Source organism: Prunus mume, linkage group LG6 (genome assembly GCF_029339155.1).
Source record: "Prunus mume cultivar Tortuosa linkage group LG6, ASM2933915v1, whole genome shotgun sequence".
NCBI lineage: Eukaryota > Viridiplantae > Streptophyta > Magnoliopsida > Rosales > Rosaceae > Prunus > Prunus mume.
This window is the reverse complement of record NC_142703.1, coordinates 10,060,956-10,319,447: the sequence shown is the minus strand read 5'-3', so window position 1 is coordinate 10,319,447 and position 258,492 is coordinate 10,060,956. Positions and strand designations below refer to the sequence as shown.

The following is a 258,492-nucleotide window of genomic DNA, read 5'->3' as shown; positions in this document are numbered from 1 at the left end:
TCCCAAGCGATGAGCCCCATTTCTTTTTTCATTTTCGCCATAACTCTCTCTCTCTCATGTTATGTTATATGTTACTGTTTTATAATATAAAGGAAGCAATTAAACGCGAACGCAAACTCGAGTTTTTGTTTTTTGGTTTGTAGAAACAAAAGGGATCCAATCCAATGAGACGGACGTATTATCTTAAACAACTGATCTAATTTACATTTATCATAAAGTTGATTTATTATGATTTTCATTTATATATAAGCGATACAGTCTATATCAGAAAAACTCGAACTTGCGTGCAAGAATACAACCTTACTTTCCTTATCAGCTGGTATAACCTCGACTTCTCAAAGGTTTTAGCTTTTTGTTAAGCTGAAAATGACTAATTACAACCGTCCGTTGTTAACTGCCACTTCAATTCTTGGATCATTAGAAAAAGACTGCATCTTCTGGCACACCCCATCCCACTTGCGCTCTGTCCTTTTCTGTTCTTCTCTTTCTCTCTCTCTCTCTCTCTTGTTTTTTTGACTCATGGAAATTAATAAATGAACGAAATGGATGGCGTACGGTTTTAATTATTTCATCTGCGTACTAATTTTTGATTAGGACCATGCTTAGATTATGATGGAGAATCTAAGTCGTGCTTCTTTCTTTGTTTGGACAGGGTTTCGAGATGCAAAATTGAATCAATAATGATTATTTTTTCCAACTGAAATTCATTCACACTTGACTTTTTTTGTTTATTTTACCTGAAATGTGGGTTATGTATGTTTGCTTTGTCTTATATTGTTGACGGATCATTACCTAATTGCTTAGTCAAACATCCCAATCAACTCATTATGATGCTAAGTTAGTTTTCTTGGTGAAATCTTGACCGAATTTTAGCGTGCAAAAATATATTTCATTGCTTAAGTGCATCCACCGATTATATAAATTTACGTTAAATGCGAACATAATATCACGTCTGTAATAAATTCATACTCTAATGCGAGTAATTGTAGGTATTTATTCCCTACTACTCCATGCTCCCCAATTAGAACCATTCATGTGTACTTTCTTCCTCTATAATTTAATCTTCTATCATCTCACTATTAATTCCAGATTATATTTGTCGCAGTCTGCACGCATCACCATCCTAATTCTAATTATAAATAAATAAAAGATTGCAAGTTTTCCCCATCACAAAATATCATATAGAAATATTATATAGCATGATTAGGCGTGAGTGGGATTGCTTTATTTGGAAAATGACAATTAACGATAAACCGTCTCCAAGTTTAAGCTTTAATTCATTACCAGTTTCCTCTCTCACAGAATCTTAGACCAACAAAGCCATACTTAAAAATTTGACACGTTCTTAAATATTTGACACGTGGACTTTAATTTCCATTGCCTATATCATGCCATGTAACCATGTTACATGCCTGCATGCATGCATGGTACAGTGGTACTCCTTAATTTGTATTGATTAAAAAGAATAATATATGTGGATTTATGTTCATGGCGTGGGCCCGAAGAAAACGATTGGAGTTGTGCTATCAGTAACCTAATTTAGGGATTTGGTTGTCGAACTTGTTTAAAATAAGACCAACTTGTGGTGGAATGAAGCTGTTGGGTATAAATTAATGGACATGGAATAGGAACATCATTCTACTGTTTTCACATATGCATTCTCTCTCTCTCTCATGAATCAAATTAAATCCGTGATGATTTATTGATTCGGTATGATTGGAGCCATGAATTTTTAAAAAGGGGGCTATAAATTTTAGATGGCTCCACCCTTGTCGGTGTTCAATTTAAAACTTAAACCGAACTAAATCAGACCATACGCACCCTAATTGTGATCACTAGTAGTAGTACTGCACACATGAATTGGAAAAGTATATGACGAAATTACATCCTTACGTCTTGTTCCATTGGCAATGCAAATAAAGCATATACTTGAAAAATTCCTGACATGCATTAGATCAGACCTTACTAAAAGAGTCCAAAAACCTGCAACATTTTTCGAATTAGTCAGCTATAATTATATAAAATATATATTAAAATAGAGGCCTACCATAGCATCCCATGTGCTGCTGGCAGCATATCATATGGATTCTTTTCACATCATAACAACTAGCTAGAATTAACTATGGTCGTCTTTGGTCAATGTCCTCCTCTCTCCCTCTTAACCAATGCCTCTCGCTTGGGCTCTGCGACCCTCCCGGAGGAGGAGGGCTACACGACAAGTCGTCTTTGGCGCCATTCTAACACAAAGATGTCACTGCTTAACTATTAGTATTACCCTATATAAATTCCTTTCAGCACTGGCTCAGAAATTTATAAGTCAATCAGATTAATTATTATCATGCATTTCTATAAATATTTTATTTATTTATTTCGAATTATCAGATTTTTCTTCTTGTGTTCTTTTTGTCTATGGGGTCTAATCTTGAAAAATAATCTCAATTTGTAAAGTAGAGGGCTGAGTTTAGAACTCCCACAGCACATTAGTAGTTTGTGTGAGAAATTCTTCTATTTAGTTTAGAAAATTATTTATATTTTTTTTTAATTATTATAACAGTTGAATGCCGTTTTTATTGTAACTCATTACAAATATATATCATTTTCAAAAATCATGAAAATCGAACTTGAGATCTCCTTTACCTAGTTAGTCGTCTAATATTTATGTGACGGATTTAGTCCAAATTATTGGTTCTAATAAGTGGGATTTTTTAGGTCAACAAAGAAAGGACCCGAAGTGTTTCCTTTCATTCGGCTCTCCTCAAGACGGGCCCTAAATATATATTGTTAGGGTCGAATACAGGAGTGAAATAGAAGCATATAATATATATATATATATATATATGGAGATATTGACCAAAAAAAAAAAAAATATATATATATATATATATATATATGGAGATAGTAGAGGAATCTTCTTCGTAAGGCGTGCAGACGTGGCAATGAGTGAGCATGCCATGTTGGCCAGTTCACCGACATTTGAGTACCACCTCGGGTGACCCACGTATCTTCCTTCCTCACCAACTTCTTTGCTCTTTGCCTTTTAACAAGAAGTGGTCACCAAGTGGCTCCATAACCACATAACAATCTTTGCTTATTCTCAAATTCTAAGTGGCTCCTGGGTATAGTCCAATAAAAAAGCATCATAGCTTTAGTAGTCTGAGATTCGAACCCACAGCAGCATGACAGTGCGTATGTGAGAAAACCTCTCCCTCAATCGCTTTATTCTATATGTTTTCAGTTTATTTAATGTATGCCTTATGGAAGAATTTACACAGTAATAATCTTATTAATATTAACTATACCATTATTTCCAGGTTTTGCACAGAATCTTATAAATCACGGGTTAACCCAGTATTTTATATATTTTATTATCAAGATTAGTTTTTTTTTCCTCGCAATGCAGACTAAGAAAGTAGAAGGTGAGAACAACAAAATCATAAATACCACCAGAGACTACAACTGGTGAAAAATGTTCCTGCACAATTAACCTCTCTCACTATGATTACATTCATGTTCAGCCTCCAATACCATTGAAGAAAAAAAGAGAGCATAAAAGCGAGAAATTGGAGAACTCAGTTTGAATAATGATAAACGAGGAAGGTGTGAGCCTGAGTAAGGAAGCAGCCTCTACTGAATCCAACATGTTGATAGAACTTCTAGTAATCCATGCCTCCCATGCCACCTCCCATTCCAGGGGTTTCCTTCTCATCCTTGGGAAGCTCAACGACAACTGCCTCCGTCGTGGTCATTAACGAGGACACGCTGCAAAGTGACAAGTTTCAGATGCTTGCTTGAAGAAATGCAGCAAGTTCTTAAAGAAAGGGAAATTAACTTTAAAAAGAAGGGTCTTATAAAAAACTCTGAATTACCTTGCGGCATCGACCAAGGCGGTTCTGATGACTTTCAATGGATCAATGATCCCTGCCTTTATCATGTCTACATATTCACCTGAAAGGAGCAGATGAAGGATAAGTTTTCATCTAACTTTTTTCAATGCTAGAACTACACCTGAACTGAAGCCACCCTTTTTTGTGATTGTTCAATGGTTAGAAAGATGACCAACCTTTTGCTGCATCGTATCCAAGGTCAGGATTGTCCTGCTCCAATAGTTTGCCAACAACAACTGCCCCCTCAACTCCAGCATTAGAAGCAATTGTGGATACAGGCATCTACAAGAATGGAACCAAATGGTAAGATAGATAAAATGTAGATGAATAAATTATAAAGCTGTGCCTCTAAGTTAAGAAATTGTATTATTTGCAGTACAGAAAGAACCCAAGAGCATGAGAAGAAACTATAAAGGAGAACAGATTTTTATTGAAACCTTAAGAGCATTCTGAATAATTTGAACACCAATCTTCTGGTCAAAGTTTGCAGTTGCCAACTTGTCCAGCTCCTTTGAGGCATAAAGCAGTGCAGCACCACCACCTGTACATTGGAAGCTCTTACTTATAAGATATAACCCAATTCAAACAAGACAAACAAAATATGTTTCTGGAAAAATGACTTACCAGGTACGATTCCTTCCTCCACAGCAGCCTTGGTGGCATTTAGAGCATCAGTTACTCTGTCCTTCTTTTCACTAACTTCTGCTTCGCTCGCTCCGCCAATCTACAAAGTAGGTCTCAATCAGACTTGTTTTCAAGAGCTAGCACCAGTATATTGCAAATGGTAATTACAGCAATATGCTTGCAAGATGTTCCAGAAGTTAAACTTGTCACCCCGGACAAACAGAAGGGACAGAAAACAATAAGGAAAACCAACCTTTAAAACGGCAACACCACCAGAAATCTTTGCCAACCGCTCTTGTAACTTCTCCTTGTCATAATCAGAAGTGCTCAATTCAATTGATGATCTCAGCTGTCACAAACAATCAAAGTCCACATATCTGGTTAACAAATGCACTGGAACCCAGAATAGTTGTTGGAAGCGATTTAACAAGAAGAATCAGTATAAACCTGTTCACATCTTTCTTCAATGGCTTTCTTGTCACCAGCCCCATCAAGAATAACAGTGTCATCTTTTGATATTGTAACCTACAATACCAGACCATGCAAGTCATAAAATATTTCAACTTATTTAGAGCAGACATTGTGTCACCAAGATTAGGAACATATGCTAACAAATCACTTGACATATCTCACCCTTTTGCAGGTTCCAAGTGTTTCTACTCCAACTTTGTCAAGGTTCAGACCAAGCTCTTCAGTTATTACCTAGAACCCAAAAAAAAAAAAAAAAAAAAGGGGAAATGAAAACAAAGCAGTTCACATGTCAGTCTCACAATAGCTTAAGGTTTTCAAGGAAAAGTGAAAACACAGAATGAAACTACCTCGCCTCCCGTAAGAATGGCTAGGTCCTGCAAATTTGCCTTCCTGTTTTCTCCAAATCCAGGGGCTTTAATTGCACAAACCTTCAATCCATTAACAGAATCGTATCAAAACAATGAAATAATAGTCGATCAACAATTTTTGACAGTGGACACAAAGTCAGTAGATAATAGAAAATACAAGGATCACCTTAATTCCAGCACGAAGCTTGTTTATAATGAGTGTAGCAAGTGCTTCACTTTCCACATCCTCAGCAACAATCAAAAGAGGTCTTTGCTTCTGAGAACCCATAACAAATCAGTCAAAGCAATAAGAGAAGTATATCCACCAGATTTCAATAATCCCCTCAGAGAAATACTTACCTTCAATGCCAGCTCTAATATTTTCACTATCGAATTTAGATTTGAGATTTTCTTCTCATGGATTAAGACGAGTGGATCTTCTAATTCCTGTTAAAATTAAAACATCCAGTTATCAATCACAATGGAGCAGCTTCAAAAAAAGTGGGATAACTAAATAATCCCAAGATAACTTAAAGAAAAAGCCTTCCAACTGAAGAACCATGAAACATAGGCTTATAATAAAACAGTGACAAATAATGAAAAAAATGCTTACACATTTTTGGTTCTTAGGATTGGTAATAAAGTAAGGGGATATATATCCCCTATCTAGCTTCATTCCTTCAACAACCTCCAATTCATTATACAATGTTTTTCCATCCTGAAGCAATTCAAAAGCAAAACAAAATTCACATCAGATGCATATAGAGAATGAAGAGAAGCTCTACTGTGCCCCACCACATGCCAGAATAAGATACTATTCACAAAAAATGATTGAAAACAAAGGAACATTCTAAGGAAACAACTTACAGCAATGGTAATAACACCCTCTTTGCCAACTTTCTCCATAGCCTTAGCGATTAGTTCACCAATTTCTCTCTCTCCATTAGCTGATATGGTCCCAACCTTTTCAGGAAAAAAAGATTTCATAAAAAACGTCATTATAAAATTTAGACATTCATATTATTTCTCTCAATTCCCAAATCAAAACAAACCAGACCTGAGCTATTTCTTCAGATGTGCTGATCATCCGAGCCCTACTCTTCAAGTTTGTCACAACAGAATCAACTGCCATTGAAATGCCTCGTCTTAGGTCCATTGCATTCATTCCAGCTGCCACTGATTTGCATCCTTCAGTAAATATAGCGCGGGTGAGGACTGTAGCACAAGTGGTACCTGCAAACACAAATAACAACCTTCATGTCACTGTCTTCCTGATCACCCAAAGTTTTACAAACACTTTTACATAGTGTATGGAACTCTCACCATCCCCTGCAGCATCATTGGTAGCATTTGCGACCTGCTTTACAAGACTAGCACCAATGTTCTTGACTTTATCTCTGAACTCAATGCTCTTTGCTACAGTGACACCATCCTTTGTCACTTTAGGGGCCCCAAAGCTTTGTTCCAGAACAACATTGCGTCCCTGTGGAAAATCAAGCAATAAGTCAACCATTCGAAACAACATCAATGCATCAACAAGATGTAAATATAAGCATATGACAACTAAACGCAAAAAATTACTATCAATATACACATCAGTGTTCCAAAGTCATAGCACGCAATCAATCAATAACAAATAAATCAAGAATGACAAAGCCACTCACTTTTGGCCCCATTGTGACTTTAACAGCATCAGCGAGCTCTTCCACACCCTTGAGCATCAATGCCCGGGCTTCCACACCGAATTTGATATCTTTGGCCGCATAGTTCCTTCTCGAAATCAAACTACTGCCAATCTGTACAGGAAAAAAAAAACTAAGTTACATCAAAACACAATTAAACAATACCAAATCACTACTTTAAAAAGGAAAAGGAAGAATAAGCACCTGTTGGGTACAGTTCCTAGCCAACCTACAACCACAAATCAATAAAAAATGAGAAAAATGAGAGAGACCCAGATGAGAAAACAATTTTAAAAAGTGACTTCTGGCCACAAGTCGGAATTTTTAAAGAGCCCAGATGCGAGTACCTGGCTTTAGAGGCGAGGCTGCCGGCGAAGCGGTACATGATGAACTTGCAGAGAAGAGAGAAAATAGAATGAGAAAGTATGAGCTCTCAGGTAAAAGAAAGAGACAGAGAGAAGGAGAGTATAAATTGTGGAGCAGAGAAAAGTCTAGAAGGAATTGGTGTATGTTAGGGTTTAGGGTTTTGGAGGGTTTGGAGAAGGCATGATCCATTTACTAAAGCCGAAAGCCACGGACCCTTCTGTTGACAATGCTGGACTGTGGGCTTTCATTTGGACCCTCTGTAGACCAATTTTCTCTGACCCAATATTTTTCTCGGGTCGGATTCTCTAACCCAATATTAATAAAGCTGAATTTTTAGTCCAATGAAATAAATAATTTCGTTCAAATTATTAATCTTATGATCTTGTTTTTATTTTATTTTTTAAGAACATATCATTTATTTTTTAGATGAGTAGCTCTCCTAGATTTTATGCATGCAAAGACTTTCTGAATGCTATACTATGCATGAAAACCAACCTCATTTGGTAGGAAAAAAAAATTTAATCACATTTGTCTCATCAAATCGCAGACTTTTTTCGTGCCAAAAGATTTTTACAAGAAATAATTTACCATTTTCTAACAACTAATTAGATTTTCTTGGAATAATAGTAATTAGGAGCCAAACCATTCCACCAACACACCAAAAGGAACAAAGTGTAAGAAAGTACAAGGAAGAGGAGGTAAAACTTTCTCATATTGATTACATGAAATTTTTTATGGGAGCTTTGAATTGTTAATTAATCACATCCTCCACAACATCTCAAGAGCTACTTGATGGTCAGAGGATAACATGACCTTTCTGTTTTGCTTCTTAATACTAATCCATGAAGTTCAGACATGGAGATTAACCTTATGGAGGATGGCAACAAGCTTATCAGGGGTTAATGGTTTCTCTTGGTAGTCATCTAAGCCTGCCTCTATAAATTCTTGTGTGTCTTCACTGAGGGATGAGTGTGACGAAACGCCTGCGATTGTGCTCCGAATTCCCATTGCACGCAGTGTTCTTGTTGCCTATAATTCAAAAGACAGCAAAAACAAATTCAGAAACATTAACAAGCAACATCAGTTGTGAATTTTGTGTCTTTATTTTACTTAATTTCATACCTCAATGCCATTCATGATAGGCATGTCCATGTCCATGAGAATAAGGTCAAAGTGTTTTCCAGAGCAGTGGACATCAATGGCTTCTTTCCCATTCCCCACAACTTGGTTTTCTATGCCAAGATTTTCCAACAGTTTGTGGTGAATTCTTTGGTTGATCTTGCTATCGTCTACAACAAGTGCAGTTATCTTGGTTGCTGCCTTTGTGTTCTTCAACATTCTTTCCCTTCTTGGTTTATTCAGAACCCACAAACTTCTTTTCCTGCATACACAACAGCCAGTGTGAGAAGCTTGCGTTAATTTGAGGCAGGAAAAAAGAGATCTGTATATACATAGAGAGAAAAGAAACCAATATATTTTCAGCATTATGTCCCAGAGAGGTTACTCTTATGAGTGAGAGAATTTGGAGCCATGAGAATTCAAATTACTTCCTCATTATGAGCTTGAAAACCATTGGTTAATTGTTATACCTTGGAAAAAGATGAACTGAATTGCAGCAAACTTGAGAAAGAATTAATGTCTTCAAGCAAAAGGGTCAGAAGGTACCTTAAGATGCTGCTGAAGACAGATATTTCCAGAGATTAAGAATGGTGTTTCTGCTAATTCTCCTTCCCATGCTGCAATTTCAATCGACTTATAAAAAACAGCAGCAGCAACTGGAAAAAGGATACTCCACAACAAAAACAAAAACAAAAAGAAGGAAAAAGGATAAAAGTGGCCATGTGGGGATACACAGAGTATCACTAGGATTTAATTGAGAATCTGAAAATCTAACAATGGCTGATTTTTTCCTTAATTGTTGATATGCAAAAATCAGACGACTCTGCCTTCTTTCAGGTCTTCTTTGCAAAATTGAAATATGGATGACAGCAGCAAAGGTAAAAAGGTTGAGGCTACTAGCTCTCTTTTTTTTCACCCTCTAAGTTCAGCATTTAATAGCCCCAAATTTGTGTTTTTTTTTTTGGGTCTAATTTAATAACCCAAATTAAAAGTAGAAAGAAACTTATACCATGTTATCCAACACGGCACACAACTTCCATACTATGAAATATTACCTTTTTTGGTTCACTTCTTAAGGAATCATATTAGCTTCTCGACTGCCAAATCAGTGTCCAAATTCGTTGACATTGTAACTTTGCAATCAAGAATCTTGTTTATTTATAAGATCTACTCTCTTTGCTTACAACAAAGACTCAAAATCTAAAACTTATCGCTTTACCCGTTTTTCCGATTACTTTCTAACAAATTGTTTTACGAGCGATATTCATGACGTATAGACAGATTGAGTGTGAGTGAAACACGTGATAGGTTGTGTAAATAGTAACGTTTTGAGCGTTTGAGTGCAACACGTGATGAGTCATGTTAATAGTAACGTTTTAGATGTGAAAGTGGAACACATGATAAATCATGTAAATAGTAACGTTACGAGTAAAAATTAAAAATAATAATAAAAAGTGGTAGGTTTTTCAATTCCATGCTGACCCAACTTTGAAAAAAGATATACACAATTATGCCCGATCATTATGTGACATAATGGTGATGGTTATATGTCACTGTAATTGGACTAAATAAACATATTGATGCCAGAAACAATTAGGCACCTGAAAAAGAAATAAACTGATCTACCCGTGATCACACATAAAGCTCATAATTATTGTGATTATAATTAGCTATCAGGATGTACATACATATACATATATAGATATACTTACTTAAACTGGTTATATGTTTTAAGTGAGAGAGCCAGCATCACATGGGGATACAGAGAGAGAGAGAGAGAGAGAGAGAGACTCTAAATTCTATGGGGCACAGACTACACAGAACAAGAATCTTTTGGAGATTTTGACGTGATTGTGTAGAAGTCTAGTAGATAGTGAAGCTTTGAATGATTGTACCAATTGATCCCAGAATGTCATGCCCGCCTGTCTCTCTCTCTCTCTCTCTCTCTCTCTCTCTCTCTCTCTCTCTAAATATTTTCCACGTTTCACCAATATGCACCAAAACTTAAATTTAGAGCATGGTTCATGTGTTTCTTGTAACATTCTTTTTAAGAGGCCAACACACAAGTTTGATGCTTTCTTTGTGTCTATTTCAACTTGGCAAATCTAAAACCAATTTGGCGGTAGCATATATAGTTTTCCATGATGTGTTCCTTGTTACTTGCAGCATTGTTTTTCAGAGGCCAAGCACACATGTTTGATACTTTCTCAGTGTTTGTTTATTTGTTCTTCAAGGGCAAATCTAACACCAAATGCAAGAGTTCAAAGAACTCTATTTTCTTCAAATGCTACTATTATGATGAACTTTAGTTTATAGGACAAGGGGCACACCGGCCTTCCAACAAGAAATCAGAAAGACAGTAAGAACATAAGACCACTTATTAAGAGAGTCCTCTGCTTTGGTTTGATTATTTGCCTGGCCCCCGGCTACCCCTAGTTTTCGAGCTCTCGCAGGATCGGAACAAACTTGGATGGACTAAAGGGCTTCTGAGATTACGGTAACTTATCACCACCAGCATCAAGAAATGCATGTTCCTCTTCCTTCCTGCATAAAGGAGGAGTTGTACCTCAAGCATCAAGAGGGAGGCTAGAGAAGGAAATTTAAGGGCTCGCCAACAAGCACTTGAAGTTTTATAATTCTTTGCTGGTTTGCAGGACTCTTAGCATAGGAACCAAAATTGTTTTCACATTCACCTTTTTCGGGATGAATTTGTTGCATGAGTGAGCGACTGATCATATTGTTAGGAATAATTCTACACTTCTATGTGTGGTACTTTTCTCTCCTTCAATTGTTCAAAGTGTTAGGAATAATTCTACACTTCCATTTGTGGTACTTTTCTTTCTAATGTTAAAAGAGGCCGAGTTTGAATCTCCCTCCCTCGTTCATTTTAAAAAATAATCGTTGTTATCAATTTTGTTGTTGCTGTTCATCATTCTGGTAGTTTCTTCAAAACTCATGCAATATTGTTCTCATTCTTTCCCTTTTTCTGTTATAAATTTTTTTCTTTTCGGGTACATTCATCTCGTATAAATGACTAGACATAAGAATCCTTATGCCTTGGTTAGGGCTCATAGCCTCATACCCAACACATAAAATGGCAACGAGAACACCGAACATATGAAGCTCATTTCGTAACAACTTTCATTGAATGTTAATTCCAAAACCTTTCTTTTTATATATAAACGCTGTTTGGGAAAATTTTAGATTACAATATGTGCGCTGTAACACTAATTGTTTCCCACAAAATGCACTCTCTACCTCCAAACCAGACACGCATGAGAATTTGAAAAAGAATAAGAAAATACAAACATGTGAAATAAAATTAAAAAATACAAGTCAAAATGCATTCACACAATATACAAAATACACAACAGATGAACGAGGCAACCACCCAAACCCACAATTCGTACCTAAATGAACCGATCCGCTAATCGTTGTTAGTGTCTATCGGCGAGCCTGTCCTCGCCTGCGAAATTCGATTCGCATATATAGTCACCAACCGTAACTGTGTGATGTTGAGCCCCTCCAGGTATGGCAAGAATGCTTTTCCAAGCATGATATATATATCGACTAAACAGAAGACGACAGTCTGCACGACATAAATGAAACAAATTCAGTCCCATTAGAGTAGGTCTGGGCCTTTATGTAATTTAAGGGATACGGATCAGACAAACAGTAACCGTTACCTTGCGAACATCAGCACTCTGGTTTCCGAACGCTTCAAAAAGTGCAGGCAAAAATGATGGTAATCGAGCCATTAGTTCATCTTGTGAAAGCCGGCCTACAAGCTGAAGAAAAGAACAAGTGGCTTAGCAACATATTATTTGATTAAATTGCACACAAAATTAAAATGGCGATGCAAAGTTTTTTTGACAAAAACAGATCACTTCTTTCATCTGGAATAGAGTTGATTGTAAGATGCTCAAGAAAGTTTCTAAAAGGACCCCTCCTAAACTAAAATTTATGTGCAAAATTGATAGTCACTAGAAACCAACTACTACAGCTCTAATACATGAAAGTAAAATACCTTTGTCAAACAGTTAATACAGGTAACAAGAGTTTTCTCATCTTCAGTTACCAATAAAGGGACAATAACCTGCAGCATCAACAATTGACAGCATCATCAATGGTGATCACAACAAAGTAGAGGGGAAAAGCCAAACAGTAAACTCAAAGGTTTTCTGATTTTTATTTTATTTTTCAGTGCCCGTTTTTTGTGTGCTAATAAATATTTGATAGGGTTCGTATAGACAAGTTATATAAATACATACACTTAAACATCTGAATGGATCATACTGGGACAAAACAATACTCAAGCAGTGCTCCGATTCATTTGAAACCTGAACATAAATTTAGATTAGTTTGAGACATGGAAAACAATATAACCGTAGAATAAAAAGAACTAGTTCAATAAGAGTTACTTTGGGAACTGCATCCTTCGTAACATGAAGCAGCTTCTCAATTACAATCTCAACAGAATCTTCCATGGCATCTTTCTACAAACAAATAAAACCAATATTAGGAATAAAATATTACAATATGTAAGAACTAAATACTTTTCAGGCAACACATATCCAGAAAAATAAATGACAGACCTGGTTCTTAAGCATTTCAATGATCAATGAAAGAGAGAGTTCCCGAATTGAGGAATCAAAATCATCCAATACCTCAAGTACAACTGTCAAAATCTGATTAAAATACTGCACATATACCACAAAACAATTATTAACATAAGATTGAGAGTACTCTGGTGCATACATCATGCATTTCTAGTTTTATACACACAAACAGGTTTATATGTAGTTTGTTTCTCTAGTGCAATAACAAAGTGTGACGCCCCTCATCCCATAGACTTCACTGCGCAGTCAACACAATCAGCAGCACATGGTGATTTTTATTGAAATCCATGTTTCTACATAATACATGTCACTATTATATAAATTATTAAGCCAATTCTCGATGTTGGTGTGACCCTCAATGCTAACACCATTCCAAAGCTTTGTCTTTTTCTTTTTTCAAACACCAAACGCTTCAAAATCTATCACACAAGATTTACAAGCATTTAATAAATCAGGGAAAGGTAAAAAGTACAAATATGGATAAGTTGTAACATTATCCATGTTTCTATTGATCAATAACCAAACATTTGTCAACTTCTCAGTTTCTAATTCATTGCAAGCACTCCCTCTTTTTCATCTTTATATATTCCATATTTGTGTTTTATATATAACTTGAAAAAACTTTACACACACATTGAATACGAGAGAGTGTGTCACAGATCAGGACTAACCAACCTTGGTCCAAACAGAGTGCTCATTAGCTATGGAAGCTTCAATTAACTGTTGAAGTGCATCACGTTTACTTGCTGTAGGACTTTCCTCAGTTCCATTGCCAATCTATACACACATGCAAGTAACAGAAAATAAATATACAACGGTAAAGCTCCAGAAAGTGTAAAATTATATCAATACTGACTGTTTAGAGAAGTAGATTACTGGTGAAATTATCGTTTTCATCACGATAATAACTGTTCAGAAACATAAAAAGTGCTAAAACAAAATACTAATAACAGACTTAATATTTCTAACGAAAAATTTGAGCTTATTATGTCAAAGAACTCACCAGGTGAAGTATCTGAGGGATACTGGGACCCGTGTCTGGTGTAGAATTAACTTTCAAAGCTTTAAGTTTTTCATGATTAGGGTCCAAGTCAGTGGGAGCTTCACTATCATGCCCAATGCTTTCACCAACCCCTATATGGTCCATGCTCATAAGACCATTAACGTCCATGCAAGGAGTAGCAGACAAGCCTTCCAAATTTACTCTACCATCAATATTATCCAGTGGGCTAGTCCAGGATCCCAAGTTCTGACTCACGGGATTGATTGTGTAAGACAGATCCTTCGATTTTGAATTGAGAACATCATTGTTGGAACCAGTCTCAAAATTCTGATACAAGTTCTCCCGAGCTTCATCAGAAGCTGTTTGGCCAGCATTGCCGGTGACGATGGCTGATTCTTGGGTTGAACTCCACTTCCTGCCACCATCACTGTCAACAGAACCAGCAGAGTACCTCCCAAAGAAGTGACTCTTCTTTGAGACACTAACATATCCTTCTTCAGAAGATGTTCCAACTACATCAGATGGATCATAAGAAGACTTTAGGCGCTGTCGCTCTTTCTTGTTTTGCAAAAAGTTCATAAGGTCCACTTCAATGCGAGGAGTATACTGTTTCAAGGCTCTTCTCAAAGAATTTTGTTCTTCAACTGACAAACTAAGAATAAAATTCAAGACTGATATTGAATCAAAGTGGGAGTAGACAGATATTATGCATGTAATGGCTGCCTCCTTTAGTTTAGTATTTTTATCATGGACCAATGGTGTCAACTTAGAAAGCCATAATTTAAGGATGCCACTGTTACCAGAACCTTCAGTATTGATTGAATGCTTGTTAAAGGAACTGATAGCAAATTCAATAACAGCTAATTTGGCCTTTGGTGACCGCTGTTCATCTAGTGAACGGAGCAAAGCAGGCAAGAGGGAATCTACACTGTAAGTTTTGCTAACAATATCCAAAGTTGTTGAGCAAGGCTGCCTAACTAACTCCTTTGGGTCAATTAACCGAGAGAAAACATGGGGTAAGATCCTTTCCATGTAACTTTCGAACGGCTTACGACAAGATGGAATAATATCTGCAAGTGTTGAAAGAGCTGCTTGTGCAACTTTATGGTGGGGATCATCCAAGTGTTGGAAAAACAACTTCATCACTTTCTCAAAATTCTGAATCACTTCTTGAATACCTTTTGGGCCTTGCTGCAGCAAAGACCGGAGATAATTGAACGCGGCAACCCTAGCATTCCAGTCAGAAGATGGACTCAGTCCCTCACTCAGTGCATCATTTAGAGATGTGGGACCTTCTACATAATTGGACATTTCCCCAAGTGAGAGCTGGCTATCATCAAAACTTCTCCTCCTGCCTGCAGACATCCTTCCAGTCACATTCTTTCTTAAGAGCGGCCTTTGAAAATTGGGGATGTAATTGTTATGTGAGTCCCTAAAGTTTCCATCTCTGTGAGGTGAGTCATACTGCCTATCAATTTGAGCGTTAGTAAATCGCCTAGCCTCCCTAATGTCATTGTTCTCTTCAATGAAACCCCTTTCTTGGCCTCTCTCAGAAGCTCTCTTCATTGTGTATGATGAGACAGTCGGCAAAGCTTCAGCTGATAGATTGCTGCGATATGACGATTTACCAGAATCTTTGGAAGCTTGAATTTGTGTAATGATATCAGACAAAACCAACCCACCATTGCGGTTACTACCTTTATTGATACTTGAGGTAGTTGAATCTGCCATTAAAGAGTTTGAAAGATGATTAGAAGCTGGGACAGCAGCAGGGAATGGTGGATCACGAGATGATGGAGGGTCAACTCCTGCACTAGGGGCAAAAAGATAACAATTTAGCCGCTCACAAATGAATCCAATTTTGATCATTCAGACAGCTAGTTCATTCCCAGGGCTATCTAAGGCCACCTATACTGAAATTTACAAATTATACTGCAATGAAAGAAAACTAAGATATAGGCAAAAAATATTAGGTACCTAGATCCAGACTTGATGACCGGAGAGTTGAATTATGTTTCTCAGACAAATCCAAACCTCTAAGCATGCTTTCAATTGCACTGACCTTCTGTTTGCTTGCATGCAACACACTTTCCAGACTACGTTCAGTACCTTTACCAAGTGATTTAGCTTGTGACAAAAGTAGTCCTGAAGATAGAGAAGTGCCTGAGGATAAACTTGAACTTTTATCCATTGCAACAATAGCAGAAGTTCCATATCCAGGTAAGTTTGAAGCAGCAGATGGCTGGGGAGTAATAGACACACCCCTATCACGAACAGAAGGAGAAGCATGACGCCTATGTATTCCCCCGTCCTCTTCATTGATTAACTGTGCAAATCTTTTTAACATTAAAAATACTTCACCTATAAATAGAATACAATCACCCTTCTGACAAAGGAAATGAAATGACATACCCTTTGGATAACAGGATCAAATAGTGAAAATAATCGTCTGGAACGCTCTGGCCATGTTTTTGAGAACATTCTATAGCACATTCTTGCAGTCGATCGGACCTGTCAATTTATACACAGGAAGTTCTACATATGAATCCTGAAACATGAAATTTCAAAACAAGTCATAACAAACAATATATGAATCCTTGATGTGAATACCTCGCTCATTGCATCTGCCACACAACACCTTATTAGATCTTCATACAAATCCGCCGATCGTTGTATTTCTGGTGCATCAGCCCAATACTCTAGTATCAACAGTGCATAATCACAACACCTACAATACAAGATAAAAAATGGGCCAACAAGAGCATTCTTTTTTATAAAAGATATGACAAAAGAATTGTAAAAAATAAGTAATAGTGACGGAAATGAAAACAAACACATAACTGCACACAGATGAATTGGTGTTGAGAGTTATACCTTGCACGAAGTACTGCATTACGGTCATTCTTTGCACAATCAGCAATTCGAGGAAGCACACGAGCAACTTTACAATTACGCAACATCTGGAAAGTAATAAAGTGCAAGAATCCTGTTTTAAAGAACATCTTTCTTTTTCTAAAAAGGTAAAAGATCAACAGAATTAGAATTACCGTTTTTATGCAGTTATCTGCTGACTCTGCAATTACAAGTACAGTAATCACAACCAGCTTGAAAAGAACCTGATTACAATATGATAAAATCAGTTGAAACCTTTTCACTTGAGGATATTTATTTTATTTTATTTTATTTCTTTTGTAGCGAATACTTGAGGATTGATAATTGGCAAGGAAATAATCAACTTACTGGAATGAACATCTCCGCGCATGCCTCAAAATCTCCCAAAAGCTCCTTCGACAAAAAGCACAACAGATGGCACGCCTAGGAAAAGAAAGCCAACTAATTAGAACCCCCAAAGCTACATGAACAAGCACAAAACATCTAAGAGGTTATGGACAACATGAACAAGTGCCTTTGACATTTGTACCACTATTTATACAAATCTTTCCAGAGCTAAATATCCTAATCCAAAAGTCCAGCCAACAACTGCAAAGAATAGCAGGAACTAACCAGAGTCCCCACCTCTGTTTTCAAAATTTTCTTTAACAGCTTAGGGTAACGGATTATTAAGATATTTATTTGTTCGTAGGGTATTTGATTAAATGCAGTTGCTTGTGCTAATAAACAAACATTTCCGCAGATATCGATTTCAAAATGATACAACTATCATATGACAGCAAACTGTTCATAACAGAAAGCTGCAGATTGGTAAAAATTGATTGAATCAATCTCCTAAAGGGGGTTCCAGGGTACAGGAAGAAATCAATGAACGGGCACCTGAAAAATACAAAAATATGCTAGCGCACCTGCTTTACTATGCTAGACCTTCGATCGGATAATTGTGTGCTCAGAGGGCCAACAAGTTGCTTCAAGAGTCCCCGGAAACACTGATAGTCAGTAGCACCTACATGTATATATGAACTCAAAATATTACAAGCCGGTAATCTTTTCTGAAGATACATGCCATTTCACACTATTATTACTTATAATAAATATACTGAATTTCCGTTATCAACAAAGAAAAGAGGTTAAAGAAGTTGGGAAAAGAGGGATTAAATGAGGAATCCTGAGAAAAGAGATTTAAAGAACACAATCACACAAAAATACTATGGTTTAACCTAATCAACATCAGTTATGACACAAAATTAAGCATAAATATGTTAAGCATTCCAAGAGCAGAAAATGTTCAAGTAAACATGAATGTCTCACACGCCCACCCAGGAAGAGAGGGGTAAGGAACTGCAATGGAGTAAGGGATACAGACCTCCATATACAAGCCCTTCAATTCTCTGCATCGCAGCAATGCGTACTGACCAATCTTTTTCAGGTACAAGGGTAGAAGCAATTTTCTCAATTTCCCTTATTAGTTCCTTCTCTGAATAAACTTTAATAGGGTCTACGGATTTTTCAGTAGCATCATTTTCCCCTGCATGGGACAAAAGCGGATAACAATTCAACAGATATCAATTATGCAAACAATCAATGTTACCACTTCCACAGATAAGGCAAGGATATTTCGTGCAAAATCCAAACCATTCAAATCACTACATGTACAAATGCTTTTTACAGTGCCTATATGTTTCAATAGCACCCAGTACCAACATGTTCTAGAAATGAAATTACAACGTCATAAATTTTGCAATACTACCACATCAAATCCCATCATCCCACAAAATATTTTTATGCATCTAAATCCAGAAACCAGAATTAAGATGGCCTTTCATCATATTATATAAAGATAATAAATCAACTAACTTTCACAACTAAAAATTAAGACAACCCATGGGATATGAAAATTGAAAGTAACGGGTTCTTCAAAACTTACCAACATATTGTTTTATATAAATTCACATACGTACACTACAGTAAATTTATCACTGAATAAATCTCATGACCTTTTCAAAACAAAAGGACAAAGCATCCTAACCTCCAAAAAGAGACACCTCCCTTGAGGAACTCTTGGCCTTTGGACTACTTTTCTTGGGGTTATGGCTCACATGCTTTGTTTCTACAGCACTAAAATTGCTGGTAAGTCCATCTGAGGAACGAACCTTAGGTTCAATCCTCTCTAACCTCGCATTAATATCCTTCACCTGCAATTGTACATTTTATAGAAAGAATAAAACCCAAGAAGCAACCCGCATCATCTGACATCCGGAATAATTTGACACATTCATCAATAATAGTTGTTCTACTTGGAAAAAGAAATCTGGGAAAATAAACTGCATATACCATAGACATAGGAAGATGGTGCCGCTGAAGTTCATCACGGAATTGAGGCCCTGCCTGTGTATACATCTCCTGGGAATAGAAAAGAAAAAACAAATAAGAATAATAGTCAGATTACTTCAATAAGTCCAACCCCAACCTAGCAAAGGTGAAAGAAATACGAGAACCAAGTTGGTACTGTTACATGACAAACTTTTTATAGAACAAATCAAATTCAAAGTATAAATCTACTAACCTCAATGCACAATATAGCTGCTTCCCTTACACCAGGATTTGAATCATTCAACATCTGTAGAATCTGTGATTCCAAAGAAATATAAAACATTTTTAGTTTTTTTCCTGCATTATTTGAACTGGGGAGAAAGAAAAATGTTTATTTTGTTAATAGAAATCAAGAAACTTACAGGAGGAAGTATAGCCCTCTGAAGTGGAAGTTCAGTTGCTGCAAAAAGTCCAATTGCTGCGGTGACAGTTCGTGCAAACTCTTCTCGAACTCTCCAGCTTTTGTGTGCCCAGGCATAAGATCCTGCTCTTTCAACAATGATTGTTGGAGAAGAAACCTGCAGCCAAAGAACATGAGATTTAAGCCCCTTTTATCTTTCAGTGGAACATTTATTTGGAAGCAAACCATGATACATTTTGGGATAACAAAATCAGAAGTATACTAAAAAGGAATTATTAAAATGGTTGGCGTCTATTAGCTTTAATTAAAAGAACAGGATAACAATTTGATGATAGATCACAGGAACAGTTTCTCCTATCCTATTCCTACGTAATGAAAATGAAGGGTAACTAGCCAGTGTGCCCACCACACACATGCAGAGATGACTCACAGCAATACTAATTGCATTAAAATTAAAATTAAAAACCTTCTCTAAAATTATGCTTTGAAAAAAAAGCAGAAACTATGGCCCAGCAGAATGTGCATGTCTCAAGTCATTGTAGTTTCATCTTTCAAGTTACAGACTGAAATAAAATGAGGTGTACTAAATATGTGTTGAGATATCAAGTTGTCAAATGATGAACATGACTTCCATTATCCAACAACAAATCTAAGACGCACAGCTACCCAATCAGGTAAATACTTCTGTAATATCGTGTCCCTTCTTCATGCTCTTCTGAGAAATTTCAACTTCGAAAAAGGTTCAAGTATTTATACAGTACAGGTCACTAAGTCTGTTTTCCAAGTGCGCCCCAATAATTGAAAATCTGATATTATCCGGAAAGGGTTATCAGCAACCCAATTGGTCAGAATCCATGAGGCGAAGTCAAAAAAATCACAATATCACCAGTGAAAATTGAGGTGCATCTAAGCTAAGGCAACTAGACCGTACAGAAAAACACCTCTAATAAAACTCTATTGGTCTCTAACTACATGCGAAAATTCAGAAACTTTGGACAACAATTTCATGCAATTATAATCTTTTAGCATAAGTCTATAATTAGAAACCTCAACGATTTCGCCACGAGTCTATAATCGCAATACATTTGAGACAATTAGACAAAATGCAGAGGGCAAAAGCGGGAGAGAGTAAAAAAAACCTCCATGAGAGTAAGCAGGAGTCTCCGAGCGGCGTCGCGAACAGGCTGTTTTCCATCGCCCAAACGCTCGACGACGGCGGGAACAAGCGCATTAAAGTGGAGCTTGAGGTGGTCGCCGGAAAGCACAGCAGCGGAGGCTAGGGCTTGCAGAGCGCCCTGAGAGACTCTGAAATTATTGTCCTTGAGAAGATCCATGCAGCAGTCGACAAGCGACGTCACCTCAGACGAACTCAGGCTCTTTCTCGACGCTTCCAGAAGCTGATGCAGGCGCTCCACTCCCGCCATGCGCTCCTTCGTGTCCTTGGCACGTGCGAGCTCCAGAGCTTCCTCCATCGGAGCAAGGTTAGGGTTCGCTAGGGGCGTGATCTGGTGCGGGCGGGCTCAGATCTGGTGGATTTGGTGTGGAATTAGGGCATAGGATAGAGGGAGTGATGAAGGAGAGAGATAAATGGCGTTTGGTGTTGATGGAGTTAGTGAGTGACTGAAAGTGAAATGTGGATAGAGAGAGAATGTGTGAGAGAGATTCAGAGGATGAGTGTGGCTAAATTCACAGGGTCTTCCCCCGCGTCTAAAGGTTGAAGAAAGATGTTGGTTTAGATTTTAGAGACGGATAATTTTAGTGAGAGAAAGATACGCAGAGAGGGTAGGCTTTTTGGCTAGATTGAAGGAGAAGATGAAGCACCTTGTGGTTGAGGGTAGCTTGAAACTTTACCCCTGTTTTCTGTTTAATTTACGGATTCTACCACTGTGTTCTTACTGTTAGTAGTTACTACAGTGAACTGTCACGTCTGTTTATTTAATTATTTTTCTTCTAAATTTAAATTATTAATCCTAATCGATAGGGTGACTTGGCCTCAATGCTCAGTTTATTCTTAATTTGGACTGTTAAATCAAGCGATTTTTTATATGAATATTATGGTTTATATAGTTTATCATCTCCATAATTTTCTAATATTACAATGTGCCTTACAGCTTTAGTTGTATGATATGTTCTTGTAATAAATAATCTCATACGTTACGTTGTTATGTTCTTTTAATAAATAATTTGATATTGTGTTGCCAATTTATCAAACGATACCGCATATTAAGTCAGATTGATTGATGTATGGTTCTAATGACACAATTTATCAAATTTATATGGTGTGCCATCAAATTGTCACTTAAGAAAATCATAATAATTTTCTTTAGAAAATAAAAATAATTTCCCAAATTTCACTGTCATTTAATCTTACTCTTGGGGTAGGCCAAACTCAATACCTAGATGTTAACACCAAGTATGATCTGGGGAAAGCAACACTCACTCATCAATACTTTCTTGCAAAGTTTACAAGTACGAATGTCATTTTCTTTTGTGTTTTAATCAATTGCGAAACCACCAATTAGGGTTTTTCCAGCCACACATGCATGTTTGGTTTACCCAGAATGTTAAAAAATTAGGTGAACAAACCAACCGACTTGTATAGTCTAGATGGTAAAATTTTATTTGCATAAATGCAATGTTAATTAAGTCACCTCCTAATGACAGTTATTAATGAATGAGTCTTTAAGTAACAAGTTCTAATGAGTAAGGAAAACTCATTAATTTAATTTTAATCGGTTAATGTTCTTAAACAAAAACTACGGTCGTTAAATGGTTCAAAATATTTACCTCTTCTACACTAGAAGTCATGTGTTCGATTCTTCCATCTTTCAGTATCACGGTCGAAAATTCATCGGGCAGTTAACATTAGATTGGGCAATCTCAGAAAATGCAAGTACCTTTCCTCTTCAAAAGCATTGCTTGTTGTTCCTACCTGGCTCTCACATGGAGGACCATGGTCCCATATCTGGAATCTGAACACTCACGTGAGAGAAATAGACAACGCAACAGAAAACTTGAAGCCCAAAAAAAGCCTGCTATGTTAGAAAAAGAGAGCATTGTTTTTGTTCATGAACTAATAACAGAAAAGGAACAAGAACAGAAACGTTAGGGGGTAATGTTTGGTTATATTCTTAAATATGTTTCATCGTATGAAGCTGCAATTCCATGCAAAGTTTGTCTGTACCATAATGGCATTGAGTGAGCTTATAATATATTTTGTTTGACAAGTACTGCATTTATTAATGGCTGCCCAACGTTGGCATCCAGAAGACCAAACCTGAAATATTTTTCAATTGTGGAAATAATCAAACGAGCCATAATCTTCTTTGTTTTAAATTGCAGAATCCAGGCTGGGAAGATTTCTTCCACCACCACCACCTTACTTGAATTCATGTTCTTATAAAAGCATTTTGTTGGCATTATTGAATAAAATTACTACACCCCTAATCAGCAAAATTAATTTTGATAGCTGATCCAATGGTTTAAAGATCTTAACAAAATCCGTATTAACGAGATCGATAATGAAGGAAGGAGATTCAAACACATGATCTTGAATGTAATAGCAACTACTTGTAACCACTTAAGTTGCAAGTCATATGCAAATCCGTATTAACTTATTATTACGTCATTTAGGTTGATAATATGGGACCCCATATTTTGGCTGCTTGAAGTCTCTCGAGGCCATGATAATGATGATGATGAGAGATCATGCGGCACAAAATTGATAATAAGTTTAACCAGAAATGAGTGACAAATTGTTTGTTCACGGGTCATTCAAAAGGTACCATCATATGATATTTGTTAAATGAGAGAGAGAGAGAGAGAGAGAGAGAGAGAGAGAGAGAGAGATTAGGAGGGGAAGGGGATAAGATTATAAAAGAGGATGATTAAAACGGCCCAAGTAAGAAAAGCCTAACTTCATGACAAATCCTAGCCAACAACCTCTTCTGGACAGCACGAAATAAAAAGAATATCAAAGAAGAAAAAAAAGAAAAAAAATTGGTCCACTTTCACCTTGCTTGCTTCATCATGTTAGGTTAGCCATACATGCTTAATAGTTTAACACTTTAATAATCAAAGTGGGGATGATGCCAATATGTTTATAAATAGTTTGGCCTTTACAGGTTGGCTTGGCTCATTAGGGTTGTTGGGTAAGATCAGCTTGGGGTCAATATTCAATACTATACTTAATAATGTTCTTCATCATCAATTGGATGAGCAATAATCAACATTGTTGAATCTTGCAGATCTGCAACAATGGAGGAAAATATGAGTTTTTCTAAGGACAGCCGCCCACGGACCCGTGTATATGAGTATGGGTCGCATAATGAGATCCAAACTAATATACGGCTGACAGTTACTGACGCGCACTTGCTACTTTTGCACCATACCCTTTAGTGCTAGAAGCAACAATTTGCTTGCTGTTGTGATGTTTCCTTTTGCATCTTAATGCTAGTGACTGGCGGCAACAACAACTTACTCCTTTACGCGATGGATTATTTCTTTAGCCATGGCTGTGACTGCTACATGAATCGCAATAACCCCTTCAACCTTTTATATGGGAGGTCCAAACTTAAGCAGTTTATGCTAATACAATCACATCAACCTTGAAAACAAAATGGATAAATTTTACAACACATGAAACCATTTGGACAAGAACTCACAACTGAAGCCTAAAATTACTTGATATAGCTATCACAGCCGGAGAGGCAGGTAAATAATATACATAATCACATTAATCAGGCTAATACCTGCTTAGTTTTGTTTCACAGTGGAGAAACTTTGGCAACTTCAGTGGGTGATTGGCATAAGCTAGTTGAATGAAAAATATATGTTATGCGAGCCATCCTGTTTACGGATCATCGTCATAGGGTGCATCTGGAGTTGGTGACGACGAAAGAATCAAAACGGGCCTTCCATTACATTGTATGTCGGCATGCATAGAAGCATAACCTGGTTGATAATCCCAAATATTTCCCCTTAAGTCCAGACGCTCAATATTTCCTAATCAATAAAGTTAGTTAAACTCGGTTTTATATTCAGACAAAGCAGCAGAACACAGACATATAAAATAATTTCAATTCCGATCCATTAACATCTCCCATGAATGCTCTAATTGATTTATCAACATCAGCCATTGACCCAAAAAATGGAAAGAGGGAGGGGGTTAAAGATCAAAGATTCAACTGAGATTTAACACGCAGTTAATCCGTGATAACCTAATATTTGGTAGCCCAAATTATTTACCAGTGACAAGGCAACTCGTGGCAGCACAAAAGTTAATGGACCAGATACCATTAGCTACTTAGAAAAAATTGATACAGTTAATAAATACCTTTAGCAGCTTTAAGGGCCGAGCATATGGTGTTCAAGGATTTTAAAGGCATAAGATTATATGCAGCATCGACTGTAACGAGCTCTGGAGCCATTGATATGAGCTTTGACAAAAAGTTTGCAGTTCCAATTCCTCCACGATTTTTGCTACACATAATTTATTAATACGATAAATTTCCTGGCCATCAGCTATAGGCGTATATAAATAGATAATAAAAAAAGTAGAAGAAAAATATAAAGTTATTCTTTCACACCTTATGTTCACCTTGACTAGCTTCAACTCCTTAGTTATGCCGTCTTGTAGTTCCTGAAAACCAGATGAACCCAATCCAATACCTTCAACATTGAGTATTCGAATTGATGTGGACAAAAGTTTTCCCAAAGCTGCTGCTACTTGGCTACACAATAGTGAGCTATCAACCCATTAAATATTGAGAAAAAACATAAATAAAGAAGTAAAACGTCTAAGCCAGTGCCATCCAGACAAACCTGCCAAGGTCATTATCAGCAACAGATAGAGACTTCAATGGTCTCTCTAGGGTTGAGAGGGTGTCTATGAGGTAAGTCACTCCATGACAGGAAAGCTCACAGTTCTCTAACATTAAATCAGCAAAGGGAAAGCATTTTTCGGAAGCTTCGACAAAATATGGAATTAAACTCCTGAGACATTTATGATACAGAATATTAGACTTTGAGCCTAAAATGCTCAATGCATATGTGGAGATTGAAAACAAAACCAACCTGATTCCATCATCCTCAATAGGATTATCACTCATATCTAGGACCTCCAAATTAGGTATATGAACGAGAGCGTATCTAAGACCATCTGCATCATCTTTGTTTAGATTATTTCCCCTATAAACAGAGAAGTAAAATTAAACCCCTCATATTTGTTTTCTTTTCAACATAGGATCTGTGTAGCAGCATGGAATACAACTTATACAACCACTGACATCAGGCTCATGAACGGGGTCATTGATGAAAAGTACCTTGCGGAGTTCACTAATCTATTTTACAACTGCCATTTTTCTTGTTGAGGAATAGAAAATTGCACAGAAGGCAAAAGTAACTATGAAATCATACCTTAAATTGAGCACTCGTAATGATTGGAAGGACTTTCCAATTCCCAAAGGCGTTGGGGGCCCACTTGGTGATCTCCAATAGAGTTCAGAAAGCCAGCCTGATATCTAAAAGATTTTGTATAAAGTTTCATGTTAGTCGTACAGGATAATTTTAAAAATAGTAAAAACTAATTTTGTTAAAGGAATTGCGTCACTCACATTGTTATCTGAAAGATCAAGGATGGATAGACTAGACGAAGCATTGAGAAGAGTACCAAAAACCAATTTTGCAAAATTGCGGCCAAGGTGGTTCTCAGAGAGTTTTAAAGAATATAAGGACCTGACAGCAAAATAAGGCAGATTTCAGAAGCACAAAAATGCCATTGGAATAATTATTTTTTAATAAAGATGCAATGGGTCGTGTTCGGGTGACCCACATATATATTAGTGTCAACCCACGGGTTGGTCAACACGCAAAACGATGCAAAAAAATAATAAAATAATAAAACAATAACTCATACTATTCATCACAAAAATGAGAAAGTTAACGTTTCACTAATATAATATTAGTTGAACAGTGCTGAGGTGTTCGGGTTGTGTCATGGTGTCGTGTCACATATTGCCACCCCTAGATGCAAGGAATGGCCACAGATATACAATTGAAAAAATACGAAAAAAATATACTTTACAGTAAAACACATGCATAAAGAATTCTATCTTCTTGTGGTTGTAAATGGCTGAGAGTCTATTGTAGAAGTAATTAACCTAGTTTTGTCTGTTCCTCTGTCAATGCTTTGGTTCAACAAGCTTTTAAGTGCTACTAGAAACTTATGCGAAGTGCACTAAATAAAAGTTCGAAAACCAAGCATTAAAAGGGCCTCAGTCAACAAAATTGAATTCTCCAGAGCTAAAATCCCGAAAGGAACATAATAAAGTGAAGATATATTAAAACAAACAAGCCTCCAAAGACCAGCTATGCAACTTGATATTTACATATCAAGCATACAACATGATATTTACATATCAAGCATGCAACACGATATTTACTTTCAACGTTTGTGAGCTTTTGTGCAGACAGTTCAACCAATCAACAAATGGATGGATTTGAATGATGCCTGAGATTGGAAAAGCAAACATACCTTCCTGATGTCAAAAATGACACAAGTCCGAGAGGTAAGGAAACAGGGTTTGTTTCAAGAAAGTTTGATGTGTTGATTGAGAAGTTTTTTATCCCATGTGTTTGCACATTCTTTGTGGGTAGGGAACTACAAATTGCATTGATAGAATCTGAAGAAAGCTTGCAGTGAATGAACTCAAGTGATGTTAAACTTTCACTGTTCTGGTTCAGAAGTTTGCATAGTCCATCAATCTGTAGAAATGCATATAGGATCAGGCATTTGATTAAATCATAACTCAGGCAGTTGAAAGGAAGCATTTAACATACACGTCAATCTCTGATCTCTATATAATTTCTTCAGTATGGGAGGTGACTACTAGCTACAAAATATAATGTGGAGGAGGTACATGAGGACCACATGAAAATGAAGATTTCTGTTTTACTTTGTAATTTGGTATAGCATGTACAGCATGAGGGCAGTATCTTTCTATGCATTTAACAGATGGCTATTTTAAACTATGAGTGGCTGCCCATTAAATCATCATCCCACCCACTCACAGAAAATTTGAGACGAGAAAAAGGCACTTAAAAGAAACAGCTTAGGCTGCCTACACAATTTTCAGAGTGGTCCCTATTTTTATCGGGGAGTAGTCAGTTCTTGAGAAAGATATTTATTCCATCTTAGCAACATTCAAAGAAAAATGAACTGAGCTTACATGCTCCTTGGATCTGATCCACCTTAGTTCCAAGCTCTGCAATAGGCTGTTCCTCAATAAATGCTGCAACAGATTAGTATTACACTAATGCAAAGTGACTTGCACGTAAAGCAATTGAGGCCACTAAGTTACAAGCATGCACATAGAACAGGTATATTGTTCAACTCAACAAATCTTCCTTTCCAACTAAGTGTGATCAACTACATGGTTGAGCAAGTTATTCCTCACAACTTCACTGATGTCTTTTTATTGTGTGTCTTTGTTGGGGGAAGGGGTGCTCCATTTTGAGACAAACACACACAAATTACACACAAACATTCTGATCCTCTAGCAACCGTCTAATCAGTCGAGCATGAAAAACATGACATTGACCACAGAGATGGGTTTTATCAGGCAGATTATGCATAGCATGCCTCATAAAGCTTTCACAACAGACTCACAGCACCTATAATAGATGATTAAGACTTTTATATTTAGGAGAACTAGTTGAACCCGTTCTTTCTCAGATGTTAATACTTAATATACAAAGTGTTTTCCACATGTCAATGGCATCTCAACATGAGAAGAATAACTCACAGAAATTTCTGCACTACAAAGAACATTTTGAAGTCTCAGGCATCTGCACAGATATAAGAACACAATGTGATAAGATAATTTTTCATACAGGAAAAAGGAAAGAAAGAAGTGTGCATAGGCAAAGGGACAAGCAATTAAAATTTGACTGTGCAACCAGCCCTCCAGTCTCAGAAGGACATAGGACCATGCTCTCATAACATACTTTCTTACCTGGCATAATAACCAAATTGTTGGCAATGGTGATAAAGTTTGGAATAATCACAAGTTGACGTATCCGTGCAACCCTCAAAGCCTATCAATTTCAATATAGAGTCTGCACAAAATAAAATAAAAATATGATAAGATAGACCACTTACAGGATTAGCAAGACCATCAGTGAATGCAAAAGGACACCCTTTCTATAAATCAAATCAAATGGAAACTAACAAACTTGCTAAATTCACTTTAAAATTAGAAAGTTTCTAATGCAACGTAGCAAAACGAAAATTTTCCAGTGGTAATTAACAAAGCACATATATACAAATGTACTTCACTCCAGATAAAAAGGAATTTAATAAAAATCAAGCAACCCAGTAGCAAGTACCTGAAATCCCGATTTCACCAAGGCGCCCATCAAATGAGGGAAGCGAAGCTATCTCTGCCACTTCATCTAAGCACCTGTTGTTTGTTTGTGGTATCATACAAGAAAAACGGCAAATAATTCATGAACAGAAAATCGAATCTCTATTCTTTCATTGAGAAGCAAAGAAAAAGGCATACTTTTGAAGATGCGTTCCCCAATACATCTGTTGCCAGTCAATTGGTTCAATCTGATTGCCAAGATTAGGCCACCGCGACTTAACTAAATTTTTCCATGCCGTACTGAAATTCCAACTCCTGCAACAAAATGTAAGCATTTGCAGGTTAAATTCCTTTCTACAGTCAACCAAACAAAAACAATATAACAATACCCACAAAAAAACTTAATTCTTCCAGACCTTCCACGCTTTCTACCATTTCTAAGGCCTTCATCGGCGAAATCATGGTCATCTCGATCGTCAAAAGGCCTGCTTGACGAAGAAACCGGATGATAATCCAAAAAAAGTTAGAAATTTAGAGAAATTAGAATTGTTGTAAGCTTTTGATTAGGTTCCAACGTACACTGCGGTCTGCAACTTTTCTAAAGCCAACGGAGGCAATCTCGAAGCTAGAATATCGACCAAGTTCCATGGAAGCTCCTTGATAATCGGTAAAAGATCATCGCCTGCAAACCAGCTCGAAATTAACCGTATTTTTTCTGAAGTAAATGCAGGTTTTGTATAAATCATGCGAAGCGTGAGCTTCAGAAACGTACCGCGAACCAGCTCGTTTTTTACTGCCTCTATGCACAAGGAGACCAGAGATGGAATTTCACTTTCGCTCATGCTTCAGAGAAATCAATCTGAATCTGCACTTTTGTTGGAAAAATCCAATAATTTTCTGAGAGGATCAAACTTATTGTCGTTATGAATGAATTGGAATTGCAGATTATAGGACTCGCCGGGAAGCTTTCAAAAGATAAGCACGGTAAGTAGAAGAAGAAGAAGAAGCTTTGGACTGGGTCGGGTCGGGTCGGAGATAGAGAAATGAGTCAAGCAAGAGCTGCAAGACGAAGGGCTGGGACGACGACGTAGCTTCAGCAGAGTGAAGAAGAGACGATGTAAACGACAAGTCGTCTCCAAATGCGAAGCGGCGCGCAATAAGTCTTCATATAATCTCAGCAAAGATATGAGTGCTTTTATCCACAATTTGGTTCAATCGCGAAATCATAAAGGTTTCATACGGATGGATTATAATATGCAAAGCCCAATTAAAATATATTTGAATATTTTAAAAGTACAGATATTTGAGCAGTATAGCCGGGCGGCTGTACTCTTGGAATATTAATATTTTTTAACGTATAGCCGTACGGCGATACTCTTTAAAAACATACGAATATTTTAAAGGTACAGCCGCGCGGCTATAAGCTTTAAATATACTGCACGACATGTTTTATTTTTTTTAATTAAATAATATCTTAGCCTTTTTTAATTACTTTAATTAGTAAATTATTTTTTAGTGAATAATTAGTATTTAAATATTCTACTAATTTCATAAATTACTTAATAGATAGTAATTAATTATTTTAAATTATTTTGTGTACTTTTTTTTTTTGGTATACAAAATTATTTGTTTGGTTTAATATTTTCAATTAAGTAATATCTTAACCTTATTTAATTATATTATTTATTATTTGTGTGTTTAATTATTCTTTATTTAATGAATAATTATTTATTTTAATTAATTTCATAAATTACTTAATAAATACTAATTAATTATATTTACTTATCTTAAATAATTTTGTGGACTTCAAAATTATTCTGTGATAACCAAGTTGCTATGCATAGTGAAAAGGTTCAATCAAATGTCATTCAAACGGTGCTTGTCCTCATCTCAGTTTCAAGAGTTTCTCTCCAAACTTGGCTCCATTACCATTTTCGCATCAGCTTGAGGGGGAGTATTAGAATATGAACAGAGTTATTCCCTTCATTTATTGTTATGTTGGCTGAGTGGAGTTAGTTGTCTTGGGCTCTTCATGAGTGTAGCTTGGTATCTCTAATGTGTGCATAGTTAGCTATTGTATGAGTGTTTTTTATGTACCAGAGAAGCTAATTCTCTGTTTATGATGAATAAGAGTTTCTTCCTTCTTCTTTCGTGGATGTAGGCAAACTAAGCTGAACCACGTTAAACACTGTGTTTCTTTTTACTTCTTTCCTTTAATTTCTACACAAATCTTTCTCAAGCTTCAAATCCTAATCACAAGACTACTATGGGGCACTTATGACTTTATTAGACTTGGATACTCACGTAACTCGACCTAGGATTTTACGATTGGAATTTCGTTGCTTCATTTTTTTTAAATGTTTTGACACAAATTTCTTCTTTATATGTCAAGAGCACAAAAATGAATATAAAAGAACTCCATTAGAGACCAATCATTTTAACAAAAAAAATATATGCACTCATTGTCAATGTCACTGTCGGAGAATGACATGGTTATAATAACTGGACCAGCTTGTTCTTATTTGGAGTCGTTGGACCATTTTGTCTTCGTACCATCCTATTTGTCATTATATTGTAAAACCCCATTCTTAAATGGGGTAGAATAATTTTCACTAAATAGAGCGTATTTCTCAAAAATAAAACAAATTTTATTTATTTATTTTTATATATAAACTTGGTTCATATAAAATTGAATTGTTTGCCAAGCTCTAAAATAATGCATAAAACTTTGTGCAATTGATTAAGCTCTTACATATTAAGTCTCATGTCAATTAATTTGACAGAGCCAAAACGAGCTATTACATAATCAACGGCTGATAACTATAGAAGATAGAAAGCTTAATTAAATACCAAGCACGTAATTAACAGCCTAATTGGAAATAATTAGGTCCTGGAGTCCAAGGCCATTATGGTGCTTAGGTTCATTGGGTTCATGTACTTGGTAGACCCGGTCATAATTTGCTTCACAATTAGCCTGGTTGCTTTCTCAGTTGGATGAAAAGCATCCCAGAAGGCATACAGATTCCGATTTGGGCACAAGTTTGACGTCGGATTGCACTGTCCCATCCCATTGTAGGGTCCTTGGCCACAACATGCCACCTTTGCTGTCACAAAACCTGCATGAAAAATGCAGATGTGGGTTAGGTCAGTTGGTGAGTCCGTCTTATTACACTCAAGTTTGGATTTACCTTTTGATACATTAGTTTAATTTAGAATAATTTATACTATGGTTTGTATTTTTTTTTTTTTAAGTATGAAAATTAATTATTCGATTAATGAAACAAATTAAATTAATTTCAAAGGCTAATGATTAATTAATTAGAAGATTAGTTTTAAGGGCTTTGAGGACAAACCAAATTTCTGGGGGTTGGAGATGAAGTCCGCTTTCATGTCGAAGGCATTAGCAGTGACAAAAACATCTGAACCAAGTTGGGTGTTGAGTCCTTGAAGCATCTGGACCAGCTGTGGGTTGAAGATCGCTGCTGCCCCTTGTAATTCTGGATTGCACTCACCGTTTCTGCTTCTGCTCTGGGCCAGCTCGGATGGAACACAACCCAATGGGCCGGTACCGGTCACCAACACTCTTCGGGCTCCTAATTCGTATAGATTCTGCGAACAATTAGATTAGCGCACAAATTAGATTCCAAGATATGCGATGATCACTCACGCAAACTGTTGACCACAATGAGTCAACATATAGATTTTGCCATGTGGCACATAGTATGAGGGATGGTATGACACTGACTCATGTACAAATTGGCGATTCTTGACCATTGACGTATGCATGTCACAATGTATCAACGGTCAAATTTCGCTTGTACGTGTGAGAGCTAATATTAGTAAAATTCATAAATTTTAAATTTTTTACCATGAGAATTTTGCGGAACTCAGTGATAAGGTAACGAGAGAATTCGGGAACGGAATATTGGCGTGACCTTTGGGAGATAGGTGCCAAGAAATAGTTGTTAACAAAGTCATTGCCACCAAGCGTCATGAGGTAAAGTGCGCCATTCACTAGCCTTGTTGCCTGTGGTGCTCCGACAAGCGCCGTGAGCCGTTGTTGGTATTCTTGGAAAAGTTCAAACTGCCTATAGATCCTTATTACGGTAACCTGCATGATTAAATCAACTAATTATTCAATTAGGTTTTTCATTTAAGGGTTAATTAGGGTTTTTAATAAAATTTATGGTACCAGAAATTACGAATTAGGCAACGTGGCGTGATAATGTTCATGTGTTAAAAAGCAGAATTTGGACTTACAAATTGAACCCCAGTATCATTGAGGATTCCGATTCCTGCAGAAGCAAAATTTGCTCCAATAAGCAGCTTTTGTCCTGTGAGCTCGGGGCTCAAATATGGGAGCACGCGTTCAGATCCTATTTCCTCACCTATGTATACATACATTCATACATGTCACATAATTATGAGGGATATTATATAGTAATAAAATTAAACTAGTTAGCTAGCTAATTAAGATGGTGATGGTGGATGGTGATAGTACTGATAATGTCGGGGAGGTTTAAGCCGTTGGAGAAGCGGCCGGTGGGGCGGTGGGTGGGGAAATCGATGCCATAGGGAGGAGAGTCGGCACGGGCGGTGGTTGCTAGGTAGTTGTTGTTGCCACTGTCGACCAGTGAGTCCCCAAAGACAAAGAAAGCACGAGCTGCCACGGCTTGAGGTGCAAGCTCTAAAACTGCTCCCATTGCTACAATGAGAATTAGGACCCTCATGCTGCTAGAAGTTGACATGAAAACTAATGCAGGCATTTGCTCTCTTTGGCTTTACTTATCTTCCTTCAGTTGAGAGTTGTAGTTTTATAGAGTTCCTGTTGTGACTTGGGAGAGCTTTTTAGGTAGGTAGCACAATGAGAAGAGGCAAAAGCTGATGAAGAGAAAACAAGTCAAATCATATGATAAATATGAAAGAGATCGATCGAGGTTTGAGCTGCATTATGCATGAAATCATCAAAATAAAAACAGAAACTTGTGTTCTTTTGTGAGGGGAAAAGCAGTAATTAACATGAATTTTAACGCAAAATAAGGTATAATTAGAGGCTGAGAAAGGTGGGAATAAGTCGTTTTCATTAATTTTAATATGACAACGTAAATTGTCACACTTGTTCTTGTTCTGTTGTTGGTTTGGAATTGTAGATCACTCACTTAGCTTAGACTGTGCTAGCTAGCCACCCAGCTTGGTCAATAATTAATTAAATATCCAGGCAGCTGGGCGCCATGTGAAAAACATAAATGGGCTGGCTTGGAGTAGCTGAAATCTGTCTAACTCAATCTCTCTCTCTCTCTCTCTCTCTCTCTCTCTCTCCAGAGAGTTGGGGAGCTAGGGTTCTGTTTACTTGCAAGAACGAGTCAATAAAGCAAGCAATATATATCTATAGACTGCAATTCAATGTATACATATGATGAAACATTCTATACTATTTTATCGTTAATTCATCTGTAATTGTCAGATAATCATTAATTAATGTGAAGTACGTTTATAATAACATCGTGATTACTGATTCACATTCCGCCATAATATCGTAGTTATCTAGTAATTGATGTTGTTAATGCAAGTATACAACATAATGTGTATATATATATATATATATATATATTAACATGGAGTGATGAGTTATTGTAGAACCAAACAAACCGGCTAATTAATAACATAAAACCATGTTTTCTTTTCTTATCGACTGTCAAAAGGTACACTGAAACAAACTAGTACAAGAACATTCATGCTCAGCCTCATATTATAAGTACATTTATTCATATTTATGTTGTTCTTGTTCTTTTTTTTTTTGGTTACTTAAAAAAAAAACATTTCTTGATTTTTTATAGTCAAACAAAGGCCACTGGTTAAGTGTTCGGCCACGTTAATCCCAACTTATTTTAAGGCCATTAAATTCCTCTGTCGACATATTCTTCATTGCCACCGGAAAGAAGATCTGATTAAACCAAATCTGATCCGAAGTAATTTGACAAGATGTTTTTCAATTGTGGAATTTTTTATTTTTTTTTTATTTTTAAAAAAAGCCACCAACAACTTTTGGAGTTATAGCCCCAGTCCAGCTTATATATATTTTAAAAGAAAAAAGAGATTCAGCCCAGCACAAACGTATGAGAATTTCAGCCAAGTTTAATGGGCCCAATTCTAAAGAAACCATGACTTCTGTAATTTATTGTTCACACTTGTCTAATTTAATATTTTCTCTCATGATTTTATGCTAACCCGCTTTGATAACACGAAGAAAATTGAGATTCCACTCCAAAATCAATTCGCAATAGGAGAAGTAGTTCAACTCCTTAGAGCATGTCCACCGCAGCCCATTTGCCAAGGCAAGAGGCCCCTCCCCCAGCTAGGTTTGAACCTCCAGCGCAGAAAAGAGAGCCCAGTCAAGTCCTGAGTCCCACCAACCGGGGCAAGCCCAAGGGCAGATCTTACCTGGGCTTTAGGCCGAAGGCGTTGACGTCAGAGAGTTAAAAAAATCCAAAAAAATAAAAAAAAAACCAAAAAATTATGGATGTTTTCCCTATAAATACATAACAATTTTATTCATTTTCTACACTAAATCCTCATACAAACTCTTCTCCATCCAATATTTATAAATTGTAAATATTTGTAAATTGTAATCATTTTTTTCTTGCATTTGTAAATTGTTTATATTTTCTTCCATATTTATTTTTTTCTTGCAAAATCATTTTATTTCTTGCATTTCTAAATTGTTTATATTTTGTTGCATATATATTTTTTTTCTTGCCATTGCCCTTGCCTTTTAGGGTGGAACCAAAAAAGGCAATACTGCCACTATTCACATGAATAGTAGCAGCCCTTACCTTGTCTTTACCTTAGTCTTTTGGGGTGGACATGCTCTTATAAGCCCTTGCTAGGTTTCTTTTCCAATATGGAACTTTCTACTTTCACATTCTCATAGTTTATTATACAAAAAGTTGCCTTTGATGTATTTATAAGGTCAGGTGGATGTTACTTCCCCATATTCAAAAATTAAATTCAAATTCGTACTCAAAGTCCATTTAAATTTTTACTAGCAGATTTGTATTTGTGATATTAACTTTTTTTTAATATTAAAAAATGGTCAAGTTTTATTTATTTTTATTAATTATATCTTGTAAAGTTATCAATATGCGTGCATGAATGATTGTCAATCGTGGTTGTTCCGGGAAGCAAGGATACAAACACATTCTGGCAGCTGGGGAATTTCAGAAGCACATTACAGTTGGTACATTTCTACAACACATTTTGAAAGTCGGTGAACTTTTTAGGTTTAGGGCCTTTTTTGAAGGCCCTGAACTCAAAATCCCTTGTCAAAAATCAGTTACTGCACGGGAAAGGAAAAACAGAAAACGGAGACACAAAAAAAACAAACAAACAAACCACAAAGCAAATACGCGAAGGAAAAGCACCCAATTTGCCACAATCTCCACCTCCCACTGAGCGCGCGCCATAGCTGATTAGGGTTAGGGTTTTCAGCTCTAAATTCATCTCCTCCAGAGAACCAAGAATGCGTCGTCCCACGTGCTGCCACATATCCCTAGCTTTCGTGCTCAAATTCCTCAACTTTCTTCAAGCTTTCATCGGAGTTTCAATCTTAGTCTACTCGGCATGGATGCTCAACCAGTGGAACAATCACATTCCGGTTGTCCCACAACCTTCAGCTCCTTCGCCAGACTCTTCGTCTTTCTCCTCCCTCTTGTTGAGCTCCGAAACGGCCAAGACTTCTGATCAGATCACCCCTTTGAATTTTGCTGTTCATTTGGTCTCTGGGTTCGATGAGGGATTGGGATTGAATTCATTGAAGCTTCCCGCGCCTTGGTAATTTCAAATTTCCTAACTTTATTTATATATATATACAACTCTGTGTCATGTTTGATTTTGGATCAAGTTCGGTTTTTTGTTATTTGTTTTTTTTTTGGGTTCTTTGAGCTGGGTACCTGAAGGAAGTTGCTTTCAGGGTTTTGATTTTGATTCAGTAATTATGAGTTTGGGGATTCTTTTGGGCTGTGGGCAGGGGTCTTGAATTTTCGTTGATTAGATAACATTAAATGCTCATGTATCTCGTTTGGTTGAAGACAAGTTTCTAGAGGGACTCCTCAGATTGTTATTCATTTGATGCTTTTCTTGATGGCAGGTTTATCTACACTTTTATGGGATTGGGCGTTTTGATCTGTTGCATTACTTTCATAGGTTGTATTGCAGCTGAATCAATTAATGGCTGCTGCCTGTGTTTTGTATCCTTAGCCTATACATTTTGCACTATTTTCAGCTGAGAAACTATTCTGCTTTCTTTACTATAACTTTTAAAGTCTTTGATTAATCTTTCTAGACCCTTGAAATGACAAGTTCATAATTTGTGAATGCTCAGTTTGGTTGCTTATTAGAAGTATTAAGCTAACAAAAGGAAGAAACTAAAGTAATAGTGTTCATTTTACAAGTCCCCTGAAAACAAAAGGCTTCAGCTTAACTTTGTCATTCCCCCATTTTCTTTGGTTGGAAAATTTTGTATCTTAGAAACTAGATGACTAGTTTCCACTGCGTATACTGGGGTCCAGACAAAGTAGTGGGGGATTTGAATATACTTCATAATAAGAAGCTTTACCACAAGCACTAAACTAAATGGTTTTGAGGCATTGAACTTGATGTAAAGTTTCACAACAATTTTTTATATGCTGTGCAAGTTGAGTTGAATGAACTTGATTTTCAATCCACAGTTTCTGCATTACATTCTGTGCCCTATCTTTTTCTTAACTGTTCAAACATTTCAGTACACAATACTTATTACAGTACTCACTCTACTAGAAGCAGCTTTGGTGGCATTCATTGCAATTGATCATCGTTGGGAAAAGGTGCTTTTCTATAAAGAAAAATAAACTCAGTTATATGTGTGCGTGGGATTTCATCCTTCGGTTTAGCCAATCAAAGTAATATGTTTCTTTATACCTTTACAGGATCTTCCATTTGACCCAACTGGTGAACTTGACAGTCTTCGATCTTTTGTCCAAGATAATATTGACATCTGTAGGTGGGCTGGGCTCGCTGTCATCATATTACAGGTATCCTGTAGCCCATTATAGTGATAACGTTTATTGTTCTCTTTATAATTGCATAGGATTAAGATCAATTTCCCTCTTCCATTTACATAATATCTTCAAAATTTGGACCTTTAGATGAAAGCACATTGAATGGCCTAAGACTGATTACCTTCGGTGACAGCTTTTCAACAGTTTCTCAAAAATATTCTCCCATATGTCATATGTCATAGCTTACAAATTGTGTCTAATTGACTTGAACCAATTACATAACTCCTAATTGTATGTGATTTAGAGATGCTTTAGAGTTATGTTTCATCAGTGAAGATGACTATTGCGAATAACTTTTTCCGGTGCAGATGTCCAATTTTTGCTTTCCAGGATCTGTTTAATTTTGTTTTTTGTTTGAAAAGTACGGACTGCATTTAGCATTTCTATCGATGTTTATGGAATCTGGTGCTTGTGTTCTTATACTCAACTTTCTTGAAACATCAGGCTTTATCTCTACTACTAGCAATGGTTCTTCGAGGCATGGTTTCTACTTGGAAAGCTGACTATGACGTTGAAGATGATTATGATTTTAGGGGTAGAACTAGGGAGCCATTGTTAAATAACCAGTTAAGCCAAGCGTCTGGATCAACCAAGGGTGATGGGAGAGGGACTCATTCTGACATTTGGAGCTCACGGATAAGAGATAAGGTAATTTGTTTGAAGATTGCCATAATCTACAAAGTTTATACTTTGATCCCAATTTAACAGTATTCAATCTTGATTTTCATATCTTGTCAATATGAATGTCATTTTCTTCCCTAATCACAGCGTTCTTGTACTTTGTGCAGTATGGGTTGAACGCTGTGAATCAGAATGCATCAGCAAGTTCGAAATCCAAGCAGTGAAGTTAGTTGAAGGTTTTCCATCATACAGATCAGGAAAATCGATTGGCAACTGCCTCTAATTTCCATTGATACTAAAATGTATATCAATTTTCCTTTGCTTCAATCCATTTCTCTTCTCTTTTTTAAATGTTGTGCTGGAGACAAAGTTGGGGTGTATGTATGTATATAACTCTTCAAAAGTGTGGTTGCTTGTTGCCAGCTTTTGCCTTGTATCAACTGAGCATGTTTCTGGTAAGATGCTAATGTTATTAATTGTAAAAGTAAAAAGCTTGTGATTCATATACATTCGTGAGTACTAAGATAAAACAAAACAAGAAAAACATGACATTTATACTGTGCATGCCATTGTAGGTGATAGATTCTCTTTGTCGTCCCTTTCATTTTCATTTTTTCCCGTGAGCCTGTGGATTCGTTCAGCTGTCAAGAAGTGCATGCCGATAAGATTATAGTGTTATTATTTGATTCACGGGATATCTTTTGCCTGTCCTCACTATAACTATTACTACTACTTTTCCAGTACCAGTACCATGTGGTCACCATTCTTCTTATTTTTCATTCCTAATTAAGAAATGCCACCAAGTTCTTTGATTATTTTTTCTATTTTTTTTTTTTCACTATATGATTGGTTGGAATTTGGAAAGGTAACACAGAAAAAGTGGACTTCAATGATCATATGACTGTGGAGGATGATTTGGTTCTCAGTTTCAAAAGAACCTGCAATTCTCTCTCTCTTTTCCTCTCTCATACCAAAATCTTTGTCCCTTTCATCATGCCTTTTAGTAGGAGAAGAACTTACATGTAACGGGGCACTAACTCTGTGGACTACCACGGTTGGCCTCGACAAACTTATTATTGCACTTTGATTTCTGACTTGTGAGGAATGTACATCATTTGTCTGCCAGCTATAGATGTTCCTTCCTAATTTACCTATCTGATACATGACATGTTCTGTTGGTAATCATTTGTCTGGTCACAATCTGAAATGTGTACATAGAAATTGAACCATTTTCCCTTAAGGGCTCAGTTGAAGTATTTTCTATGTTTAACCACCACAACATTAAATTAAAGCCACAGATAAAAGAAAATTTGGTTGGTCTTAAAACAAGTTCCAACCACACTAAGACAAATTTGATCACATATTATTATTTAATTATTTAATTATTTAATTTGGGAGGTCGCCAATGCTTTATTTTGAAGCATACAGAATTGCACCGACCGACAATGAGGTCAAATAAGTGGTGTATTTTACCCTTTTACCCTCATGCACGTTAACTATAAATTTTAGAGCCGAAAGGAGAATCTTGCCATAAAATATATAAACTAAAGCATACAATATGACAACAAAATCATAGCCTTACCACCTCTTAGTCAATAGGGTGTAACTTAGTGGAAAAGGCATTGACTTGCGAATCAAAGATCTCAAGTTCAAATCCTCTGTTATCATAATTGTGTGTGTAAAAAACTTCATTTCTTTATAATTTAGACTATTTCTTGTACTTTAAATAAAATAGTTATGTCACCTCTACACCGAAAGTTGTACGTAATTTTGAAGCAACAAATTAACACAGAAGTCCTGCAATTCTTCTCAATTTGCATTTAAGTACACTTACAAACAACGAGAGAGATTTGAACGTGCGACAAAAGTCAGCTGCCAAATAATATTGTACAGTTGTATATAAACAGAGTGGTCACAAATTATGAAATAATGATTAACTGAAACATCTGTGGCATTAAACAATTAAAGGTGGGTTAGGGCCACCACCATTGTTGAAAATCAAATACACAAAATAATAGAGCGAGAGAGAGAGAGCGAGAGAGAGAGAGAGAGTTACAGTAAAATTTAAAATGAAAAATGAATCAAAAGTTTGGTCATGTCCTCTCTGTCAAATCAACCACAGCCTCCTCCACGAGCTCTTCCAGCAATTTCCCTTCTATTTCCATCCCTAAATTATCAATTTCCAATCTCATATGTTCAGACCACCCTTTCCCCACAACCTCCTTCCTCACCACCCTCTCCACCACCAGGCTGTTGCTGTCCCCTCCCTCCCCTGAAGCACACCTCACCTCACTGGCAAACCATTCCCTCACTCGGCCCCACACACGGTCTGCCAATAGGGAAGAATCACCCTCTGAAAACCTGTCGTGGGCCCCACTACATGACATGGTTCTTGTGCTGCTGTCTGACCCATAACCAGTGATGTCCACCAAGGCTGCATTAACACTATCGAATACAAGCTTCCGGCTTGATCGCCATTGCCTTCTCTTAGCCTCATGCAGAGGCTCTTTGTCATTTATGTTGGCATACTTGTCTCTGAGAGATGGATCCAAAGGAGTTTCGAGCGAATGCCATCTAGTGAAAAACGAGTCACACTGCACCTCACCATCTAGGCCAGCTGCTGATAAAAGAGTCTGGACAATGGCATGCCAGTCTTGTTCTTCTTCCTCGGTGGAAACTGAAGGGGATTTTAATAGATATGGTGTCGCAGTCTCTGCACAAGAATCATCCCATGAGAGTGTCCGGGCAATTGATCCTATAGGTGGTGATTTGTCAATCAAGTTAGACTTGAGATGTCTTCCTGTTATTAACACACAAAAATCGTAAAATAAGACAATGATTAAGGGAATTAACAAAAAGCCATAGAAAAATAGAGAGAGAGAGAGAGAGCGGGGAGAGATACCTAGGTGGTCTGGCTTCAAATACAAAGAGGACTCCTGAATTATATTGTCATCCTCTTCGAATGGTGGTTCTAGAACTGATATTGGACTTGGCTGATCAGGATTCTCGACAACATTTCCAGGCACCACAGGCCTTGTCACACACAACCCTGCCTGCAAAATTTGGAAAATAGAAAACAAATCAAATAAACCATTCATTAATGATAACTTAAATCCATGCAGTTGACAGCGTTCATGACAATAAGACACTGAATAGCTCAGGTTTTAAGAACAATGATTATCTACAATGCATGCATTTTGCTCCATATAGCAAGAACAATCGTTTTATGGTTTTTCCATATCACTCATTCCATTGTGCCAAGTATAACACATTGTTTGTTACCAAAATCACAAATATAGACATCTACATTCCAAATTTTATTGCTTAAAGGTTGCTGCAGATACAGGTCAAACAAAATACATCCTACGAAACTAAGTTTCTCTTCTGATTTTTTATTTATTTTTATTTTTGTTTTTTAGGGCAAGTTAGAATTAATAAAGAGAGAAAGCATTAATATCAGACAAAGAAGAAAACTGAACTACCTTCGGTGGAATTGTGCCTTGTCTTTGTCCCATATTTGTTACATCTGGAGATTCTTTTCCAGAATTTCCAAATAAAGCAGGAGACAAACACCCTTCAAGGCCACCATCATTAGCACACTGAGATGCATCATCACTAATTATACCAGGAGGAACCAGAGAATTTGGTGGTTCAGCAAGGGCAGATTCATTTTCATTGTTACATCGAGATACATCAGATTTCCCTTTATTTGATTTCTTATTTCTGGAGAAAAATAAACTTGAGACTTTCCCTTTAAACGATGACTTCATGCTCTTTGCCTTAGTTAGCTCTTTAGGAACATCTGTCTTGCCAGCCTCGGGATCTGAAACTTGAACATTGACCCTGGCAGCATATACTGTAGAAGATACGGGGACAGATTTTGACCTCAAAAGATTTCTGGGGGAATCATCCACACCTTCTTCTTCACTAGAACCATTAATTAAGCATGAAACTGATTCCCTTGGTTCTTGCTCCTTCTGACTGCTCTCATCCTCACATCTTGCTGGCTTCTTTATCTCTGAAAGAGCAAGCATCTCACCCAATGTACTAGAGCTCCTCCGGGCATGTCTTTGTTCCTGAGGATTCCCATTTAATGCCATCATAGCCCATCTTTCAGAAAGTCGCTTCTTCGCCTCTCTACAAACAGATGACTCTGGAGAACATGACACACGGCTGAAGGAGGATGAAGAAAAAGGGCTGCCAAACCTGTTAATGTAATCCCATGAATGCCTAGAAGATGGTGACATAGCTTCTGAATCACTGAGATTTCCATTTGCATATTCATTTTCTGATTTGTTAAATGAACTCTCATCACCGGTATAACCATTGGAAAAGACGGAGGAAATCAAAGTTTCATCCCTCCGATGACCCATCAAATTATCACGCATCTTCTGTGTGATCACCTTTGCAACTTCTCTTGATTCTCTCTCCTCATCATCTTCATGTTCCTCATAGAAGTTTTCACTGTGTAATATTGTTGGTGATGGGGTAGGTGAAGAAGCCACAGCCTTAACATCAGGAGTCTTCCCAGGGCTAGGCCTCAATACCACTATCCGAGTTGGTTGAACAGGATAGTCATCAACTTTCTGATCAGAAATTGGAGAGTATCCATGGTGGCTTTTGTCCCATGCAGCTGCTTGACTGACCTGAGCTGATTTCTTTGTGGGTTCATCGCTCTTGTCCCCTGATCCTGATAATTTGTCATTAGAAACCATCTTTGAAGGTCTGAGAACAGTGATCCGCTTTGTCTCAGTAGGTTGAGAAGGAATAGATTGTAATTCATTTAGATGCTGAGAAAACAAGGAATTAGGTTCTTGCAGAAACTTGAGGAACAAATCTCTATTGGAACTTAATACTTCAAGGGCATCTTGGAATTCCTTGGATTGGCGAAGCCTCTCATCCGTGGCCAAGCGTTTTGCTTCCATGAACTTCTGACGAACAAGAGCCATCTTCTTCTCATTAACTTCTTCATTACACCTTCCCTTCTGCGGTGATTTATTTCTTCCATAATTTGCTTTCTGAGGTTGCTGCCAGACTTCATAAACATCTTTGTAATCATTCTGCTTTGAACACTGATGAAATTCACGCAGCATGCCCTTGTCCAAAAACCCATCTTGCTGCCAACATCCCAATGGCGCGCTGGAATGATTAGTACATTGTGAACATCTTTGTGAAGCTGAATCAGGCTGCTCTCGTGGGAGAGAATCAAGCCCCATCAACTTTGCAACCACATTGGGTGGATTCTTCTTAGACTCCACTTCTTTTGACATTTCTTGGTCTAAAAGCATCTTTATGGGTGTTCCACATACTTTATTGTTTGATGAACTTCTTCTCAACTCAGGCACAATCTGAATACCACATACAAATGTAACACAAATCAGGAAACTGCAGTAGACTATGATCCAATAAGAAACCAAAGACAACTTTGCATTGAAATTGTTTCCCCAGAGGGCACAAATTACATTAGTCAGAGCAAAATCCTGCAAAACTCACCAGTTTATCATCTATGTGATCTCCAAATGGAGAAGGACCCAACATTGTTGCCACATCTGATTGACTCCTTGAGACTGAAGAGCCTACCAAAACTGATGGATCAGTACAATATTTGACACGCATGACTACCAATTGCATAAGAGAAGCATGTTACAAAAAGATGACTAAAATTACAAATAAATTTGAGAACAGGAATTTGACAACTGAAATTTGAAAACCTCAATCAAGCAAGCAATGCTAATTATTTTCAAACTTTTGTCTGATGGGACATGATAGTAACTTATTATAGTATTTCAAATCTACTAACATAGGGCAATAGGGGGAAGAGAAGTAGTTGCAAGAGTACAGTCAACATCAAGTGAAGGATTATCTTAATTTTTGAACTTGATCCACAAAGAATTAGCATATGCCACTGATTACCAATAAATAAAAGATTATATCAAAGGAAATTACCATCATGGTGGGGTTTTTCGGTGAGCAGCTTGTTTCCAGAAACCCCAGTACTCAAATCAAAGAGGTTCACCATTCTTCCCAAGCATCCTGGGAAAGGCTTGTCTGTGTTGTGAGCTTTACTGATCTGCATCCCGTTCATTTGAACCCCTGCGTGATCACATATTTCAGTAGATTAATCCCAATATGCAATCACTTTTTGTTTCATTTGTTGAAGGACTAAAGTCAAAGAATTCCAAGAAAATAAACAAAAGCGTTGAACAGGACAGCTTCCAACAAAACTAAGAAAGGGGCAAAAAAACTAATTTCAAGCACAAAATTCAACATGATTAAAAATTATGGATAGAAAATCAATATCTTTCCCTTTCAGTCAAAACCAACACAAACAAACCTTAGTAGGAAAGCTGCCGGCTTGACGCTTAAATCTCAATTGGGAAAGCAAGCCAATTTATCAAAAACAGTTGAAGACCCAGATATTTTTGGGGAAGAAGCTGCAAGTCCCACAGAGAGAGAGAGAGAGAGAGAGAGAGAGAGAGAGAGAGAGAAAGGGAGCTGATTTTCCAAAGAGTAAAAGAAGAAGGGCACCCGTATAAGAGAGAATAGAGACAAATAGAATGTTATGCAAGGTGAAAATTCAGCTCATTCGTTGAAATATCACAATCAATTTATGCGTCGCGTCACTGCAGAACAAACTCCACCCTCTATTATTCAAAAAAACATCACCGATCACACTCTACTATACAAGCTCCCGCACCCCAAAAAAGCAACAAAAAAAATCCAAAAAGTAACGATCTAAGATCAAAATATAACCAAAAGTGAACTAATTAAGACGAAATCATTGAGCTAAATTTAAACAAAAAGCGAGAATATTATTATGTTTGGGAAAGCTGCTACGTCTACAGCTTTAGCTAAGCAGAAAAGTAAATCCAGCGAGAGAAGGAATTAGATTCGCTCATCAGTAGAGCTTAAGAGCTTCGATAAGTGCGAGATCGGAGAAAAAGTGAGAGAGAGAGAGAGAGAGCAAAAAGGCAACCCCGAAACAAAAAGCTACTGTGAAATCAAAAGGACGACTCAGCCACAATCTCTGACACTGCTCCAAGCAGCATTCAGAGAGACAGAGAGTAAGAGAGAGATTGGGACCTAGTGACCGGCGAGGTGCTCGGAGACTGTCATGCCGGCGATAATGTGGGCGGAGATTCGACCGGAGAAGCTATCGGCATCTGACGCGGCGACTAGATCGGCGGCTCTGAGTCTCTGTGTGCTTGTGGCGTGGTTTTGGCTTCTCTTTGCTTCTGCTAAGCTGCTGCTTCTCTCTCTTCCACCGACTTTCTCTCTGTGTGTCTCGGACTTGAAAATGGTTTGTTTAATTACGATTGATTTATGAGGTTCGATTACGGAGAGAGAGAGCAACCAGATGATAACGATATAGAGAGAGGAGAGAGAGGGAGCGAAAACGAAAGCAAAGGGAAAGTGGAGGATAATCAGGACAATAATAACATTTTTTCATGAAGGTATGGGTTTTTATACTTATGCCCTTTTAGTTTGGGATATTTACAGTTGTGGGCTATTCGTTAGGGATTCTGATACGATTGTGCGCCAAACTTATTGGGTTTGCTATCACCCATACCACGGCCCCTATGTGAAAGTGAAATTTTATCCGATTATCTTATTTCCGTGTTTAATAATTCAATTTATTATAATTTTAAATGGTGCTCGGAGATGTTATTTGCACTTTAAAAATTTCTGGTATTTTGAATATTTCATTATTTTTTATCTTTTGTTTATATATATATAGATATGTAAAATTGGGAGATGTTACGTGCGTTTTAAATTAAATCCAAAACCCAATATGAGTTGTATCGTTAAGCGTGTAAATCATAATTTGAAACGTAAACACTAATTTTCCTAAAATTATATGATATTTATATTTTCATCGTGTATTAACAATTTCATATTCTTTAATATTTTTTTTTTATAGTTTTCGTGTACAAACCTATTTGCACTTTCAAGTACAAATCACATTTTTGTCATTTATGCAAATGACCCACTAATGTAGTAGTTTAGAGTAATTGCTTATTCGGGTAAGGTCTTGGGTTCAAGTCCTAACATCCGTATTGTATGTGTGAGTTTAGTATATTATTACCCATCTCAATAAGAAAGATCCTCAAAAACATTTTTATCATTTATGAATAAAATAAATACAACTAACGATCATGCCCATTCATTTTTATATATATATATATTTATCGCATAATTAGCACAACCCTAATGACTAAATGTCCATAGCTACATAATAGAGAAATTATTTGTAGATATATAATAGAAGAAATGGAGTAGACAATTTTCTAATGAATGAAATGCCATGCATTTTAAAGTTGTTTAATCATACAATTTACTTTTTTCCTACTTGTGTAAGATAAGAAGATTCTTTATATATTTTGTTGTCTAATTAGAATGGCCAGGACAGAAAAGATGCACCCCTCTAATATATATAAAATATTAAAAGCAAGTTACCAAATTTTTTTTTTTGGTCAAAGCAAGTTACCAATAAATAAACGTTTAGGAAGGCGCCCAATTGGTCTAATTAAACAATAAGTACTATTGTCTTGATTCTGTATTAACATAATGCACTTTTTATACTAAATAATAAATTGTTGGTTGTTCACTTAACAACTGAGCTATTTACAATAATGAATAGGTTGTTTGTAGCTTTTTCTTATAAAAATGTAACATAAATTTTGTTGTATACAACTAAAAGTCCTCTCTTTTATCATTTAGTTCCTCAAGCACCGTGAACTCGAGTTGGATTTAAGCACGATACACTTTTCAGTTATTGAGATAATCCAACTACTCTTTATAGGCGATATGTTTTGTATTTTTATGAGAAACTCTATGACGAACATGATTCTCAATTAAGTAGTCCGCACATCACGCGTAACAAATCCTTATTAGGTAATGTTGTGAATGTGAAAAAAAACTGCTTTTGTCATATCATCATGTGTGTTAGGTTTCAAAGGCAGGTGAAAAAAAATTAAAAAATTTGTAGGAAATGGAATAGTATAGGGTAAAATAAATCATGGGGCGATGTAGTTTGGTCAGAAACATGAAATCTCAACGGTAAAATCATTGACATTGACAATGGGACAATAATAATATTCAACATGGCTACTACAAAGAAGGACCTACTACCAACCACTACGAACTTACAAGACGAGATATTCTTTGCTCATAATGAAAAAGAGTACGACACCATTGGTGGAGGAGCTTTCAATTTTATTTTTTTTGGTCCTAAAAAAATAAAAAATAAAACTCATTATTTCCTAACACATTTAATATGATGCTCATCCACTTTTGGGGGTTCTATTGGCTCCACAAAAACAATAATGCAAACCATTAATGGCCTTTTTATAAAGTAAGGTTATAAAGTGGCAAATAAAAAATCTAATGTACTTACTATAGTTTGTGAGAATGAGAATAACGAAAAATGTCATATATTTAAAAGTTGAAAATTTTGTAAGGGTTTAAAAGTAGTTTGGTTCCTTTATGGTATTAGAGAGGAGGTTGCTCGCATGTGAAAGTCTAATGGCCACACGTGCTCTATGTCACATAATATATTTTGTCCCCGTATGGGAACTTGTGAGAATGTGAAGGTGGAAATATTCCACATTGAAAAGTTATAAAACTTTGCAAATGGCTTATAAGAAGTTGCACTACTCCCCCCAATATCAATTATTTTAGGATGAAACCTCAATTTCCTTCACAGTTTTGTGGTCTTTACCATATTTATTTTGCAACCCCAATTCTTACAGTATTTCCTTTATATTATTTTTTGTTTTCAAAATCCCACTTTTTTGTCCTAATTATGTGAGAAAAAGATAGATTCTTAATAGTTGTTTTTAAATATTTATTTGTTGTCATATATGCATATAACTTATAAGCGTGTGCATAAGCTTAGAGTGGTCAGTTAACTAAATCCGGCAACAAATCTGGGAGGGGACGCAAATCTTTAGTCTTTTTGTCAATGGTGAAGCATATAGGGCGCACATGCATAATATTGCATATGACAATGACCCCCTTTTTTGTTTCCATTGGTCAAGTCCCCCAATTAAGATTATGGCAGATTTAGGAGGTTAATTGATCCTTTTATCATTATGAAAGTGATGGATTAAACCAATTAGCCCATTTTGATTGAGAGGTAAAGTGTCACCTCCATAGAGCTCTTTCACATTTGTCACCATTCACTTTGCAATTCACCTACAAATTGTATAGAGAGGGGAAACTTTTGCATACAAACAATTTTTTCGTTGATCGATTACGTAAATAGTATTTGAAAAATTGTAGACAATATTTGTCAATCAAGAGATGTAATTTTAATTAGTCGAGAGCTCAGTTAGTTGAGTTCTTTCACCTTCATTCATGTGTAGGAAGGTTCAAAATCTTTAACCACCCAATGAATATTTATGTAAATTCTCATCTCCCAGTCGCTTGTTACTAAATTTTTTTTTAGTCCGTACTGAAGTTACTAATCATCACGGGAAGGTCACCAATCCTTCCAAGTGAATAATGCTTACTTTTTATTTTGAAGTACACAGAGAGGGTTGTTTCATACACAGCTTAAAACTCATGTGATGCGAAAGAATTTTCTTCACAAGGATATGATGGTAAAATCGTTAAAACGGACCCAGCTAGATCTAGAAGAGAGAGAGGAGCGCGTGGCGAATAGCAACTCCCCCGACGAAGAATGTGAACAAAATGAATGCGAGGGACACGACTGATGACGTCAGCAGACAAAGTGGGGACATATGACGTGGCGAAGTGGGACCACAGAGTTCATCCATGCTGACGAACCGGGTCTTTAAAAAATAAATAAATAATGGTTAATCACAAAATTAATGAATTACAAGACCATGATGAGGTTTCAATTTAAAGTATAAATCTGATAACATTTCACTTTCACTTGTTTCTCTTTCCCTCTCTCTCAAGTATGATAATGACTTGCATAAAATGACTTAGAGCATCTCCAAGGGAAGAGGTAAAGGAATAGGCAATTTGCCTTGCAACATCAGCATTTTCATGCTAAGGAAGGAGGCAAATGGGTAGGCAAGTTGACTAGAGCGGATATGCTCCTCCAACTCTCCACCCGAATTCGAATCCCCTTTCCTATAGTCATATTAAAGTAGAATATCACTTATATATATATATATATATAAAAAGATATGATAATGACTTAAATTAGATGCTAAATTAAGGGACCTAATTAGGGGCCCTCCTCCAACAACGTCATTAATTAAACTTTTGTGATCGTTTTCATTCTGATTTATCATATCTACCCAAACAGGAAAGGTCATGAAAAAACACTTATACTCAATTTCAATTGAACTACTTTGATTGAAATATATCATTGCAACCAAATCTCATAATTGCATAATATCACATAAATTCCACTTTGACAATCTGGTGCATCAAAATTCAAACGCAAAAGAGCACGCAATACATAAATTAACTCTCATTTTGAACCTTTTTTTTTTCCTTCCCTACATGAGTTTGTTAATGCAATCATGTTGGGATGAAAGTAGATTATATCAAATTTTAATTACCACACGAATTTACTTCACTGTAAAAATATATCGACATCACTATCATCAAAATTTACCTCTCTTTCACTTCTATCCCAGCTTGAGTTGTCAAGCAGCCAGGGCCATGCCTTCTCTGTGTCCAATGGTACCTGGGGGCAAAAGGCTGAGCTCTCATTGATGCTAACATTATCTTCAACGAAATGAGCAAGGCTTCTTGCCTGACTGGAGTCGTCTAGGATTCTTTCGTACTTATCGTTGTCGTAAGTAAGAAGGCGGGAAGATATGTCTTCCTGTTCTGGTAATTGTAGAGCATGAAAAGTTGATGAATAATACTCTCTCCAGGAACCACTGAATGGAAGGAGAGATTCTGTATTAGGAAGATAGTGCTCTTCATGGATGATCTTGCTCCTAAACCAATGGTCATTTTGGACAGAAAATATGGTGCTGCCAACTTCACAGGCTGTGTCCTCAATGCAGTCTTCAGTCGGATTAATAAAGTTCGTTAGACACGACAAGGTTAAGGGAATTTGGGGGAAACCTGATCGTATATTGTCGTTGCCTTCAAGACAATGTCTTGGAACTTCATGGTTTTGATAACTGGCTAAGGATGCAGATCTGTGTTCAGCTCCATATCTTGATAAGTCAGATGAATTTCTATCTTCTTTCGTGCTGCCAAAATCCCAACCCAGCAGAGGAACGGCTAGCTCTCTTTTGATCAAATATTCATCTGGCTGACAGAATGCATCCATCTCTTTGACATGTCCAGATGACACTAATCCATATTCTTTGAATGGAAGGACAGATTGTGAGTCACTCTCAGTGCATGAAATTGCTCTTCCTCCTAGTAATTCAGACTCAGGTTCCCATACTCTGTACTGAAGATGATTCTTGTAAACATAACTAGTTGGAGAATCGGAACAGAAAATCCTCTCTCTTGATCTCTTGGACCAACAAGACGGCATCAAATCATGTAAGCAAGGGCCACAATCAAGTTCCATAAAGTTTCTAGTAGGTGTCCATGGAAGTTCCTTGAAGTCAATATCTGACTCATAAGATGGAAGTGACATAGCCTTGCTATTGGTCTCTGCTTGCGTTAACTTTGGATCCTTCAATTTCTGGAAGAGCAAGTACTTTTCATAGTAATTGAAAACCACGAAAACGTGTAGAACCAATAATCCACATAAAAAAGGTAATAGAGGATACATTGTTCTCATTGCACTTGGGGACCAGCCGGCTGAGGAGCATAGAAACAAAATCGTACCTGCGAAAATATGATTGAATTCTCAATAAGATACATAAAGAAAGCAAAAGAACTTATTGATCATCATATGTCTAACCCCTTTGAGAAGAGTTCATCAATTTCAGGAAACGAAGTCTCTGTGACCCACTGACGTAGCTTCTGTCTCTTCCTATAAAAAACGTCTGCATGCCTGTTTTCAGTTTCTGTCTCTTCAAAATGGGTAAATCTTTTTCCTGAATGATTCAAATTAACTTAACAGTGTCAACCCAAGATGCTTAAACATTCTTGATGTTTACCTAATCAGAACTGAAGCAGATGGAGCAGATGGAAAGAAAGCAACAAGCTAGGCTTCATTGGGTCATGAAGTAGATGGAAAGAAATAAATTTTGGAAGGTTAATGTAAAGATTTTTCCAATTTGTAAGATTCATATTTCCTTTCCCTCCATCTCCTTGGCCACCAAATAAGTACAACAAAGAATGTAGAGGTTTCACATACAAATTTCATTTACCTTTAATTCTCAAGGAATTTTCATATTCCTCCACCATATCGTTCTGTTTTCTGTGTACACCCTCTAAGGTTGCACAAGCTCTCTCCACATTTAGCTCTGCACAAAAGGAAGTTGCACTCGTAACTTCGATGTTAAAGTACACAGTTTTTGGCTTAACTTCACAATATAAGCATGCCCGAATTTTTCCATTAAGGTTGAAAGCAATCCAAATAGGCATATAGGACAGACTCCAGTCAAAATTATATTTAATAGAATGATTGCCACACCAGTTTCTGCAGTATGCTTAACTATGCCTCTTTACATTGAAAACCTCAGTTTTTGATGCACTGCCAAGTCCAGGTGGTAGGAGAATGAATGAGCCAAACTTACTCGGTGTAGCATTTTCGTTTAGAAACGAAGACCTCACGTCCACTCTCTTATTCTGGACCATGTTGACCCTCTCTGCACAGCAGGCAATTCATCATAAACCAATTGAGCAAATGTAGATTGCTATAACGCTATAATGCACTATTTTCAGAGTTTAATAATTACCTCTGGAACAGTCCTTTGACTTGGAATTGTTTGTTTGGTAGGCCTCTTTATGCAGAGAATAAGAATGAGCTTTGTGGCTTGCACCTTCCTTCAATTTCTTGAAGAAGGCGTACTCGGAGGTCTTGGCATTATCAGCTGATTTGATACATTTTGCATCAGATTATTATCATTTCAAACAAATTTCAATCTCCCAAAATAATATATGACAAATTTGAGAACTTGGAAGGTGTAACATTTTGAAAAAAGTACCAAATTCACATCTTGGGGGTCTCTGATCCTCGTTGTCAAGATTTATAAATTTGACTCTTTTCTTGCAGCTAATGTCTACAAGGAGATGAAAAACTTAAACATGAGCATTCAAATTCAACTTCGACGCACTAAGAATCAAAATTTCAACATATTCAAAGCTAATTAGGCGACTAGTGCTAGGGTTTTGGGATCGACCTGCGGTTCTCGGCGTCGTTGTGACGGGGAATCGGGAATCGGAGCTCCGAATCCCATGAAACCCTCGATGTGATGGAATTCGGATCTGCAGTGGATCTTTGGGGTTAGGTTCGGAAGTCTTGCGCTTCATTGTGCCCTAACGTAGATTAAGAGGTCCGTGATCAGCATCATCAGCTAAAACCCTAGCTTCGTTTTCGCGTTTTGAAGAATTGTAACGTTTCGTTAGGCAATGGCGGTTGAATACCGAAGAGAGCTGGAAGAGGGGCATTAAGGCGCCAAAACGGCACGTGATACGGCCTTTTAAATATCTGTATATTTTTGGCATTTCTTGACTGTTGATGATCTTTTCTTTTCTTTTCTTTTTTCTTCACAAATTAATAAAACATTACTTTTTCTTTTTAGGAAAATAAAACATTTCTTAAGAAGGCAAGAATACATTTCTTCTTATGTCCCCTTTTCTTCCCAGTGTGTGTTTGAAATGTTTTGAAAGTAGTAAAAGAAACACAAAATTAGTGACTATTCGGTGCAGTAGTACAAATTTGAGTTCAAATCTTATAAACGACACTTCCTACTTAATTAGACGATATTAGAAAACTTAAAATCTAAATTAAGAAATTGCATTCAAGTTTAAGAATCATATTTAGTTTTTTTATTTATAATGTTTAGAATTGTATTTTTTTTTTTTGACAAAGTTTAGAATCGTATTTAATTATAAGGAAATATGAATATATTTTATTTTATTTCATGAATATATTTAAAATAATTTATAAAAACAATATATTTTAAATAAAAATGTTAATTTGTACAACTATTTCCAATAATTAAGCAATTATGAAGTGGAATGCAATAAATAAATTCTTTACTTTTCTTAGAAAAGTTCAACTTCATTATTTAAAAGAATTTTCAAGAGAAGAAAAGGGCAAAAATGAAAAGAAAAGAAAAGAAAAGGTTGGTTTGGACCACTCAGCAAGTACGCAGGCAAGGATGACATGTAATCACATATTATCCAAACAAAAAGGATATGGTGCATAGGTGTCAGCACCCTAGTGGAGGCAACGATTTATTATCTCACGTTTGCAGGATCAGATAATTGTTTTCCAACAGAGAGCATAGAAATTCAGCACTCATTCATTCAAAGCCTCTCATGTTTTGGTGGTCTTAATTATAGCCATTAACTTTTTAGTCTTTCACAGCCAGCAAGAGAGAGAGAGATAGAGAGCATAGCAGCAGCAAGCAGCACATAACTTAACACATATTGCTATGGCTAGCTGTGGCATGGCATCAGCTGCCTCAGGCTTTGTTGTGGCACCAAATGTTGCAGCAGCCAACAACACAGGCTCTGCTTCCAGCAGAAGTAGCATGTTGTTTTTCTCTTCAAAGCCCAACACCAACACCAGAAACAATGCCAGGTTTGTGATCAGGGCAGCTGATGAAGCAGCTGCTGCCCCACCAGCAGCCACCAAGGAAGCACCAGAGGAGGCAGCTCCCCCAAAACCTAAGCCACCTCCAATTGGACCCAAGAGAGGCACGAAGGTTAGTTCATGTTAAAAAATAGAATTCTTTTTAAAATTATTATTTGAGTGAATTGTCAATAGTTTTGTAGTTGGAATTGCTGAATTGAGAAACCAAATTAAACTCAGAAAAAAGAGAGAATGAAAATCACTAGAAACCAGGACAAGCATCAGTTAATTTGTGTCCTGAGATATGATAATATGTTATAGTGGCCAGAAATATATGTTCTTTTGTACAATGAAATGGTCTTGTTTAGTTTCAGTTGCATAAACAGAAATTTCAGAGGACCCCAAATGAAAATATGAAGCTTCTAAATTGTTTGGTTTGTTTGGGAATTGCTGAATTGGAAACCCAAATTAAACCCAGAAGAAAAACTAGCAGAAGGATCAGTTGATATGTTCTAGTGGCCAGAAATATATATGTTCTTCAGTGCAATAGACTGGAGATATTGAGTCACTGACTAATTTGAATCTTTCACTGACTTTGCAGGTGAAGATTCTTAGGAGGGAGTCCTACTGGTTCAAAGGCATTGGATCTGTTGTAGCTGTGGATCAGGTCTGACTTCTCACTTGTCTCTCAATTAAGACTAACATGAAATGAGAAAAGGGTCTGCTTAAGTTGTTAATTTGCTCTGTTGATCTTCATTTTACAGGATCCCAACACCCGTTACCCAGTCGTCGTTCGATTCAACAAAGTTAACTATGCCAATGTGTCCACAAATAACTATGCTTTGGACGAGATTGAAGAAGTTAAATGAGTTTTTAGTAGCTTTGTAAATTGTGATCTTAATTCTCCTTCTATCAGTTTCTTCCTTGTTTGTGCCTTTATTGTGTATCCATACTCTCTGATTTCTTCCACCCTTTCTTAGTTAAGTTTCAATCACTGTTTGCCAAAAGTCCAAATTGATATTATTCATAGAGTATATATTGTTCTTTCTAGCTTTTTCTTCAAAACAAGCAGGTGGAAAGATGCTCAAACCAACTCATTCAAATCAAGGCGACTGTTAACTCCAAAAGAAAAAGAAAAAAAAGAAAGCGGACTCGGAAAATGGCAATTCAACATTCACAAGGCTTGATGTATAGATTAGTTTAAATTGTTTTTGGACAAAACAACTCTTTTCTCTGTCAACTGTCCTCAAATCCCCCATTTTGGTTGCTTCCTTATCATTGCATGCATATATAGCAGGACCTGTTAGCCACATAGAAGCTGAAAACAATTCCAAACAGGATTTTCCATTTCCCAATAGACAACTCTGGCATTAGGAAGTTTTATCAGAACATATATGTGCGTTCCTAAACCCAACTCTGACATTTCAAGTTATCAAAAATTTTTGTTTCAGAATCTCTAAACCCTTGTTGGCACCAGAAAGTATGTTTAATGTGTTTGGTCGAAACGAAAAACCATGCAAGAGAGTTGGCTGAGAAGCCAAAAGATAAATATGCTTTCTGAAATAGCTGCATATTCCATATCATGCCTTTGATCCTACTGCAATATTCAAAGGGCAAAAGAAAACAGAGTTTTATTTCTAAGGAAGGCCTGACCACATAACAAAGAAAATGGAAGTATATATATTAGAAATAACCTATCACATTACAAGATTTCAAGTAATCCAGAACTAGAAACTAACCTATAACACAAAATATTTTCTTAAACTCTTCCATCAAACCCATCAAGAAGACCAGACCACATTCCCTTTACAGGTGGTAGCTGTGCAACAAAAGCATTCCAAGGCGGGTAACCAATGCCACTGCCACGAACACGACCATCCAGGCGAAGAGATATATACCTGCAGACAAACAAAAAGATGCACAATTTCTCAAGAAGCGATCTTGTGCTCATATTCCCAAGAACATAGACTGATTGTTGAAAAAAAGGAGTTCACGAATTCAAGCCCAAATCAGCTAATAAACTATATGCTTCAAACTCAAAAAGGAAAAAAGGGAAAGTCTTGTCAATGGCAAGAGCGAGCATAAGGCACTTGTAGACTCAAAATCCAATCATATTTGAACTTTGATTAGTGGAATTAAAGATAGAAGTAAGCCTGGAGAAAACACTTACACAGGAGAGTCAGAGGAGACGCCTGCCAGCTTCTTTTGCTCATCTAACCACCTACCATTTACAACGAAACATAAAAGTGCGTGAAGAAAGAGTAAGAACAACTTAAAGTTGAACAAGTTTATATTGTTTTGAACATGGTTTACTTACTTGGTCCATTCAGGAATATAAATTGGTGTCAGCTGCCATAGTCTTTTCCTCTTTGCAGTAATCTCCTTAGTCTCTTCACTTTCTTCAAACTCAAAACTAGGTAAGTTTCCATCTGTAGGAAAGGGCACCACGAGCACCCCTCGTTCCACAAGCCTTTCAGTGTAGGGTTCACTTTGATTAAAAGCTTCTGTGATGACTGATGCAGGGCCTGCACATATTACAAGCCGAGCAATCCCTCTCAAAGAGCTAAGAGGAATGACCTTCTTTTCATCAACCCGGAGCTTAAGATTCGAAAGGTTTTCCTCTCTTGAGAGCCTAGCAATCTGTGCATTCTTGGCCTTGTTCTCTCTCAAATACAAGAATGCAAAGAGAGACACTGCTCCAAGGTCTATCCCAAGACCCTTCGCAATTTCAGGGGCATCAAGTGCTCTTGATGGGTTTGTTAGTGCTGCAATTAACTGTGTGGTTGCTATGAGTCCTCCTAAACCACCACTTGCAATAAAAGCAAGATAGAAAAACATCCGAACGGAGCGAAAGGGAGTGAGAACTTCACTCCTAATCCTGGCTGTGGAACTGTGAAGCAAACAAAACTTTGATTACAAGGAAGCCTGATGTGTAAAACATAAGCACATACAGCATAAGGCATTGGAAGGCAAAGAACCCAAATCAGCAAAGATGCTGAAAATTCGAAACAACCCCATTCCTTAGTGTATCTACTTCATTTTAGAACCAGTTCCATGAATGACAGAAGTAGGGAGAATTAGCCCAGAAATGAGAAGTAAAAATTGAAACCAATAATCACTAGAGAAATAAGTTGTTACAGTTAAATTGCAACACTATGGCACAACCACAAATCAAAGCCTTTTTTTGTTGTTGTCATTTTGTCATATCCAAATCCAATTATCCAAGAAAACATTAAGATATGGTGGAGCTCAATTCTGTCATATGGAACAATTAATCATTCTCAAAATACTGGAAAAGAGATAAACTGAATGTTGAAATACATGGAAGCGAAAACGACAAAGGTGAAGACCTGATTTCAGTAGAAGAAGTTTGCTTATCAGTTGCAAAGCAAATGATGGTTGAAGACTTGTGCTTTGAGGTCTGCAGAGTGAGAAATGGTGCATTGGTACATGAGAATGACCAGAGGGTCGTTCTGATACCACTACTGAGTTTGTAACTAGGATGGTTTGGAGGTTTGAGAATGTAGAAGGGACCGTTTGCCACAGAAGCCATGGCCACTGCTTGAACTCAGCCTTTTTTTGCTGCTTGTGATAGTTTTCTACTGTTTTCTTGGGAGGCCATATTTGGATGATCACAATACTGCCACCTCCTCCCACAACCCAAGTGGTAAATACCAGCCCTTCTTATTTCTTTCCTTTTTGTTTGTTTGTTGAGAAAAAAAAAGCACTTCTCTATTGGCTGTAAACGTCACCGTTTTCCAGCATGAGCTTATCACCACATGTTTCTAGCTAGAAGTAAAGAGCTTCTCCATAGCTAGAACATGGAGTATTTTATAAATCCATAACTCAATCAGACCATACAAAACTGAGGAAAACATGAGCACTCCATTATGAATTATATAGTGCAAGAACAATTACTGTAACAAGAAATCTACTAACAAGCAATTTTATGTTGTCCTTGAAGCAATAAGCATCTCCTTCTTCTGCTTGTAGTACACAAACATTTGATCATGATTAAGGAGGTTCTGTTTGATTGCTGGGTTTTCCTTAAAGTTGTTAATCCAATTACATAATCTAGGGAAGTCATTGGCATGCAGCACTTTGACACCAACCAGTTGCTCAATGACTCCAAAAGAGGAGGCTATAAATCCCAAGGCTAAGTCAGCCAATCCAATTTCATCTCCACCAAAGAACTTCTTCTCTCCTAGAGCTTGCTCTTCTAAGATCTTGAGTAGGTCTTTGACTTCTTTTGCAGCCTTCTCATGTTCTTCTCCATCAGCCATAAAGAATGTAGCAAATGGAAGGCCCTGCTTGATCACACAAATTGAAAATTTCCATTTGATTATTAATGAAGGAAAAAGGCTAATAATCTACGAAAGTAATACATATTATGTTGTCAGACTGTGAATTTGGATGATGTAAAAAGATATAAAATCACCTTTTCGTCTATGAACTTCGTCCAAAACCGCGCTAAGGCTCTCTCATGAGGGTCATCTGAAAGCAGGGGATTTTGGGGCCAAGTCTCATCAATGTACTCAAGGATCACAGAGGACTCAGCAATAGGTTTCCCATTATGAACAAGCACTGGGATCTTTTTGTGAACTGGGTTATATTGTAAAAGCAAATCACTCTTGTTAGCCAAGTCCTCTTCTATATATTCATATTTCACACCCTTGAGCTCCAGAGCCCATATCACTCTGTAACCATATGGACTAGGCCAAGCTCCAAACAGCTTCACTTCTTCCATTTCTTGTTGAATTGTTTGTGTTCTTCCTCAAGCCCTAGCCCCCATATATATTATGATTCTGGAAGTAGTTTTGAGTATGGCCCAAGAACATCAGTGGTGCCCTGCCTAGTGTAACTCCAATTTTGGATTATATACACGCATTTCTACTTGTCAATTTCGTGGCACACAGACAGAAAAGTATACGAAATGTCATTAATGCATCAGAACCAATTTACCCTTATTTATTTATTTATTTATTTATTTCCAGCTTTGTTATCACTTTGTTAAACATTAACTAAGAAAAGAACATAAAAATCAAACTTATAATCAATCCAACTGCCGTAGATTAGTCTTTTAACATAATTATTTATTTATTTATATAAAATAAAAAGTTAGCAGGAAACAACCTATAAATTAGTTTCAAGTGGCAGAAATGAATGAGATGATAAAAACAATTATTGGAACACCCCAAACTACAGGAATTGAAAACTAAGTAGTAAATTTATATGAATTATTATTACTTGGTCAAACAAGACGGCAAATTATAATTAGTAATCTCCACCTAACCTCTACTGAGAGCCCAAGCAGGTTTGAAACTTTGAACTGACTCAATCAGGTATATACCTATATATATAACTCACCAGAGTAAGAAGATGAACACAAACTAGACGAATATGGAAGAAGTAAAGGTACTAGGGTACTGGTCAAGTCCATATCCTTACAGGGTTATATGGGCTCTGAAACTCAAGGGTGTCAAATATGAATATATAGAAGACGACATATACAATAAGAGTGATTTGCTTCTTCAGAGTAACCCAGTGCATAAGATGGTTCCAGTGTTTTTTCATGGTGGAAAAATAATTGCAGAGTCCCCTGTTATTCTTGAGTACATTGAAGAGACGTGGCCTCAGAACCCTCTGCTACCGAATGACCCTTATGCAAGGGCCATGGCTCGGTTTTGGACCAAGTTCGGAGATGACAAGGTAATCAAATTTCCCTAATCTTTTGGCTTGTTCTCCTAGATTCATATGAAATGTTACCTTTTCACTGACTGGTTCTTTTGTGTAAGTTAGAGGCCAAACTTTTTTGAGTTCTTTTGGAAAACTGGAGATGAGCAAGCAAAAGCAGTAAAAGACGCCCAAGAACTTGTGACAATCTTGGAACAGCATGGCCTTGGGGAGAAAAAGTTTTTCAACGGTGATGAGATTGGAATGACAGACTTAGCCTTCGGATGGATAGCATTCTGGCTTGAGGTCATGGCAGAAGCAGCTGGTGTACAAGTGCTGGAAGTCAATAGCTTCCCTCGCTTGCAGGCATGGATTAAAAATTTCAAGGAAGTTCCTGTGATTAAAGAAAATCATCCCGATGAGAGCCGCCTGTTAGCCTATATGAAAGAACGAAGGGAGGGGCATGTCAAGATAGCAACTTCTTGATATCCACATGAACCCAATAAGAATAAAAGTTCAAAGATAAATAAATGTAATAGCTTCTACATTCCAATAAGCGAATAGTTCCAACAACATCTAGAGTACCTTTGAAACTCTGCATAAGCTTCACAAACCCTTCATTAACTTCAAATCATAAAGGTTTATGAAAATGAATTAGCCTTCACAATATTTTTTCTCTAATCAGTGAAATTTGTAGAGGTAGAAATGGAGCGTCCTTTCTTTCAAATCATAGACTGGAAGGAGATCAGGTTCTGTTAGAGCATCCACAATGATGCTCTCTATTTCTTAGTTAAAATTTAGCTAAAAATATAAGAAAGCTATTTTAGGAGTTCTCTAAAAAATTTCAACTCCAACCATACTTCCTAATTTGGAGAGTTATAAATGTTATAACTTTTTTTTGATTGGTCCATCTCTATTAAAAAACAAAACAAAAAATAGTTAGTATTAAATAAAGGTTTGAAATACTCATTAAATAAAGCAGCATTAAATTATAGGGAGCCATTAGGAATCATTTCTCTCTCATCAGATTTAGGAGCTCCTAGAGGACTTCCTATTTTAGGGAAGTAGATAGGAAGCATAGTTGGAGTTGTATTTTTACAATTCCTCTTTAAAATTTGTCTAAAGAGGTGATTTAGAAAGTCCATTATGAATGCTCTAAGTGAATACATGCTGAGTTGTGGGGCTAACTTTGTTTGTTGTCAGACTATGAGCTTCGTAAAAAACCATGCTAAGGCTCTGTCATGAGTGTCATCTGAAGGCAGGGGATTTTGGGGCCAAGTCTCATTGAGAATTGTATTCATTATTTTATTTTAATTTTGTATTTTGCTATATTTGTTTCAATCCTACAATCTCAACTTGATGTTTATTGCACCAAACAACTACTTCCAATCATATCCTAATATATCCAATCCAATTCAGTCAACCATACCGTACGGGCCGCATATATTATATTCTGGGAGAAAAAGCTTTGAAATTTCCTTTTGGAATATTAAACTGGATGTCGCATTTTTCTCCTTGGTTACCTTTTGACCAATTGACATGACTTTTCAAGTAGCTTTGAGTGTGCCCCAAGAACACCAATGGTGCTATGCCTAGTGTAACTCCAATTTTGGATTATATACACGCATTTCAACTTGTCAATTTCTTGGCAAACAAACAGAAAAGTATACGAAATGGCCATTCTTTTATTTTTTATTTTTTATTTATACATAAATTAACTTTTGACCTAACCTTTGAACCAAAAGCTTATAAAGACAAACAAAGCTAACCCATTGGATGGAGCAAGCTAGAAAGAAAGAAAAAACACATCTTCACAGAAAATGGGAGAGGTGAAGCTACTAGGAACATGGCCTAGTCCCTTTTGCTACAGAGTCATATGGGCTCTAAAGCTAAAGGGTGTTAAGTATGAATATGTGGAAGAAAATCTTACGAACAAGAGTGATCGTCTTTTACAGTATAACCCAGTTCATAAGAAGGTCCCAGTGCTCGTTCATGGCGGAAAACCAATCTCAGAGTCTACTGTTATTCTTGAATACATTGAGGAGGTTTGGCCACATAATCCGTTGCTTTCAGATGATCCTTATGAGAGGGCCATGGCTCGGTTTTGGATTAAGTTTGGAGAGGACAAGGTATGTGAGACATTTAAATTTTCTCACGTGACTTTATTTTTGTCTAAATAAAACATATCACATTATTTGACGAATAAATTTGATGCTGATTTTGCAAAATTCGAAGGCCTAAGACGGAACATTTAAATTTTAATATGTTTCGTGCACATTTATTTGGATTTTTTTGCCTTTTGATGAGTAGTCACAAAGCCACTATAAAAACCTAGCAAAGAGTAAGCTTAGTCTTTTAATATCATGTTTAGCAACATAAATATTCTAATAAGAAAAACAAAACACCAAACAAAATATTGAATTGGGCCTGGTTTGATTTATTCATATCTGTTGCATTGGGCCTTGCAGACTCCAATTTTTATTGCATATTTTCACTCGGTTGGTGAAGAACATGAGAAGGCAAAAAGAGAAGCGCAAGAAGTGTTGAAAACAATAGAAGAACGTGGGCTTGGGGAGAAGAAGTTTTTTGGAGGGGACACAATTGGGTTGGCAGACTTGACATTTGGATGGATAGCTGGTTGTCTAGGTGAGATGGAAGAAGCAGCTGGTGTCAAGTTGCTAGAGCCTAATCTGTTTCCTCACTTGCAGACTTGGATCAAAAACTTCAGAGATGCCCCTGTGATCAAAGATAACCTTCCTGAACATGATGGATTGCTGGCCTATTTCAAATCCCTAAGAGAGAAGTTTATTGCATCAGCAAGAACATAGAATCAGATACATAGTGATTTTAGGATTCGGCAATGGGCCGGCCTGCTCATAGCCGACCGAAATGGGCTTTGACTATTTTCTCTCACAAGAAATCCAGATGGCGATTATTTTCATAACATAGCATGCCAAATTAGCCCTTAAAATAATGTCATTAATGCATCAGAAAAGCTATATTTTATTTTCCAATTTACCCTTATCTTTTTTCTTTTTTTTTTCAACTTTCTTATCACCTTGTTAAAAAAAAACTAAGAAAAGAACACAAAAACCAAACTTATAATCAATCCAATTGTCGTACGATTAGTCTTTGAACAGAAATTTTTATATATTATTAAAAAAAAAAAAAATCAGCAGAAAACAACTTAAAAATTAGTTTCAGGTGGCGAAAATGGATGAGATGGTAAAAATAATTCTCGGAACACCTACATCATTCTAGCCAATTCAACATCAACATACATCCAAATTACAGGATTTGAAAACTAAGTAGTAAAGTTAATATAGATGAAGTATTATTACTTGGTCAAACAAGACGGCAAATTATAATTAGTAATCTCCACCTAGCCTCTACTGAGAGCCCAAGCAGGTTTGGAACTTTGAACTGCACTCAATCAGGTATATACCTATATATATACCCACCAGAGTAAGAAGATGAACAAAAACTAGACGAATATGGAAGAAGTAAAGGTACTAGGGTATTGGTCAAGTCCATATCCTTACAGGGTTATATGGGCTCTGAAACTCAAGGGTGTCAAATATGAATATATAGAAGACGACGTATACAATAAGAGTGATTTGCTTCTTCAGAGTAACCCAGTGCATAAGAAGGTTCCAGTGTTTTTTCATGGTGGAAAAATAATTGCAGAGTCCACTGTTATTCTTGAGTACATTGAAGAGACGTGGCCTCAGAACCCTCTGCTACCAAACGACCCTTATGCAAGGGCCATGGCTCGGTTTTGGATGAAGTTCTTAGATGACAAGGTAATCAAATTTCCCTAATCTTTTGGCTTGTTCTCCTAGATTCATTTGAAATGTTACCTTTTCACTGACTGGTCCTTTTGTGTAAGTTAGATGCCAAACCTTCTTGCGTTCTTTAGGAAAATTGGAGATGAGCAAGCAAAAGCAGTAAAAGACGCCCAAGAAATTATGACAATCTTGGAACAGCATAGCCTTGGGGAGAACGAGTTTTTCAACGGTGACGAGATTGGAATGACAGACTTAGTCTTCGGATTGATAACATTCTGGCTTGAGGTCATGGAAGAAGCAGCTGGTGTACAAGTGCTGGAAGTGAATCGCTTCCCTCGCTTGCAGGCATGGATTAAAAATTTCAAGGAAGTTCCTGTGATTAAAGAAAATCATCCCGATAAGAGCCGCCTGTTAGCCTATATGAAAGAAGGAAGGGAGGAGCGTGTCAAGACAGCAACTTCTTGATATCCACATGAACCCAATATGAATAAAAGTAATAAGCTTCTACATTGTGCTGCCCTGGTAGGTGTTCATCCCCGGGTGTATGTGGTTCTGGCCCTCTCCAGTTTGCTATTGAAACCTTCGTATTGACCCAAAAAAAAAAAAAAATATTGCTTCTACGTTCCAATAAGCGAATAGTTCCAACAACATCTAGAGCACCTTTGAAACTCTGCATACGCTTCACAAACCCTTCATAAACTTCAAAATCATAAAGGTTTTATGAAAATGAATGATCCTTCACAATATCTTTTATCTAATCAGTGAAATTTGTAGAGGTAGAAATGGAGCGTCCTTTCTTTCAAATCATAGACTGGAAGGAGATCAGGTTCCGTAAGTGAATACATGCTGGGTTGTGTGGCTAGCTTTATTTGTTGTCAGATTGTGAACTTGTATGATGCAAAAATATATAAAATCACCTTTTCGTCTATCATCTTCGTCAAAAACCGCGCTAAGGCTCTCTCATGAGGGCCATCTGAAAGCAGGGGATTTTGGGGCCAAGTCTCATCAATGGGTTTCCCATTGTGAACAGGCACTGGGATCTTTTTGTGAACTGGGTTCTATTGTAAAAGCAAATCACTCTTGTTAGTCAAGTCCTCTTTTATGTATTCATATTTCACACCCTTGAGCTGAGCCCGTATCACCCCGTAACCATATGGACTAGGCCAAGTTCCAAACAGCTTCACTTATTTCATTTCTTGAAATTTCCTTTTGGAATATTAAACGGGATGTCACATTTTTCTTCTTGGCTACCTTTTAACCAATTGACATGACTTTTCAAGTAATTTTGAGACCTTTTGACCAATTGGGAAATGACTTTTCAAGAAATTTTGAGTGTGGCCCAAGAACACCAATGGTGCTCTGCCTAGTGGTCCTATGTTTTGGAGCCCTAGGCGAACATCCTAAATAAGACTTTTTACTTTATATGTATATTTATGTGATTTTTTTATAAAGAAAGTTAAAAAAATATTTCACAATTGTAACATAAAAGAAACAATCAATATGTAATTTACACAATAATTTTATAAAATGCATCAAAACATCACTTAAATGTCACTCGTCTTGTATTTTTCAACTCAAAAGTATCAATTAACATAATCAAGTTTTTCTGCCATTGTATTTTTCAATTTTCTAATTGATTTAAGCTAAGTTTTATATAAAAAAAAGGTCGTTTCTTTTCGATCCATGAATCACGAGGCAAATGCTGATTAATTTTAGATGGGTGAGAAAAATCCCAATAAAAACTTATTATTTTATGCATGGTTTGTTCTGGATTTCTTCTTGTGACATTATCACTAACTTGCATACACTTAGAGTGGCACACTTCCGAGTCTTAACAAATCCTTAAAAGTTAAAACCATGTACTTGTAGCTCAAGGGTTTAGACTGGTTGGGGTATACTATGGAATGCTAATAACATTCTTTCTTACTTTATCTTTTGGACTTTATCCATTTTCTTCATGACATGTGTTACTTTACTTATACTAAAACAATGTCATTAATGCATTAGTGACAGGACCAGCCCGAATTTCCCCGGCGGACCCATCTTGGTGCCGACATCACACTGATGCGGGCCCACTTACTAAAAGTCCAAGACGTCCTACCAAAATTTTGGCAGAGTCTCCCCTGTAAAGTGCTCAAACCCAACAATAAACAACCTGCAATAATTCACAACAATATACAACCCAACTGCCAGCATGCTTTTACAAACTACAATCCAACACAAAATGGCCTCCGGCCTCAAGTAGTAGCCTAACATGGGCAATAACAGAGCATCTACAGAATTTGTTTACAACAAACAGGGGAGTAGAAAGAATTTATACAGACCCTATTAGCAGACGACAAGTTCGGAGCTCGTGACTTGCTCGAATGCCTTCAGGAGCAACTCATGGGGGCGCAAAACAGAAAGATGTGAGTGGACAGAAATAAAGTTTCACTTTAAATCAACATAGTAACCCCACCATGTAAAAATAATGCTCTAGCATGCAGTTTCACAATTCAGAAACCAAAACTCAAACACAAAATCCCAAAGTCCAAAACATCTCCACATCTCAAGCTCACAACTCATTTCCCAAAATATATGCAACTCTCAAAAACCCGTAAATACCCATATATCAATATACATATATATAGCTAGGATTCTAATATAATATATATATACTCCTCTCCATACTAATGTACCGGGGAGACAATCCAACCGGGATTGTTAGCTGGTACGCAGGATTCGAACACTAACCCGCGTCCGGGATGAGTAGTCCAACCGGGGGACGGAACTCCATAGCTCACACGCCGGCACTGCCAACGACACGTGTAGCTCACAAATCTCATAACAAGTCCTACGCGCGCAGACAATATCATCACCCCACCGGCACTGCCAACGACGTGTGTGATGATACTCAAGCAATATACATACTCTCCCCATACGCCGCACGCCAACGACACGTATGGAAAGTGTCTCACACACCGCACGCCAACGCCATGTGTGAGACCCGTAATCTCATGGCCTTCCCACCCCACCGGCACTGCCAACGACGTGTGTGGGAAGCCTAGTAACTAGGGAATGGTACTCACCTACCATACTCATACATCTCACAACCATCCATCAACTCCTATCTTTCCACAATCTCACCACAACAACCTCTCATACTCTATACATAGACAATATAGATAGCCATCCCAAAATCCATATCAACATAATCATCATACTCAAATATATATGTTCATATTCAAAATATATATCCAAGATATATAAACATATTCAAATCATTAACCAAAGACTTATTAAATCAAAGTCACCATCATTTAAAGTATATGCACAAAACTTTCATAATTAAAAACCATGCATATGCTTAAAACAAAGTCCACTCACAAGTAATCCCAAGCTGCCCGGCCCCGTGAGGGTCCCGCCTGCTGCGAGTGATCAACCGAAGTACCTATTCCAAGATACAAATCCTTGATTAACAGTACGTACTTCCAAAACGGAAATTCACGAAAGGAAATACTTAAATCCCCAAGTTTCCGGTGCGCTCACGTCCAAAGGAACATCCTAGGGTCCGGTTACATGATTGGAATTCGCTTCCCAATCGCACGGTGATCGCGATTTCCCTAAACTTCACATTATTGAATCGGAACATCCGGGGCTCCAATTCACGATCCGCGAATTCCTACAGGTTTCTAAGAGTACCTAAATCAACATACTTCAATTTGGAAACGATCCAACGGTCAGAACTTATCGAACCCGGATAACGCACAATATGCGAAATCCGTTCGATAGTCAAACGATATCCAAATTGAGATCCGCGAAATCCTACGCACTCGTGACAACCTAAGGATCTCAACAGGACGAAAAACAACTTCACCCACCTTGCCCACGCGCCGCCACACGCGCCGGCAGCGCGCGGGTGTGTAGAGAGATTTCCGGCGACGGAAAATCTCCAAACCAACGTTCACCCTTCCCATCCTAGATACTACTCGAAGAATGGAGCAACTTTTTCAACTACGGCAACGTCCAATTCGGACGGCAAGTGGCCGGAATTTCAAATTGAAATCCGGCCAAAACCTAGATTTCCAATTCGATTCCAAACTTCAAATTCGATCCAAACCTACCCCAAAATCAGCTAGAGCATACTGAAAGGATTCGAAAACATACCACACTCGACGGTAAAACTGGCCGGAATCGCTGCGCCGTCGTGGTGAAAATCGGGTGAAAAACAGTCGAACCCGTACCGGTGGAATCGGGTTTTCCGCGGGAAATGGGGTGGGTTATGATCGGAGCTTCAAGGTGAGTCGAGCGGGACCGGTCGGCTCTTCCGTTGAATCGAGAGATTCAAGAGAGAGAAAGAGAGAATCGGAGAGAGAGAGAGTGTACGCGGGAGGGAGAGAGAGAGAGTGAGGTGAAAATAGTAAAAATCTGATTTTTACTAAACCCTTCGGAAAATTTACGGTTCTGCCACCGAACAAGTTTTGATCGCCAAAGCTTCGTTAAATCTCCGATTCAGGCCTACCACTGTCTACGGTTTCGTCTCAGTACCACCTACGCAACCACACCACTTATGGTCCCAAAATCTTCCCGGATAAGAAAGTGACCAAAATCACCTTTAACCCAGGAGTAATTTAATATTTTCCCTTAATTAAATTAAATTAGGAAAAATAACGGAGTCGGGGTGTTACAATTAGAAAAGCTATCTTTTATTTTCCAATTTACCCGTATCTAAATTTTTTTTTACAACTTTCTCATCACCTTGTTAAACATTAACTAAGAAAAGAACACAAAAATCAAACTTATCCAATTTCTGTACAATTAGTCTTTTAACAGAAATTTCTTTATATATATATATATATATATATATAAATTAGCAGGAAACAACCCAAAAATTAATTTTAGGTGGCGGAAATGGATGAGATGGTAAAAACAATTCTTGGAACACCTACATCATTCTAGCCAATTCAATATCAACATACATCCAAATTACAGGACTTGAAAACTAAATAGTAAATTTATATGAATTATTATTACTTGGTCAAACAAGACGGCAAATTATAATTAGTAATCTCTACCTAACCTCGACTGAGAGCCCAAGCAGGTTTGAAACTTTGAACTGTACTCAATCAGGTATATACCTATATATATATATATATATATATATATATATATCACCAGAGTAAGAAGATGAACACAAACTAGACGAATATGGAGGAAGTAAAGGTACTAGGGTTCTGGACAAGTCCATATCCTCACAGGGTTATATGGGCTCTGAAACTCAAGGGTGTCAAGTATGAATATATAGAAGAAGACATATACAATAAGAGTGATTTGCTTCTTCAGAGTAACCCAGTGCATAAGAAGGTTCCAGTGTTTTTTCATGGTGGAAAAATAATTGCAGAGTCTACTGTTATTCTTGAGTACATTGAAGAGACGTGGCCTCAGAACCCTCTTCTACCAAACGACCCTTATGCAAGGGCCGCGGCTCGGTTTTGGATGAAGTTCTTAGATGACAAGGTAATCAAATTTCCCTAATCTTTTGGCTTGTTCTCCTAGATTCATTTGAAATGTTACCTTTTTCACTGACTGGTTCTTTTGTGTAAGTTAGAAGCCAAACCTTCTTGCGTTCTTTAGGAAAATTGGAGATGAGCAAGCAAAAGCAGTAAAAGACGCCCAAGAAATTATGACAATCTTGGAACAGCATAGCCTTGGGGAGAACAAGTTTTTCAACGGTGACGAGATTGGAATGACAGACTTAGTCTTCGGATTGATAACATTCTGGCTTGAGGTCATGGAAGAAGCAGCTGGTGTACAAGTGCTGGAAGTGAATCGCTTCCCTCGCTTGCAGGCATGGATTAAAAATTTCAAGGAAGTTCCTGTGATTAAAGAAAATCATCCCGATAAGAGCCGCCTGTTAGCCTACATGAAAGAACGAAGGGAGGAGCATGTCAAAACAGCAACTTCTTGATATCCACATGAACCCAATAATAAGAATCAAAGTTCAAAGATAAATAAATGTAATGAGCTTCTACATTGTGCTGCACGGTGTTTTGCTCTCACTCATCTTCTTTGTCTGGGGTTCTGCTGTGACTGGAAGGAGATAAGGTTCTGTAAGTGAATACATGCTGGGTTGTGCGGCTAGCTTTGTTGTTGTCAAATTGTGAATTTGTATGATGCAAAAATATATAAAATCACCTTTTCGTCTATGAACTTCGTCAAAAACCGCGCTAAGGCTCTCTCATGAGGGCCATCTGAAAGCAGGGGATTTTGGGGCCAAGTCTCATCAATGGGTTTCCCATTGTGAACAGGCACTGGGATCTTTTTGTGAACTAGGTTATATTGTAAAAGCAAATCACTCTTGTTAGCCAAGTCCTCTTTTATGTATTCATATTTCACACCCTTGAGCTGAGGCCATATCACTCCGTAACAGCTTCACTTCTTCCATTTCTTGAAATTTCCTTTTGGAATATTAAACGGGATGTCACATTTTTCTTCTTGGCCACCTTTTGACCAATTGGTACATGACTTTTCAAGAAATTTTGAGTATGGCCCAAGAACACCAATGGTGCTCTGCCTAGCGGTCCTACGTTTTGGAGTCTTAGGCGAACATTCAAAATGGGACCTTTCACTCTATATATATATATATTTATGTGATTTTTTTGGGTAAGTTAAAAAAATATTTTATAAACTCAAATTCACAATTGTAACATAAAAGAAACAATCAATATGGAATTTGCACAACAATTTTATAAAATGCATCAAAACATCACTTAAATGTCATTCGTCTTGTATTTTCAATTCAAAAGTATCAATTAACAGAATCAAGTTTTTCTACCATTGTATTTTTCAGTTTCCTAATTGATTCAACTAGGTTAATTGATTTAAGCTAAATTTTATATAAAAAAAAGGTCTTTATTGAGTTTCCTCTGTTTGATTTTGAATTGAGTAATCGGGCAATTTTTTATTTTTTATTTATTACAATGAGTGGGCCTTTATTGAGTTTACTCTTTTTAATTTTGAATAGAATGATTAGGTAAGTTTATTTATTTATATTTACAATATAATTGGTTTGAGGCTAACATAATATTTATATAATATATTTTTTAAATAATATAGGAACCTCACAATTTGAGGGCCCTAGAAAGCTGCCTTACCAGCTTGTGCCGAGGGCCTCCCCTAACTCCAATACATGAATTTCTACTTGTCAATTTTCTTGGCAAAGAAATAGAAAAGTGACAAACTTGATAGCATTATTCATTGTATATGCCGGGTCAATTAAGTAAGTTTAAATAATAAATTAAGGGAAGTTTAAATACCAAATTAACTGTTGACCTAACCACTGAACCAAAAGCTTATAAAGGCAAACAAAGGTAATCCATTGGTGGGAGCAAGTTAGAAAGAAAGAAAGAAAGAAAGAACACATCTTTACAAAAAAGGAAGTGAAGCTACTAGGAGCATGGCCTAGTCTCTTTTAGTAGAGTCATATGGGCTCTAAAACTAAAGGGTGTTAATTAGTATGAATATGTGGAAGAAAATCTTGCGAACAAGAGTGATGGTCTTTTACAGTACAACCCAGTTCATAAGAAGATCCCGGTGCTCGTTCATGGCGGAAAACCAATATTAGAGTCCACTGTTATTCTTGAACACATTGAGGAGGTTTGGCCACAGAATCCATTGCTTTCAAATGATCCTTATGAGAGGACCATGGCTCTGTTTTGGATTAAGTTTGGAGAGGATAAGGTGTGACATTTAAAGTTTTTTACATGACTTTATTTATGTTTAAATGAAATATATCACATTATTTATCAAACAAATTTGATGCAGATTTTGCAAAATTCTAAGGCATAAGATGGAACATTTAATATAATCTTTCATGCACATATATTTGTATTTTTTTCCTTTTGGTAAATAGTCACAAAGCCATTGTAAAAACCTAGCAACGAATAAATTTAGTCTTTTAATATCATGTTTAGCAACATAAAGATTCTATTAATGTATAAGGAAATCATTTGTTCATATCTGTTTCATTGGGACTTGCAATTTTTATTGCACATTTTCAATCTATTGGTGAAGAACATGAGAAGGCAACAAGGGAAGTGCAAGAAGTATTGAAAACAATAGAAGAACATGGGCTTGGGGAGGATAAGTTTTTTGGAGGAGACACAATTGGGTTGGCAGACCTGACATTTGGATGAATGGCTGGTTGTCTAGGAGAGATGGAAGAAGCAGCTGGTGTCAAGTTGCTAGAGCCTAACATGTTTCCTCACTTGCAGACTTGGATAAAAAACTTCAGAGATGTCCCTGTGATCAAAGAGAACCTTCCTGAACATGATGGACTGCTGGCCTATTTCAAATCCCTAAGAGAGAAGTTCACTGCCACAACAATATCATAGATACAAGTCATTCTATGGTGAGGGTCTTATGTAAGGCCCTAAAATGGGGTCTTATTTCTTAACTGTTTAACTGATCAATTTGATTCAACAGTCAAGAAATAAGCCTTAGTTAAGGCCCTCACTATAGAATTCTACCATCAGACACATGATTCTAGGATTCGGCAATGGGCCGGCTCGCTCATAACCACGTTTGACCCTTTATTTTCAATCCACGGATCACAAGGCAAATGATGATTAAAGGGGTAATAGAGCCTCTAAACAATGATATTATGTATCAGCTTATCACTAATAGAAGTTATAGAATCCCAATAACAACTTACTATTTTATGCATGGTTTGGTCTTGATTTGTTCTTGTGACATTATCACTTACGTACATATACTTTAGATGCACACTTCCGGGTCTTAACAAAAGTTGAGAGACACCCTACAATGGTGGGTTCAGAATTTGAAAGTTGGCCGGGTGCAACTTATATTAAAAACTCGACGGTACAATTGAATTTCATTCATAAACATAAAAAAATATACATAGTCAATAAACGTAATGAGCATTACCCTTAAATGCATCTTTATATATAAATAAAAGCTTATATAAAAACAAAAACAACAAAATGTAAATGCAATGCAACACACAAATAAACTAAGGATATCATACTTTATAAAGTAAGGATATCATACTTTATAAAGTGTCAGATGAAAAAACCAATTTCGCCACCAATCCTTCAAACCATGTACTTGTAGCTCAAGCAGGTAACCGAGTTGGCTGGTTGGGTATAAATACATCTAGAAACCCAGAGCACAACATAACAAAAATGGCAGAAGTGAAATTACTAGGAGCTTGGCCTAGTCCATATGTTTACAGGGTTATATGGGCACTAAAACTCAAGGGTGTGGAATATGAGTATGTAGAAGAGGATGTGTTATTCAACAAGAGTGATCAGCTTCTGAAGTATAATCCAGTGCATAAGAAAGTTCCTGTGCTTGTTCATGATGGGAAACCAATTGCAGAGTCCATTGTCATTCTTGAGTACATTGAAGAGGCATGGCCACACAACCCCCTGCTTCCAAAAGACCTTCACCAAAGAGCCGAAGCTCGGTTCTGGGCGAAGTTTGGAGAGGACAAGGTAATCAATCACTCTCAACAGTTTGACACATTATGTTGTCAAAATAATTGAATCCATGAATGAATTTTTATATGAATATTTAAATATATATGTTTGTGATATCGACTATCTAACAACATAGCATGTTTATACATGAACGCGAACTAACTCATTTGTTTTGTGTGTAACGCAGAACCGAGCTTTTTTGGGCTTCTTTTTTGTGACTGGAGAAGACCAAGTGAAAGCAATCAAAGAAGCGCAGGAAAGTCTTGGAATCTTGGAAGAGCATGGCCTGGGAAACAAGAAGTTCTTCGGCGGCGACAAGATTGGATTGGCTGATTTGGCATTCGGCTGGATAGCTTGGTGGCTGGAAGTCCTGGCGGAGGCAGCTGGGGTTAAGGTGCTGGAAGCTGACAGCTTTCCTCGCTTGAAGGCATGGATGCAAAGATTCAAGGAGCTTCCCACAATCAAAGAGAGCCTTCCAGATCGCAGTGCAATGTTGACCTACTTCAAAGGCCGAAGAGCAACATTTGTTGCTTCTGCAGCAGATGCATAAACAAAACAAGCTAGTACCTGCTGGTGTAGGATTTGTTATATAATGGCATGCCTTCATGTTATATTAGTTGATGTACTGTTGTTTCTGTATTTTACTTAATTAATAATCACCAATAAAAAAGAGCTCGGTCAATTTTACATGTCTCCACTTTCTGAATTTTTTTTTTCCTTTTCACTTACTGTTGACCTTCTCGGCCTTATACTTGAGCACCATCATTGTAATCGTCCATTTAAATATATCAATACTTACTAGAGAGATACATCAGATAATATAAAAAATCTTAATCCTTAAAACAAATCGGAGGAAAGTTATCAAATTTATAAGTCGCACCATATATCATATGAATAATAATGAAAAGTCACCCACCCTAAAGAAGTTTTGAAAATTACAGGATTTGAAGACTAAGTAGTAAATTTATATGAATTATTATTACTTGGTCAAACAATACGGCAAATTATAATTAGTAATCTCCACCTAACATATCTTGGAGCCCAAGCAGGTTTGAATTGCACTCAATCAGGTATATATATATATATATATATACCCACCAGAGTAAGAAGATGAACACAAACTAAATCAATATGGAGGAAGTCAAGGTACTAGGGTTCTGGGCAAGTCCATACGCTTACAGGGTTATATGGGCTCTGAAACTCAAGGGTGTCGAATATGAATATATAGAAGAAGACATATTCAATAAGAGTGATTTGCTTCTTCACTGTAACCCAGTGCATAAGAAGGTTCCAGTGTTTTTTCATGGTGAAAAAACAATTGCAGAGTCCACTGTTATTCTTGAGTACATCGAAGAGACGTGGCCTCAGAACCCTCTGCTACCAAATGACCCTTTGGAAAGGGCCATGGCTCGGTTTTGGACCAAGTTCGGAGATGACAAGGTAATCAAATCTCCCTAATATTTTGGCTTGTTCTCCTCGATTCATATGAAATGTTACCTTTTCACTGAGTGGTTCTTTTGTGTAAGTTAGAGGCAAAACTTTTTGGAATTCTATAAAACAACTGGAGATGAGCAAGCAAAAGCAGCAAAAGAGGCCCAAGAACTTCTGACAATCTTAGAACAGCATGGCCTTGGGGAGAAAAAGTTTTTCGATGGCAACAAGGTCGGGATGACAGACTTCGCCTTTGGATGGATAGCACTCTGGCTTGAGGCCATCGAAGAAGCAGCTGGTGTACAAGTACTGGAAGTCAATAGCTTCCCTCGCTTGCAGGCATGGATTAAAAATTTCAAGGAAGTTCCTGTGATTAAAGGAAATCATCCCGATAAGAGCCGCCTGTTAGCTTATATGAAACAACTAAGGGAGGCGTATGCCAAGCCAGCAATTTCTTGATATCCAAGTCTTAATATTTCCAAGTGTACCACATGAACCCAATAAGAATAAAGGTTCAAAAATAAAAAAAAGTAATAAGCTTCTACATTCCAATAAGAGAATAGTTCCAACAACATCTAGATACCTTTGAAACTCTGCATACGCTTCACAAACCCTTCATTAACTGCCAAATCATAAAGGTTTATGAAAACGAATTAGCCTTCACAATATATTTTCTCTAATCATTGCGATTTGTCGAGGCAGAAATGGGGCGTACGTTCTTTCAACTCATAGACTGCAAGGAGACAGGTTCTGTAAGTGAATAGATGCTGGGTTGTGGGGCTAGCTTTGTGCCTTTTTAGCCTTAGCTTCTGACAGCAAAGGTTCAAGTTCACCTTTTCGGTATAGCTTCACAGTATCTGCATATCAGGATAAAGAGCAACATTAGAATTAAAATATTTTCCCTTCGTTAAACTTCTTTTTTAATCTTTTCACTGTATGTCACCAGAGAATTTATAACTAGCTAGCAGCGCCAACACGAAGATACACAATTTTTTATTCAGAAAGAGAAGAGTTCTTTGTACTGCGTATTTGCTTGTGTATTGAACTTTTGCGTGCACATTGGTCATGTATGTTTTTATGAGTATTATAATCCTGTGACCCTACATGGAGTTGAACCCTAAACTTTCCACTCCCTTTTAACTCAACAAAGTTTTGCTAAAAACCAGTGCTATAAAAGATAACAACATTGATGTAAGAATGTCATACCTGTACAACCACCAATGTGTTTCCCCGCTGCATGGAAAGGAACAAACATGTGAGCTTTTACTATCATTAAAGAGCCAATAATTTAAAAATTAAAATATGACAAACTTAGAATGTACTTCGAAAACATTAGTTGGTAATATCGTTCTTCAGATAGTGCCTATCAGTTAATAAAGAATTTAACTAGAGTAACATAGAAGCCTGATAATCCACTCAGCCCCTGTTGAGAAATCGTACTAAGGATAGACCTAGTATAAAGTCAAAATCTGGAAAACAGCAAACCTTTTTTTCTTCTTCTAATAGCACTTTACCATATTGCCCAATCTTACATTTATAACTATTTCGATATTTAGAAGTAACAGCTTCTACAGTAATAAAGTTAAACAGTGTTGGTCGTATGTCTCACACCTTTACACTGTTGACCATTAACAGGGAGCAAGGGACAGAGAAATAAAATCACATTTTCAAGAAATGACTCCAAGAGATCTCCAAACTGTTAAAGAATCCAAGAAGTTTCATTTCTATTCCAGCATTTTCTCAGTAACCAAACAAAGTGAAAAAAAAAGACAGCAAAAGAGAGTTCAGGGGTTTCTTTAGTCTTTACTTACTTTTGTATGCAGCCTTGGAGGGTGAGATTGAGTGTTTGAAAAAACAACGAAGAAGGGAATATAACCTTAAGATTGAGTTTGGAGAAAAGAATGAAAAACAGGAACATTTGTGTTTGAGAAGAGAATGGAAAAAAGGATTCAGCAAGTCACCTTTTGGTTAACTTTTCAAACTTTTAATAAAATAAAATAAAAAACTGCCCCAAAACCATGTATGTATAATATCTAGACTTGATTTTAGATTTGGCGGTGAAGGCAAACAATTTGTTGATCAAAGAGTACGTTATTTATCAACAACGGATACTTCCCGTATATACTTATTGAATTTATTGTTGCACTTATCAAATGACACACTCAACGAACTACAGTTCCTAACGAGTATCAAGGACAACTGAATTTGTATAAAAATTGCAATAAACATCATGTTGAGATACTATATAGAAGAAATACTTGTACTAAGCTACCCAGAGCTGCGGCCTAGGGTCCGCCCTTGGATCCATCATGTATATATTAATGCAGGTCTCATCATTTGAGCAGAGAAAAACATAATTGAGATGGTTTAGGTTAACCACTAAGAATCACAAAGAGTGCTTCTTACCAATAAAAACATTCGGGACAGTATGCTGTCCTGTAAGCCTCTCCAATACCTTTTGCAGCTGTGGCCCTTGGGGACCTGAAAGAGAGAAATGGCTTTCGAATTTAAGCATAATTCGATCAAGTCTAAAGACAAAAGTGATAAAACAGAGTAGGAATCAAACAATGCTTCTCAACATTCAAACTAAGCCAAACAGAAACATACCATATCAAATTGGGGAGCAAACAAAAAACCTATGAATTTTGTGTACAAAAGCACACTTCTTTTCTAAATTCTAGAAACATATTATCTCGAACATTGCACAAGCTAGAAACTTTCTGTTTCATAAGGTGAATGGAGCTCAACAATTTGTTCGTTTGTATGCATAATCAGCTTCAAATTTTCCATTCAAACTGTTCAACTACATCTGGGGCACAGAAAACTGAGGCTAAATTATCAAATTACATTAAATCTAAAAGGACATAACTGCACACTCGAGAATTCAAGCAAGCAAAGACTTAGAACGCATTTTCATCCATCAAGCACCTAAACTGAAATTTGATAACAAAAACAAAGTTGCATATTGTTGGCATTTTATGGAGAGCAAGAAAGCATACCAAGTTCATCCAATTCAATGACCATCGGCTCCACACCAAGCCTTTTGAACAACGATTTCACCTCAGAGGAGTACCTTCAACCCAATTTCCAACAAACCCATTTCAAATTTCTCAAAAAGAAACCAAATTGACAAAACAATCAACATGAAAATTGAAAATTTACGAAACCCAATAGTAATGGGGATTTGATGAGATTTATGTACTCACGAACACCACGTTTTGGAATAGACAACAACTGGGTTCTCATCCACCGTCTTCTTCACGCTCTCTTCGAGCCGAGAACCGAAAGAGGAAGACATGGCCTTAACAGAGAAGGATCTCCATCTTCTTGAGCCATTGATGCTGAAAAGGCTTATGCTTGAGCTGCCTCTTGGGCTGCAATTGTTGCTCAAAGGAGCAGAGCAAATGGAGGACTTGTTTGTAGAAGAAAGAATGCGAGCAGAATTTAGAGAAACAGATGTGAAATTGGTGAGGTTATACGAGACTGCCATTGTTGCTGTCTCGCTTCAGCTTTCTTGGAGCTTTTTGTTGGGCAAATCCCTTGCCTTGTTTGCTTGATTCTCCTTTCTTTTTGGCTTTTTCTTGTTTGGGTTTTTGACTATTAGTTTTCAGGTTCTTTGAGATTCACTGACAGATGAAGAGTGAAAACAGGAACTGGGTTGCGCCATTGGTTTAAGCCTTTGGCAGTTGGACTGCATTTGTGGAAGTTTCACAAAGCCACAGAAGCCAAGCATATCATATCCTGCAGTTGGCTATGGGCTGATGGGCCTTCAAAGATGAAAGATTGTTTTTTTTGTTGGTAAAAAAATTGGGTTTAAGTTGTGCGTCTTGATCACAATCTGGGCCTAGTTGGCTATCATCATCAATGATAGTTATCTTAGGCTTCCTTTTCCTAAAAAGAATGGATACTCGGGTATTTTTTAGTAAAAAGAAATCACAGATTATAATCAATGATAGTTTTTGTGTTTAACAATCCAGTATTCCTTTTCATTTTAAGCCACAGATCATAACCATTTTGGTTGTACAATGATAGCAGGTTTTGTCTCCTCAATATATATGATGAAACATGATCTCAGCTACTGCATTTCTATAGGCTCTTCAAACCAGCTGTGATATATTGTATATTCTTTGAGGACCCAATAGGCAACGTACCTATTTCCCACACTTCTGTTTCCCTTAATTGCAGCTTCATCAGATATACATGTATATATCTCAGGCCAAAACTTGAGTAATGATCATAGCACATTTATGAATTCTGTCTCTATGTCAGGCAAGACTTGTTGCATGCTCAGTCTCATCGCTGTCTGGTTTCAGGTTTTGGTTGCAATGGATACATATAGACACAACCTTAATTATGAACAGGCGGTTTATGTCCCACATTGGACAAGATAAAAGAAAAGGATGGGCTGCCAACTCAGGGTGTCAAGTAAGAGGTTACAATCTGAGTTGAAGAAGCTTGAGTTTGTCCATCCAACCTGGATATACTCATAAGAATCTTTGCTGTTTACCTCCATGCGTTTAATACATGTTTCTGAATGCTGGACTTCGATCTCTCTAAGTTAAGTGCAATCAAAATCAAGTTTCTTGAATTATTTGTCATCTGAAGAATAGATAAACTTGGAGGAGTCTCCATTGATAATGTCAAGAATAATTTTGATATAACCATAGTAGTTTGGGTTGGTTAAAGCAAATGTTATAAGAGGAATTAGGGCTCGTTTGGGAGTGATTCTAGCTAGGTCAATATTCATCATCACTCTCAAATGAGAACTCAAAATCGCTTACTTAAAGTGATTATATGGAGAAACACGTGGAAGGTGCTTCTCCCCATAATTGATTTTGGCCCTCCCAAAATCACTTCCAAAATGCCTTAGTATGAAATATCTGAATTGAACTAAAAGAAAAGTTTGTTGTGATTGTGGGAAAGGAAATCATGAGATGAACGAAATATGGAAGGGTATCTGTCTGAGTATGTGACCGCATCTTTCAAACACAACGTACCATCCAGCAAACGATTGCACCAGTCAATTCAATTGTACTTAAAAAAAGTACTAAAACAGTTGATGCAGCTGGACACAGACACTGCAGCTTAATTTTCTGCCTGTTCATAGTTGATGCTGATTTATCAGAAAGCTTATAGCCCAAACGAAGTGTTGCATTTCTTGTGATATTTCTTTTACTTTAGGATGCAGATCCTACGGATGATCCTTTTAGGTCCACCAACTCAGCCTGCAATAGACACAACATGTGAAGGAACAAATTCTGATTTTACAAGCTCCATTGGTTTGTGCAAGCAGGAGAAAAATGGGCCCTTGGCCCCTTCAAGTGATGGGACTGTGGCAATGAAGAAATGTGGCCATCCCATGTGTTATTTCAGTGTTACTGGCAGAAAATGTCTCTTGGCAGAAGAACAGAGAGAAGAAGACAAAAAACTGGAGCTGTTATCCTCAGTCAGGTTTTTGAGGAAAGCTCAGTTGCTGGTGAGTTTAGGTTGTGGTGGTGGAAAAGCATTGAATCAGTTGCATTCAATGAGGTGGTATAAGTAAGAACTAAATAAGGCACATGGATATCTAATTCCAAAGAAGTTTGTTGTCCCCTCCATGTAGATTGATTCGTTCACATTTAATGAGGTTGGCATTTCTCTTGGCCAGAATGATGAAGCATGGAATGAGTAGGAACTAAATAAGGCATGAGAATGTGATAGTTGGATACCTATTTCACTGAAAACAAACTATATGTGTGTGGCTGCTGATACAGAGTTTTTTTTGTGGATGAAAGGAACTTGAGTAGTTTTCTCAAGTCTAGAAAAGTATTTTGTGCCGGTTTTCCTTTATAACTTCTTAGTCACAATCACACTTAAATGACCTAATAATCTCCTAATCTGTTGCCTAAACACCACAGGCATATATGTTCAGCTTGCTTTACTTTCTGCTAATAGAATTATATGCATCATGCCCCTTTGCCTTTTTCTCCATGATGAGCAATTTAAAATTGTCATTGGCACAGTTGCAAGAAGGTCTTGAGCTCCTTTACATAATCAAATGTGTTGAACAATTGATTATTACATAACATTACAAAATCAGTTCAAAAGTTTTGAAGTGTATGCATTCCTCTCTAGATACCCTTTACAGAGAAGATTTAACTGTAATTTTCATGGAGGGCTTTGTGGCTCTATCCATGTGCAAGGCAACAGAAGCTTAAAGATTGATGTTTTATTTGATCATATAATTAAGTTGGTCAACCTCAAGATAATAGTATTAAAGACTGGTGATGCGTAGACAAATTGGAATTTGGCTAATTCTCAAGGGAGAGAAAACAAGGTGGTGGGTATGGCGGAGTTGAGTTGCACTGTCCTAGATGGGTCCTACCCATCTGATGATATAGATGCTTATGGCAAGTTGACAATCTGAAACATTGAATTAGTGGACTGCCCTTTTCTTTAATGGGTTTTGGGAAACATGGTGTAAGCTTAAGCAGTATTGTTCTTAGAGCTATATTACTTCAAGTAGCTCTTAGCTAACAATGAGGAACCTTTGCACATGAAAATCCCTCTAAAATTAATGCAAGAGGGAGAGAAAGTGGGGAAGGAACTTGTTAATTTAACACTTGAACTTAAATCCTTTCTTTTCTCCGCTGAACTTAAACCATGGAGATTCTTAATTATACTTCAATTTAAAGAGTATGTGCTAAATGGTGGTTTTTTGATCTTTGAAGTAAATTAATCGGGCTTTTGTGAAAAGTTGTTGGTACGTCGGATAGAAGGGTTAGTCGGACAGTTTGCGAGAATAATAAAACCGAAATTGAATTGGAAACCCTGTCATTTAACTTGTTCATTGGATTAATATGATACAAAAAACAAAACAAAAAACCTGTATGGAACTTCAGTAAAAATAAAATAAGAAGAAGAAGCCTCATCATCCTCAGTTTACAAAATGGCCAAACATTTTCAAAACTTGGGCCTTGGAGAGGGCTCTGTCTATGTGCTATCTGTTTGTTTCTTTCCTTTGCATATACAGTATTTTTTTTCTTTTCGGTTTTTTTTTTTTTAAACACCATGAGTTAATTAACCCCAACTAAACAGTGAAGTCAATGGATGGTCAATCTGAATGAATGTATTTAGAACTGGGAAATGCATCTTCTATGGCAAGCTGTGGTTCTCTTTTTTATCTGCTTGGTTTCTCCTTTCCAGACCTTGCCAATATCTAGTGCAATTCTCATGGCATCAGATGATGCACCAGAGAGCCCTCTCCTTGTGAACCCAACTGCATAGAGCCCAGCATTTCCCTTCCAGCCATGTGGGAATGGCTGCTTTGGGAATCCATTCTTGGAGAAGAAATCGCCTTCCTGTTAACATAATAGCAAAAAATAGATTAGACTGTAAACAAAAATACCAAACAATATTCTATACAATACGTTTTTAATTGCTTATACAACCGGTGTATAGTGTGCCTCTCACAATTACAGGTTAGGTGACAAGTACATGAGAGCCCAGTCTGTATACAACGGTTGTATGGAAGGATTTTCTCCAAAAGTAACAGAGGATTTTCATTTTGTAACATGTCCTCACCTGAAGCCAAGAAGGGACATTGCTGCGGTAGCCAGTAGCTAGAACAACTGAATCAATATCAAGCCTTTCGCCATTGACAAGCTCAACTTGGCCACTTGAGAACCTCTTGATTCCAGGAACCACTTTAATACCACCAGACTTAATTTTATCCAGCGCTCCAATGTCCAAAACAGGGGTCTTCCCCTCCATGTTCTTGAGCTCCATTGGTCCCACAGAAGGCCTGTTCAGTCCATATTTCTCAATGCTTCCCAAGATCAACCATGAGAACAGTAAGAGGAGCTTGTCAGCCAACCAAATGGGCAGCCATTTCAGCAACAGAACCGCCAATTCGAATGTCGATTTTCCGAACATTTCTCTAGGCAAGACATGAACCTGTACAGCAAATACAGAGCAAAACGTATCAGAACCCCATAAAAGATTAAAACCCATCAAAGGAAATGAGCTAAGAAGTTGTATTATATCAAACACTTACCGAGCTTCTAACCACCATTGATGGCAAGGCATTGTGGTTGCAGAGGTCAAGAGAGAGTTCCATGCCTGAATTTCCACAGCCAACAACAAGGACTTTCTTTCCTCTGAAACTTTCTCCAGACTTGTACTCACAAGCGTGCACAACTTTGCCTCCAAACTCCGACAACCCATCGAATTCCGGCACGACACACTCTGCATTTTCGCCGGTGGCCACTATGAGCCACCTGCAAATGTACTCCACCTCGGACCGGGTCGACTCGGTTGAGGTAACGCTCTTCACCCGCCAGAAACCGCTTGTCTCATCGTACCTTGCAGACTGGACGCAAGAATTGAACTTTGGGTTGATCTCAAAGTGTTTGGCGTATGATTCAAGGTAGTCAATGAATTGTTTCTTTGTTGGGTACTCAGGGAAGTCTTCAGGGAATGGAAGCTTGGGGAGTTGGCAAAATGCCTTGGGAAGGTGAAGCTTAAGCCTGTCATAGGTGCGTTTTTGCCATAGGGATGCTATGCATTCAGCTCTTTCAAGCACCACAAAGGGCACTCCTTGGTCTCTGAGGCAAGCCGCTGTTGCTAGTCCTGATGGTCCGGCCCCAACTATGACCGGGCCATTGACCATGATACAACGGCGAGCGAAAGAATCTTTATAATCCACTAGACGAAACACGTTCTCCATGTTGATGATCAAAGAAGTAGACTTTAAAAGTGTGAGCTTTTTGTTTGTTTGTGGGAGAGTAATGGGATTGAAGCACAAAACAATTTGGGATTGTTTTGGAAGTGATTGTTGTTGCAATAGATCAAAGATCTATGAGAAGGTTTTGGTTGTTGATGTTTTTTTGAAGTGTTTGCAAATGAAGAACTTTGTTGAGAGAATAGTGAGTTTGGTTTGGAAGGGGTGAGGGTGCTTAAATAGATGAGAGAGGTGCATGTGATAGGAGTGTGGGGAGTTAAATGCTTCTGAGAGTTCACTTCCAAATCATAAGCTCTGGGCTGCCTTTTGCTTTATTTTATTATTATTTTTTAAATTATTTTATTTTAAAAATCACACAATATTTTCTCAACATTATATTATTAGATCTTATTTTTGCAATTATTTTATTGGATTATTCTTTTCTTGCAAAGTTTTCATCAAGATGAAGCCCACTTTTTTTTTTTTTTTTTTGAGGAATTGATTCTTGTTGTGTGTGAAATAAGAGAGGGGAGGAATATGCTTCAATCACCCAAGGGGGAATGCATTTATATAAGGAAAATATTTCCCTCCTTATCAAGTAAGTAGTATCTCTTACATTATTGCCAATAGAATGTGACATGCAAAAGTTTTTCTTTTTGTATTTTTTATGAATTATTTTGTATATGCACAAATTGTGATTCAGGAAAGATGAGTATCTCCTTACTAATAAAGAGGCAAGTAATATCCTTTATATAATTAAGGAGATTAATATCACAAATCAAGATGATATCAATCACATTCTCCATTTAAATTCAACCATGCAAAAGTCTTCGAATTATAGATGAGTCACATTAAAATAAAATTGGAATTATAGATATCAAAATAATGCAATTGTGAGTATTTATTCATAATTCATCGTATATATACACAAAATTCTGAGAGAGAAAAAGGGACATGTCATCCTCAACTGATTTAATTTGGCCCACAATTGAAAAAAAAATTGAAAAATGAAAAGAGGAAAAAAAAAAATCTTCAGAAGTCATGCCTACGTGGCAGGATGCTGACCAGGAGGCATGCCCACGCGGAGTGGAGAAGCCAACTTGCTGCTGGGGGGGCTCACTTGAGGAAACTCACTGGACCCCCTCCTCCCCTCCAAGTTTCTGTGCATTGGGATCGCGACTGTAAAGCTGTGTTCGGCCCACAAAGTCCATCCCGCCAACAGTCTCCTCCACACCACGCTAGCGCCTTCCCTGGCCCCACGTTTGTCCAACTCATTTGTTAGCTATGCTCTATGATATTATTTGCTTTCCTTTTTCTTTTTAAATACAAACGAGAAATGATAGTTTAAACTACAATGGAGAAAGAAGCTTTTTCTAAATACACTACGAATGTGTCATTAGAATTCAAACTTAAGACTACTAGTCTACAAGTTAAAGCCTTTTTTTCACCAGTTTAGATTCTATTGGCTTTTTCTGTTTCTTTTACTAATGAGGTAAGTGATGATAAATTTGTCCAATTTAGTACTAGAGACACCAACTTATCAATTTATTTTTTAATGCAAATGATATCGTTGTTTTCATTTGTTCATGTTTGAGTACACCCTTTTATTTATTAAAAATAAATAAATTGTCACGTCAATTGGCTAATAATCAAAAATTGGGAAGTAGTTTATGGCTCCAGTGTTCATGTATATATTCTAATGATCATTTGTTCTAGTGACATTCAACTTTTACTTATAAGAGAAAATTATGAATTCAAATATATCATGAACGAAGTTGTTATTAAATAAATAAAAATTGTCATAGTACATTCTTTGTTCTCTAACTTCTACTTCCTCATTTATACTTGTTCATTAACTTCCATTTCTACATTGGTTTGTATCGTTACAACCAAAAAAAGAAGAGACCCTAATTTTGGGATTTGCTTTTGCACTTGGTTTATCAAACATCTAAACTAAAAATGCTTGAAAAATAACTATTGTTTAGTAATTGCATATGTTAAATACAAATGAAAAAGCTTGTTTTCACTAGCAATGCATACAATTTGAGAATAAGATGTTCGCATATCATACCATATTGGTTTTTTTATTTTATTTTTTATAATAAGTTTTGAAATTATACATATAGGGTTTATTTGATAGAGAGGATTAGACTATATTAGATTAGTAAAATGCCTATATTTCATGTGCATTCAAGGATAATATATGGATATGCTGGCTAATTTATAGGAAGAATATGGACTATCTGTAAGAGGTTGATGACTAAAACTTATCCCTCCTAATCTCCTTGAAAATAGTGGGAGATGAGTTTTAGTCATCAACCTCTTATGAATAGTCCTCATTCATCTTCAAAGTTAGACAACAATATCAATATTATGCTTTGATTGACTCTACTACCTTATACCAGTGAAACCTTCCCACAAATTAGTTTAAAAAATTGAGTTGTAACCTACTTTTATAGGTAGAAAGCGCACTCACACCTATCTCATATAAAAAATAGTTACTTTCTCTAACACCTTTGGGAAATTAAATCCAATGCTTGCCAAATAAAATGAACCACGATGTTCTAGCCAGCTAGCCTTAAAGATTGCATGAATCTAGCTAGCTACATTTTACTATGTTATTTGATAAAACCTAGAGGCTTGTTCATGGTACGGGGAAGGGTGGGAAATTCATTTCATGTTCTACTTTCGGTATCAATTGATTGAATAGAACCCATGTTGACACGCGTCCCCTGGCTAAAGCTAAGCTAGAAAGTGAATTCTGAGAGGTTTTCTAATGAAGTTGATTATGGCGGTGATTATACCTAGGTTTGCCTTTTAGGGTTTTGTATAATAACCTTATAACTTGTGTGAGATGGGTTAGCTAGGGCCTGTCAAAGTACAACTTTGTGGCTAGTTTTGAGTTGGAAAATCATTGGTCTGCCCCACAGCCACCCACCCCCACTTGTAGCTCTGAGTATGAAATATATATATATATTCATAGGGAGAGGAGAGGGAAGCATGTGCATGAAGCCTTGAATTCCATGAGAGTCTCTCCTTTTCATGAAAGGTTTTGGAGATATAAGCTTGGCACTTCTGAGAATTTACATATTAAATTGGTTTTGAAATGATTATTTTCATCATCACCATCAACAATATCTGAATAGCTGCTTTGCATGCTCGCTTTACCTCTAGAGAAACACTTTCGTGGAAAGATAGGATAGTATTGTTTTGTTATTTTCGATTAATTATAGTATGTTAAGTACGATAATTTTTTCACTTGGTATACTATAATTGGCCGGGCCATTTCACACAAGTGTTTTTGCGACCTCCAAATCCAATATATGGGATGGTATTTAAAAACAGAAAAATAAAAAATACTTAGCTTTTTACATGTAAAGAGTCTTTTTTTTTCTTTCAAATAAATCACAATCAGACATGTATACATAACCTTATAATATTAGCGAGTTATTTTTAAGGAAGAAATATTTAGCTTCTTACTTGTAAGGAGTCATTCTTTCATGTAGATAAATCACAATATACATAAGCTTTTTCTTTTGTATTTTTAGTGAGTTATTTATGCATATATATCAAACTGATTTATAAACGACTTTTTACGTATAAGGAGCCAAATAGTATACAAAAAACAAAGCTCCAAATGCAACATACAAAGGTGATAGATATTAAGATATGTATGAGAGAGAATGATTAAAAAAAAACATGATTTTGTGGATTGATATATATGATATCCCATGCATGATATGATAGGGATATGTGTTTTTTTGTTATCCCTATGGCTTGTATATTCTACCAGCCTTGCAATGATCCACTGCCAGTCTGCCAGCTTGGTGGCTTATAATCTTATTAGGGATGCTTTCCACTTTTAGGATGGGGATTTATTGTTTTCTAGCTTCTCTTATCTTTTTCTCTTCTTCATAGCGAGATCCCAGGGCTTTCTTCCATCGATGTATGCATGCATGCTTTTAGTTCTCTGTGTCTGTGGTCGGCGGGGACTTGCTAAGAAGCAAGCAATCAAGCTCATTTAATTAACATTGTGTATTGGGAAGAATATTCATCTTTTTAAGTGTTGATTAATTAATTAATTATGGAAAAGTAGTTTTGTTTTTTTAAATAACGATAATGAGTTCCGGTCACGCGTAAGGAAAAGCACTTCCAAGAAAAGCGAAATTCATTAGGATACCACTGGCTTTCCTAGTTGTTGTTGTTTATATATATATATATATGCTAGGTAACCTTGCTAGAAGCTCAGTTGCCAACTGAATTCTTCTCACCAAGCAGAAAGCTAACTCTATATATATCTTGGGGGATGGGAATGGCGGTGCCACAAGTGGTGGGCATGATACGTTTGGATTATATAGGTAGCTGCTACATAAATTTAACATGCAAAACAGATTAATTGGCTAAGGGTAAATGTTAGAGATCGAGGTTGCCTCATCACTTCCACATATACACATCTAGAAAGTATAGCAAATTTAAAAACAAACTGATAATAATCTTCACTCCAATAATCTAGATGCTCTTATGTTGATTTTATTAATATTTATAAGATTTAGTGATGGATTAAAATGAAGAGAGATTACATGTATACGATGTGTTTGAAGAATAAAAAAATGATAGTATTTTATTAATAAGATAACCAAAAATAAGTACAAAACAACTAAGGTGCCGAATATGAATACAACTTCTTCAATAATAAAAAACAATAACAAGTTAAATTAATTTGAAGAGAATTAATACGCACAAATTTCTTTAAATAAGATTATAACGGTCCTTTTTCTTTTCTCCTCATCATCTTCTACATAGTTTGAGTAGTCTGAGAACATGCCTTTACACTACTTTCTTGGTCAACCAGAGCGACGGATTATATATAGAATTTCAATTTGGTATGAAAGGGAGTATATGATAAATTTAAAATTTAGGGTTAGGTCCAATCCATGATTAAGAAAGGACACAAAAAACATTACAATAGGTTGATTATAGTATATGTTTCTTTCTATGCATGTTCATTTCACTACAACTTTTTTAAAAAGCTCCATCTCATTATTGTTTCTAATTGAGTTGGCGACTAACCAATCATTAAAACAAACGTAAGGAGAATAATACCTCGCCTACCTCACAAATCAACGGCTCCAAATCCATCCTACTATTGATTTCTATCCAACGGTTAGGGTTAATTGGCTAGAGATATGCCCCAAATTGACTCACATGACATGCACCACAAACTTAATTAAAATTTTCAAAGAATAAAAGAAAATCTTTTATTAATTTATATATACACATAAAAACCTTCGAAAGATTTGAAAGATCTTCGTTTTAAAAACCTCCCTATGTTTGGTTTCATGTGGCTCACTAAATACAAGCATTATACCAAAATTACATTAAATTAATTATAGGAGGAATATATTTCGCATGTGGTTGGATTTCTTCTAGATATATATTCCAACATAAAATCTTAGTGATGATATGATTAGTACTAAGATACCACTCTTAAGTTTTGTTTAGGGTTTTGGTCAAGGCTAAACTTCATGACATTCTATTCGGTCAACATTTTTTTTTCTTGAAAAAAAAAATGCAAAGAGTAGTTATTTTACATGAAATTGCATGTTGTCAGTCAAAGTTAACTTCAAATAATTAATGGTTCCTTTTTGTGCAACATGGCCGGCCGAAAAAACCAACAAAAAAAAAAAACCTAACAAGTTTACCAATGATTTTTTATAAATTTTGCAATTTAAGCCTCCTCATAAATGTAATTGTCTCTAATCACAAGAAAAGTTGTAGTTAAGAAGGTACTTAAACTTCCAATTATTCCTCTCTTTTTTTTTTTTACTTATACGTAATTGATTAATTCTTTTCCGTGCATCAAACAGAACCTTATTAGGCATTTTCGCCTATTCAGAATCCTAAAACACGTTCTTAACTATTTAGATCATTGTAAAAATTCCTTTTAATAAAATAAAAAACGAAAACATTTGTAACGATGTTAACTTAGTAGAGTGTAGCATGTGATGTGGCTCCCAAATTTGATAATTAAAGAAGAGTCCCAAATATAAAATATAATTAGAATGGCCCTAAACTCAGGATTACGCTGATCAAAATAGTAGTCACCCAGCAAGGATCCCAGCTCCCCAAATAATCAGCCTTGTGTTAATCACATGGTCGAGAACATGGACTAAATATTTCTTTAAATTAAATCATTATCGATCGCTTGAAAGTGGCTAAACTCATAAATTCCGGTGTGTGTTCTAATTGTTTCTTCACATATAAAAATATTATATAAAAAAAACCAAACCCCAAACCCCAACCCCAAAAGAAAAATAAAAAATTCTCATTCCTCCATTTAAATATAAATTTAATATATTCTGTTGATGAGGTCGGTAAAACAGTTTGAATTACTTCTCAAGTTATCTCCCTAATTAGTCATCCAAATACCATGCTAGGATCATTGCACCTGGCGCAACCAAAGCCCTGCATGTGGCATTGGACTTTCATATTTTTATATGAATTTATGTTCAAATTTTATGTGAATTTTCTATTCGACCCTTCTCTTAATCCTAGGTGCCGCCCCCTTCCGTTGTAATTATACCACACCCCATCAAAATCCATACATAGATTTAGTTTCCCAAGTTCTAGAGAGAGAGAGAGAGAGTGAGTTCAGGTGAGGTTTTGATTAAAAAAATGGGATTAGAGGTGAAACATGTGGTAATTCTTAATGAGAGTGTTTGAATGTGTTTTTCTAGGTTATATAACCAAGTTCTATATGTACATGTCACATGGTGTTTGAAATTAATCATATAATTAACAAATTAGGTCATAAGTATATATAGTTAAGTTAATATCCTTCCCACATTGTGGTACTTAATTGTCATGCTTACTATTTTAATATATGACACTATGATTTGACTAATTTATGTTATTATAAAATAATCATTATGAGACGAGAAAAACTTTCATACACCTGTTGCATTTTGCGTTTCTTCTTTATCTTTTTAGTATCACTAATCGAAAGAGAAGAAATGCAACGAAGGCAGGGAATTATTACTCCTCTTGGGGCACATTCTTCATCATTGTAGTTCCAAGAATTTGTAAACTTATATTTTCTATTAGAATCTCAAGGTTTCTCGAGAAAACCAAGTTTGCAGTTGGAACTTCAAGAACATGTCTACGTGCCCAACAAGAAAAATAATAATTTCGCTACGTGGATGTTTTAGGTGCAATGAGATTCATGCACATATACACGTCAACCTCCATTGACGCAGTCCTCATGCTCCTCTCCCCTTCCAAAGCTGCAAGGACCCAATAATTCATATATATATATAATGCATCCTTCACATTTGTCCTCGAAAACCTAGCTACTGTAGATCAGAGCAGAATGTAGAGAAGAAACTAATTTAAAAAATTATTTGTTTATTTATTTATTTGTTATGAATGTTTCATTTCATGCTTCAATATTAACATGCACAGCTCCACATGTCATCGGGCATTATCTAAGGCCGGTCTCGACGTTTGGTTTTGGTTGCAACTATAGAAATTGCAAATATATTAGCTATTCTGAATTCTTGACTCATGACTTCAATTAATGCAAAGAGGCTGATTAACTTTTCATTGACCACTTTTCTCCATTTTGTATCCACTCTCAAGCTGAGAATAAGGAGCTTCTATCCCTCGGATTTTGGCTTATATTGACTTGGGAGTACTAGAAGGCTTATGGATTCTCCAATTATGAGGTTCCAAACGTAGTACTTCTTTCCACTATTTCTACTCCTTACTGTAGGATGGAAATATGGGTTTATGGATCGACAAACGTCTAAATCCGAAAAGATAAACTGAAATCCATCGACGACTAGAATCTACCTATTTGTGTGACATTACTTGATAAATACATTCTTTTCCCAATTTTTCCATTTCAAAACCGCCAATTAGACCTAATGAAGGGAACTAAACAAGAAAAATGAAGGATATCGTTGAGGATCCTTAGCCTAGAGAACTCCTATGTTGATTATACCATAAATATGCTTCATTGTGTTGCAAACCCATCACTCGTCAGACATAATCAAAGGAGCTGAACGAGCAAATGGACGACATCGCTGAGGAACTTGCGCCTAGTAAACTCATATGTTGATTAAACCATAAATATGCTTGATTACATAAATATACTTCCTAAAAAAAGTCACTGTGGAATGATCTTAGAAATTACATGTTTATAATTAGTAGTGGCTTGTGTCATGAGAACCACACTAATTCAATATCCATGTGATGTGACCCATCTTAGTTATAAAACCATATTTAATGGGCATGACCCGGATTTCCCCATTTGGAAAGTCAAAACTTTATGAGGGAATATAGTTTTTTTTAATATTTAAAAAAAAGAAGAAAAAAAAGACCAAAAATTAGAGGGTTGAGTCACTTGGGTTTTATGTGGGGAAAGTCAACCATTTGTTTAATATTTGTGCTAACCAAACTTTGCAACCACCAATCTTTTTATTCATTTATTTATTTTCCTTCCACTCAATTTCTTGATGAAAAATTAGAGAGAGCAATATAATTAAGTGGATATAAAAAATTTAACTTTCTTTATTTTTTGTAGGAAAAAAATAAGTTAATTATGTAATTTTTTTTTCACTAATTTATATTGAATGGGAAATTTTTTGAGGGAAATGTTGAAAAAAGAAAAAGAAAAAAGGTAGCATTTTTGTTGTTGTTTCCAAATAATAATAATAATAATAATAATAATAATAATAATAAAATGCAAATTAAATGCAGTGGGGAATAAGTCGGCGATTATACCTTTGAATATCTTGATTCTGGTTTGAACAAAATCAGTTGAGCTCACTGCTTGTGTTAACTAACTTTATAACTACAATAACTGCAACCTTATTATAAAAAATTTAAAAATAATATTTCTGATCAACAAGTAGCTTAGGACTTGAATTAAGAACATGATCACCAAGGTTTACCAAAGCAGAACCCGAACGTGACCTTAATCGAGATAATTAGAGATTAGATTACCATATTTCGTCATGGAGGGAGGAGGGTTTGACCAGATAGAAAGAAGAGATCTGGATTCTTTCAAACACATGAGACCACATGGAACAGCCGATTATAACTTTAATGAGACCGTTAGTGAGAAATTAGTCAAATGACATGTGCAAACAGTCGCCCACCCCATCACCTACAAAACCCTTTTTTTTTTTTTTTTTTTTTTTTTTGACCAACTAATAATAATCTCCATAATCCATATGATTATTTCTAATTTCTTCTGGTGGGGAAACCATTATTTCTTAATCGGAAAATTAAACAAGTGCTTTTTTGTAAACAACAGGTGCGACTAACAAAAGCACTTCGGGCTTAAAACCTTGATCGCTCTGCAGTTGATTGACAATTGTCCAAATAGCGGTTTGTCAGCTGTCAGATTCTTCGACAGTTGGCTTCTTTTGTTAACGGCTTCGCTAATGGTAGCATGCTCCTCCTTAAGGTGCAAAACATGTACAACTAAAAATACCTTGTAAACATGCCCTATTTTTACTTTCGTCAGTCAGTCAGTCACGTACGCATAAATAATTGTCAATTATAAGTAGTGGTGAAATTTATTATAAAGTTCAAATCAGTTAGCAATTAACAATACTCGTTCATATATGCAAACGCATGAGCAACTCACAATAGTATTTACCTGAATTTTCATTTCCAACTGTAATTTTACGTCCAAGTTAAATATAACCACATGAAGCAGTAATCCACCAATCCAACAGTTGGGGTATATATTGAGCCAACTTATAAAATGAGGGGGAATGTGGGTGGTCTTCATGATAAGAATGGCTACCCTTATTCAAAACACTTCCAATCCAAACCACAAACTTGAAACAAATATCATTTTCATACGATCGTATCACAGGGATGATCTGTGAAGAGAGTTTTCAAGTTGGATTCAAGTTGAATGCATTTGATGTGCCATATGTGTGATAAGAAAGTGATAACTCAGTCGGACTTCTCTCATTAGGTCCCCATCATCAATTCATCTTCATCCCCAAGTAGTACAAATTTAGAGTACATTATTTTGATTGCGAATTTCATGACAACGATCACGTTGGCTACCTAGTTTTTTTGTTTGATTCAGACAATGAAATCTGTATTATTGTAGAGTCAAAGGATTTAAGGATGTACTAGACTTTGGAGGAAGATTGGGGCATAGGGTGCAAAAACTTGCAAATGATGCTCATTTGTTTGTATTTTATTGGGCTTGAACAAGATTTATGATGTCAATTAGATAGTAGCCAGCCCCTAATCACGGATCACTGCCCTAATCAGGGCCGACATTCAAATATAATTCGATTACATCAATGATTTACCTTAATAATTTGACAACATAACATATTAAATTATCTGCCGCAAGACAATTTGATCCAAGTGTATAAATGCTAGAGAAATGGACCCACCAATGCCAGATAGGATTTTGTTGCATGCTTAACACGATGTTGTGGTTTTTGTCCAATTTCCAAGTGGCAGAAGGAGGAGAGATTAGATAGAGAAATGTTGAGGGGACCAAATTACCATGGACCAAATACCAGAGAGTGTTAAATTGGATGAGTCAGATGAAGCTTAACCGACATGAACCCTATTGACATCCAATCCAAAACTCACAATCCTCTCAATTTGTGTCCAATCTGCTCCAATTAGACTAAAGTTTTGCAAGCTGTACAGATGGAGGGCCAAATTGGACCCCCAAAATCAATGAATTTTATTTGGATTTACAGTTGTACTGGTTTGAAATATGTGTATATATATATATATATATATATATATACGTGTGTGTGTGTAGCGTGGTCCAGTAGGGGTCCTTTGGGGAAGATGGTCCAGAGGCTAGGGAGGAAAATGAGGACTTTCTTGTGATTGAGAAGGGCATGGTGAAGAAGGCCCTTGTGAAATAGGTGAAGTTGTTTGGTCAGTGCCATGTGAAAGCCTCATGGCTAGGAAGAACACAAGAATTTGTGTTTACATCTCAAAATCAATCTTTGCTTTGATTTTCAAGGACATGACCGCGTACATTTATTGTTTTAGCAAGTTAATGTTGCCAAAATTAGATATTTTATCAACTTGTTTTTTTCTTTCTTGATTTCCATGGATTTGACTTGGATTAGGGTATAGAAAGAAACAAACAGGTGAAGAGATTGGGAAAATAAATAATGGAGTCAAAGATAGTGATGCTGAAGATGGCTTTAGTCTTGGATGTTGTTGATGTAAGTGGAAATCGAGTAACTCTTAGGTTTAACCAGTTGTATACAACTATGTAACCTAAGCAGCTGTATACATACAACTATGTTTTCTCAATTTTAACCGGTTGTATACAACTTTAACCGGTTGTATACAACTATGTAACCTAAGCAGCTGTATACATACAACTATGTTTTTCTCTCTCATCAAGCAATGAAGAGGTCTGCTTACATCGATCTTGGATGCAATGGTGCCTTGCATAACTTATCTTCCCTTGATTCAATTATTTTATATATATTGCAAGATCTATATGCCATAGATTGCAAATACAGTAGCAAACATGTTATGGTACCCATTGTGACAATTAGTGAAAATTCCACCATAGAATTTGGTTTTGCAACTAAATGGAATTGGGATGTAATATTTTTTCTGAGCCAAAAAAAGGAAAAGTCAGAAGTTGCATAAAATTGTCCATACACTGCAGAAACTGCCCAGAATCTCAGCCAAAAGACATCTCAAAATTATGTATTAATGGTTGTATATATTGTTTCTTTGTACAAAGAAAAATTGGTGGAGATAGCAATTTGCACAGCCACCACGCTACAAGACAGTATGTGTACCTTCTATTATCTATCTTCCTGCATAGAATGGCAGAAGAAACAAAGACAAAGGAGAAAAAAGCAAAAGGAAAAAAGAATACACACCCACTTCCATGTATTGCTTCCCCTTTTCAATGACGAGGATTTTACATTTTGAATGCCCAAATAAAAGAATAAATAAACAATTTTACAGAAGGGGCATGGATATAAAACAGGGAAAGAAAAAAAGAAAGAAAGATTTACAACAACAAATGCAATAGAATTTGAATTACTACCGCCTACCTTAAGAAAACAAGAGAAAATCATGACCAAGTATCCTTAACCTCACTCATGTAAAAATTCGAAGGCAGGATGCTCAAGAAGTTCGTCTGCTGGTTTGACATCCGTGAAATCCTTCTCTTGCAGGGACGTAGAGAGGTCATCGACCGAGAAGGGGATGCTACATTAAGAAGCATGGATTAGTAGCAATTCAGAGTGCCCATTTTTCCTATATGGCTACAACTGGGAAAATGAAAACTAGGTAAAGAAAATTAGCGTTGCATCATTAGACAGTTTCAATTTTACCCCGTAGCTTGTAATATAACAATCAAGGAGGGCCAAAGCATTGTTCATAATGAAATCATAATATGCATAACAAAACATAAAAAGTATAGCACGTTTTCATTTACCCCGAGGAATGTGTGTGCATGCATGCAAGTTTGTAGGTATATGTTTTTGTGCGGTCATTTTCCTTCGCTCTATCTTATAGCAGTAACTTATAAACAACCCTACTCCAAGAAACAGTAGTTTCTGGGGTCATGTTCAAGGATCTGCTATTCCGGATCAACAGAGAACATATGAACAGGGAAAAAGAGACCCCACCTGGAATTGTCATCCAGCAAAAATGAGTTGCTGACAGCATTGTTGGAGTCCTCGGTCATAAGTACTCTCATACTGGAAATTACCTGTAAAATGAAAGAAATGATAGTCGTTACGTACAAAAATCACTGGATGGCAGTATGAATCCAGACACTGCAACTAAAGAAGAAATCGTCATCGACCAAAAGAAAAATCGTCATAGACGAACTTACATCTGGAGATACACTTCTTGTATTATAGTTGTCGTCCCAGTAGAGAGTGCATATTCTATACAGCTGTTGAACACTCAGGATCTGAAGAAACAAAGTGTTGATATGAGAGAGAGAGAGAGAGAGAGAGAGAGAGAGAGAGAGAGAGAGAGAGATTATTGGTTGTGTGTGTATGTATGTGTCTGACGACCATGCTGGACCAATTCAGATCATCAAATCATATTTGGTCATGGGATCACCACATGCACCTTCGGTATGGAAAACAAATGACAATAAATTTTTGCAGATACTAGAACAGGATTTCTATAATCACAGGAAAACAAGTGAAAACAGTTATTTGGGTCCTATTAGACAAATTATATTCAGTTTTTATGCACATCTAAGGACCAATGATCAATTATTAGGCCATCTTCTATCAAAATGTGGGTATCCCTAAGAATTCCACTCACACACAACAGAGAGAGAGAGAGAGAGAGAGAGAGAGAGAGAGAGAGACTCACAGGGCACAGATCATTGGTGATTTCATCGTAAGAAATTCTATACTTTTGATGTATGACCTGTTGATCAATGTGAGTTAAGATCAAGTAAGCTCCATAGCAAAAGATTTAATGAAATAAATTTTAATATATGAGAAAGACCCCACAGTATGGAGTTTAGTAACACAAGAACAAATACAGGACATTAATACGTATCTTGTTGGACTACAATTGTGTGGTTCACAGTATCTTATTGGCCAATGCAAGTCAATATATGAATAACATTTATGTTAAATTATTTTCCCTAATAAAGCACAACCAAGTTTGAGAGAAATTTCACTTCTTTGTATGAAACGGCTAAGTTGTCAGTCATTCATGGGGAACATGGACTTTGCTGCATTAGCTATATTGGTATATGTATCACATCTAAAATAACCACATTGACCTCAAAGTAACACTAACATATATTTCTCTTGACACAAAGTGGATAAGCCTACCAGGAAACCAACAGCTTGTCTTATGTGCTTAAGTTCATCCCAAGATGAGCCTGCATACTGGAATCCATGGAGACGGAGTTATGAAAAGTCAAAAAATAAGGATGAATTTTAGCGCACGCATCTCCCCATGGAGATACACTCCAAACTGGCATGAGATGAATTGAAAAAGTTACAGAAAGAAGGGGGAGAAGCACCTCTTCTTTTGCTTGACAACACCATAGCTCCAATTCAGCCAATCCAGATTTCACATACTCCCCATTGCTGAATGTACAACATTCACGGCGTAGAAGAAGACTAAAATAGAATAACATGTTAAGAGTTAATTTAACTCTTCAGCAAAAATGATAGAAACTCCAAAGAGTAAACAAGCAATTACCTATTAAATAGTTGTACATTAATATATGAGAAAGTCTGAGTGAAGATCTCCTTGACAAGAATAGGAGGCACCTGAAAACCCCAGAATCACAAGGATAAAATCATTTGTATGCTCATTACGATGAAGAAAATAATAAAATACAACAAAATACATGAAGTAAAATATGTGGCATTACCCAAACTAGTAAAGCATAGTAAAGAAAAAGTGTTATAAGTTTCTTACAAAATTTTCTTTCAATGTGCTAAGGAAAGTGCTAAGGCTATCAATAATGCTCTGCCAGTGACTCGCGGTAGAATCTTTCCCAAATGACCGCCCAGATCTTAGTACGCCCTTTGATGTTCTTGGTGCCTATATATATCACCATTAGAGACGAAAAAAGCATTCAAAGTGAAAACAGAAAAGTAAAGAATTAGGATAAAGGAAACAAATTTAATTGACAGACTCATTTGAAAGTTAAGGGAAAAGATTCTCAAAAGTCCAAAACCACACAAGACGATCAAGTGAATGGATATCAGAAATGGTATCAGGGCCACAGTCCCTCTTGGTAGGATTAAGACGTTTTTCCAGTCAGATAAAGAGCTTAAATAAAACTCAGCATACCTGGATACACGAAGAAATGAATGATGACAACTCTTTTTTCAAGTTGTCTCGAATGATGCCATATATTTTCTCCACATAGGCTGTAAGCTGCTGCTTGAAAAGTAATGCTGGGTACTTAGCCTCCACTTGGCGTACTACATCAAGCGCAGATGCAGAAAGGTTTGCAGAAGAAGGGGATGAGCGGAAACCCTGCAATTACAGAACCATATTAAATAAGACAGGAGCAAGAAATAAGTCAACATAATAATGCAGCTCAGACCAAGTATGAGTTAAAAAGAACAAACCAAAAAAAAGAGGAGAAAAAGAATTTGGATACCATGGTCATCCTTCCAAAGAGAGATGTTGGAGCAGGTGGCTTCCGGTGTGGAGTTGCCCCAGTTGCACCAGCACCCTTTAGACTTCGTTGGAGTAAGAATAATAATGCAGATGTATTTGACAACCAGTAAGCCATGTGATCATTGTTGTCTTGGTTCTGGAATCAATAAAGACAAATCACTTCATTATTGATTAAAATGGCATGTTTTTTTACATCATCTTTCTCCTGCTTAGAATTATCCCATTTAATGTTAAACCATGCATTCTGTCTTTTCCAATCAGAATAATGGCCTGGATGTAGATGATTATTCTTTCCTTGTGGTTTGAATTACGCTGAGACAAGATAGGATACTTGAAAGTAAATTTGTTTTAGATGGAATCTAGTAAATTAGGTCTAGTTTGAAACAACATTGATCAGTTACCTCAATTTCCGAACCAATCATCTGAATGAGACGATCAAATACACTAGTCCTTTCAGCCTCAAAAGATTTCCAGTGGAGAAGACATTTGTAGATGGTAAAGGCTGCAACAGGCTTTCCTTGACTGAACCCAATGTTTTTCACAACACAGTTGATAAGAGCATCAACACTCTCCTGTGGAAAAGTACCAGGCATGATGTTAAATGAAACCAACCTACCAAGACACATACACACACAAGCAGCACCCCCGTGGGGAGGGGGATTCAAAGGATTTTTGTAGTACTAAGAACATACATGTTGACGTTCAATTACTGATCTCCTCAACTTGCTATCAGATTCAGTCCCAAACTTCTTCACTGGTGTTGCACTTTGTGGTTCCTGAAAAGACATGTCTTTCAATTACCAAAAGATAGGGAAAGCGAGCACCTATGTGAGGGGAAATATTGATGGAAACAGAAGGGGGAAAAAAAGTAAACTTACATTGTCTCTGTTTTCTTCGCTCACATGATGACCATTTTCCACTCTCTGTAAAATGAATAACATAACTCAATGACCGCGAGAGAGAGAGAGAGAGAGAGAGAGAGTGATACCTGAGGTTCCAGAGTTGGTGGAATTGGTGGATGCTCTGATGGCTTTTTAACAGGTGTACTTAGCTGGTGCCGCCGAAGAGTTTGGTTTTCATATTCAATGTCAGAAAATTTTTCTTCAAGCCTGCGAATGAAAGTACCAAAAATCGCTATGAAATAAATAACTGAGAGAGAGAGAGAGAGAGAGAGAGAGAGAGAGAGAGAGCATGACTCGTTGCAATTTGGAGGATAGGCAGTGTAAGTGTAACGCAGTCCAATTAGCACATTACGCACCAACTGTACTATCGATCTAATTAGAATTTCTGCTTAATCACACAAAAGAAGCTTCACTGAAATAACCTTTGCATGGTAGTCTTTAATTGAACAATTTGTGATTCTGCCTCCAAAGCTTGCTTCAACCTTTCTTCACTCGTTTTGTTTGCCTCTTCATATTTTTTCTCTGTTTCATCAATTTTCTTCTCCAGTGAATTCACCAAAGCCTGCAACACATTTCGATAAGCAAGACATCAGCAAATAGAAATGCACGAGTTCATTCCCCCAAACTCACTGTACATTTTTGCTAGATCAAGTCTCAATATAAAAGTATGCTAGTCTAGAACAAACCGTACATCGTATACTTTTGGGCACCTTACCTTAAGTTTTTCATTTTCATTGGTTAGCTTCTCCATCATGGCATGATCAACAACTGGAACCTCCTGAATTATTGGAACTTTTTCTTCTGCTCTTCTTACAGCTTCACGTTCCTTCTCAAGCATTGCCTTAGTTTCTTTAAATTGAACTTGCATATCTTGCAAAGCAGACTGTAGCTTTTCATTTTCTTGTGATTTAGCTTCTTCCAAGTCAGCCTACAAGTAGCAGAATATTCAAAAAGAGAACATATCAAAATATTGGCAAACACATTTAGCTATTGTCCTTTTTTTCCTAGATTTTTTTTTGGTTTGATGTATCCAGAGTCCACTTTCCAGTAGACATCATATTCGAATGAGACACAGAGTGTAACAAAAATACCATACCCAAAGTAGTTTTGCTCACCCAAAAATGCCAATGAACATACGTAGTACTCTGAAACAAGTTTTATTAAATTCATTATTATGCTTACCCTCATGCGTTTCTCCAGTTGTAACCTCCATGTCAATTCTTCAACTTGCTTCTCTAATTTATTTTTGGCAGCTTGGAGGGCCCCTGTTTCCCTTGCAGCCTGTATAATAATACAATAAAGAAATGAGACCCTCTGAATTTGAATTGCCAAAAGTGGACAATGATGAAGTTAACTGCTAGTCTGCTGCAGAAGGGAAACATACTTAAAGAAACATGACAAACAATCCTATCTACATAGTATATGGAAAATTTATGCGGCTCCATATATGATGTGTGTGGATATAGAGCTCCAAAAGATACCATCCTTCAGCTAAAATGTCCAAAGTTATATCCTCAAGCATTAAATGAATGATGCATACGTTCATCGGGACATAGCCATAGCCAAAGAACTGCTGTGAAAAGAAAATAAAAAGAGAGCTCCTTACCATCTTAAGCTTTCGTAGTTCAGCACGAGCGACTCTTCCCCTCCAAGCACACTGCGTGGTAATTGCAGCTTTCTTTGTCTTCATATAATGCAAGTGTGCCAAGAATCTGCGACACTGGCTCTGCAATTACCAAAGTGATTCTAAATTTTTAAAGGAAACTTGAAACCATAAATATTTGAGCCAGATATGGCAATAGAAAGGAACGCTAGACATTTAAACGACTTGTTGAAACATGTTCAAAACTATAAAAGAAAAAAGGTATTGACAATCCATGTGTAACTAGAAAAACATAAATAAACAGCTTAAAAACTTTTAAAATGGTGATCTATTTTCTCAATAAATCATTTTACCTGAATGATAATTGCTGCTCTGGTCTGCCTTCTGAAGCGTAACTCATTACGAGCAGTCATCCCTCGCATGCCCGTCTGAATAGATACAGCAGAGCAATACAATTCTTTGAATGCTTTCCTAGCAAGATACATCCGCAAATGCCTTTGGATCATCAGACAGGAAGCTTCTCTCCGCATGCCCTGATAGACATGTCGAGCAAGTTGTCCTACAATTGATAAGCAAAACATCACAACAATTATGCGATAGTCTCAAGGTTAAGTTGTCCTACAAATGATATAAGCAAAACATCACAACAATTATGTGTAGGTTTCAATAGAAAAAAGCACTAACCTACAACTTAAAAACTTGAAAAACATATAACAAATTTACCTCTGCAAGCAGCTTGGAGCCGTATTGCAGAAATACGGAGCAGAACAAAACTTCTTTTAGCCAAATAAGAACGAACTTTCCTTTGAATAATACTAGCTGATCTTCCAAGGACCTCACTTCTACGAGCATCCAATTCCGCCATTTGGCCAGCCCTAAGGAAGACCTTTGTTTTACCAATCTGAAAACAAGAATAATATAAGATATATTGTAAAAACCAATTCACAAAACAAATGAATGGCATGTCAATGTATAAGTATCACAGTGACAACGTTTTTTATAAGAATAATGCACTTTTGTATCATGCAAACTTAGAATCACAAACTGTAAAGAAAAATTAATCAACTGATCGAGTAATTACCTGATAGCCTTCTAGGCCCACCTTCTCTAAAAGTCTCTCACAAGCATTGACCTCATCAGTACTGCCATGATATAACATAAGCATGAGAAGAAAAATTAGGACCTTTGACATATGCCTCAAAATCTAACTAACAAGACCAATCAAAATTTACAACCCCCCAAAAAAGCAACAGACCTCCTATCCAAAACTTCAGGTGCAAGGAGGCCAAATCGGTCTATAAATTCATCAAAAGCTTTTCTAGTAGGATATCCAGCACAACTTATCCTGATTGCCTCCATGACCCCCTGAATTCAAACCATATGCAGATGCACGGGATCTTAATTACAACACTATAGGAAGAAAGCAACCTGAAGATGTCAACATTCCCTTACCCCACAGCGGAGTTGTTGTAAAACATTTTTGTTCTCGAAGATTGCTGGCTTAAGAAGGTTATTGGGTTTTACACAGCGTATGTAATGTGGCTCAGTAGAACTGAGAGTTTCAAGCAATTGTTGCAATTGTTGCTGCATAAAGCACAAAAGAGGTGTTCATAATCCAAGCAAATAAACAAATCATTTGCCTTAAAAGGACTATTAGTTAGTCAGACCTTAAACCGAGAACCAATTGAAGAGAACTTTGACGTCTTGGATGAATCCTCAACTAAGGAGGTAAACAAGCCTGAGACAAAGGAACAATTTGAAGCACTCAAAAGTGCTTGATGCTCAGCAACCACATAGTCCTTGTTCTTGTCCAGAAACAGTTCAGTTTGATAAGTGACCTGCAAATTATATCAAACCTTGTTACTTGTAACATTTAAGATTCTAAACTCTATAATTAAAACATAATGTGAACTAAAACTAACAGTAATTGTAGTCGTTATACAAACAAATACACTTACATCCCCAGCATAATGACAAATTGTGAAGTCACTTTGTGACAATTTTGGTTTAGTGAAGCGCTTATGATTCTTGAATGTCTGATATAACTTTTGGGCAAATGTTTCATGTGTTGATCTTGGAAACATACTACAAAATACAAGCCTCGGTTATCTCACAGCAAAAGTGTCAGTCTAATTTTAAAAACAAAAGGTACTTAACTAAACAATGGTAAGTCACGGGTATCCATGTGGCACAAAAGGACTGTCACTTACCAAGCTTCATCCAGAAGAGCAATTATGCCACCAGGTTTCTGAAATCAGATATATGTAAACTTTAAATTTACAAAATTTTATAAAGATTACTAAACGATAATCGTCGATAAAATAACATGTGCAAAATTCTATATATAACAAAAATCAAATTACAAATCTACTTGCAACATAATCATCAAACTTTAAATAAAGAAAAACAGCAATATATGGTGTTGAATAGTGACAAAGAAAAAAAAAACAGAAATGTCGAAAATGTCGAATTTCTGTAAACATAAGAATTCACTAAAGAAAGTTAGTCAGGAATTTATGCAGAGTTAGACAGTACTTACCTTTTCAATTAGATCTAGAATATCTTGGTTGTCAACAAACTCAATGTAACTCCAGTCAATCTCTTCTTTTGTATATTCTTCTTGCTCCATTTTGAAAACGTGCTGCCCAACAAAATAATACAATCAATATAGATGTACTGAAGAAATGTACAGGATACTATGGAAAATAGGAAGTCCCTTTAGGGACAAACCTGATTGAAATGTTGTTGAAGCTTCTCATTTGTCAAATTGATGCAAAATTGCTCAAAACTGCGAAATCCATAAGCGAGTAAGCATCAGAAGAAAGACCCCAGCAAGCAAGTATCCAAAAATGGATCATCACACTCTAAGCATGTGTAAATCAAATGATATCTATGCAGCATGTGGATTCACAGACAGTAGGACCACCATGTCCTGCTGTCATATTGTGGAACTTCCGGCCAACCCTAGGTCATCACCACAAGAGCAGGAGATCGAACAAGTGACACTGTAATAACATTATGCTAATAGTAGTAATTTATGATCCTCAATAAGTTCTGGTGGAAATCTAGAGTGTTCACTGGAGCCCAGTGGATTGGTCTGATTATGAGAGTAAAACCTTGGAAATAACTGATGAAAGATGATATCCAACTATTTTGCATCTGAATCACATGCTATTGAGGGGAAGGGGATGTTTCTTCACTCGGCAAAACTATTTCATGTCAATTATGAAAACAAAAGACATACTGATTAAGCACCTGTTAGTTTTGAAGCTCTCAAATCCATAAATGTCCAAGACCCCAATTAAGAACTTTGATTGAGGGTCTTGACCAATTGAACTGTTAATCTTATCTACAAGCCTGCACAAAAGAAAACAACAAAAATAAAATAAAATAAAATAAAATCACAGAGCAATCAGAAACGGCAAAATTTCAATTTATAGTTCCAAATTGAAGAAAGGAAACAGTAAAACCAAAAAAGGTCCACACTAGTATATCTTCATTCAAATTCTTCTGATAAGGAAGCTTACCAATCAAACAACCTGGAGTACACAATTTTAGCCAGAGCATCTCTACTGACAGCTGCAGCTTCTGGATCCAGCCATTTTGTTATCGTTTCATCACGAGTTACAATTACACGTTTGCATAGAGAATCTTCTAGTGCCTTCACATCACACCTGATCAAAAGGTATAAACGATAAGGCGCAACATATGGGGAGCCAAACTTGAAATAAGAGCATCCGATTGTGTGCTAATGTGTCAATGAAATTCCATATTTACATGAAAAGCTCAGCAGCAGTTTTTAGGTGGAACCAAGATTTTTCGTCCTTTGGCATGGACGAGTCCATTTCCTTTCCCTTTGCAAATTCAATGTTTCCAAGATGCAGAATTGCTGCCACAACTCGAAATATTGCATCCTAATTGCAGTAGAAAGCAAAGAGAAATTAAAAATGCAAGGCTATTTTAAAAAGATAAATTATCATTTGAAGCTACTCCCTACATTATACCTGTTCATTAGAACTCATCCCAACAACTTCCATTGCCCTCCTTGTTGCAATGTATTCTTCAGAATCATCAACCCCATCCAACTCATAGCAATTTGATTGATTTAAATAATGGAATGTTTTAGGGTGTCCCAATTTGTACCTCTTAACATCCTGCAAATGACAAAGAAAGGCAGTCTATGTTGTAAGAAAAGAAACCTGGAACTTTGCTTGGTACAGTTCAAGCCATGACAAGAAAAAAAGAAATATCTGTGAAAAAAACAAGCTTCTACATATATCTTTTGTGTCGAAATCTGCATGCACACTAAAATCCATTTATGTAGAGAAAGGATACTGAAGCTTTTCTCAGTATTGCGAACCATAAATCAGATCCCTTTTTCAGGTCTGTATCCAGGATCATTAAGATATTTTCCATTCACTTGAGGGACATAGAAATATTAGGATTAAATGTGCAGCACATAAGGTTCATAACTCTTGCCATAAAACAAGTGTAGGTCAAGAAAGCCAAGATTCATTACCTCTGGTGGTGCAGCACAAAGCATGTAGAAACAATGATAATTTCTCTCAGGATTGGAGACCTGACAAACGCGTGATCTTTCAAGCAAGTAAGTTCTTATAGCCGCTCCGGAGATCCTCCCACTCTGATCAAACTGAAGCTCGACAAACTTACCAAAACGACTGCAGAAATCACAACATACAAATAAATGTATTGCCCAATAAAAAATGTAGTATACACCAAACTCATGGTATGGGTAATGGGAGCATTTACCTGGAGTTATTGTTTCTAACAGTCTTCGCATTTCCAAATGCTTCTAAAACAGGATTTGACTGAAAGTCACAAGAAACCCGAACACACTCATGTCATAAAGATGGTAAATTAAAGATAAAATAAAATAGTTTTGGAACAAAAAACAGTATCGAATCTTATGACTTCTCATCTCCAACAAATTGAGGTTCTAGTCCTTGGTACCTCCAACACTTGCTGCTCAACAGTCCTCCCTTCAGCAACAGCTCTCCCTCCCATGTAAGCAAGATAGCGCATAAGCAGTTTGGTGCTTTCTGTTTTACCAGCCCCACTCTCTCCACTAACCAATATTGACTGACTTATTCCATCATTTATCATAAGTCTGTAACCAAACAAATGGACCTTTACATTGTTGGATGGACAAGAAGATAGAACAAAAAAATAAACAAACTACAATGCGAAACTGTACCTATATGCCGCATCTGCAACAGCAAACGGGTGTGGGCTCAGTTCACCGAAGTCTGCCCCTTTATATTGTGCCATCATATGACTATCATAAAGATGAGGTAATCTTCTAAAAGGATTCACGGCAATCAAAATGTTCCCTGTGTATGTCTGGAAACAACATTTAGTCTATTAGATCATTGGCTTTCATGTATTAAAAGGATAAATTAAAAGCTCACACACACAACCTGACCGTCCCAACCCCACCAACAAACCAAATTGAATACATACATAAGAAGGATTTGAGATGGCATAATTTTTAAGTTTATTGAACACTTACGTATATTTCATTGATATCATATCTTGATCGTAGATTATCTAGAACACCTGGTTCATGCAAATAAGCCAGCTTTGTCATATCATCCACTCCACAGGGTGGGGCTTCAGCATCTTTAGGATAGATATTGGAAGCTTTAACAACAACCTGCAATTTCCACCCAAATGGAGAAAGCAAGGAAGCAAAATCCACAGAAATATCAGAACAAGCTAAAGGCAGAGGTGACACAAGAAATAATTGCGAACAATGGTTCAACATAGAAAATCATTAATAGACAATGGCATGCACGAAAACATAGTGAATAATAAATAAATGCACTCACCGTTTTCCCTGAAGTGCAGAGAACCTTGATCTGTTCACCTTTAACCTCCACAACTTCACCATCTATCCAAGCTTCTTCGGGATCCTCCAACCAAACAAGAGATCCAACCACTAAACTCATAGCAACAGCCTAAAAAGCAAAGAGTCTCATTTGTTAACATATGGAGCGAACTATTAGAATGGTAACTGAGCATCATCAAACAAACAAATAACGACAGGTGCCACTTAGCACCAGCAACAATACCCAAAGTGCAAAGGAAAGATTTTCTTTCAATTTTCAAAACCAAGGAAACTTCAGAATTAAGTAGAAGAATTGGTATATGTTAACTTGAGAAACAGAGTGAGCCAAACTCAATTTGTAAGCCATATTCAGCATGGAATAGTTTGAACATTTGAACCTTTGAAGTTCAAACTCAATTCGAAATTACTGGCAACACAAAAGCAACCATGTCATTAAGTTCAAGTAAGGGCATCTAGTTCCAATTCCAAGACTCTATTTTCCTGCTACACAACAAAACCTATCTGTTGTTCAGTGACTGATTTAGTCATGGTCGTGTAATCTGCGGCCAGACCATTAGTAGCTTATTGCATATGAACACCCCCCAAAACTGATATCCAAAATTACTAACCGTGTTGAGTTACAAAAGTCTCATTGTCATCAAATATATTCTTAGGCTTTAACCAGTGTTGCTAACATGTTAAAGCTACTGAAGATGAAGCTCGAAACAGTTGCTCACTAAATCAAGATGGGCATTTCAATATGACAGTATAAATGACCAAATCTTAATGGCATCCAGACAAAATAACACAAACTAAAGGAAATCAAATTTCTTTTCTACTTCAAACCAAACACAGATCAGTCCACAAAGAAAGTAAACCAATGACAACAATCAAATCATCCACAAGTTCCATATAAAAATGACAACCCAGAACTCCAAATGAATAAAATATACACAATAACAAAAAACCAAAAGAAATATACAAAATATAAATACCATTTAAACAGAGAACTGATCGGATCAGAGACTTGGGTTTGCTTCTGGATCTACTCCCAGCCTTCCCCAATAAGGACCATTCAAATTCAGCAACAAAGTTTCCAACTTCTCCTCCTTTCACTACAATCTTTGCTGGTATGTCTTTGAAACAAATCAAAAATAAAGTAATGGAAAATGAAATTAAAAAATGAGAAGCTTAAACCCTTCAACAACCCAAATAACTTGAAGAAGAGATTAAGCCCCCCTTCTGCTGTTCAAGCAGATTCTCTTGTTCTTGTGTTGTTTTGTTGTCTTTTGTTTACTACTTCCCTCCGCCTATCCAACTTCGTTTGGACTTTGGTTTTATTTTTTCGGGTCTCAAAGTTTTATTAACATAATTGTTACTAACTTGCTATTAAGGATTTAATTAACAAAAATAAAACGCCAATCAAGTCGCTGAAGTTTCCGAAACTACCCTTAGATCTTGACGGTAATTACGTAATTTAAGACCCGGTCCCGCTCGAGTTCACAACGTTGTCTGAACTTTTCACCTTAAAATATCGAATCGTGGAGGCGGTAGACTCTCATTTCACATTTTGTCAACTACTTTTCTTCCAACCTGTCAAATGTTTTCTATTTTTATTTCCTCTTTTTCCTTTTTCCAATCTGATCCTATTACAAATTCACACTATATTATTGTTCAATTAAAAAAAATTAAAAATTTTAAGGTTAACATAGATCACCAAAAATTTGAGCACATGATCGGGATTTTTTTTATAAATATAAGTGATAATCTAAACTACAAGGAATGAGGTTGCACACACACACAACAAGATGTCATGGGAGTTCAAATCTGAGACTTCTGATATGTCATGTAGGAATTTTAACACTAAAGTAAAAATTATTTTCATTTACTATGTATGCGTCACATTAACATAGCATGAAACTGTAAGTAAATATTATGATAAATATACTAAATATTAAGATAAATATATTAACTTTTGGTAAAGATTTTCCATAAAACAAATTTGGTAAGAACAAATAGGGTAACTCATTCAAACATATCAGAGGCTGCCTTTTTTGCCTAAAATATTATCCATGCTCCTTCATCTACATGATGTATGAACCAAATGTGTTTTTTAGGGTATTTTCTCAACTGCAAGTCACAAAATTCTTGTGAGGGTGCACAAATTCTTCAATGTGACATGCATAAATGTGCTTTGTCCTACTCCTACATATAATATCTATGAATTTGTGCTTTACAAAATTACCCTTATTAAATAACTATACCATTTATGGAATCTTCTATGTGTTGATGGCTTATGAACCAAAAAATTAAAAATAAAACCCAAAAGAAAACTGTTGAAAATTCAGAAGGCTAACTTCGTAATAATATGTCAAATTTGTGGGTAGTTTTGGGAGTGGAAAAATATTAGGGCTAAAAGACGGCATCAAAACCCAACATATGTGGAGAATATTCAGGTTAAGGTTAACCTAGTAAACTGGTTAAAGTCAACATTTATTACAGGAAAACAAAAGGTAGGGCAATAATAAGGAGCCACGTAGCTGCTAAGGGCCATCTCATATCGGAAGGAAAATAACCGGGACACGCGCCTCCTTTAATTTCATGAACAATTTCCTTTTTTTTAGTTAATTGCATAAATTCCTTTTTTCCATTTCCAGTTAATTACATGAATTTTTTTTCCTTATCGAGTAAATTACATGAACCTGAAAACTATGACCATCCAAACAATAATTTACTTTAATTTAATTTAAACGACTGTCTAAATCCATTAAAAATGAAAGAACGCCAAGAACTCTTTTTTTTTTGGTTTGTTCAAAACTCACATATTGTATAAGAACTAAAAAAAAATTCTTAAATTTTATCCAGATTTAAATTTGAAGAAAATTACCTAACTTTTAGCTTTGACCATATTGTCTCCAACCTAAAATATTTTTAGGTCGTCTCTCAAATAAAGTTATATCGACAAAACTATATGAAAATTTAAAGTATAAAATACAAAGAAATATAAGTTTCAGAATATATAAATGAATATTATGATATTATTGGCTCCATACGTTGATAGACATACTCAAGGATAATTGTGATCATTTGTCGACACTTGATTGAGATTCTCAAGTTTTAAATGCCGAATTATGTTTATGCAATAAAATAGGCTATGAACACTACTTATTAATAGTTTCAGACCTCTATAAAATTTCATTTAGTTCACTAAACAACAAAAATTATTTCAGCAATTTAGTTCACGGCTTACCACGATCTTATATAGGCAAAATCTTAGGTCCACCACTGACTCCATATGACTTTCAAAACAATTGGGAAAAAAATGCCATTGAAATATTATATAAAATGAACCTTTTACTTGAATATGCCATCCAAATTGAAGAATATATATGAGGAGTAGGAAGACAATATAACGAAATTAAAGAAAAAAACTGGTGAGCGTGAGTATGTGAGCGTGGGTATAAATTGCAGTCTTAACTCCTAAGGCAAAACTAAAAACTAAAAAACTCGTGAGCACGTTGCGAGTCTTAGGACGTGCAGAACGAAAAATGTCATCATCTAATGGGGACAACAAATAACGGTGGAGATCTGAGGAGCATAGCTGCGGTGCAATCAGAACCGTTGGGCCACAATAGTGTTCGAGAAAGTGGACGATAAAGACCGCCTTGACATACGGAATCAATTGGAAGATTGCAAATTGCAATAATTTGCTTTTTTTTCTTTTAATTTTGTCCTTTTTTTGAAATGGGGGCAAACTAATTCACTTTTTAAAAAAATATATATATATATATATAAACAAATTCACCATTTTTCTTGAAAGAAGAAACAAAATCTTTCTCACATTATTTTTAAAAAGATTGTCCTTTTAACATAAGAAAATTATCGATTTTGTATTCTTTTTCAAACGAGTATGAATGAGAGGACTATAATATATCCTGACATGAACTTAGCCAAATTGACAAGAACGGATGTACTTCTCACTTAGCTCCCTGTAGTATAGATTAGATTAAAAGTAGAATATCGTTTTTGACCCAAAAAACAAGCCTAAAACGTACAATAAAAAAATTAGAATGGAATAAGAAAGGTAATAACGTAACGTCTCTTGATAGTATAATGATTTGATATCTTTTGAAGCAAACCTTTTCAGCATTTTCACTTCAATATAAAGTAATAATCTAATCTTCTCAAAAACAAATAATACAAAATAGTAATGCATTGAACATTTTTATATTCCAAACCTTGTAAGGTTAACGAACATGACAGCACGACAAATAGGCAAATGAACAACTAAAGCCGATTAATAAAAAAATAATAAAGGTATACTTAGTTGATTAATCTGGTATTAAATATAAAAATATAAAACTTGGAGATGGAGAAAAGTGAATCCTATAAACATGAAAGCATGGTTGCAATAAAATTTGAGTAGGAAGGAACAAAGCATTTCAACTTTTCCCTGCTGAAATCACTTGGCGTGTAGAATGGAGATGTTGAATCGTTCAATCTCATCCTATCTCAGCAAGATTCACTCTATCTAGCAATAGCATTCTATAAAAAGAAGAAGAAACAACATATGGTTAGTTGACACTACAAAAATTATAAATAAAAAACAGGAAAGTTCGGGATCAAATTTATTAAATTTCTCATGTGAGTTGATAAAAGAAAAATGTGACTGAAAAATAAAGCTTAAAACTATTAATGAAAAAATTAGGAGCAAGTTTAAGCTCGACCATTTTCGAGGATATTAGGGGTAAAACAAAAGAAAACTTATTAACAGGACTAACTCTAAATATCCTACCCATGCCATTTGGTACAGAAGTGAACATGACTAGTTGGCTGCGTTATAACTTGGCAGATAAGACTCTAAAATCAGTTGTGCTGGGGAAGGTGCTTGTATCTGAACAATCAAATATGTGTACTTCCATTGCTTGTCTGCTTGGTCATTGAACATCTCGGCAAATACTTTCCCAGCTCCGTGAGGCCCTCGTATATAAAAATTAACCTACAATCAATTGATCATACAAGCAGTAAGTTAACATTTCTACTCTAAATTATGAGAGATCATTTACATTAATAACAAAATTCAAAATGAGGAAGTGGGAATTGATTTGTATTGCAAATAACATTGGTTAAGTTGCTTCAAATAACAAACAAAAAGGACAATGGGAAATCACCTCTACGTGCTCTACCCCTTCTTCATCATGCCATATTCTGTTGGGAATGCGTTGGCGAGCAGCACGGTTTCTACTTTCTTGACCATACCCTGTAATAGGGTATCCGACCCTCATCCTAACCTGATAAAGAAAAGATCAAAGTCATTTGAGCCACAACATTGCCAGCTCAATATTCACATGCATACAAACAAAGAGGATTATGTGTAATATTGACTGGAATTCAATTCAGACTGCCTACAGATATTGGTCGATCATGGTCCATAAATTCCATGAACTGCATACAAGGTTGAAATGAATTCCTCACCCAGGAATAATTATATCAGCATAACCCGCTGTCCAACATGAAATTGTAGTTACTACATGCAATTGTAGCTAGCACATCTAAGGTTTGAGGTCTGAGGTGTTCATACATGTACTTTATGCATTGATAGGTACTATGTAGGGTTTTCCTCTTTGGAAAGTGTTCATAACCTACCCAAACTTTTTTATCTAATTGGCAGTAAATTATTATATTCACTATGTATTAGACTTTGCTTAGAGACTAGAGGTTTCTGCCTACCCACATCACGTAAAACTAATGCCAGTGTTGGCCATAAGAAAACTGCCACTGCTATTACAAATTTAAAATCTTTTCAAGGTCCATGGCCATTACACGGATGAATAAGTCCCAACCCCTTTTAGAAAACCATGGGTCCAGAATTAAGAGAATTTATTTACCCCGTTTCTTTTAGAGGAAAAAATAATGATAAACTAACCTGTGCATCATCTTGAACCCTTTTAAGAGCCTTGTTAAAGATCTTGTACCTGCCAAAGACAATGTTGTCATTTTAAAGTAATATTGAAGAACTCAAAAATTCAATTTACAACCTTATAAGATATTTTAACTATAAAAATAAAGTAAGGTTTGTTGTCTCCTCACTCTTTCGGTTCAAAAATAAGCTCCTTAAAGACAGCATATCCTGCAGCAGCAGCAATTCCAAGCCCTGCAAGAATAACTACACTGTAGGAAGCTCCCTCCACAAATGTCACAGGCTTTTCTGGGATGTTGTATGTAGGAGCATCAAAAGGATCCTCTACAGTAGATAAGTCTTTCTTATTCTGGAAAAGTAAATAGTTGAGGAATCAAGATACCAATAAGTATGAAAGTTGAGTTCACAAAAAGTATCAAGAGAGAATCAAATTTAGAAAATTAGAATGCACATGGTTAAACTACCCAGCCACAAACATGCAAACAGAATGCACATGTAAAGTTCAGAAATTCAGTTCAGAAGCAAACCTCAGATGGACTTTGTCGTGGTTGCCGTGAAGCTTTTGATGAAATGGATCTACAAAATTGAGGAATGCTGGAACTTGCTATATAGTTTCTTGTGGGTTGAAATTGTGGCCAAGAAGTAGACATTAACTCTCTAGCGCACTTCCTTCCATATAGAACAGGAATTCCTGCAAAGCATGATTGCATAGAAATTATGTGCAAAAGAATAAACCACTAGAAAATGCAAAACTATAAGAACTTTCCCTACTTCACACCAGTAGATCAGTACATCTCACTGATTTTCAAGTGCCAATACAAACTTTCAGCGTCCAAATGTTTCCCGGTGTTTATCCATTAACTATTTAGATGCTCTAACCAACAGAAGATAGTTGTAATACTTAAGCCAAATAAACCATATCTATTATATGAATTTGCGAAGCAGTCACTAACCATCAGCTCCAGCTATGCCCTGCAGAATTCAGAGAAAAAAAATCAGCTTGCAATGTGCTAAGAGAAACAGAATGATAAAAACCAATATCACACAATTACCTCACCCTAGTCAAATGGTTTGCAGGAGCAGTAGATTGACTTGCACATCCTGATTTCAGTACTGCCAGCAACTGCACCATTATAAGATAGCAACTTAGTTTAAATAAAATTTAAGCCTCTGAAACGTAGAAATTCTAGCCAAAGCAAAACATAAACCTGATCTGGCTTGGCCTCCTCTGTGTGGAAAGCTCTGTACCCCCACAATCTCATCTTGGGCAAAACCCTAATAACATCTGTTTGCTTTTTTCTCCATAACTCCAAAGCACACTTGTATGACCCTAAAAACCAAAAGTGTTGCCGACGCAAAGTCAAATAAACCCTTTGAAAAATGATACTGAAGAAAAGAAAAAAACTTGTTTTCTTGTTTGGTTTCCGAGAAAATGCACGAAAGTAATCGGAAACGTATGCATACCCATCGTAGTTCAAGTAAGGTTCGGAGGGTGTGGTGGTTCAGTTTCTGGTGTCGAAGGTTGATGCCCTAGCCTTGTTCAGTTTGTTGGTCTCCTCAATCGTCTAAAACCCTCAACCGGAGCTAAGGGGGATTGGTTTCGGACTATGAAAACGGGTCGGGTTAATCCGACTTTGAAACCCAAGCAAGTTAAGTGGGCTAGAATTGAGTTGGTGGACTCAGTATATTTTTGATGGGCCTCAATGCTTGGGATTCTATTGATTTTCTTTTATTTATTTATTTAAGAAATAGCTTGCTAACATGTTGATATTAAAAAGAGTAATCACTTTATGATAAAAGCACACATATTATTGGCATGTTTACTAAACTTTGAATCCAAATGTTAGCAAGTTCTGTGTTGTCATGAAGTCAACCTTCCTGGCTTCTCTAAAGTCTAGGGTTCATGGGATGATTGATCAACCAAATTGAAATTCCACTTGTCTTTCAGACCAACTCCAAAGTCTAGGGTTCATGGGTTCATGGCTTCTCTAAAGTCTAGGGTTCATGGGTTCATGGTCATTTTGGTCACTTTTTGATCCGGAAAGATTTTGAAGAAATGAGTAGCACCATTGCATAGAGCTCGTCGATACGAGTTCGTAGACATGCGGTACGCCCAATTCCAAGTTGTAACGAAGTAGGAAAAGTCTGAAAACGAAAAGGACGCAAAGGTAATTTTAAAATATGTTAGTGTATCAAACAGTACCGTGCTACAGTAACCGGACAGTTTTAGATTTTCTTTTTCTTCTTCTTCTTCTTCTTCCTCCCTCTCATTTCGCAAGAAACAGGCCCCCCTTCAGTTTTCACCCGCCCGGATTTTGGGCCACCACATCCACGTCCGGCCACCAAATCCGGCGGGACCGGTACCAAAACGTCAAGCTCAACTTCCTCTACCAGCCCCACTCCATCTCAGCCACTGAAACCACCTTTTTCGCCGGAAAAATCGAGAAATCCGATCGGTTTTGACCCACTTTTCTCAACGCTCGTTCGGGTGATTCCGGGGATTTGGTATGTTTTCTCACCCTCTCAATGTGTTATAGCTGTTGGTTGTAATTTATACGAGAAATTTCTGCGTTTTGGGGCTTAAATAAGCGATAAGGGTTTGGCCGGTTTTCGGCCCCCGATTCCGGCCACTTCTGGTGACTTTCTGGGGTAGGTACAAGAACAGAAGTTGCTCCACCATAGGTGCTGATCATCCAGAAACTCTATATGAGCAAAACATTTGCGAACTATCTTATTGATTAGAGATTCCGGCAGGTTAGAGAACGGAGATAAAATTTATTCAAGTTTTGAATACTTGTGTGTACTAGATCTGAACCACTGTGATCTTGTTGATCTGCCAAATTCCTTAGGTGACTTGATATGTTTGAAGTATCTTGACTTGTCTTACATGCCTATCACTCAGTTACCTGTAAGCATACAGTATCTGTCTTTTTTGCAGACCTTAAACTTAATTTGTTGCCATAATCTTGAGACTTTGCCACGTTTGGAAAACTTCAGCCTAAGACATCTTAACTTAAGTGGATCTGTAAGTTTGACATTTATGCATTATGTTATTAAGCGCTTCCGTCAACTTCAGACTTTGCCACTTTTTGTCGCGTCGCGAAGGGTAGATCAACTACAGAACTACATCGCGAATCTCCATGAGCTGTTCAATTTAAAACTTTATGGGGAGTTGCGAAAGCGCTTAATACCATAATGCATAAATGTCAAACTTATAGATCCACTTAAGTTAAGATGTCTTAGGCTGAAGTTTTCCAAACGTGGCAAAGTCTCAGGATTATGACAACAAATTAGGTTTAAGGTATGCAAAAAAAACAGATCTGTATGCTTACAGGTAATCTGGGTGACAGGTGTGTAAGACAAGTCAAGATACCTCAAACATATCAAGTCACCAAAGGAATTCGGCAGATCAACAAGATCACAGTGGTTGAGATCTAGCACACGCAAGTATTCAAAACTTGAATAAATTTTATCTCTGTTCTCTAACCTGCCGGAATCTTCGATCAATAAGAGAGTTCGCAAATGTTTTGCTTCATACAGAGTTTCTGGAATTGTAATTCTTGCACGTGAATCTCCATGAGCTGTTCAATTTAAATCTTTACGGGGAGTTGAATATTTCTAGCTTGGAGAATATTGAAGATGCTATACCACGCATATTGGTCAAGAAGGAAAAGTCATTGGGATTATACAGGGGTTTTATTCCGGGATTTAAAGATTCATTCGCCAAACCACCTAATGCCCCAGCTGAAGTAGGTGTCTCAGGATCGCATATAGCGTTGCAAGCTGAAAAACTTATTGAATTCCTGCAACCACATAAAAATCTAGTTATAAATGGGTACCCAAGAACCAAATTTCCCAACTGGGCTCTCCCAAATCTTGTCTCCGCTGATTTCACCAACTGTAGAAGAAGTGAATATCTTCCAGCCCTTGGGAATCTTCCGCTACTTAAGACAATTTCTCTGCATGGAATGGATGGGGTTAAGAAAATTGGTAGAGAGTTCTATGGTGACGGTGCAAACATATGGTTTCCATCACTCGAATAACCATCAATAAGTGATTTTGCAAACTTGGAAGAGTGGTCAAGTGCAAATGATGGAAATGCATTCCGTAGATTGAAGAAATTAACTGTAAAGAGTTGCTCCAAGTTAGCACATATACCGTTACCTCAGTCCCTTCAACATTTGGAGCTGTGAGATTGTAATCCTATGATGGTGCCCATGGCAGATTCAAGTTTGCTATCTGTTCTTATTCTTGACAATATTCGAGACCTAGTGTCTCTCCCGGAAGGGCTCTTTGCATCAGCTAGTCTGTCTTCCTTGAAGATTTTGTCTTGCCCCAAGCTTCATTCAATGCCTTTGCATATGCAAAACTTGAGTTCTTTGAAATCATTGACCATTCGTTGGTGTGAAGAGCTATCCTCTCTGCGACAAAGTTTGCAGAACCTTAAAGCTCTGGAGTCACTGGAGATTAGTGACTGTCACAGTCTAACATATTGCAGGTTTGGTTTCGCTTCGAACTTTGTCCATTGAAAACTGCAGTGAACTAACTTCTCTGTCGTCGAAATTGGAACAGCTCACATTGCTTGAGCACTTGACCATCATGTACTGTCCAAAGCTTGGTTCCTTTCCAGGCCGGTGTGCAACACCTCTCCTCCCTTCGAAGTTTGATTGTTCTGGACTGTCCTTGTTTTGATTCTCTGCTGGAAGCATTAGAAAATGTAAAGACCCTGCACTGCTTGGAAATGAGTGGCTGCCCCAATCTAACAGCTTTGCCAGAATGGTTTGAGGATATTGATTCTCTTAGATCTGTGACCATACATGATTGTCCTAATTTAAAACTGTTGCCACCGGGCTTCAAGCCTCTCACTAAACTCCAGCACCTCTCTATTCAAGAATGTCCTGAGCTTGAGGAAAGATGTAGATGCGATAGTGGTGAGGATTGGTCGAAAATAGCCCATGTCCCGCATAAGTACATTGGATCGCCTCGGGTCAGGCAGTCTGGCGAAGCGAGCACATCGGGAAGCTCTTCTGTCCAAGCGTCTTCTCAGTAAGAAACTTCTATTTCATTGTCTTCAACAAGCTATTATCATTATGGTAAGTCATTCCTCTTGGTGTTGTGGTGTGCTTTTTTATTTTCTGTTTATAGGGGATTTATGTATTTCTATGTACAAGGCTGTTTTGAGAATCCTCTGATTTTGTATTGTATGGATATCATATTAATTAAATTCCTGTGTTTTCGTCTGAGAATAAAAAGCAACACTCCGTATAGATGTTGTTGATTGATACTTTTGTTTCGAAATGAGAACATTGTAGATATATGACTTTCAATATTAAAGAAGCATAAAAAAGCAACCTTGTATAATTAGTTCGAAAGTGTTACTTGTCTCTGTAAGTTGATGAAAGGAATTTTCTTTTGTGGTTTTGCTGCTGCAGGGCCGCAGGGGTTGGATGTTTAGGGGAGGGAGATAGTGGCCATACGGGAAGGTTTATTGATGATAGGCTTTTTGGGTTTTAATCGTTTTATACTTGCAACTGCCTCCCAATAAGTTGTTTCAATGCTTAATGGCAGAATGGGTTGGTGGAGCAACATTGGCAATGTGGTGGAAGATACTAGATGGTTGGTGGTCGACATGTACGTGACGGATGTTCTGTATCAACCTTGAAAGGGTAGCGGTGTGGCGCATGCTCTTACTCAATTTGGCTTGAAGAAGGCTCCAGTTTCGTTTGAATGGCACCTTGGCTGGACTCTCTTCTAGGGAAAGATAGGGATGCGCCGTAGGGTGTTTTTTTCTGTATTTTTTGTGGAGGTGTTGTGGTACTTTTTATTCTTGTCCAGATTTTCCTCCTTGTGGGGATTCTCTCCTTCCTCGCAATTCAAGTCGTTGTTTAGCTTCATATAAACCAAAATTCAATGTTTTTGACAATATGGAAACCGGCAAGACGTAGTCACAGTAGGATGATTAGGTTCAGAGGCCTACAACTTCTCTGCCCAGCATGAATTGTAAAAGAGAAAAGGAGTTCAAATCCAAATTTTTGCCCTTCCAATAATCTCCACTTCAGATGGTGGAAGTTCCCTCTGGACTTTCTCAATCGAGAGCTGCAGTGAGTTATCTGACTTCTTTGTCATTTGAGTGTGGCTTAATACAAGCCTTGGCACTGAACGTGAGAGTGGCCATGACCCCACTACAATTTGAAAGTAAGTAGGTGGTACACATGAATCAAGACCTTTTGAGTTAAAATCCTACATGCAATGATCCATTGAGCCTTATCCCATCAAACTTGTGGTGTGTTTTTCTTTCTTCATTTATAGGGAATTTATAAGTTTCAAATTTCTGAATTCAAGCTCTCAATGGTGAATTAAGAATGAGCTGTGGTGCTTACCAATGCGACTACTTAGGAGAGAGGGTAGCAGCATATAACTCAATGAGTATTCGATTTTGTACTCTCCTAAAATACCGATTTGTACCAAAAAAAAAAGTACAAAATTTGAAAATTTTCAGTTTTGGATTAGGCTTTTGAGTTCCTTGGGCCATAATGTAATCATCAAATACAACAGATTTTGGGTTCCCTTTTTTTACGAATGAATGAAAGAGGGACCCAATAGTTGAGAAAAGAAAAGTAAGGGACAAAAGAGTAGGAACTAAATGCTAGTGAGAAAGTGGGGAAGAGTCGGACAAATATTTTCAAAAAGATGGAGGTGCTTGGGTTTTTCCTAGTGACTGGTGAAGGTGCTTGGGCCAAATTCTAAAATTATGACCCCATATGAACCCCAATAAACCATTATGGCGCAAAAAAAAAAAAAAAAACACCATTCCTTTTGGGCTTAATAGAACATATTATATCATTTCTCTAACATTGAGGAATATAATTCACAATTCAAAGCTCTTATTTTACAAGCCCCAATTTAATTTAGAAATCCTAATTCGACAAGCCATAAATTCAATTTATTAGAACAACCCCAAATTCTACGAGAGAGATGCATCAAAGAAAAAAGAGAGATTCATGAAGAAGATGACTGAAAAAAAGAATGAGAGAAAAATAACGGGGAGAAAGAGAAAAAAGAGAAAATGTTCATTGTTTAAAGGAAAGTTTCAATCTACCCAAAAAACATGAAAGTAAGTGAAGCGTACTCTGTAGTATAATGAAGATAGAGATAAGAGTCTTTTTATTTATTTTGGCTGCAGAGATTGGATTTCAACATTTTTTTTTCGGGTAGGATAAACATATCTGGCACTTCCATGACACCTAAAAATATAGACCCAACACAATACACGTGTCTTCACAATCACAAAGTTCTTTTAAGTCTCAAAACAGGTGTCGAAGCAAACACTGTGTTGGACATCTCAACTCTACGTTCCAAAGATCAAGTTTCATCTCGAGCTTGCTCTGCCATTTGAACTATTCTATGTTGGAATCCATGGCCATGACAACAAGATCACAGAAAGGGTTGCTAAAGTTGACTCACACTCATGCATTCATTTATTTTAAAAAAAAAACACTAAGCCCAATCAATTGAAACTTGTCTTATTGTTCTTCTTGTCAATTGAACCACAAGGTCAAAGATAAGCACAAGAAGAAGCTGGGTCACAACAACAGCAGCATAACACATTTCTCAGTTCAGCTGCCTAGAATGAGCTTGTTCATAGCATCCTTCGTCACCTTGGTTGGCAGCTGAAACCTGCACATCGGGCAGAAGTGCTTCCCATTCAGCCACTTCAAAATGCAGTCTTCATGGAACTTGTGCTTGCAAGGCGTTTGGGTGACTTGTTCTCCCTCTGAAAATTCATCCAAACAGATAGAACACTCTCCATTGTTCTGGCTCTCTTTCGATTCCAAGCTCGCAATGGAAAACCGGGTTGTGGGGATGATGTGATTGTTACAACCCCAAATCGTTCTTCTTCTTTTTTTCTGCTCCCGCTCTTCTTCTTCCTGCCGCTCATGTATTCGAATGAGCCTGCTAATAGCCTCCATGAACTCTTCTTAGCTAGGCTGCAAAGCAAAAGCAGAGACAAAATATTTTTTTAAATAAATAAATTAATTACTTGGGAATTATAATAATTATTTGGAAATGATGAGAGGAACAAAAATGATTTGGGAAGCTGAAACCTTGGGGAGCAGCAAGAACTGCGCAGCTTTGTGTCGTGACAAAATTTGAGAGCTATGTTGCTGTGTGGCAGATTCTTCGTCTTAATATCGGACCAGTTAAATATTTAAATAACCCTAGGCCTAGTGGGTGTAATAGAAATCCAAGGGTTCAGATTTGATCTCAGGCAGAGTGTCAAGAACCTACCCACTAATGAAATTATTACCCTTGTTATTTTACCTACCTGGGAACAACCATATTTTACCTGGATAAAGGAACAATAATTGTACTGTACATCGTTTTGAGAAAAAAATAATAATAAAAGAAAAAAAAGAATATTAGTTGTATTTGGACTTGGAATATGCCTATATTACCTTTTTATCTTATCTTTGTGAAAAAGACCCCCAACATGTGAAAAATGTTTCCCTTTTTACTTTTTTTCGTTGGCTGTACCCTCCATTTTTATTTATTTATAAATACTCAAAAATGTAAAAGTTGGTTAATTTTAAAAATCTTGAGGATACAATTTACAAAAGCCCACTCGTTGTAAGTGTTAGGACATAATTCTCATGCATGTTTACGTGCATTGTGAGTTGATATGTATACGTGATGATTGATAGGCAATTATATATGTGTTGATCCACGTATGTAATGATTAATAGCCAACTACGCCCGAGTGGCATACAAGAATGTTACAAAGTTGGTGTCATGTTCACAATTTCTTGTTTAGTTTAGTTAAGAGTTGGTTAAATCATGTTACCATTTTATGAAGAAGAAAAGGACTTTATTAGAGTTAATTACGTTAAATTGATGTTATTGGATGTACAAATGTCAATATTTTAGGTAGGGACAAGAAAGGTATATAGAAAATAGAGACAGCAGATTTGAAGTCCCACTTGAGACTATAAATAAAATCTTTGAAAGCAAGTGCTAACTCGAAATCGAATCCAAACTTCTTTTTTTCTTTTGGTCGAATGGAATCCAAACTTATTCTTGCTTTTAGCACCCAAAACACATTGGTTGGGTTTCCAAAAAGTAGTTGTGCCATTGCAGGATGGATATGGATTCATAGACTTGCCACACTCACCTTTTTGGATGATCCGAGAGTGTTCCATTGCGATGAGTGAAACTTACATTTGGAAATCTATGTAGATATGATTGAGCAATTTGATCGTGGTTGTTTTGGATGTTGGATTTGATTGTGCGTGCTGCATGGTTGATCAGACGGACGCATTTGAAACTAAAACTATTGATTATATAACTCCATGACTTGCGTACAACGATCGATGCATCTCCCCATAGATTTGACGGGCAACTTCAACAAGATTTCAGGTATGATGTTTTCATGAAAGTTCTCGAACAACATGACCTCCATCGATCTAGCCACTTAAGAACTTGGAAAACATCAAGAAATAAGCTTATGCGCAGCCTTGTGATGAGAGAGAGAGAGAGAGAGAGAGAGAGAGAGATTATCTCCAACCGATGTGTCAAAAGTGTCACATAGATATCTAACTGTTAAAAATAACATCTCACATCACTCTAACCGATGTGTCAAAGCTGATGTGGAATGAAGGCTGAAGGTTGAGATGCTATTTTTGACATCCCAAAAGCAAGATGTCAAATGAATATTTTATTATTTTTTCTTTTCCTTTCTTTTGAATTAAAAATAAATCAACACTAAAATGTAATAAATTAATAATTTAATTTGACATATTGGATGAAGTGTAAAGCTGTGTAAGATGTCAAATTGCCACATCAGCCATCAAATTTAAATTTGATGTTTAATATTTAACATCTCCCTTGGAGATGCTCTAAGACCTTGGAAAACAGAAATTGGTTTATGCGCAATCTTGTGTGACAACCTTTGAGCTATGCTGCTATGGCAGACATTTTAGATTCTTCGTTTTAATATGGGACCAATTAAATATGTAAATAACCCTAGTGGTGTATTACATATCCAAAGGTTCAGAATTGATTACAAATAACCCTACTAGTTATAGTTACGTAAAAATCAAGTGATTAAATCAAGTCCCTTGTTATTTTATCTAATATGGATAACCATATTCACCCGGTTAAATAAAGGAATAATGATTTGGAGTTTAAATTCTCAAAAGTGTAAAGTTGGTTAATTTTTTAAAAAAATCTTGAGGATACAAAAGCTTACACGTTGTAAGTGTAAGGATATAATTGTCATTCACATTTACGTGCACAAGATTGTGAATTGATTCACGTACGTAATGATTGATAAACAATTACGTAAGAATGATATAAGAGAGTGTTGCAGAGTCGATGTAGTGTTCACAACTTCTTGTTTGGGTTGGTTAAGAGTTTGTTAAATCATGTTACCATTTTATGAAGAAAGAAAGAAGGCTTTATTAGTCAGTAAGTTTTGAATCAAGTTGGAGAATTTGGAACTAAATAGACATAATACCTTTCTTAGCTTTGGAGGCAATTAGGAGAAGGGATAACACATGCCAACAAGGCCCAATGTTCGATTGACCCATCATCAATTTCAGTTTCCAGTGTTTGGGCCAACCCAAGCCCTGCAGAGGCCCAATTATTTGCCCTTGAGTAATCTAGCGTATCTCAGACCCAATATACATATATAAATTAAGTAAATTTAGGTTTTAGCCAAAAAAAAAATTTCACTTTTGGAAAAAGCCAAAGCTTTTTCAAAAAAGACAGAAAAACCTCTCAACTTTCAAATCAAAGACATGCAAATGTAAATGATTTCTTAGGAAATCCAAAAAGTAAATAAGGGCAATTTTGTCCATTTTGGCTTCTTTTACAAATTTTCTCTCTCCTTTGTGTTTTTTATTATTATTATTATTATTATTATTATGAGTTGGACAGAAAAAATAAATTAATCATAGAATTTTAGAAAAAATTAATGGTTGGAATAGAATTAGATATTAAAAATAGGCCATCTCATTCTCAGCCGTCAGATTTCATTACAATTTTTTTATCGCCATGCAAAGTTTTTGACCCTTGCGTCCTGATCGGAGTTGAAAGATTTTTTTTGGGTGCGACAAACGACGTTGCAAATTACGGGTTACTGGAGGACCCCACATGACAGCGACGGTGCAAACACCGTAACAGTATTATGGGGACCGTGTAACACGCACGCGCCTGAAAGTTGCGGAGACCAAACATTCTCAAAAACAGAAAAGAATAAATATAAATAAAACAAAAATTTTGGGAGAAAACGAAAAGACAAAAAATAATACTAAAGTAAAAACAACCTCGGACTTCGAGATTGTTTGTTTCGGGCACTCTACTTCAATTTGGTTTAAAATATTAAAAAAATGTTGGATTCTCTGTGGATTCTAGCACGCCCTCCTGTCCTGTCGCCTCAGCCAGCAGCTCTGAGAGTCACTTTGGAAACGAGGGAAAAATTGAGTTGAAAATTTGATTTTTTTTTTTTTCTTCTTTTATTTGGAAATTAAAATTTATTTAGTCTTCACTTTGTTGTTAGTGTCATGATTTTCACTTTCATAATTGTGACTCAAAATCTTACAATCATCTGGGCAGCCAGCCATCAACCCACATTCATTTCTTCTTCTTCTTCTTCTTCTTCACTCCCATCTCAGAAATGGTAGCTGTTAATTAGGTCTAAACCCCCCTACCCTTTTCTTTCTTGTATACTTTGTTTCTCCCTTCAGAGTTCACATGGTTACAAATGGATTTTGCTTTTGCAGGCCAAGAAACCTGTGAAAACCACAATACACATGTAATCTCTCTCTCTCTCTCTCTCTGTGTACTATATTGTTACCAGCACTCAGATCTTCTGTGTTTGTTTTACATACATACAGATTGGGAGATGTTGTCATGGCAAGCAAGTACAAATTCAATTGATGTATGATTTGGCATGTGTCAAAACAGATTTTTTTTTAAATGAAAACGAGTTTAGCCGCACGGCTATACTATTTCTTTGAAAAATTCAAGAAGAATCTAGTATAGCCGGGCGGCTATACTATTTAAGAGCGACGTCAACCAAGTACAGCCGCTCCGCTATGCGATTTATAGCCGCCCGGCTATACTATATTTAAAGACAATTAGGGAAAACTGATTATAGCCGTGCGGCTATACCATTTTAAAAAAAAATATTTATCCAATAGTATGTGAGAATTATGTGTTTAATACATTAATTTTACGTGTTTTATTGAAATTTTTGTAAAAAAATATAGGTGTATTAAACATGAGAAACATATACGTACGTGTATAATACATTATTAAACTTGAAGGTGCTAGAATCTTTATACAGGTAATAACTCCGGAAAAGTAAAAAAATGAGGGGACAGTAGATACCCGATTAATTGCCTAATAGTAATGGATAAGGATCTTGGGCTATAGAGAAATTTAATTAGGACACCCAAACGATTACACAAAAGATTTCGTAAATGGAAATAAATTATTTTGTGGACCTTTTTCTATAAATTTTTTTATATTAAAATATAATTACTAATTAAAGTGATTCAAAAAGGCTAAGATGTTACTTAATTACATATATTAAATTAAAGAAGTAGGCCAAAAAATAAAAGTAAAGAAACTAATTATATGTTTTTTTTATTTTTATTTTAAATACATAGCCGCGCGGCGATATTATTTATACATTAAAAAAAGACTCACCCATCACATAGGTGCCACGTGTCAAACAGATTTTATAAAAATGGAAAACGAGTAAAGCCGTACGGCTATACACTTTCTTTAAAAATCCAAATAGAATATAGTATAGCATTCCTTACGCGCCACGTATGAAACAAGGACAGCCGTCCGGCTATACTGTTTTCGTTTTAAAAATTTAAAAAGAAGTATAGCCGCCCGGTAATACTATTTTTAAAGACAATTAGAAAAACTGAGTATAGCCGTGCGGCTACACCATTTTTATAAAAACATATATTATTTTTATTCAATAGTATGTGAGAATTATATGTATAATACATGAATTTTGTGTGTCTTATTGAATTTTTTTTTTTTTGCAAAAAATAGGTGTATTAAACATGAGAAATACGTGCGTATGTGTATAATACATTATTAAACGTGAATGTGCTAAAATCTTTATACGAGTAATAAATCTGAAAAAGTAAAAAATGAAAAGGGGACAATAGATACTTAAGTAATGACCTAATAGTAATAGATAGGACTTTTGGGATATAAAGAAATTTAATTAGAACACCCAAACGATTACACAAAAGACTTAGTAAATTGAAATAAATTATTTTCAATGGAATTTTTTTATAGTAGACAAACAATATCATGGGAGCGGATAACTTAACCTAGTATCTCGAATACAATACATGGATGAATATCCTTAATCATTTGAGTTACAAGCCTTTTACTCAACTGAATGAATTTTAACTTAACAATACTTTAGTAGAGACGTGAACTCATATAGTTCGCACCAACTACACATCCGTATTGTAGAAAAATCAGTAAATTATATATTGTTAAACACTCGTACATTTGTTATTTGTTGACACACAAGTTTGTAGTACTAATTAAGCAATCTGTTGAAAGTTAAAGAGAGAAAAACAATGCTAACTGCTATTTAATGGGGCCAACAACTAGTATTTAATTCATTAGCAGAACAAAACAGCTATTTAATTATTGTTCTGGAGCACAGTAATCAGAAGAACCATACATTTGTGTTGTGGTTGTGGGTTGCGGATACAAACATTCTGCCCCGACCTGAGCAACACAAGGCCGTTGACCACCTCTATTAATTTCAAGGTTATAGAAATGGTAATATAGTTTTACATGGTAGGTTAACGTTAAGAATGTTGTGGGCCCCACGTGTTCTCCTTTGGCCATTGGTCCGTTTCCAAAACGCTCCACCAAAAAGAAGGTGGGAATTTGACTGTTTTTTGCTTTTACCAACTCAGTTCATATCTTGCTCCTTTGTACACTGAAGTAGTCTGCATCAATCTCTCTCTCTCTCAGTGGAATAACTCTGCTGCACGCTCGTCTGATTCCTACAGTGATTTTGAGCTTTTTCTTGAGCCTCCCCCATTTGTCCCATTATTCCATCTCTCTCTCTCTCTGAATCTCCATTGTCCCTGTTACCATCTCCTTCCTTTTTGGCTCTTCATTGTCCTTTTGTCTCTCGCTCTCTCGGGTTGTCTTCAAATTTCTTAACCTGTTTCCTTATTCTTCAACAGAGAAGCAGAGCCATGACTATGAGTACCAACAACAACGGCAACCACAGCAAAGAAAAGCTTGTGGTTGAGGTGGTTGCAGCGCACAATCTCATGCCCAAAAACGGTGAAGGTTCCTCTTCACCATTTGTAGAAGTAGAGTTTGAGAACCAAAGGCTCAGAACCCAAGTAAAATACAAAGACCTCAACCCCATTTGGAACGAAAAGCTTGTGTTCCATATCAAAGACGTGGCTGATCTTCCTTACAGAACCATAGAAGCCAATGTCTTCAACGAGAGGAGGTCCAGCAATAGTAGAAATTTCCTGGGAAAAGTTCGAGTTTCGGGCTCTAACATTGCAAAAGAAGGTGAAGAGGTTCCTCAGCTTTATTCCCTTGACAAAAGGAGCCTTTTTTCTCACATCAGAGGGGAAATAAGCTTCAAGCTTTACCTTTCAACAAGGGAAAAGGTCAAGGAAGTTGGGGCTAATGGAACAGTCTCCTCCTCTATTTCTGCTCCTTCTGCTTCGGCTTCTGGGTTTTCGAAGAAAAGCAAGAAACTTCAGGGACCAAACTCAGCCATGGCGGCAAATCAGCAGCTGGTGCAAGAAACAAAGCAAACCCAACAGAACCAGAACAACAACCACCACTCAAAGAATGTGGATCAGCCAAGTCCAGGTGAGGTGATACTGATGAACAAGCCTGTTTTGATTAATACAGGGCCTGGTTCTGTTATGTCCGGCTCCGGAGGCGGTGGGGTGGGTGGGTACTCAAATGGGTTGACCGAGTTTTCACTCAAAGAGACTCGGCCTCAACTCGGAGGTGAGTCTTTGAAAAAGGACAAAACTAGCTCTACTTATGACCTTGTTGAGCAAATGCAGTACCTTTATGTGAGAGTTTTGAAAGCCAAAGAAATCTCTTTGTTTGGTGGTGGGGATTTGGTGGCTGAAGTAAAGTTAGGGAACTACAGAGGAATTACAAAGAGGGTTGGTTTGAACAATGTTGAGTGGGGTCAAGTTTTTGCTTTTTCAAAAGATTGCATACAGTCATCAATGGTGGAGATTTTTGTGAAAGAGGGCAGCAAAGATGACTTCTTAGGCCGCGTTTGGTTTGATTTGAATGAGGTTCCCAGGAGGGCCCCGCCGGATAGTCAGTTGGCTCCACAATGGTATAGAATGGAGGATAAGAAGGGTGATAAGTCGAAAACAGGGGAGGTGATGCTTTCAATTTGGTTTGGAACTCAGGCTGATGAGGCATTTGCTGAAGCTTGGCATTCGAAGTCTGCCAATGTGAATTTTGATGGGCATTGTTCGATTAAGTCGAAGGTTTATTTGTCCCCGAGGCTGTGGTATTTGAGAGTTTCCATCATTGAAGCTCAAGACATTGTTCCTGGTGGGAAAGGGCCTGCAATGATGTGGTTTCCTGAGCTTTCCGTGAAAGTTCAGGTGGGAAACCAGGTTTTGAGGACTAGAATTGCACAGCCAAGCAGCTTGAGGAGCCTCTCCAACCCTTATTGGAATGATGAGATGATGTTTGTGGTGGCTGAGCCAATAGACGACTTCTTGTTGGTTTCTGTTGAAGACAAGGTCGGGCCAGGGCGTGATGAGGTGGTGGGGAGAGTGCTTCTTCCGATGACAGCAATCGAAAAGCGCACAGATGAAAAGCCAGTGGCTTCAAGATGGTTTAATCTTGACAACAACCATTTCAACAATGCAGCAGAAGAGTCCAAAATGATGACAAGGTTTGGGTCTAGAATTCATCTTCGGGTTTCACTTGATGGTGGTTATCATGTGCTAGATGAGGCCACAATGTATAGCAGTGATCTTAAGCCAACTGACAAGCGGCTTTGGAAGCCTCACATTGGTGTGCTTGAAATGGGGATTTTGGGTGCAACAGGGCTTATGCCAATGAAAATCAAAGAAGGGAAAAAAGGGTCTAGTGATGCCTATTGTGTTGCAAAGTATGGTCACAAATGGATTCGAACTCGAACTGTTGTCGATAGCTTGGCCCCAAAATGGAACGAGCAGTACACTTGGGAGGTGTATGATCCCTGCACAGTTGTCACAATTGGAGTGTTTGATAATTCCTGCATAAACAAGAACTTGGCAAACAATCCAGGAGCTCGCGATTCACAAATTGGGAAAGTTAGGATTCGATTGTCCACACTTGAATCTGATCGGGTTTATACTCACTCGTATCCCCTCCTCATACTGCACACTTCAGGGGTAAAGAAAATGGGTGAGCTTCATTTAGCTGTTCGGTTTACATGTGCAAATATGGCTAACATGATGCATATGTACACAATGCCACTGTTACCAAAGATGCATTTTGTGAACCCTTTGAGTGTGAATCAATTGGAGACCCTGAGGTACCAAGCAATGAATGTGGTGGCCTCTAGGCTTAGCCGGGCAGAGCCGCAATTGGGCAGAGAGGTCGTGGAGTATATGCTTGATCATGACTCCCATATGTGGAGCATGAGAAGGAGCAAAGCCAACTTCTTTCGACTAATGAATGTTCTCTCAGGACTTGTTGCTATGGGAAGATTTGTGGAATTGATGCGCAGTTGGAACAAGCCAGTCTACTCAGCTCTATTTGTTGCATTTTTCCTCTTTCTCGTTGCATTTCCAGAGCTCATAATCCCAATGATTTTGCTTTACACTGCCTTCTTGGGACTTTGGCGATATAAGTCTAGACCACGCCAACCTCCCCACATGGACACCCAGCTTTCCCATGCTGAGAGCGTCTATGCCGACGAATTGGATGAGGAATTCGATTCGTTCCCAACAAGTCGGAGTGCTGAGGTTGTTCGAATGAGGTATGACCGGCTTAGGAGCTTGGGGGGAAGGATTCAAACTGTTGTTCGTGACATGGCTACACAAGGTGAACGCTTCCAAGCATTGCTGAGCTGGAGAGACCCGAGGGCCACATTCTTGTTCTCCATCTTTTGCTTGATTGCTGCTGTTGTGTTCTATGCAGTGCCAATCAGAATTGTGGTGGTTTTGTTGGGCTTGTATGTTCTGAGGCCGCCGAGGTTCAGAAGCAAGTTGCCTTGCCAACCTTTGAGTTTCTTTAGGAGGTTGCCCACCAGGGCTGATAGCTTGTTGTAGAGGGTTGAATTCATTGCATCATTATCATCATTTTGAGGACTTTTGGATATGTGTTTGATAAGTAGGATGGATGTTATTTTTTCCTTTTTGGTCCTATGCGTAAGGAGGCGTTAGCTAACTGTTCTGTTGAAGATGCAATTCGTGTATTATGGAAGTTCAATCTGACTTGTAGTTATTATCCTTGCTTATATTTATGTGTCCAGGTAGAATTACACTAATCCAATGATTTGTTTGGTGCTACATTTGATTGTGAATTGTATCTCGTCGTATAATTCGAACCACCAAAAATGCCAAATGTGTGCCTGCTCAACAAAATGTTTGAATTGAAAGAATAAGAAGACACATAAATGAAAGCAAATGATAAACCAATTCAGTTCCAATACAACAACACAATGTCGTTGCTTCGGTTCTTTCTAGTATGAAATAGCATTGGGTTGGCAATACAAGACAAAGCTCCCCACAAAAGAATCCACAAAGTTCAAGCAACAGCAGCTCCCATCTATTAGAAAATCACTAACTTGTTCAGACTCAGGGTCCAGCAATCGAACACCATCACCAACATCACGAAGCACCACTTCACCATTCTTTCTGAAACCAAGCACGCCGCTATTTTTAAGACTAAGTGGCGCCAACACAAAAACATTTTGCAGCTGCACAGTAAATAACTTAGCCCAAGACGCCGCCACACCATACTCTTTCAACACCCAAATCTGAACACAATCACCCCTGGAAATCTGTAGTTACGAATCTTGACAAGGGCAATGGTCTCTCTGCATCGTGAAATAAACCACTCTCGTCCCGATTGAAAGTGTAATTTTTTCCCCAAAGCTTCTGGCACCATTGTCTCACCAAATATCTCCTTTGCCATATCAAACCACGCAACCAAATACTCTGAGAGCTCCGAGACGCCGTTCAGGTGGCGATGAGTTTGGAGCCAATGCAGAGCTCCATTGACACACACAACACGTGATCTAGTGAAGAGCTCGGGATAAAAGTTGGCAGGGATAATATCATCATCTTCAGCAGCAATAAGACTTCCAGGAGCCTGTGGCTAACGACCAAATCTCAACGTGAAAAGTAGGTGGTTTGCGGAAGGACACATAGTTCCCAAATTTCAAAGTCTTATCGTCGTTGTGTAAGTACTTATAGTTCACACATCTCAAAACCTTATAGTCGTTGGTGCAAGAATCATAACCAAAGGCATATCTTATTCCTCGAATATTTTTGGCCACGGCAAGGCCCGGCTTAGGTAAAACCACCAACTTTCTAATATAGGGGTTCCAAATGATTGCAGCAAAGTCAATGCCACCATCATCATCATCATGACGAACCATGCATACGAGCCCGTTACAAGTTCCAACCACATCCACATCCCCATCTAAAACTTTTTTTTCCTCTGGGCAAGTGCGGGTGTTGTTGTAAGCTACGAACGGGCTCATAAGCTTGGTATGCTCATCACATGCAGAGTCATCTCGATGCAACACGTAATGCACTCTTCTTTTGACGTGGATCTTGTAGGGTTCGTAAACCTGCAGGAAAAGGAGCTGAACGTCGTTGTCGTCGTCGTGGTGATTGGATGGGAAGCGTGTGGGGGTGGCGAATGAAGGAGTTGACGAGAGAGTTCCATGATTTGCACACTGCGCTGCATCTCGCTACGGATTTGCTGGTCGATCTCAGCAGGATTTCATGTAAGATTTCGTCGGGAAAGAGGAGGATGTTGCTAGCCAAGTAGACATCTGACATTTTTGTGATAATATTTGCTCGCTGGTGTTTTTGGGAGAAGCAGATCTTTCGACCCCTTTAAAATCCCAGTCTCCTGTTTTAGTCCTAATTAATCAAACTAGATCACCAAAAGACTAGGGAAAATAGTGGAGAGAGATAGAGAAAAGAACGATCTCTAGGGGTTAAATTGCCTTTAATTACTAATTAGTTCCAGCCTGTGGATAAGGTTCACATCCATTTTAATTCATTTACTTACCATATAAAAAATAAAAATATTATTATTATTATTTTAACATTCATTATATTAGTTCTTTGTTTTTTGGTCTAAAACTTTCATTATATTAGTTCGTACGTGCAATTTGGGTGAAAAAAGATAAGTACAAAATTGTAACAGAAAATTCAACCATCTTCATCACCATCCATACAAATAATAAAAATTGCATATAAAACAAGGGGTTTAATTATTTTGTATTCACTTATTGGGTTAATATTTAGGAATCCATACAAAATAAGGAGGAATGTCTTATTCAGCCTCTAACTAATTAGTATCGTACAGGGATTCAATCATATCTGAATGAGGGGAAAAAAATCAGTTGAATGGATTAAGGGCTCGTTTGGGGAGTGATTTTGAAGAGGCCAATACTCACTTTTATTTGGAGAAGCACGTTAGAGATGCTTCTTCCTAGGAGTGATTCTAGATCACTCCCAAATGAGCCCGAAATCATGGTGGAGACTTGTATGAGTTTTGATCAAGGAAAATTGCATGAGTTTGGTGCTGAGGAAAGAAATACAAATACAAATACAAAAGTAATCAAATGAATCAAAACCAGCAAAATAAGGATGAGAAATCAAAGAAAACCTCACAAAGCTAAACAAAGACGAATAGGAAAGGCAATCCAGTGAGCTAGGAAGTTCCCATTTAGGCATTAGCCAATTATCATCTATTCTTTTTGTTTTTTTTATTTTATAAAAAAAAAGATGATAATTCACATTTATTTAATGACTAATGCCTACATAGATAGAAGCATGAGAAGGAGCAATGCCAACCTGTTTCGGCTAATGACTTGTTGCTATTTGTGTTTGGCATACAAGGTGGATGTTGTCTTGATTCGGTTTCTGTCTTTCCTTCTAGTATGAAATAGCATTGGGTTGGTCAAATAAGACAAGGCTCTCCACAAAATAATCCATGAACTTCAAGTGATTGTTGCTCTCATCAATTTCAAATTCACTAACTTGTTCGGACTCAGGGTCTAGCAACATAGATCGACCATTACCTCCCACAAGCACCACTTCACCACTCGTTCTAAAACCAATCGGACCGCAGTCTTTATATATGAGCGGCATCAACCAAACATCTTGCAGCTGCACAGTACATAGGTTAACCCAAGATGCCGCCACACCATACTCCGCCATCACCCAGATCTCAACACGACAACCAATCCAACGATCTCTGCCTTTACAAATCATAACAAGGGCAATGGACTCTCTGTATCTTGAAATAAACCACTCTCGTCGTCCCGGTTTTGAGTATAATTTTTTCTGTAAAGCTTCTGGCACCGTTGTCTCACCAAATAACTCACTCGCCATATCAAACGATGCAACCAAATAATCCATCTTATTCACCTTCCAGTTTCTGGCAAGTTGGAGCCAATGCAGAGCGCCATTGACAAATACAACACCCGATCTATTGAAGAGCTGGCCAGGATGAAAGTTGGCAGGGAGGATAACATGATCAGCAGCAGAACTAAGACTCTTCCAGGAGCCTCTGGCTAACGACCAAATCTCAACTTGACAAGTGCTGTGGCGGATATATTTATGGTTCACACATCTCAAAACCTTATAGTCGTCGGTGCAAGAATCATAACCAAAGCCATATCTTACTTGATCAATAGCTTTGTACACGGCAAGGCCAGGCTTGGGTAAAGCCACCAACTTTCTAATACAAGGGTTCCAAAGTGATGCAGCAAAGTGAATCTCATCATCACCAGCAACCAGGCATACTAGCCCGTTACAAGTTCCAACCACAGTCACATCTTCAACTTGTTTTGCTCCTCGAAGGCAAGTAGGTAACTTGTTGCAAGCTACGAACGGGTTAGGAAGCTTGGTATACAAGTTACATGCAGAGTTATCTCGATGCAACGCGTAAGGCCCTCTGTTGATGATTCTCAAGGAATTGTGAAACTGAAGGAAGAGGAGTTGAGCTTCGTCGTGGTGGTTATTGGATTGGTAGCGAGTGTGGTCGCGAGTGTGGTAGCGAAAGAAGGTGTTGACGAGAGAGTTCCATGATTTGCACACTGCGCTGCATCTTCCTACGCTTTTGCTGGGCAGCCTCAGGAGGATTTCATCAAAGATCTCTTCGGGAAGGCGGAGGGGGTTTGACAATGTTCTTTTCTTGCTACTCGAGTAGACATCTGACATTGCTCCGATAGATTTTGTGATAATATTTAAGGATTCCTGATGATTTCGGGAGAACCAGAACCCCTATTCCTGTAGAAAGATAGAGGAGAGAATTGGAGAAGATGAGGAATAATTTGGAGAATAACAACCCTATAGGTTGCTTCTGCACTGCACTGATGGTTTATAATTACGCAAGTTTACTTTGTACAAGTCTAATTACGGTAAACACTTACCTTGATCAGACATGACGTGCACAGGTTGTCTTCTCTGCTATCCGGCTCTTTATCTCTCTAGATGGTGTGAGAATAATATTGAGTGTGTAATAATCAATAGCACAGGACATCCTTTTATAGGCTTCACTTAAGAGTCCTCCTCATCAAAGATATCTTAAGCTTTCCTTAAGCCAGTAGAATTAGGTGTTTCAATCCGCATAGAAATAGGAAACCTGAAGCACTCTGTATTTAAGCTTTCCTTAACGATTCCTGACAATTTCTCCAGAAACCCTATTTTTGTAGAAAGATAGAGGAGAGAATAGGAGAGATGAGGAATTTGGAGAATAACAACCCTATAGGTTGCTTCTGAACTGCACTAATGGTTTATAATTACGCAATTTTACTTTGTATAAGTAGTAAGTAAATATTCCTTTTCCTATACTATCAAGGATTAAATATTCCTTTTCCTATACTATCAAGGATTAAATAGAGGAATAAAAGCGTAGAGGGCCGCAAAAGCTATAAGCCCAAAAAACTCACGGCAGCATAAGAATAAGAAAGATACACCCTTTCATATATTTGGGTGAAAAAAGATGAGTAGAAAATTTAACTGAGAATTGCTTGTTGAGACATTAATTTACCGCATATCTACTGCTATCAACATTCTTTTGCATATAAGAGTTGTCATCGCATGTTCAATTTCAATATGCACATGCTTCAAACATACTTTTGGTTGACTTTTCTTTGATAACATTTTTCTGTATAGGAATATTTGAAATTCTTCTACATGAGACATTGAGAAAATCAGCAAAAGAGGCCCTATAGGTTTGGCAATAACTAAACTACATGGGGAGGAATATTTTTTGGAGAGGGATAATATTGAGTTGACAACAAAAGCCCACTTCACCAACCACTACTACCGCCGCCGCCGCTGCGCTCTCAAGCCATATTGAGACTCTACTTATTTCGGGCTCAGAACCCCATTCCCAAACCCCATTATCTGAACCTTCTTCTTTTTGGGTCAGAAGCCCAGCCTGAAGTGCCATTATCATCATTAGCAGCAGCAGCATATGCATCACAACTTGCTCCGCCATGGCCACCGTGACGCCCACCATATGGTCTAGGCAAGCCACTTGGATGTCCATCTCGACTGCCACCATTTCGGCCTGTAAAACCAAACATAAAAAGAAAAAGAAAGTCATAAAGAAAGTGTTTTTGATCAAGGAAGTAAGGAATTCTATATGGTGCACTACACTACATTAAGGAAAGAAATACAAATAATTTCTTTTAACCTGAAAAGTAGGAAATATAACAGTTATCAAATGAAAACAAAACCTCAGCTAAACAAAGACGAATATGAAACTTCAGTAAGGGGCAATCTATATTCCAAGAGCAGGGCCAATGACCTCTTCAATGGGATATGGTATATGCAGAAAATGAGCAACTATTTGTTAACCAATAGGAGACTATACTGCTCTAATTTTTCTTTTGTGCTGCCATTCTACTCTAGTTTCCAAACTTGGGGGACTAGGGGACTACCTTCAGCACCCGCCACGCCGACACGCTTGGTTGAATTACACAAACTCTTCACAAGTTCCCAAACCAGAAGCCACTTCTTGATTGACAACTTGGGGGACTACTGTTTACACCATAATTAACCAAGCGTGACTAAAACACCAAATCTCGTGTTTTACTAGAGAGCATTTTCGATAGAACCTCAAGATTCTAGAGATTATCAGTTAATTTTTTTTCCCCCTCTTTTCTTTTCTTTTCATGCGAATAAATTCACCAAGGAAAGAAAACTCTAACTAGAAACAAAAGTTACTTACCAAAGGCACTATACAGGTAATTGCGGTAGTAGGTACATTTTCTGCCTGCATCTTCTCTGCAAGGGGGTGTGAGAATGTCAAGAACAGCACAAGGAGTGACTGCAGTAAAATAATGCAGATTTCCCCCATTCCTTGGATACAAAATTGATGTCCCACATGGTGCTGTTAAAACCTTGTCAACCGCCAGCTTTGCCAATCTTACTGTATTGGAAGGAAACTTCATCAGTTTTCCCATATTTTAACCCTCAAAATATGAAAATCATGAGCATAGAACATGGACCAATTCATAAGGGCAGTCTTACGACCTCTCTGGTAGTATCTCACTCATGAATCTAGCCTTTTAAAATCACTAAAATGGCAATTTTTATTGGACTAAATGATATAATCATATGAATAATTTCATTACCTACAGTATTATTCTTAGTAACTAAAGAACAACAGAAAAGATAGTAGAAACTTTGATCATAAAGTAAATACTAAGAAAAAAAAATCTTTAAACAGTGTGAGTGAAGCCCAAGAAACTACAGGAATAGCAATATGAAAATGTGAAGCTGATACTTTTGTCAAGAAGTGCAACTGTGCAAGCCATTTACAAGCTGAAAACTACATGAAAAACCAGACCTGGAAAGTAATTTGGTTCCTTGCTTTCCTGGGAGGCTCGACCCAATCATAAGCTCTCACGTGCAAAGAGCCATAGAGAACTTTGCTAAAAACAGTCATCCCAGGATGGTCAAGAAGTGGAATGACTGAGAAAGTAGGAAAACCGAATATACACATCTGCATAAAATCATTTACTTAATCTGTGAGTAAATTTCAGAGAGAGCTTTGAATATAACAACAATCTAAATTCCTTGTTGAGTGATAACTTATATGAATGGTGGTCCCAATGGTCATATTATGGAGTAGTACAACATATAGATCTTTTTCATCAATGAAAAGACACACAAACAAATATAATGTCAAAAATTCATTGAAGGATCCATCTTTTTTTGTTCCTTGCAGTACCAAATACTGTAAATAAGAAACTCGAAGGAAAACAAAAATAGAGTCTTGATTTGGGAACATAGAAGAAGGTATAGCTTACTGTAAAAGTATTCTTCTTCTTCACTAAATGCTTACCGTAAAACTATCACATTCATATATATATATATATATATATATATATATATCCAAGTATGTTATTGGTTGAGCCCATCGAGCAACTCTATTTAGTTGGTCAAGTCCAAAAAATATCCATGGCCTCGATCGTCATCCAGACTTTCCTCTTTAAGCCCAACATCAGCTGGGGACATTGTGCCTGTGAATTCCAACCAAGATCAGAAAAATAAAGGCAAGATACTGTGACATGGTGTATCCTAACTATAAAATTTTGATGAATCATATTTGAGTAACTTGGTCTTCTAGTTATTAGGAAGGTACTGAAACTGTCATCACCTTTCTTTGTTAAGGCCTCAAGATCTGATATTTTGGGTTCGGACACATTTTAAGCAGGAATCGATTGTTGTGCAGAAAAGACAAGACAAATATTTATTAACCAAATTTATGTATGTGACAAACAATAGGACAAAAACAAAGACATCATTATGACTTAACCAATGAGACATTCCTCAAATAAAAGCTGAACCAAGCTGCTTCCACAAACCAGGGGGCCATGGAAATCTATATCAGAAGTAGCATTGGACTCTAGGCATTACTGTCATTAAGCAACAAAGCCCTATCAGCCAAGTTTATATTCTCAAGAAAAGGAAAAACCGTCAAACTTCGCCACAAATGGCACAAAGGAAAGAAAGGTGATTCTTCATCCAGCTGGTTTTTCACCTTGACGAGCAATTAATCCGGTAATTAAGTTAGCATTTTGGAGGTAAAGTCTTTCTTTTTAGAGCAAACATCATACTTCCAAGAGTAACAATGCATGTAATATATGAATCTAAACTCACTTTGCAGACAAACCTTAATTGCTTCAAGTTTCACAGATTTCATGCTAAACTAGTCCACTGCTAATTTATTTGCCAATGAAGGATATTCCAATTTCCATTAGAACCAAGACCAAGTAGAGTTACAAAATCAATATATTCTAGCAATTTAACGAAACCCCATAAATATATCGCTCAATTCTCAATTACACCACCAAAACGGGCAAACTCAATTTGAGTTTCAACATAATTTGCAAAACCAATATGCAAAATTGAGCCAAACTTTGGTTACACACTTCACATATATATTAAACCAAACCATGTTATTATAAATTTAAAACAAAACACGAGAGAAATACCCAGAACAGAACAAAGCTTGTTGATTGCTGCAGAAGAATGGGGAGGAGACCTCGATGGCGTGAACATGTTTTGGCAGAGTTCGTAGAGAGCTTCAACATTGGAGCTCTTCCTCGCCATGCTTGTGTGGCTTCGAAACGCACTAAACCGGCCTACGCGCCCGCCCAGGCGTCCGAACGCACTAAAAATGGGCCAGTGTTCTAATATATTTAAAAGGTTTAGCCGCACGGCTATACTCTTTAAATAGTATAGCACGTTGGCTATACTTCTAATAAATTTGATTATTTAAATAGTATAGCACGTCGGCTATACTCCATAAATATAGTAATAAATTCGTATATTTAAAGCGTATAGCCGAATGGCTATACCCATTGAATATAATATATACAAATTTATAAATAAACCCAATCCTAGACATGTATTTATAAAAAAACCCAAGCACTATTTAAACATAGAAACACACCCAAAATCAACCCCAAAGTCAATTTTTTAGATGTGTTTATAAATGGGTTTTGAGTGTGTGTAATGATGGGTTTTGGGTGTGTTTATAAAGTGTTTTGGGTGTTGGGTTTTTTTATAATTTCAACCTCCATTTTGGGTGTTTTAGTGAAACTCCCTATAATATATTCGAATATTTAAATATTATAGCCGGTCGGCTATACTTTTCAAATATAATAAATTCAAATATTTAAAGAGTATATCCGGCTATAAATATAATAAATTTGATTATTTAAATAGTATAGCCCGTCGGCTATACTCCATAAATATAGTAATAAATTCGAATATTTAAAGAGTATAGCCGAATGGCGATACCCATTGAATATAATATATTCGAATATTTAAATATTATAGCCGGTCGGCTATACTTTTCAAATATAATAAATTCTAATATTTAAAGAGTATATCCGGCTATACTCCCAAATGTTGGAACAGCGTTCTACGACACCTACCACAAGCAGCCCAAGACCGGTCGGGCCGCCAACGACGACACGGGACTCACCATGGTGGTGCTCGGTGTGCTGTCAAGACGACAATGGGATGGGTGAGAGAAGAAGATTTGGCCGGGGAGTTGAAACTGCCCCCAAGGAAACTTCGTTCCACTCTGCAGTTTATTGAGAAGGAAAAACTGGTCGCCAGAGATCGAAGGGGAGGGACAGCTTACTCCTGTCTGGACTATGCCCAGATGTACGACGTCGTTAGGTACAGGCTGCACAGTATGAGGAAAAAACTGATTGTCGAGAATATGTGTGTCCTAACCCTCATTGTAGGAAAAGATACAGCAGTTTGGATGCGCTGTACCTGATGTCTATGGAGGACGATGGGTCCTGCTTCCACTGTGAAAGTTGTAACGGGGAACTTGTGGTTGCAAGTGACAGCCATGCAAGGCGGCAGCGGGGTCAAGAATTAAAAGACACGCTTCAGAGGATGGAGGTACAGATGAAGCCAGTAACGGAACAACTTGACAGAGTTAAAGACTTGGCTTTTCCTGAATTCGGAAGCCTCCAAGATTGGGAAGCGAGTGGAAGGCCAATGTATATAAAGAGTGTTTAAGTTGAAGTTGAATTCTGTTGGATTGAAGGACAGGTGGAAGAGGCTCCTAGTCGTCAGTCGGCGTCAAGTCAAAGCGTGATGAGGATCCAGCAGAAGACAATGTAGACTGGGAGGAAGGTTGGGGACCAAATGACTTGGAATGTTGAAGCTTGTTGATCAGGCAAAATCGGAATTTCCTATCTACTTGCCATAAACAGTTGGTACAGAATCACTGAAATGAGGAGACACTTATCAAATTGTCTGCCCGTTACAAGGAAATCTTCTACGCCAAGAGACAGTAGTTTACAAAATTAATAACTCATGAGAGGAAATAGCTTAATTTCTAGGCTAAATTTCACCCTTCCAGTTAACTATGCCAATCATGTAGGACCTCCTGGGAATTTTTAAGATAAAAATGATGCCAGGCGTGCATCTGTGCGGTGTGGAAGACCAGTTCGAGCTCCGCAAGCCCTACAGCAGGTAGCTGCCTGCAATCAAAATCGCACAAGCAAAACCCAAAAAAAAAAGTCATGAACAAATCTATGTTGCAAAATCCTACCACATCATAACAATTGGCCATTTAACAGAAACATGTCTACTTACCACTTGAGCAGCAAATGGCAGCATTTTCTCTGGCAGCATGTTGGAGCAAATAGCTACAGTAAAATCAGAAATCCCATGAATGAAATAAAAGAACAAAAAGTAGGAATTTGCTTCAACGTCTAAATTCAACTTTATAAAATCAAACAAGCATGAGACATTTTGTGACCTAAGGCCTATCCTCTGCAAATAGTCAATCCAAATGTTGATTGAACTCGAGTGCTCACATGATATACGCTAAGATGATTTAAATTTATCTAGTTAATCAGCCATGCTTGTAGACTAGCCCAACCACAACCACACTCTCCCACAAAGTAACATTAAACTGAACTGATCTGAGCCCTCATGTTTGGATAATGGTCAGTAGGGATTTTAAACAATGTTGCAACCTCTCAAAAAGTCAAAACTAAACAAATATATACTACATTAGGAAGACACCTTTTTTTCTGCTTAATGATTGAAAAGGTGGCTTTCCAGGCAATAAACAACCAAAAACAAAAATTGACAAAATGATCTGTGTGTGTGTGTGTGTGTGGGGTGGGGTGGGGGGAGAAGTGAGAGAGAGAGATGAATTGAGGGATTAAACATACCATAGAGAACTGCTCCGATAAAACTATCTCCAGCACCTGTTGTATCTTGAAGTTCTGAGGGTGGTACTTTCTCAGCTGTTCCCACAAACAACCTCCCACAAACCGTCCCTACTCCGTTGGCTCTCAATTTTGTCACAGGCTGAAAGGATTACAGTGGGAAAACTTACAAATTAGTAGCTACTACAATTATTCAGTATTTTTTTCAGTCTCCAGTTAAGACTCTAAAAACAAATACAGAAAAAACTGATGTTCCACAATTCACTCAAGTTTGCGATCTAAAGAAAAAGGCACCCTAGCCAATGTTGCATGAAATGTGACATGTTTCTTGTGTCAAGCTAAATTTCCCCTTTACCATCTTCCTACGGTTAAATGGATTTCATCTCTACAACAACATAGGTATTGTGCTTCACTTTGGTTATTTCAGGACACCTCATATTCCCAGCTTAAGATGCGGCCGGACTTCGTCGTCTTGTTAGGAACAACTTTTATTTGGTAACAGTTTCTTTTCAAATTGATAACTAATGTAAAAATTATATAATCAAACGATGGAAAGATTTTCTAGTTGTTACTTATGCTCCTGAGGCTAAGCAAATATTCAGGACGTGTGGATGAGATCCCAAGTTGTAAACCCAAGATGCAATCCTCAAAACTGTGCAGAAGGATTGAGGGTTGCTGTGAATTTCATCAAGAGTGGTGAAAAGGACTATCTAAATACTTCAAAAATCAAGGGAAAATAGTTCACTTCTAACTTGTCTCTGACTAAATTCTTTCAAATCCTCTTAACCATTGAGGCTCCTTACCGATGAAACACATGTCGGGATAGCAATGTTATCATCTTTTCTCTGCTTCAGCAATTCTAGCAAGCTATCAACATCCATTTCTTCTGTCTGAGGAGCCTCTGCCAGAAACAGAGTTTCAATGAAAACCTGTAAATTTTTCAAATCAGATAAAACAGACTATGTTTACAACATTGCAAGCCACAACTTCAGGCCCTATGTTTCATATTGTTTTCCGCCTCAATAAACCCTGGACAGTTGCATACTTACCATCCACACTTCTCTCAAGCATTATGCATCCATCTTCACCCAATGTCACAATCACAAATTTGATCTTTGGCAATCTCACAAGAATCGAAACAAGAGCACTTGGAACGGATGCTGCTTCTGTCCATGCCTGTAAGACAAGATATGCGTTGTGTCCCACATAAATGACCTTGGGCCTTAAACTTAGACCCAGAGATCCAAGCGAAAAATGAAGGGCAAAAAGTGTGTCTAAATGTGATCTAAGTTAATTGTAAAATCACAGCAATCACATTAGCATGCATATTGAGTGCAAAATATATCCACCAGATGGTTAGACTAACTAAGTAATAGAAATACATGGTATAAGAAGAGCAGTGCTTGAGGAAACCTCTTATTTGCATATCCAAAACAATGGTTCCTGTACCGGCTATTTTCGGCTGAAAATTGTTTGGAAACAGATAAGAAGCAAATCAAAGTCTTATCTCCAGTTTTAGGGGTTTAGAAACCAAAAGGAAGAAGCTGACAAAATATTTAAGTTGAAAAAACATGTCCTAATTTCCTTCTAGATAAAGTAGTTCATAGAAGAACAATTGACTTGCCTGTGGAAATTTCGCTGAGCATATAGCATAATCAGCTAGTTTTAGAAGATCATCCAGCCCTTCTCTTATCCGTTCACCTTCAACTAATATAGGTACATTCTTGCGAGCAGCCTGTGAGAATCCAATTATGCTGATTTACTTTCTTTAGTTAATAACTAATTTTCTTGGAAAACTACGTAAAGATACGCTTAACAGCAAGAAGTTTAACACAAGAAACTGGAAGATAACAGTTACCTCCTGTGCAACAAGTAAAGCAGTTTCATGTATTCGTCCATCTAAATAAAGCACTCTTGCTCCATCCAATGCAGATGATAAACTTGTTTGGGAAAGGTCGCTTGGTATCATGGGAGGATATCCTGGAGTATGAATACAAGTGCGAGTTTTCCTGGAATGTCACTAAACAGTTTATTAAAATTGAAACACAAAGATTGGGGAAAAAGCTATTCCACTGCCCTCTATCACTAGCTAAGGTCATATGCATTAGATCAGATTCAGAATGTAGGAACAAGAAAATATTATGGGTTAAACAATAAAGTCAGCTAATAAAAGGTTGTGTACGCTTGTGCGCGCTTGTGGGTGGGGGGTGAGAGAGAGAGAGAGAGAGAGAGAGAGAGAGAGAGAGAGAGAATAACACATAAAATGAAGTTCCTCACGTTTCATTGTCAACAATAATGTAGGTAAACGGTGAATTACCCTCCTCGGAAACCTGGAAAAATGAGTCCAAAAATGAAAGCAATATTCAGATTACATAGCAGTCAAGTCCTATTCTTAAAGATTACAAACGGCTTTCCCTCTGAAGCTTACCACAACAGAAGAAGTATCTACACCGTCTGCTTGTAGCTCCTCCAGTATGGCCCTGCCTTGTGTATCATTTGCAACCTATCATTTCAAAATGCATAAAACAAGCTACCAAAATCAAACAACCAAGTTTCCTTCGGGAGAAAGAAAATTCAAAATAAAAGGGTTAAAAACCTTGGAAATCAGTCTCGGACTTAAGCCCAAACGAGCTGCACAAGTTAAAGCATTACCCGCGTTTCCACCTCCTTGAACCTAAGAAACCAATCAAAACTAATTATCAAAGCTAATCCACAGCAATATTTATGTGTTAACAACAATTTATCAACAATAAAAATAAAGAACAAATCTTTCATTTGCAAAAATTGCACACAAACAACCGAGTTACTGAGTGAACTCACGTTCGAGTAACAATGGCGTAAATTTAACTGGATAAATTAAGTTTACCGTTAAGCTGGTGGTTCTGATTTTGTCGTCCGGATTAGGGTAAGAGGCCACGGCGGCCAAGAAATCGACGCCCACCGTGCCGACGCTGAGCTGCCATAATTGTATAAAAGCATAATTAGCAAGTAATTATGAGCATAATTGTATGGATTATAATGAGAAGAATGTAATTGATATAGATGAACCTACGACGATTCGGTTTTCGGGGAGAGGGGGAAGAGAACCATGCGACATTCTGAACCTGAAACTCAAACTTGGTTGTTAGAATTTGAAATGAATGGTTGAAAGATGTATGATTTTGTTTTGTTAATGGAAAAATTGAAAGGAGAAGGTGTAGTTAGAAAAAGAGGAGGAGACCTGGTTGAGCGAGGTGGGGAGAAAGATGGAGAGAAGGTGGTTGGTGAGCTGAGGGGAGTGGCATTGGGAGTTGGGTAAAGAGATAGCATCTTTTCTGTTGTTACAGTTGAAGAAAAGAGAAGATTCGGTGGATGGTGCCTTTGGCTTTATCATAGACATCTGGTCTAGATTGGCAAAGAGTTAAATTTAGTCTTGCCTATGCCACCGCTACGAGGGAATTTTTTTAATGAAATTTAAAGTCATTGTCTTTTAATTGCAATTTGCAATAACCACTAATAATTTTAAACATCTAGTAACACTCAATCTTTACTTTGTTGAAGGAGATCACCGATAATAAGTTTAAGTAGGTCGCCAACAATGAGCACTCAGTCTTTACTTTGTTGAAGGAGGTTACCGATATTAAGTTTGAGGAGGAAGCCAACAATGAGTTTAGGGATTTAGTACGTGGCACTCAATCTCTACTTCGTTAGAGAAAATCTTGTATTTAAATCTCAAGTATGACCATTATTGATAAAAAGAATTGTAAACTAGTAGAACTTGGATAGAATTGTGTTCAAATTATATAGATAGACAATTAAAGACTAGTTCATCAAGTACGACAATTGTTGATAAAAAGAATTGTTAGTTCTATTTGAATTCTGAATAATAAGACATTATAGAAACCAAGCAAATGAAGAAAACAAAAAGCATATGCTAGGTAGCTTTTAACATCCATAAACTGTCCGTACAGATTAACAGAAGCTGACAATCATGTCATCAGTGGAAAGTGTTTGAATCAGATAAGTTATATCTGGCTACAAGAAGAAGATGACTCTCAGCCCAACAAATATAAAGGGTAACAATGTCAATCAATAAGGCATTGAACTTAAGGGGACGTTATAATACACACGGAGACTATTCAACTTACATATCTCCAACTCGTATGTAAATGAATCAAGAATTCCAAAATTAGAAGCCATTGTCCTCTCTCTCTCTCTCTCTTCCTCTCATCCTCCGACATGGACTCCGGAGGATTTTCCAATACCTAAACTACAAGTGATGGCTTTACTTAAAAGCCTCAGTCCTTTTTTAACTGTACAAAATTCAAAAATAAAATTAACAAACTTCAAACCCAGAAGCCATCATCATTCCGAGCACATCTCGAAAGGAGTCCCCCATGCTCACTCCTACTTCCTCTTACTCTGTAGAATGCTGGCTTGCTCCGGACTGTTCTCAATGGCCCTGACCTATTGCCATGTCTAATTGGTAAAGATATCTCATCCCCCACCAAACTTGAAGTTGAAAACGGTCTGTTTTCCATATCTTCAAGTGGCCCAGAACTATACTCCATTGTAATGAACGAAGAGGTCTGCCCGTAATTTAACCGGGGAGTGAGTCCACCGGCGTTCCACCAACTGCTATCAGAAGGAGCAAGATCACCTTTGAATTCAGAGTCCGGGACGGAAGACTCCTTTTGACTATAGCAATCCCCACCAGTCTCATCCGTATCATTGTATATGAGCTTTAGAGCCTGCACCACTTCACCCATAAAAGGCCTGTGAGTCACCTCAGGGTGAACGCACATGGAAGCAATGGCTGCCACTTTAGCCATGTCATCAAAGTCATAGGTTCCAGCCAAGGCAGGATCCACCAACTGCTGCAAACCTTCTCTGCTGGTTAGCAGTGGTCGTGCCCAAGTTACTAAATTCTCCTGGCCGGGAGGGTGGGCCATGTCTACAGGCTTCCTTCCAGAGAGAAGTTCCAGCAGCACGACTCCATAACTATAAACATCACTCTTGACAAGTAGGTGCCCTGTCATTGCATATTCTGGGGCAACATACCTGTAATCCAGCAATTTGATCAAGCGAATAGTTGAAATGTTGCTCAGACAGAAAACTATTGAAGCAAACATTATTTCAAATTTTCAATTTTCGTCATATACTATAAACTTTATATATATCTGGACAGAGGAGAATTTCAATTCTTATGGCCGAAAAATCTAATTAAATCCATTCACTAACATCCTTGTCATTCATTAAAGGTTCCCAATTTCTAGTGTACTATGGCGCCATATAGCAAATTAGGTTTATGCTCTATAAGCCTAAAAAGAAATATTGGATCCAAATCACAGTTTAAAAGATCTGTAAATCCTGATTAGTAACAGCTTAAACAACTGTGCGTACCCAAAAGTTCCCATGACCCTTGTTGAGATATGATGACTTCCCTCAGTTGCTTCCCTAGCCAACCCAAAATCTGATACCTTGGGCGTGAAGTCAGCTTCCAGCAAAACGTTACTAGCCTTAAAATCTCGGTGAATAACACGAGGATTAGAATCTTCGTGGAGATAGGCTAATCCTCTTGCTGCCCCAAGGGCAATCTTCATCCGTGCATCCCAGTCAAGAGGTCCCTTTTTCTTGTCAACCCCTGAAAAACAACCATAACATATAAATATCGAGCTTTAAGGCTGTTTCTATCCCCCCAAAAACAAAACAAAAAAAACGAAAAGTCCTTCAAGAGAAGGTAAATTAAATTGCTAGTTGAGGCGAGTGGGAGAGCTAATTCTAATTCAGGAAAATAACTTCAAGTTGAAAGAGACCAAAGTTGACAAGGAAAATATACCATGCAAGTGGGACTCAACACTCCCATTGTGAACAAGCTCATATACCAAGCTGCGGGTGCGCCCTTCAATACATATGCCTATCAATTTCACCAGATTGCGGTGATGTAATCGGCTTAGCATCTCAACTTCTGCAATGAATTCACGGTCTCCATTCTGATTCTGATTATCCCTTGTAAGCACTTTGACTGCAACTTCAGTCCCATCTTCCATAATTCCATGGTAAACACGTCCAAATCCCCCTTCTCCCAAAACCCTTTGGGAACTGAACTTATTCGTTGCTTTCTCAAGCTCAGCAAGTGGAAATGTTTTGACAGAGAGAATACTTGTAGCCATGGTGGACATTAGGGACACTGAAGTGGAGCTCGCAATACTGCTTGATAAGATAGACCCAATACCTGAATTACACGAATAGATCAATCACTCAGTCTCCAGTCTGTTTAATATGGAACTGTGTGAACAATTAACTAAATTGTCCAGATTGAAATTCAATGTTCATAAAAGAGTATCAAATTAAGAAAGCAACAAAATAAAAGACAATGAATGCAGTAGAAGTCTTTTCTGTATGACAAACTCTACATATCAAAACATGAGTTACCAGATCCCACCACCTGAGGACCATGATCTGGCTTGCATACCCCAATTCATGGTACTTTGGTGGTCCAGTTCTCCAAAACTGATGTTCCAAACATACAATAGTTTTTTCTTTGGCATGAAAGGGATCCTGAACCAGGGCCCTCAAACATAAAGGTGTTCCCAACATAACATGATATATGGGAAGAAAAAAAGGGATAAATGTCAAGATTTGAGGTAACTGGACTTGCAGGGAAACTTTGTGCAAGTACAGCTATTTTATCGTTAAAATTGAAATTTGTTGATTTCATTCATGTATGTGAGGGTTTATACATTTATGCATGCATGTATGGATATACTCACAACAATTGTGCACAAGAAACACAAGAGAACACTAAAAAGCCACATACTGACCAGATCTTTTGTGAACAGAAGATGTGAATGCAGGACCAACAGCACTAGATGGTCTTCCAACTCTCTTCCATTTCACAAAGATCCAGATTGCCCCAATGAGAACCAACAGGAGTACAAATGCAGACAGAGCAATAATTACAATTGTTCTAATATTCATCCTCTGGTTCTTGCTGGGAAAATCTGCGGTGATGGGGAGATCTCCAGCACTTCCAGCTGGACCATTCCCCTTGAAATACTCATATGGTGGTGAAGAAGCAATCCCTGTTAATGACTTTTTCAGTCTCAACCACAAACAACAATGAAAGGAAGCAAAAACAGAAGTAGGAGAATTGAGGACAGTACCTGGATAACTAATGTATACCACGTCATAATTTCCAAAAAGAGTCATATTTAGAGGAACTTTCTTATGCCGAAATCTATCGTACGTCAGTATTGCAGTGGTATTATCAAACTTCTCTCCTAGTGGAACCAAGTTAATATCCACTACTGTTCTTCCTTGATTTTGACTATCCGCACTTGCACCCATTATTTTCACTTGGCTTTGTGCCAGATACGTGCCTTCGGCAACTTCAATCTCTAGCTCACTCATTACAGGAAAAATAGCATACGGAGCTATATCCAGTAAAAGTCTGACTTTCATGGGAAACACACAACCACAAGGTGAACCAAATGGAGATGCAGTAAGTGGCTCCACACAGATTTGATCGCAACCTGCCAGAAGCACCATCATTATAGAAGTAAACTGGCAAGGTACTTGCCAAGAAAAACAATAATCTGAGGTAAAATACATTTTCACGACCATAGTTAAATTAACAAAATTTTGGGAATTCCATGAACCCAAGTCCCACTTTTCTAGCAGCAGCTGTGCTAAAAAAGTTTCCAGCTGCACCTCCAACCCATAGTGGGGAAGGTAAAGCCTCAAACTCATCTTCCAAAACACGTAAACTTAACAGGCCATTACTTTCTTTCTTATTGACTAAATGGTAAAATTAAAACATTCAACTTGCCTCAGCAGAGGAGTGATTTTATATGGGACTAGAAGATTAGTTGGTCCAATTTATTTTCAGAAAAAGCAAGTGATATCCAACTACCCAAATTAATAGTTCTTGGCCACCCCACCCCAGTCATAATAGAAATTAAACAACGTTTTTGGAAATTCATCAATCTCAACTAAACATCTACAGATTGTTTGGATGTTGTAAAAGATGAGTGACACCTGACATTGACTACATCATGACAAATCACAAACCCCATATTATTTACCTGGGTCTTTTGATGGTGCTGGAGTAACAACATGGGGTTTCGCTCTCACATGATGATGACTATGATGACCACGTTTTGGTGAGGGAGAACTTCTAGGACCTGAAATTGAGAACTTAACATCACTGCAATACCAGCAACTGGAACATCCATGTATTCATATTTTGAAGGGAATACATACCTAGATAAATTGGAGAAGGTGCAGGTGCCAGGGATCCCGAAGAAGGCTTGATTGCCCGTGTTTTGGGTAGTTTTGATGAACCAAAGGACAAACTCATCAGAATCGACCTTGCTGCAAATGGTAGGACAAGCCCAATATGTCACAAATTGGTTAAGAGATATATGCATAGCTATCAAAGGAAGTAACTTTAACATGAGGGGAACTAAAACATCGGTGAAGACACCAAATATGCATTAATAGAGCTATACGATTGGCGACCTCAAAGAATGCGCATTTGATGACAATATTTATGTTCAACAGGAGTTATTCTAGTGTACAACAACAATAAATCCGCTCAAGAAGTTTGTTTCCATATCCATGACAATATATTTCAATAGATTTTAATATCGAACAAAAATTGTGCAGAACAAAAATTGTGCAGATGAAGGACGAGCCTGGCAAATGGATTATACAAAAAGATTAGCACCCTTACCGCGTTCCATTGAGAAATCTTTCATAGATAATGGTTGGTTTGGCAATTGAGAAGGAGACAAGTTAATATTTAAAGACAAATTCCCTGAAATAATAAACAGGGACGTTAGTTTTCTTGAGAAACCGTCACTTATCGAGCATAAACCGAAGAATTAAGCTATTAAAATCATATAAACTAAATTATCCAAGCACTATTTGACTACCACTGTATAATTTAAAAAGCTCAAAACATACCTGAACAACAGAAAATCAAGCTGAGCAGGAGAGTAAAAAGAAGAAGCAGAATCGGAGTTCGCATTGTCCCTCGCCGAACCGAAATTCACATAAAACATCGTCAGAAGCAACCACCTTGGAGCTCGAGAGTCTGGCCGGATAGTGGCCTGACGTTTCTAGGTTTCCGGCGAGCTTCTCCATCGCATTTCTTGCTCGGAGCGAGGAATCGCATGGTTAAGCTAAGAACGAAAGCAAAAAGAGTAAAGAGTGAAGCATGCGGCGACTAAAACCCTAGAAGAGAGAAGACAAGGCGAGTACTGGGAGTGAGTGGGGGCGTAGATCCATGAAACGCGGCGAAAGATCTAGAAGAGAAGAGAGATGTAGGTAGGGAGGTGTAGGTGGGTGTATGTATAGAGAGAGAATGTGGGTGTTTTAGAGAGAGGAGGAGAGAGGGAGGGAGGAAGGGAGAGAGAGAGAGATCTTGACGAGGAAGAAGAAGAAGAAGAAGAAGTAGAGGAGGTTTGAGGGAGACAGTAGGAGTGAGGTGAGGGACTTTATTGCTGCTGTCTGTGAGTTAGTGAGTGAGAGAGTAGTGTTGAGTGCGTAGCTCCAGAGTCCAGCGAGACCGGTTTCGGTAAAATTGAATGATGGCTGTCTGATCCACGCGCCAAATTGAACGACGACTGTGTTTCGAACGGGCCCACTTTAACCAAACGCCAATTCCGCGGCCGTTTCGTTGCCTAGCTTCTGTTTTTGAAGTTATTGTTAACCATAAATTATTGGGGATATTTGGGAAAATCATACGATAAACTCATTTGTTAAATCTTTGATCTCTTTTTTTTTCTAATTTTATTTCAATTTGATGATAAATGTCGGTCAAATGTTTTATAATGATTCCACTAACTCTTGGTCTGAAATAGAATTGGTAGGTAAACATCTTATTTATATAGAAATACCTTTAAAATAAGGAATATGGTTTTCAAACTCTCATGTTATCCACTTGTACACCGCCTTCATTTTTTCAATATTTTTTTCCAAATTTTTTTCTTCATATATTTTCATTTTGAGTTCTCAAACTTCCTTGTAGTTTTTGAATAACTTAAACCTGTTAACTTAGGGCTTGAGTATGGTAGTTACTTACAAATGGTTACTAAAGGAGTATTTAACTTTGGTTTTAGGATCAATATTATAACAATTAACAAGTTTACTACAATTTGTAAGAGGTAGGTGAAACAAAGGAGAAACGCTAAGGATTATATGTGATGATGAAAATACCTAATTCGACGTACACTAGTGATTGACTTACTTTTTCCAGAGTTATTTTCCCTCTCCATAAACTCGGAGCTCCTTCACCATATGATTTTCTTTTTGGATCCAAGGGTTTCCCCGGATTCTCATCGAAAGAATAATGAATCCTTGATTCTCATGCTTATATGCCCCTACTATGTTAAGAATACGCTTAACATAAAAGTAGAGTTTCGTTATTTTTTTTTAGCTCACTGTTGTTCTTCAAGCAGGGAGCTTTGGGTTTTCAAAATCGTAGTTCATGTAAAATAATGCATCATCTATACTTTTGAGCTCATAGACATTTTGATTACTATAGTTTTAATGAATTTTCCAAACATTGTTTCAATTCAATGTAGCTATGAAGATAGACGACATGCCGTTTATTATTTTCGTTGGGATAAAACAAGAAGATAAAACTGTTGCTGGCTGTGAAAACGACGGCGTATGATGTGATAAACTTTAAGGATACACAGATCTGCTCTGTATTTTTATCTCGTTAGCGACTCTGCGAATCGCATCGACTGTTACTCACTGGTTTCGGCATTCCAATCCATCCCGATTTCTCATCATCACCATTCCATTACTCATTGTTTCATTCTTCTCCAACCATCAAATTTCGTCGCCGCCAAAAATCTCTGCTCCTCAGCCACTCCTCTGTTTCAATTCTCAAATCTCTCATTTTTTTCATAGACATCGACGTCTCTCTGTTCTGCCCTTTTAAGCATAAATTATCGTTATCTCATATTTTTCTTGCTCCAAGCTCTTCTGGGTTCGTCTAATTCTTGCCAATATTTTCCTTGGGCACAGCGGTTTACGTTGTATTGGCCTCCATGGTTATTTGCTTCCAGCTTTAAGCTGTTCTGGGTTCGTTTCAATTGTTACCAATATTATCCGAATCTGTTTCAATTATCATTGAAGGCCTACCTGCCATGTTGGGTTACTTTCTATGTATTTTTGGCTGATGGGATAGTTTGGTAAGTTTGTAACTTCATTTGGCGTATTGGGAATTGAGACTTATATTGTACTGGTACGTTATTATGTGAACTTCGGTTGGTTTTTACTTCGTTTGTTGTTTGGATACGAGATTGGAGGTTTTGGGGTTTTGGGTGTTTGGTTTCAGAGCTATAAAGTAAAATTGGCAATTGGTCATTTGGAATTTTTCTCTGTCATAAGTTTTTCCAGGGTTATTTGGAAAAGTAGCTCCAATCTTTGGCACTTGGCAGAATATTTGTTTCTCTTTGGGTTATCATGGCTGGTGGAAGAAATGGGGATATTTGAATGCTCGAAGGATTCTTCGCCAAACTCCATTGCCAATGGAGGGATCGCCTAGGCTCGGCCCAAAAGGTCTAATTAAGAAGCACGAGTTTGTAAGAATACTAATTCAGTGCCTATATTCAATTGGCTATGAGAAGTCAGCCTCATGCTTGGAGTTGGAGTCTGGCATTTCGTGCAAATCCGATGATTTTCAATTGCTCGAATCACAGATATCGAGCGGGAATTGGGATGGTTGTGTTGATACCCTTAATGCCATTAAGGATTTGACAGATGACACAAGAGCTGCTGCTTTGTTTCTTGTGTTCAAACAGTGCCTTTTGGAGTATTTGAGTTGTGGGGATGACAAATTGGCTGTGGCCATTTTGCAGAAAGAGGTGTCAGCTTTACAGGTGGACAGAGATAAGGTTCACAACCTTGCTCGGAGTATCCTTTCCTGGAAGGAAGTGGAGCAGAGCAAGATAGACGATAATGCTGTTCGAGAATTGCGAAAAAAACTGTCGCAAGAATTGGAAAAATGGCTTCCTTCACCAATTACGCTGCCTGAGCACAGATTGGAACATCTGGTTGAAACTGCTGTTTTGTCCCAGATTGATTCATGTATGTATCATAATTTGTCAGATGAAGTTTCACTTTATGCAGACCATTCCTGTAGTAGGGATCAGATCCCTACAGAGACTGTTCAGGTGCGATTTCCGGCCACAATGCTTCTGTCTTGAAAAATTAAGTATTAGGTTTCTACTTTTTTGGCTCTGTTGTTCTTCTATTGGATGGCTGATGTACACATGAACACTTGTTTTTCATTGGTGCAGATTTTGACCGAGCATAAGAATGAAGTTTGGTTTGTGCAATTTTCTAATAATGGGGAGTACTTAGCCTCTTCGTCAAGTGATTGCACGGCCATCATATGGAAGGTACCGTAGAGTTTATAAGTATTTATTCTGGTTATTGAATGTTTTGCTTTCATGCTAAAGTTCATTCTTGAAGATGAATTTATTAACCTATATGGTCGGATGTTTTACTTATAGGCATACTTTTAGTGTTCTAGACACTGCATGTGTAAAAATCTTAAACTCTCAGAACAGATTATATGGAATCAAGACAATTTAGTTGAGAACTACTGCAGATTTAGAAAAAAAAAATATGGGAAGCAGAAAATCTTTTGCAATAAGTAGTAAATCCTGCTCTTATAATTCATCGAATTTGTGAGGAAATGAAAAATAGTTTATTCTGGTTTTGTAAGAGAGATGCATGAAGGAATCTATTCTTAAGCTACATGAATATAATGCATCATGCCACGTGTTCGAATGCACGATCCAAAGAGCTGTCTGTTCGGTCATAAATTTTGGTAAAGCAATAAAAGCAATTATATTGTTCCCAAAGTTAGAATTCTAATGTTAATATAACTTTTAAAATGCAAAACCGATATACCATATAGGATCCTCACATATGAATGTTACTTTAAACAGGAATTTCATATTTGTATAAACTCAGTGCTTAAAGAGTGTTTATGTGGAGAAACTAGTAATCCAAATAGCAAAACCGATATACCATATAGGAATTTCACCTTAATCTTTTGTACTACAATAGAGCTTTGTGGAATTTCATCTTAGCATACAAGTGGTGGAAGATTCCAAGGTGCTAGGGTTTCTAACATCAGTTCTGATATTCTGGGCCAGGTGCCGGAGGATGGTAGGGTGACACTAAAACATACCCTACGGAGTCACCACAATCCAGTATCCTTTGTAGCATGGAGCCCTGATGACTCAAAGTTGCTTACATGTGGAAATGTTGAAGTCCTCAAGCTATGGGATGTTGAAACAGGTACATGCAAGCATACATTTGGGGATCCTGGCTTCATTGTCAGCTCATGTGCTTGGTTTCCCGACTCAAAGCAACTTGTGTGTGGCAGTTCCGACCCTGAAAAGGGCATCTACATGTGGGATTGCGATGGCAATGAGTTAAAAGCATGGAGAGGGATGAGGATGCCCAAGATTTTAGATCTTGCTGTGACACCAGATGGGCAAAATCTTATCAGCATCTTCTCTGATAAAGAAATTCGGATTTTAAACGTGGGAACAAATGCCGAACGAGTCATCTCTGAAGACCATTCTATCACATCCCTTTCAATTTCTGGAGATAGTAAGTTCTTTATTGTCAACCTGAATAGCCAGGAGATTCATATGTGGGATGTTGCTGGTGAATGGGTGAAGCCACTGAAGTATATGGGCCACAAGCAGAGCAAGTATGTGATACGCTCCTGCTTTGGTCCATTGAATAGCACATTCATTGCCAGTGGTAGTGAGAACGCACAGGTATGCTTCCCAAATTTGAGCCTATACATATGCTGAGATACAAATCATTCTTGTACCAGTGAACCAAATGGAACCTCACAAGTTAGAGTCATTATCTTCTCTAGGTATACATCTGGAACCGGCGAAATTCTAGGCCAATTGAGGTTTTGCGCGGGCATTCAATGACTGTGAACTGTGTGAGTTGGAATCATAGGAGACCTCAAATGCTGGCATCGGCGAGTGATGATCATTCTATCCGTATATGGGGATCTAGCCTTTCTAATAAGATTCAACCTCAGAAGCTCAGTTGAATGGATCATATCTCCAATTTCACACCCTATGTATATAGCTTTTGTTATTTTCAATCTCTTATTCATTATTGAGTTTGTGAATACCTTTTTTTTAAAAAATTTTTGGTACAGATTTCCATTTTAGATGCCCTTTTCTGGTTGTCACCGTCTCTAGCATTTGCTAGTCACCATAAACATAATGTTGGAAGTAATACTTTTCCTTTGCCATGCTATGCTAAATATCTGCAAGCTTTGTTTTTTTGTTTTTCCTTTCTCAATGGATTCGAGGGTTCAAATGTATGAAAATACAACTGGACCAGAAGTTGGTTGGTTGTATGAGTTTTGTTTTCACTCACGGAAGTGGTAAGAACCAAACTCATGACCGGACTTTTGCCGCGCACATGAGTCTACTGTTCCTAGTGAGAGGGATACTCGTAGAGATCCCGACACTACCTAGAAAATAAGAAGAGCAACAAAGCAAACAATAGCAGGCTGGTAATAAAAAGAAGAGGATATAACAAAGAAGAGAAAAGCGACTGGTCGTTTAAGTTTTTCAAATTTAAAAATTTATGATGACGTGACACAATAGGATCCCTCCAAAATTTCAGATGGACGGCTAAGATAGGGAGGTAGAAAGTAAGCAGGCGCATCTTCCTCTCTTCTAAATTAAAATGGGGCATTTTGGTCAAACGTCATTGACTCCGTTCGGGCTTTTGTAAATCAGCCAAGGAAACACAGGGGAAAGAGGGGCACTGACTCTCTTCTCTTCCTCATTAGAGAGCGAGAGCCTCATTTTCTCTCTCCTCGGATTCAGATTTCACGCAATTCCTCAAATTCCTGAAATTTGGATTTCAAAAAATTCATCGTTTTCCTATGAAGTCCGATCTTATAATGACGGGACCTTCACGACCGTTCGATCAGACCCCGATTTCTCCCTCGCCGTCCGATTGTTATCACTGCAGGTCAGAATTCGAAACCCTCAATCGTTCATGTACTGCGTTAGGTTTTTATTTGTTTGCCTGCTTGCTGTAATTCGATCTATACGCATACGTGATCTTGGAATTGGCTAAATTTAATTTGATTTCCCTGTAATCTACGAGTTTCGCATTTACGTGATGCTTTTGTATGGTGCATATATGTATAACTTGATTTTTAATCAAATTAGTTCTGATTTACAGCTTCAGAAAAATGATCGATGTGATTGTACGGATAATTCTGTTTTTTTTCGTTCATGCTGCTGAAGCTTGATTTCATGAAATTGTTGAATTTGACTTGTAGTGCAATTCAGAAAACTCCAATCCAATAATCATTGTGTTTTGTTTAAGTTCGACTTTTGGAATTCGTCTTTTACGTTTTTAAAAATTTCATCCTATCATAGTGATTAGTTGAGCTTTATAGTTCAATGTACCTTTTCAATTCTGTTGGTTAGTGTGAAATGCGTGTTCTATTTGTGATGTTGTTTCGATTCGAGTACATAGAATGGTTCATTGTTAAGGATCAAGTACATAGAACAATAGAATGGATCAGTTAGCTATTGACTTGGTTGGACCGCTAATAAGCTTTAGTAGTGAAACTATTTTATAGCTATGATTGCAGAAAAGGAAAAAAAAATTGTAATGCTGCAGTTTGAGATGTTGATTTAAATTGACGGATTTGGGTTTGACTATTTAGTGTGAATTGCTGGTTTTAAATGCTATAATATTATAAAAAGAGAGTTCTGATACTTTCTTATATAAATACTGAAGAAAACACATATTACAATGATTTAGAAGGTGGATCTGAAATAATAATAAAAAATTCTTGGATAATTTGAAACCTTTCATTTCTTATAATATTAGTTTTCGTAAAGTTTAATTAAACGATTTACACTAAAATTCAATCCACATATCAAAATGCAACCCTCAGGTATGTTTTTACTCATATGATGTTCATCTGAATCAGTGAACTTCTCAATTTTGTTAGTGGCAGAAATGTGGTTGGCTTGATAGCACGGAGAGAGATTTCTCCTAGAGCAAGACATGTACCGAGAAGGCGGTGGGGAGAATCTTCTAATAGGAAAACTCGTTCCTCCTCTGGGCCTAAGTGCGAAGCAACACGAGATGCAAAACGTGGCCTTCTTTCATGGTACCTACAGCTCTCCTTTCTAACTTTTATCAAGCAGGTTTGAGTATGAGACTTTCTGTGTGTTCTATATAAGGTTATCAAAGATGCGCTGTTGTATTTATTGAATCTGTATTTATTGATCTTTCAGGGTTGAAGCAGAGTCACTTAAGCATTTGTCAGCCAAGTACTGTCATTTAGTGCCTCCTCCAAGGTCAACTATTGCAGCAGCGTTCAGCCCCGATGGAAGAAAACTTGCTTCGACACAGTAAGTTGTCCAATTATTGAGTTTTTTGGATTTGAATACTTGCTCATATCTGTATTTGATCTTTACTCTTTTTAATTTCTTTTGATACTTTCAGTGGTGACCACACTGTAAAGATAATTGATTGCCAAACTGGCAGCTGCTTAAAGGTTTTGAGTGGCCATAGACGGACACCTTGGGTGGTAAGTTTGGCTTGTGCAATTGCGGACTTATTTATTCTTAGTTTTCTTGCTAATTTGTCATATTCTACTTTAATAGTTGCATTTTGCTTTATGAATTCTTTAGTCCAGAGTGAAATCTATTAAAGCGGTATTTTTTTTTTTCTTTTCTGAAAAACCAGATACATATCAAATAAAGTCTTACCCATTTATTTGACAGATGATATATGAACTAGCTGTTCCAAAATTTTAATAATTAACTAATTAATAGCTACAATATTTACCTCTGGGGTCTTTTTTTGTTAATTACTAACTTATCAGGATTGTATTCTACTTGTCTTATGTAATAATTACTCTGTCTTTCCGATGCATCCAAAATCCAAACCACTAATTATGATTATTATTTTCACGTGGAAGTAACTAATGGAACTCTTACAGGTTAGGTTCCACCCCTTGCATCCTGAAATAATTGCTAGTGGAAGTTTGGATCATGAAGTTCGCTTATGGGATTTAAACACATCAGAGTGTATAGGATCTCGCAATTTCTGTAATTCCAAAACTGCAATGTTTTAATTAGTAACTGCAGTTCTTTTTTGACCAATTGTACATTTTCCCTAAAGTTCTGATATAGTTATTATTTTCGCTGACTCTGGCCTCAGATCGACCTATTGCATCTATTGCTTTTCATGCCAAAGGGGATCTCCTAGCTGTTGCATCAGGACACAAGGTGTTGATTCTTTTTATTATGGTTCTTTGTTACATCATATATAATCCTTTATGGTAAGTAATTGCTTTATAAATTTGATAACACTGACGTACAAAATCCCGTTTCAGTTGTATATATGGAACTACAACGGGGAGCGTTCCTCTCCAGACATTGTATTGAAAACATGGCGTTCACTTAGAGCAGTGCATTTTCACCCCCAAGCTGCTCCATTTCTCTTGACTGCTGAGGTAATTTTCTAGAGGGTACTTAAATGATTAACCACTCCAGCTATCGTATAGATTACATTATTAAACTGATATGCAGGTCAATGATCTTGACTCTTCAGATTCCTCAATGACACTAGCAACATCTCCCGGCTACTTGCAATATCCATCTCCTGCTGTTTTTGTGGCAAATGTTCATTCTAGCGAGCGTCTTAGTTTGGCTGCTGAACTACCACTTCTGTCCTTGCCTTTCGTCTTCGTGCCGCCATTTGTAGATGATCCAAGAATAGAAATGCAGTGTGAAAATGGGCCTGCTGGTTCAAATAGCATGCAAGTCACTTCTGCTTCAATGCAGTTTCAAGCAGATGTAAATGCAGCAGAGCTGGATGGTAGCACAGCTTCTCCCATGGAGACATTTTCATCAGTTCAAACTGCCTCCCATTCGAACGCTGAAGAAAATGCAGATAATTCTCACCTTAATGGAACAGTAAGTGGTGTTTGTGACCGCACAGGAGATTCAATGGAGACTGATGAGATGCAGGGTGTAGGGGGAAGCCAACGTGGAAGCTTTACTAATTTAGATTCTGCTAATGATAGAGTACCAGAAAATATTTCAAATCATCTTGATTTTGGGCAACCTCATAGTAGTTTTCCTTATAGAGATCCAGCATTTTGGGAGCTACCTTTTCTCCAAGGGTGGTTAACCGGCCAAAGCCAAGTTAGTTTTCCCTCAATGCTACCTCTTAATCATGATGGGCATGACACTTCTAGTTTAATGTCACATCTGTCTGCTCATAATGTGGAGGCTGTGGCAGCTTCTTTAGCAATGCCAGGAAGCACCAGCCTATCTGGAGTTTCTGGAAGATCTGGTTTACAGCACTATTATCCGCATTTCCGCTACTCTGTACCAGATTCTGGGGATGATGATGCTTCTTTAAATACCCTACATGATGGGAATGATGCTCAGCCCATTATTAGTAGAATCCAGTCTGAAATTACTACATCACTGGCTGCTGCAGCAGCTGCGGAGTTACCATGCACTGTGAAGCTAAGTGTATGGTCACATGATATAAAAACTCCTTGTGCTCCGCTCAATGATGAAAGATGCCGCTTAATCATTCCCCATGCTGTTCTTTGCAGGTACATCCTTGGTATTCCGTTTTATTCTTTTTCCTTTTTCTGGTTTTAGCTTCAGCATTGTGGTGGAAATGACAACCTTCTAACATCCTTATTGAACACAGTTTTAATTGGATGCATTTTATGGATTTTTCCTGCTTAGCTTGTCATTATGCTTATGTAATACCTTCTTTGGGCTGTGTTTGTTTTTGCAGTGAAATGGGTGCTCATTTCTCACCTTGTGGGAGATTTTTAGCTGCCTGTGTGGCATGCATGCTGCCTCATACGGAAGCTGATTTTGGACTACAAAGTCTAGTCCATCAGGATTCTGGAATTGCAACATCCCCAACTAGGCACCCAATCTCAGCACACCAAGTCATGTATGAGCTTCGCATATATTCACTTGAGGAGGCAACGTAAATTTCTAATCCTTTTGTCCACTCTTTCTTATTTCCTTTATTCTCTTATTAACATCTATTATTTGAATTGTTCAATGTTCTCTTGCAGATTCGGGTCGGTACTTGTGTCTCGGGCTATCAGAGCTGCACATTGTTTGACTTCAATCCAGGTTAGTTTCATAGGAAACTTGACTCCTATCTGCTTTTGTTTCTATTTATAGGCTGGTGCTTTCTGGCATGCTGTTATTACCTTCGACTCATTTTCTACTGTGCATTATAAGGTCGAAACTCATGGTTAAGTTGGATAATGACTCTTTTTTTTCTTTTTATTTTTGTGTGTGTGTCCATTTCTGAAAGCTGTTAAGCCAACCGTAGTGTCACTGACGTCAAACTGAATATGTTCCTGTTCCTTTGGTACTTATAGTTGATTTAAGAGCAAATATAACTTTGTTGTTGTAAGTTTCAACTAATAGTACTTTTGATTTCTATGCATGATGGTAAGGGTACATTTCAGTTTGAGTTGAGCCTCTTTTTTTGATGTTTTGCCTGCAGTTCTCACCCACGTCTGAGCACATATTACTTGCCTATGGTCGACGCCATGGCTCTCTTCTTAAAAGTATTGTCATTGATGGGGAGACAACCTTACCTATTTACACTGTTCTTGAGGTGAATTCCAGTGTCTTCCCTCTTGTTCTATAGCTGAGAAGATTCTGTTGTTTAGCTCACTTTCTATGTTAGTTCTTTTGGGAAGTCATAGTTATCGTCATTTCTTTATTTATTAGGTCTACAGAGTTTCAGATATGGAACTTGTGAGAGTACTTCCTAGTGCAGAGGATGAGGTTAATGTTGCTTGCTTTCATCCCTTTGCCGGTGGAGGTCTGGTTTATGGAACCAAGGTATGCTTTTGACTTCTCAGAAATCTTGGATTACCAGTCTACTATCTCTTTTTCCCCTTTTTGACTGCTAATTTTATATAAATTGCAGGAAGGGAAGCTTAGGGTACTCCAGTTTGATGGTGCTCATGGTGGGAACTCTGTTGGACCAAATTACTTTACAGAGGAAAATATGGCCGTTGCGTTATAGCGAGCAAGGTTGTAGCATGTTCTTCCTTTCTACGTATCTTGATGAGTTTACCTTCTGCCTTTATAATGGGTGCCAATAAATTTGTCATAGTTTGGGGTGTGTGCACACACATTTTTCGGGTTTTGTTTTTGCGGGGATGGGTGGATGCTAAGAGCTTTACTTTCTGCATGATCAAAGTTGTTGTCTTCAATATTTTCCCATCATTTTAGCCTTAAACTAAATGTGTCATATGTTGGTACCATAAGGGACCTTTCAAACACCCAAAAAGAAAACAAGAGCAAACAAAATTACATATTTGGGCTTATTTGTTTACTGTATGCGATTGTCCCTTCCAGGACATCCAATTCACTGTGTGCGATCTACTCTCAGATAGAATTGAATTCCTCTTCTCTGTTTAGATTTTTGAGGAAAAATGGTTCTGAGAATTGCTTGCTGAGCATATATTATGAACTCCAAAAGGCCAGCCTTTTTTTCCTTCAGGTAGATGTGTTTTCGTCTATTATCAATATTTGCATGCTTCAATTGTGATTGATTGAGGTTTTTTGTTTTATCTGTTTAGTTTTGGATTTGGTCAATATTTTGGATGGAGCTGGTTTTGGATTGTATCAATTGTTTTAAAGTTGATGTGTATTTGTGTTTGTTTGGCCTTGAAAGTAATACATTAGGGTTTCAAATGGTGGTTTTGGTTTTGTTTGGTGTTTTTGTTGTTTTGGATGAAAATTGCTATAAATTCATATCATCTATTTGATATGTGATTGTTCTATATTTTCCATGTCTGGTAATGTGGAAGAGGCGAAATCTAAGAAACTAGACTAGAACGTGTGCCATCTCTTTTTCACCTCCCTGCATGACTTGAATTCTTGCTCTCATTCCTATATATATCCGCCTTAAGTCTTTTGTTTGAATGTTGAGACTGATGGAGGCATGGCATTTTGATTTGTGCTTGTAGGACCCATGACATTGTAGATATTGGGAAGAAAATTCTGGAACGGCTTCTGCAGTTTGTGCCACATAGTTCCAGCTCTGTGCTTCTCTCAAAACATGTTTTGTGGAGTTCAAAATGGGATGATGATGTGCAGAGGACTCATATAAACCAGTGAAAGATGGCCGGGGTCCCAAAAGGCGGAGCAATGAGCTTCATTGAGATTGATGGCGGTGGTTATGCACTTACAGGTGATGACTAGAGAGATGAGAGTTTCATGCTGTACATATAACCATGTTTGATCGATTAACAGACCTTTTGAAGTTGATTTTGTATTTGTGTAATCGTATCAAATTGTGAAGTGCAATTTTGGATACGGAGACTTACTATTCTCAAGTTCTAAAGAAGTATTCAAGAACTCCCATAATCTTTATATACACCAAAGAAAAACTCCAATAATCTTATTTCCTCGTCCTTGTAACTTGTTGGTTTTGTGTTACATTTAAGGCTCGGTCACAGATTCGACAAGCATACAACCGATGATAAGGACCAGAGTATTCTCTGATTTACGAGGGATGCAAACCTTGGCGGTAACCCTTCGTTATTCAGGTGAAATTAATGTTAAACCGAGAAACTTGGTGGTGGAGCTGGAGCGTTGGTGAAGACGCGTGATGATGGTACCCCTTGTAAGCGAATTTGGATCAGGTAGCAGAGGAAAGTACCCCAACAGCATATTCCAGCTAAGCAAACCAAAAAGAATGGGATCCGAAGCCCCAGAAAATCAATTTATCCAGACGACCTTTTGGTCCTTTGGTCTTGTACCATCCTTTTACCAAAACAAGAAACCCTAATACTTTACAGAGACGTGGTACTTTACTTCCATCTCATATTATACCTATTAAAATATTAAGTCTAACGTATTTTTAAGAGTTAGGGTTTGGTGGTTTTTGCATTGATTTAATCTCCCAGTTCTTATTCTTTCCCACTGCTTCCAAAATAAATGGAAGAGATTTGAATCTCTAAATTTTTTTTTAAAATTGTTACTAGCACTTAACTGCATGGTCTTTGATAATTAATTTGAAATGCTAATAGCGGGGTTTTTATTTATTCGGGGGCAAGAAGACGCGCTCAATGTCTTAGCCAACTGGTTTCTAAATTAAAGTCTAAAAGTCGCCAACGGAGCCTAATAATGCATTAACTTGCAAATTAGTAGTCTTAGGTTCAAACCTCTATAACACCTCAGTAGTGTGTAAAAAGTCTCATTCTCTTGTAGTTAATCGCTTGTACACAAACAAATAAATAAAATAAAATAAAATCTAAAAGTCAAGTGGTTGTTAAAAGTCTTTTTTTTTAAATGATAAAAGTCTTAAAAGTCGAATTTTGCACAATTAACGGGTGCATATGCATTGTGCTAGCCTAGTAGAACAGACGGGTGTCTAAATCATTCCTTACAAAAGGGAATTTCTTTTTCTAAAAAAAATCCCGTTTGACCAGTCAAAGGAACATTAAAAGCTAATATCAATACGTAAAAGAGGATTAGTTCCAATGGGACATGCATTGACTAATTGTTTTCCTTTCTTTGACTACTCCTAGAAGAAGATCGATCACTAAATTCACTACCCTCAAACATAATCAACAACAACAACAACAACAACAAAAAAAAAAATCAAACCCTAAAAATTATGAATAAATTATAAAGAATTAACTTGAGGTAAGGGAAGCTAATAAATCAGTAAAAGAAGGTAATGATCTGATGATACTAAGAAGAAGATGATGATGATTCGAATTTGTAGTGTTTATCAACGGCCACAGATACATCCCAAGTGCAACTCAGTCCCTTTGGGATGGTGACAAGGTCTCCAGCCCCAAACTCCACAGCTTCTGATGACCCTTTTGGATATGCCTTCACTCTTCCCTTCAACAAATAACATGTCTCCTCTGCATCAAACTTCAGCTGGTACCTCCCTTGGGGAACAGCCCCATCTAATTAAATTCCAAAAAAGAAAAAACCCAAGTTATTATAATTTATATACGAGAGAGAGAGAGAGAGAGAGAGAGAGAGAGAGAGAGAGAGAGTTACTTGGGCCAGCACTTGATGTCCAGTTGGGAGAGGCGAGATTCAGAAGGGTTTCTTTCAACTGTGATTCTGAGGCTTGAGGAGGAGGAGGAGGTTGATGAGCAGGGTTCTGCAGCCATGAAAATATAAGAGGGGAGCAGTGAGTGCTATTGTTTTGAGGGGAGAAGAACAACAGTGTTGGGAAGAACTGATATATATTGGTTGAATTTTTTGGCTGCATATAAGTTGTGAGGATTTTGGAGAAGCTTAAAGGAAAAGGGAATCTTTTACATGGAAGGAGAAGGATAAGAAACCTTAATATATAGGGAAGGGGACAAGATATTGGTATTTTTCTCTTATTCCTTCCCTCCTCATTATTTACCATTGACTTATCACATGCATCATGTCATATTCACAAATTATATTTTCGATGCTTAAATTCAAATTATAGTAGGTGGTAATAGGTCTTAAGCGATGTGACCACTGCCCTCATATTCACGATAAGAGTTCGATTAGCTGCCATACTATTTATTTATTTATTTTTTAAGAGTAAACGATAATTGTATTCATAACTCAAGACATCAAGACCATCAGCCATAAGGGCATAAACCACCCAAAACAAGTTAATACAGATATAGAAGCACATCAACCACACATGATTATTCCAAATACAGAGAAATACATCACAAGATTTATCTCCATTAATAGTGGCATCAAGCCAAATAATTTCGACATGAAAATCGCAAACCTGAACAAATCAAACATAACAAGAGTTTAATGTTTTTTTTTTCTTTGAATTCAAAAGAAAAATCAAATCAAAACTAATTCTAGGGTTAAGTTCATGCACACAAACCCTTATATGGTAGGTGGTTGGCTAGAATTTCTTAGTTATGGCAAATGGGGCAAGAGGGCCAACCCATGCAAGCAACACCCTTGTGCACAAGGAAATTTACATGTGCTATATTAATTAGGCGGTATTAGAAACATCATTTTTAGGTACAACTTTGTGTCGACAATAATAATTTGCCATTGACTTTTATAAAAGGGCAATGATTTTCCCACTCCTATTTTATCCACTTACACTCATTTTTTATAATTAAAAAGGGAGTGTAAGTTGATAAAATATGAGAAAAAGGAGTGGGGAAATCACCACTCTTATAAAAACCATATTATATCTTTGAATATCACAATAATTTTTAATTGTTGAATGTCACACACAAGTGAAAATTTGTGTGTATTAAATTGTTAATTGATGTTTTAATTTTTTTTTTTTTAAATGCCTATTATTATTGATGTATTTATTAAGAGTAATGCTACACTTACTACATTAGTATTCCACATTTCTATATCACATGATATGACATATCCATATCATATGACATATTAATTAAATGAATGAAGTGTATTTTAATAAATAAAATTAGAAAAACATAAACTAATATTTTACATGATGTGATATGTACACATCAGCCGCTACATCATATGGTATAAAATTGTGGTATAAAAAATATGATAAGACTAGTATTATTCATCTATTAAAGCTAAATTTGTAAAAATATCACTCACCGGTCAAACGGTTTGACTGGAAATCCAACATACAGAGAGTACGTGGCTGTAAATGAGTGGTATCAAAGTTTGACCGGGAATCGTGATCCTAAAGATACCGACATTGCTCTGTCAGACCTTTTCGTTTGGCTCCATCCATGTCCAGGATGCCCCATGATCTATATATCTTTTGGTTTTATTCACACCATCCCCCTCAAACAAGCAATTTTGCACGTGCCATTCCACGTCAAGTCATCGTCACGTTGTACTCGTACTCGTATACAAGACTCGGTCGATTAATTATTGATTTAATGATATTTCTCTTCTTAGTATTAAAAGAAGTCTCAAATTCGAATATCTTCTATTTCAAAATTTTTATAACAAATTCTTGTTTATCACACCATTGTTATATGAAGAAGGGTTGTCTTCAATTTTGGCTGCCCATTGTATTATAAAATTCGTCGAATTTGTCTCTAAATTAATGTGTCTATGCATAATTCATTTACGTATAAAAATGGTGGGTGCGATGCACTTTGACTTAGTGCCTGCACATTTTATACCTTTGTGAATGATGAGCTGCCCCAATTGTTAATAATATCTGCACGTTTTGAATGTTTCGAAGGAACGTAAGAAAAAGATTCTGCATCACTCAAAGTCAAGACTCAACTAGGGCAATATACATCTAGTCTAGGCATCATCTTCATAAAGGTTTAGAAGTTTGGATCACCAATGAAGGACTTCAAGAAGCATATATCATCATTCATGGGCTTGTGAGTTATTTGATTGTATACACGTTTGTAGCATTCTTCGAGTACTTGATAGTCAATTGTGCATGCACACATAAATGATTTATAATTATTAACTCATATCAGTAGTTTGTGCATTTATTAATTGGTGATCCACGTAACATAACAAAACTCATTAATTAGCTAACTAAACCCGCACTACATGAATGAGCTGACGTAAGTTGGGGCAGTTGGATAGGGTATGAGATATTAGAGTACTTCCACCCATTTGTCATGGCAAATGGCAAGTGTTGTTACTATTCACGTGAATAGTGCCAACTCTTGCAAAAGGCTTGCTGTGCTTCCTGTATTGCCATGGCAACTCAAGGGAAACCATTATTCACATGAGACATGAGAAAAGGAATTTGTATAGAATTTTGGTGTGGGAAGTGAATAATATAGTTAGGTATTTATTTATTTTGAAAATTTTGGTTTCTTTTTCAATATTTTATTTTATTTTAAAATTTTGTTGATGACGTCAGCTACCCTTAGGCACGAGCTCAGACTCCTTTTGCCTTTGGGCTTGCCCGAGTTGTTGGTCCCCACCATTTGCCCAGGCTGTAGAAGCCCGCTGGAAACTGCAAACTGGGCTAAGGCCCCCTCCTGCTAGGGCTTTACCCTTGCGCTGGAAGTGCTCTTAAAAGCAGTCTCCTCCTTTGCCTGTTTTAATCATGGGTTGGGTTAATTGAAGGAAATGATCTCCTAGACCATATGAAGTCTCAATGAGCCCAAAGATCTTTAGGTTTCATTAACTAAAAGGACATCCATTTTAATTTCAGGCCCAATAGATCGTAGGGCCCCAGAAAAGGAAACCCGATTCTGAAAACCGATTTGAGCCCGCGGATCCGGGGCAGTAGTTCATCATTAGAGCTCGTTTTGTCCACTTCCACACACACTTCAGTCTTCACATTCCGATCCCCACATTTCCTCTATCTCTCCGTTTCGCTTTTTGGTTTCAGTCAAATCCATGGCTACCCAAGGTCAAGTCATCACCTGCAAAGGTACTCTCTCTCTCTCTCTCTCTCCTTCTCTCTGCTTCTATTTCCTTCTCTCTCTGTATATGTATATGTATATGTACTATGTTGTGTTTTTGGAAGCATGAAATGGTTGGTTGGTTGTGAATATGTTTGTTGGTGATGGTTTTCGGTGCAATTGAACTTGTGAAGCGGCGGTGGCCTGGGAACCCAATAAGCCATTGGTGATCGAAGACGTACAGGTAGCTCCGCCTCAGGCCGGAGAGGTCCGGGTCAAGATTCTCTACACTGCTCTCTGCCACACCGACGCTTATACCTGGGGTGGTAAGGTAAAAGCTTTTCCATTTCTCCTTGAGTAGATTTGATAAAATTTACACTTGCTTGCATTCATAGAACAAAAAGTGATCTTTGTTTGGTTGATATAATATTTCATTGTTTATGTTCATCTAGTATTTGGTGGCGTAAGCAATTATTGTGAGTTTATTGAAAATGGGATGTTAACCTATTCAAACTTTTGTTTTTATTTTGGTTTTGAAGCTTTAGATAACTGGCCTTTAGGCATCTGATCAAAATTTTAGTTTCTAATTACCTGCTGTTGTAAAGATCTTGTGTATAAATTATTATATACCAAATAACCAATGGAGGCATTGTAAATAATGTCTGGAATCAACCATGGCTGATATATATTTAGGTGTGTGTGGTTTGATAGAAATGACTGCATACAATAATTATGAAGATTTAAGGATTTTTTGGGATGGTAGGAGGGAGCTTGAATTATTAATAGGGGTGTCAAGTCGAAAGATTCAAATGGCAGCAAAAACATGGCTTTTTGAAAATTTGAATCATATATGAAGATGAAAACTGGTCAGATTGATTGTCAATTTCTTTAGATGGAAATGTATTCTGATTTCTCTTCATTTGCCTTGCAGGATCCTGAAGGTCTCTTCCCTTGCATTCTTGGTCATGAGGCCGCAGGGTATGTTAGTTTATGCATGCAGTGTCATGTATTAATAGTTTATTGTGCCTTTGGTGCTGAAATGGGACCCTCTTCATCTTGATGCAGGATTGTTGAGAGCATTGGTGAAGGTGTTACTGAAGTTCTGCCAGGAGACCATGTCATCCCTTGTTACCAGGCAGAATGCGGAGAATGCAAGTTTTGCAAATCAGGGAAGACAAATCTCTGTGGAAAAGTACGTGCTGCCACTGGAGTTGGAGTCATGATGAGTGATCGCAAGAGCCGTTTCTCTGTTAATGGAAAACCTATCTATCATTTTATGGGAACATCAACATTCAGCCAGTACACAGTTGTTCATGATGTTAGTGTTGCGAAGATAGACCCAAAAGCTCCACTGGAGAAAGTATGCCTTCTTGGATGTGGTGTACCTACTGGTAAGGATAATAGCATTTTCTTTTTTAGCTATTCTTGGTTAATGTATTTAACCTTTCATTAAACGTACATCTTAATTCTATTTATTTCTTTTTAAATTCTATTACTGGTTATATTGATGTAGCATGGAGTTTCACAACTGCAGTCCAAATAAATGGCCTCATCCTTTTTATGGTGAAAAGAAAGAAGATTGTAGTTATAAAGAAGCATGGTTTTGTTGACATTGTAATGACTGTATTTTACATTTTTTGGGGTTTCTGTATGCATGACTTAGGACTCATCTTATGCCTCTATCCTGATTATTAATATGTGTGTTCCTGTGTCCGACATATGCTAGGTCTTGGAGCTGTTTGGAACACGGCAAAAGTAGAATCGGGATCAATTGTTGCTATTTTTGGCCTTGGGACCGTTGGTCTTGCTGTAAGTTGTTAATCGGACCTTAAGTTAATAAATCTGTGCTGAGTTCTGAACTGTGATGAACTAATTGCCATAACTTGACAGGTTGCAGAGGGTGCCAAAACAGCTGGTGCATCACGAATAATTGGCATTGATATTGATAGCAAAAAGTTTGATACAGGTACATATTAGGTTCTACCATATCAAAACCTTACCATAGTAAACAGTGTTTTATAATTGATTGTTTTCGCCTGTCTGTTCATGATGAAAGAGGCTCTGGTTATCCATGCTTTGGAACAAAGTTGTTGTCACCTGATGGGTGAAGTAAAAGTTAACTTCTAGTTTTGAGGGAATAAGGAATGACGGGTATTAGGAAACTAATTCCAGTGGAAATGGGTAGTCAGAATAGGTCACATTCACAGTCCTCAAAGACATTGTGTATCGGGATATATTTTGGATTCATCCAAATAATTTTGAAGTACCTGTAGTTTGCCTTTTGTTAGTATTATACTTTTATTTCCTGCATCAGGGACTCATTTTCTTCTGTTATTTAACTTATCTTCAGCTTATGTATGTTAGTAATGTCTTCTCTTGAATTCATTTAGGAAGGTTTTTATGCATTTTAAAGTTTACACTCTTGCAATTTTTTATTTGCAGCAAAAAACTTTGGAGTTACTGAATTTGTGAACCCAAAGGACCACGAGAAGCCAATCCAACAGGTCCTTGTTGACCTCACTGATGGTGGCGTTGACTACAGTTTTGAGTGCATTGGAAATGTCTCGGTGATGAGAGCTGCCCTGGAATGTTGCCACAAGGTGAGTGCTTTTTTGACTGGTGGCTCAAATTGTTGTGTATAAAACACATCTTGAGGTCGCTCAAACAATTTGCAGGGCTGGGGAACATCTGTTATTGTTGGTGTTGCAGCATCAGGACAGGAGATCTCCACTCGCCCTTTTCAATTGGTGACTGGTCGTGTCTGGAAGGGAACAGCCTTTGGTGGTTTCAAGAGCCGCTCACAGGTGCCTTGGCTTGTAGAGAAGTACTTGAAGAAGGTAATTGCTTTTGACAAATAATCGACAGTATGAATTCCTTTACAACAAGTATGTAACTGATAACATCATGCTCTTGCTTGTTGCAGGAAATCAAAGTTGATGAGTACATCACCCACAAGTTGACTCTTGGGGAGATCAACAAAGCATTTGATTTGATGCATGAAGGGGGATGTCTCCGGTGTGTGCTTTCTACGGATGCATGAAGGGGGATGTCTCCGGTCCGTGATTTCTACAAATGTGTGAGGGATTCCACTTAGGCCTATGCCAAGTTTCTCATGGGGTGGAACTTTATCTTGCCTTTTCCTTTTATCTAAACCCTTTTAGTGGCAAGAGTTTTAAAAATAACTTTCCGGTGCTGCTTTGGTAAGTAAAAGAACACCCGACTAGTTTGTTGCTTGTTATATATTAAGAGGCCTTTGCTCGGCTTATTTGTGTAGAAAAATAAAACAGCATTGTGGTTGTGCTTGCTATATTATGTGTATGGTTGGAATGATTTGCCGAAGAATGATCGATATTCTGGGTGGTGTATGTAATGGTTCCATATTATTAGCAGTCATGAAGCCTGTCAACATTTTAAGAAAATAAGCCTCTTATAATTATTGTTGGTAAATCCTTGTTATTGTATGAGAATTTGGAGAATTAGAAGTCAGTTTGTATAGTAAGTTTTTCGGTGTCGCAGTTGGATTAGGATTAGGTTTCTCCCCATACCAATGCTTTCTCCTATAAGAAACTCCAAATCCATAACAATAATAATAATAATAATAATAATAATACAGAGAATTGGATCGATGGAAGCAATGGTGGGGGACAACTTTACTGAAGAAATCATACACGAAATCTTCTACCTTCATCCACACCCATCTGATCAACCCGAGCAATCGAATTAACTCCTCCTTCAAGCTCATAGATACGGGCTTTGCTCATTGTTAAGGAGTAAGGACGAAGGCCATGCATATCATTTACGCTTAGAACTTATAATAAGGTCTTAACAAATTCTGTGTGTATCATTTACGCTTAGAACTTAGATGTAGATCCTTTAACATTTAATACTTATGCCGATTTTACCCTTTGAGGTAAATAAGGAAAAATTATTGAAAATATAAATTTAATGCATTATTTCCTTGTAATTGAATTTCAGAATTTAAATTTTGAATTCTTTCCTTGATAATATTTACCTAATATATGGACAAAATACAATTTAATCAATCAAAAGTAAAGATCCACATATTATTCCAATCGATTAGACAAGCACCCATATGAAATTATGTACATGACATACATGTAAATAGTGTTATTATTAGCACCGAAAAAAACTTAGTAATAGCCATACCACCAGATGCTGAAACCCGACATAGGTCCCATTTTGGTAAAGGTCGTAGTTGCGTGGTTTCCGGGTACATTGAGTGCCTTGCTTTTTTTGAAAGCTGTCCGTCTTCCGGAGGAGTTTGGATTCACATGTGGGTGATGAAAGAGGATGGTGTGGGCAAATCATGGGCTAAACTATTTGCAATATGGCTGCAACTGGAAACGGAAGACGGGACAACGGTTAATTTGGTCGGTATTAGAAACAGTGGTGAGCTTGTGCTCAGAGTCAGAGTGAGTGGTAAAGAAGATGATCAATGTTTGTCTGTGAACCCTAAGACCAGACAAGTTAAGAATTTTCGAATTGAGAAGAAGGCAGGCGCATGTCCATGGGTGCTTTTACAGAGAGCCTTGTCTTTCTTGACCAACCCAATGTAAATACATACTAAAATTAGCAACTATATTAACGTTGGAAGATTTGCTTTCTTTCACTTAGAATTAATGTGTTCTTTTATTTTCTTCAAACCTATTTGAGTGTAAATTATATTATCATTTTATGATATTGAATTGATAACCAATAATCTAATTTTATTTTTAACTAGCCCCTTGGCACATGCATGGTTTTCTTTTTTATTTTATTATTTATTTTTATAATTAAGAAAATATAATATGGGTAGTTATATTCCATAAAAGCAGGACCGTCTAATTAATAATTTACCATATTATCTGAAAAAAGGTGATTTTGAATGTAAATCAGATAATAGGAAAAAATGTTTAATTTTTTTTTAATATGAAAAAAATGAATTTACCATATTATCCTCATTTAATTAATAATTTTAATTCTTAATGTTTGAATTAATCAATGGTATTTTCTAGTATTTTGAATGTTTCACCATTCTCTGCTTTTTGCTTTATATATATAGATTTATTGGAACAAATAACACAAGCAAATGTCTTTTTTAAAGCAGTTTTCCGCATATTAATTAGAACAGATCGATTCAGATTTTCTTTAAAAATGTTGGTGTTACAAAATGCACTGTTTTCTTATGCTAATTTGTCAAATTTTCGGATATTCTCTCAACACAATTTCACCAATTAATATTCGGTAAGAAACACATAAGCGTCATAAAAGAAACACACTCTTTGATTAAAATTATGAAGAACACATAATTTGCTAGTGATTCGATTTGGATTTAGAACCCATTGAGCAGCTGATTGTGAGACTTCTTTGATCGGGTTTGGACCTATTTACTTTCTGATACTTGCCTCCTCAGATTTCAATCAACTAACTTTGATTGCAATCTATTTTCAATGGCCACTGTATTTTTTTTTCCTTTTCTGCCAGCTATTTATTTATTTTTTTCTTTTGAAAATTGAATGCCAAACAGTAATTATAAAGCAACACGGTTTTCTTGACAAAGTAATGACTGCATTTTACATTTTTGTGCATGATATAAGACTCATATGACTCTATCTTGATGATGAGATATATATATATATATATATATATATATATAGGGGGAGATTATATTTATAAATTAGTCATAAGCGCAACACAAATAAAACACAGAGAGATCTAATCACGACATCAAACTTATATGGTACACCTCCACTTAAGCGACACAGAAAGGAAAAAAGGATTAGGTTTATGAAAGTGTTATTATAGGATTAGGATAAGGATTAAGAAATTTAAAAGGATTAGGTTTCTTCCCAGACCAAGACTTTGTCCTATATAACCTTAAAATAAAACCCCAAATCCATGTACATATGAATAATAATACAGACAAGATAATTGGGAAAGTGGTTCGGTTCTTCGCATGAACATGTGGGTGATGGAAGAGTATGGTGTGGCCAAATCATGGACTAAACTATTTGCAATATGCCTGGAAGGGCGTATTTGTAGACTGGTTGGTTGTAGTAAACGTGGTGAAGAAGTTGTGCTCAAACTAAAGGTTGATGATGATATCGTTGAATATAAATCTGTGAACACCAAGACCAAACAAGTTAAGAATTTTCATTTTGATGGAGAACGTTCTACTTATTACTCGGTCATGGATGCTTTCACAGAGAACCTTGTCTTGCTTGACAAGCCTAATGTATTTACATACTAAAAGCAACAACGTACGTGTTCTGTTGAATAATTTGATTTGAGTTACAACTTGCTTTTCATTTATTATGTGTTCTGTTTTCTTATGCTAATTTCAAAATTTAAGGTTTCTGTTTTTTTTTCTTTTCATTTTTGTTGAAAGAGATCAATAACAAATCCTCAATTTCGTTGATGATCCAGTTGTATTCCATGGAAAATTAATGATTCGATTTCCCAACCGATGTACATATGAACGATACTTTTGTTGAAACAAAACAAGCTACAAATGGAATTGAGAAACATTTGCGATTTGAACGCGGTCTGCATATGTCATCAATTAAAACTTCCCAAGAAACATAAAATTCAAATCAAACAGATGATGGAGGAACTGTCCTTGAAACCATAAATTCAGGTTTGATCATGATCTTGGCGTAGTTTGAGTAGCTCTTGGCACCACTTTAGATGATTGTAGTTGTTGAGGAAAGCAAACTACTCATAACACAATTTCACCAATATTTTTTATCAATTTTTTTTTTTAAATTATCAATATTTGAAAAGAATAAAGGCTTTTGTTAATTACATTTCGACACATTCAAGATAATAATCTCTTAATTGTCGAAACATTCGAGATAATAATATCTCTTAATTATGATTACTTATGATAAGCATCATAAAAGAAACACACCCTTTAATTGAAATTATGAAGAAACCATAATTTGGAATGAAAACCAAATTTCCTATGTATCCTTTTGAGGGAATCAAGCCAGCTTGTAGTTCATTGGAGTCAGGCATGATTGTCGGTGATGAAAATTTGAATGGAGATGGTGTGTTTGGGGATAATTTGGATATGAAAAAGTGTTTGGGGGCAAATTTAGTTAGGATAAATTAGGGATTCTTTTTGGGCTTGTGGTTGCATCTAGAGATGCTTCTAGATTGCCTATGTAACCTTGACGGTATCGAAACCAATGTAGTTCAGTCAAAGGAATGCTTTGGGTGGTTGTGTACAACTTGGTTTTTGATTTGGTAATTAATTTGGCTTCGGTGAATACGCGAATTTGGACTTTTGAGATGGCACAAGTCCATCAAGTTTGGAAACCGGTCATGGGTGAATTTGATTTGTACACCCACTTAATGGGTATTTTCCTTGTGATCTTGGTCCCCTTCACGATTGGTTTTGAGCCCATTAATTCAGAATTTTGTGAATTTAAAAATCGTGGAGCTGTTTTGGAAGTCAGTTTATAAAAAGTTGCCGGTTATTCGCCTGCTATTGTCAATGACTCAGTGGTGCTCTGCACTGGCTTCAAGCCAACGTGAGCACCCGGGATATTTACATTGTGTCGTTTGATATGTCCGATGAAGTAGTCAGCAAGATAGCCAAACCACCAGAAGTTGAAACACAAAAATGTTTCAAACAGTAGAGCCGCGCGGCCATACTTTAAAGGTAGAGCCGAGCGGCTATACTCTATAAACATAATATCTTAAAAGTATAGCCGACCGGCTATACCATTTTGTAGGATAATATGGATTTCTCGTTTTTAATTACTTTAATTAGTAGTTATGTTTTAGTTATTATTTAATTAGTGGATTATTAGTATTTAAATATTTTATCATAGAAAAAAATAGAAAATTTTAATTACTATTTATTAAGTAATATAATTCATGAAGTTAATTAAAATATTTAACACTAATTATTCACTAAAGAAATCATAATTAAAGTATAATTACTAATTTGACTAATTAAATAAGGCAAAGGATATTATTTAATTACTAAAAATAAAATTGAAAAAATTAATTTTAAAAGAAAAACCCCTCTGGACGAAATTTTGTCTGCACATTTGCTGGCAAATATTTGCCAACATACAACTGTGAGGGGTTTTTGTTTTCTTTTAGTATTTAAAATATTTCTTTACTTTTATTTTATTTTCCCAACTTCTTTAATTTAATATGTGTAATTAAGTAATATCTTAGCCATTTTGAATTACTTTGATTAGTAATTATGTTTTAATTATTATTTCTTTAGTGAATATTTAAACATGTTATTGATTTCATAAATGACTTAATAAATAGTAATTAATTATTTTAAACCTAATTTCATTCAAATTTAAATTGAAAGGATATGTCTTATTTCCGTTTCCGTGTCTTAATTAAATTTTTCCAGAGCCCAAATAGGAAGAAATGTAGAAAAGGATTAGGTTTCTCCCTAGACCAAGACTTTCTCCTATATGACCTAAAATAAAACCCCAAATGCAAATAACACGGAGAATTGGATCGATGGAACCAATTGTATGGGACAAGGTTCCCGAAGAAATCATATACGAAATCTTGCTAAGGTTACCCGTCAAATCTCTACTTGGGTGCACGGCAGTGTGCAAGTCATGGAGTTGTATGATCAAAAGCCCTACCTTCATCCACACCCATCTGATCAACCGATTAATCGAATCCAACCGTCGAAACAACGACGGCGTTCAACTCCTCCTCACAATCCTGAATTTGAGCTTTACTCATTGTACAGGGATGACGACGACCCACGTGCATCATCATCTACGCTTAGGGAGTATACCCATCTTGACAATCCATACGAAGTTTACCGCACCAGAAACCATATCCGGGGATCCGAGTTTTTCGGAACTTGTAACGGGCTCGTGTGCCTTGCTGCGGAAGACATTGAATTGACCACATTAGTTTGGAACCCTAGCATCAGAAAGTTTGTGATTTTGCCCAAGTCTGGTGTTACCTTTTGTCATGGATATGGTCGAGAAGCAAGATGCGCCTTTGGCTACGACAGGCGTGCCAATGACTACAAGGTCTTACGAAGAGTGTCTTGTTTTCAAGAAGGCAAATTTATCTCATGTCCATATGAGATTTGGTCGTTAGCCAAGGGCTCTTGGAAGACTCTCAATACTGGTAATGATCGTCATCATCATGAACGTGACATTGAACAACGGGACTTTGATGCTGGTCATCCGCCTGCTTTTGTCAATGGTGCTCTGCATTGGGTTCAAGTCAACGTGAACACCCAGAATATTTCCGTTGGGTCGTTTGATATGTCCGATGAAGTATTCGGCAAGATAACCACACCACCAGAAGCTGGAACGCAAAAATGTTTCGGTTCTGATCCACATTGCGTGGTGTCGAGGTACAGAGAGTCCCTTGCATTTTTCGAAAGCTCTGAGGAGAGGAGAGAAAGTGTTGGTTGTGGTTGGCTTCTTCACATGACCATGTGGGTGATGAAAGAGTATGGTGTGGCCAAATCATGGGATAAACTATTTGCAATATGCCTGGAAGGGAGTATTTGTAGACTGGTTGGTTGTAGAAAAAGTGGTGATGAAGTTGTGCTCAAACTGATTGTTGATAACGTTCAATATCGGTCTGTGAACTCTAAGACCAAACAAGTTAAGAATTTGCAAATTAAAGGATCGTGCTGTTACTCGGTCATGGATGCTTTTACTGAAAGCCTTGTCTTGCTTGACCAGCCTAATGTATTTACATACTAAAAGCAACAACATGATGTATAATTTGATTTGAGTTAGAACTTGCTTTTCACTTATTATGTGTTCTGTTTTCTTATGCTAATTTCAAAAGTTTAAGGTTTTCTTTTTCGTTATGTTGTAAAAGATCAACAACAAATCCCCAATTCTGTTGATCCAGTTGTATTACATGGAAAATTAATGGCGGCTAATGATTCGATTTCCCAACCGATACATATGAACAATACTGTTTTTGAAACCAAACAAACTACTAATGGAATATTGAGAAACATTTGCAATGCGAACTGGTCTACATATTTCATTTAAAAGTACCTAACCAAACTATATTACAGTTTAAAGTTGAGGGGGTAGGAACATCAAAACTCAAATCAAACAGCTGATGAAGGAGGGCCTGTCCTTGAGACCACGAATCCAGGTTTGAGCATTGCCGGATCGTTGCATTCGTCGGTATATACATAAGCCAATCCACCATGACTGGTCACATCCATTCCTGCCATCTCCTCCTCTGATGAAATCCTCAAGAGCTTCAACTTGTGCAACAAGAAAAACAATGTTCCCATTGTCAAGCTCACAAACCCTACAATCTGAACCAAATGTGCAGCCAAGAGCTTTCCACCTCCTCCCATCAATGCAGTGAATATAATTCCCCATGAGCCACCCTCCATGAAGCAGTGCTGCTTCCAATGGATCATCGTCTTCAACTTCTCAGCAAGCTTGTTGCATCCCATCAAAACCCAAGCTGCCACAAACCCACAATTAATGATTGCAGCCCAAGGATCGAAAACTGAGCAACCAGAGGTGATTGCTGCAAACCCACCAAGCAAGCCATTGCAAACGTCGGTGAGGTTCCAATGACCGGAGAGCAAGCGCTTCCCAAAAAGAGTAGTCAGTGCTGCTGAGCATATCTAGCCATTGTGGTTGTCACTGCAGTTCTTCCTATTGCACTCCATTGTCCGTAATAGGATCCACTCTCCCCATAGGCCTTGAGAATGTTGAGGAATGAGCCTGCATTGAAGCCATACCAACCAAACCAAAGCAGAAATGTCCCCAAAACAACCAATGTGCCGCTATGTCCACGCATAGCCACAGACCTACCTTCATGATCGAACCGGCCTATGCATGGGCCTTCAATCAGAGCACCCCACAAGCCTGCTATGCCTCCAACCAAGTGAACAACACCAGAGCCTGCAAAATCAATGACCCCAGAACCAAATAAAAGATTGTCAGCACGAGCAGGGCTTGCCCATCCATCAGCAGACCAAAACCAATGAGAAACAATGGGGGTAGACAAAGCCAGTCAAGAAAGATGAATAGATCAAGTATGCAACGAATTGGGTTCTTTCAGCAATGGAACCACTTGTGATTCCAGCAGCTGCAATGGCAAAAGCCCATTGATAAAGAAAGTAACCGTAATCGAAAGACTGAGAGGGAAACTTGTTAAGGCCAAAGAAGTGTTGGCCTATGAAGCCATTGGAGGGGGTGCCAAAGGCCAAGGCAAAACCAAAAAGGTAGTAGAAGAGGCCGCCCGTGGCAGTGTCAAGGACATTGGTCAGCATTATGTTCATGGTGTTCTTGGCACGAACAGAGCCGGCACAGAGCATGGCAAAGCCGAGCTGCATCGCGAAAACAAGGTAAGCAGAGAAGAGAAGGTAGGTGTTGTCAACAGCATAGGCTGTGTCAACAAACTTGTTCGAAACGGCATCAAAGCGGCCGCAGATGTATTGGGCGGCTGCGGTGGCTTTGGCAGCTGCACCCAAAAGGGGTTGGAGGTCAGAGGCTGAGCAAGAGATAGCAGCCATGGGAGAGACTAGAGGAGGAAGACGGGAATGTGGAGAGGTGGAGAATCTAAAGGCTATTTATTGTGACAAAAAGATCCCAAGAAATTCCAGAGGTGGATGGCCAAGAATTAGGAGAATCTAATAGATTCCATAGTGAAATAGAAGACAAGTGGAGACCAAATACGCTTAGGTCCGTAATTCCATAACTGATTTTCCTCCTATTTTGGAGATCAGAAACTGTAAAGCTGTTACATTCTGTACTATATAACACCACGTGAGAAATTTAACCAAGCTAAATGAACGTTTCAAATTTTCCTCCAATCTGTGAATATTCCATGCCTGATTGGTCAATTGCTATTAAAGTGTAAAGTAAAAAACAAGGAAAAGTCTCAACCATAAGATGATAAAACAATCAGGAAACATACTTGATTTTTAAAAACATTTCTATATTGTGGTTTTCATGTTTTTGGTACATGCACTAGCTCAACTAATAATAATACAAACATTTGGAAAGCTATCTCAATTGTTCAACCTTGTGACTTCCCAGAGTTTTGCCATCACCACAGGCATTCTTGTGGAACGAAAACTATGACGCCTAGTCATATACCCAGGTATCACTAGCTTTGACAGGTATCGTAATAGACATCGCCTGTCTTCAAGAGATAACCGACCAGCAACTCAAGGTGGAGGAGCCCATTTCCCAGCTTTGAACTCTTTATGGAAGCTGGACAACATTTCCTTTTAATATTGAGTATATGTAAACCAAATTACAACAAAATAAAATGACCTACTTCATAGTATAATTCAACAGCTTCACGAGTGTAATTGTGTTCTTGATCCCATGACAAAGGTGGGCAGTTTTCTGAAGACATGTTTAAAAGCTCCGGAAAACACAAAATGCACATATATCCAAAAGCATTGGATGCTACATAGAAAACTCATAGGCAATTCAACTTTAAAATATAACAGAACACTTTAAAAGAAGGATATCATGTCCAGATTAGCTGACAACATTTCAGTCTCACAGAAATCCTCATTGAAGTCACTGGACATAACCTCTACATACAGCAGACGAACTGGCCAATGAAGAATATTATTCTTATCTAATACAGGCTTTCTTAATCCTGTAAGTTCTTGATACATTGCCTTCCCAATTTTCAGTCCTCTACTTTCGATCCCGGAAACAAGGTCCTGCATAGTTTCAACAAAGAAATAAACATGAGCCTGAGAACAATCACAAACAGTTCATTCATAATTGTATCATTCCATTAGTAATATAATCAAACCTTAGCCTCTGATAAAGCCTTGGAAACTTGAGCCTCACGCTGTCCATGTTCCATCTTCTTTGACTCAATTTGCCTTAACAGCTTCTTTAGCTCTTCGTTACTTGGGTCATGCTTAAGTCCATTTTGGCAATGCAGAGTTGATTCAGGCAACAAGTTGAATGCAAAATACGCTTTGGAAGCTCGGCACAGAGCCTATTATCAAAACGCATGTTGCTAAAATCACAACAAAATAAGACTATATATTCAAACAAAGCCCAGCTGAGAACAATAACATGGTAAAAATTTGAGCACCTTGACATTAGTGGAACAGAGCTTAATTGAGTCCTCAGCATCAGTAAGAGCACGTCTGTAGTTACCAAGTAAAAGATTGACATGGACCCTACTTGAAAAGAGAAGAGAAGTGTCAGAGTCACTCAAAGCTTGCTGATTTATTGCTCTCGTGTAGCAATCTATGGCATCAACGAAGTACTTTTTGCCCATCTTCACATACTCGTTACCCTTGTCCTGCCAAACCCAACAGAAAAAAAATATGTAAAAACAAAGACAATATAGTCCTATCAAGTGCTTTTATTGTGTGAGAGAGAAAACCTTGGGTTCAATAGCTGTATTTTCTTTGAGAGCGGCTATGGCATCAAGGTCATCTCTTTCGCTTTCGGTTTGGGGTTCAGACCCCTTTTCCATCAATAGTGCCAATGCTTCTTTAGGTTAATCAATCGGGAGTAATATTGAATATGACCATAATTTATGACCACATGTGACATATCAACATTCATTTGTGCCACCGGAAGAACCAAAACTACAAATGCAACATGACCAAGCATGAAGCTACTTGAAACCAAACCGCTAGAAGAGCAATGTGCAGGACCGACGTATACCATAATTTTAACCATAAGGAATTCATAAACTAGGAGAAGATTGTGAAAAACAACCAGCCTCTATACAGCATCTCACCTGACAATACCTTTGTACACTCAGACTTCATAAGACTATTTACACGACCAAAGCTCCTTACACCCGTACGCCTGCAGATAATCATTTTGCTGAAACACAAATTGTGTTAAATAGCTTCTTTCAATTTGAAAGCACAAGCGAGGCTCTCTATACCCATGCAAGCTTCAGGTCTTTTGGGAAGCACGGATAGAGACGGTCGAGACTACACCTGTGTGAGACCATTCCAAGAGGTTACGAACTCAAACATAACCATTCCTGGCTCTATAAAAGTAGGCTCAGGAGACAAGACATTTAGATGAGATGGCACGGACTCACTTGTTACCACTTGTTCCTGTTTCATTACAACGTGTAGAATAATCTTATGTCTGGCTGGTCTTTAGATGGTGGATGACTATCAATTGTTTGATGAACTGACGGTTAACAATTATTTATGAGTGTGTCAAACATTATTTATCACAAGTCATCAACCAAATTAAACTCGTTCGAAAGTTTCACATATCCTATAAAATATGTAGGTTGGCCCTTTAGTTTGTCCTAAGCTAGTGCACAAATATAGTGAATCATTTTGATTGCAAAATGGGTGAGTGAGAAGTTTCTTGTAAGGATAAAAAATAAAAGAAGGTGAAATGAATGATGCATATATTTTCACCAAATTATTCATAAAATCATCTCATGCCCTATCCCTTAGTACAAATGTAGGAAGTAGACCGACCCTTGATATCATGCAAGCTAAAGCCATGAGGCTTTAGAGCAAGTCCAGTGCAGCAGGCCTGCCAGGGCAACAGGCCCTTACCCCCCCGGGAAAGTTTGGACCTCCAGCGCAAAGAATCTTGCCTGGGCAAATCTTGCCTGGGTTGTTGCCCTCGAGCTGCTGATGTCAGCATGACGTCATGACGACGTTGCAAAATTTTTTTACTATTGTCAGCGTGACGTCAGCGCTGACCCACCAGCCCACATAGCCCAACAATTATAAGCCATGTGGCTTCTCCTAGCGCATTCAATAAAAAAAAGCAACTGATGTCAGTGTTGACCCATCAGCCCACATAGCCCAACAGTTATAAGCCACATGGCTTCTCTTGGAGCCTCAGATCAAAAAATCTTGCACAATCTAACGGCTGTCCAATTTTTAGCTTAAAAAATTGAAAAAATATCAAAAATTTGTTAAAAAAATATCAAAAAATTATGGAAATTTTTTCTATAAATACCTACCAATATTATTCACTTTTCACACCAAATCTTCATACAAATTCATCTCATTCCAATATTTTTCACTTTCCACACCAAATTTTCTACTACAAAATTCCATTTGTCCAAAAATACAAATGACCTCTTCCATCGAAGCTGGAAGGTTGTTGACAAACGTTCGAAGATGTCAAAATCTTGGTGACGAGGTAAAAATAAATAAAATTGCCGTTTTATTCAATTTAATGTCATTATATATATATATATTTATATATATATATATTTCTTGCTTTTCCAATTTCCTTTTTTTTAAATAGATTATTCAAGGGAAAACAAAAAAGAAGAAAACCATTACACATGGCTCCTCAAGTGAACAATGCCCGTAGTCGGTTCCAGTTGTGCATTCCGTGTCGGAAATAATGGCACTATTACGTCCTCCGAATGAAAATACTCCCCTATGTCGTGATTTGTCCTTGTACTCCATTGTGTTGAACTATGAGGACTAAGAGTATTTCAATTGTATGTGTGAGATATGAATTTTATAATAAATATGGACACGTGGCAACCGAAAATCTTATTCAAAAATTTAATTTGAAATTTTATAATAAATAGTGACACATTGCAACTGAAAATATTATCTGAAAAGCTATCAAAATTAATAGTTAAGTATAAAAAAAAAATAGAAAATAAAGTAAAGTGAATAGTATTTGTCCTTGCCCTTGCTCTTTGGGGTGGAACTAAAAAAGACAATGCTGACACTATTCTTGCCTTATCTTAACCTTACCCTTGCCTTATGGGGCGAAGGTGCTCCTGGAGAAAGCTAAGTAGAAAAGTGAAAGCCATTATTGATATATTGTTTAGTGGAACAGGGGATCTCAAATTCTCAACTAGGCTCATCCCAAATAATCCCCAACGCCCATGAAAAGACAGCCGCTCGCGGACGGTGCGTGTGCGTCTGTGTACACGTAACAATACGACATCATCCAGTGTCGTCACACACCATCCCCTCCTTAGCCCAACAATCGCAACCAACGCACGCCTTTTCTGGTTTTTCTTTGTGGCAATAAGAATGGGTTTTGTTTTTCTTGTTGACTGAAAAAAGTATGCTAATTTTGGAAGCTTCGAGGCCTTTGACGTTTTAGCTGTTTGCACACGTCTCTCTTCCTCTCCTCAAGTTTGTTTGCATGCTCTTTTTGTCGGTCAGCATGTTTGCTTGAACTTCACTGCTTTTCAGACCCAAAAAAAAGAAAGAACTTCACTGCTTGTATCCCTTTTGGCCTCGGTTGTTTTCTGGGCTTGCAATGAATTCCAGTATTGACCAAAAAAAAAAGAAAAAAAGAACCAAACTACACAGGCAACATGACCAAGCATGAAGCTACTTGAAACCGAACCGCTAGAAGAGCAATGTGCAGGACTGATGTATAAGATAATTCAAACTTTAGAATAAGAGGATTAAAGTCAACTAATGTAATTCAAACTTTAGAATAACTGAAGGAATCAGCAATGGCATCTCTCTTGAATGGATCCACCCCATACCAATTAATTAATAAGTATGCATAGATGATAAACAATGGACTTTGAAAACGGAAATTCTAAACATTTGAAGGACTATTTCAGTCAAACGAAAAAACTAGGTAGCCGACATGATAATTGTCATGAAATTTGAAGTCACAAATAATGTACTCTAAATTTGTCCTACCTGGGGTTGAAGACGAATCACAACCAAATTATTTATAAGTGTGTCAAACATTATTTATCACAAGTCATCAACCAAATTAAACTCATTGTTCCGAAAGTTTCACATGTCCTATAAAATATGTTTTAGTTTATCCTAAGCTAGTGCACAAATATAGTGAATCCTTTTAATTGCAAAATGGGTGAGTGAGAAGTTTCTTGTAAGGATAAATTAAAAATAAAAGTGGGTGAAATGAATGATGCATATATTTTCACCAAATTAGACATAACATCATCTCATCCCCTCTCTCTTAGTACAAATGTTTGAAAGTAGACCGAACCTTGATATCATGCAAGCCAAAGCAGCCATGAGGCTTTAGAAAAAGCTAAGTAGAAAAATTAAAGCCGTTATTGATATCAATATCCCGTGTGTACGTCTGTGTGCACGTAACAATCTGAGAATATCATGACAATTATATGTATATTATTGACTAAGTGGACGTTGCGGCTCTCGTTCAGAAATGTGATTAGCCGGCCAACTTTTACATGGTTCATTGAGACAACTTGTTCAATCTGAGAATACCACCCACAAAACTTACTTCCGCTGCATTAAATGTGCATGCACCAAAGAACTCATGCGCCATGTATGTATTTAACCGAGAAAGAAGATAGATGCATGCGCCCATTGGTAGGTAAAGAATTATATATAAGTTAAAAACCTATCCTTCCTTCTAGATGCACCAAAGAACTCTTCAATAAGTTTTTTTTTTTCCCTATATATATCTGGGCCTTGGAACATTTCCTCTCACAAAATAACACTCATCTCATCTCTCTTCTCTGTTTTCAGCATGAAGGCTGTTAGTACGAAATTTGTATTGTCATTTCCTAGACTTGTTTACTGGATGTTTTGGCACAACTCATTCAACCCCATACATCCGAGGCATGACTTGACCGATATGAGAAACTTGACTTCAGGTAAATCATGACATAATCATGCATTCATTATAGGATTCCTAGTTGTAGTTTTTTTCACTCAAAGTATTTTTATCTTAATCTTATTTTTAATAGGATTAGATTTTATCTCTTGAGATTACTTTCCTAGTTGGACTCTATTTTGATTTAAGTTAAAATACTATTTTTCATCCTTGACTTGAAAAGGACATTTCATTGATACCTATTTGATCTCTTTGATAAAGATTGTTATCTTGAATAACAATCCTTGCATAAGTTGACGAATTATATAGTATTAGTGGTCTCAATGGTTTTTGACGTTCTTCATTTTGTGCCTATATTGATTCACAACAAATAGTCATAGTTGAACAGCTTAATTGGGTGTTCATATTGCATCAGGTTAGAAGTCTTAGTTGAATGGGTCTTATAGTTGCATTGGAAGTGTAGTGACGTGGGGTTTCTCTCCAGTTCTTATTTTTCTTAGATAAATCATCAAGTGTTCCTTGTCTACTTTGTGATTTATCAAATCCTTTCATCATTCATATTGCATTCATATGCACGTCGGTGACTCATACGGTTGAGGGCACCAAGACCGTGGTGGCGGTTTTCCTCCGGTGAGCTTGAAGCAATCGTGGCCAGTATTGCGTTCAACATAAGGAGTGTCGAAGATCATCCCGTGACGAAGTTGAGTTACGAAGAAGTCGGTAAACATTATCTAGAATGTGTCTAGGATAAGTGTGTGAGTACTTCTTGTAATCATCGTTCTATAGTGGATTTGTGTTGGACTGAGGAGTCCCGTGGATTTTCCCCAGAGGTGGGGTTTTACCACGTAAAATAATTCTCTGCGTGTTCTTTTATTTTATGCCCAGCACGTTACAGGATTGATAAGCCATATCAATCCTGCTACCGAAGTTTATTTTTATTTATTTGATTAGAATATTAAATTGGCCTATTCACCCTTCCTCTAGGCATTTTGAGTCATCCTGCAGGTATTTTCAATTGGCATCAGAGCAGGTTGCTGGACATACTCAGCAAGATCTAACATACCTTAGGATGGATCGTGCCTCGGGCTCAATTGCACATCCACCATATTTCGATGGCAACAACTATGGCGCTTGGAAGGCCAAAATGAAGTCGTTTCTTTGGTCCTTAGATGAACGTGTATGGAGCACAGTGGTTCATGGATTTCCTAAACCCACAAAGACGATCGGAAAAGGAGATGAAGAAACCACAGTCCTCAAAACTAGAGAGGAGTGGACCACTGCAGAAGTCACACACAGCACTAATAATCAAAAGGGGTTAAATGCTTTATTTACTGCTGTCTCTTCCGATCAATTTGAATATATATGTGCTTGTGATACTTCTAAGGAAGCTTGGGATATTTTGCAGGTTACTCATGAAGGAACAGATACTGTCAAGGGAGCCAAGCTTCAAATGCACACTTTACAGTTTGAGACACTTATGATGGATGAGAATGAAACTTTTTCTGAATTTTATGCTAAACTTTGTGTAATTGTGAATGCTTGTTCAGGTTTAGGTGAAAAAATTCCAGAAGATAGAGTTGTGAAAAAGATTTTGAGATCCTTGCCTCAACGGTTTCAACCAAAGATCACGGCTATTGAAGAGATCCGTGACTTGAACACCTTGAAAGTTCAAGAACTCATAGGGTCCATACAAACCTATGAGATGAAACATCTACCTCTTAAAAAGAGCAAAAATGTTGCGTTCAAGGTTGTGAATGAAGAAGATGATGAGCATTCAAATGAAGATTGCAGTGATGAGGAATTAACGATTCTCACAAGACGATTCATGAACTTTCTCAAGAATCAGGATCCACGGAGTCGAGATTCAAAAGGTATAAATTCTAAAAATAGGTTTGTTAACTATACTGATGGTGGATCTAAATTTCGCAGGTTAAATGAACGAAAGAATCCAAGAGAAAAGGTCAAATGTTTCGAATGTGAAGGCTATGGACACATATCTTCGGAATGTGCCAACACCTTAAAGAAACAAAAGGATGGCAAGAATAAGGCAATGCATACTACTTGGAGCGATAGTGAATCGGAATGCGAGAATGATGAAAAGACGGTTGCACTTATAACCACAGTTAGCTTGGATGAATCACGTGAGGATGATGATTGTAAAGGTATAAATATTGAGTTTATCATGAACAAATATGATGATTTGTTGGCTGCATCTCAGAAGCTCAGTAAACAAAATAGCGAGCTCGTCAAAGAAGTTGCTGTCTGAAGCTGGAAAATTGCAGGATTGCAAACGAGTTTCAATCCCCGATGCAGATTCCGAAAAGGTAAGTGCAGGTATGAACGAAAAATTGATGTTTTTGCAGAAAAAATTGACTGATCATAATAAATTAATTGCTTCTCTAACTTCTAACAACAAATCCCTTGAACTTGAACTTAAAAATTCAAAAGAAAGGATTGTTTCTTTAACCATTGGTGCAGAAAAAATTGACAAGATGATTAGCATGGGACGAAGAGATGGTGACAAACGAGGCTTGGGATTTGAACCAAGTAATAAGTCTTCCGCTGTGTCTAAAACAAAGTTTGTCAAATCCACTTCACCTATTGAACCTTCTGCCTCTCATGAAGTCAAGAAATTTATTCCAATTTGTCACTTTTGTGGAACTCGTGGGCACATAAGACCGAGATGCAATAAGCTTCGAAACGAATTTGTTCGTTCAAATTCTCATGGCATGGGTGGAAAAGTAAGTATCCAACATAAGATTTCAAATCTTATGAAAGAGGTAAACCGCTTATCCAAACTATCTTCTTTTCATTGTTTGCCGTCAACTAAGACAAAGTTAGTTTGGAGGAAAAGGAAAATCATAATTGTATGTCTTCCTCCACTAATGTTGTGCATGAACCCGTTGCTTTAGAAAGTTTGGATCTTAAATGTATTGCTGCAAAACCCTTGGATAATCTTCGATTTGACACTCTTAGAAAGTCTTTAGGTATATGTGCTCTAGATTAATTTGGAGTCTATTGCATGCCAAAGCCTCTTTCATGTTTTATGATATTTCAATTAATTTCTGTGTTTATAAATCTGTCCAGCTCGTGCAAGGATTGTTAAGGTGTATCAATCCTGTAACTGTCTGAACGTATTTGTTGATCTTAGATTGGGCTCTGACATTGCACTATATTAAGAACTTACACTCTCAGCTTCACACAAAGGTTTCCATTGTCTTGGTGCATTATAAACTGCATTAAATGATCTATCCATCTATTTATTTTTATTTTGCACACCACACTCTTTTCCTTGAAGTCCTTTGAATATCTCTTATCATGCACTTGTCTCTCTTTGGATTGCCATAACACTACTGTGCGTAAGTTCTTGATCTGTTTATAAAAATAAAAATAATAATAATTTAAAAAAAAAAAAAGTGTCAACCACTCATTGCTCAGTAACCGGGCCTCTTGTCTAACCAACGTCGAGGTTCGAGTCAACAGGTTGTGATGGTTTGCTATCCTTGCTTATCTTTGGAGCCTTCATGATTCGGATCAGTATTTCCCCAGGGGTGCTTCATCACCCAGTTGCCTCCAGTCATCTGACGTAAGCACACTGATTGACCATCCGTTATATGGATCATGTCGAAAGCTAGATAAAGTGAGCCACTAAATTCGTATTAAAAAATATATATATAAATTGATCTTCTTATACTTACTATGCACTTAGTGTTTGTGCAATCTTTGGTGGGATTCGTCTTGTGTGGACATATTTTTTGTGCTTAATTGAAAAAGAGTTCATTTAACACATTTGCTCCTTGATGGTAGACTCATTTGATGCCTTTTTATCTTTCACCATGACTGTGGTATGCCTCTACTGTTCTCTGTGAGTTTGTGAGTCTCGTGTGCTGTCGTGTGTTTGTCCCTGACATGCTTTGCTTCACATGCGTTCAAGACAACAAAGGGTTTGTTGCTTCTTTCATTCTTTACTCACAAACTTGGCATGTTTATGAATGGAAAATAATTATATTTTCAAGAGAACTTTGGGTCTGCATCTACAGTATGTTTTATGTCTTGATTGTTTTGAGCTTTCTGTCTTGAGTGTATTGCTTTTGTTTTTGTATGTTTTGGTTCTTAACAACTTCTCATTATTCTTTTTAGTTATCTATTTTCCTGTCGCTTATCCCAAAACAAAAACAAAAAAAAAAAAAAAAAAAAAAAAAGAAGAAGAGATTTTTCTGTTTGTTTTCAAGATAAAGCCTCTTACATGCTTTATTGGTTATTCTCTATGTCTTTATATGTTGGGAATGCAATCTGATTTTTTTTCCTTTCCCTCTTATATTTGCTCCATTATGTTCATTCTTTGCCCTTTGGATTTCCTGACAAAAAGGGGGAGAGATTGTGTTATGAAATTAAGGGGGAGTTGTGTTGTAATTCTGCTTTGAATTACATTTCTTCTCCCACATGCTTCACTGGTTTTGTTGTTTCATCATGTGCAGGGATTCAGGGCTTCAAGCTTAGAATAAGAATTCATTTGTTAAATCCCATGTAATTTCTTTTGAGTTGTAATAGGTGTTTTGTCTAGGAAATGCCAAAGGGGGAGATTGTTAGTACGAAATTTGTATTGTCATTTCCTAGACTTGTTTACTGGATGTTTTGGCACAACTCATTCAACCCCATACATCCGAGGCATGACTTGACCGATATGAGAAACTTGACTTCAGGTAAATCATGACATAATCATGCATTCATTATAGGATTCCTAGTTGTAGTTTTTTTCACTCAAAGTATTTTTATCTTAATCTTATTTTTAATAGGATTAGATTTTATCTCTTGAGATTACTTTCCTAGTTGGACTCTATTTTGATTTAAGTTAAAATACTATTTTTCATCCTTGACTTGAAAAGGACATTTCATTGATACCTATTTGATCTCTTTGATAAAGATTGTTATCTTGAATAACAATCCTTGCATAAGTTGACGAATTATATAGTATTAGTGGTCTCAATGGTTTTTGACGTTCTTCATTTTGTGCCTATATTGATTCACAACAAATAGTCATAGTTGAACAGCTTAATTGGGTGTTCATATTGCATCAGGTTAGAAGTCTTAGTTGAATGGGTCTTATAGTTGCATTGGAAGTGTAGTGACGTGGGGTTTCTCTCCAGTTCTTATTTTTCTTAGATAAATCATCAAGTGTTCCTTGTCTACTTTGTGATTTATCAAATCCTTTCATCATTCATATTGCATTCATATGCACGTCGGTGACTCATACGGTTGAGGGCACCAAGACCGTGGTGGCGGTTTTCCTCCGGTGAGCTTGAAGCAATCGTGGCCAGTATTGCGTTCAACATAAGGAGTGTCGAAGATCATCCCGTGACAGAAGTTGAGTTACGAAGAAGTCGGTAAACATTATCTAGAATGTGTCTAGGATAAGTGTGTGAGTACTTCTTGTAATCATCGTTCTATAGTGGATTTGTGTTGGATTGAGGAGTCCCGTGGATTTTCCCCAGAGGTGGGGTTTTACCACGTAAAATAATTCTCTGCGTGTTCTTTTATTTTATGCCCAGCACATTACAGGATTGATAAGCCATATCAATCCTGCTACCGAAGTTTATTTTTATTTATTTGATTAGAATATTAAATTGGCCTATTCACCTTCCTCTAGGCATTTTGAGTCATCCTGCAGGTATTTTCAAAGGCAATGTCTTATAACTTTGGTCAGGTTTTCAACACCACTATAAAATTTGTGGGGTTTCTGTGCTTCATGAATCTGATAGCGGTTAATTCCAACCCTACTGGGCCTCCTATGATGCAGCCTAATTCCGATTTTGCAGCCAATGAGCATTACGGCTTGCCCAAAGACAGAGCTCTGGTTCCACCGCCCGGCCCCAATCCATGCATCCCGAGAGTCGGTAATGTCCATTGCAAGTTTTTATAAATAAATACATTTTAGCATGAAATAATATTACAAAAATCCTTATAGAGTCTATTTTGAGAGGAAAAACCCAGCACTAGCTACTTGTGCGTGGTTCTTTAGTATGAAACTCGTCAATTGCCGTCTGGTTTTTTTATGTGATTATGCTGTACCATATATTAGATCTAGGCTACTTGCTTTGAAGTGGGTTTTTTGTGTGTGTAAATTTTGGTTTATTATTACATATACATATATATATATATATATAATGAATATCAACTTCTAACTATTTTGATTATTGATTTATTAATTGGTGCAATGTTACAGCGGGTAAAAGATCATGGCCTGAGTTGGTCGGAGAAATTGGGGAAGCTGCAGCAGTGAAGATAGAGAGAGACAACCCTAATGTTCGAGCAATCGTTGTGGTGGAAGGCACTCCAAGGCCAGCAAAGGATCTCAAGTGTGACAAAGTTTGGGTCTGGATCAATTCAAACGGCATCGTGAGAGAGGTCCCTAGTCTACGCAACTGAAAAGAATTCAATGCGCATCATTTTCAATGAATAAACTTGTTGTATGGAACGTTTAGGGTTCAGGGAAACATTTCGTTTTCAATGATTATGTGGAAAGTATAATATGTATGTGGTATTCCTTGTGTGTTCGATTGATATAATATGTGAGTCTTTATTTAATTAAATTGTATTTTATCCATATATTATGAATAGAATGTTGCTATTTTCACTCACATGTTCTATTTTTCTACCCACCATGAAAATTTGAAAAACCACAATCATATATTTGCACCCACCATTATTCCATAAAATAAATGGAGAGAGATAGAACATTCCAATCTTTATTCTATCCTTCCTAACTATTTTCTAGACGTGCCAATTTTGAGGTTACAGTGATTCAACCCTTCCCAAACCAAAATAATTTTTTTTTAAATGCAAAAAGTTATCATAAAAGCGACAGGGAGATTTTGTCAATCAATGTCAAATGCAGCAAAGTCTGACATTTAATAGAAAGCAATCGTATGATGACGCGAATTCTGGTTAAAGTCTTCTCTCTCTCTCCGGTCGTATTCTTTTGGATATGTCGGGCTTGATCAAAGGATAACGCGAACTCTGGTATATTTATAGGCTCCGGTCCACCAACCATATGGCGCCAAATATCTGGTTAAAGTCTACGTCGCGTTGTGTGGCAGTTGGAATGTATTGTCTTAGAATGATAAGCTTAATTATATAAAACTAAAAAGAAAAAGGAATACACGTTGAACTTTTTGGTCTCATCGATCTTCTCTCTCTTTCCTCTTTTGGGTCATACAACAAATAAAGCTCACCCCTCTATTTCACTTTATTTCTTCACTTGATTGTAGTTTTCAATTTAATTACTTTGTGTGTAATTTGTTAAAGAATGATAAAATTCCTTGTTCCGTCTTTGGATGTATTCTCACCGTCCTTTTTAATACTTACTTTGTATTTATTAAATCATAGTTATGCATATGGACAAATGTCAAGTGTTGAGAAGGATTGTGAGAATTCACCTTGAGTTAAAATGGCGAGGCACCTCTAACCAAATAACAAGATTCATGCAAGTTAAAGAAAATCTAGCTCATGTTACTTGGATTCTATAAGATTCACAAATGGCATGTCATAGGATCAACAACTTTATTAGACGACATTTGGCTTTAGACGACATGCGTTTTTAAGTTGTTAGAACCTACGCAGGATATGCAGAAGGCAGAACCTTACGCAGAGCAAAATTTGCGAACGGGTTTGCTATGCTGAGTTTATGTTTTCCTATAAGCTTTTTATGTCATTTGGATTCTCAAGATAAATTTTAGTGTAGTTTTTGTTTTGGGCATTTGGCTCCGCAATTGAAGTCATAACCATTACCCATGGGCTATATGTGCAACTTCATTGCTACAAACCCAAATAACATTTTTTCATTTTTCTTATTATATAATCGAATAACGAACCTAAAATATTGAGTATGAAAGTAAATACCTTTAACTACTTGAGCTACAACCCTCGTTCAATGATGACTTTTTGTTGGACCCAAAAAGAAATAAACTCGTCGTTTTCATGAGGTTTTTAGTACTAGATATGCCGACATGTTTTGTTAGAAAAAAATAATAATTGAACTTGCTCTTCACCACAGAAGATTTCGATGAGAAAGCTAAGTTCAAACATCATCTCCTGCCAACATTTATGGAGCAGATGTTCTTTGATAACCTTTGATTTCTTTTACTGCTGGTAGTCTGCTGTAACAGATATTAACAACCAATGTCAAACTTGTTTAGGTTAATCAATCGGGAACGGGAACCAACTATATTGAATATGACCAGAATTTATGACCATATATCAATATTCATTTGTGCCACCAGAAGAACCAAAACTACACAGGCAACATGACCAAGCATGAAGCTACTTGAAACCGAACCGCTAGAAGAGCATTGTGCAGAACTGATGTATACCATAATCTTAGCCATTTTGAATTACTTTGATTAGTAATTATGTTTTAATTATTATTTCTTTAGTGAATATTTAAACATGTTACTGATTTCATAAATGACTTAATAAATAGTAATTAATTATTTTAAACCTAATTTCATTCAAATTTAAATTGAAAGGATGTCTTATTTCCGTTTGGGTGTCTTAATTAAATTTTTCCAAAGCCCAAATAGGAAGAAACGTAGAAAAGGATTAGGTTTATCCCTAGACCAAGACTTTCTCCTATATGACCAAAAATAAAACCCCAAATCAAAATAACACGCAGAATTGGATCGATGGAACCAATTGTATGGGACAGGGTTCCTGAAGAAATCATATACGAAATCTTGCTACGGTTACCAGTCAAATCTCTACTTGGGTGCACGGCAGTGTGCAAGTCATGGAGTTGTATGATCAAAAGCCCTGCCTTCATCCACACCCGTCTGATCAACCAATTAAACGAATCCAACCGTCGAAACAACGACGGCGTTCAACTCCTCCTTCACAATCCTGAATTTGAGCTTTACTCATTGTACAGGGATGACGACGACCCCCGTGCATCATCATCTACGCTTAGGGAGTATATCGATCTTGACAATCCATATGAAGTTTACGCCGAACGCACCAGAAACCATACCTGGGGATCCGAGTTTGTCGGAATTTGTAACGGGCTCGTGTGCCTTGCTGGGGAAGACATTGACCTGACCACATTAGTTTGGAACCCTAGCATCAGAAAGTTTGTGGTTTTGCCCAAGTCTGGTGTTACCTTTTGTCATGGATATGATCGTCGAGAAGCAAGATGCTCCTTTGGCTACGACAGGCGTGCCAATGACTATAAGGTCTTACGAAGAGTGTCTTGTTTGCAAGAAGGCAAATTTATCTCATGTCAATATGAGATTTGGTCGTTAGCCAAGGGCTCTTGGAAGACTATCAATACTGGTAATGATCGTCATCATCATGAACGTGACATCGAACAACGGGACTTTGATGCTGGTCATCCGCCTGCTTTTGTCAATGGTGCTCTGCATTGGGTTCAAGTCAACGTGAACACCCGGAATATTTCCGTAGGGTCATTTGATATGTCCGATGAAGTATTCGGCAAGATAACCATACCACCAGAAGCTGAAACACAAAAATGTTTTGATTCTGATCCACATTGCGTGGTGTCGAGGTACCGAGAGTCCCTTGCATTTTTCGAAAGCTCCGAGGAGAGAAGAGAAAGTGTTGGTTGTGGTTGGCTTCTTCACATGACCATGTGGGTAATGAAAGAGTATGGTGTGGCCAAATCATGGGATAAACTATTTGCAATATGCCTGGAAGGGTGTATTTCTAGACTGGTTGGTTGTAGAAAAAGTGGTGATGAAGTGGTGCTCAAATTGATTGTTGATAACGTTCAATATCGGTCTGTGAACCCTAAGACCAAACAAGTTAACAATTTGCAAATTAAAGGATCCTGCTGTTACTCGGTCATGGATGCTTTTACTGAAAGCCTTGTCTTGCTTGACCAGCCTAATGTATTTACATATTAAACGCAACAACATGTTGAATAATTTGATTTGAGTTAGAACTTGCTTTTCACTTATTTCAAAAGTCTTTTCGTTATGTCCAAAAAGATCAACAACAAATCCCCAATTTTGTTGACCCAGTTGTATTACATGGAAAATTAATGGCAGCTAATGATTTGATTTCCCAACCGATACATATGAACAATAATGATTTTGAAACCAAAGAAACTACTAATGGAATATTGAGAAACATTTGCAATGCGAACTGGTCTACATATTTCATCAATTAAAAGTACCTAACCAAACTACATTACAGTTTAAATTCAAGGGGGGTAGGAACATCAAAACTCAAATCAAACAGCTGATGAAGGAGGGCCGGTCCTTGAGACCACGAATCCAGGTTTGAGCATTGCCGGATCGTTGCATTCGTCGGTATATACTCCAATCCATCATGACTGGTCACATCCATTCCTGCCATCTCCTCCTCTGATGAAATCCTCAAGAGCTTCAACTTGTGCAGCAAGAAAAACAATGTTCCCATTGTCAAGCTCACAAACCCTACAATCACCACAATCTGAACCAAATGTGCAGCCAAGAGCTCTCCACCTCCTCCCATCAAAAGCCCATATGGCCTGTTTGGCTGCCCTGAATAGACTTCACCCACATAAGCCTTTTTGGCAAACAATGCAGTGAATATAATTCCCCATGAGCCACACCCTCCATGAAGCTGTGCTGCTTCCAATGGATCATCATACTTCAACTTCTCAGCAAGCTTGTTGCATCCCATCAAAACCCAAGCTGCCACAAATCCACAAATGATTACAGCCCAAGAATCAACAACTGAGCAACCAGAGGTGATTGCTGCAAACCCACCAAGCAAGCCATTGCAAACGTCGGTGAGGTTCCAATGACTGGAGAGCAAGCGCTTCCCGAAGAGAGTAGTCAGTGCTGCTGAGCATCCAGCCACTGTGGTTGTCACTGCAGTTCTTCCTATTGCACTCCATTGTCCATAATAGGATCCGCTCTCCCCATAGGCCTTGAGAATGTTGAGGAATGAGCCTGCATTGAAGCCATACCAACCAAACCAAAGCAGAAATGTCCCCAAAACAACCAATGTGCCGCTATGTCCACGCATAGCCACAGACCTACCTTCATGATTGAACCGGCCTATGCGTGGGCCTTCAATAAGAGCACCCCACAAGCCTGCTATGCCTCCAACCAAGTGAACAACACCAGAGCCTGCAAAATCAATGACCCCAGAACCAAATAAAATGACCTACTTCATAGCATAATTCAACAGCTTCACGAGTGTAATTGTGTTCCTGATCCCATGACAAGGGTGAGCAGTTTTCTGAAAACATGTTTGAAAGCTCCGGAAAACACAAAATGCACATATATCCAAAAGCATTGGATGCTACATAGAAAACTCATAGGCAATTCAACTCTAAAATATAACAGAACACTTTAAAAGAAGGATATCATGTCCAGATTAGCTGACAACATTTCAGTCTCACAGAAATCCTCAATGAAGTCACTGGACATAACCTCTGCATACAGCAGACGAACTGGCCAATGAAGAATATTATTCTTATCTTATCTAATACAGCTTTCTTAATCCTGTAAGTTCTTGATACATTGCCTTCCCAATTTTCAGTCCTCTACTTTCGATCGTGGAAACAAGGTCCTGCATAGTTTCAACAAAGAAATAAACATGAGCCTGAGAACAATCACAAACAGTTCATTCATAATTGTATCATTCCATTAGTAATATAATCAAACCTTAGCCTCTGTATAGCCTTGGAAACTTGAGCCTCACGCTGTTCATGTTCCATCTTCTTTGACTCAATTTGCCTTAACAGCTTCTTTAGCTCTTCGTTACTTGGGTCATGCTTAAGCCCATTTTGGCAATGCAGAGTTGATTCAGGCAACAAGTTGAATGCAAGATACGCTTTGGAAGCTCGGCACAGAGCCTATTATCAAAACCCATATTGCTAAAATCACAACAAAAAAAGACTAAATATTCAAACAAAGCCCAGCTGAGAACAATAACATGGTAAAAATTTGAGCACCTTGACATTAATGGAACGGGGCTTAATTGAGTCCTCAGCATCAGTAAGAGCACGTCTGTAGTTACCAAGTAAAAGATTGACATGGACCCTATTTGAAAAGAGAAGAGAGGTGTCAGAGTCACTCAAAGCTTGCTGATTTATTGCTCTCGTGCAGCAATCTATGGCATCAGCGAAGTGCTTTTTGCCCATCTTCACATACTTGTTACCCTTGTCCTGCCAAACCCAAAAAAATAATATATGTTGATGCTCTTTTTCGGAGAGGGTCAACTTAGAGAAAATAAAAGGGATTCGCCTTCAGCAGGGTGAGGGTCTGGACGTTCAATAAAGGCTAGCCTGCAGAAGACAAAATGAGAGAAGCAGTCGGCCGAAGGCTCTCCGATGCTTAAGTCAGCAAAGAAGGGTAACTTTTGCTGAGTAATAGTAAAAGGTAGAAAAATAGTTACCCCTTTTACTAGGGTATTGTTCCCTTTTTATAGGGAAGTGAAAGTGGGAGGATGGTGTAGATTTCTGATGTGGGACTTTGTGCAAGTCGCCGCGGTGGTGACACGTGTCATGAGAATTAGGTTTAGCAGTTTGTGAGCTTTAGCAGTCGGGAGTTTCGGCAGGTGTCTGACACCTTGGAAAAGTGTCTTCCTTCGGCAGGGGAGAAGGCGTGTCTGCCTTGGTGCTAGTTGTTTTGAGGCTGGATATACTCGGTTGATTATGGTATAAACAATATATATGTAAAAACAAGGACAATATAATCCTATCAAGTGCTTTTAACTGTGTGAGAGAGAGAAAACCTTGAGTTCAATAGCAGTATTTTGTTTGAGAGCGGCTATGGCATCAAGGTCAGCTCTTTCGCTTTCGGTTTGGGGTTCAGACCCCTTTTCCATCAATAGTGCCATTGCTTCTTCGAATTCGCTTCTTTTCTATTTTGCTTTTCTTGTTCTGCTGCTGCTGGCAGAGTATTGCTAGAACCTTACGCAGAAGCTAGGACTTGCATACTCGTTGTGTACAAAGAGCAAAATATGATTGAGAATGCGTTTGCTGGGCTGAGTTTATGTTTTGGGCTTTGGCTCTGCCATTGAAGTCATAACCTTTACCCATGGGCCCTCTCACACATGTTTTGTTAGAGAAAAAATAATAATTGAACTTGCTTATCACCACAGAAGATTTCGATGAGAAAGCTAAGTTCGAACATCATCTCCTGCCAACATTTATGGAGCAGATGTTGTTTGATAACCTCTGATTTCTTTCACTGCTGGTAGTCTGCTGTAATAGATATTAACCAAGCATGAAGCTACCTGAAAACCGAACCCCTAGAAGAGCAATGTGCAGAACTGATGTATACCATAATTTTAACCATATAGGACCACCCATGAGTACCAACCTACAAACCACCTAATTGGTATCGATGCCGCAACACAGGGACAAGTATGATTTAACATTGTCAGACTTGTAAACTGATTTTTTGCCCTTGCAACGGTCATCCTTAGATTGCGCAGGAGATCAATCACTGGAACATTTCTCAATTTGAGTTGCCAACATACATTCCTTTCTAAGTACATGTTCATTGAGCAACACAGCCCATTCATAAAAAATCAGTGGTGACAGAAGAACACAGCCAAACGACAGGACGGTTATGCCCCTACCAATTGGGCAAAATATAATAAGCATATGCTTGGAGGTTATTTTTGAGTATTTCAATGTCTTCAATTCAACTGTGTGGGTTGGGTGAGTCACCAATGATGTCCCATTGAAAGTACTATTGGTTATCTTATTCAAAATCTCACTTTTTTGTTTTAGAGTAAGAGGATTAAAGTAGAGTAATTCAAACTTTAGAATAACTGAAGGAATCAGCAATGGCATCGATCTCTCTTGCATGGATCCACCCAGTCAAGAAAGCAATATCCGTAGGACACACTTTCCCCCTAAGAAAGCAATTTCGGTTTTCAAGACAAGTTGAACAATTTTGGAAGCATCAAAATAGCCAAAATTGGCTTGCTTGCACGACACATCCAAGGGCCGGTCCCTTTATACCAATCGTCCTTTACATTGTTTTTCAAGCCTTTCAATTGAAACAGAATATTTTTCTTGTTCCTATCGTCCTTTACATTGTTGTTCCATATAGATTTTAGATATCATTTCTGTATAGAAATTCAATCTTCGAAGACATCAACAATGGGAAATTGCGCTGCCCTCTCAGCTTCAGCAAGGGGTGTTTACAAGAAAAGCAAGGCTTTACCTATCGAAACCACATTCAAGCTTCCGGCTCCATTACCCAGCTGGCCACCTGGTACGTGCTACCGCCTCTAATTTAGACACACACTATATGTGTTTGATGATGATATATTTTCTCTTTGGATACATAGTTTATATCCTTAATTATACCATGTTTCAGGTAATGGGTTCGCAAGTGGAAGCATCGATCTAGGTGGATTACAAGTATACCAGATATCATCTTTCACCAAAGTCTGGGCTACCTATGAGGGGGGACCAGACAACCTTGGGGCAAGCTTCTTCGAACCTTCACCCTTACCCCAAGGTTTCTATATGCTTGGTTGCTATAGCCAACCCAACAACAAACCTCTTTCGGGATGGGCCCTTGCTGCAAAGTCAACAAAACATAAAGATGAAGATGAAGATGAAGATGAAGATGAAGATGAAGATGACCACCTTTTACTCAAGAAACCACTTGATTACACTCTCGTGTGGAACAGCGAGTCCTTGAAGAATCTAAAGAAAGATGGCGATGGCTACGTCTGGTTACCCACTCCCCCACATGGTTATGAAGCCATCGGCCATGTGGTCACCAGCTCTCCGGAGAAGCCATCTCTTGATCAAATCAGGTGCGTTCGATCTGACCTCACTGACCACTGCGAGGCTGACTCGTGGATTTGGGGACCAGGTACTGCTGGTGATGCCAATGGTTTTAATGTGTTTAGCCTCAGACCAAGCAATAGGGGGACCCAAGCTATGGGCGTACCCGCTGGCACATTCGTAGCCCTAAATGGTCTTCCTTCGTCTACTATTACGATCGCTTGTTTGAAGAACACGCTATCTCCATCTAATTCTCATATTTACATGCCCAACCTAACTCAAATTAAGGCATTACTTGAAGTTTACTCCCCACTCATATACTTGCATCCTGACGAAGTATACCTCCCTTCTTCCGTGGGCTGGTTTTTTAGCAATGGGGCCCTTCTATACAAGAAACAAGGTGATGCAGTTGCCATCGAACCAACGGGCTCCAACCTTCCCCAAGGTGGCTCAAATGATGGCTCCTATTGGCTGGACCTACCCGTGGATAAAAGCGCCAGTGAAAGAGTGAAAAAGGGCGATCTACTCCACTATCAAGTGTATTTACACATAAAGCCCATGATGGGATCAACATTTACGGATATAGCCATATGGATATTCTACCCTTTCAATGGGCCGGCGACGGCCAAAGTTGAGTTTTTCAACATCTCATTAGGGAAGATAGGCGAGCATGTTGGTGATTGGGAGCATTTGACCTTACGAGTCAGCAATTTCACAGGGGAACTGTGGAGGGTCTTCTTCTCACAGCACAGCGGGGGCACGTGGGTGGACGCTTCCCAGCTTGAGTTTGAAAATGGAAACAAAGCAGTGGGCTATGCGTCATTGCATGGGCATGCCTTGTATCCGAAGGCAGGGCTTGTTTTGCAAGGGAGTGGGGGAATAGGAATAAGGAATGATACAGCCAAGAGTAAGAAGGTATTGGACACTGGACAAAGCTCTTTATTAGTCTCGGCTGAGTATTTGGGGTCGGCTGTGACTGAGCCACCATGGCTGAACTACTCTAGGAAATGGGGTCCAAACATTAGTTATGACATTGCGGACGAAATCAAAAGGTGGAGAAACTTTTGCCTGGAAAGCTCAAATCTGCTTTTGATAAATTCGTAAAGAGTCTACCAAATGAAGTATTAGGGGAAGAAGGGCCTACAGGTCCCAAGATGAAGAACAGCTGGACTGGAGATGAAGTTTGACTCACACACACTTTCCTTTAAGTTTATGTAAGATTATTTCGGCAATATCAATTTCATCCTCTTTTGCTAGTTTAGCATGCATTCCCACCTCAATGTAAAAAATAACATACAAAAGAAATAAAAGGGTGAGTCAGAGTGCAAACAGTCAAACAATATGGGGTAAAATAGTTTTTGATATATTTTCATCTTTCAAAAGGAGGTATTTATAATACAAGTATGTAAACTCTAGTAGGGTTATACGACCAAACAAATAAACTCCTAATTACATAATTTGTACAAAAGAGAAAGAAATAACATCCTAGTAGAATAGGAAATAAATCTCCTAATAGAATTAGAGAATAAATTATTGGTTTCAAAAAAATATTAGTCACCCCTATAAAAATTCCTTGTTCCTTCTTTGATGTATTCTCTCCATCATTCTTAATACTTACTTTATATTTATGGAATCATAGTTATGCATATGGACAAATATTAAGTGATGAGAAGGATGGTGAGGATCCACCTTGAGTTAAAGTAGTGAGTCACCTCAAACCAAATAAGATCCATGCAAGTTAAATAAAATCTAGCTTATGTTATTTAGATTCTATAAGATCCACAAATGGCATGGCATAGGATCAACAACTTTATTAGACGACATGCGTTTTTAAGTTGTTAGAACCTACGCAGAAGCTGGGATATGTAGAAGGCAGAACCTTACGCAGAGCAAAATTTGCGAATGGGTTTGCTGTGCTGAGTTTATGTTTTCCTATAAGCTTTTTATTTCATTTGGATTCTCAAGATAAATTTTAGTGTATATTTTAGTGTAGTTTTTGTTTTGGGCCTTTGGCTCCGCAATTGAAGTCATAACCATTACCCATGGGCTATATGTGCAACTTCATTGCCACAAACATAACTTTTTTTCGTTTTTCTTATGAAAAACAATCAACATTGGGGAAGAGGAAAACGAACCTAAAGTTGGGTATGAAAGTAAATACCTTTAATTACTTGAGTTACAATGGAATGATGACTTTTTGTTGGACCCAAAAAGAAATAAACTGTCATTTTCATGGGGTTTCTAGTATTAGATATGCCGACATGTTTTGTTAGGAAAAAAAAAAAAAAAAAAAAAATTGAACTTGCTCTTCGCCACAGAAGATTTCGATGAGAAAGCTAAGTTCAAACATCATCTCCTGCCAACATTTATGGAGCAGATATTCTTTGATAACCTCTGATTTTTTTTTCACTGCTGGTAGTCTGTTGTAATAACCAATGTCAAACTTGTTTAGGTTAATCAATCGGGAACCAACTATATTGAATATGACCATAATTTATGACCACATATCAACATTCATTTGTGCCACCAGAAGAACCAAAACCACACAGGCAACATGACCAAGCATGAAGCTACTTGAAACCAAACCGCTAGAAGAGCAATGTGCAGGACTGCTGTATACCATAATTTTAACCATAAGGAATTCATAAAATAGGAGAAGATTGTGAAAAACAACCAGCCTCTATACAGCATCTCACCTAACAATACCTTTGTACACTCAGACTTCATAAGACTATACAAGACCAAAGCTCATTGCAACCGTAAGCCTGCAGACAATGATTTTGCTGAAACACAAATTGTGTTAAATAGCTTCTTTTAATTTGAAAGCACAAGCAAGGCTCGCTATACCCATGCAAGCTTCAGGTCTTTAGGGAAGCACGGATAGAGACCGTCGAGACTACACCTGTGTGAGACCATTCCAAGAGGTTTCGAAATCAAACATAAGCATTCCTGGCTCTATAAAAGTAGGCTCAGGAGACAAGACATTTAGATGAGATGGCACAGAATCACTTGTTACTGCTGGAACAGACTGGTTTTCCAGTAGCCAGGTTAATTGACTGTCCAAACTGACATTAGCAATTTCATTAGACTGCTCCTTCACGAGAGATGGCACATATATAGGCTCGGTGCTTTGAATTTGACAAGTTTCAACTGGCGGCGGCTGAAAAGGAGGCTGCTGAATTGGAGGATGCTGAATGCTTTGACTGGAATTGTCCACCCAACTATAGTTACAATCTGAAAAACCCATATCTGCAACACTTGCACATAGATTATCTTGCAAACAGATATTTTGGCTTGAATTCTGACTTTGATTCCCGTACTGATATCCACCTTGAGTGGCATCCTGACTTTGATTCCCATACTGGGAGATATATTGGCTATTATTTTGCCTTTGATTGCCTTGATCAGGAAAATTTGTGCTTAAAACTGAATCAAAAATAGTGGCCATAGGACTACATGTTTGGGGTTGGGAAGGCACTGTATTTCCAACGAATGCGGCCATGGGCTGGGAGTTCTGATGCACGGTAGAAGGAACATTCTGCCACCTGAAGTGATTTCTGTCACTTGATGCTGTCATGGGAGCGGAATTTCTGCCATATTGAGATGGACTGGTACAATTACTGTTATTTGCTGAGCCAAATGTGGTTTGGTTTACTGGCAAGGTGCCACCAACAGCTCCTACTCTTTTGAACATTGGATGGGGAGAGACAGATTGAGGGCCTAAATTACCAATATTATGACCTCTGTTCCTCCCAACAACATTATTGCGTGCACCAACCAACTGCTTCGAAACTGAACATGGATGGGCTCGGTTCTTAGACAAAATATATTCTGATTGGTGGCTTCTACCCGGGTTTCTGACGCTAGGCATAGTGCGACTGGCTGAGGAGCAAGCACGGATTGTAGCTGGCCTAGAGACCTGATTCTGTGATATAGAGCTAGGTGCCAGCCGAATAATATTAAGTGGTGCACCTTGACTAATTTTAGGCAGAGCCGCAGGCAATTTTGGAGCTGGTAATGGAGCACCTTTCATAATCTTCGAATTCTTCCTCAATATTTTCCACGTCTCTTCTTTATCAGTAGCATGACAATGGCCAACGTTGGAGACTCCAGTGCCCCAATGTACACAGGGTGCCAGAGAGTCACAAACATAACAGTGACACTGCACATAAGCAAAAATAGAAGTCAGAGCGGTAAACCTTCAACCTTAGACAAAGTGGGATATGCTTTGAAATTATATAAGCCATGGCTTGCATGAGTCAACTTACAAGGTCACAGTGCTTCTCATGCAGGGTAGTTTTGAAAGGAAACTTGGCACAAAGATGCCGTGGATGAGGGTAATCTCTGCATGCTATCTGCAACCAAATTAAATAATGTCAATTAAAGATGGAAAATACAAAAGGGTGCCTACATCTTTCCAAACAATTCAAAATAACATTGGATTCGACACTAACTGGTACCAGGATCCAACATATGAAAAATAAGTCTTAACTTAAAATATGATAAGGGGACTATCAAAGACTAAGTGGCCAAACAAACATATGCCACCAAAGACAAGCTAATCCAGAATAATTATAAATAAAAAATTTCCATGAGCAAAGGGAAACTTCTTCAAACCTTCGGAATTTCAATATCAAGGTCATCAAACACAATAAAAAGGGTTGTTCATTGTGAAACAACAAGAACAAGATAACCAAGTTCTACTGTTTCTGAAGAAAATACCATAGAAACTGATATTTAGGAATAACAAAACCTCCCTTGATATGAGATCTCCCATGGACCCCAAATCAGGTTGTGACTGTTATTCATACCTTCTAGATCTAAACCAGTACCATGAGACAGAACTACGCATCTCCATTGTAACTAACAACTTGATTTGTGCACCATTGTGAAACATTGTGTCTATTCTGTCAACAAGACGCCTTGTCACACCACAAAACCCCAGAAAATTACAGAAAACAACATCATCAATAACTACCAAAGTTGTGCTTCAGAGAAAATTGGACCAAAGTCACCAAATTATGTCTAATTCATGCTGATGCATCCATAATAAATCTTTCCTTACTGAAAAAGTAAACAAGAAAAGGGGGGAAATGAGTCTTAGATTATTCCTCTTTCTGCATATGCCAACAACATCTAATTTGGGAAAGAGTTCTGCTTTCTTATCAGTCTGCAATAACTTCATGGCAACCAATTAAAGCAAAAACAAGGCGGAAACGAAACATAGTTCAGCTCAAGCAGAAGAATGATTAAACTACACGGCTTATTTTACAGCCTAATGCAACAGTTACACTTCAGTTGAATTAATATCTTACAACTCCTCTAATCAAAATTAAAAACAAGGTCCAACATTTATTTCTCTTTCTCTAACTTCCACTTTTGAGTAACAAACAAACCAATGTAAATCCATCCAAAGAAAAAACAAACATTACACACTAAAAATTCTCATTTTAAAAGATAAAGCCGGTTGATTTTATACCTGCCCCTTCTCCCCTACTACAAGCAACTCGTCGGAGTTGCTACCCGAATCGTCCACTACCGTAACCGGCTTATCCGGGTCACCATCCAAGACAACGCAATCGTCGTCCACATCTGTCACCGTCGGTTTTGAAGACTTGGTCTTGGGCTTGATGTTGACCTCACCAATCACCACAACATCATCGGAATCGTCATCGTTTTGGTTGTCGATGCTGTCCATAAGTTCCGATATCCAATCGTAAATTGCCTCGTCTTCCTTCTCGTTCCGGCCCGATTCTTCGTCGGAGCTTATGTCGATAGGACCCGAATTCATCGCAAACAGAAATTCAAATTCACAGACTAGGGTTTGAAGGAAATCTCAAACGCTTCTTCAACTGAAAAATTCGACGCATGAGGTATGAACAGATCATATGGGAAGCTAATGCTTGAGGCAAAGAAAAATGGGCAAGTCTTGGATTTCCTGGAAATTACTACACTGAAAACTTTTGGTTGGTTGGGAAATTTCCGTCTTAAGTAGAAAGATGGGAAAAGGGCATAGGGTTTTGTGCCGGCGATATATAAATATCAGGGTTTTGAATTGGGCCGTCGAATTTTTCTGGCCAAAAAAAAAAGAATCGGATCGTCGATTTTGGCGGAGAGCGAGAGAGACAGAGGGAAAGAAGAGAGAAACTGAGAGTGAGAAGTGACTTAGACTTCAAAGTCGTTTAACCTAGCCCGATAAGGGGGTTAGGGATATCGTGGAATTTTACTTTTTTCAAGGGTGTGTTTCGGAAATAGGAAAATATGTTGCGCCACATGTCCAACGTATTGGGCCTTTGTGGGGCAATTGAAGGAAGATAAAAATATGGGCTGCAAATAGTGAAGTCCAAGTGGCATAATTGGGCTAGAACATGTCTATTCGGTACCATCTTACAAAAATGAAAAGTTCATTTAACCTTTTTTAATTAATAAGGAGAGTGGATACGAACTTGATAAAAATCCGATTAAATTAAGAGTTTGTTGGTGAAAACCGGCTCTTTTTTTAAAGAGTGGTGATTTCCCCACTTCTTTTTCTTCCATTTTATCCACTTACACTCCTTTTTTATAACTAAAAAAGAAGTGTAAGTGGATAAAATAGGAGTGGGGAAATCATTGCCCTTTTTAAAATCAATATAATCAGATTTTCGAATGACAACGGTGGTTATATCTTTAGATTTTAAACGATATGATAGTAATTCTTTATATTTTTATACAAGCGATATTCAAAAATGAAAAAAATTCAGACATAGGATCTCGTATATAGGCCTATCAAGTTGTCTACCACAAACATCATTTGTGTAACCTCCAAAAAATTCAATGGGAATTAATTGAAAGCAATGTGCCTACTATGTGAGGATTGATAATCTTTGATTTATTTGTGTTTAATCATCTCTTGGCTGTTGAGAGAATTGGAATCTTGTTGCCAACTATAATGTCAATTAAATTGCACGAAATTCTTGAGACTGAATTTTTACACCCTCAAGTTGAAAAGCTATGTTGCTTGAGTAAAAAATTGGATCAAGTTTTTCAACTTTTGCAAGAGATCATTCCATTAAATCACTGTATTGTTTATTCTGTTTGATGGGTTATTTATGCATGGGAAATTGAATTAACTTTTTGTTTAATCTGTCATCAGGATTGCACAATTAAAAAAGATGGACAAAGCAAGAGATAGAACAGATATATTTGTTTTGGATCTGATGAGAAAATACACATACATCTCTTTCATATACAAGTATGTTTGTTCAATGTCTACAAAATTGGATGATTTTCATCCCTAATGGTTGAAATAGAAGAGACACTATGGCTTTGATCAAGCGCCTGAACAGGCACTCAAGTCCTTCTTCTATATCTTGAATGTTTGCCTCCAAATCCTGGAGCCAAACTTGCACATTCTCAACTTGTTGCATTGCGTAATCAGATTTCTTAGACTAGTGAGTAATCTGATGGAGCACTCTCGCTTTATACAACAAATTACCCATTGGATACTCCTAATTATGTCTGTTGGTCAACACACACTGAGGGTAGTGGTTTTCAGGTCATCTTCGACCAGTCTGGCTATTTACCTTACAGACACAAACGGAAGCATACTTTATATTCATGTGGTACATTGTCTGTGTCAGAATCATTCATCACCTTCCATTTCCTACCAACTGGTTTTTTAATATCATACACATGCACATATATGCTGCTAGTGTTCGAAAAATCGGCCTAGGCGGATGTTTATAGCTTTGGCATTGTGTTATTAGAGATAATTTGCTGCAGAAAGCATTATGAAGCAAATATAGAGGATGAAGATCAAAGGAGACTAGCTGATTGGGCATATGGTTGCTATAAGCAAAAGAAACTGCAGATGTTATTGGAGAATGATAATGATGAGGCAAATCCAAGAAGATCCATCACTTAGACCGACCATGAAGAATGTCACACAGATGCTTGAAGGAACTGCTGAAGAATGTCACCTATAAGATCCTCATTATAGGTTTATCTAAGTGATCACAATTATACGTGATTAATGTTCGAAAAACCGCTAAGCTGTAGGTATGGGAGGCGCCTAGGCCCTTTTTATACAATATAATAATTATTCTGTATTATAAATTATAAATTTATACCAATATATATATATATATATATATGTGAATCATATGCTTTAATATAATATAAAGCAGAGGGTTGAAATAAAAACACAATTAAGTTATGTTTTAGTATATGGGCCCAAGCCCATAAGAGAACCTTGTTAAAATACCAGCCCATAAGTGAAACACAGCGTTTCACTAACACTAGCTTCACCCTTTTTTGGACGAGCCCTATCCTCACTTATCTCTGATCTCTCCGCCTCCGTCACCTCCCATCTCTTTCTACCTTCATCGTCTCTCCTCTTTCTCTGACGAGTGGATAAGAAGCGTCGCTGCCAGTGGTTGGGTCGAGAAGAGTAGAGAAGCAGTCACCAAACCCGCCCAGGCCCGCCTAGAACCGCCTAGGCGCTTAGGGACCGCCTAGGCCAATTTTTCCATGCTGCCATGCAAAATATAATGCAAATGGTCATGTACATAAACTGTTTGCCATGAAGTGCTCCTCTAAACACTGGAGACATATGCTCCTTGCTCCCATGGCATTTGAACTAGCATATCCCTTATGCTTTCTACTTCTCCTTCTTCAACTCGCATATCTCCGGGTTCGTCCCTCATTGCACGGGACGATACATCTTTCTGGGCCTCACCATCTGGAGTATTTGCTTTTGCTTTCTGCTCAATGATGGAGCAGGCATACAGATATGGAGTGTTGATTCTGCTGGCACTGGAGTTTCCTATGCAGCCATGCTTGACACAGGAAACCGAAATTCAATCAATTCTTGGGAGATTATTTGCTGCCGAAAGAATTATGAGGCAGAGATAGAGGATGAGATCAAATGACACTAGCTGATTGGGCATATGATTGCTATAAGCAAAAGAAACTGCACATGCTATTGGAGAATGATGATGAGGCAAAGGATGACTTGAAGAAGATGGAAATGTATTTGATGATTGCATTTTGGTGCATTCAAGAGGATCTAAGTGATCAAAATTTTATTTTATATCTGGATATCAAAATATTTCTGTGTTTGATATGAAAAAAATGTGAATATCTGCTGCACATTAGTAACAAATGCCATAAGTTTTTGGTTGATTATTATAGTTGAATGGCTTTTGTTGTTGTTGTTATTATTCTTTTACAGTACGAATATTTTTTTTCTTCACAATTTTCTTATACACACCATGAAAGTCTTCAAAGGCTTATGCCTTGCCTTACGGGACATGACTATTCTTAAGACTTTCGCAATATAAAAGACTGGAAAAGACTTCATAGGAAACTCGTCTAACTTACAAGAATATATCTCTAGCTGTAGGCTCATCCCTCACTGCTATGAATGCTGACTCTTTCTTACCCTCACTATCAGGGGAGTTTTGTTTCCACTTATCCTTAAATCATTTGATATTTTAAAGAACCAATAGCGACAAAGTTCATTGCACATGAAAGAGGCCAACAAGGGCAGAGACAGAAAGCTTTGAAAACAATGAAAAATATGTGCGGAATGATCCAAAAGGACAAATCTCCATATCTGTCCATACACTGTGTATTTGAAGGAAATCATTATTTAGTTAAACAGATTCTTAGTACGCCGAAAAAAGATTCAATTTGCACATACAAACAGCAAGAGAAATCATATCATATCATAGAACATTTGAATTTTTTGTGTATATCAAGGGAGGACTGCATTTGTTTGTCATTTTAGCAAACTTATGTGGGCAGCAAACCAGAGCATAACACATTCAGTTAAAACATTGCATGGATTGTCGATGATCTTAAGGTACTGTAGGTGACTCCACAGATGATGGCATTATATAAAGATATAGCAAATGATGCTCATCAGCAGTTTCACCATTAACTCCTTAATTATGTACCATGGCTTTTGAACTACCATATCCTTTTTTCTTTTTACTCCTTCTACAGATACTGTCATTTTCAATCATTGCTCAAACTTACAACAACATATCTTTGGGCTCTTCCCTCACTGCAAAGGATAACAATAACTCTGTCTGGTGCTCACCATATGGGGAATTCGCTTTCAGTTTCCAAAAGATTGGTAGTGATGGTGGCTTCATACTAGCCATCTGGTTTAACAAAATACCCGAAAAGACTATTGTCTGGTCAGCCAATGGCAACAATCCAGTGCAACAAGGATCCACAGTTGAACTCACTGCACATGGCCAGTTGATGCTCAATGATACTGCAACAGGCAAACATAAAAGGATTGCTGACTTTGGTGGTATTGGAGTTGCCTATGCAGCCATGCTTGACACAGGAAATTTCGTTCTGGCCAATGGAAATTCAAACAATTTGAGGGAGAGTTTTGATCAACCAACTAATACCTACCAACATAGAGATTCTAAAACTAAACAACACACTCCAGGGTAGCTACATGGCGTCAAACTACTCAGGAGTCAGTAGGGAGGTTCCAGTTTGCACTAAAATCTGATGGAGCACTCTCGCTTTATACAAAATTTCCCATTGGATACTCCTAATTATGTCTATTGATCAACACACACTGAGGGTAGTGGTTTTCAGGTCATCTTCAACCAGTCTGGCTCTATTTACCATACAGCCACAAACGGAAGCATACTTTATATTCATGTGGTACATTTTCTGTGTCAGAATCATTCATCACCTTCCATTTCCTACCAACTGGTCTTTTAATATCATACACATGCATATGCTGCTAGTGTTCGAAAAATCGGCCTAGGCGGCCGCCTAGGCGGGTCCTGGGCAGGTCTGGGCGCCTGGGCGGATCCTTCATCTCCGAGAGCTTTAGGCGGCATCGTGTGGTAAACTAAGCGAAGAAGATTTGGCTGGATATGCTCCACGAGCTTGCGGCGGCAGCACCGGGTAGTAAACGCGAAGAAGATGACCTAATGGAATAGGCTGTAAATAGAAGTTTAAAAGTATAGCCGCACGGCTATACGTTTAAAATAGAATATTTTCAAAGTATAGCCGCACGGCTATCCCCTTTAAATTCTTTTTTTCTAATTACTTTAATTAGTAGTTATGTTTTAGTTATTATTTACTTAGTGAATAATTAGTATTTAAATATTTTATTGAATTAAAAAATTTAAAAAAATCATTACCATTTATTAAGTAATATAATTTATGAAGTTAAATAAAATATTTATTTATTCACTAAAGAAAAATAATTAAAACATATAATTACATATGAAAGAAATTAAAAATTTAGCACTTTCACGTTAATAATGTATTATATACATACGTATATATTTTTCAATAATACATCCGTGTTATGCACACATCTTAAAAAGTCAGTAAAGTTCCCATTTTTTAAAAAGTAAATGTACATTACTCGTATTATACAAGTACGTACATATTTGTCATGTTTAATACATGTATTTTTTACAAAAATTCCAATAAGACACACAAAATTCACATATTATACACATGATTCTCACATATTATTGAATAAAAATAATATATATTTAAAAAATAGTATAGTGGCTGAACATTTAAGTTGTAATTTGCAAAAATTTGACCGATTGAAACACGTACTATTTTATTAGTACTTTTTCACGTTCTGTATTTTACTAACTATGAATGAATGTGCAGCCACATAGCTATACTCGGTTTTTTTTTCACATATACTTGGTTTTTCTTTTAAATAGTATAGCTGCGTGGCTATACTCATTCTTCCTTAATTCTTTGTATAAATAGTAAAGCCGTTGTTATACCTAGTTTTTTTATTTATTTTAAAAAAATAATATAGCCACGCGGAAAATTCAAACTACACAACAAACCATAGAATATATATAACAGTGAGGCAATAACTCTTTTATCCAGCATTCCAGCTCTACTTGCCTGCCTGCCTCCATGGAGACGAGTTCTCTATAACTCTGCCCTGGAAATATATAAATTCAATGGAAATGATCAATGAACACAATATTTTACATTAATAAATCAATTAAAATCATGTGGTCACATATTGTCTGTGCCGAAGACTAAAAACCTTGTTAGATGCATGCATTTGAATTCTCCTGTGCTTTTCTTCATGAAATGCATTTATATATGTTATATTATAAATTATAATATTGCAGGTCCATTGCATAGCTCACATGTAAATGCAGACACAACAATTAATTATATTGCTAATTAATTTATTTATCAAATTGTGGGTGTTCACAGAGGAGGCAAGATCTGCATTTGCCACGTCTCTGTCTTTCTCAAGAAAATAATCGAGGCTAATAAGCAAAGAGGCTTATTAAAGGCTTTAGTCACCCCACATTAGTCACCAAATGTCACCAGATAATAGTAACTGTTGTTGCCACTATATTTAATCTGCAAACTACCATGTGACTCATCAAACACCATTTCTTCTCAAAAGAGAAGGTTGCAACATGTATTTTTTTTTTTCCTTTTGAAGCTCCTATTTATCTATTTTATTCCCAAAACCCCTTTTCATATGCCAGAGTTCTGAAGTCTTGCCATGATCACTAGGGATTCATGTTCATCACAAAGGCAAAGTATCAAAAAAGTGCACGTAGGCTCTGAATGAGACCAACTGGCATGTGGTCCTATTATCATAAGTGAGTTGAATGTGGATAATGGATTGATGGGCAAGTCAGACCAACCAGACCATCCGACATATATACTTGTTTGGTAGTGTTTGATGAATTCTATTCATTTTCCTAGATGCCAACATAGATCTCTTTCTTTCTTTTTCTTTCTTTTTCCTGTTGTGCGCTTGTGTACAATTACTTAGAACCATTTTTCGCAATGGGTTTTCAAAGATGAGCTGTATGCATGTGGCCATGATCGCCATGCATTATTAGGCAACAGTACTAAATCATACACAGTATAAGTTAATCAGTACGCTACCATTTGGGATCACCTACGAATTACGATTAGGTATCAAACTAACAATAAATGCACATTATTCTCCGGTTTATATGAACCAAATACGAGACTCTCATGTAACTAAATGAAAACATATACTGCCACGCCAAAGATGAGTTGAAAGTCATTAAACATTATTATAGATGGAGGTAGATTGGCTTATGGATTAAAAATTAATAATCCTAGGTTCAATGTGTAATCGGGACTAATCTCTTTTTAAGTACTTTTTGGTTCTGAGAATCCTTCCCGTAAAGTCGCAATGGCTCGTTTGTATTTGTAATTTTGTAAGCGCCAAGTGCCAACGACTCCTTAATCACGCGCGAAAACTTGATTTTAAAATAATAAACAAGTACCGAGAAAACGCACGTGCTGATCTGTGCAACCTAGGAGGATTTCCCGCGACTAATTATTTAATTAATTAATTTAATTCAATGCCCTAATGAACCAGATGCATATTCGACGGTCAGGATCTAAGGATTTACGACGCGTCAGCATCACCAACGGCTTTTTGAAAGTAGGGCCCACTGCATTAACTGTTTGTCTGCTGAAAGTGGGGGGCTTTCTGTATGCGACACGTTGGATTGGATATCAAAGTCAAAAACACTTTCTCGTTATTGGAAGTTATTACGATTTCGAAATATTTTTTTTTATTTTTATAACTTTGATATAATCCAGTTTCAAGCCTTAAGGTTTGTGATAATATCATAAACACCCCCTATTTTTAGAAACATCACAGGGCGACCCTTTTGTGTTCATACATAGTAATATAGTATACATTCCCATGTCAATTATATGATTGTTGTAAGGTTGTCACACATGTTACAACAAAATAAATAAATTTGTGTAATATTATGGGAGTAGTAAGAATTGGGGGCAAGATCAAAATGAGGCGGTCATATATTTACCAAAGTATATCATTAAATTGTTTTTTTAATTATTTATTTCATAATAAGAATATACGATATTTGTACAATATGACGAAAGTTATAATCAAAAGTGGCATATTAGGTTTTTAATTATTGGGATCTAAGGCAATCATAAAAATGAGACCTCTATTTACATTGACATGAAAATATTGTCACACATTTTTCTTTGGATTAGAATTTTTTTAATTTTTTAACATAAACGTTATTAGATATAAGACCTAATCCAAGATAAATGCTCTTAATTATTTGAAGTACACGCGGCTTACTGAAAATTTCTCCATTAGAACTTAAAAAATTTCATATGTTTGGATTGATGCATAGCGTGCAATTGAAACGGTGTCCCAAAGATAATTGAACAAGCTCATATTATTTGTCGAAAAACATGAATTTTCTTTATTAAAGTAAATAATGAAATTGAATTGCGAAGTTAAGTTTATTGCGCGCCACGTGCAAACTGAAAAAACATGTATGGCGCGTTATGACATTATCTAAAACTCAGGGTGGTTTCTGATATTCTCTGAATTTCGATTTCTACCTGAGTTATTATTTTTCTGTTGTTGGAAGAGATGACATCATGTTCAATACTTCTTAACTTCCTTTTCTTTCTTCTCTTGCTAAAAAAAACTTCTCCTTTCTTTTATACAACCCCATTCTAAATTTAACAACTCTCTCTCTCCCCATTCTGAAGAACAACAACATCTTTCAAACCCAAAAACAGGTACCAATATTTCTCAAATCACAGCCTTATTTTTTAATTTTTTTTAATTTTAAATTCATGTGTTTCATGGTATTTAATTTCCTCATGCAGTTACCATCGCAATTATTCTCTTTATATTATGTTTCGGTTACAAATCCATGATGGCATTCACAAATTTTGAAATATCAAAAGTCATAAATGGTGATTTTGCACCTTTATTATCTGCATTATTGTGCTTATAGCAGAAGCTTTCAATTCATGGTTTTTGCTTCTCATTGTATTGAGATTTTTTCAGGGTCGTCTCCATTATATGCATTGTTAAAGTTCAAAACTTTCATGGAAATAGTGGAAGTTTGCATGACAAAGGACATAAATTTGTTGATTGTCTGAGCAAATTGAATGAATTTGCGATCTGGATTTTTGTAAAATCGAGGATCAAACACATTTAAGGAGAAATCCATTTCAGATTTTTTTGTCATTTGCAATCTGGGCATCCTTATTGTTGGTTGATATGTTAAAGAAGTGGTAGGAAGTAGTGAAATGGGTTAAAATGGATGGAAAAGAAGATGGTGAAGCATACGAAGAGCAGGCTTCCTCGCCTATTCAGGTTTTGCAGGAGATATCCGAGGAGGCATTTAAAATGGCAGGGGAGACACTGCAAAACATGTACTCGGGTAATTCGAGCATGCCGCCATTGGCACCGGGGCATAGACGCTCCCAAAGTGAAGTTGTAACTACGAGACACCGGCGCAGTAACAGCTTGCAGAAATTGAAATGTCAAATGCAGAAGGCTTGGAAATGGGGTAGCAATTCGAGGGGGGATTTGCGATTGGCTTTCAATCCTGAGGTTTTGGCAAACCAAAAACGCCAATGGTATCAGCTTCACTCCAGATCAAAGGTGTTTTTCTGTAATTCTTGCTGCCTGGAATCCCACTTAAAAAGTTATATTCTTTATCAATTTATCTTGTGCCTAATGAATTAAAATTTATGATGATTCCATTCTAGGACCGTATAAAATTGACAGAGCCAGATTCACTGTTTGAGCATTTTATTATCTCGGGGCTTCATCCTGACGTTAACCTTGAGACTGTGGAGGGTGCATTTGTCAAGAGAAGGAAATGGGAGATAGATATGATAAACTCTGGAATAGTAGACCTTACATTGCTACAGCAGCGGGGACCTCCAATCCCAACGTTAGAACCTCAGGTTGACTGCATAACTGCACTTGTTTCAACAGTAAATATGAATATGTTTTCAACACTATCTTTTTAACATTCAGATATGATTTTAGTCGTATTTTCGGACAATGCAATCTGTCCTGATGAGTTTTCCTTGTAGATACAAATAATTTTGAAGTTCCTCAATATAAATACATTGGATCTTAGTTCTTAAAGGAGAAAAAGAAAGAGACTTTGGATCCATTATCTAAAATTTCGCAAGATTTTTACGTACTGCATAAATAGGCAGTCATTTGTGGTTGTCTTCTGGCATGTGATGATAATATACTTATTTTCCAAATGTGTTTACTGGATCCACAGATACTTTTTAAATATCCTCCTGGGAAGCGGCTAGCAATGCGTTTGAAAGATTTAGCTGCCTTTTGTTTTCCTGGAGGGGTTAAGGTTTGATATTACTCATTTTCCATGATGCTAAGTTCACTCATTAAACTTATATTCATTTAACACTTATGTTGTATTGATGTAATTCTAAATGATTCTCTTGAGTGAATTTTCATGATACAGGCACGGTTAATGGAGAAGACTCCTTCACTAAGTGATTTGAATCAAGTTGTTTATGGACAGGTGCACACCAAATCGTGTATCTTGTACTCTGTGACATATTTATTTCTCACCCTTTCAAAAACTTCCTATTTTTTCCCATCTATCTAACACAACTTCTTGTTTGTTGGATAGTTTGCATCTGTAACAATCTTTTGCAGTAGTGGGTTCTGTATAACAAATCAACATGTGAAGAAAAGTAGCGATTTTAACATTTTCATCGTATTCTTGTTATATTTCTTCATCTACCTTTTTCTATTTGCACAAACAAAAACAAGTGAGAAAAAGAAGAAGAATACAAAGCATAACAGGTATTGAACAATGAAAAAGTAGGTGCCACATAATTATCTTTGTCTTTGTTCTTCCTTGCTCATACCAGAACCTACGTCTAAACTGTTAGGAAGTGAGTCACAATGTATATTAAGCTAACACCCTTTTCCACGTGCAGTCCATCCTGCACCTGGATAGGCAAACATACATGTAGATAGAGAAACATAGGTGCATCCCCAACCTGCACGTTGCAAACTATTAAATAAGTGGGGAACATGGATATGAGGCTTCGAACACGGGAACTCTGGGAGATAAAGCTCTGATATTTGATACCACCGTTGAACCTCGAAAGCTTAAACTATTAGGGAATGAGCCAACAATGTATATCAAGTTAAGATGATCTTTGAAAGCTCTCCTCTTTGTCATCAAGTTAGCCTACTGAAACTCTTTCTCAAATATTTAGGTCGGTACCTTGCCTTTTTAAACAGTCCCAATAGAATTTACTTTTCAGAGTGGAAGCAAAGATAGCAACAATGTTTGGGGCTTGATTGATTTCAAACCTTTATTTTTAACTATACAAAACTGATCTTGTTTCTGGAATAAGTCCTAACTTTTATCAAGATATATCCTCGTGAAAAAGTGTGAGTCATATCCATTAGAGTTTTGCATTTGACTTGCCACTTCATGTTTTATCTCATTATTTTTTGATTAACTTATAAATCTATAACACAGATAGCACTCTAATTAGTTGATATTCTCTTCAGGAGCATCTAGGCAAAGATGATTTAGCATTTATTTTCTCACTCAAGGTATCCTATGTCTTTATTTGTTGTCTCTTTTGAAGATTTATGATACCTTCTTGCTTTCGCAGTGTGCTATTTATATATGTTCGTAGCACACATGGTTTCTGAAAGTTATCTTTGTGCCCTTTGATCAGGTGGCAGACAATGCAACACTTTATGGTATTTGCCTACATGTGTCAGAAATTGTTCAGAGGCCTCCTGCTATCTTAGGCATCTCATCCCCTCATCCTCATTCATCTGGAGGACTCTTCCGTTTTTTGGTATCTGCACCTCGATGCTACTGTGTGCTATCCAGAGTTCCTTTTTTTGAGTTACATTACGAGATGCTCAATAGGTAATGCGATGGAATTTTAATTTCTCTATAACCTGTAAATATGGTATAGACATTTCAAATTCATTTTTTATCCTCATGAAATCAATCGCTGTATTTTACTTGGATGCAGTATCATTCAAGAGGAGCGTCTGAATCGAATAACACAATTTGCTAGTGAAATATCCCTCCATGATTATGTTCCTACGTTGCCCAAAGTACATGATGAAATGAATGATCATGATGATTCCCCTCATAAGGAGTCATTTGATGATTGGATGGACTCTGCAATACCTGTTGACAGTGCACTAGCCCTTACGGCTGCTGGTGCAGGAATTAGATCGGATGATGAGACTCCACCTTCTTCACTCAAGATATGGGACCCTCAGTCCCCTGAAAGTGTTTCTGCTAGTGAGAGTTCAGATTTTAGTCAAGTACGGTATTTAGACAAGGATGGTAGAAAGGATTCACAATGTTATGATGACTATGGTTTTGAGGCCATAGAAACTCACTCGGAGACTTCAGAAAGAATATATGGAAGCTATGGAAATGGCCACACTTCTCCAGAGGTTGGGCCATCTTTCTCCTCCAGGAATCGCACATTGGAGAGTCTTGGGAGTTCTGAATATCTATTTAGGTGGTAAATATATTGTTATCTTACTATTTGGTTTATCATTTTGTGCTTAAGACATAAAATAATTGATTGTTTTCAGAAATGGCCATACTTCTCCAGAGGTTGGGACATCATTTTCCTCCAGGAGTCGCACATTGGAACGTCTTGGGAGTTCTGAATCTCTATTCAGGTGGTAAATATATGGTTATCTTACTATTTGACTTGTCCTTTTATTCTTAAGACATAAATTAGTAGTTTTTCTTTTACCCGTTGCTCTGTTGGTATATATGCTGTTACATGGGATTCAGTAGTTCTTGAAACATTTCTGCTACTTTTATGCGGTCATTTGGATATACCCATTTATAATTTCTCTCTCAATTCTTTATGGCATGTCAAATAAATTAATGATTCCCATTTGTCTAAGTACAACTTCAATAATATATTATTATCTTTGGCAGTCCAGCTAGAAGCATGGTATCAGAGGATGACGACGATGACCTTTTCTCAAATTGTGAGAAAGAGTTTGGTGATGAATTGATAATGGAATGGGCTAGGGTGAGTTTATCAATTTTTATCAATATCTTCGATGTTTACACAACTTTTTTTTTTCTTTCTATGTAAGTGATATTTTGAATTCCATATGACAGTTATTTTTGTATAAACTGTCTATGATAGGAGAATAAGAACGATTTGCTACAGATTGTTTGTGGTTTTCATGCTCTGCCTCTTCCTCAACCAGGAAGTGAACTAGCTTTTCAACCTCTTGACCATCTACAGGCTATTGAGTATAGGCGACCTCCAGTTACTGCCCTTGGTTTTGATGAAAAAAGTTTAGATTCGTTTGAAGATCCTGGGGTATTTGATTAATTACTCATTGTTCTTAGGCCACTCTCTCTCTCTCTCTCTCTCTCTCTCACACACACACACACACACACACACACACACATATTTTAGCATTTTATAATATTCACTCAACATTACTTCACTTGGTTAAAGGTCAATGCTAAATTGGCTGCTGCTGAGGAAGCTTTTGCACTATCACTATGGACGACTGCTACAATTTGCCGAGTTCTCTCCCTTGAAAGCGTAAGCTTAATTGTTTTGCTCAAGTCCATGTTAAATTTTTTTCATTATATGGTTCAGATTTTTTTTTTCTTCTGTAGTAACCAATATATCATCATGTCATGTAATGAGTTTCTATTCTTTCCTATGTGATCAATGTTTTCTCAATATAAGTTTCACAGGAGGGAAATAACACAGCCGGTGAAAATTTGTTTATAAGGCCAGAAATCCCCAAAGATCTAACATAGAAAAAGAATAACTGGATAACCTGTAACTGTATTGATGTGAGCCCTCCATCCGGTAGGGTTTTTATCATTTTCAAATTTGAATGGCAACAAGGAAAGCTACAAGGACTGTACAACAATTCTTGCTCCTGTGACCTTTGTAACACAAAGTAAAAGTGCTGTATAAGCCAAAATCTTCGAGGAAACACCACAACTCTAAAGACAGCCCAACTTTGTGGACTATTATCATCTTCGTATGGCCATCTGAGTTAAGTCAATCGAGTGAGACTAAAAGTAACAATGGTACCACCACTGAAAATGACGTTCATGCTTTAGCTTATCTCATTTTCATGTGATTTACCTCTTAATAAGTTGGTAGATAAGGTACTTATATACAGAAACAATATGGAGAACTTGTTAGCATAGTTCTTCTGGAAATGCTTGCTACATGATCTTAAGCCTTCACATTTTGACCTAACAGTATCTTTGAAAGTGGGCTGATGTTTGTGGTCAAGAATGTACCCACTTTTGCCCCAGGAAAAAGAAAGTTTATTTTGTCCCCCAAGTAAATCTTGTTGTCTACTTTTGTTAATTCATAACTGGTGTTTTTTTTCCAGATTTTAGCGTTGGTTGCGGGTGTATTACTAGAAAAACAAGTGGTGGTAGTGTGTCCGAATCTGGTGAGTTAATCTTTGTATTGGAATTACTTTGTCAATCCTGAGTGCAATTTTTTTCTTCTTCAAATTTTGACCATTTGACACTTCACTAATGCAGGGTGTGCTATCAGCTACAGTGTTATCTCTCATTCCCATGATTCGTCCATTTCAATGGCAGAGTTTAATGCTTCCTGTAAGCTCAATATTATTAGTGTTCTGCATCTACTTTAATTGGTTTATATATGTGAGTTTATGTGTACTTTAACGAAACTTGGGAAGTCTGAGTTCTTAAATATTTAATGATAAAACTGTTCTGGGGTTTTATCGTAAATAAAGTTTGTTAGTTTTAAACCCCTTCAACAATACTGAATTTCCACCAATGAGGATTACATGCATAAACGATGGTGCTTTGTTCAGTATACATAAATGTTTCCTAATACACTGACTTCACTCTTGGATTTGTCCTGTCCTTGTATCACACACACACACACACACACACACACACACACACACACTGTTCTTTGATAATATTGTTTCGTCTCGGATGGTCGTTTTCCAAGTATTCTATAGGTGCACTAGTACTTCTTTATGGACATCATATTTTCTTAAGTTTCTTCAATATTCTTCAGGTTCTACCAGGGAAAATGCTTGATTTTCTTGACGCCCCAGTTCCGTTTATTGTGAGTTTCATCCCATATTAATCGTCGTACTTGTATCTTTTGTTATATGTATTCAATTGCATTTTGTTGTATGGCTAGTTAAGTTTAAGGCTTGATTAAACTCAGTTGATTGCTTTGATTGAATATTAACCAAACCAGAATTCTAAAGGGGATGCCAAAGCGAAATGCATAATATTGCTTCGCTTGGAATTCTATTTTGTTCCTAGATTATATATAGGAAATACTTACTTCTAGAAAATTCATGTAACTCTAAGTTCGAACTTGAATTTCAGGGGTTGTAAGAAAATGGTACCATTGTTTCCAGTTTAATTTTTTTTTTGCTCTTATCATTTTGCAGATTGGGATACAACAAGTTCCTGCAGATCTAAAGAGGAAAGCATGGGATCCTGTTCAAGTTAATGTGCAAAAGGATCAGGTTTCTTATTTTTACTTTTTTCCGCTATCAAATATAGATGATCTCTAAAACACAATGGAAAGATTTTTTTTTTTTTTTTTTGAATTTTTGCATGCTTGAGAATCACACAATTGAAATTGATCATTCTAGAACTTCTGAAATTTTGAAATTTGTTGCAGTTTATAAGTTTCCTTTTGGACTAAGAATGTCTTTTTTTCTTTGGGTCTGAGGACTACCAATGTATGTGCTTCAAATTGTCTTTTTTAATTTTTTATTTTGTAAGGATGAAAAAACATAAAAATTTCCGTGGTCTTCCACCTTGTATCTCTTGCGAACTACGGAATGCTCAGTTTTCCTTGCAACTACTTTGATGGAATTATGATGTATTTTATAGTTTTCAATAATTACCCAAAAATTTGCAAACTAAGAATAATAAGTATCCTTGCTGTTACTTTATTGCTCATGCAGGTGAAAATGTGTCATTTGCCAACACTTCCAAGACATAAAGATCTAGCCTCTGAACTAGGGCCCATCCATGCTAGACTGTCACGTGAAGGTTCATTTGCTAAAAAGCATCCTGTATATAGGTGCAACGAAGTGCAGGTTTACTGTCATACTTGCATGCTTACTGCTTCTGCTCGTGATTCTGATGGATTTACACTAACAAAGAGTGATGTTGCAAACTTCACTCTCATACTTGCATGCCTACTGCTTATGCTCGTTACTCATATTATGGAAAAATGTTTTAGAATCTATAATTAAAGGCCTGTGGTCATCCCGTAGCTAACGAGTCCAAAGCGAGTTTTTTAGTTTTCAACAATATGGTTATGATACTTTTCTAAGCAGTTTCACTCTTTTACGTTTCAGGTCGAAGCTGCAGGTCAGTTTTTAGACGTCATGAAGAAGTACTTGGAGTCACTTTGTTCTGAGCTAAGGTCTTACACAATAACGAGTGTACAATCAAACAATGACAGGGTAGAGAAATTAATGCCATAGTTTCTATATTCCTCCAAATCTTCAATAATATAAAACTGTAAATAGCTAAATATCACAGAAGACCTGGCTTATTATACTTTTTTGACATATAAATTTTTTCCTGTCTATTCAGGTTTCTTTACTTCTTAAAGAGAGCTTCATTGATTCCTTTCCTAGCAAGGACCGGTCATTTATCAAGGTAACGTGCAATTCTTTCTAAATGTCTCATGCATATTTCATTACATTTACTTATCTATTTAGGTTAAGTTGTAGTTGAAAGCAGTTATTGTATCACCTTTCTATTATTTCATCTGCAACTTTCGGCTTCTACAGTTGTTCGTAGACACACAAATGTTCACTGTTCTATCGGACTCTCGCCTGTCAAGCTTTGAGAATGGTGAACCCTAAGTTAAACCTTTTACAAGTTTAAGTGCATCGTTGTAAGATTCCAAGTTGCAACTCAAAGATTTTTCTCAAGGGTAATGGCTTCTGCAACAGTTGACGAATCACAAGGCACAACTAATTCAGAGTGAGGGGGCGGAATGGCTTATGGTCCTTTTGGTGATGGCCTGTCCAGGAATTTGCCAACCTAATATGGTTTGGGGGCCACGCCACTATCTCTTGCAAACTGCTGGCTAGAGCCTGCGGCAAATACTTTGTAACATAAAGTTATAGTCAAAAGTGCAAAATCCCCACACCACCATCTATTGTAGTGCACACACTAAAGGATCACAATCCCAATTATTTTATGGGATTTGATGTTGGATCTATAAGAAACTTCCATCTCGTTCAAAATCTTGTAAATGTCAATAGACAAAACATAGTATTACGAGACTCTTTTTTCTGATCAAATATGTTTTAGCCGCTGATGCTTAACTTGTTATTGCCATAGGTAAATGTGAATTGCATCGAAATACATTTCCCTTGTTTTAAGGGCAGAATAATCTCGACTATTTTCAATGAAATGCGAGGCTGAGCATAAACAAAAAACCTGATTTCAGTAAATGTAAACACAATTGTAATATAGTACATACCCTTGTATTATTGGTTTTACATGCAAACACAGTTTCCAACCCCCAAAAGAAAAATGTTTCCACTAAGCTCTTCATTTTGATCACATATACATTGCCATAGTCTAATTTCTGAGGGCAATGTGGCATCGACCGCATTTCCGTTTACATTTACATTGTCATTTGATGCAGTGGCTAATGCCATCGGTTAATTCTTGCAGAAGCACTGTACAGAGGTGAGGTGCTATGCAAGGGCTGCCTCACAGTAGCCTCTGGTTTCTGCACTGTTACAGCAATTGCGTTTTCTAGAAATGGCAACCTTAATCAAATCATTTCTCTTCATCCTCGGAGTCTGATTTTGCAAAAACTGTTTCGGGCTGGGTTTGTGCATAAGCTGGAGCAATGTACTTTGGATCTTTTGCTGCAACATCCGCAAACTTCAGTATGGCTTCTCTGGGATCTTCCTCCATCCAAGTCTCCTTGATCATGCCCCCTTGCTGAGACGGGACTCAAAGGATGAGTGTCTTTTCTACAGTCGCATTAAATTTGGAAAGAAAAGATAAATAATCAATGGAGAAATAACCATTACCTTCATAAGGTACTGGGTCAATAAGCTTCCTTTACTTGCACCTACTCGTCCACCAAAGCCTGGCCCTGTCATGGGAAGTTCAGGCTTACGGGATTTCAGTGGGTCCTTCAATGTTTTCTCTCGCTCACGCTTACGGCTTGGTTGATCTCTAAATAAAGGTAGAGCATGAGGGTTGTGAATCACTGGTTTTGCCTCAAAATCGTCAATAGATTTTTTCCTCGGAGCACGTGCAACACAAACAAGAGCTCCTTTTTCACTAAGGGTTGGATCATATAACACATGAGTTCCTCCTTGGCTTTTATCTCCTGCTGTTGCAAAGATCTTCACAAACAAAGGCATGTGAGACTTTTCATTTTTTACTTTTGGAAAATCGAAGGCATGTAATTATGAGTATACTTTCATCCTTCATTTATTGTGCATGCATGTGTATGAATGTGTTCAGTGATTCTCAATAGATCAACAAGCGCTTAAGAAAAATGATAGATTAAACAAGCATGTTATTATTGAGAGTTTACCTGATTGAGTTTTGGGTGCCAAGCACACTGTACAACACTACAGGTGGGGGATATCCCAACTTTTGAAACAAGTTGAAGTTTTGCTCGATCGAAGAAGCATAGCAAACCTCCAGTAGTGCTCTCCCTTTCAACAGATGTTCCAGTCAAGAAGAGTTGCTCATCAGGACTAAATGCTATATTAGTTTGGGCATAGTTGTTTGGGAGATCATCAAACACCTGAAGAGGATCCTTCATCTGACGCAAATCCCAAACCTGGTACACATGTAAATTAGAAGGGAGACACACAACAGAAAGAAAAAAAATTATGACTTAGTCCGATAATAAACAGCAGTATACTCCTTACTCATGTAATTCATTACCTTCAATGAACCATCAAGGCTTCTTGATAGTAAGATTCTCCCATCCATAGAAAACTTAAGTGCAGTAATATCATCTGAATGACTGTTTTGAACATGTATATCTGGCCTGCTTCCCCATCCAGGCTTAAGGTTCCATATCTGTCAGAATGATACATGTTATGTGAGAAGAAGCTGATGGAAATGGCATTAAGTACGATAACATCACAAATCTATCTATCCAACCAATGCAAACTTTCATTTTGAGGTGGAGGAGACCTAGTTCGCTTTTTTAGTACCGAGCCCATTTGAAGTAAGAGAGATTCAGCCAATACCTGTATAGAACCATCTCCTATACCACCTGCAATGCGTTTTCCATCACGATCCCAGGCACAAGTGGTGACCGGAATTCTTCCAGGCCTCGCAAGTTTTGGCTTGATTACCTGTTCATTGAGGTATTGCATCATTTAGTTTAAAGCATCAAGTTCGGTAATATACCTTCTCATTAATTAAAAAAAAGTAAAACAGAGTATCCACAGTAGAAATCATTCTAAAAGGCAAAGTAGCATTATCGGATCCAGGATCAATAATCCAATTTACTATTACATAAAGCACTTGCAAATTCTGCAGAGAACTAAAACCATTTTGCTAGTCACATAGTTATGCAAGACAACCGAAACCAATATTATACAAAAACATATCTTTAAGCAAGACCCAAAACAATATCGAACCTGTTTCTGAGTTTTGAAGTCATTGACATCCCAAATACGCAGTGATCCATCCTCGGATGATGTCAAAATGGTGTCTTTAGTTCTAGGGTGCCACTCTCCACAAGTCAATCCAGAAATGTGGCCCTTGGTATTCTTGAGATCACGAATATACATGTCCCCCTTTACAAACTCTCCCAAAGTAAGCCCATCGCGGTCATATATCTGAAAATTTCACACAAAGACGAAAACGGTATAGGAAATGCCCATTACGCGCCAATCTCATATACACAAAACCAAAATCAAAGAAAGCAAAAAATAATAAAATTCACACAAGAAGATGTTGATGAAGAGCACCTTCGCTTGAGCTGAGCCTGTAACACAGAGAAAACGATCGGCTGTTGGACTCCAGCTTATGGTACGAACTTGATGACCTTCAGATGGTTCGAGCTGCCTAAAAGATTGCAACTTTGAATTCATTCCTTGGAAATCGTACATTCGCACAGAATAGTCATAGCTACCGGAAACAACTCTAGACCCAGTGTGATCGACGGCGAGGGCCGAAACGACCTTGGTATGGCCCTTCAGCACAATCTCATTGCTTAGCGGAATCCGATACCTATTCTCCAACTTTGAATCCGAATCAGAATCCGAATCCGAATCGTCCATGTTGGACCCCACCGGCGGCCTCGGCGGTCCAATCATCTCGCCATCGTCGTCGTCACTCTCGGTAATCTCAGATTGTGGCAGCGGAGGCGGCGGTCCAATCATGACATCGCCATCTCCATCCTCATCGTCTGCAGGGCTAGGTTCAGGATTAGGGTTAGGTTTAGGGTTTTTGGGGGCGCGGAGGGAGGTGAGCCAGGTTTGGGAGGAGGAGGAGAGAGAAGGGAGGTCGTTGGTTTTGGTGGAGGAGGGTTTTTCTGGAGGATTGTTAACAGAACGACGAGTCGTGTTGTGAATGGCTTCGAGAGAGGTTTGAGCCTTGGATTGCTTGCCAAACGTGAGAGGAAATTCAGCTCTGATTCCGTCGTATATCTCTGCCTCATCGTCCGCCATTGGAATGTGTCTCTCTGCACTGTGCTTCTTCTTCTCCTCCTTTATCGATGTCCAAAACGTCGGCGTTTCTGGTGTTTTCCGACTTAGACTGGTTTATACGTGTTCAAGCTCTACCGCCATGAATTTTAAGATTTCGTTGCTGTTTGCAACTTTGCCGCGAGAGAAAGAAATAGCTGGTGGGTTGGGGTGGCCCAATTACTGCCCCATTTTGGACTAAGCCCAATTTTTGAAATTTTTTGGACACCCCATGCCCATTTTGGACTGAGCCCAATTATTCGTTGCTTATATGCTTATATCCGATTTGGGGCTTAGAAAACTAATTTGGGCCTTAGCGGCTAGCCCAATTCCTGACGTTCCGGAGTTTCCAATTCATCTCAAACCCAATTATTTCCCAAGTGCGCCGCCGGGCCCACATATCCAATCTTTTATCATACGTGTCTATTATCTACATGTCATTGTGAGGGATAGATGTGACCTCCTAAATCTGAACCACCACATATCTTGGACTCTTACATGTAAATGGTGTATTTTTAATTGTCGGCTGAAAATCTAATTGGTTTTATAGCAATTATGTAGTCAATGTCAAAGTCAAACCCCCATATTGGTCAATTCATCCACAATGCATAGAATATTAAAAATTAAATGAACGGTGATGATAGACATTGGCATGTATTAGCAGCCTCAACGTAAGCTAGCCTATAAACATATTAATTTATAAATTAATTCAATCATTATACGAAATGAAAGTGGCCAACAGACCCTAGTTGCTTGGGGTTCAGCGCATCATAAAAAGAATGGGACCAAGGTCATTTTATGTCTGACTTTGACTTATCTTTAATTGCTTGGTTATGCGCAATTGTCGTGGCTTCGATTCGATTTCTCATTTTTCAAACCAAGACTTAAACGGGAGCCGTGGTGGCAGTGGGTTGTTGCGCTAGTCTTCTTAGGATTCAGACTACATGGGTGGGTTTAATGTGCCCTGTTGTAGGGCGGTTCTTAATAAGTGTGAGGTTTTATTAAAAAAAAAAATATCGGTCATATTAGTAGTGAAACTATTTATTATATATTTTATTTTATTTAATCAAATTTTCGATGTGAGACTTATATTCTTCAGCACCTGGTTTAAAACAAAATATGTACCCAAGACATTATACATCTATGAGTTGTGATCTGTAACGCGTGTTTGTTTGTATATCAAGTTGATTTGAGGCGAAATAGAAAATGATTACAATCAATATGGAAAATCTGGTGAACTCATACCAACGGATTTTCCTTCTGGGCAAAATTTGATGGCGCTTATGTTTGGAATAGGTGGCCGCCGATTTGGCGCATTAGCAAATGATGCAAACTCGATAAATGCAATTCATATATAGTCGGTATAGTAATTAGCTACTCAATGCAAAAGTCAAACCCCCACATGATGAATTTCACTCTCTTTGGCATGAACGGTGAAGGGGAGCCAGCCACAATGCGTATGATATATGAAAATGTAATGAATGGTGATGATATCATCCATGATGTCTGAACCTTTTGATCATGACATATATCATGCACGACTTCTTTCTATAAATTATCCAGGAAAGTGGCCAACAAAAGCCAAACCCTTTTACTCTTGCCTTTTGTTTTCCCGTGATTTGCTATCTTCTTTATTAAGTTTGGTACTTTGGATAAAGAAGACTTGGGTTTTTAATTTGTCGTTCTTGCTGGTTCTTCTACATGGAGATAAGTTGTGATCTTGAGAAAGCTGGTCACAGTTTCAAAAACTCTTCCTTTTGGACTGACAATGGCGCGGGAGTTTTCTCATCATCTTCACGTGGAGAGGATGATGAGGAAGCTCTCAAGTGGGCTGCTCTTCAGAGACTTCCAACTTTCCAGCGCTTGAAGAAAGGTTTGATCTCTACATCCGAAGGCGGTGCCGACGAAGTTGATGTGAGCCGTCTTCAAGTACAAGAAAGGAAGAATTTGATTGAGAGGTTGGTTGGAGTAGCTGAAGAAGATCATGAGAACTTCTTGTTGAGGCTCAAGAACCGCATTGATAGGTAAGAATTTAGAATTAATCTCAACTCTACATGTTGCTCTTTTCTTGAATTTTCTCTGTTTTTTTTAAATTATATATTTATAGTAATGGGTTTGTTGTACTTGGAATGTATCTCAGAGTTGGAATTAGTCTTCCTACAATTGAAGTTAGATTTGAGCATTTAAAAATTGCCGCTGAAGCTTATGTAGGAGGCAGAGCTCTGCCTAGTGTCTTTAACTACTGTGTTAATTTAGTGGAGGTAATAATTGACCACTAAAATTCAGTTTGTGTATTGCATCCATAATCTTGGTGTTAATACGTTCTAACATGACTATTTGTTTCTGGGTTCCAAAGGGTTTGTTGAACTCCTTCCGTATTCTTCCTAGCAAGAAGCAACACTTGACTATCCTTAAGGATGTCAGTGGGATCATCAAGCCTTGCAGGTGAGAAAGTTGCAGACTATGTCTTATATATATATATATATATATATATACATTTGTTGGAGTTTGTGTGGCCTAATACTCACTTGGTTCATGTGTTTGCTCAGAATGACACTGCTTTTGGGTCCTCCGAGTTCCGGAAAGACCACACTCTTGTTGGCTTTGGCGGGAGAGCTTGACCAGGATCTGAAGGTTACACAAAATGAAATGGGGCCTTAAGATTTTTTATTTTAGCTTTAGTCTAAAGGTATTACTCTTGGATTATGTTACTAATTAGTCAAAATTCTTGTGCAGTTTTCTGGACGTGTGACCTACAATGGTCATGACATGCATGAGTTTGTGCCTCAGAGGAGTGCTGTCTATATCAGTCAACATGATGTTCATATTGGAGAGATGACAGTCGGAGAAACATTGACTTTTTCTGCAAGATGTCAAGGGGTTGGAGCTCGTTATGGTTCGTTTACAGGACTTCTTTTTATTGAACTTTCAGAATCAGACCAAAGACTATAACAGGAAAAGATGACTGAGGTTTTTTTTTCTTCTGAATTTTGACAGATATCCTAGCAGAGATAAGTAGAAGAGAGAAAGAAGCAAATATTAAGCCAGATGCAGACTTGGATATCTACATGAAGGTGAGAATATCTACTTAAGAGGTCTGTAAACTACAACTATATTATGGACACCATTTTTCTTGGATGATTAGTTAATTTTAAGTTGTTTTTTGTTATTATAGGCAGTGGCATCAGAAAGCCAGAGGGCACAAGTGGTGACAGATTATATTCTAAAGGTAAAGCATCATATTTGTTTTTGCAATAACAAAAGGACTTTTGAAAATTACCCTTGCACTATTTCTCTTTGTTGATCAATAATCCATTTGATTTTCAGATCCTGGGACTGGATGTCTGTGCAGATACCTTGGTAGGGGATCAATTAATTAGGGGCATCTCTGGAGGACAAAAGAAACGAGTCACAACGGGTAAACAAAGTGTTGTTCTTGCATTAAAGCACATGCATTTTAAATTTAAGTGGCAAATCTTTGACAAATGAATCATATATAGGTGAAATGTTGGTTGGACCTGCTAAGGCATTATTCATGGACGAAATATCTACTGGTTTGGATAGTTCAACTACATATCAAATTGTGAATTCGATCAAGCAATATGTTCATATTCTCAAGGGGACTGCATTCATCTCACTGCTGCAGCCAGCGCCTGAGACTTATGAACTATTTGATGACATTGTTCTCCTTTCTGATGGTCAAATTGTGTACCAAGGTCCTCGTGAACAAGTTCTTGAATTTTTTGAATTCATGGGCTTTAGATGTCCTGAGAGGAAAGGTGTGGCCGACTTCCTGCAAGAAGTAGGTCCTTATATTGCTTTGTTTTGATCTTGTGAAAATAAAGAAAATGAGCATCACACATGGAGTCTCACATAAACTATGTTGTAGGTGACGTCAAGGAAAGATCAGGAGCAATATTGGGCAAGCAAAGATGAGCCTTACAAGTTCATCACAGTAGATGAATTTGTTGAGGCATTCAACTCATTCCCTGTGGGACGCAAATTTGCAGATGAACTTGCAACTCCATTTGACAAGACAAAGAGCCATCCTGCTGCACTAACAACAAAAAAGTATGGTGTTCAAAGAACAGAACTATTGAAAGCTTGCTTTGCAAGGGAATTCTTGCTTATGAAGAGGAACTCATTTGTCTACCTTTTCAAGCTTACCCAAGTGAGTTTTAACTTTACTTAAGCTTCTACTATAACCATTCTTTTGTCTTGTGCTCCTGGGTTTGATTTTTATTTTTGATTTTCCTTATTTTTAGCTCTCAATCTTGGCTCTAATTACAATGACACTGTTCCTACGGACTGAGATGCACCGTGATTCAGTAAGTAACGGAGGAATTTATGCTGGTGCTTTGTTCTTCTCTATGGTTTCTGTTATGTTCAATGGAATGGCAGAGCTTTCTATGACAATTGCCAAGCTTCCTGTTTTTTATAAGCAAAGAAAACTACTCTTCTTTCCACCATGGGCATATGCCCTTCCCGCATGGATCCTCAAGATCCCTATCACTTGTCTTGAAGTAGCTGTTTGGGTATTTATTACCTACTATGTCATTGGATATGATCCAAATGTTGAAAGGTAAAACAACTAGAAAAGTTACCACTTTATGGCTAACATTTGTTTTCATGTTTTCTCCATTAAAAAAATTAATGAATATTCATGCACATGATGCAGGTTGTTTAAGCAGTACCTTCTACTCTTACTCATTAATCAGATGGCTTCTGCGTTGTTCCGATTCATTGCTGGAGTTGGTAGAAGCTTGACTATCGCGAACACATTTGGATCATTTGCTTTGGTCATGCTTTTTGCTTTGGGTGGCTTTGTCTTGTCAAGAGGTATAAAACAAGTAAAGAAACTTCATGTTACATTGCTTGATTGGTATGCAATGGTGTTTATTTTCTTTTGATTGTTTCCACAGAGGATATAAAGAAATGGTGGATATGGGGCTATTGGATATCACCTTTGATGTACGGGCAGAATGCAATAGTAGTCAATGAGTTCCTTGGAAAGAGTTGGAGTCATGTAATCCTTTGATTTGCCTTTTTCAAACATTTTGGCTTGTGTCGCTTATTCATAGTCTAATTACTTTTTTCTCTTGAAGGTTCTTCCAAACTCAACAGAACCGTTAGGAGTTGCTGTTCTGAAGTCCCGCGGATTCTTCACTCATCCATCTTGGTATTGGATTGGTGTGGGAGCATTGGCTGGATACATGCTTATATTCAATATTTTTTTCACTTTGGCTCTCACTTATCTAAAGCGTGGGTACCTTCACCTTATCTTATGCGCACTAAATCTTACAAGTCAGACTTTAACTCATAAGATATAAAACATTGTGCAGCATTTGACAAGCCACAGGCTGTTAGATTGGAAGACTCTAGCTCATCTCCTCAAATTGGCCAAGGTGATATATCTCATAAGTAATGTTTGTGTATGTCTGCTTTGAGTGAAATATGATTAATATTTTTCCCTTTTTGGTGAAAATAAAATGTTATGGACGTACAGAGAATGGAAATGGAAGTGTATCTTCCAGGTCCTCATCTGCAAGGACAGAAGCTACTGCTGACACTAACCCTAACAAGAAAAGAGGAATGGTTCTTCCGTTTGAACCATATTCTATCACCTTTGATGAAATCACGTACTCTGTGGACATGCCACAGGTGATTTATATATGCAACCACAGTTTAAGCGTGTTTGACTTTTGGCAAATCTGGTGCAAGTCCAACATTGTAAGACTTTTTTTAATTCGGACTTGCAGGAAATGAAGAATCAAGGTGTTCCAGAGGATAAATTGGTGCTCCTCAGGCGTGTGAGTGGTGCTTTCAGGCCTGGTGTTCTTACAGCTCTGATGGGAGTGAGTGGTGCTGGTAAAACTACGCTAATGGATGTACTTGCTGGCAGAAAAACTGGTGGTTATATTGAGGGAAAAATCACAATCTCTGGGCACCCAAAGAAGCAAGAATCATTTGCACGGATTTCTGGATATTGTGAGCAGAATGACATACATTCTCCTCATGTTACTGTCTACGAGTCCTTGATGTACTCAGCGTGGTTGCGTTTACCTGCAGGAATCAATTCAGAAACTAGGAAGGTTGGTATTTTAAGTTACAAACTATAGTTTCTAAGATTCATTTTGATTCTTATGAAGTTTTGCTGTTGTGAACTAGTTGAATCGATTGAAAGTTTGGTCCACTTTCTAATCCAAGTTACCATTCATGTTCAACTTTCACATATTTAGAGTGAGCTATTTATGAGCATTGTTAAGTTCAACAAGTATTCCTTCTTTTTGTTAAAAGATTATCAACCAAGATTGGACTTGTTGTACATATGCATGATTTAAAAGTTCACTAAAGCTGGGTTGTTAGAAAAATAAGTTTGTAAGTCAACCACCTGCCTCATCAAGTTTCATAAAATGAACATGATTGCAGATGTTCGTTGAGGAAGTGATGGGACTTGTGGAGCTGAATCCGTTGAGACAAGCACTAGTCGGGTTGCCGGGTGCGAATGGTCTCTCAACAGAGCAGCGGAAGAGGCTGACCATTGCGGTTGAACTCGTGGCTAACCCCTCCATAATATTCATGGATGAACCAACTTCAGGCTTAGATGCAAGAGCTGCTGCTATTGTTATGAGAACGGTTAGGAACACTGTGGATACTGGAAGAACAGTTGTATGTACCATCCATCAACCAAGCATTGACATATTTGATGCTTTTGATGAGGTGAAAATTCTTCATATATCGAAAGATTTTGGACTTAGAACTCTACTTCATTGATCTGTTCTACATGAGTATGATTATTTAACATGTCATTGCAGCTATTCCTGCTGAAGAAAGGAGGACAAGAGCTATATGTAGGGCCACTTGGCCGTCATTCTTTCCACCTAATTAAGTACTTTGAGGTATGATGAATCAAGAAATTTCGAGCATGGATATATCTGTATATTTTCTTTAAAGGTTTTGCTAATACATGTATTTTTCTATGAAGGGAATTGAGAACGTCAGTAAAATCAAGGATGGTTATAATCCAGCAACCTGGATGTTAGAAGTCACCAGTTCAGCAAAAGAAGTAGCTTTGGGGATTGATTTTGCTGATGTGTATAAAAAATCAGAAATTTACAGGTTTGGTTTTATATTGGAAAGAACCTCTCTCTTCCTGAGCAAGACTTGTTGGTGAAAACATACTCATCTATGGCATGTCTTTCAGGAGAAACAAAGCACTTATTGAAGAACTGAGCACCCCGGCTTCTGGTTCTGAGGACCTCTATTTCCCTACTAAATACTCTCAGCCATTTTTAACCCAATGCATAGCTTGCTTATGGAAACAACATTGGTCATATTGGCGCAATCCACCATACACTGCCATAAGGTTGATCTATACAACCTTCATAGCCTTGATGTTTGGGACAATGTTCTGGAACCTTGGCTCCAAAACGTAAGTTACAATGCAGAACAGAAAGACAGATATATATATATATATATATATATTCTTACCAATATATTTTCTTCCAAATGCGATTTTGAAAATTTTGAATCCAGGACGAAACAACGGGATCTCTTCAATGCAATTGGTTCTATGTATGCTGCTGTTCTCTTTCTTGGTATTAAAAATTCTACAACAGTGCAGCCAGTCGTAGATGTGGAAAGAACAGTCTTCTATAGAGAACGAGCTGCTGGAATGTATTCTGCCTTGGCATATGCCTTTGCACAGGTGACTGATCATATATTCTACTAACATAATATTTTAGGTTTCACTGAGATTACTTGTATTATTTATCTTATGCCATTTCCGTATCTTGTTGCAGGTTACAATTGAGATCCCTTATGTTTTTGCACAAGCAGTTATCTATAGTGTCATAGTTTATGCAATGATTGGGTTTGAGTGGACTTTGGCTAAATTCTTGTGGTACCTGTTCTTCATGTATTTCACATTTTTGTACTTCACCTACTATGGCATGATGGGTGTGGCCTTGACGCCGAACCAACACGTTGCTGCTATAAGTGCCAGTGCATTTTACGCAATATGGAATGTCTTCTCAGGGTTCGTCATTCCCCGAACTGTAAGTGCTGCTTACCCTCAACTTGTAGTGCATGTTTTTTGTGTGCATAGAATCTGTCTTCATGTCTTATTTTCTCATCCTGTAATTTTGATTCGTGTTCATTTGGCCAACTACAGAGGATTCCTATATGGTGGAGGTGGTACTATTGGGCATGTCCAATGGCTTGGACCTTGTATGGACTGGCTGCGTCACAGTTTGGAGATATACAGGACAAGCTTGAGACTGGTGAAACGGTGGAAGAATTTATGCGGAATTACTTCGGTTTCAAGCAAGAATTTATAGGAGTGGTGGCTGCTGTGGTGGTTGGATTCACTCTACTCTTTGCACTTATCTTTGCCTTGTCCATCAAGATGTTGAATTTCCAAAGGCGATGAAATTTTTGTTTCAACAGGATTGTCTGGGGATGGCTAACATGTCAACAACTTGTTCATCATCTAGGAATTTCTTTGATCTTATGTGTTGCAGTTTTAATTGTATAATTGGACAAGCTGCTTATGAGATACAAAATTTATAAATAATGATATGATTCGTTTACAAGTTTCGAATTTTCGAGGGCTAATCACTCCACAAGCAGGCCAAAAAGTTGGCACCAACCATTATCGTTTTCGCCTCTATCATGTGAAGCCTGACAACTGACACAATTATATTCGTGAAGGCCATGCTAACTAAGTTGATTGTAGAAGATATTAAGCTCAAACTTACAAGTTATTTTTTGATAGGGAAAGCCTCTATGTTGATTGTAGATATAACATTATATTATTATTTGTCGCCTGCTAAATTTCATGTAGTATTAACCTGAAAATTAAATGTTGGCTGGAAAGCAGCAGGAGAAATGCTTTAATCAGCAGCAAGCAGCCAGTTTAGAGTTTAAAATGACGGTTTTAAGAGATTTCGCAACGATTTTGTGGATTTTGCGGCGAATATCTGACTTTTCGTGACGAAATTCGGGCACCTAATCAGGGAAACACCCTTTAGCAACACTTTTAACCGCTGCTAAGCGTCGCAACAGAGATATTTAGCAGCGTAAGCCTAAACCGCCGCTAAAGGTCAATTTTGGAGTTCCGGTCGCCTCTCCAATCCCGAGACTATTACAAATGCATTCTTCCACACATCGTGCATTTAGAAATCTACTCACTACAGAAAAAGAGAAGACATTTTCTTACGTGTCCATGTTTACAATTATTACAAGAAAATATTACAAATTTCACTACTGCTATTTCACTACAAATATTACAAATTTGCTGTGCAGAACTCCTTTCCCGCTTGTCAGTACTTGGGTGATCACTCCCCCATAATTTAGATGTAACAAAAAAGTAGTCTCTTTCAAAATTCTCATAAAGAATTGCCTCTGTCAAAGCATTTACTAGAGCTGCCGGCTCAGAACCATAAATCTTCGCAGTGTCAAAATGCCGGTAACCCATCTGCATTACAAAATCATGCACTTTTAGAACACATTCATTCAGTGCTTGATAAAATAAATAAATAGTAAATAGTTGGAAACTAGAATATCTGTATGATCAAGTGAGTGATTGACAGAGTTGCAAAACAAAAGGCAGTACACAGCAAGCATGGAGTTTCTGTTTTGGCCTTCAATGGCAAAGGTTGAGGAATTAATATGGGTGAGCCTCGCTTGCTTAAAAATGGCCATACACAAACCAAAGCTTAAGTATTAGACTTTAACAAACTCATAATTAGGCTGTGTGTGTTGAGATAATAAGCAAGGAGGATCCACATGCTTGATTTTTGTTAATTTATGCATCTTAGCTAGCACCACCAGTGAGGCTTGTGATGAGTCACTCACAGGTGTCATTCATATTTCATTCTATGACTGCTACGAACACCAAATTTTATTCACCAAATGACGTAACAGTGTTTAATTGATATTTTATTCACCAAATGACATAACCTAATTGATGTTTTATAATGACAAACTTATTTGCACTCTCTCTAAAAAAAAGTGTAAGAGATGTTTGGGTTGTCCCAATATCATGAAGCCATTATTCGAGTCTACTACAATGTGAAAATACCACAGGGTAAGGAAAACTGCAAAAGTAATTTCATGCTAATACAACAGAAAAATAATAGAGATGTCAATCTTCAAACTAATAGACCCCAGAGAGGTAATCTAAAAAACTCTTCTAAGGAATTGGTTTCATCAATTCAAACATTTTGAATTTAATCTTCTTCCTTTAATTTCATGGTTCTAATAAATTACTGAATTTATATCACTAAAAGCATAACCAAAGTAACAACAACAAGAAGGAAACCAAATCAAGACGAACTTGTATATCAGGGAAAGAAAAAAGGATGCAAATTTTGGTTTTCTACCGGTCAGATATGTGGAAAATGAAAATAAAAAGATACGATCTTTTGAACCAGTTAGATATAAAAGGCGCAAATTTTCTAGTGCAGAAGCTAAGCATTTACCTGTTTCGTTCAAATTGGGAGCATGGTAGTGCATTTCCCCTGTTGTTACTCATCTTTCATGGCAGCTATGGCACCGTAGGAGTGCTGGCGACGACGGTTTGAAGAATTAGGTTTAGGGGTTTTGTTTTCGGTCGAATAGATTTGGGGATTTTGTCAAAACGGGTTGGTCGACGTCGCGACGATAACCAATTGGTCCCAATCGTAGGCCTGAAATCGTCATTTCATATTCTTCAAGTTCGGGTGAGGAGAGAAAGAGAAATTGGGCTTTTTTTGTGGCCCAAAGATACTTTTGTATTCAGTAATGAGCCCAATCTAGAAAAAGCATGTTTTAAATAAATATGATTGGAATAATTGCGGTTGTTGTAGTGGGAGTGTGGGATGAGGAGATATATCTTTCCATTTTCAAATTTTCTTGAAGTACTTTTCATTTTATTATTTTACCCTTATATATAAAATGGTGTTCCATTTAACATGTTAATTAACTTAGGGCATTTCGTTTGGTCGAATCGAATAGGTTCGCTGATACTCACTTGAACTAGAAGTTCTTCGTATCTTCACCTATGTTATACTTAACTATGAGGCAAAATACCAAACAAAATTTTCCTTTCTCCTTTTAGGTTTGAATACTATGTGTACATATATAGTTGGTATAGCTAGTCAATGTAAAATCAAGTCGTGAGATTGAAGGCTGTTGATACCATGTAAAACAATAGAGAGCTCAGGAATTGTTTGATGAGCTTGTATCCATCAACACAATGGAACAGTAAATTTATATTAGCAAAACAACAATATCAGTTACAAGGATTACATCATATCCCTATATAAGTGGGAGCCAAACCTATACATTTGAAATACAAATAGAAAACCATATCAGATTTGTTGGAGCAGAAATTCTTACAATAAAAATGTCTTCCATAAGTTCTTGGCTTTACTCCGCACACAAGATAAACAAATCTCCAAGCAATACTTCCCCCGAATCAGATAAGGAAGGGATGGGTACCTGCAAAAGATACTTCTACGCTCAAGTCAATTTTTGTGTGTATTTGTGTGCACCAGTTAATCCGAAATCACGTACCTTTCTCTGGTTGTGGAACTCCACATTTATACCTGGTGACAGACTTGGGGCGCAAGCCTCACTTTGCACGTCTTTTGTCTACTTCCGCCATTTCCGGTTAGCGTGAGTTGCGCGTTGTCAACTCTCAACGGTGTTCACGTTGTCCCTTGATTCATGCGGATTGGGGAGTGCAGGCGTTTGAATATACCCACGAACCTATGTCAGGCCACTTGTACACGAGTCAACATGGGGTAATGCGCTTGTGAACCCACGTTCAGTGGTGCATATCCGAACCCACGTTGGGCGGTGCACATCCGGAATCACATTGGGTTTACGCGCATTCGAACCCATATCGGGCCAATGTCAATACGAACTCACGTTGGGGGCTTATGCATATACGAACCCATATTGGATCGAACCCAATCTGAGCTCGTGTTGGGCTTTCGCACAAGAGAACCAGCATTGGGCCAACACCCATATAAACCTATGTTGGGTTGTGCCTAAATCTGATCCCGTGACGTGGCGGATAGCGAATTATTTTGCTCCCACAAGATTACAACTAAGGAAGTCCACACAGACTAGGACTTCTTCTCCAATCCTGTTACAGATTTTGAATTTAAACACCTATAAGCTTTGTCTAACAGAATTTCACTCTCTTTGGCGTGAACGGTGAAGGGGGAATTTAAACACGTATAAGCTTTGTCTAACAGAATTTCACTCCCTTTGGCGTGAACGGTGAAGGGGGCCAGCCACAATGCGTGTGATATATGAAAATGTAATGAATGGTGATGATATCATCCATGATGTTAGAAACTTTTGATCATGACATATATCATGCACGACTTCTTTCTATAAATCATTCCAGGAAAGTGGCCAACAAAGGCCAAACCCTTTTTCTCTTGGGGAGTGCTAGCAACCTTCTCTCCAACCTTTTCTTTTGGATATTTTCTCTTCTTCTCATGACAAGTGTCAATTTCTTTACACTTAAAACAATGTCATTAATACATCATACAAACTAGTTTTTGTTTTCCAAGTTTACCCTTATTAAATGTATTAATTTTTTTTTAATAACAAGCTAATTTTTTTTTACAACTTTCTTACCACCTTGTTAAAAAAATAAAATAAGAAAATGAAAACTAATTTTTTTTTTCCAAAGAGAACGTGTGTTTTGTTAAAAACAAAATAAATATGATAACAACATCTTGAAACAAACTTTATTTTTAAAGAAAAAAAAATGACGTTTTTTTAATTATATAAAATTATTATAATGTGCTAAAGAAGTGAAACAAAATTTGAATAAATTGAAGGAAATATAAAAGCTAATATATTTTAAAAGGGTAAACTTGGAAAACAAAAACTAACTTGTGTGATGCATTAATGACATTGTTTTAAGTGTAAGGAAAATGACACACATGAGAAGAAGAGATAAGGTCCAAAAGAGAAGGTTAGAGAGAAGGTTGCTAGCATTCCTCTTTTCTCTTTTGCTTTCTGTTTTCCCATGGTTTGCTATATTCTTTAATTTGTAGCTCTAGCTAGCTCTTGCTGGTTCTTCTACAATGGAGATAAGTTGTGATCTTGAGAAAGCTGGTCATAGTTTCAAAAACTCTTCCTTTTGGACTGACAATGGCGCAGGAGTTTTCTCATCATTTTCACGTGGAGAGGTTGACGAGGAAGCTCTCAAGTGGGCTGCTCTTCAGAGACTTCCAACATTCCAGCGCTTGAAGAAAGGTTTGATCTCTACATCCGAAGGCCGTGCCGACGAAGTTGATGTGAGCCGTCTTCAAGTACAAGAAAGGAAGAATTTGATTGAGAGGTTGGTTGGAGTAGCTGAAGAGGATCATGAGAACTTCTTGTTGAGGCTCAAGAACCGCATTGATAGGTAAGAATTTAGAATTAATCTCAACTCTATATATTGTTCTTTTTCTTGAATTTTCTCTTATTTATAATAATGGGTTTGTTTTACTTGGAATGTATCTCAGAGTTGGAATTAGTCTTCCTACAATTGATGTTAGATTTGAGCATTTAAAAATTGCAGCTGAAGCTTATGTAGGAGGCAGAGCTCTGCCTACAGTCTTTAAGTACAGTGTTAATTTAGTGGAGGTAATGATTAACCACTAGAATTCAGTTTGTGTATTGCATATATAATCTTGGTGTTAATACATTCTAACATAACTATTTGTTTCTGGGTTCCAAAGGGGTTGTTGAACTCCTTCCGTATTCTTCCTAGCAAGAAGCAACACTTGACTATCCTTAAAAATGTCAGTGGGATCATCAAGCCTTGCAGGTGAGAAAGCTGCAGACTATGTCTTATATATATATATATTTGTTGGAGTTTGTGTGGCTTAATACTCACTTGGTTCATGTGTTTGCTCAAAATGACACTGCTTTTGGGTCCTCCGAGTTCCGGAAAGACAACACTGTTGTTGGCTTTGGCGGGAGAGCTTGACCAGGATCTTAAGGTTACACAAAATGAAATGGGGCCTTAAGATTTTTTATTTTAGCTTTAGTCTAAAGGTATTACTCTTGGATTATGTTACTAATTAGTCAAAACTCTTGGACGTGTGCCTCAGAGGAGTGCTGTCTATATCAGTCAACATGATGTTCATATGGGAGAGATGACAGTCGGAGAAACGTTGGCTTTTTCTGCAAGATGCCAAGGGATTGGAACTCGTTATGGTTCGTTTACAGGACTTCTTTTTATTGAGCTTTCAGAATCATACCAAAGACTATAACTGGAAAAGATGATTGAGGTTCTTTTTTCTTCTGAACTTTGACAGATATCCTAGCAGAGATAAGTAGAAGAGAGAAAGAAGCGAATATTAAGCCAGATGCAGACTTGGATATCTACATGAAGGTGAGAATATCTACTTAAGAGGTCTGTAAACTACAACTATATTATGGACACCATTTTCTTGGATGATTAGTTAATTAAAGGACAAACTATATTTCAGGATTCAGGGGAGTTTTTTTTTGTTTTACAAGATGTTCTTTAAATGATCAACCATTTAGTGATGTTCATTTTAAGTTGTTTTTGTTATTATAAGCAGTGGCGTCAGAAAGCCAGAGGGCACAAGTGATGACAGAATATATTCTAAAGGTGGAGCATCATATTTGTTTTTGCAATAACAAAAGGACTTTTGAAAATTACCCATGCACTATTTCTCTTTATTGATCAATAATCCATTTGATTTTCAGATCCTGGGACTGGATGTCTGTGCAGATACCTTGGTAGGGGATCAATTAATTAGGGGCATCTCTGGAGGACAAAAGAAACGAGTCACAACGGGTAAACAAAGTCTTGTTCTTGCATTAAAGCACATGCATTTTAAATTTAAGTGGCAAATCGTTGACAAATGAATCATATATAGGTGAAATGTTGGTTGGACCTGCTAAGGCATTATTACTGGTTTGGATAGTTCAACTACATATCAAATTGTGAATTTGATCAAGCAATATGTTCATATTCTCAAGGGGACTGCATTCATCTCACTGCTGCAGCCAGCACCTGAGACTTATGAACTATTTGATGACATTGTTCTCCTTTCTGATGGTCAAATTGTGTACCAAGGTCCTCGTGAACAAGTTCTTGAATTTTTTGAATCCATGGGCTTTAGATGTCCTGAGAGGAAAGGTGTGGCCGACTTCCTGCAAGAAGTAGGTCCTTATATTTGCTTTGTTTTGATCTTGTGAAAATAAAGAAAATGAGCATCACACATGGAGTCTCACATAAAATATGTTGTAGGGCACGTCAAGGAAAGATCAGAAGCAATATTGGGCAAGCAAGGATGAGCTTTACAAGTTCATTACAGTCGAGGAATTTGTTGAGACATTCAACTCATTCCCTGTGGGACGCAAACTTGCAGATGAACTTGCAACTCCATTTGACAAGACAAAGAGCCATCCAGCTGCACTAACAACAAAAAAGTATGGTGTTCGAAAAACAGAACTATTGAAAGCTTGCTTTGCAAGGGAATTCTTGCTTATGAAGAGGAACTCATTTGTCTACCTTTTCAAGCTTACCCAAGTGAGTTTTAACTATACTTAAGCTTCTACTATAACCATTCTTTTGTCTTGTGCTCCTGGGTTTGATTTTTATTTTTTATTTTCCTTATTTTTAGCTCTCAATCTTGGCTTTAATTACAATGACACTGTTCCTACGGACAGAGATGCACCGTGATTCAGCAAGTGACAGAGGAATTTATGCTGGTGTGTTTTGTTCTTCTCCATGGTTTCTGTTATGTTCAATGGAATGGCAGAGCTTTCTATGACAATTGCCAAGCTTCCTGTTTTTTATAAGCAAAGAAAACTACTCTTCTTTCCACCATGGGCATATGCCCTTCCCGCATGGATCCTCAAGATCCCTATCACTTGTCTTGAAGTAGCTGTTTGGGTATTTATTACCTACTATGTCATTGGATATGATCCAAATGTTGAAAGGTAAAACAACTAGAAAAAGTTACCACTTTATGGCTAACATTTGTTTTCATGTTTTCTCCATAAAAATAATAATGAATATTCATGCACATGATGCAGGTTGTTTAAGCAGTACCTTCTACTCTTACTCATTAATCAGATGGCTTCTGCGTTGTTCCGATTCATTGCTGGAGTTGGTAGAAGCTTGACTATCGCGAACACGTTTGGATCATTTGCTCTGGTCATGCTTTTTGCTTTGGGTGGCTTTGTCTTGTCAAGAGGTATAACACAAGTAAAGAAACTTCATGTTACGTTGCTTAATTGGTATGCAATGGTGTTTATTTTCTTTTGATTGTTTCCACAGAGGATATAAAGAAATGGTGGATATGGGGCTATTGGATATCACCTTTGATGTACGGGCAGAATGCAATAGTAGTCAATGAGTTCCTTGGAAAGAGTTGGAGTCATGTAATCCTTTGATTTGCCTTTTTCAAACATTTTGTCTGCTTTTGGGTCCTCCGAGCTGGTCTTTGATGGGCGGATCGAGTCGGGCCTTCTTGCCCTAAAACGAGCTGAGTTGAGCTTTAGACACCTTAGCCCAAGCCCAATCCTCTATAAAATGGGTTGGGTTGGCTCATGGATCACACCAGGCATGCTCGGGCCTCCTCTCAAAGTAAACTTAGGTTTTAGCCACACAAAAACTTTCACTTTTGAAAAATGCCAAAAGTTTTCTGAAAAAGGCAGAAAAACCCTCAACTTTCAAACTAAAAACATGCAAATGTAAAGGATTCTTTAGGAAATCCAAAATTAATAAGGGCATTTTTGTCCATTTTGGCTTTTAAAAAAAATATTTCTCTCTCATTTGACCTTTTCCAAAATGCCCCCATCATCATTTGGCCCACATGCCCGCCACCCCAAACTAAAATGTTTGAAAGGGGCAAATTAAAGGATTACATGACTCAACTCTTTTCAAGGAACTCATTGACTACTATTGTATTATGCCCGTACATCAAAGGCGATATCCAGTAACCCCATACCTAATTTCTTTCTATCCTATGTGGAAACAATCAAAAGAAAATAAACAACATTGATACCAATTAAGCATTCTAACATGAATTCAAGAACTTGTTCATGAGGACCTTGGTACACAATTTGACAATGAGAAAGGCGAACAATGTAATCAAATAGTTCATAAGTCTTGGGTGTTGGCTGCAGCAGTGAGATGAATGCAATCCCCTTGAGAATGTGAACATATTGCTTGACTGAATTCTTAATTTGATACGTAGTTGAACTATCCAAACTAGTAGATATTTTGTCCATGAATAATATCTTAGCAGGTTCAATCAATATTTCAAATATATAAAATTCATTTTCAAAGATTTGCCACTTAAATTTACAATGCATGTGCTTTAATAACAGGAAACCTAGCTGGGTTGGGCTTTTTCTTGATGGGCTAGGTTGGGCGCCATCAACCCATGGGCTTTCTAGCCGTATGATGACCCATACGTCCAACTCAACGAGAAAAAACCTAACCCAACTCATTGTTTAGAGGACTGGGCTTGGGCTAAGGTGTCTAAAGCCCAACCTAACTTGACTCGTTTGAGCCTAAGAAGTGCCTTTTGAACCAGTTAGATAAAAAAGACACAATTTCTCTAGTGTAGAAGTTAACTATTTACCTTGTTTCGTTCAAATTGGGAGCATGGTAGTACATTTCCCCTCTTGTTACCCATCTAATAGAGGTGTTATGGCGACGGATGTTTTGAAGAACTAGGTTTAGGGATTTTATTTTCGGTCGAATATATTTGGGGAATTTTTCAAAATGGGTTGGTCGATGATAATTAATTGGTAGGCTTGTAAAATAGGTTAGGTCATGTCGACTCAACTCTAAGAGAGGTTAGATTAGGTCCTACTAAATTACGAGCTTTTTTGGCCCTAAAGGTTGAATAGGTGGGACCAGGCCAACATTATGTAAAACATGTTAAGCCGAAGTTCTACCCAAGAGTCAAGCATTTTTGGGCTCATGTGCGGGCCAATGGGCTGCATCCTACATAGCGGAAAGGCTATAATGAGGGCTTAAAGTGAGGAGGTTATTTGAGGAGGTCAAATCTCATCATCAACAAATGTAAAGAAATCATGGGACTTAAATATTTTAAATGTTTTGACGGTTGGATCGGTCTCTTCAAATAATAACCTCCTCACTTTAACTCCTCATTGTAGAAGCTCCCTCCTATATAGAATACATTAAATATCATTATACTTAATTAAATGCAATGATCATTAATACTAGTTTACTTTCATAAAGATATTGAATGTATTGATAATTAGTGTTATATTAAATTGGTCATTATATTCTTTCAAATATTCGAATTAAATACAAAGCATAAATAATATTAATTTAATTTATTATTTATTATTTGTTCATTTAAATATTGGGCCAGGATGGCTCATAACTTAAAAAATAGGGCCGAATTCGACCTAGCCCATCGAGCTTGGGCCAGTTTTACAAGCAAAGAGATTTGAAGGCTTATAGAGGTATGCCAAAAATAACATATCAAAAAGCCAGATGTCAAATATTATTTTACTCTCTTAAAACTTTATGCATCATATGGGCCTCATTTGCTTTAAAAATATAATAAAATAATATGATATTTGGCATTTCAGGTGGAGTTAAATTTTTTCCTAAATGTCAGATTTGCCACAAAAGACATCAAATTCAAAATTAACATTTTATATTTGACATCTCCCTTGGAGATGATCTACGAACCTAAATGGATCAAATACAAACTATAATAAAGCCTAACTTCTTTTTTATCCTTTTGCGTTATATCCTATTTTTGTTTTCTTATCAAGCAAGCACGTTTTAAATATGTGAACAAAAAAAAAAGCATGCTTTAAATATGTGAACAAAAAAAAAAAAATGCTTTAAAATATGTGAAAAAAAGCATGTTTTAACTATGATAGAGGAATAATTGTGGTTGTAATAGGAGTGGAAGTAACGTTTGCATTAACCAACTACATTTTTTGGTATTTCGAATGTTTTATCAGTCTTTGCCTTTTGCTTTTGTATATATAAATAGGGATCGATATAGATGGTGATGTTGCATTACTTGTAGTTTTGTGTATAATTTGTTTGTTTTTCCCCCAAGTTTGATATTTTGATTTGCCTTTTAAATATTCATGAAGGCAAGTTATACAAGGAATTCCTTAAGAATGGCCAACTCAAAAGTGTGATTAAACGAAAGGTCGCGTCAGCCCATGAGTCACATGATAACAACATATTATGAACAAAATATCTTCTAAATAATCCTTTCCCATAAATACAACTTTCCTTGCATTGCTTAAAAAAGCAAACCCAATCATACACTTCTTTATTCTCTTCATTTCTCCTCATGTTATTTTGTTTCTTGGCAAGAAAGTTTGGGAGAAAGAAATTGCAGCTGTTTTACAATGGATATGATGAGTGGTGATCTTGAAAAGGCAGGCCATAGTTTCAAAAGTGGTTCTTCCTATTGGGTCGACAATGGCATTGCAGTTTTCTCAACATCCCCACAGGTAGAAGACGATGAGGAAGCTCTGAAATGGGCTGCGCTGCAGCGTCTTCCTACTTATCGCCGTCTAAAGAAAGGTTTGCTCACAACACCTGAAGGCCATGCCAATGAAGTTGATGTGAAGCGTCTTGGTTTGCAAGAAAGGAAAGGCTTGGTTGAGAGGTTAGTGGGAGTAGCAGAAGAGGGCCAAGAGAGCTTCTTGTTGAGGCTCAAGAGCCGCATTGATAGGTAAGATTTCACAATCTAGTCTTCTGTGTTTTCTTTGTTTTTGATCATAATGGGATTGTTTTTTCTTGGGTATCTCAGAGTTGGGATAAGCTTTCCTACAATAGAGGTCAGATTTGAGCATTTAAACATTTCAGCTGAAGCTTATGTTGGAAGCAGGGCTTTGCCTACAGTCTTGAACTATTGTGTTAACTTAGTGGAGGTAAATTATATATTATAGAACATTTGATTTTCCTGTCAAATCTCACTATATTCTTAACAAGTTATTTGTTTCTGTGCACCAAAAGGGTTTCTTGAATTGCATCCATATTCTTCCTACTAAGAAGAAACACTTGTCTATCCTTAAAGATGTCAGTGGGATCATCAACCCTTCCAGGTGAGAAGAAAGGCTCTGTCCTATCCATGAAATAAACTCAGTTTTGTTCATCTTTATATATTGATCTCTTTCAATTCAAGATTAGTCTTTGAGGCCTAAATATGCATGCTCATTTGATTACTCATTTAATATAAATAATTAAATACTTTAATCTAAATAATTAAATACTTTAATCTAAATAATTAAATACTTTAATCAGTCAACAAAATCAATGCAATTGATATAAACTGGGATTCAACTATATATCAATTAATCATTAAATCCAAGCGAAATCTATGGTTAAGTCAATACTTAATTATCCTAAGACCCTTATCTTTTAATTAATTGAATATATATTTATTAATCAATCACTAAGCCCACATGGCCCAATCCATTTTAAACTTAAAGGAGGACCAACACTTCATCTCCCAATGTGGGACAAAGTTTCAACTCAAACTCTCTACCCTCCAACATTTTCACCAAAAAGAAAGTACTCTACTCACTTAACTTAGTGTTTTTCCTTTTTTGGCAGAATGACACTGCTTTTGGGTCCTCCAAGTTCCGGGAAGACCACACTCTTGTTGGCTTTGGCTGGAAAGCTTGGTCAGGATCTTAAGGTTAAACAAATGCAATGCGCCTTTAATTTCTCTCAGATTTTCTATCAATTTTTTTTTCCTTTCAAGCTTTACCCTTTAAATGTTACTCTTGGATTTTGTTTTTAATTTATAAAATAGAAATACTTGTCCAGTCTTCAGGAAGTGTGACTTACAATGGTCATGACATGCATGAGTTTGTGCCTCAAAGGAGGGCTGCCTATATCAGTCAACATGATGTTCATATTGGAGAACTGACAGTCAAAGAAACCCTGGCCTTCTCTGCAAGATGCCAAGGGGTTGGACCCCGTTATGGTTGGTTTATAGGACTGTTTCTTATTTAGTTTCCTTTGATTTTCAAATCTAGACCAATGGATTAAAACATGATTGGTTTTGATTTTGAATTTGGGCAGAAATGATAGCAGAGCTAACTAGAAGAGAAAAAGAAGCGAATATTAAGCCGGATCCAGATGTAGACGTCTACATGAAGGTGAGAAATAAGTTACTTTAAGACTCTTAAATGAAGAAGTCTGTAGACTAGTGCTATATTTCAGGATTTAGGAGATTCTGCTATATATGACCTTTTTCTTCCTATAAGATTGAGACTTCCTTTTTGCTTGTTCTACGATATGCTTTTCAAATCATCAAACATTTCTGTTGCTTTAATTAATCCGTTATGTTATCATAGGCAATTTCAACAGAAGGCCAGAAGGAAACATTGGTGACAGATTATATTCTTAAGGTAGCATCAATAATTCTTCTGTAATAAAAAAGGACTTTTAGACATTACCATCAACTAATCAATATCCATTGATTTGCAGATTTTGGGATTAGATACTTGTGCAGATACCTTGGTGGGGGATGAATTATTAAGGGGTATCTCTGGAGGGCAAAAGAAACGAGTCACAACAGGTTAACAAAGTAAAATTCTTTACATCAAACTTGTAATTCAACTTCTTCATCAAGTAATTGTAGAATTTTTGATAATGTGTATAGGTGAGATGCTTGTTGGACCTGCTAGAGCTCTATTCATGGATGAAATATCAACTGGATTGGATAGTTCAACAACTTATCAGATTGTAAATTCAGTCAAGAACTATGTTCACATCCTTAATGGGACTGCAGTCATCTCACTGCTGCAGCCAGCACCTGAAACTTACGAACTTTTTGATGACATTATTCTCCTTTCTGATGGCCAAATTGCATACCAAGGCCCTCCTGAACAAGTTCTTGATTTTTTTGAATCCATGGGCTTTCAATGTCCTGAGAGGAAAGGCGTGGCTGATTTCCTGCAAGAAGTAGGTTCATATATAGCTTTTTGCTTCATCTTGTGAACATAATTAGATAAGCATTAAATGTGAGTCCTATAACCTAATATGTTCTAGGTGACGTCAAGGAAAGATCAGGAGCAGTATTGGAAAAACAGAGATGAGCCTTACAGGTTCATCACAGTTCAGGAATTTGTTGAGGCTTTTCAGTCTTTCCCAGTGGGTGGAAAAATTAGAGAAGAACTTGCAGCTCCATTAGACAAGACCAAGAGCCACCCAGCTGCCTTGACGACCAAAAAATATGGTGTTAGAAAAATGGAACTATTGAAAGCTTGCTTTTCAAGGGAACTCTTGCTTATGAAGAGGAATTCATTTGTCTACATTTTCAAGATCATTCAAGTTAGTTTTGACTTAATTTTAACTTCTACAATAGCCTTTTCCTTTTTCTTCTGTGTGCCTGGATTTAATCTGGATTGCTTCTTTTCCTTCGTTTTAGCTTGCAATAATGGCACTGATTACAATGACTGTATTCCTACGGACTGAGATGCACCGTGATTCAGTAGCTGATGGAGGAATATTTGCTGGTGCTTTGTTCTTCTCCTCTGTTACTGTTATGTTCAATGGAATGTCAGAGCTTTCTATGACTGTTGCCAAGCTTCCTGTTTTCTATAAGCAAAGAGACCTCCTCTTCTTTCCGGTGTGGGCATATGCCCTTCCCACATCTATACTCAAGATCCCTGTCACATTTTTAGAAGTTTCTGTTTGGGTATTTATCACTTACTATGTCATTGGATTTGATCCAAGTGTTGAAAGGTAATTAAGTACGAAATTTGTCACATAACCCTTTACATTTCTCTTCATATTTGTTCTAGCCCATATAATATATAATTCTGAAAATGATGCAGGCTGTTTAGACAATACCTTCTATTCTTACTCATTAATCAGATGGCTTCTGCATTAAACCGATTCCTTGCTGGAGTGGGTAGAAGCTTGACAGTTGCTAGCACATTTGGGTCCTTTGCACTGCTCATGATTTTTTCTTTGAGTGGCTTTGTCCTGTCAAGAGGTATGAAATAAGTAAAGCAAGGGAACACCACTTCTCATAATTGCTATATAATGCTTTCTAATTTTCGTTGGTTGATGTCATAGAGGATATAAAGGTTTGGTGGATATGGGGCTACTGGATATCACCTTTGATGTATGGGATGAATGCAATACTAGTTAATGAGTTCCTCGGAAAGAGTTGGAGACATGTAATTCCTTTACTTACTATTTTCAAACATTTTTGTGTTTGTCTGTTCTATTTTGGTCAAATTCTGTGTTTGCCTCTTAGTAATTATGAATTTTTATTCGTATTTAAAGGTTCTTCCAAACTCAACAGAACCACTAGGAGTTGCTGTTTTGAGATCTCGTGGATTCTTTACACAGTCATATTGGTATTGGATCGGCGTAGGAGCTTTGATTGGATACATATTCATGTTCAACATTTGTTTCAGTTTGTCTCTCACTTATCTAAACCGTAGGTACCTTCACCTAATCTGCTCTAAAACTTAGATAAGTGAGAATTTGACTTATACTACCATAAAATGTTATGCAGCATTAGGGAAGACACAGGCTGTTAAATCAGAAGAATCTCAAAGCAATGAACATGATGAGAAGAGTGGAAAAGTTGGTTGGTCACAGAACAGAGGAAATAGCTTGATTCCGCAAGTCAGCACGGGTGATATATCTCTCAGATAATGTTTGTGCTGTATGCAGTTGTTTATTGATGATGAAAATTTTACCATTTTTGATGAAAACTTGTATGGACATGCAGATAGTGGAGATGGAAGTACCTCTTCCAAACCCTCATCTGTCAGGACAGAAGCTACTGACACTAATCATAAGAAAAGAGGAATGGTTCTTCCCTTTGAACCACATTCCATCACATTTGATGAAATCACGTACTCCGTGGACATGCCACAGGTGATATATATATATATATATATATATATGTTTGTATATATATGCAACAAACTTTCAAACATGTTTGAGATTGGACAAGCTTGTACAACTCCAAATTATGAGTAATTTTGTTATTCCATCTTGCAGGCAATGAAGAACCAAGGTGTTCTTGAGGATAAATTGGTGCTTCTCAAGTGTGTGAGTGGTGCTTTCAGGCCAGGTGTTTTGACAGCTCTGATGGGAGTGAGTGGTGCTGGTAAAACTACTCTAATGGATGTACTGGCTGGTAGAAAAACTGGAGGATATATTGAGGGAAATATTTCAGTTTCTGGGTACCCAAAGAAGCAAGAATCCTTTGCCCGAATTTCTGGATACTGTGAGCAGAATGACATCCACTCTCCTTATGTTACCGTCTATGAATCCTTGATGTACTCAGCATGGCTGCGTTTATCCACCGAAATAAATTCTGGAACCAGGAAGGTCAGTGTCCTGAATTAGTAAAGCATAATTTTCTAAGCTTTATTTTCTTTTAATGCAATTTATAGTCATGAGCACGCTTGAACTGATTTGAAGAATTGGTTGTAGATGTTTGTTGAGGAAGTGATGAGACTGGTGGAGCTGAATCCATTAAGGCAAGCACTAGTAGGGTTACCTGGTGAAAGTGGTCTCTCAACTGAGCAGCGGAAGAGGCTGACCATTGCCATTGAACTAGTGGCAAACCCTTCTGTAATATTCATGGATGAACCAACTTCAGGTTTAGATGCAAGAGCTGCTGCTATTGTAATGAGAGCTGTTAGGAACACTGTGGACACTGGAAGAACAATAGTGTGCACTATTCATCAGCCAAGCATCGACATATTTGAAGCTTTTGATGAGGTGAAAACAAATATTGACTAAAGAGATTGAAATGAACTCTGTTTTTTGTCTGTTCTAAGTGATTAACATATATAACATTTCATTGCAGTTGTTTCTATTGAAGAAAGGAGGACAAGAGATATATGTAGGGCCACTAGGTCGTCATTCTTGCCATTTGATCAAGTACTTTGAGGTATAATCTTATGAAAAATAAGGAAATTTTAATGATAGAATATGATATATGATATTCCTATCTTTTTTGCTTTTTTTTTTTTTTTTTTTGGGGAAACAAAGGTTTTCCTATAATGTAATTTTCTGTTCAGGGAATTGAGGGAGTCAGCAAAATCAAGAATGGCTACAATCCAGCTACTTGGATGTTGGAAGTTACGACTTCAGCAAAAGAAACAGAATTGGGAATTGATTTTGCTGATGTATATAAAAGCTCTGAAGTTTATAGGTGGGATTATCAGACCGAAAAACCATCTACTGCATTACAAATTTGAACCAACACTAAGTTAACAGAAAAACAATGAAAGAACCTCTCTACTTAAGTAAGATTTGCTGATGAAAGTGATTTTTTTCAGGAGAAACAAGTCACTTATTCAAGAATTGAGTAACCCTGCGCCTGGTTCAAAGGACCTCTATTTCCCTACTCATTACCCTCAGTCATTTTTCACTCAGTGCATGGCTTGCTTATGGAAACAACATTGGTCATATTGGCGCAATCCGCCATACAATGCCATAAGATTGATATACACAACCATCGTAGCCTTGATGTTTGGGACAATGTTCTGGAACCTTGGTTCTAAAGTGTAAGTCATAGTGCAAAAGTAAAAAATAGGTCTAATCGAAGATGATATATATTCTTGCATTTGTAATTTTGGATTTGTTAAATTCCAGGACAAAGCAACAGGATCTCTTCAATGCAATTGGTTCTATGTATGCTTCTGTTCTTTTTCTTGGTACTAAAAATGCCATGACAGTGCAGCCGATAGTGGCTATTGAAAGAACCGTCTTTTATAGAGAACGAGCTGCTGGAATGTATTCTGCCTTGGCATATGCCTTTGCACAGGTGACTTGTTCTTTATGCATTTTACAAACATAGTTGTCATAATGCATCCTCTTATCTTACTTGCCTTATGCTAATTTGATTCTTTGCTGCAGCTCACAATTGAGATCCCTTATGTTTTTGCGCAAGCTCTGATCTATGGTGTCATGGTTTATGCTATGATTGGATTTGAGTGGACTGTAGCTAAATTTTTTTGGTACCTATTCTTCATGTTTTTCACATGTGTATACTTCACCTTCTATGGCATGATGGGGGTGGCCTTGACGCCGAACCAACACGTTGCTGGTATAAGTTCTAATGCATTTTATGCATTATGGAACCTCTTTTCAGGGTTCATGATCCCACGAACCGTAAGTGTTGCTTGACCATTGAAGTTTCTAGTACTGCAAGCTTTTTTCTTTTCTTCAGTTAATAGAATCTGTATTGACGAAAAAATTTTGTTCTGGTTCTTTGACCTCAATCAGAGGATTCCTATATGGTGGAGATGGTACTATTGGGCATCCCCAGTGGCTTGGACCTTGTATGGATTGACGGTATCACAGTTTGGGGATATACAAGATAAGCTCAACACAGGTGAGACAGTAGAAGAGTTTTTGAAGAATTACTTTGGTTTCAAACAAGAATTTATAGGAGTGGTTGCAGCTGCAGTTGTTGGATTTTCCCTCCTCTTTGCGTTTATCTATGCCTTGGCCATCAAGATGTTGAATTTTCAGAGGCGATAAGAAATTTTGTTTCGAATTATTTCAGTATCATATTTTAGGCTCTTTTTTGAATGGCAAACATATCGACAACTATATATTCAAGGATTATCCTCATCAGCTTTGATATTATATGTTGAACACAGACCACCATCGTCAAAAGATGTAATTCCGCAATCTATCTTTCTTGTATATATGTAGAGACTCTGTAAAGATGCTAGAGGCTTATGCATATTCGAATATATGTTACTCAGTTATCAAATAAAGGCATTTTGTACTTACACTACAAGTAAATTTATACGTACTGTCAGCTTTTATTATCGGTTTTTACCTTTTGTTTCACATTCCCGTGATATAATATGCATTCAAAAATAATTGAGTATAATTTATTGATCTCCATTGATCATATGTCTCTGTGTGTTAGATACTTAATATCTGATGGACTCATTGAGAAAACTAATCATGGCTATCATTTTTCAGTCAGTGAGAAGGCTATCATACAGCAACTTCTTCATCTTTTGGTTTTCTAATGAAAATATTGGGCATATATGAAGTACTTTGAGGGACACGATCTTTTATCCCGCTTCTCTCCTCGTCCTTTTTCTTTTTGGTAAGGAAGCACTATAATAAATTAGGAGTACATACTGTTCAAAATTAAGCCAGAAGAAATAAAATAGCAACCATCCAAGCAAAGGGAAATGAGCACTGTAAGGCAGCCATATGATTTGCTTTGGTCTACAGATAGTGTTTTATATTTGTGTCAAAAAGGCAAATAAGTTAATGATATGAACATCAGGCTTAGAAAAGTTATCAGAAATGGAGTTAAAACAGTTTCAATTCAACTATCTATCTTTCCATGGATTCCATTTAACTGAAGTTCAAGAAGGTGACTTCAAGAAATACATACAACTGAAGTGTTTTAACTGAAATTCAAATTCAACAATAGGATTGAAGTTTGCACCAAACCCAATAAGAGACTGCATAATTGGAGGCTGGAGCCTAGAGAATCCATCTTAGCCCCAAAAAATTTAAAATGAAGTTTAGATAATCCATTTCTAGCTAGATCAATAATAAGATTTACCTTAGAGATTAGCCAAGCCTTATCGATGCGATGAACGAAATTAGAGGAGCTTTTATACAACTCTACAACCAAAGCTCACAAGCCAGAAACCCTTGTCACAGTGCCAAACCTTTCTTTCAAATCATATAATACCAATAAACTGCAACCTAAGACTACCAAGTGTTTATTTATAGGCTATGCTTATAAGGGTTACATTTGTTATTATCTGAAGACACACAGACAGTTGATATCAAGGCATGTCATTTTTTATTTATTTGTGAAAGTTGACTTTCCATACAAGTATGGTTCATTACTGCAATCAACTACAGGTTCTAATCCTACTTCAACTTCATTCTCTACTCCTGCACTTCACATTCCTCTTCACCCAAATGCACCTGGTTCTGCTGTACCATCCTTACCTATTGAACCTATTCAAACTTCAGTTTCTTCTCCACCCACCACTCTGCAGATGAATTGTCATTCTAATCTTCTCTCTTTCACCTCTTGGGTTTGTGGATTAGAGGTAGAATTGGATTGTACTGGAAATGATAAATATCATTTATTAGCACTAGTGTCTTAGGTTTGTGTCGCAGCTCCCGGATCTTGGGTCCAAGGTCATGAAAGAGATTATCTAAAGCCACACCTTTAACAGTGGCAGGCGTATATTACTTATAGGAACCAATTACAAGTTACAGAATCTAGATAGAAGTCTAACTCTATCGAGAAAAGTAAAAGGGATTTATAAGGAATTAACATGTGATAATGACAACAGATAATCTAAGTGTTTGTCTTCGACTTGGTTTCTCCTTCACACACCTGCAAGCTGACAGGGCGGCAACAAACATGCAGCTTGTCAACCAGCAGCTGAAACCGATGAGAGGAGAGACCCTTGGTAAAAATGTCGGCAATCTGATCATGAGTGAAAAGGTAGCCGACCTCCAACTCTTGGCGAACAACTTTTTCACGAACGTAGTGATAGTCTACCTCAACATGACGAGTGCGAGCGTGAAAGACAGGATTAGATGCCAAAAAGATGGTGCTAATGTTGACACACCATAGTTTAGGACAAGCCAAAGTGAGCTGAAGTTCACAAAAAAGTGAACGAAAACCAAGAGAGGGCGGCATCAGTGTAGGGCAACTAATTGTATTCAGCCTCTGTACTAGAGCTAGAAACCCCTCCTTGTTTCTTAGAACTCCAAGAGACCAAGCTAGAACCAAGATAGAGACAATAACCGCCAGTGTAGCGGCGGTCATCAGGATCCCCAGCATAATCAGCATTGGAGTATGCAGTAATAGTGAGGGCACCCAACCTATAGAACAGGCCATGAGTAGAGGTGCCTTGGAGATAACGCAAAATACGCTTCACGGCTAACCAATGAGTCGAAGTGGGCTTGTGCAGTGCATGAACTGGCAGACTTGGTTGACCACAAAAGCAATGTGAGGACGGGTCAGAGTGAGATATTGGAGAGCACCAACGATGCTACGATATTCGGTGCAATCAGCCAAAGGTTCTTCGTCATGTAAATTGATGATCAGTTGGTTTGGGTGAAAGATAAGCCTGCAGGGGTGCGACGGAGAATAACCCAAGTCCATAATGAGCCGAGTAATATGGCCAGGGTCATTGCCTGGAATAAGAATATCGTCAACATAGATTAATAAATAAAGACAAACTGAGCCATCAATAAAAATAAATAAGGAGGAATTTGAAGCAGAAGCAGTAAAGCCCAAATGCTCTAAGTGAGTAGAAAAACAGTTAAACCAGGCGCGAGGAGCTTGCTTGAGCCCATAAAGAGAATATTTTAACTGGCAGACATGACAAGAAGATTGGGGGTCCACAAGACTAGTGGGTTGCTTCATAAACACATCTTCAAAGAGATACCCATGAAGAAAGGCATTCTGAACATCCAACTGACGCACAACCTAATTAAACTGGACAGAGAGTGCCAAGATAAGGCGAATGGCAGAGTGATTGATGACAGGCTAAAGTTTCACCATAGTCTAGATCCTTTTGCTGATGAAAGACGAGCTTTGTAACGTTGAATCGACCCATCAGAATTGCATTTAATACGAAAAACCCATTTGTTGGGCAAAATGTTCATGTGAGAGGTCGGTGGCACCAACACCCACGTGCCAGCACTTTGCAAGGTGTTGAACTCATCTGCCATAGCATGCCGCCATTCAACCTGTGTATTAGCTTGACTGAAAGAAGTAGGCTTAACAAGAGCATTAGTATAATCCGTAAGTAAAGCATGATGAGCATAACAAGGATTAGGTTTATGAATACCATCTTTAGCACGAGTAACCATGGAATGAGGAATGGAAGTGCTTACTGTTTGTGCCTAATAAATCACGATCATAAACTGACCAAAGAGACCTCCTCTCGGCCCTAGCACCTACTTATGAACTGAAACGGCCACGTTTCGTTAGACATTTCGCTTTCACGAAAACAAAAGAAAAGCTGCAAATGCAGAAACCTTTTGGCCTCGCGACCGCGGTATTATAGGCCGAAGCCGAAGGCCGTAAAGGCCACGGCCGAAGATACTGTGGTTAAATCGTCACGTGGCTTCAGGGTCTCACACCCCATTTAATGAAGTAATGCCTCTGACTATCGCAGCAAGTCCACTAGTCGCAAGAAGCATTTAATGCACGAGGGGAGAGGGGAAGTGATTGAAGTCAGGATTTGGTAATGGAAATCAGAGTGGTTAGGCGCCAATACTCTCACAAGTAATTTTACAACTTGAGGTCAGATCACCAACCATCAGACCAGGGCATTAAATGCGTTCCCACGGCCAAGGGGGCAGAACCCACGATCAGGGCAGTGGCCGAGATTTACCAGGATCTATGAGGGTCACACCACCATGCTTCACGATCCTAAATGCCGATTTGACTACCCACTTGCCCCGATCAGACTCCACCATGCAGATCTTTTCGGCCTCGATTGTCCCTCCAGGACTCCCCCTATAAATACTAAGCTCAAGACTACATTCAAGGAGTTCAAACATCAAACCAAAAGCCTCCCACGGAGCAAATTATATTTCCTTGTCATGCACTTTCAATACCTTTATTTGTTTTCCTAGGAGTAGTGGTAGATTGTAAGGAAAATCCATTCATCAATATATCATACGACCCGTGGTTTTCAAGGTGTCGGAGCACCATATCTGTTATCATCTCATTCACCCCATATATCATACGACCGTTGTTCTTTGAGCAACGCACTGAGCACCGCCTAAAACCCGCCACCAACACCACCACTAAACGGCCTTGTAGCTCAGCCGTGAACCCGACGGCCGAGATCGGTTCCTCTCTCGGCCACAATCGTTTGATCAGGAGTCGAACTCAAAACAGGCGCATCATTTTACCATCTTCTACCCAAACCTCATCACCATCTCGACGCACGGTAGACTGTCCTGGCACGCCCGCGCACAACCGCACCACATCCAAAAGAAGGACGTTACGTGTTAACGCACATCCTCGGCCTGGAGTACCAGGCCGTGAGATTTGCGCAGCCAACACTTACCAAGGAAGTAGCATGGGTAGATAAGGTGTTGGACGGCGGAATAGAGGGATCATGAGGAGGAGAAAAAGTAGTAATGCAGCGGTGGGGATCTCGACGATATGTGAGAATGGTGGTGGTGGCCAGGGATGGAGTTGAGCTAGAACATGACGGATTTGGGGAGACAAAGGCAGGCATGGGCCGGGCAGGAAGTGGCCCAGTAACAAGAAGAGGTGGGACGTGGACCGGATGGGGGGAGGATTGATCCAAAGCTTGCAGCGAAACAGTCTCAAGGAAGGGAAAATTGTTTTCATCAAATACAACATGTTGAGAAAGAAAGACTTTTTGTGTTGATAAATGTAAGCACCAATAACCTTTTTGATTAAGTGAATAGCCTAAGAAAACACATTTTGTATAGCGAAAACTGAAGTTTAGTGGAATTATAAGGACGAAGAAAGGGAAAGCATGCACAACCAAAAGTTTTCATTATGTGATATTGAGGAGCTTTATTAAATAAAAGGTTATATGGAGAAGTATAATGTAAAATTTTGGATGGGAGACGATTAGTTAGATAGACAGCAATGTGCATGGCCTCAACCCAATAAGAGGAAGGCATAGAAGCATGGGCTAAAAGTGTAAGCCTAGTGTCAACAATGTGATGATGTTTACGTTCAGCAAGCCCATTTTGCTCAGGGTGATGAGGACAAGAAAGGCAATGATGAATACGATGGTGGGCCAAAAAGGCCTAAAAAGGTTTATTGAGGTAT

At 37.4% G+C, this 258,492-nt stretch overlaps 40 protein-coding genes, 1 long non-coding RNA gene and 7 pseudogenes across 65 annotated transcripts; 23 read left to right on the top strand and 25 right to left on the bottom strand.

Annotated features, from left to right (window-relative positions):
- Positions 1 to 3,417: 3,417 nt before the first annotated feature.
- Positions 3,418 to 7,606, bottom strand: LOC103334552 (chaperonin CPN60-2, mitochondrial-like). The gene is made up of 18 exons (XM_089054016.1): positions 7,356 to 7,606; positions 7,213 to 7,237; positions 6,991 to 7,122; positions 6,650 to 6,809; positions 6,384 to 6,559; positions 6,194 to 6,289; positions 5,940 to 6,044; positions 5,687 to 5,773; positions 5,514 to 5,603; positions 5,327 to 5,407; positions 5,142 to 5,210; positions 4,956 to 5,033; positions 4,762 to 4,857; positions 4,509 to 4,608; positions 4,322 to 4,425; positions 4,061 to 4,166; positions 3,867 to 3,945; positions 3,418 to 3,759 (listed from the first exon to the last, which is right to left on the bottom strand). The coding sequence occupies exons 1-18, from the start codon at positions 7,391 to 7,393 to the stop codon at positions 3,654 to 3,656; spliced, it is 1,728 nt and encodes a 575-aa protein (XP_088910142.1). The 5' UTR covers positions 7,394 to 7,606; the 3' UTR covers positions 3,418 to 3,653.
- Positions 7,607 to 8,068: 462 nt separating this feature from the next.
- Positions 8,069 to 9,180, bottom strand: RR24 (response regulator 24). 3 transcript variants are annotated; one of them, XM_089054017.1, is made up of 3 exons: positions 9,040 to 9,180; positions 8,497 to 8,815; positions 8,069 to 8,403 (listed from the first exon to the last, which is right to left on the bottom strand). In XM_089054017.1, exons 2-3 carry the CDS (start codon positions 8,710 to 8,712, stop codon positions 8,224 to 8,226), a joined length of 396 nt encoding a protein of 131 aa, XP_088910143.1. In that variant the 5' UTR covers positions 8,713 to 8,815; positions 9,040 to 9,180; the 3' UTR covers positions 8,069 to 8,223. The 3 variants fall into 3 exon arrangements, with proteins under 3 accessions (XP_088910143.1, XP_008235536.1, XP_088910144.1); XM_008237314.2 differs by having other exon boundaries at positions 8,497 to 8,755; positions 9,040 to 9,178; XM_089054018.1 differs by lacking the exon at positions 9,040 to 9,180 and adding an exon at positions 8,879 to 8,900 and having other exon boundaries at positions 8,497 to 8,755.
- Positions 9,181 to 11,644: 2,464 nt separating this feature from the next.
- Positions 11,645 to 21,527, bottom strand: CLASP (CLIP-associated protein). Of its 2 annotated transcripts, none has more exons than XM_008237315.2 (21): positions 20,881 to 21,527; positions 19,743 to 19,898; positions 19,574 to 19,636; positions 19,342 to 19,410; positions 19,037 to 19,202; positions 18,374 to 18,535; positions 17,916 to 18,013; positions 17,356 to 17,430; positions 17,163 to 17,231; positions 16,990 to 17,075; positions 16,726 to 16,843; positions 16,528 to 16,626; positions 16,093 to 16,441; positions 14,116 to 15,923; positions 13,788 to 13,889; positions 13,089 to 13,193; positions 12,915 to 12,989; positions 12,765 to 12,833; positions 12,521 to 12,589; positions 12,180 to 12,281; positions 11,645 to 12,082 (listed from the first exon to the last, which is right to left on the bottom strand). In XM_008237315.2, the coding sequence occupies exons 1-21, from the start codon at positions 21,211 to 21,213 to the stop codon at positions 11,921 to 11,923; spliced, it is 4,335 nt and encodes a 1,444-aa protein (XP_008235537.2). In that variant the 5' UTR covers positions 21,214 to 21,527; the 3' UTR covers positions 11,645 to 11,920. The 2 variants fall into 2 exon arrangements, with proteins under 2 accessions (XP_008235537.2, XP_008235538.2); XM_008237316.3 differs by having other exon boundaries at positions 14,116 to 15,839; positions 20,881 to 21,525.
- A 2,817-nt stretch (positions 21,528 to 24,344) lies between these two features.
- LOC103334360 (RNI-like superfamily protein) lies at positions 24,345 to 30,311 on the bottom strand. Of its 2 annotated transcripts, XM_089054422.1 has the most exons (16): positions 29,879 to 30,311; positions 29,686 to 29,788; positions 29,523 to 29,591; positions 29,305 to 29,421; positions 29,129 to 29,202; positions 28,756 to 28,858; positions 28,546 to 28,588; positions 27,970 to 28,032; positions 27,276 to 27,505; positions 26,356 to 26,476; positions 26,159 to 26,262; positions 25,817 to 25,930; positions 25,565 to 25,735; positions 25,330 to 25,473; positions 25,077 to 25,222; positions 24,345 to 24,745 (listed from the first exon to the last, which is right to left on the bottom strand). In XM_089054422.1, exons 1-16 carry the CDS (start codon positions 29,946 to 29,948, stop codon positions 24,594 to 24,596), a joined length of 1,824 nt encoding a protein of 607 aa, XP_088910548.1. In that variant the 5' UTR covers positions 29,949 to 30,311; the 3' UTR covers positions 24,345 to 24,593. The 2 variants fall into 2 exon arrangements, with proteins under 2 accessions (XP_088910548.1, XP_088910549.1); XM_089054423.1 differs by lacking the exon at positions 28,546 to 28,588 and having other exon boundaries at positions 27,970 to 28,015.
- Positions 30,312 to 31,732: 1,421 nt separating this feature from the next.
- On the bottom strand, positions 31,733 to 33,973 carry LOC103334361 (GDSL-like Lipase/Acylhydrolase superfamily protein). The gene is made up of 5 exons (XM_008237318.2): positions 33,608 to 33,973; positions 33,367 to 33,494; positions 32,975 to 33,217; positions 32,460 to 32,715; positions 31,733 to 32,222 (listed from the first exon to the last, which is right to left on the bottom strand). The coding sequence occupies exons 1-5, from the start codon at positions 33,870 to 33,872 to the stop codon at positions 31,990 to 31,992; spliced, it is 1,125 nt and encodes a 374-aa protein (XP_008235540.2). The 5' UTR covers positions 33,873 to 33,973; the 3' UTR covers positions 31,733 to 31,989.
- A 2,352-nt stretch (positions 33,974 to 36,325) lies between these two features.
- LOC103334362 (tetraspanin-18-like) lies at positions 36,326 to 39,329 on the top strand. The gene is made up of 6 exons (XM_008237320.3): positions 36,326 to 36,936; positions 37,253 to 37,352; positions 37,887 to 37,967; positions 38,070 to 38,174; positions 38,646 to 38,849; positions 38,990 to 39,329. The coding sequence occupies exons 1-6, from the start codon at positions 36,626 to 36,628 to the stop codon at positions 39,044 to 39,046; spliced, it is 858 nt and encodes a 285-aa protein (XP_008235542.1). The 5' UTR covers positions 36,326 to 36,625; the 3' UTR covers positions 39,047 to 39,329.
- Positions 39,330 to 40,731: 1,402 nt separating this feature from the next.
- LOC103334363 (uncharacterized) lies at positions 40,732 to 46,259 on the bottom strand. 2 transcript variants are annotated; one of them, XM_008237321.3, is made up of 6 exons: positions 45,906 to 46,259; positions 44,769 to 44,915; positions 44,316 to 44,398; positions 42,305 to 44,170; positions 41,725 to 41,875; positions 40,732 to 41,622 (listed from the first exon to the last, which is right to left on the bottom strand). In XM_008237321.3, exons 2-6 carry the CDS (start codon positions 44,905 to 44,907, stop codon positions 40,916 to 40,918), a joined length of 2,946 nt encoding a protein of 981 aa, XP_008235543.2. In that variant the 5' UTR covers positions 44,908 to 44,915; positions 45,906 to 46,259; the 3' UTR covers positions 40,732 to 40,915. The 2 variants fall into 2 exon arrangements, with proteins under 2 accessions (XP_008235543.2, XP_008235544.2); XM_008237322.3 differs by lacking the exon at positions 45,906 to 46,259 and adding an exon at positions 45,157 to 45,701.
- A 3,046-nt stretch (positions 46,260 to 49,305) lies between these two features.
- LOC148916050 (uncharacterized) lies at positions 49,306 to 53,306 on the bottom strand. Of its 2 annotated transcripts, XM_089054425.1 has the most exons (9): positions 53,066 to 53,306; positions 52,871 to 52,945; positions 52,622 to 52,756; positions 52,460 to 52,531; positions 52,091 to 52,186; positions 51,679 to 51,814; positions 51,545 to 51,602; positions 50,419 to 51,456; positions 49,306 to 49,925 (listed from the first exon to the last, which is right to left on the bottom strand). In XM_089054425.1, exons 1-9 carry the CDS (start codon positions 53,193 to 53,195, stop codon positions 49,875 to 49,877), a joined length of 1,791 nt encoding a protein of 596 aa, XP_088910551.1. In that variant the 5' UTR covers positions 53,196 to 53,306; the 3' UTR covers positions 49,306 to 49,874. The 2 variants fall into 2 exon arrangements, with proteins under 2 accessions (XP_088910551.1, XP_088910552.1); XM_089054426.1 differs by lacking the exon at positions 49,306 to 49,925 and having other exon boundaries at positions 50,327 to 51,456.
- Positions 53,307 to 54,183: 877 nt separating this feature from the next.
- Positions 54,184 to 55,515, top strand: PSAE-1 (Photosystem I reaction centre subunit IV / PsaE protein). The gene is made up of 3 exons (XM_008237323.3): positions 54,184 to 54,598; positions 55,067 to 55,132; positions 55,230 to 55,515. The coding sequence occupies exons 1-3, from the start codon at positions 54,326 to 54,328 to the stop codon at positions 55,332 to 55,334; spliced, it is 444 nt and encodes a 147-aa protein (XP_008235545.1). The 5' UTR covers positions 54,184 to 54,325; the 3' UTR covers positions 55,335 to 55,515.
- A 426-nt stretch (positions 55,516 to 55,941) lies between these two features.
- Positions 55,942 to 58,142, bottom strand: LOC103334365 (LOW PSII ACCUMULATION-like protein). Of its 2 annotated transcripts, XM_008237325.3 has the most exons (5): positions 57,816 to 58,142; positions 56,783 to 57,355; positions 56,636 to 56,686; positions 56,205 to 56,363; positions 55,942 to 56,062 (listed from the first exon to the last, which is right to left on the bottom strand). In XM_008237325.3, the coding sequence occupies exons 1-4, from the start codon at positions 58,016 to 58,018 to the stop codon at positions 56,225 to 56,227; spliced, it is 966 nt and encodes a 321-aa protein (XP_008235547.1). In that variant the 5' UTR covers positions 58,019 to 58,142; the 3' UTR covers positions 55,942 to 56,062; positions 56,205 to 56,224. The 2 variants fall into 2 exon arrangements, with proteins under 2 accessions (XP_008235547.1, XP_008235546.1); XM_008237324.2 differs by lacking the exon at positions 55,942 to 56,062 and having other exon boundaries at positions 56,071 to 56,363.
- Positions 58,143 to 58,331: 189 nt separating this feature from the next.
- LOC103334366 (putative glutathione S-transferase) lies at positions 58,332 to 59,338 on the bottom strand. The gene is made up of 2 exons (XM_008237326.3): positions 58,904 to 59,338; positions 58,332 to 58,772 (listed from the first exon to the last, which is right to left on the bottom strand). Exons 1-2 carry the CDS (start codon positions 59,210 to 59,212, stop codon positions 58,413 to 58,415), a joined length of 669 nt encoding a protein of 222 aa, XP_008235548.2. The 5' UTR covers positions 59,213 to 59,338; the 3' UTR covers positions 58,332 to 58,412.
- A 500-nt stretch (positions 59,339 to 59,838) lies between these two features.
- Positions 59,839 to 60,807, top strand: LOC103334367 (putative glutathione S-transferase). Its single transcript, XM_008237327.2, has 2 exons — positions 59,839 to 60,174; positions 60,265 to 60,807. Exons 1-2 carry the CDS (start codon positions 59,866 to 59,868, stop codon positions 60,622 to 60,624), a joined length of 669 nt encoding a protein of 222 aa, XP_008235549.1. The 5' UTR covers positions 59,839 to 59,865; the 3' UTR covers positions 60,625 to 60,807.
- Positions 60,808 to 61,908: 1,101 nt separating this feature from the next.
- Positions 61,909 to 63,156, top strand: LOC103334369 (putative glutathione S-transferase). The gene is made up of 2 exons (XM_008237328.3): positions 61,909 to 62,267; positions 62,607 to 63,156. The coding sequence occupies exons 1-2, from the start codon at positions 61,959 to 61,961 to the stop codon at positions 62,964 to 62,966; spliced, it is 669 nt and encodes a 222-aa protein (XP_008235550.2). The 5' UTR covers positions 61,909 to 61,958; the 3' UTR covers positions 62,967 to 63,156.
- Positions 63,157 to 63,410: 254 nt separating this feature from the next.
- LOC103334370 (putative glutathione S-transferase) lies at positions 63,411 to 64,854 on the top strand. Its single transcript, XM_008237329.3, has 2 exons — positions 63,411 to 63,941; positions 64,032 to 64,854. The coding sequence occupies exons 1-2, from the start codon at positions 63,633 to 63,635 to the stop codon at positions 64,389 to 64,391; spliced, it is 669 nt and encodes a 222-aa protein (XP_008235551.2). The 5' UTR covers positions 63,411 to 63,632; the 3' UTR covers positions 64,392 to 64,854.
- Positions 64,855 to 69,075: 4,221 nt separating this feature from the next.
- On the top strand, positions 69,076 to 70,111 carry LOC103334371 (putative glutathione S-transferase). Its single transcript, XM_089054974.1, has 2 exons — positions 69,076 to 69,422; positions 69,514 to 70,111. Exons 1-2 carry the CDS (start codon positions 69,114 to 69,116, stop codon positions 69,871 to 69,873), a joined length of 669 nt encoding a protein of 222 aa, XP_088911100.1. The 5' UTR covers positions 69,076 to 69,113; the 3' UTR covers positions 69,874 to 70,111.
- On the bottom strand, positions 69,687 to 70,238 carry LOC148916049 (uncharacterized). Its single transcript, XR_016128092.1, has 3 exons — positions 70,101 to 70,238; positions 69,938 to 69,995; positions 69,687 to 69,824 (listed from the first exon to the last, which is right to left on the bottom strand). It is a non-coding gene; the product is annotated as an uncharacterized LOC148916049 (long non-coding RNA).
- A 692-nt stretch (positions 70,239 to 70,930) lies between these two features.
- LOC103334553 (glutathione transferase GST 23-like) lies at positions 70,931 to 72,298 on the top strand (annotated as a pseudogene).
- A 787-nt stretch (positions 72,299 to 73,085) lies between these two features.
- Positions 73,086 to 74,094, top strand: LOC107881404 (glutathione transferase GST 23-like). Its single transcript, XM_016795114.2, has 2 exons — positions 73,086 to 73,420; positions 73,593 to 74,094. Exons 1-2 carry the CDS (start codon positions 73,109 to 73,111, stop codon positions 73,953 to 73,955), a joined length of 675 nt encoding a protein of 224 aa, XP_016650600.2. The 5' UTR covers positions 73,086 to 73,108; the 3' UTR covers positions 73,956 to 74,094.
- Positions 74,095 to 74,515: 421 nt separating this feature from the next.
- LOC103334373 (glutathione transferase GST 23-like) lies at positions 74,516 to 75,396 on the top strand. Its single transcript, XM_016795446.2, has 2 exons — positions 74,516 to 74,845; positions 74,936 to 75,396. Exons 1-2 carry the CDS (start codon positions 74,537 to 74,539, stop codon positions 75,293 to 75,295), a joined length of 669 nt encoding a protein of 222 aa, XP_016650932.2. The 5' UTR covers positions 74,516 to 74,536; the 3' UTR covers positions 75,296 to 75,396.
- Positions 75,272 to 78,514, bottom strand: GRXC5 (Glutaredoxin family protein). Its single transcript, XM_008237331.3, has 5 exons — positions 78,043 to 78,514; positions 77,836 to 77,909; positions 77,243 to 77,317; positions 76,043 to 76,069; positions 75,272 to 75,693 (listed from the first exon to the last, which is right to left on the bottom strand). The coding sequence occupies exons 1-5, from the start codon at positions 78,324 to 78,326 to the stop codon at positions 75,617 to 75,619; spliced, it is 537 nt and encodes a 178-aa protein (XP_008235553.2). The 5' UTR covers positions 78,327 to 78,514; the 3' UTR covers positions 75,272 to 75,616.
- A 3,138-nt stretch (positions 78,515 to 81,652) lies between these two features.
- YUC8 (Flavin-binding monooxygenase family protein) lies at positions 81,653 to 83,779 on the bottom strand. Its single transcript, XM_008237332.3, has 3 exons — positions 82,872 to 83,779; positions 82,400 to 82,771; positions 81,653 to 82,176 (listed from the first exon to the last, which is right to left on the bottom strand). The coding sequence occupies exons 1-3, from the start codon at positions 83,541 to 83,543 to the stop codon at positions 81,949 to 81,951; spliced, it is 1,272 nt and encodes a 423-aa protein (XP_008235554.1). The 5' UTR covers positions 83,544 to 83,779; the 3' UTR covers positions 81,653 to 81,948.
- Positions 83,780 to 95,241: 11,462 nt separating this feature from the next.
- LOC103334375 (myosin-6-like) lies at positions 95,242 to 108,379 on the bottom strand. Its single transcript, XM_008237333.2, has 39 exons — positions 108,042 to 108,379; positions 107,048 to 107,176; positions 106,729 to 106,872; positions 106,414 to 106,559; positions 106,170 to 106,326; positions 105,969 to 106,027; positions 105,718 to 105,877; positions 105,203 to 105,352; positions 104,976 to 105,112; positions 104,726 to 104,872; positions 104,454 to 104,555; positions 103,929 to 103,986; positions 103,738 to 103,839; positions 103,409 to 103,446; positions 103,157 to 103,283; positions 102,866 to 103,036; positions 102,651 to 102,782; positions 102,454 to 102,563; positions 102,280 to 102,340; positions 101,922 to 102,099; positions 101,552 to 101,757; positions 101,202 to 101,321; positions 100,778 to 100,876; positions 100,311 to 100,523; positions 100,018 to 100,157; positions 99,682 to 99,802; positions 99,572 to 99,616; positions 99,386 to 99,469; positions 99,095 to 99,265; positions 98,674 to 98,829; positions 98,358 to 98,546; positions 97,980 to 98,105; positions 97,758 to 97,828; positions 97,576 to 97,675; positions 97,382 to 97,438; positions 96,909 to 96,965; positions 96,412 to 96,492; positions 96,203 to 96,285; positions 95,242 to 95,780 (listed from the first exon to the last, which is right to left on the bottom strand). The coding sequence occupies exons 1-39, from the start codon at positions 108,042 to 108,044 to the stop codon at positions 95,666 to 95,668; spliced, it is 4,545 nt and encodes a 1,514-aa protein (XP_008235555.2). The 5' UTR covers positions 108,045 to 108,379; the 3' UTR covers positions 95,242 to 95,665.
- A 2,865-nt stretch (positions 108,380 to 111,244) lies between these two features.
- On the bottom strand, positions 111,245 to 114,589 carry SD3 (import inner membrane translocase subunit). 2 transcript variants are annotated; one of them, XM_089054640.1, is made up of 10 exons: positions 114,431 to 114,589; positions 114,175 to 114,296; positions 114,024 to 114,089; positions 113,920 to 113,938; positions 113,494 to 113,657; positions 113,137 to 113,315; positions 112,973 to 113,021; positions 112,218 to 112,337; positions 111,828 to 112,045; positions 111,245 to 111,591 (listed from the first exon to the last, which is right to left on the bottom strand). In XM_089054640.1, exons 1-9 carry the CDS (start codon positions 114,432 to 114,434, stop codon positions 111,872 to 111,874), a joined length of 897 nt encoding a protein of 298 aa, XP_088910766.1. In that variant the 5' UTR covers positions 114,435 to 114,589; the 3' UTR covers positions 111,245 to 111,591; positions 111,828 to 111,871. The 2 variants fall into 2 exon arrangements, with proteins under 2 accessions (XP_088910766.1, XP_008235556.1); XM_008237334.3 differs by having other exon boundaries at positions 111,842 to 112,045.
- Positions 114,590 to 116,523: 1,934 nt separating this feature from the next.
- On the top strand, positions 116,524 to 118,872 carry LOC107881318 (uncharacterized; annotated as a pseudogene). The gene is made up of 2 exons (XR_016128120.1): positions 116,524 to 118,059; positions 118,399 to 118,872. The product of XR_016128120.1 is annotated as an uncharacterized LOC107881318 (transcript).
- Positions 118,873 to 127,201: 8,329 nt separating this feature from the next.
- Positions 127,202 to 130,527, top strand: LOC103334378 (C2 calcium/lipid-binding plant phosphoribosyltransferase family protein). The gene has a single exon (XM_008237336.3). The coding sequence runs from the start codon at positions 127,219 to 127,221 to the stop codon at positions 130,285 to 130,287; it is 3,069 nt and encodes a 1,022-aa protein (XP_008235558.2). The 5' UTR covers positions 127,202 to 127,218; the 3' UTR covers positions 130,288 to 130,527.
- Positions 130,528 to 130,700: 173 nt separating this feature from the next.
- LOC103334554 (uncharacterized) lies at positions 130,701 to 131,621 on the bottom strand. Its single transcript, XM_008237532.2, has 3 exons — positions 131,454 to 131,621; positions 131,126 to 131,338; positions 130,701 to 130,997 (listed from the first exon to the last, which is right to left on the bottom strand). Exons 1-3 carry the CDS (start codon positions 131,619 to 131,621, stop codon positions 130,701 to 130,703), a joined length of 678 nt encoding a protein of 225 aa, XP_008235754.2.
- Positions 131,190 to 135,198, bottom strand: LOC103334555 (F-box/kelch-repeat protein At3g23880-like). The gene is made up of 2 exons (XM_089055223.1): positions 134,640 to 135,198; positions 131,190 to 134,496 (listed from the first exon to the last, which is right to left on the bottom strand). Exon 2 carries the CDS (start codon positions 134,425 to 134,427, stop codon positions 133,138 to 133,140), a length of 1,290 nt encoding a protein of 429 aa, XP_088911349.1. The 5' UTR covers positions 134,428 to 134,496; positions 134,640 to 135,198; the 3' UTR covers positions 131,190 to 133,137.
- A 133-nt stretch (positions 135,199 to 135,331) lies between these two features.
- LOC103334557 (plant cysteine oxidase 3-like) lies at positions 135,332 to 139,071 on the bottom strand (annotated as a pseudogene). The gene is made up of 5 exons (XR_016128164.1): positions 138,720 to 139,071; positions 137,567 to 137,744; positions 137,069 to 137,224; positions 136,448 to 136,648; positions 135,332 to 135,784 (listed from the first exon to the last, which is right to left on the bottom strand). The product of XR_016128164.1 is annotated as a plant cysteine oxidase 3-like (transcript).
- LOC148916048 (uncharacterized) lies at positions 138,905 to 140,403 on the top strand. Its single transcript, XM_089055047.1, is given in 4 exon segments — positions 138,905 to 138,933; positions 139,616 to 139,754; positions 139,757 to 139,946; positions 139,949 to 140,403. Coding segments are annotated over 4 exon segments (678 nt in total). The 3' UTR covers positions 140,269 to 140,403.
- A 93-nt stretch (positions 140,404 to 140,496) lies between these two features.
- On the bottom strand, positions 140,497 to 144,811 carry LOC103334381 (uncharacterized). Its single transcript, XM_008237338.3, has 13 exons — positions 144,655 to 144,811; positions 144,487 to 144,538; positions 144,301 to 144,390; positions 144,031 to 144,108; positions 143,863 to 143,937; positions 143,712 to 143,764; positions 143,293 to 143,443; positions 143,059 to 143,169; positions 142,484 to 142,610; positions 142,238 to 142,335; positions 141,438 to 141,576; positions 140,851 to 140,903; positions 140,497 to 140,735 (listed from the first exon to the last, which is right to left on the bottom strand). The coding sequence occupies exons 1-13, from the start codon at positions 144,741 to 144,743 to the stop codon at positions 140,652 to 140,654; spliced, it is 1,200 nt and encodes a 399-aa protein (XP_008235560.1). The 5' UTR covers positions 144,744 to 144,811; the 3' UTR covers positions 140,497 to 140,651.
- Positions 144,812 to 145,483: 672 nt separating this feature from the next.
- ALE2 (Protein kinase superfamily protein) lies at positions 145,484 to 150,966 on the bottom strand. Of its 2 annotated transcripts, XM_008237339.2 has the most exons (9): positions 150,384 to 150,966; positions 150,151 to 150,234; positions 149,679 to 149,789; positions 149,501 to 149,599; positions 148,580 to 148,948; positions 148,238 to 148,498; positions 147,253 to 147,648; positions 146,817 to 147,057; positions 145,484 to 146,474 (listed from the first exon to the last, which is right to left on the bottom strand). In XM_008237339.2, exons 1-9 carry the CDS (start codon positions 150,445 to 150,447, stop codon positions 145,760 to 145,762), a joined length of 2,340 nt encoding a protein of 779 aa, XP_008235561.1. In that variant the 5' UTR covers positions 150,448 to 150,966; the 3' UTR covers positions 145,484 to 145,759. The 2 variants fall into 2 exon arrangements, with proteins under 2 accessions (XP_008235561.1, XP_088911097.1); XM_089054971.1 differs by lacking the exon at positions 148,238 to 148,498 and having other exon boundaries at positions 150,384 to 150,933.
- A 1,166-nt stretch (positions 150,967 to 152,132) lies between these two features.
- LOC103334383 (transducin family protein / WD-40 repeat family protein) lies at positions 152,133 to 155,745 on the top strand. Its single transcript, XM_008237340.3, has 4 exons — positions 152,133 to 153,607; positions 153,734 to 153,835; positions 154,601 to 155,236; positions 155,341 to 155,745. Exons 1-4 carry the CDS (start codon positions 152,963 to 152,965, stop codon positions 155,524 to 155,526), a joined length of 1,569 nt encoding a protein of 522 aa, XP_008235562.2. The 5' UTR covers positions 152,133 to 152,962; the 3' UTR covers positions 155,527 to 155,745.
- A 450-nt stretch (positions 155,746 to 156,195) lies between these two features.
- LOC103334384 (uncharacterized) lies at positions 156,196 to 162,927 on the top strand. Of its 5 annotated transcripts, XR_016127767.1 has the most exons (15): positions 156,196 to 156,467; positions 157,447 to 157,629; positions 157,757 to 157,873; positions 157,968 to 158,052; positions 158,467 to 158,575; positions 158,688 to 158,755; positions 158,863 to 158,982; positions 159,059 to 160,098; positions 160,290 to 160,490; positions 160,582 to 160,642; positions 161,025 to 161,138; positions 161,255 to 161,368; positions 161,457 to 161,563; positions 161,891 to 162,035; positions 162,505 to 162,927. XR_016127767.1 is itself a non-coding variant. In XM_089054109.1 (14 exons), exons 1-13 carry the CDS (start codon positions 156,379 to 156,381, stop codon positions 161,553 to 161,555), a joined length of 2,379 nt encoding a protein of 792 aa, XP_088910235.1. In that variant the 5' UTR covers positions 156,196 to 156,378; the 3' UTR covers positions 161,556 to 161,563; positions 162,505 to 162,927. The 5 variants fall into 5 exon arrangements, 4 of the variants coding, with proteins under 4 accessions (XP_088910235.1, XP_016650868.2, XP_008235564.2 ...); XM_089054109.1 differs by lacking the exon at positions 161,891 to 162,035 and having other exon boundaries at positions 158,467 to 158,554; XM_016795382.2 differs by lacking the exon at positions 161,891 to 162,035.
- A 1,086-nt stretch (positions 162,928 to 164,013) lies between these two features.
- LOC103334385 (uncharacterized) lies at positions 164,014 to 164,856 on the bottom strand (annotated as a pseudogene). Its single transcript, XR_016127768.1, has 2 exons — positions 164,558 to 164,856; positions 164,014 to 164,460 (listed from the first exon to the last, which is right to left on the bottom strand). The product of XR_016127768.1 is annotated as an uncharacterized LOC103334385 (transcript).
- A 2,848-nt stretch (positions 164,857 to 167,704) lies between these two features.
- Positions 167,705 to 171,282, top strand: HOT5 (GroES-like zinc-binding dehydrogenase family protein). The gene is made up of 9 exons (XM_089054915.1): positions 167,705 to 167,864; positions 168,030 to 168,166; positions 168,767 to 168,813; positions 168,901 to 169,226; positions 169,562 to 169,644; positions 169,726 to 169,801; positions 170,278 to 170,435; positions 170,511 to 170,672; positions 170,759 to 171,282. The coding sequence occupies exons 1-9, from the start codon at positions 167,831 to 167,833 to the stop codon at positions 170,873 to 170,875; spliced, it is 1,140 nt and encodes a 379-aa protein (XP_088911041.1). The 5' UTR covers positions 167,705 to 167,830; the 3' UTR covers positions 170,876 to 171,282.
- Positions 171,283 to 176,433: 5,151 nt separating this feature from the next.
- On the top strand, positions 176,434 to 177,730 carry LOC107881319 (F-box/kelch-repeat protein At3g06240-like). The gene has a single exon (XM_089054799.1). It carries the CDS (start codon positions 176,436 to 176,438, stop codon positions 177,552 to 177,554), a length of 1,119 nt encoding a protein of 372 aa, XP_088910925.1. The 5' UTR covers positions 176,434 to 176,435; the 3' UTR covers positions 177,555 to 177,730.
- Positions 177,731 to 177,849: 119 nt separating this feature from the next.
- LOC103344317 (ammonium transporter 1 member 4 pseudogene) lies at positions 177,850 to 179,472 on the bottom strand (annotated as a pseudogene).
- A 532-nt stretch (positions 179,473 to 180,004) lies between these two features.
- Positions 180,005 to 181,299, bottom strand: LOC103334561 (uncharacterized). Its single transcript, XM_089055046.1, has 6 exons — positions 181,201 to 181,299; positions 180,904 to 181,116; positions 180,613 to 180,804; positions 180,317 to 180,517; positions 180,118 to 180,198; positions 180,005 to 180,064 (listed from the first exon to the last, which is right to left on the bottom strand). Exons 1-6 carry the CDS (start codon positions 181,291 to 181,293, stop codon positions 180,005 to 180,007), a joined length of 840 nt encoding a protein of 279 aa, XP_088911172.1. The 5' UTR covers positions 181,294 to 181,299.
- Positions 181,300 to 194,035: 12,736 nt separating this feature from the next.
- Positions 194,036 to 195,268, top strand: LOC148916047 (F-box/kelch-repeat protein At3g06240-like). The gene has a single exon (XM_089055045.1). It carries the CDS (start codon positions 194,036 to 194,038, stop codon positions 195,266 to 195,268), a length of 1,233 nt encoding a protein of 410 aa, XP_088911171.1.
- A 309-nt stretch (positions 195,269 to 195,577) lies between these two features.
- Positions 195,578 to 198,200, bottom strand: LOC103334563 (ammonium transporter 1 member 4-like; annotated as a pseudogene).
- Positions 198,201 to 199,352: 1,152 nt separating this feature from the next.
- LOC103334389 (hypothetical protein At1g04090-like) lies at positions 199,353 to 201,663 on the top strand. The gene is given in 3 exon segments (XM_008237348.2): positions 199,353 to 199,591; positions 199,697 to 201,157; positions 201,160 to 201,663. Coding segments are annotated over 3 exon segments (1,719 nt in total). The 5' UTR covers positions 199,353 to 199,476; the 3' UTR covers positions 201,303 to 201,663.
- A 1,041-nt stretch (positions 201,664 to 202,704) lies between these two features.
- On the bottom strand, positions 202,705 to 206,283 carry RIN13 (RPM1 interacting protein 13). Its single transcript, XM_008237346.2, has 3 exons — positions 205,595 to 206,283; positions 204,384 to 204,470; positions 202,705 to 204,277 (listed from the first exon to the last, which is right to left on the bottom strand). Exons 1-3 carry the CDS (start codon positions 205,904 to 205,906, stop codon positions 203,012 to 203,014), a joined length of 1,665 nt encoding a protein of 554 aa, XP_008235568.2. The 5' UTR covers positions 205,907 to 206,283; the 3' UTR covers positions 202,705 to 203,011.
- A 3,771-nt stretch (positions 206,284 to 210,054) lies between these two features.
- On the top strand, positions 210,055 to 210,567 carry LOC148916046 (G-type lectin S-receptor-like serine/threonine-protein kinase LECRK4). Its single transcript, XM_089055044.1, has one exon. It carries the CDS (start codon positions 210,055 to 210,057, stop codon positions 210,565 to 210,567), a length of 513 nt encoding a protein of 170 aa, XP_088911170.1.
- Positions 210,568 to 214,546: 3,979 nt separating this feature from the next.
- On the top strand, positions 214,547 to 223,288 carry LOC103334392 (DENN (AEX-3) domain-containing protein). 8 transcript variants are annotated; one of them, XR_016128071.1, is made up of 21 exons: positions 214,547 to 214,692; positions 214,967 to 215,569; positions 215,677 to 215,877; positions 216,210 to 216,293; positions 216,414 to 216,473; positions 217,484 to 217,528; positions 217,657 to 217,856; positions 217,966 to 218,469; positions 218,546 to 218,635; positions 218,904 to 219,000; positions 219,121 to 219,300; positions 219,442 to 219,531; positions 220,349 to 220,411; positions 220,506 to 220,580; positions 221,017 to 221,067; positions 221,405 to 221,482; positions 221,930 to 222,064; positions 222,329 to 222,396; positions 222,570 to 222,635; positions 222,770 to 222,833; positions 222,935 to 223,288. XR_016128071.1 is itself a non-coding variant. In XM_089054913.1 (21 exons), the coding sequence occupies exons 2-21, from the start codon at positions 215,222 to 215,224 to the stop codon at positions 222,967 to 222,969; spliced, it is 2,574 nt and encodes an 857-aa protein (XP_088911039.1). In that variant the 5' UTR covers positions 214,547 to 214,692; positions 214,967 to 215,221; the 3' UTR covers positions 222,970 to 223,288. The 8 variants fall into 8 exon arrangements, 3 of the variants coding, with proteins under 3 accessions (XP_088911039.1, XP_088911040.1, XP_008235572.2); XM_089054913.1 differs by having other exon boundaries at positions 222,329 to 222,436; XR_016128073.1 differs by lacking the exon at positions 222,935 to 223,288 and having other exon boundaries at positions 221,930 to 222,017; positions 222,770 to 222,843.
- Positions 223,289 to 223,415: 127 nt separating this feature from the next.
- LOC103334393 (Transducin/WD40 repeat-like superfamily protein) lies at positions 223,416 to 226,788 on the bottom strand. Its single transcript, XM_008237354.2, has 7 exons — positions 225,950 to 226,788; positions 225,617 to 225,817; positions 225,221 to 225,328; positions 224,910 to 225,047; positions 224,551 to 224,802; positions 224,036 to 224,356; positions 223,416 to 223,943 (listed from the first exon to the last, which is right to left on the bottom strand). The coding sequence occupies exons 1-7, from the start codon at positions 226,649 to 226,651 to the stop codon at positions 223,776 to 223,778; spliced, it is 1,890 nt and encodes a 629-aa protein (XP_008235576.2). The 5' UTR covers positions 226,652 to 226,788; the 3' UTR covers positions 223,416 to 223,775.
- Positions 226,789 to 227,897: 1,109 nt separating this feature from the next.
- On the top strand, positions 227,898 to 235,260 carry LOC103334395 (pleiotropic drug resistance protein 1-like). The gene is made up of 24 exons (XM_089054050.1): positions 227,898 to 228,690; positions 228,807 to 228,927; positions 229,023 to 229,111; positions 229,216 to 229,300; positions 229,403 to 229,562; positions 229,664 to 229,740; positions 229,842 to 229,895; positions 229,994 to 230,084; positions 230,167 to 230,468; positions 230,556 to 230,837; positions 230,932 to 231,248; positions 231,345 to 231,505; positions 231,589 to 231,692; positions 231,772 to 231,928; positions 232,009 to 232,071; positions 232,173 to 232,327; positions 232,426 to 232,758; positions 233,096 to 233,386; positions 233,482 to 233,565; positions 233,652 to 233,785; positions 233,871 to 234,098; positions 234,203 to 234,374; positions 234,469 to 234,723; positions 234,840 to 235,260. Exons 1-24 carry the CDS (start codon positions 228,368 to 228,370, stop codon positions 235,095 to 235,097), a joined length of 4,296 nt encoding a protein of 1,431 aa, XP_088910176.1. The 5' UTR covers positions 227,898 to 228,367; the 3' UTR covers positions 235,098 to 235,260.
- Positions 235,261 to 239,682: 4,422 nt separating this feature from the next.
- LOC103334398 (pleiotropic drug resistance protein 1-like) lies at positions 239,683 to 243,996 on the top strand (annotated as a pseudogene). Its single transcript, XR_016127772.1, has 13 exons — positions 239,683 to 240,083; positions 240,184 to 240,304; positions 240,400 to 240,488; positions 240,579 to 240,674; positions 240,747 to 240,880; positions 240,982 to 241,058; positions 241,230 to 241,301; positions 241,400 to 241,490; positions 241,573 to 241,858; positions 241,947 to 242,228; positions 242,323 to 242,641; positions 242,738 to 242,898; positions 242,982 to 243,996. The product of XR_016127772.1 is annotated as a pleiotropic drug resistance protein 1-like (transcript).
- Positions 243,997 to 245,951: 1,955 nt separating this feature from the next.
- On the top strand, positions 245,952 to 253,466 carry LOC103334397 (pleiotropic drug resistance protein 1-like). The gene is made up of 24 exons (XM_089054129.1): positions 245,952 to 246,393; positions 246,472 to 246,592; positions 246,678 to 246,766; positions 247,278 to 247,362; positions 247,494 to 247,653; positions 247,752 to 247,828; positions 248,027 to 248,080; positions 248,160 to 248,250; positions 248,335 to 248,636; positions 248,724 to 249,005; positions 249,103 to 249,419; positions 249,512 to 249,672; positions 249,756 to 249,859; positions 249,969 to 250,125; positions 250,204 to 250,326; positions 250,423 to 250,571; positions 250,698 to 251,030; positions 251,136 to 251,426; positions 251,515 to 251,598; positions 251,729 to 251,862; positions 251,990 to 252,217; positions 252,306 to 252,477; positions 252,570 to 252,824; positions 252,939 to 253,466. The coding sequence occupies exons 1-24, from the start codon at positions 246,065 to 246,067 to the stop codon at positions 253,194 to 253,196; spliced, it is 4,356 nt and encodes a 1,451-aa protein (XP_088910255.1). The 5' UTR covers positions 245,952 to 246,064; the 3' UTR covers positions 253,197 to 253,466.
- Positions 253,467 to 258,492: the final 5,026 nt, after the last annotated feature.

What these genes read in the sequence shown, in the direction of transcription:
- YUC8 (XM_008237332.3), bottom strand. Translation starts at nt 83,543, where the DNA reads ATGGAGAACGTGTTTCGTCTAGTGGATTATAAAGATTCTTTCGCTCGC. An exon ending in CAATGGTGGTTAGAAGCTCG is followed by an intron (nt 82,772 to 82,871) that starts GTAAGTGTTTGA and finishes TTTGCTGTACAG; the next exon opens with GTTCATGTCTTGCCTAGAGA. An exon ending in ATGTCCCTTCTTGGCTTCAG is followed by an intron (nt 82,177 to 82,399) that starts GTGAGGACATGT and finishes TTATGTTAACAG; the next exon opens with GAAGGCGATTTCTTCTCCAA.
- LOC148916050 (XM_089054425.1), bottom strand. Translation starts at nt 53,195, where the DNA reads ATGAAGCGCAAGACTTCCGAACCTAACCCCAAAGATCCACTGCAGATC. An exon ending in AAATTCCTTGAGAATTAAAG is followed by an intron (nt 51,815 to 52,090) that starts GTAAATGAAATT and finishes TGAATCATTCAG; the next exon opens with GAAAAAGATTTACCCATTTT. An exon ending in GGGATAGAAGTGAAAGAGAG is followed by an intron (nt 49,926 to 50,418) that starts GTAAATTTTGAT and finishes ATATGACTATAG; the next exon opens with GAAAGGGGATTCGAATTCGG.
- LOC103334555 (XM_089055223.1), bottom strand. Translation starts at nt 134,427, where the DNA reads ATGTCAGATGTCTACTCGAGTAGCAAGAAAAGAACATTGTCAAACCCC.
- GRXC5 (XM_008237331.3), bottom strand. Translation starts at nt 78,326, where the DNA reads ATGGCAGTCTCGTATAACCTCACCAATTTCACATCTGTTTCTCTAAAT. An exon ending in TATTCCAAAACGTGGTGTTC is followed by an intron (nt 77,910 to 78,042) that starts GTGAGTACATAA and finishes ATTGGGTTGAAG; the next exon opens with GTACTCCTCTGAGGTGAAAT. An exon ending in ACACATTGGTGGTTGTACAG is followed by an intron (nt 75,694 to 76,042) that starts GTATGACATTCT and finishes CCTGATATGCAG; the next exon opens with ATACTGTGAAGCTATACCGA.
- LOC103334367 (XM_008237327.2), top strand. Translation starts at nt 59,866, where the DNA reads ATGGAAGAAGTAAAGGTACTAGGGTACTGGTCAAGTCCATATCCTTAC. An exon ending in CCAAGTTCGGAGATGACAAG is followed by an intron (nt 60,175 to 60,264) that starts GTAATCAAATTT and finishes TGTGTAAGTTAG; the next exon opens with AGGCCAAACTTTTTTGAGTT.
- RR24 (XM_089054017.1), bottom strand. Translation starts at nt 8,712, where the DNA reads ATGTTGAAGAACACAAAGGCAGCAACCAAGATAACTGCACTTGTTGTA. An exon ending in CTATCATGAATGGCATTGAG is followed by an intron (nt 8,404 to 8,496) that starts GTATGAAATTAA and finishes TTTGAATTATAG; the next exon opens with GCAACAAGAACACTGCGTGC.
- LOC148916047 (XM_089055045.1), top strand. Translation starts at nt 194,036, where the DNA reads ATGGAACCAATTGTATGGGACAGGGTTCCTGAAGAAATCATATACGAA.
- HOT5 (XM_089054915.1), top strand. Translation starts at nt 167,831, where the DNA reads ATGGCTACCCAAGGTCAAGTCATCACCTGCAAAG. An exon ending in CTTATACCTGGGGTGGTAAG is followed by an intron (nt 168,167 to 168,766) that starts GTAAAAGCTTTT and finishes TTTGCCTTGCAG; the next exon opens with GATCCTGAAGGTCTCTTCCC. An exon ending in CTTGGTCATGAGGCCGCAGG is followed by an intron (nt 168,814 to 168,900) that starts GTATGTTAGTTT and finishes ATCTTGATGCAG; the next exon opens with GATTGTTGAGAGCATTGGTG.
- LOC103334552 (XM_089054016.1), bottom strand. Translation starts at nt 7,393, where the DNA reads ATGTACCGCTTCGCCGGCAGCCTCGCCTCTAAAGCCAG. An exon ending in CACTTGGAACCTGCAAAAGG is followed by an intron (nt 5,034 to 5,141) that starts GTGAGATATGTC and finishes CTGGTATTGTAG; the next exon opens with GTTACAATATCAAAAGATGA. An exon ending in TGGATACGATGCAGCAAAAG is followed by an intron (nt 3,946 to 4,060) that starts GTTGGTCATCTT and finishes TGCTCCTTTCAG; the next exon opens with GTGAATATGTAGACATGATA.
- LOC107881319 (XM_089054799.1), top strand. Translation starts at nt 176,436, where the DNA reads ATGGAGTTGTATGATCAAAAGCCCTACCTTCATCCACACCCATCTGAT.
- LOC103334378 (XM_008237336.3), top strand. Translation starts at nt 127,219, where the DNA reads ATGACTATGAGTACCAACAACAACGGCAACCACAGCAAAGAAAAGCTT.
- LOC103334363 (XM_008237321.3), bottom strand. Translation starts at nt 44,907, where the DNA reads ATGAACGGGATGCAGATCAGTAAAGCTCACAACACAGACAAGCCTTTC. An exon ending in AAGGCACAATTCCACCGAAG is followed by an intron (nt 41,876 to 42,304) that starts GTAGTTCAGTTT and finishes CAAATTTTGCAG; the next exon opens with GCAGGGTTGTGTGTGACAAG. An exon ending in TTTGAAGCCAGACCACCTAG is followed by an intron (nt 41,623 to 41,724) that starts GTATCTCTCCCC and finishes TGTTAATAACAG; the next exon opens with GAAGACATCTCAAGTCTAAC.
- LOC103334392 (XM_089054913.1), top strand. Translation starts at nt 215,222, where the DNA reads ATGGATGGAAAAGAAGATGGTGAAGCATACGAAGAGCAGGCTTCCTCG. An exon ending in TCCCAACGTTAGAACCTCAG is followed by an intron (nt 215,878 to 216,209) that starts GTTGACTGCATA and finishes CTGGATCCACAG; the next exon opens with ATACTTTTTAAATATCCTCC. An exon ending in ATAGGTGCAACGAAGTGCAG is followed by an intron (nt 222,065 to 222,328) that starts GTTTACTGTCAT and finishes TTTACGTTTCAG; the next exon opens with GTCGAAGCTGCAGGTCAGTT.
- RIN13 (XM_008237346.2), bottom strand. Translation starts at nt 205,906, where the DNA reads ATGAATTCGGGTCCTATCGACATAAGCTCCGACGAAGAATCGGGCCGG. An exon ending in TAGTAGGGGAGAAGGGGCAG is followed by an intron (nt 204,471 to 205,594) that starts GTATAAAATCAA and finishes ATTTGGTTGCAG; the next exon opens with ATAGCATGCAGAGATTACCC. An exon ending in ATGAGAAGCACTGTGACCTT is followed by an intron (nt 204,278 to 204,383) that starts GTAAGTTGACTC and finishes GCTTATGTGCAG; the next exon opens with TGTCACTGTTATGTTTGTGA.
- LOC103334371 (XM_089054974.1), top strand. Translation starts at nt 69,114, where the DNA reads ATGGAGGAAGTAAAGGTACTAGGGTTCTGGACAAGTCCATATCCTCAC. An exon ending in TGAAGTTCTTAGATGACAAG is followed by an intron (nt 69,423 to 69,513) that starts GTAATCAAATTT and finishes TGTGTAAGTTAG; the next exon opens with AAGCCAAACCTTCTTGCGTT.
- LOC103334383 (XM_008237340.3), top strand. Translation starts at nt 152,963, where the DNA reads ATGGAGGGATCGCCTAGGCTCGGCCCAAAAGGTCTAATTAAGAAGCAC. An exon ending in TCCCTACAGAGACTGTTCAG is followed by an intron (nt 153,608 to 153,733) that starts GTGCGATTTCCG and finishes TCATTGGTGCAG; the next exon opens with ATTTTGACCGAGCATAAGAA. An exon ending in GTGGTAGTGAGAACGCACAG is followed by an intron (nt 155,237 to 155,340) that starts GTATGCTTCCCA and finishes TATCTTCTCTAG; the next exon opens with GTATACATCTGGAACCGGCG.
- LOC103334366 (XM_008237326.3), bottom strand. Translation starts at nt 59,212, where the DNA reads ATGGAAGAAGTGAAGCTGTTTGGAGCTTGGCCTAGTCCATATGGTTAC. An exon ending in CGAAGTTCATAGACGAAAAG is followed by an intron (nt 58,773 to 58,903) that starts GTGATTTTATAT and finishes GTGATCAAGCAG; the next exon opens with GGCCTTCCATTTGCTACATT.
- LOC103334375 (XM_008237333.2), bottom strand. An exon ending in AACTGGAGAAACGCATGAGG is followed by an intron (nt 100,524 to 100,777) that starts GTAAGCATAATA and finishes TGCTACTTGTAG; the next exon opens with GCTGACTTGGAAGAAGCTAA. An exon ending in ATGAAAATGAAAAACTTAAG is followed by an intron (nt 100,158 to 100,310) that starts GTAAGGTGCCCA and finishes AATGTGTTGCAG; the next exon opens with GCTTTGGTGAATTCACTGGA.
- LOC103334369 (XM_008237328.3), top strand. Translation starts at nt 61,959, where the DNA reads ATGGGAGAGGTGAAGCTACTAGGAACATGGCCTAGTCCCTTTTGCTAC. An exon ending in TTAAGTTTGGAGAGGACAAG is followed by an intron (nt 62,268 to 62,606) that starts GTATGTGAGACA and finishes TGGGCCTTGCAG; the next exon opens with ACTCCAATTTTTATTGCATA.
- LOC103334381 (XM_008237338.3), bottom strand. Translation starts at nt 144,743, where the DNA reads ATGCTATCTCTTTACCCAACTCCCAATGCCACTCCCCTCAGCTCACCA. An exon ending in TCCCCACCTCGCTCAACCAG is followed by an intron (nt 144,539 to 144,654) that starts GTCTCCTCCTCT and finishes TTTGAGTTTCAG; the next exon opens with GTTCAGAATGTCGCATGGTT. An exon ending in TATCGGAGCAGTTCTCTATG is followed by an intron (nt 140,904 to 141,437) that starts GTATGTTTAATC and finishes ATTTTACTGTAG; the next exon opens with CTATTTGCTCCAACATGCTG.
- LOC107881404 (XM_016795114.2), top strand. Translation starts at nt 73,109, where the DNA reads ATGGCAGAAGTGAAATTACTAGGAGCTTGGCCTAGTCCATATGTTTAC. An exon ending in CGAAGTTTGGAGAGGACAAG is followed by an intron (nt 73,421 to 73,592) that starts GTAATCAATCAC and finishes TGTGTAACGCAG; the next exon opens with AACCGAGCTTTTTTGGGCTT.
- LOC148916046 (XM_089055044.1), top strand. Translation starts at nt 210,055, where the DNA reads ATGGCTTTTGAACTACCATATCCTTTTTTCTTTTTACTCCTTCTACAG.
- LOC103334362 (XM_008237320.3), top strand. Translation starts at nt 36,626, where the DNA reads ATGCGTCGTCCCACGTGCTGCCACATATCCCTAGCTTTCGTGCTCAAA. An exon ending in TCGCTGTCATCATATTACAG is followed by an intron (nt 38,175 to 38,645) that starts GTATCCTGTAGC and finishes TTGAAACATCAG; the next exon opens with GCTTTATCTCTACTACTAGC. An exon ending in GCTCACGGATAAGAGATAAG is followed by an intron (nt 38,850 to 38,989) that starts GTAATTTGTTTG and finishes TACTTTGTGCAG; the next exon opens with TATGGGTTGAACGCTGTGAA.
- LOC103334360 (XM_089054422.1), bottom strand. Translation starts at nt 29,948, where the DNA reads ATGAGCGAAAGTGAAATTCCATCTCTGGTCTCCTTGTGCATAGAGGCA. An exon ending in GAAAAGTTGCAGACCGCAGT is followed by an intron (nt 29,592 to 29,685) that starts GTACGTTGGAAC and finishes TTCGTCAAGCAG; the next exon opens with GCCTTTTGACGATCGAGATG. An exon ending in TCATTTTTGACATCAGGAAG is followed by an intron (nt 26,477 to 27,275) that starts GTATGTTTGCTT and finishes TTTTGCTGTCAG; the next exon opens with GTCCTTATATTCTTTAAAAC.
- LOC103334561 (XM_089055046.1), bottom strand. Translation starts at nt 181,293, where the DNA reads ATGGAAAAGGGGTCTGAACCCCAAACCGAAAGCGAAAGAGATGACCTT. An exon ending in AGGCTTTATCAGAGGCTAAG is followed by an intron (nt 180,518 to 180,612) that starts GTTTGATTATAT and finishes GAAACTATGCAG; the next exon opens with GACCTTGTTTCCGGGATCGA. An exon ending in TGTCAGCTAATCTGGACATG is followed by an intron (nt 180,199 to 180,316) that starts ATATCCTTCTTT and finishes GAGCTTTTAAAC; the next exon opens with ATGTCTTCAGAAAACTGCCC.
- PSAE-1 (XM_008237323.3), top strand. Translation starts at nt 54,326, where the DNA reads ATGGCTAGCTGTGGCATGGCATCAGCTGCCTCAGGCTTTGTTGTGGCA. An exon ending in GACCCAAGAGAGGCACGAAG is followed by an intron (nt 54,599 to 55,066) that starts GTTAGTTCATGT and finishes CTGACTTTGCAG; the next exon opens with GTGAAGATTCTTAGGAGGGA. An exon ending in CTGTTGTAGCTGTGGATCAG is followed by an intron (nt 55,133 to 55,229) that starts GTCTGACTTCTC and finishes TTCATTTTACAG; the next exon opens with GATCCCAACACCCGTTACCC.
- LOC103334554 (XM_008237532.2), bottom strand. Translation starts at nt 131,621, where the DNA reads ATGGTTCGTCATGATGATGATGATGGTGGCATTGACTTTGCTGCAATC. An exon ending in CTTGCACCAACGACTATAAG is followed by an intron (nt 131,339 to 131,453) that starts GTTTTGAGATGT and finishes TTTGGTCGTTAG; the next exon opens with CCACAGGCTCCTGGAAGTCT. An exon ending in AGATATTTGGTGAGACAATG is followed by an intron (nt 130,998 to 131,125) that starts GTGCCAGAAGCT and finishes GATTGTGTTCAG; the next exon opens with ATTTGGGTGTTGAAAGAGTA.
- LOC103334384 (XM_016795382.2), top strand. Translation starts at nt 156,379, where the DNA reads ATGAAGTCCGATCTTATAATGACGGGACCTTCACGACCGTTCGATCAG. An exon ending in TCCGATTGTTATCACTGCAG is followed by an intron (nt 156,468 to 157,446) that starts GTCAGAATTCGA and finishes CATCTGAATCAG; the next exon opens with TGAACTTCTCAATTTTGTTA. An exon ending in AGAAAACTTGCTTCGACACA is followed by an intron (nt 157,874 to 157,967) that starts GTAAGTTGTCCA and finishes TGATACTTTCAG; the next exon opens with TGGTGACCACACTGTAAAGA.
- LOC103334370 (XM_008237329.3), top strand. Translation starts at nt 63,633, where the DNA reads ATGGAAGAAGTAAAGGTACTAGGGTATTGGTCAAGTCCATATCCTTAC. An exon ending in TGAAGTTCTTAGATGACAAG is followed by an intron (nt 63,942 to 64,031) that starts GTAATCAAATTT and finishes TGTGTAAGTTAG; the next exon opens with ATGCCAAACCTTCTTGCGTT.
- LOC103334365 (XM_008237325.3), bottom strand. Translation starts at nt 58,018, where the DNA reads ATGGCTTCTGTGGCAAACGGTCCCTTCTACATTCTCAAACCTCCAAAC. An exon ending in ACTTCTTCTACTGAAATCAG is followed by an intron (nt 57,356 to 57,815) that starts GTCTTCACCTTT and finishes TTTGCTTCACAG; the next exon opens with TTCCACAGCCAGGATTAGGA. An exon ending in GTCTCCTCTGACTCTCCTGT is followed by an intron (nt 56,364 to 56,635) that starts GTAAGTGTTTTC and finishes GTTTGTCTGCAG; the next exon opens with GTATATATCTCTTCGCCTGG.
- LOC103334397 (XM_089054129.1), top strand. Translation starts at nt 246,065, where the DNA reads ATGGATATGATGAGTGGTGATCTTGAAAAGGCAGGCCATAGTTTCAAA. An exon ending in TTTGATCCAAGTGTTGAAAG is followed by an intron (nt 249,420 to 249,511) that starts GTAATTAAGTAC and finishes AAAATGATGCAG; the next exon opens with GCTGTTTAGACAATACCTTC. An exon ending in GTCTCTCACTTATCTAAACC is followed by an intron (nt 250,126 to 250,203) that starts GTAGGTACCTTC and finishes AATGTTATGCAG; the next exon opens with CATTAGGGAAGACACAGGCT.
- LOC103334395 (XM_089054050.1), top strand. Translation starts at nt 228,368, where the DNA reads ATGGAGATAAGTTGTGATCTTGAGAAAGCTGGTCACAGTTTCAAAAAC. An exon ending in TGGCCGACTTCCTGCAAGAA is followed by an intron (nt 230,469 to 230,555) that starts GTAGGTCCTTAT and finishes ACTATGTTGTAG; the next exon opens with GTGACGTCAAGGAAAGATCA. An exon ending in TATGATCCAAATGTTGAAAG is followed by an intron (nt 231,249 to 231,344) that starts GTAAAACAACTA and finishes CACATGATGCAG; the next exon opens with GTTGTTTAAGCAGTACCTTC.
- LOC103334393 (XM_008237354.2), bottom strand. Translation starts at nt 226,651, where the DNA reads ATGGCGGACGATGAGGCAGAGATATACGACGGAATCAGAGCTGAATTT. An exon ending in CAGGCTCAGCTCAAGCGAAG is followed by an intron (nt 225,818 to 225,949) that starts GTGCTCTTCATC and finishes TGAAATTTTCAG; the next exon opens with ATATATGACCGCGATGGGCT. An exon ending in TGACCCAGTACCTTATGAAG is followed by an intron (nt 223,944 to 224,035) that starts GTAATGGTTATT and finishes GTCCCGTCTCAG; the next exon opens with CAAGGGGGCATGATCAAGGA.
- SD3 (XM_089054640.1), bottom strand. An exon ending in GGGTTCAAGATGATGCACAG is followed by an intron (nt 112,338 to 112,972) that starts GTTAGTTTATCA and finishes TTTCTTTATCAG; the next exon opens with GTTAGGATGAGGGTCGGATA. An exon ending in AAGGGGTAGAGCACGTAGAG is followed by an intron (nt 112,046 to 112,217) that starts GTGATTTCCCAT and finishes AATTGATTGTAG; the next exon opens with GTTAATTTTTATATACGAGG.
- LOC103334373 (XM_016795446.2), top strand. Translation starts at nt 74,537, where the DNA reads ATGGAGGAAGTCAAGGTACTAGGGTTCTGGGCAAGTCCATACGCTTAC. An exon ending in CCAAGTTCGGAGATGACAAG is followed by an intron (nt 74,846 to 74,935) that starts GTAATCAAATCT and finishes TGTGTAAGTTAG; the next exon opens with AGGCAAAACTTTTTGGAATT.
- CLASP (XM_008237315.2), bottom strand. Translation starts at nt 21,213, where the DNA reads ATGGAGGAAGCTCTGGAGCTCGCACGTGCCAAGGACACGAAGGAGCGC. An exon ending in TGAAGGGCTTGTATATGGAG is followed by an intron (nt 18,014 to 18,373) that starts GTCTGTATCCCT and finishes ATATACATGTAG; the next exon opens with GTGCTACTGACTATCAGTGT. An exon ending in GTCATCAAGTCTGGATCTAG is followed by an intron (nt 15,924 to 16,092) that starts GTACCTAATATT and finishes CCCCTAGTGCAG; the next exon opens with GAGTTGACCCTCCATCATCT.
- LOC103334361 (XM_008237318.2), bottom strand. Translation starts at nt 33,872, where the DNA reads ATGCCTGCATTAGTTTTCATGTCAACTTCTAGCAGCATGAGGGTCCTA. An exon ending in AGTTCCGCAAAATTCTCATG is followed by an intron (nt 32,716 to 32,974) that starts GTAAAAAATTTA and finishes AATTGTTCGCAG; the next exon opens with AATCTATACGAATTAGGAGC. An exon ending in CTCCAACCCCCAGAAATTTG is followed by an intron (nt 32,223 to 32,459) that starts GTTTGTCCTCAA and finishes TTTTTCATGCAG; the next exon opens with GTTTTGTGACAGCAAAGGTG.
- ALE2 (XM_008237339.2), bottom strand. Translation starts at nt 150,447, where the DNA reads ATGCGAACTCCGATTCTGCTTCTTCTTTTTACTCTCCTGCTCAGCTTG. An exon ending in AGCACCATCAAAAGACCCAG is followed by an intron (nt 148,949 to 149,500) that starts GTAAATAATATG and finishes TGCTTCTGGCAG; the next exon opens with GTTGCGATCAAATCTGTGTG. An exon ending in GGTATACATTAGTTATCCAG is followed by an intron (nt 148,499 to 148,579) that starts GTACTGTCCTCA and finishes AGTCATTAACAG; the next exon opens with GGATTGCTTCTTCACCACCA.